Source organism: Zalophus californianus, chromosome 11 (assembly GCF_009762305.2).
Source record: "Zalophus californianus isolate mZalCal1 chromosome 11, mZalCal1.pri.v2, whole genome shotgun sequence".
Lineage (NCBI taxonomy): Eukaryota > Metazoa > Chordata > Mammalia > Carnivora > Otariidae > Zalophus > Zalophus californianus.
In genome coordinates, this window is record NC_045605.1 from 67,046,767 (window position 1) to 67,315,911 (window position 269,145).

At 41.7% G+C, this 269,145-nt stretch overlaps 2 protein-coding genes and 1 long non-coding RNA gene across 6 annotated transcripts; 2 read left to right on the forward strand and 1 right to left on the reverse strand.

The window, feature by feature from the left end:
* Positions 1 to 61,785: 61,785 nt before the first annotated feature.
* Positions 61,786 to 169,838, forward strand: USP47 (ubiquitin specific peptidase 47). 2 transcript variants are annotated; one of them, XM_027578347.2, is made up of 29 exons: positions 61,791 to 62,015; positions 98,820 to 98,879; positions 104,497 to 104,700; positions 108,712 to 108,825; positions 110,479 to 110,617; positions 115,712 to 115,808; positions 117,372 to 117,517; positions 118,482 to 118,561; positions 120,832 to 120,981; positions 137,922 to 138,017; positions 138,093 to 138,245; positions 140,652 to 140,819; positions 142,637 to 142,768; positions 143,419 to 143,495; positions 144,039 to 144,094; positions 146,188 to 146,300; positions 147,463 to 147,567; positions 150,041 to 150,248; positions 152,149 to 152,264; positions 154,275 to 154,394; positions 156,171 to 156,948; positions 161,438 to 161,613; positions 161,980 to 162,060; positions 163,808 to 163,923; positions 164,286 to 164,404; positions 166,444 to 166,574; positions 168,179 to 168,226; positions 168,320 to 168,450; positions 169,267 to 169,838. In XM_027578347.2, the coding sequence occupies exons 1-29, from the start codon at positions 61,977 to 61,979 to the stop codon at positions 169,439 to 169,441; spliced, it is 4,128 nt and encodes a 1,375-aa protein (XP_027434148.1). In that variant the 5' UTR covers positions 61,791 to 61,976; the 3' UTR covers positions 169,442 to 169,838. The 2 variants fall into 2 exon arrangements, with proteins under 2 accessions (XP_027434149.1, XP_027434148.1); XM_027578348.2 differs by lacking the exon at positions 98,820 to 98,879 and having other exon boundaries at positions 61,786 to 62,015.
* A 5,040-nt stretch (positions 169,839 to 174,878) lies between these two features.
* Positions 174,879 to 219,202, reverse strand: DKK3 (dickkopf WNT signaling pathway inhibitor 3). Of its 2 annotated transcripts, none has more exons than XM_027581071.2 (8): positions 218,985 to 219,202; positions 217,875 to 218,119; positions 209,928 to 210,062; positions 207,045 to 207,128; positions 179,920 to 180,012; positions 178,566 to 178,710; positions 177,429 to 177,585; positions 174,879 to 176,473 (listed from the first exon to the last, which is right to left on the reverse strand). In XM_027581071.2, the coding sequence occupies exons 1-8, from the start codon at positions 219,037 to 219,039 to the stop codon at positions 176,254 to 176,256; spliced, it is 1,134 nt and encodes a 377-aa protein (XP_027436872.1). In that variant the 5' UTR covers positions 219,040 to 219,202; the 3' UTR covers positions 174,879 to 176,253. The 2 variants fall into 2 exon arrangements, with proteins under 2 accessions (XP_027436872.1, XP_027436873.1); XM_027581072.2 differs by lacking the exon at positions 218,985 to 219,202 and adding an exon at positions 218,633 to 218,762.
* A 38,409-nt stretch (positions 219,203 to 257,611) lies between these two features.
* On the forward strand, positions 257,612 to 266,894 carry LOC113915395. Of its 2 annotated transcripts, none has more exons than XR_003517646.2 (3): positions 257,612 to 257,640; positions 258,138 to 258,343; positions 266,625 to 266,894. It is a non-coding gene; the product is annotated as an uncharacterized LOC113915395 (long non-coding RNA). The 2 variants fall into 2 exon arrangements; XR_003517647.2 differs by lacking the exon at positions 257,612 to 257,640 and adding an exon at positions 257,646 to 257,744.
* The last annotated feature ends 2,251 nt before the right edge of the window (positions 266,895 to 269,145 follow it).

A 269,145-nucleotide genomic window follows, 5' to 3' on the forward strand; every position in this document is an offset into this window, starting at 1 on the left:
GCTTACAGACTTTAAGTATGAAACTGGTATCCAGAGTGAAGATGAAATCGGAGAGTTTCTACCAATAAACCTCCTTAGCAATGCCCATGGGGGCCTGTGGAACTGAAAGTCACTGTTTGCAAAGATATGTTGATAAAATACTGTTAGTTTAAAATAAGTATGAGTCCACTGGACCCAGTATTTTCTGCCATTTTTTTTAAGCTTATGATAAGATCAGTCCAAATTAGCATGCCTTCCTTTAGAGATTTCCAGGATACTTTGTGCATATGTCCATCAGTGGCACTCCCACACATCATCAGGCTGATCGGTCCCCGTGGGGAAACTGAGGGAGCTCAGCACCAGAGAACAAAGGCTGGACATATGCACTCCTTGTTTTGTTTCCATGTGGCAGCATCTCCTGATACATACCCCTACACTTCTACCCATTTCCAGAGCTGGTGGAGTAAATAGTTATAAACAGTAGAATCCATTGTATGAATGCAGGTTTTAGTGAATACAGAGATGTGTTTTCCCCCAATTTATCCTCTGCCTTTGGCAATAAAATTTGACTGCATCTGAAGGAGATTTTCATAGTTCTATAAAGAAAGGCAGCTTATAGCATGAAAAGCTTATAGCTTTTCAGAGAAAAGAGAAAAATTGAAGCCAGAGGTGGTTAAAAAATATCTCTCATATCCTTTACAAGAAACAAACTATCCTATCCATGCCCAGGGTATTCAAGATTTGTAGCAGGGAATCCTTCTAGTAGCTGATGTTTTCATTTCCACAGTGACTGACACATCTCAGTAGCACAGTGAAGGCCTTTCTTCTGAATTCCTTTCCAGCATTATCATTATTATTACCATCACTGTTAGGTGTGGCACTAGTTTTGCCTAAAGCAACAAACCATCAAAAAGTCAGCTTTCAAGGCTCTCCCTAAGTTATCCGTACACCTGTAATGGATCTTATATTATCATTGTTGCATTTTTATTTCCATGAGACTAGGACTCTCCAGAGATCTGAAAACTCCCTTTGCCTCTGTGAACAGGAAGGCATTCTAAGGCTCCATAGATTTCTCCCAGGCAAATGAAAATATTATTACCTGGAGAATTCAGACCCCAGTGTTGATTTTGCCTGAACTAACAAAAAGATTTCATTCTTCATTGCCTTTGATCTTCCCTCCAACTATGAGAAATTCTACCCTACTGGAATGGAAACTTGGATGCAATGCATGGTAGACTCTCAGTAATGTGGGCCAGACAGCTGGCAGAGAAGTACTGCTGGTAATGCTGTGAGCCCCTGGATGTAGGAAATGTGACTTACTAGCACCTAGCAAAGGATCCTTGAGTGCTCACTGAATCTCAGTTCAAATGAAGAGGCCGGTTCTAACAAGAGCTACCAGATGGTCCAAGACTCAGAGGCTAACAGGTTCTGCACTGAGTTAGGCAAGGCCATTGGTGGAATATGATAGTGGAGGAGAGAGGACAGGGGGTGATGGAGTACTGATATGGAAGAAGTTGGCATTGAGGGACATGCATATATAGGTGATGGCAATTCTAGTGATCCATACATTCTTGGCAGGACTTAAGCAAGTCACTTGGGAAGGGGTGATTCAAGAAGGAGATATCAGTACCTCTCCATCACCATCCCCAACAGGGAGGGGAGAAACTGAACTGGGTGTAAATCCCAACCATAGAGATAGACTTTAAGTCAGGCCCCAGTGATGGAGAGAGATGATAATACAAGGCAGGAGAGCCAGATGACTACAGGGCAGAGGTTGAGGCAAATGCCCAATTCTGGCAAAGTCTAATACTAAGTCAGAAAGTACCAGGACTGGATAGCCCCTCATACAGGCAGAGCTCATCCTTGCCACTCAAACATCAAGTCTGGGAGTGTGACTTAACTCCAGGCCCCCCAGTGATGGGTGTCAGGCTACTAATGTAAGCTACGTCTAGTCAGAAATGGCTAAGGGCTTTACGAGGTTCTGGATTGCAGATAAGAGAACCTGAGTGATGCTAATCCACCAACAGTGAAAAACCTATAGTTCTCCCTGACCAATTTCTATGAAGGCTTCAGAAACTACCAAGGGTAGTTAAGACTCGAATTAAACCAAAGCAGTACATTTTGGCAGAATACATATTAAAAGATGATCTTGGCCTGATTTTGTTGTTGTTGTTATTGGAAGGTAAAGAACAGGTTGTCCAATATCTTTTTCTAGGCAGCAAATCTAAGTTCTTGACTCCTTAAGAGTCTGGCACAAGATCTGGGGAGTTTGGTGAGTAGGCTGAATGTGTCCTGCTTTGGGGAATCTTGCCTGGCATGAGCTATGCTCCCTCAGGGTAACCAGGCAACTGGAAGATTTTATCAAGACTGCAAAGGCAAGAGAGCTGGCCAAGTTCCATAAATCAGTGCTCTGGGGAAAGGTATGTTGATGGCTTCTGGGAGTTGGCAAGGAGAGAAAGGAGGAAAGGAACCACTCACAAAAACCATAACACAGAAAACAGAAGAAAGAGAGGACAGAGGTCATAATGGGAAAAGGGAAGGAGACTTTTTCATTCAAGATCCAAGGTGTCCAGGGGTAAATGATGGATGTGTGCCTTTTGTGGCCAACTGGAATCTAAAAAAGGACCCAGAGTCTCTACCCTTTTCTCCTTCCACCATCATCCACCTCTGGGTTTTTAAAGATTATATTCTATACCCATTGTATCAGTTAGAGTTCAACCAGGAAAAGAGACTCCTCCAGGTTTTCCAAATAGGGAAGGTTTTAATAGTGATCCATACATTGGATATTGGAGAGTCTATTCCCTAATATAGACTCTCATATAACCAACAGAAGGATCTGAGCAGAGATCACGGTAGCAGCTGCCAGAGTTCATGAAATCAAGAAGTGACCAGGAAAATGGCTGCCACCAATCTCCACTGTCCACAGCTCAAATCAAGTGAAATGAGAGATTGCCCAGAGGTGCTACGAAGCTCAAGAATTGGACAGAAACTACAATCTTAGCTCTCTGTAGTAGGTGGTTCACAAGAACTCACTTGGAAGGTTCTGCAAACCTTACCTTTGCCTCCTTCCCATCTGCCTACAATTGTGCCAGAGAATAATGACTTCTACCCAACCACCCTTCAGTTTTCATGCAGGTTTACAGAATCTAACCCAGAGCCATCCTGGTGAGGAATTCAGGGAAATATATTTGCAGACTTCTCTGTAGAAATGATGCAATGATGAAGATCATGCAGAAGGGAAGGGGGCAGGGAGGATTGGTTAGCCTGGTGATGGGTATTGAGGAGGGCATGTACTGCATGGAGCACTGGGTGTTATACGAAAACAATGGATCGTGGATCACCACATCAAAAACTAATGATGTATTGTATGGTGACTAACATAACATAATAAAATTAAAAAAAAAAAAGATCATGTAGAAGCAGACAGAAAAGATGCGAAGTTAACAGCAGACAATCTGGCATACCCATTGAGAATGGGAGTTTTGCCAGTTCCACCTCTTTATCTTTGACATATGACTTGTAGATCTGAAGTTTGTTATTGATTCTGTTTTAAGCCTATCTCCTTCCACAGGCTCGAACAATGGCATTTGAGTACTTGAAATATGGTGAAGATTGCTAGTTTGTTTATTCACTCATTCCCTGAATATGTGCTGAGCTCTTACTAGGTGCCAGATGCTGATCCAGTTGCTGGGGACGGAGTGGTGAATAAGACAGACAAGGGCCCTGCCCTCAGAGGCTTACACCCTGATCAAAGAATGCCAGACAGTTATAAGGTGAACTAGTTGAACAGGGTATTTTCTTTTTCCCAACAGCTTTATTGAGGTATATTTTACATATCACAAAAATCACCCACTTTAAGTGTGCAATGCAATAAGTTTTAGTAGATTTACTGAGTGATACAACAATCACCATAAATCAGTTTTAGAACATTTTAATCCACACAATAAAATCCTCCATGCCCATTTACAGTCAATCCCAGGTCCCACCCCAGCCTCAGTCCAACACGAATCTATTTTCTATCTGTATAAATTCACCTTTTCTGGACATTTCATATAAATGGAATCATACAGATAATTTCAATTTGGAATAAATATATGATTTAATGAATCATATAATGAATTGAATGAATGAATCACCTAAATATGTTAGAGTAACCAGGCAGTAGAGGGGTTCACCTTTATTTTGGATGGTAGAAGAAGGCCTTCTTGAGAAAGACTAACATTTGAACTGAGATACACCTTTTCAGTAAGTCAGGCATATATTGTCAAGAATATGAGATAGAGACCGTGTTAATTGGCATAAAATACACTAAATACATTAAAATACACCAACAGACTAAGATCATGGTTTGGCAATGATGTGAAGGTCACCTTACCTTCACAGTAATCATCTATGGCAGCAGTCATACCCAAGGAGGGGGTGTCGTAAAGATCGGTGGGCTTCTAGAAGGGCACATTGTGATGGACAGAACTCAGGAAGAGGTTGGAAGACTCCGAAGAAAGGGATAAAGAGCTCTGTTCTCTAGCTAAAGAACAAAGTCCTTAGATTTCATTGACAACCATGCCCCAGCACCTACCAGAATATTCAGACATGAGAAGAGATGGAACCAAACAGAACATCTGCCTCCACCCCAGGACCTAAGTCAGAATACAGCAAACTCAGCCCTCAAAGCAGTATGGGAATGCAAGAGCTAAAACTTTGGAATTAGGCAGTCTTTCCAGTACTAGTTCCTATACCTCTTTGCCATGTGATTTCAATTACTATTTCCTCATCTGCAAAATGGTAATTAAAACTCTTATCTTGGTGGACCACTTTGAGGGTTAAACGTGATCACATAGGTTAAGTGATCAATCCAGTGCCTAACCCATCATAAAGCCTCAATAAATATAATGTGTTATTTTGAAGGCAGGAGCAGCAGGCTCAAGATTCAGGTAGACACAAGACAACATGAGGTTAGACACTATTTGGTACATCAATTTTGACTGATTTAACTACTTAGCCACCACATTTACATAGAAAGACAGATACCAGTGCAGCTACCAGGCATAATTAAATAAAATGACTAGTGTCTCAGAAGCAGCCGATTCTGCAAACACAGGATCTTAGAGCACAGGGGGCCATGAAACCGAGAGCCCATACCCCACCCAGGGAATGCCCGAAAATCTTGGGGAGTCTACTGGATATCTACTGAGATGGAATGGGGCTAGAGCCAATCTTATCTTAAGGGTAAGAAACCCAACACACATCAGGGTTAGAGCAGCTGTTGTGTTGCTATTATTATTACTATTTGCTGCCATCTCCCCCACCCCCGGCCCCAGCCCAATTTGGCAGATGAGAGAACTATTCGATAAGACCTAGGCAGACAGGGGGATTGAAAGTTCAAGAAGCTGTGGGCCAGGAAAAGCTAAAAAATGAAGGTGGGGTGAGGTTGGAGGGGCAAAAACTTAGAGGTCCCATGACTGGGGATAGTCATCACCACATTCACTACATCTCTTCAAATTCCCTCCCAGGAATTTTTCTGAAAACAGAAATAAAAACCCTAAAAGGGGGCACCTGGATGGCTCAGTCGGTTAAGCATCTGCCTTTGGCTCAGGTCATGGATCCCAGGCTCCTGGAATCAAGTCCCACATTGGGCGCTCTGCTCAGTGGGGAGTCTGCTTCTCCCTCCCCCTTTGCCTCTGTATTCTCCCCTTCCCCTCAAATAAATATTTTTTTTAAAAACCCTATTATATCAAAAAGTAATGATATACTATGCCTTGGCTAATTAAATTTAAATTTAAAAATTTAAAAATAATCAGGACTTACAAATGACACTACAGATAAAGGGCTGGTATCCAAGATCTATAAAGAACTTCTCAAACAAGGGCTGCCTGGGTGGCCCAGTCATTAAGTGTCTGCCTTCAGCTCAGGTCATGATCCCAGAGTCCTGGGATCGAGCACCACATTGGGCTCCCTGCTCAGCGGGAAGCCTGCTTCTCCATCTCCCACTCCCCCGCTTGTGTTCCCTCTCTCACTCTGTCTCTCTCTGTCAAATAAATAAATAAAATCTTAAAAAAAAAGAACTTCTCAAACTCAACACCCAAAAACAAATAATCAAGTCAAAAAATGGGCAGAAGACATGAACAGACACTTCTCCAAAGAAGACATACAAATGGCTAACAGACACATGAAAAAATGTTCATCATCATTAGCCATCAGGGAAATTCAAATCAAAACCACACTTAGATACCACCTTACACCAGTTAGAATGGCAAAAATTGACAAGGCAAGAAACAACAAATGTTGAGAGGTTGTGGAGAAAGGGGAACCCTCTCACACTGTTGGTGGGAATGCAAGTTGGTACAGCCACTTTGGAAAACAGTGTGGAGGTGCCTCAAAAAATTAAAAATAGAGCTACCCTATGACCCAGCAATTGCACTCCTGGGTATTTACCCCAAAGACACAGATGTAGTGAAAAGAAGAGCCATGTGCACCCCAATGTTCATAGCAGCAATGTCCACAATAGCCAAACTGTGGAAGGAGCCGAGATGCCCTTCAACAGATGAATGGATAAAGAAGATGTGGTTCATATATACAGTGGAATAAATAACTCAGCCATCAGAAAGGATGAATACCCAACTTTTGCATCAACATGGATGGGACTGGAGGAGATTATGCTAAGTGAGATAAGTCAGAGAAAGACAATTATCATATGGTTTCACTTATTTGTGGAACATATGGAATAGCATGGAGGACATGAGGAGAAGGAAGGGAAAAATGAAGGGGGGTGAAATCGGAGGGAGAGATGAACCATGAGAGACGATGGACTCTGAGAAACAAACTGAGGGTTCTAGAGGGGAGGGGGTGGGGGGATGGGTTAGCCCGGTGATGGGTATTAAAGAGGGCACGTACTGCATGGAGCACTGGGTGTTATGCACAAACAATGAATCATGGAACACTGCATCAAAAACTAATGATGTAATGTATGGTGACTAACATAACATAATAAAATAAAATTTAAAAAAAGAAACAAAACAGAAAACTAAAAAAATAAAAATTAAAAATTAAATAAGTAAAAATAATCGGGAAAAAAAACCACAAAAGGATTATCCTGAGCTAGTAGAACCCACGAACAGGATGAAAACAGAACCTGCAATTTTGCATGGGTCATTGCTTGCATAAAGTCTCATCTCAGAATTCTGCTCAGTGAACAATTCAAATGAAATACAAGGAAATATCTACCACTTAGCCCCAGGCTTACAAAAGGTGATATTAATTAGCTCTGACTAAAGAAAAACCAACCACCAACCATCTTTCCTTTTTTTCCCCTTTTTGCTTTTTTTTATTTAAATTCAATTAGCCAACATAAAGTGCATCATTAGTTTCAGATGTAGACTTCAATAATTCATCAGTTGCATAAAACACACAGTGCTCATTGCATCACGTGCCCTGCTTAATGCTCATCACCCACCTCCCCTCCAGCAACCCTCAGTTTGTTTGTTTTTTGTTTTTTGTTTTTTTTAAGATTTCATTTATTTATTTGAGACAGAGAGAATGAGAGAGAGAGAGAGTACATGAGACGGGGGAGGGTCAGAGGGAGAAGCAGACTCCCCGCCGAGCAGGGAGCCCGATGCAGGACTCGATCCAGGGACTCCAGGATCATGACCTGAGCCGAAGGCAGTTGCTTAACCAACTGAGGCACCCAGGTGCCCTCAGTTTGTTTTTTATAGTTAAGAGTCTCTCAGGGTTTGTCTCCCTCTCTGATGACTTCCCATTCAGTTTTCCCTCCCTTCCCCTATGATTCTGTGCGCTGTTTCTTATCTTTCTCTTCCATCTTCCAAGTGGACTGTTGTCACTTCTTTCCCAATCTGGAGAAAAGACTTTCGAGGAGTCCTGCTATATAAGATTGTACGCAACTGAGCCCAGCCCTAAAGGAAGATAGCAGTGGCCTTCTCTGAGAGGGGAGATCACTGGAAGATGCTCCATGATTAGAAGACACAAAAGGGTGTTACCCATTTTCAAGAGCAAAGCCTTGGCAGTCATCTGAACCAGGCTTAAACCCTGGCTCTGCCACTTAAGCAAGTGACTTAAATCTCTCTGCGCCTGAGTTTCTTTCTCTGTAAAGTGGGACTATTAACAGTTCTGGCATCATAGAGTTGTGACAAAAATTAAAAGAGACAATTTATGCAAAGCATTTTGTAGAGTCCCTGTCACAGGGTAAGTGCAATAAAGACTAGTTATTACCATTCATATATTCCAACATAACTGGTTGGCGTACACTGTGCTGTGAGCCGGAGTATTGGTGCACCTGGTGGGTGGAACAAAAGTTGGTTTGGGAGAATGAGCACCTGGGTTTCAATTCTGGCCCTGTCCTTCATTAGTTGTTCCAACTAAGTTAAATCTTTTAAGCTTCTTAAGATTCCTCTTCCTCACTTAGCAAATGGGATTACTATTATATATTCCCAGTACTGTTATGAGGACTAAGTAGAATACTATCTTTGAAAAGCATGTTGAAGGAGATACAGTTAGCCATCTGTGGATTCCTTGGGCATTTTGCTTCTCTTCCTTCCCTCAGTCAGCCCACTCCTTTTGTGCCTATTTTCTTTTCCACTTTGTTGTTTTTTTCTTTCCTATTTGGGTACCAACTAGAAGCAAGGGAAGTGAAGGAGGGGAAACTGACACAAACCTCGGTCCACTTTATCAGCTATTGTTAATCCTATGATATTTCTGATAAGAGAAAAAGTTGAAGATGTGATGAATTCATACATAGATCCTGGAGCATATTTCCACTTTCCAGGGTAAATATGGGTTTGTGTAAAGAGTCAGGTGTTAGAATCAGATCTGTAATCTAAGTCTTAAAAAATCCTTATTCTATTCCCTTTATACCTGTGTGATCATGGGTGAATTACTGAACCTCTCTGAGCCTCAATTTTTTCAACTAATAGGGGTAAATATACCTAACAAGTAGAGTTGTTAGGCTTAAATATAAAATAGGTAAAAATAGTCTGGACAGACAAGGTGTTCAATTAAGTGGCAGTTATTCTAAATTGAAATGTTTATTTCAAGTCTTTCAAGTCCTGACTATGATAATGATTTTTTTAGCATTACCAGTATCTTTTTATGAAATACAATAAAGTCCTAACCAGCAGACAGACTCAAATGCAACTTCTTCATTTTCCTCTCCTTCCCTTCAGACCTGTGCTTCTTGCCTCCTTAGACATCACAATGGAATTCCTCAAATCACCTCTCCCAAGCTTTTTGCTTTCAAACCGGTGGTTTGGTCTTTCACAGCAGCATGCATCTACAGGATTAATCACCCTCCAGAACCAATGTTCTGTCAGGAGAGGTGTACAGAGGGCTACCATGTGCAAGCAAGCACTCTGCAAGGCCCACAGGATAGCTAACTGTGGAATGCACAGTCCCTGACCCTCAAGGGAGACAGACCTGTCCACCGTGACAGTACTCTGATGGCACAGTGCTCAAAGCTCGGTGAGGACCAACACTGGACAGCCAGAGAGGGTGACAAATGGGCTGGGCCTTGGAGGATGGGGAGGAGTTTGAGAGGTGGTCAAGGGAGAGAGAGGAATGATCATGGACAAAGGCATGGAGACAGGAACAGTGTCTCCAGTGTGGGCTGCCTAAAATGTGGTAGCTTGAAAAGGGGCAGAAAAGATTGGAGAAGCTGTATGGGAAAAGATGATAAAGATCCAAACTACAGCAGTGGTGCTGAAGGTAGAGAGGAAGAAGAGTATGAGAGCCATTTCTGAGGGCACATCATCGATTCTCAACCACCAGAAGACATTGGTGAAAGGCTAAGGAGGGGCACCTAAGCAAGCTCTCAAGTTCAGCCTGGAGGACTCAGTAGGTGATGGCTCCACTGACTGAGAAGGAGTCCCAGTAGGAAGAACAGGCAAGGGAGTAAGTTTTCAGCTCAGTGTAGCATGTGTTGAATTTGAGATGCATGTAGGGACATTCCAGGCCAAGGCAGCTTCCCAAAGATGCATCCAAAGTGTAACTCTGTTGGAGCTCTGGGGACCATACTGGCTGGTGTATGTTTTTCTAACAAGTGGCCCTGTCCAGTAGGAATCAGACCAGCAGATGTGTCTGAATGGGGCAGAGGATCTGAGCAGTCATCTTCATAAATGCAGTCACTGAAGTCATTTTGTGGAAAAGGTACTCCTTGTACCCTATAGCTCCCAGCAGAGGAAAGAGCTCGTGGCTAGAGCTTGATGAATCACAGCTATCAGGTTGACTCTCTTGACACAGCTGTCCTCCCTACCCACCTCATCTTTTCTATCGTGTTCACATCTTTCTTCATCTCCTCCTGCTTCTCCTTTGCAGCTCCCAGTGAATGCCTGATGAATCCTGGCTTAGCGAATAGGCTAAACTCACCACTTAGGAAACAAGCCCTAGCTTTTATCTTCCTCTGTGGGTTTGAGTCTGCTAGAATCAAAGTAATATTAGCACGATTTGTTTGGATTAGCATGAAGACTTCTAATCTGCTCCTTTGCAATATTCCATATTTTAATAATTTTAATAATTACTGCTTCCCTTTTCTAATTAAGAGCTTAGAGACAGAGACCTTGGAGAGGGACCAAAACAGTGGCGTTTGGTATTGTGGAGAATGGGAAGAAATATTTGCATAGCAGAATCAATATTCAGAGCCAACTAAGAAGCACTTGGGTTTCAATTCTTCGAGTATTTATTATGCTCCACTGTGGACAAGGTCCCCAGTGCTAGAGATACAGATGTGGCAGATACAGATGTAGCCTTCATCCTGTTTGAGGTCTGACAACAATAGCATAAATTCCATAACAATATCCTTCTGGTAATGTGCCTAGCAGTACTTAGAGCTTAGAAGTCTAGACCACCTTGGCTCTGGCTCATTGTTCTAACTTTAGGGAGGGGCAGCAGTGACTGAGCACAACTTCCCGTTGGGGTGTTGCTTTCAAACCACAAAAGTGCTTTCGAGTCCTCAGCTCCAGTAGCAGCTGTGCATTTTCAGGTGTGTCCTCTCCACCCAAAGCTAACCTAAAGGGCCAAGCCCAACCCACAGGACCCTCATGCTAATCTTTTCCAATTTCCAGACACTACATGTATGTGGAAGCCATGACGAAGGAAAGTTCTAGCTCTGGGCATGGGGTGAGCCCAGAGGCTTGGCAGAGGTGGACCTCCAGAGTGGCAAAGTGCTGTCCATGCTGCCCAAGTGCCCTCTCCTGAAGAGGCTGAGGTTGAAGGTCTTCTGCTTCAACCCAGCCCAGAACAGTTCCTTTACAGTACATCTTTCAGTTGGAAGCCCAGTTTGGGAATGAGATCTGTTCTGGGGTCCCCCACCTCTTGGACCCAGAATCACCATCCTCTTCCCTCCTGGGGCTTGTCTTCAAGAGCTGAGCAACTTTCATTTTGAACTCTCATCCATGGGATTTTGTTATGCCCCTTTCCTTCAACCACGCGACACCTCCTCTTTTAACAAAATCTATCTTTAGTGATGTCAAGGACCACCCCTCTGGTAGGGATTCCACACCCCAGAGATAAATCTGATGCCACCTCTGCCTCAAAATATTGTGGTCATTTGAAGGAATCAGGCATGGGCCATTACATTCCTATAAGGTAGGATAGAGTGAGTGCTAAACACAGGTTCAAAAAAGCCCTCATTCATTCTGAGTTGGTGAATTGAGGCCAGTTTTGCAGAGGAGGTATTTGATCTGGTTCTTTGAGGATAAGAAGGATTTAATAGATAATAAGGGAAATAGTATTCCAGGATGGGGGTGAAAATGAGCCAGTCAGGGAAGCTTGAAAATGCTTTACTTAGGGAAAAATGAGGGGTCTGGTACTAATAAAGAGTAGGATTCAGACCAGGCTGTAGAGAACATGAAGCTGAAATGTATAATGGCATCCAATCACAATGCCTTGAGTGCTGCTGTAAGGAATTGGGTCTTTATTCTGGAAGGGTTAGAAAAACACCATGGCAGCAGTGAGCAAATTCTTCCTCAGATGAGTAAGGTTTAGAAGGATCACTGCTCACCCACATGAAGGATGAAGAAACTAACAACATGCTACCACTTATAAGCTATCGTTCCTGCCCTAGGGCTGAGAGACAAAACCAGGGCAAGGGTAGTACAAAGCAAAAGGAGAGAAGGCACAGAAAGAATCAGTAGGTTTCTGCAACTGACTAGCTGAAATATCACTGGCTGATATATGTTTGATCCCCCTCACCAGAGTGCAAATCCCTTGAGGGCAGGAACCATGTCTTATTCATCTTTGTGGCCTTAGTGTTAAAGACAAATGGCTCTCATTTTAGTAGAAGTCTTAACCTGGTGGCCCTAGGTGGGTTACAACGGAGTCTGCAAGTCTCCCCAAAATTATATAAAGAATGTTTTGTCTGTGCACACAGGCACCTTTCTGTTACAGAGGGCCTACAGCTTTTATCACATCCTTAAGGGGACCTGTGACCCAAAAAACGGTTAAGAACTGCTCTAGAAATTTGTCACCTTCATAAATGTTTCTGACTCTTGGTTTCTGTTTTTATTCCTTCTCTAAGTACTAACTTCCTATAAAAAAAAAAAAAAGACAGGGTCAAAGTCATTAAATGGGTCCTGGAACATTATTATATTTTATTTGTAGTAAAAACCCAACATATAAATTCAGCTGAGTCTAATATGCTGAAACTCTGAAAGACATTTTCCTTGCCCGTATCTGACCTCATTCTCTGGTAACACACTCCATTCCAGAACCTACTCTCTAATAGCTGATGCATCTATGAGAATGTGAATCAATTTTAATTTGGAGTTTAGCTTCTGCAGCAAGTGCCTTTGAGGAAGCACCTTCCTGAGAATGCCAACTTGCACCTTTCAATTACGGCCAGATAATTAGGATGGAGGCTCGCCTGCTGCCAGTTCCATTTCTGTGTGGGTGTTAGGGGACAGATGTGGCATTTCTGGTCAACAGACGCTTTCACCAAATGTTGAAAGGGATCATATTGTCCAAACCGAGGCTGAAGAAGGAGTTTGTACCACTTTTGCCTGCCAGGACCATCTCGGAGACGTGGCTAGGATGCCAAACTACTGGATGCTCTGTGATACCCCAGTGGTTTATAAGGACTACTTAACAGAATATTTACAAGTGGGACTGGCCTAGAGAATTTGGAACATATGTTCCCTAGAAGAAGAAAACAGCCTCTCACCTCATGAAAAGATGAAGTCCAGCTGGGGCAGGGGGTGGGGGATAAAATACACACACTGAAAAAAAAAGAAAAGAACCTACTTGACAAAGGGACACAGAAGTGTATGCTTCTGTGGCAAGGCAAATTTTTTAGGTAAGGGGAAGGGAGGTTGTAGGAATTCAGAGAAAAAAGCTGCCACTGTGTAATGAGGCTCATACAAGAAGGGCATGAAAGAGGGGGCAAAGGCAAGGAATTAGCATGCTCTGCACCACATATTCTCACATTTAACTTAATTTCTTTTCTTCTGACAATTAGGGAGAGCCTACTCCGTGCCAGCTACAACACCAAGTGATTTTGTATACATGATCTGTTAATCCTCACAACTACATTTGAGGTAGGGATTATTATCCTCATTTCATGAATGAGGACTGAAGCTCAGAAAGAGTAAATAAGTTTCCTAGGACATGGCTATTAAGTGCCTGGACCAGAACTATAACCCAGATCTGTCCGACTGCAAAGACTAAATTCTTTTCACACCACACAGTGTCCCTAAAAAGCTATTAGTACCAAGTGGATGAACCTAAAAAAAAAAAACATTAAGCTAAGTGAAAGAAGCCAGGCACAAAAGGTCACATATTGTATGACTCCATTTATGTGTAACATCCAGAATAAGTAAAACTATTGACAAAAAACCTAATGTTTTCCAGGGCCTGGGGAGAGAAGGGAATTTCAAGAGGGTTCCCTCAGTATATTTGGGGGACAGTGAGGTGCCTGAGTTAAGTCTAGCAGCATGATGAGCCAACATTCTCTTCTCAACTCAAGGGAAGACTTTCAATAAAGGTGTATCACTGTTTAGCTGAGAGTGAGAGTTCCCAGGCACATACATCTGTTTCTGAATCACAACAGAAGGAGCTTCCCCAAGATTGTCCAAAATGCCCCTGAGAGCATTTATGAGGAGTGAAGCCCACCCCTGCTGTGGATCCTCCTAAGTTAAGAAGACACAAAATTCTTTTGGTCATTCTCAAATAACTCTACATGTGGTCATTTCTTGGTTGCTTAGTAGCAACTTCGAATCTCTGTGAATCTGAAATGTATGGAATAATCTCTTAGCTAATGGAGGTGCCTAGCCAGCTACCCAGCATCCCATCTCAACTGGGCTTTATTCTTGGCATTGAGGGTACAGAAACTCTCATGAAAGATCCGAGGGGTCACAGGAGGTATTTACTTTGGTTTGGGGCACCTGGATGGCTCAGTCAGTTAAGCGTCTGCTTTCAGCTCAGGTCATGATCCCACAGTCCTGGGATCGAGCCCCACATCAGGCTCCCTGCTCACTGGGAAGCCTGCTTCTCCCTCTCCCACTCCCCCTATCTCACTGTCTCTCTATTAAATAAATAAATAAAATCTTAAAAAAATATATTTGGTTTTACTGCCTTTTATGTGGGAAATTATAGGTGCCATGAAAATGGGGGCTTATGAAGGCAGACAAAGGGCTGCCATCCAAGCAGTAGTGAACTTGGACACGGAACTTCTCTCAGAGCTTCATTCTCCTTCCAGGCTCTTTCGGAAATGTTTGCCTTCAACTTGCACTACTCTCAGAAGTATCTGTATTAGTGATGGGGGCTTGTTTGTTTATTTGGAGTTTCACACAGCAAACTGACCCTTTCAAACCCTTGGAGCCTTTCTTGTAGTGAGAAGGAGTTGGCAAGTGGGCTCAACTGTTCCCTTGCCCTTCCCCAGTCTCTGGTCTACCTTCCTTATGGCCACGGTCAGTTCAGGGAGCCCTGGCAGAGGGGACATGGTTGCCCTGGTGAGTCTATAACTCTGTTTCCTCCTAGCACAGCCTCTGTTCTTAGCAAAAATCAAACTCTTCATCTCCTCGTTCATACCCATTGTTGGGGTACCCAGAAAGATGTGTTTCCTGGGGATCAGCTCAGAGCTTTGCATGATGCCCACTATGATGCTGAAAGTTACATTCTGTGTGGAGTCCAGTAAGAGTTCTATGGAGTGTTCAATGGAGTGGCACACACAGAATTCCATCCAGTGCCCAGTGACTGCCCTGAGCCCAGTGGGGTATAACGTGCTACAACCAGGGCAAAGCCAGTGAAATGACCTCAGCCATCCCAAAGGTAGTATCTGTCAAGTTCTAGGCCATGCTCTGCAAAATTCCCCTTGAAGTGCTGAGCTGTGCCCAGCGACACTGTCCAACATGGTGCTAAATATAATGCCTAGTGCCCAACAAGTGCTCATTTGATGGCCTGCATGGTACCCAGTGAATGGCCTTCAGAGAGGAAGTTTCTCTCCTGCCCATAACCTCCCTTGGCAGTGTCCTATGCCTACCCTCTCTGGCCTCCGGGTGACCGCAACCCCACTGCCAGCCTCTCCACAGGCCCCTATGGTCTTTAAAAAGCCACATAATATCATTTTTTTAAAAAAACAACAACTGGGTGATATATGCAACTAATGAATCATTGAACACTACAACAAAAACTTATGATGTACTATATGCTGGCTAACTGAACATAATTAAAAAAAAAAAAAAGATGGGGGTGCCTGGGTGGCTCAGATGGTTAAGCATCTGCCTTCGGCTCAGGTCATGATTCCAGGGCCCTGGAATCGAGCCCCATGTCAGGCTCCCTGCTCAGTGCAGAGCCTGTTTCTCCCTCTCCCTCTGTCATTCCCTCCACTTACGCTCTCTGGCTCTGTCCATCTCTCTGTCAAAAAAAATAAAATCTTTGAAAATAAAAAAGAAAGTTTGAGGTCAAATGGAAAAAACAACAACAAGCAATCTGTTCCAAATCTGAAGACAGACAAGAAAATATAAAACCCCAAATACCAAGGTAACAAACTTTAGTTTTATTTTGAGATTCTTTTTTACATTGTTTTAAAAACAGCATGTAATAAATACTTGTAAAACAGAACAATATAAGCAAATAGTACAGAAATCTATTAAGTTTAAAGTGAAATACTCTCTTCCCTTTCCTTTTCCTCCCATCTCCCTTCAAGCCCTTTTTCTGGAATTAGCCACTATTCATTTGGTTTGTGTCCTTTCAGGTATGTTCCACGCATTTCTCAAACACACGTATTATATACATATAATTCTTTTTTTTACACACACATAGGATATTACTGATTCATTCTTCTGAAGCACACTTTTTCCATATGATATAATGTGGTAACTTTTCCATGTCTGTACATGTTTACTTCATCATCTTTGATTGAAATATATTATTCCATAGTACAGAAGCACTATTACTTATTCAACCAGCCCTCTGTTGATGGCATTTAGATCATTTCCACTTTTTCACTGTTACAAACAACACTGCAATTAACATCCTTTAAATTCTGATAATGTTGCAAAATCACTCTCCAAAAAGATTATAACAATTTACCTTCTTAATGACAAATGCAATAAAATCTTTCTGTTGCTTCTGGAAAGCCCTCAATTGATTCCACTTTAAAAGTTCAGGTAATATTGCAAGTTTCAGGTTCAGAATGGGAGCGCTCATTCTCACTGGGCTTCAGCATTGTCCCGGTGCCTTGCAACATGGAAGCTGGAATCCAGTCCTTGACACTCTCTCAGCCCGGGTTTCTAGCACCTCCCGGCTGCCAGAAGTAAAGACTTGTCCTCAGTGTTCAGGAATCAGGCTTAGCTCATGTGGCCATCAGGGTCTGCAGTACTTCTGCTGCCCCCAGGCCTTTCTCCAGAGATCCAGTGAGTCAGCAAGAGACAGAGACCATCTCTAATTCCCACAGAACAGTCCTTCTGCCTGTCTGACAGGCTTCTGTTCTCCCTGGCTTTCCCCAGCCTGGAATGGAACTCCTCTCTGCCCCTGCTCCCAGGCCTGCTGCCTCTTGCTTGGCCCAGCCTTAGCCCCAACATCTCCACCACTGATGGCCATGGTAAGGGCCTTGAGATGCCCACTGCCCTCTCACTTCTCCACCCGTTGTCTTGGATCAGAATTCACCTCATCCTCTAGAATTGGACAATTTACTGCTTTTTTATCATAGTTGCCCAGGCAACCCTCTGCCAGCCTGCATTCCCCTCCTTCCCACAGCACCAGGGCCTCACCTCACATTTCATTTATTCATTCAACAAATATTTATTATGTGCTATAAACATTTTCTACTAAATTGCACAATTCTGAAATAACTTGCATATACATCAAGCTCTGTATTTCTATTGCAATATGGATGACAGGTTATTGAAATTTTACGAATTTATTACTATAGACTGGATATAGTTCAGTCTTTTTCCTGGAAGAGATGCTTTCCTAGGTAGTTACCGCTAGAGTACTATAGTCCATCCCACTGACCTGTTATAATAGCCAACATGTATTAAGTACTCACCAAGTGTTGATCTAAGAAGTGAGCATGTGTTATTATGTTAAAAAAAAAAAAGATAGTAGGAAGGGAAAAATGAAGGGGGCAGAAATTGGAGGGGCGGACAAACCATGAGAGACTATGGACTCTGAGAAACAAACAGGGTGTTGGAGGGGAGGAGGGTGGGAGGATGGGTTAGCCTGGTGATGGGTATTAAGGAGGGCACGTATTGAATGGAGCACTGGGTGTTATATGCCAACAATGAATCATGGAACACTACATCAAAAACTAATGATGTAATGTATGGTAACTAACATAACACAATAAAACTAAATTTAAAAAAAAAGTGAGCATGTGTTAATTAGTATTCCTCACCAAAACAACACTATGAAATAAGTACTACTGTTATCCGCACTTCATAGATGAATATCTGAGGCTAACTAAGTCACATATAGAGCCAGTATCCAAACCCAGGCATCTGACATAGAGCCTGCACCCTTAACCACTATGACATTCTGCCTCTCCATAGTGCTTTTCTGCATCAGATCCTTGGACAGAAGCCCAAAAATTCATCAATGGCAGCTCTGGGAAAGCCTGAAAGATGAAGGGACCAGGACCTAAAATGAGAGCAACAGCTCTGGACTCCAGCCAATGGAACTCCTTAACAAGCTGAGTGATCTGCAGGCAGTGGGCACCATTGTCTAGCATGTTCCAGTGATGTGATGAGAGAGATACATGGAAGCCAGTACTGAGGACACAGAGCTGTCAGTTCTGTCCTGCTAATAAGAAATGGCCATTCATTTCTCTTCTTTCAACTCCAGTCATCTCCAAGCTCCTCTGCATGGTGGTTAAGATGTCACTGTGAGAATTAAGGGCAAGGATTCTGGGGTTAGAGTGTCTGGGTCCATCCAAATCTACGAGTTCATAGGTATGTGACCTTGAGATATGTTGCAAAACATATCTGTGCCTCAATTTCCTGGTATATAAAATGGTACCAATGAATGTGAACTATTTTAATACCATCCCAAAGGCCGGCTGACCACTTGGAAACAGCTGAGGCATTGAACATAAAGCCACAACAAGACCTGTTCTTGTATAGGTGCTACACAAGGTGCATTCAGAGTGGGGCAAGGTGACAGTAGAATAGCAATCTGAGCAAAAACAGCTATATTAGTTTGCTAGGACTGTAAGATTAAAGCACCACAGACTAGGTAGGTTAAGCAACAGAAACATATTATCTCTCAGTTCTGGAGGCTGGAAGTCCAAGATCAAGGTGTCAGCAGGGTTGGTTCCTTGGGAGAGCTGTGAGGGAAGGATTTGTTCCAGGCCTCTCTCATTGGCCTAGATGGCTATCTTCTCCCTTTATTTATCCACATCATCTTCCCTCTGTGTATGTTTCTGTGTTCAAATCCCCCTTTTTGTAAGGACACCATATTTGATTGGGCCCACCTTAATGACCTCATTTTTTTATATTATATGTTTATGTTTATAACTATAAGTAAAATAAGAAAAATATAAAAAAACAGTAAACAACCATTATCTGAAAACTGCTAGTGCGGTCTTGGGAGTTGACAATTTTCTTTTTAGATTTTATTTACATTCAAGTTAGTTAACATATTAGTTTCAGGGATAGAATTTAGTGATTCATCAGTTGCATATAACACCCAGTGCTCATTACATCAAGTGCCCTCCCCTCCAGCAAACCTCAGTTTGTTCCCTATAGTTAAGATTCTCTTATGGTTTGCCTCCCTGTCTGTTTTTATTTTACCTTATTTTTCCTTCTCTTCATCTATGCTCATCTGTTTTGTTTCTTAAATTCCACATATGAGTGAAAATCATATGGTATTTGTCTTTCTCTGACTTATCTCGCCTAGCATAATTTCTTCAGTTCCATCCACGTCATTGCAAATGGCAAGATGTCATTCTTTTTGATGGCTGAGTAATATTCCTCTGTGTGTGTGTGTGTGTGTGTGTGTGTGTGTGTGTGTGTGTGTGTGCGCACCACATCTTCTTTATCCATTCATCAGTCAATGGACATCTGGTTCTTTCCATATGTTGGCTATTGTAGACATTGCTGCTAAAAACATTGCAGTGCATATGTCCCTTCAAATCAGTATTTCTATGAGGCCAGATTTACCTTGATTCCAAAACCAAAGACCCCATTAAAAAGGAGAATTACAGACCAATATCCCTGATGAACATGGATGCAAAAATTCTCAACAATATACTAGCTAATCAGATCCAACAGTACATTAGAAGGATTATTCACCATGACAAGTGGGATTTATTCCCGGGCTGCAGGGGTGGTTCAACATCTGCAAATCAATCAATGTGATACACATTAATAAAAGAAAGGATAAAAACCATATGATCCTCTCAATAGATGCGAAAAAAGCATTTGACAAAATACAACATCCTTTGATAAAAACCCTCAAAAAAGTAGGGCTAGAAGAAACATATCTCAACATCATAAAGGCCATATATAAAAGACCCACAGCTATTATCATCCTCAATGGGGAAAAACTGAGAGCTTTTCCCCGAAGGTCAGGAACACAACAGGGAGGTCTACTCTCACCACTGTTGTTCAACATAGTACTAGAAGTCCTAGCCCCAGCAATCAGACAACTAAAAGAAATAAAAAGCATCCAATCGGCAAGGAAGAAGTCAAACTTTCAGGATTTACAGATGACATGATATTCTATGTAGAAAACCCAAAAGACTTCACCAAAAAATTGCTAGAACTAATACAAGAATTTGGCAAAGTCACAGGATATATCCTATATCCAAATCAATGCCCAGAAGTCTGCTGCATTTCTATACACCAATAATGAAGCAGCAGAAAGAGAAATCAAGGATGGCTGTGTAATATTCCATTGTATATATATATTTATACTGCATCTTCTTTATCCATTCATCTGTAAATGGATATCTGGGCTCTTTCTTTGTTTGGCTATTGTGGACACTGCTGCTATAAACACTGGGGTGCAGGTGCCATTAAAAAAATGCAATCTTGACATTTGCAATGATGTGGATGGAACTAGAGGGTATTATGCTAAGCGAAATAAGTCAATCAGAGAAAGACAATTATCATATGATCTCACTGATATGCGGAATTCAAGAAACAAGGCAGAGGATCATCGGGGAAGAGAGAAAAAAATGAAACAACATGAAACCAGAGAGGGTGACAAACCATAAGAGACTCTTAATCTTGGGAAACAAACTGAGGGTTGCTGGAGGAGAGGGAGGTGGGGGATAAGGTGGCTGGGTGATGGACATTGGGGAGGGTATGTGTTCTGATGAGCACTAGGTGTTATGTAAGACTGAGGAATCACAGACCTGTACCCCTGAAACAAATTGTTTTAAAAGGAGCTATAAAAGAGCAAAATAAACCTTAAAAAAAAAAAGAGAGCGAAATCAAGGAATCAATCCCATTTACAATTGCACCAAAAACCGTAAGATACCTAGGAATAAACCTAACCAAAAAGGTAAATGATTTGTACTCTGAAAACTACAGATCATTTATGAAAGAAATTGAGGAAGACACAAAGAAGTGGAAAAACATTCCACGTTCATGGATCGGAAGAACAGAGATTGTTAAAATGTCTATACTACCCAAAGCAATCTACACATTCAATGCAATCCCTATCAAAATAACACCAGCATTTTTCACAGAGCTAGATCAAAGAATTCTAAAATTTGTATGGAACCAGAAAAGACCCCCAAATAGCCAAAGTAATGTTGAAAAAGAAAACCAAAGCTGGAGGCATCACAATTCCTGGACTTCAAGCTGTATTACAAAGCTGTCATCATCAAGACAGTATGGTATTGGCACGAAAACAGACACACAGATCAATGGAGCAGAACAGAGAACCCAGAAGTGGAGCTTCAATTATATGGTCAACTAATCTTTGACAAAGCAGGAAAGAATATCCAATGGAAAAAAGACAATCTCTTAATGACCTCATTTTAATTGATTACCCCTGAAATAAGATTACCTCTTCCAAATAAGATCACGTTCTGAGGTACTAAGAGTTAGGACTTCAACATATGAATTTTCAAGTGACATAATTCAACCCGTACAATCACTAGTGAAAAGAGTTACCATTTACTGGGCAACTATCATGTGTCAAACACAAGATAAACTCTGACTCTTAAAAACCCAGAGCAAATCTTAAGGTATCCACCAAGAAAACTGAGATTCAGGGAGTCATAGTGACTTGCCCAAGATTATACAGTTAATCATCAGTGCAGCCAAGATTTGGATCAGGACTGACTCCAAACCCATGCTCTTTTGGTGCCATATAATTATATCCTTTTTAGTTGGTTCCTAACTTGCCAGTGACTTGGGATCATTTCTGTGAAGATACAAGGGCTTATCTAATCTCTGTGGCCCCCTCCGGAACTCCTCTGCACGGAAGAGGGTTGGTTCTGTTCACATACAGATCCACAGGACTCTAGAAAATCAGAGGCTAGCAGAGCAGGAAGAAACTTCTGGTGTCATCCAGTCCATCCCCTCTTTTACAGATAAAGAATGAGCTACTTACACAAGATCACACAGGCAGAGAATAGTCTTGAATCTGCTCTCTACCCAACACTGGCCTTACTGGAAGAAACTGTGAAATTTGCTGGCTAATCTCATTTATTTAGCAAACTGTCTTAACAGATTTGAGCCATTTATATAAAATCATGAGATTAGTCATTCTTAATCAAATAGAGTCTGACACAGTATGAAATAGCCAAGGATAGGTCTGTCATGCAAACATCCTGCAACTTTAATTACCAAATGGTCAGCCCCTCACATTTATCACAAGAAGCATTAAACTTCTTATATAACTTATTTTCTATGCCAATACTTTGAATAGTAAGAAATCAGGAAAAAGGTAATCTGTTCTTGTCACAGGAATTATTATACAAAAAAGGAAAAATGCATCAAATTTCCACATCCATTCTCCAGACTGAAAGCATGGTTTTCCTCTGCAATAGCATCCATCTTCCCTCAATCACCAGCTCTAGGGCACCACCACCTGACCAGTATCTGGGGCGAATGTCCTCTGCCATGCGGGCTTCTTCTGTCCCTAAGTACAGCCCGAGTTTCTCAACAACATTAATCAGGCAGAACGTCAGGAGAACTGAGACAGAAACTCGATTGTAGGCTGCTATGACAGGTATGATTCCAGGAAAACAGTTAAAGATCTAGCAGCTCCAGACCCAACTCTGCCTATCAGAAACAGGACAGCCTCAGGCAGATTCCTTTAGCCTTCGAAAACTCAATTTCCTCATCTTTAAAATAAGAGAAATAGTTGTCTGCATCACAGGTTGTGAAGATTAAACAACACGACTGTTAAAATAAACAGCACAACACTTGTGGTGAATATATCATAATGTGTCAACTCGACAAATCACTGTGTTGTACACCTAAAGCTAACATAACCTCGTGTGGCAAGTATACTCAAAAAAATAAATTTAATAAAAATGAATTTAGAAACAAAATGCACAGCACAGTGGGTGGCACATAGTAGGGGCTTAAATACTTTTTTTAATTGAAAGGGTATGGCAAATAATTTTCTTCCATCTAAAACTGATCTGGAGTAATCTGTTCCTTCCCTAATTCATATATAAATGAGGAAGACATTGGGAGTACCACAGGCCCTAACATGACCAATCTCTGTTCTAATGCTGCCACCTGCTGCTGGAGAGCCAGCATCCCATGCTGCTATTTCCAAGGGATGCACTGAAACATGAGGGACCATATGGGGTGCATCTATACCATCCCTCCCCAGCACACTTATCTCCGTTGCCATGGTTCAGATCTGAAACATGGGCATACCTGACTTATCGGGTCCTGGGGTTACAGCCATATTTCCATGACAGGAGGGACTTTTCAGACAGAGGATGACATTTTCCTAGTAGGTCACACATTTCCAGCATTAGAAACATTAGGACAGCCAAGAGCTGACCTGCACCAGAAGTCAAAAAATAGTATGTAGCCTGCAGACACGTTTCACTGAACCTACATAATGTTGGCCGACACTGTGGTTCATAAAATTCAAATTAACCACCAATGCTTAAATATCAGGTTTCACCTTAAAATGTGGATTTTCAGATTACTTTCTCCCTAAATCCCAATCACAAAGACTTGCACAGAATAAGACGGCTACATAGAGTAAGATTGATTTATACCTTCATGTAATAATAATTAGTAACTACCAAGCAAATCATACTTGTTAAAAATAAGGCCAAAAAGAAAATTCACAATAACATAAGTTATAGTCAGTCCAGCTAGATAGGAAGAAAATGCTAATTATCAAGTCTTTGTCAAAAAATGTTGATGGAAAAAAAATGTTGATGGAAAAAATCCACCTTAATAAAAATTTTTCAGTAAAATAAAAATTTTAATTGGAAAAAATAAGTAAATGTGTTGTATAGGAAATTGCTGAAAAATTATATTGGCTTAACTATCTGCCCTCTCTCCAATACCATAGAAAACCCATGCTGATAGCCTAGTATTCTTCTATATATTTCTATGTATTTCTCCATATTATAATCTCACATACTCATATTCACATTGGCAAAGCCTTTTCATTCTTTGTCTTATAAAAACCGAATCATATTATATACATTTCCTGGCATCTTGTTTTTCTCATTTAGCAATATATTTAAGGGTGCCTGGGTGGCTCAGTTGGTTAAGTGACTGCCTTCGGCTCAGGTCATGATCCTGGAGTCCCAGTATCAAGTCCCGCATCAGGCTCCCTGCTCAGCAGGGAGGCTGCTTCTCCCTCTGCCCCTCCCCCTGCTTGTGCTCTTTCTCTCATTCTCTCTCAAATAAATAAAAATCTTTAATAAAAAATATATATATATTTAAAAGATCCTTTCAACAATGAATCGTGGATCACTACATCAAAAACTGATGTATGGTGACTAACATAATAAAATTTTAAAAAACAATAATAAATAAATAAAAGATCCTTTCAAATCAGAATGGGTTCATTTGTATAAAAAAAAAATCAATGAGGGGTGCCTGGGTGGCTCAGTTGGTGAGCTTCTGACTCTTGATTTTGGCTCAGGTCATGATCTCAGGGTCCTGGGATCCAGCCCCAATTCAGGCTCCCCACTCATCGGGGAGTCTGCTTGTCTCCCTCTCCTTCTGCCCAACCCCCTGCTCAAGCTTTCTCTCTCTCTTAAATAAATAAATCTTTAGGGGAAAAAAGTCAATGAGAGGAATTACCAGGTTGAAGGAAAGATATATTTTTATTTTTAAAAGGAGTTGCCAGATTACTTTGCAGAAGGACTGAAATAATTCACCTTTCCTTTAGCAAAGTATGCTAGTACCTCTTTCTCTATAATCCACCAGCAGTCATCATTACTCCTTCTTTCCACCAGTCTGGTAGAGGTAAGGATTAATCTCATTATTACTTTAATTTGCATTTCTCTAACTTCTAATGAATTTGGGCACCTCTTCATATGTTTGCTGGCAAAAAGCTTTGCTCTTCCACAAAATGCCTGTTTATATGACTTGGCCATTTTTTACTGGGTAGTTTGTCTTTTGCTTCCATTTGTAAGAGTTCTTGGTATATTTTCACTACAAATTATATACCTATCATCTGCATGACAATCATTTTTTTTCCAAATCAGTCATTTGTCTATTGACTCTGCTGATGAACTCTGCCATACAGAAGTGTGGGTTTTTATATAAATAAATATGATTAAACTTCTGGTTAAAGGGGTATTTCCCCAGCATTCCCAATTCTTAGGAAATCTGGGAATGTAGCCTCCCAGATTATCTTGCAAGACATTATTGTATAATTTTTTATATTTAGTCCTTATACTTAATTTTTTTGAATAAACGTAAGACAAGGGTCCAAGTTTTTCTTCCAAATAGATAGCCAGTTTTGCCAAGACCATTCATTATAGAATATATCCTTTCCCACTGAGCTAAACTACCAACTTTCTAATGTAGAAGATGCTTATATAGTCCAGGATCTATCTCCAGAATCTTTATTCTGTTTTACTGATCTAGTTACCTATTCTTATGTCAATGTAATATTTAATTTATAGTATGCTCTGACATCTTATAAACCCTCTCTCACTAGTCTTCTTATATTTTTCTGAGGCATCTTTGGGCATTGATGCTTCTGTATTCTCCCCACCCCAAACCCACTGGGATCCTAATAAGAATCACATTAACTTTACATATTAATTTTAGAAGAACTGACCATTTTAACTTGTCTTCCCATCCAAAAACATGGTGTTTTTATTTGCTTATATCTTGTTTTATAACCTTCTATAAGACATATAACTCCTAATGATTTATTTGTTCCATATTAAATTTATTCCTATTTTATAATTTTGTTATTAAGCAGTTGCTAACATTTCCATTTGTAGCTCTTTATTTTTGTAGATAAAAACTGCTGATATTAATATATTTATCTCGCATCTAGAAATCTACCCAAGTTACCTTATTAACTCTAAGAAGTTTTTACTATGGCTTCCTGAATTTTTTTTTAAAGATTTTATTTTTTTGAGAGAGAGAGCAGAGTGAAAGAGAGCGGTGAGGGGCAGGGGAGGCAGAGGAAGGGGAAGAAGCAGACTCTCCACTGAGCAGGGAGCCCAATGTGGGGCTCGATCCCAGATCAGGACCTGAGCTGAAGGCACACGCTTAACTGCCTGAGCCACCCAGGTGCCCTGGCCTCCTGGATTTTCCATGCATATAGTCACATGGTCAGAAAAAGAGCTTATTTTTCTCCTCTTTCTCAGTATTTTTTTACCAATTATTTTACTTATTCATTATATTTGCACAAATCTCCAAGACAATGTTAAATAATAATGTTGAGGATAGGCATTTTGTCTAGTTCTTGCTTTGAATTAAACCCAATGGTTTTACTATTTTACCATTTAGGATAATATTTGCTGTTCATTTTGGTAGATAATCTTTATTTGGGGGGAAGTTTTTCTTAGGAATAGTCCCTAATTTAGTCAGATGTCTTTCAAACTGATATGTTGATATATTTTTCCCCCTTAATTTATTGATGAATGGATCATGTTGATAGGTTTCCAGTAGTTGTATTCTTGAAATAAACTATACTTGTTTTACTACTCCTAAATACATTATTAGAATCTATTTGTTAATGTTTTATTTAGAAATGTTGCACCTATATTCATATGTGATCACTGTCTATGACCTAATTATAAACATTTGAACTGTCCTTTTAAAAATGAGAAAAACAATTGTGACTCTGTCTGGGCCTGTTGTCTTCTTCAATCATAGCCTTTTAATCACCTTTCCAACATGTTGTACAGTAACTAGTACATTCATATTTTCCACATCAGCTTATTCCCTTGGGGGATTATATTTTGGGGGGAAATCAACCCTTTTTTTTTTCTGTTTTCAAACATACTGCCATAGAGGTACATGTAGTATTCCTTACAATTAGTTTAATCTCTGTCATTTCAATCTTAAATACTTTCTGTTCTCCCAGTTTTTTCTTTAATCATAGAACCAGGGTTTGAACTCTAGTCTTTCTATTTCCAGCCCCAGGGCTCATGACCTTGTTCCATACTATATACCCTTAAGGTTAATTTAGGCTGAATCTATAAATGTAAATCATTTTGACTGATTCGATCAAAGAGATTAGTCAACTGCAGAAATCAGATTTTTATGAAGTTTACATTATCCTAATTTTTCCTTAAAATAGCTATCTTGGCACAAATAGAATCAGCAATAATATATTCATGCTTTGCAAAATCTTGGGAGAATTTGAATTGTCTTCAATTAGCAAGCAGACCTCTTGTTTTCCTTCATTCTAAAATTGGTTTTTAACCAGCACCAATAATTTCCATGGAAGAAAGCAAAATCCTCTTTATCTAAGACTATAAATGTTACTTAATTCTTGAAAATGGTACTCAAACTAACATGAGATTTCTTTCAGTTTAATAAAATACTACCTAATTAGGAAGAAGCTTTACTATTATCTCTAGGGATATATTAATATCATTAAAAAGAACATATGGTTGAGAAAGTTGTATGTACATTTACAATTTTGTTCCCTTCTGAATATGAAACACTATTTAATTAAGATTATTACTATCTTTAAAGCTTTTTCTCAAAGGAAATGTTCTTCATTCTAAGCTACATATCTTCTTTTCAAAAAAAAATTTTTTTTAAGAAATCCTGAAATTCTACAGATAGATACACTCTGGTTGTATCCAAAGGAGGACTCCCTTCCTCCCTCCCTCATTATATTTCTATAGTACAATATCAATTAGGGCCACTTGCATGTGTTCCTTTCTTTCTCTCTTGATGACAATTTCCTAACAACTGTTTTTTTCATGAGAAAACTGGAGAGATAAACCAATTCTCCATATAATTCAGGCAAAAACAAAAGAAAAGAGCATAGGGCCTGGCAGAAGGGTACAGAAAAGACCATCCTCTGGACTTAGATATAGACTCAGACTATTATTCATCCATCCATCTTGCTTTCTCCTCATTTTAAACATCTTCTCTGCCCTCATGGTCAGTATACTTCAATTTGTCCCATGTTCCTCTGTTTTACTTCCATCTTAGAATTCCACTTTCTTATTTTCTTGCTGTCTGTATAATCTGATCTGTGCCTAAACGATTCTTCCATCTACCTTCCCTGTTCTGAGTTTAATTGCATCCCAACAAAATTCATATGTTGAGGTCCTAACCCCAGTACCTCAGTATGTGACATTATTTGGAAATTTGGAAATAGAGCCACTGCAGATAAAATTAGTTAAGATGAAGTCATACTGGAGTAGGGAGTGCCCCCAATCCAATATGACTGGTGTCCTTATTACGAAGAGGAAATTTGGCACAGACATACATACAAGGAGAGTGCCATGTGATTTACAAAGGCAGGGATCGGAACATGCCAAGGAATGCCAAGATGGCCAGCAAACCACCATAAGCTAGGGGAGAGGCATGGAACATATTCATCCTCATACTCTCTGAAGGAACCAACTCTGCTGACACCTTGATCTCGGACTCCTAGCCTCCAGAAGTGTGAGACAATACCTGCCTGTTGTTTAAATCACCCAATCTGTGGTACTTTGTTATGGAAGCCCTAACAAACTAACATATTCCCCAAATGTAATGGTATTTGATCTACACTCATCCACATTAACTTATCACTTTAACTGATAACGGTGGTCACCACAACCTTGTAAAATTCTCTAACACTGCAAAACCATAGTCGTTGATCCTCTTCGGTTGATTTTTCTCATCTTCTCTGATTTCTCTTCCTCCAACCCTCCAAAATGTCAGTACCCCCAAGTTTCTGTCCACAGTCATTTCTATTATTACTGGTAATATATTTTTTGAAATAATTCGCTTTTATATTGAGCATATGCCAGGCGTCATCCTAAATATTTTACATATACCATCTTACTGAATCCTCACATCTACTCTGAGAAAAATGCTATTTTCTCTCTCATTTTGTAGATGAGGAAACTGAGGCTTAGAGAGGCTCGGTAACTTGCCCACAGCCACAAACAGTATGTGGCAGAGCTGAAATTCAAACTCAGGCCTGTCTGACTCCTGAACACAGGCTCACTCCCATATTGTTTCTCACTCTTTCTCCACAGAGAACAGATCTCTCCCTACCTGTCCTCTGAACCCTTACAGAATTCTGCTGCTTGGTTTTCTTTCCAATGCAAATGAGCCTGTATTCTGTATCTCCAGAGCCATTTCCCCTCCCATACTCCAAGTCTGAATTTCCACCTTGAACTCCTCTTGTCCAAAACTGAACCCCTCCCATATCCCTCCAAATATGCTTCGCCTTCTGCACCCCCCGTTGATTCCACAATCTCCTCTGCTACCCATGCTTAGAAACATGATAGCATTTTTTATTCTCTCTGCCCCTGGCCCCTTTTTATAATCAGTTTATAGTCCAGTTGTGTTCATTCTACTCCAGAACTAAGTTGCCCACTTGTAGTAATGCTACACTCTTCGAAGCCCCTTTCCTGCCTGAACCAGCCCCCAAATCGCCTCTGAACTCGCTTTATTGTCTATTTCTAGTCATCTTGAATCATTACCACCTCCCACCCTCTGTTCCAGTGATTGGTCTACATGTCTTATATCCCCCACCAAACTATGAGCTCCTACAGGGTAGGAACTGTGATTCGTCTCAGAATTTGCCACAGCACTTACACACTACATAGCATATGTTAGGTGATTAGCAGGTAGTGACTGGCTTACTTTGTAAAGTCTCTAAGTAAATTAATGTATTAGCCAAAGTGACTATTAAACCATTTGAAATCCACAGAGCTCAGGGCAGCAAAACCTTGAAAGTAGATTCAAATCACCAAAATCGCCAGGAGACCTGATTCACCTGAGTCCCATTCTCATCCTGTCAAAGGTTGTCATTATGCACAGCAATCCTGCTTTTTTGTTCCTGTGGAACACTCCAGGCTACACCATCCACTGGCACCAAAGCCCTTTTCTCATCACTCCCACCACACCCTGAAAGGTCAGAATATGTCATTATCCTTCATGTTTCAGTCTACGAGATGCTGGGTAGGTTTCTAAACCCCTCTGCAGTGATAGTAACTCTTGCCAAAGTACTTTGAACTTGGCAGGTCCCATTCACCCTGTTGTTATGAGCATTCCCATGCCCAGAGGCCACCACTAGGAGGCTCCAGCATGTCCCTGAAGCCAGGCCGTTCAGCAAGTCTCTGGGAATGATTGGAGGAAAAGCTTCAAAGTCCTCATTCCAATCTCCAGATAGGGGAATGCAATCAGGGCATCATTGCAGCAGTGCTCCAGATCGGGCAATCCCAATGACCACTCACCTGAGTATATAGCCAGAGGGTGTCCCAGGGCCTGATGAGGAACAGGTGTTTATCTTGTCCTTGCATATTGAAGATTCCTTGTGGCAGTTATGTGGATGGCCCCTGCCTGCAAAACAAAAGAGAAGGATAAGACCTAATCATCTCACAAAGGGAAGAGGGGCTTTGAAGAGTGTAGCATTACTTTTTTTTGGGGGGGTGGCGCTGGTCAACTAACTATGCATAGAGTGTCTTGATGCTACTGTTCACAGTGTTTATGGCACAAACACACATAACCAAGTACCCCCTTCTAAAATGCTCTACACTGATTGCAGCCATTGAATTTTTACATATATCAAAGGGATCAAAGATTCTGTGTATAAGTAGAAATCCAGACATACGAAGTATTTCGATCTTGGAATGACTGTAAAGAAAAAGGCAGGATCTACAAGTTTATTTCTTTCACCAGCTTGATTTCAAATGAGGTATGACAACTAAAGTCATTTGCCAATTTTTGTAAATTAATAGTTAGCATAACCAGAGAGTTGCTTCTAAATTGTATGAAGAACCAAAAACATCAGGCAAGTAATATATTCTACAAATTGAAAACACTTAAGTCAGTTTTCAGTAAGCTCAGACAAGGAACATTTGCACACGCCTCTAAATTGTCTCAGCATTTATACATGCAAACTGAGAAAAATATTGTATATTGTGGGAAACATAAAAACAGTATTTTAAAAGTACAAATAACCTTTCAACGGTTGCACCATATACTATGATGTCATATCTATTCTCACACTGGTCAAAAGTATCTACAAAATATTATATAGCGTGACTTTATTACAACACAGGAACAACGTACAAATAATATTTAAGATCCCGAGTTCCCAAATAATAAGCTTTGAACCTTAAAAATAGTATTTGGAGTAATATAAATTTTACTGCTTAAACAATAGCAAAAAAGACTAGGTGATGTAATTGGGAATTTAAGCAGTCACCTATTTGCACAAAAGTACTCATATTTCTATACTGAGTGTTTTTGAATAAGCACAGTTTTAATTTAATAGCTAAGGATCAAACTCTAGGTTTTGTTTAAATAAGTATTTCTCATATGGTAAGGAAACCTAAACAAAGTCTGTTTACAAGACATCAAAACTTCTGGGGGAAAAAATTAAAATATGGTCACTTTTACATTTGCCAAAAATCCCTCTTTATAAACCGTCAGTGACCAAATTTTTTACTATTCAGCTGTTTCCTATAAATATAGTTCCACTGAGGATAACTACATTTTTTTTAAACTTTTTTTTCTGGAAAGGTGCACAACTAACACTACTATTTCGTATTCTTACTCAAAATGGAGGTCAAATAACTTGCTTTATGTATTTGTTGGTAACTCGATGTTAACATCCCAAGAAATTACTGTTGCCCCACTTCTCCAGCCCATTTTCTTCAATTTACAGCAATAAAAAAATGCTAAAATTCAAATTCACGTATGTATGTATGTGTGCACGTGTGTGTATCATGCTAAAATTTTCTTTTTTTTATTCTTTTTTGAGAGAGAGAGAGAGATAGCAGGCAGGAAGGGGCAGAGGGAGAGGGAGAGAGAATCTTAAGCAGGCATCAGGCTCCACACCCAGCACAGAGCTGACTCACAGCTTGATCTAATGACCCTGAGATCATGACCTGAGCCGAAATCAAGAATCAGAGACTTAACGGACTGAGCCACCCAGCCACCCCTAGATTTTTAATTTTCTTAATAAAAAAAAGAACACCGAAACATAAAAACAAAAAAACTCTGCTTTAAATTTGGATTTGCTCATATTCCTGCACAATTTCTAGGCTTAAACTTTTGTCTTAGTTATTTTCACTAACAGCTTTCTAGGAATGTTTGTATCATGGTCACTTTTAAGAAAAATGATTAATTCCATCTTGCCATTAAGTCATTATACCTGAGTCTTCATGATTATTTTCTATAAGGCCCACGGTCTCCAAAACATTTTTAGGAGTCCTGCATACTCCATCACAAGCATCCAACATGTTACAAAATACACTCAGCCCCTTTTAACCAAGTCCTGCTTCCTCCAGTCCAACTCGAATCCAGAGGCTTTCCTCCAAATCTACTTTCTTTCTGAAGAGCAAGGAAGTAGCTATGGCTGAAGAACACAAGAAATCTGACTGGACCCCTCTTGGGTGCCCACGTGACTTCTGATTCTCTTAGAGGATCTTAAGTTGCTCTGAGTGAGGTGGCTGCACTCTTGAACTTTTCTCCACTTAAAGATCTCTGCTAAACTTCTGCAGAATCACAAAATGGTGACTCCCTTCCCTACTTCTGCCTTCCCTACTTCCGTCCCTAAAACGTTTGGGACTTGCTAAAGACAAATAACTGCAGTGACTACTATGATAACTGGGGAAAAGTCTCAATTAAAAAAAAAAAAAAGACTTCTGGGGATCCTGGGTGGCTCAGTCAATTAAGCGTCTGCCCTTGGCTCAGGTCATAATCCCAGGGTCCTGGGATCGAGCCCTGTGTCGGGCTCCCTGCTCCGTGGGGAGCCTGCTTCCCCCTCTCACTCTCCCCCTGCTTGTGTTCCCTCTCTGGCTGTCTCTGTCAAATAAATAAATAAAATCTTTAAAAAAAAAAAAAGTCTTCTGAGTCAGAAATATCTCTTGACTATGATCAAAACTATTGCCTATTTTTCTAGTGCTTGCTGTGGCCGTTTGAGAAACCCGCTTATCTTTCAGACTCTCCACCCAAAATTCATCTTCTGAGTTACATGTTTTCATTCCAGCACAGATGGACTGGATGACAAAGGAAGCTCTATGCTATGAGGACAGCTGTTTATTTCAGGGATGGCAACTCCTAATACAAGGCCAACAATGATTGCCTTTGTGTGCCCTTTTCTGTTTTTCGGAATCTGCTAGGATCCTATCATCAAAATAGTAGGAAGCTGTTTTAAGATCTTCATTGCAATTCTCTCTAGAAGTACTAGCTATCTGGTGTTTGCTGTGTTCATCTTGACAAGCACACATATATACTTACACAACTCTCCTGGTCTCATCTTGATTTACTTTCCTGGGGAGAGAGAAGGTTTCTGTAAAATCTTTTATAAGTTATGTCTGACAATGGGTCTTGCCAAAGACTTTTTAGATGTGTTTTTGTCTTCTTTCCTTTTATCAATAATTGACAAGAATGAAGATGAAAGAGAAAAGGCTTGATCCCGATAAGTGTCGTCTTTGGTTGACTTGATATTGCCTACACCCTTTTGTCATGTTTAGAATGTTTGTTTTTAGGAATTTTATTCTTTCTATAAGACAAGGTATGAAAATACATGAGATGTTTTTCAAAATACTCCAAAATGATGTGTTCTGAATTTTCCTTTATAACCATCAGAGTTTTCAAACTGGTGCTCATCTGGTTACAACTGATGATACTTAAGACATACAAGAGTAAGCTCAATTCCTCCACATAATAAACATTTAAGTCATCACTATCTGCACACAAACCAACACTAGGTGTTATCTATGGTCATACCTCAAGAAGGTTCATTGGAGAAGGGAAGATATAGGTCCCTGAAAAGAAAAAAATTAAGCCACTATATGAGCAAGTCCATAATAGGTGGTAAGACCGAAGATGGTTATATCTAAGAGTAACTATGCAATAAATATTCTTTTAGTAATATTACAGGTAGTACATATTACAATGCTTTGATTTCAATACAAGTAGTATTGGATATGTTTAGCAACACTGTAAGATAATTCAGTGACTTGATGTACTTTAGGTAGAAATGATTACTTTCCTGAGCATGTGCTCCCTAAACAAAGTACAGGTTGTGAATTGATTTTTAAGCAGAAAAAAAAAGTTTGTTTCCAACTTGCCAATTTAGTGAAGTTTAAAGAGGAGAATATTTCTGTTTGATAAACTGTATCAAAGAGGTATGTGATGTTTTGAGTAAGAAAGCAGAGGATCAAAGATGAAACTTCAACTGGGGATCACGCATCTAGAAGAAACATTTTAAAACCAGACACATCAAATCACCAAAAATTAAAGATGCCAATTTACAATAGCAGCTGTATTCATCTAATAACATGTCATAAAACCAACAGAGCCATGTTCTGCTGGAAGGTACTAGCAAATATCTACATAAAGTCCCCCCTAAGACTAGCATATTATCTAGAATAGTAATTTACACTTGTACGCTGTTTCTGCTTTCAAAATGTTTTCACATCCCCTATCAACAATTTAATGAAAAAGGATGTTATGTGATGTGCCGTATACAGCTGTAATGTAAACTAAGAGGGAAAACATCTGGACCACTAGGCAGTGGTTGCAGGCACGATAGCTTTGTCTTTTGTACATTGTATTATGTGAAGATAAACTCCAGACTATGAAGCTGGGCTCCAATCAAAACAAAAACAAGTAAGGCTGACAAAACCACCTAAAAGCCAAGGCAAGAGAAGCACACTGGGTATGTGAATCAAACACCTACCTACAGACCTACACAACAACAGGGAAGGAACAAAAATAGAACGCAGGTCTAGATTCCACTGGTTAATTTAAACTGCTCGTCATTTCATCTTTAAATCTGCCACTTTGACTGATTAGGGTTGGCAACAAGGAAATAGAGTATGGTTTACAGAAAGGACCTAGTAGGAAAGAGAGAAAAAGCTATGCACCAGTATACTCACTAACCACATGGCACTTCTCCAAAGCTAAACATAATGACCCCAGAAAAAAAAACTGTGAAGTGGCTAGGGCAGTCTTCCTTTAGGAGTGCCCCCTTTCTTGGGCTATTTCTCACCTTGTCTACTACCTCCCTATTACAATTTATCAGTCCTCCCACCTGACAGTCATACTCCCCAACCCTCCACTCTCCAGCCTTGGAAACAAGAAAAAAGCTTCAGTGTGAGTGGGATGAGGTCAGATATTCTTAACCAAAATTTAACATATAATATCAGATGTCTGGAAGTGACCTTAGAAGTCTCTTTTCCTTAATTTTTCACTCTCTGCATCAATTCTCCTATAATAATCTCCACACATGGAATCCAGTCCGAGTAAACACCTCCCCTGATTGTAAATCAAGGCTTCCTGGGGAGAGCCCATTCCATTTCTGGACTGTTCTAACCATTAAGAGGTTTTCAGTCATACTAAACAAAATTAGCTCCCTACAGTTTCTCCTCACTTGAGAAATATAAAACAAGTCCTTCTCTTCCTGGCAGCCCTTCACTTTATTTGAAGACATCTGTCACCTCCCCCACTGAGTACCATGTCCCTGCAGTTCAAATATACCCAACTGCTCTTCATATGACATGATTTATAGACTCCTAACCATGTTACCCAACCTCTCTTGGACATGCTGCCATTCAACAAAGTCCCTCTTCAAAAGTATGGAAGACAATATTGCGGGGAGTCCCTCTTGCCCAGAATGAAAGAAAATATTGTAGGAATGGCCTAAATATGGAATGAAAGCCTTTATCTGCCATTAAAATAACTGCAGGCACCAAGGATAGAATGAACAAGAAAAGGGTTTCTATTATTATCAGACTGGGGGGTGGGTGGCAGGAAGGTGGGAAAGAGAGTTCGCCATGCTTTTCATTCTGTGATTTGGGAATTAGATGTTACCACACCAACGAGAAGCAGCTGTGTGCAGTGCTCTCTGCTAGGGATTTTTGGAAAAACAAATGAAGAAGATACAGCCCTGAAAGAATCCCACAAACCCAGCTTCTGCCCCTTATCCCCTCCTCTTCATGCAAATCACAATCACACAGGTCTTTTTGATGAGGCAGGCTTGAATTACTCATCCATGTCAGAGCACCTGGTTGGGGCTAAAGACCCTTGCAGAAAGATGAGCTTGACTTGACCCCACTGAAAAGGTGTTAACGTCTGTTCCCTTGGACCACAGAAGTATTTAATATGCTTGCATCACTGGTCCCATTGACACTCCCATCACACCAGCCTAGCTCTTGTACACTGTACCCGCTCTTCCCGGTCTGAGAGCTCTCGCCTCTTCTCAAAACACAGCCTTCTCCTCCTTCGTCGGCCCAGATCCCCTGATACTACACATGTATTATTCATTCTCCCTGACCCTGAGGTGGACTCCCCCAGTTCCCGCAGACTGGCAGGTCCTGAGCACAGGGCTTGTCTACCTATCAGAGTCCCCAACACCTTGCATTCTCTTTGCCCTCGTCACTGTTCGCAGCCACCAGTAAGGACCCACATACTGAGGCTGTTCAGCTATACTAGACTTTTATAGAATCCAGATCTGAAAGCCCTGGAGCTCATTCGTTCTACAGCTGACCAAATGAGGGAAGCCCAGAAAGTTAACTGACCCCTTTGAGGTAACAGAGGGACCCTCGTGATAGCGTGTATACTATCTTGATTTTCCGGCTCAGGGCTCCTTCCGAGGGAGGTCGTTTTTAAAATCTAAACACTTCCTGTTAATTTGAAGAATCAGCCTAGAAGTGGATGTGACTCTAGCTCATCCTCTTAATATTTTAAGAAAGAAGTCTGAAAACTCAACGCCCACCACACTGTACAAAAGATAATGTCGCCTCGGGGCTAACTGCCTATCAAAGAGCTGGTCAGAGCGCTGGTCTCCCACAGTTCCTCCGGCAGAGGGCGAGGATTTGAAGCGCAGAACTTGGCTGTCCTGGATTTTCGCTCCTGAAGGCCTTCCAAGCACGGCCCGGGCTCACAAGCCCCAGCACCAGGCCGAAGAGAGGGGTGGGGCAAAGCTGCAGCGCAGCTGCAGCGGCCAGGCCCCGCCCCCGCTTACCCGGCCGGGCCTTCCCCGGAAGAGGGGGGAGCTCTCGCTCCCGGGTGACCTGCGGGGTTCGGACTCCACCCGCGGCACGCGCGGGGACCCGCAGGCGGCCTGGGCTCCGTGCCTTCTGCCCCGCGGAGGAGGCGGACCTGGGCAGCAGCCCACGCCGGCGGAGGCTGAGCCGGAGCCGGGAGACCGAGAGGCCCGCGCCGCGTCCCGCAGCACGCCCCGGGCCACGCCCCCAGGCCCCCGCCTGCGCGCGCGCCCGCCCTGTTCCCTCCTCACTCGGCCATCGGGTTCTTCCACCCTTCCGCCCTTACCCCCTTCCTCCCAGGCCGTGTGCTTCTCCCTCCCCGCACCGCCCCGCACTCCTCCGGGACTGCGCACTTTCGCCCTCCGCTCCCGCTTCCAGGCCCCGCCCAGAGGGGCGCGGAGACCCCACCGTTAGGGCAGTACCCACTGGCAAGTCAGATTCCGTCCTAGATGCTCTCGGTTTGAGCCCCCATGCGGTAAGCATTCGTACCACCCAAGAGTGGACAATTAAATGTAATAATATGAGCTAACAGAGAACGTAGTAAGTGCCAGGATCTGTTCCAAGTAAGTTACCAGTATTGTGCCCATTTTACAAATTGGAAGACTGAGGTACAGGTTGATTAAAAAGTTTAAGACTGATGGATAAATGGGAAAGTGGCATATCCATACAATGGAATATTACTGAGCAGTAAAAAGGAGCCAACTGCTGATATGTTCCAGAACATGGATGAATCCCAAAAACATCGTGCTAAGAGAAAGAACCCAGACACAAAAGAAAACACAATAATTCCATGCACATGAAATTCTAGACAAGGCAAATCAATAGCGACAATAAGCAGACCAGTGGTTGCCTGGGCCAGAGATGGGGCAGGAAGGAACTTTTGGGGATGATGGATATGTTACAAAACTTTATCGTGATGGTGGTTGTACAGCTATGTACACTTACCCAAATGTATCAAGCTGTACGCTTCAAATGGGTGGTCTTTGTGGTATGTAAAATGTACCTCAAAACACTGCAAAAAAAAAAAAAGAGAAAAAGAAGAAAGAGGGACAAAAAAAGAACTCTGGATAACACCAAGGATAGAGAGGAAACAGGAAAGGTGGAGAAAAGTAGGAGAGATGTGAGAAGAAAGAGAGATGGCCCCGAAGCCAAGTGGAGAGACTAGTGCCTGGTGCATTGTGGATGCCAAATAAATTCTTGTTGAATGACTAAGTGAGCAGCATCTAGAGGGAGGAAGTGGTCAACATGCCACAGAGAGGTTGTTGACAGTGAGATCTCTAAAGAGGCCCCTGAGGGTTGAGCTAGAACCAGAGAGAGCAGCCTTGGTTTTTTCCTGCATCAGTGTTCTGAAAAGACTCCAGGGAGAGAGATGGAGGAGTATGGAATGCTATCAGCAGACCACCTGTTCTAAATACAGTTCAGTTAATCATAATGCAGTTGTAAACAAAACTAATGAAATATTGGGCTCATTTGTGATTCTCCTCTTTATAAAATCCATTGTTTTAAAATTATTAAAAGTACTTATTTTTAATTGGGTTCAATTACATGAAAACATTTTACAGTATTTTTAATGCTGCTTGGCCAGTGGCTTGAAAAGGTAGTTAATGATGATCTGTCCCATGTTCTGAACGTTGAACTTTTGAAATACAGACTCCAGGCTTTAGAAGAGTGAGAATCATAGAAGATGTGTCCCCTGCAGTGTGAATTTTCTGACAATGGTTTACACATGTATGATTAGCAGTGTGTTGTGGTATTCAGCGAAGCCAGCCCACAAGCAGAGGCTTTCCAAACCTCATGCTCCGACTTGCAGGACCCGTGTCACAGTGACTGATGGAAGAGGGTGTTGCCTGTTAAGTTAAAGGCTTGTGGGCTGATTAATGTCCTCAGCATGAAGCTTTGGGCCTCTAACCCTGACAGATCATTAGCTCCCAGAAAATGTCCAGCCTCCAGAGGTCACGGTTATTATTACAAACTAATAAATACATGAAAACATAAAACAGAGCAAATGGCCTTTTTATGTACTGGAGATATTTAAAAACCAAGCTGCAAATTTCCATGAATATAGAGTCCTGTTTGTAACATAAATCCTCCCTTAGCTTTTAGAAAGCAGGAGCAGAGACCATTAAAAGGGCCATACTTCACCGTTAATGTTGCATTAAATTTTAACCACTGAAGTCATGGTTAAGGAGATATTTTCATTATACTCAGGACCTTGCAACTTAACTTAGTTCAACATTCGCTTTTGGCAAATTGATTATATTCATAATGGCTTCCTACTCAAAGGATATGAATGTCTTAAGTTGGATAAAACTTAATCAGTCCTTAAGGTTATTTAAATGTTAGAAGAGAGGAAATCCTCAGACACAGAGTAATACATATTATATGGGGAAAATATTAAGCCCCTGAAGGAAGAAACATTGTTCAGCCACTGTTTCTTTGTTATTAAGTACAATATGTTCCAGTGAAAAATACATACACTACCAGTATAAGCTGATAGTATATTTAAAAAAAAAAGGAAACCAAAAGCTCATGACTGCTGGAATCATTGTCTGTTTCTTTAATTTCTACTTTATATCTTCCTGAAAAAAATATGAATTGGCTAACAAAAAGACAAATGCAGTAATGGGAAAATAATCACAGAAAAAAAGGCAGACTACAACTATTCTAATAATAGGTGCCATTGTAGTCACTGGGATAAGGTCAGAGATCTGGTATTGAAGCTCAAAGGGAAACTTGGTAACCTGACATGAGTGTAAAAAGAAAAGAGAAAATGTGGGTGGGGTCCCCCAGGAAAGCTAACCATTAAATTTTAGAAACCTGTTAACCTTGAACCATGTCCCATTCTCTTTGACCATTAGACTGTGGCTCTTTAGTGACACTTTGCTATGAGCTGAATTGTGTTCCCTCCCCTCAAAAAATATTTTGAAACCCTAACCCCCAATATGACTGTATCTGTGTAGGGTCTTTAGGAAGTAATTAAAGTTAAATGAGGTAATAAAGGTAGGGCCTAATCCCAAAGGACTGTGCCCTTATAAGAAGAGGAAGAGAGATCTCTCTCTCTCTACCATGTGAGGACACAGCAAGAAGGCAAGCGAAGAAGAGAGCTCTCACCAGAGTCTGACCGTGCTGGCACCCTGATCTCAACCTTCCAGCTTCCAGAACTGTGAAAAAATTAATTTCTATTATTTAAGCTACCTAGTCGATGGTATTTTGTTATGGCAGTCCACACTGACTAATACACACTTTGACATAACAAATGCTGTCACCCAGAAGACATGAGAACACAGTATGCAAATTGCAAGTTAGTATCAGGAAAACTGGGTCTGATCCTAGCTCTATATCTCCTTTCATGACTTGTCAGTATAGAAGACAATAAGTTTTGGGGTGCCTGGGTGGCTCAGCTGTTAAGCGTCTGCCTTCGGCTCAGGTCATAATCCCAGGGTCTTGGGATCGATCCAGGGCTCCCTGCTCGGCAAGAGGCCTGCTTCTCCCTCTCCCACTCCCCCTGCTTGTGTTCCCTCTCTCGCTATGTCTCTCTGTAAATAAATAAATAAAATATTTTTAAAAAAGAAGACAATAAGTTCTAATTAAATATTTTTACCTGTCCTATATACTGCAAACAAATAAATAAAGTTGACTCTGCTTCAATGTCATTCACTAAAGTCATCTGTTTTCTTTAACAAACTATATGGTAAGCCTGCTCATGTCAGTCTGTTTTTAATAAGTTAAAAAGGAAAAGCAAGGTAGCTACATAGATATCCCAAAATATGAGACTGATTAATTAAATTATGGTGCTTTGACTACATAACTATGAACTCCTATTTTAAGAAATTTTGAAAAATACTTGACATAATATTAAGTAAAAAATTAAAATTAAAAAGACATATTCTGATTATAATGACCTAAAAGAAACCAATAAAGATAACGTAAAAATGAAAGTAGCAGTAATAGGTGGTTGAAATATGAGTTACTTTTGCCTAAATTTTATTCTCTGATATGTTGCTAGATAGCCTTTTTTATTATTTACAATTTTGAAAACAAATTCAAAAGCACCTATGGAGAACTGTCTCTTATTACCAAATTGTGCCTTTTGTTAGTTATTGAAGATTCCAATTCTGATTAAAGTTTCATTTGATTGATAGTGCTGTCATTTTAAATACACAGTCAAAAATGACTAAATTGAAACAACCAAATGTTGCCATTTTAATGAGATCTGAAAGCTAATTCAGCTCAATACCTTCAAAAGACAAGGTCAAGATGAATGTTGGGGGGACTGGATACATTCATCTCACTATAAATATCAAGACTGTCCAGTGTGTTACTGTGTCCTCCATGAGAGAAGGGCAAGGGAGCTCCCCGGGTCTCTTTTATAAAGGTGCCAATCCATTCATGAGAGGGATCTGCCCTCATGATCTAATCACTGCCCAAAGTCCCTTACCTCCAAATATCATCACACTGGGGATTAGGTTTCAACTAATTGAATTTGGGGGAGAAGCTATAAATTTCCATCTATAGCATGTGTAACAGATGACAACCAAAATCTCAGTGACTTAAAACACCTTGATTTATTTCTCACTCAAGCTACATTTCCACTCTGTGGGAGAGAGCTGTGCCCCCCATAATCACTCACATATCCAGGGTGATGGAGACTCTCGCATCGTTTAGCAGTAAATGCCCACGCCAGCTTTTTGAGCACTGGAGGGTCTCATACCAGCAATTAAATGCTTCAGCAGAGAAGTGATCCATAGCACAGAAGTGACACATATCAATTCTACTCATAGCTTATTGACCCTTACTAGCCACAAGACAACCTAACTGCAAGAAGGTAAGAAACTTACCCTCCTGCATGCTTAGAAAGAGAGGGCACCGAGGAGAAGGATGAGCACTAAAAGCCTCTATGACAACTTAGGCAAATTGCTTAACCTCTTTGTGGCTCTATTTCTTTATGTGTAGAAGAAAGATAATAATACTGTATAGCTTATAAAGTTATTGTGAGGATTAAGTTAATATACATAAAGCCCTTTGAACTGTGCTTAACACCTAATACTCAATGAATGCTATTTTTATTATGTATCAGTCATTGTGCTAAGTAGTTGGGACACAATAATGAATTAGACAGTTCTCCCTACGCTAGGAATTCACACATTAGCAGAGAATAGATACATATGAATAATGATTCCACGGGAAATCGGGTTAATGTCACGTGGGAAAAGTATCTTAGTTCTGATTATTCAGTAATACAGAAAAAGAGTAGCATGGGAAAGTGGAACACAAGCTATGGAATCAGTCAATTCTTGATTTGATCCTTGGCTTTGCCACTTTTACTGACTGTGACTTAGACAAGTGACTTAACCTCTCTGAGCCTCAGTAACCTTCTCTATAAAACAGGAACTCAAAAACATTCATCTGAGGTTAGTTATGAGGATTAAATGTGAAGCAGGTAGCATAATGTGCAACATGTAGTTCAGTTAATAGGAGCTATTGTTTTGAATATATGCTTAAACATTCTAGACAGCAACTTTCTGTGATTCATTGATTTCAAGTCAGTGAACATGCAGAGAGCACCTACGTGCCTAACCATACTCATCGGGGAATATAAGTTTAGCTAGCTTGTCTTTTTCAGGTCACATCAGTAAAGCAAAAAATGAAAAATAAAACAGAACAAAAACCTACAAAATTACATAATCCAGAGCAATATATTACTTGATTTAGCCCTCCCCCCTGCTCCCACCCATACTCTCTAAAATTGAGCCCCGCTTAGATCCTTCCTAATCATTTTGCAAGTTGTCAAAAGGCATCTTGTGGTTTCTCCAAGATCTAGTCTTCTTTCCTTCCTCTTTGTTCATCTTCCTGCATTGAACCCCTAGAGAGGGCTCTCCAGCTCCCACCAGCTCCACTGCACCCCTCCCCCCCACACTGAAATGCATAAGGTGGTGCATAGAGGGGAGGATGGGATGCTTTGTGGTAAATCAGCTATTGTGGATATCCTTTAATTAATTTTTAACTTACAAACAATAAATTCTCACGTTCCTATGAATACCTACTTGTCTTTGGTCAAGAATCTTCTCTGTAACCAATCTTTTATTTTGTGTAGTTGTGCAGATGTTAGCACAATCAGGATGAGTATGCACTGTTAACCCGAAGTTGAGTTACAAATCTACCCAAACAGATGAACCGTCTTCTATCACAAGTTTAAAAAAATGACATCAGGGGTGCCTGGGTGGCTCAGTCGTTAAGCAGCTGCCTTCGGCTCAGGTCATGATCCCGGGGTCCTGGGATCGAGCCCCACATCGGGCTCCTTGCTCGGTGAGAAACCTTCTCCCTCTCCTACTCCCCCTGCTTGTGTTCCCTCTCTCACTGTGTCTCTCTCTGTCAAATAAATAAATAAAAATCTTTAAAAAAAAATGACATCAAATACCATAGAAAAGATAGTTGGTATTTTTTAGATGTGAATTCCTAATAAATAATTACCCATATACTTTTCTATCATATAATTTCCAATATCCTATAGATAATAAATATACATAATAGCTTATAATATAGCTATAAATTTTTGAAATATTTTCAGTGGGATTAGATTAGGTCCTCCCAAGCCACCATCCTGAGTGTAATGGCTATAAGCTCTAGAAAACCAAGAGCATCAGAGGAGCTTGGGGCTAAAGGTTCTACCTCACTAATCCATTGAGCTTCTTGATGAACTACTAGGAGTTGAGGGAAGGGTGTTTCCTGCACTTTGCTTGCTCTGCCCCCGGGCACTGACAACCACCAAAGACACCACAAGTTGCGTTTGCCTGAAGTCCACGGCCACCTCCTCCACAGCACAGTGCTACTCTGAGGCCGAATCCTGGGCCTCTGATTGAGGCTCAGCTGCTGAAATCACTCCTTCCCCACCCATGTACCTAATCTAGAGAGAACCTCAGGCTTCCTTTTACCTGTCTTTAGCCCGAGGACCCTGTGGGCCCCAGGAAGCTTTATCTGCCTCTTTGCCTCTCTGGCATCAGCCAAGTTCACTGAGAAGCAGCATGAAAGACCCTCCAGAGGAGGTGAGCCCCAGTGCGCCTGGCTAGGAAAAGCCTGTGACTCCCTCAGTTGGTGACCAAGCCCTCAACTACCAGTCACCTGATCTGAGACCTCTTGCTTCCTTCCTGCTCTAGCAAGATTTGTCTCATTAGAGCTGCAGATATTTTCCTTTTATCCTTTTTTTGAGAGGTACCGAATATGAGTGTGAGGATGTGTGTCTGTGTGTGGATTTTCATTTAGGTCAGTGTCTCATACTGTTTCTCAATATATATTTACGTTTGCTTAAAAAAGGTGAACTCACTCTCCTGATTGACTTTTCCCTTTTGTAACAAGCCCCTTTGGTTTAAGGAATTATTCTTGTTTTCTTTATTCATTCAAGAGAGATTTATTCCTGCCAATGCTGTCACAGTGATGAATAAGCCAGCTCTAATAGAACTTATATTCTATTGGGTTAGAAAAAACGTCGAAGAACTAATACTTTAAATTCTTTAAATTACAATTATGTTAAGTGCTAAAAAAGAGGTAAGTGAATTGCTGAGAGAGGGTATGACAAGGCACCTGCCTTATCCAAAGAGGGAGAAAGGCTTCCCAGAGGGGGTGCTGATTGAGTTGAACTCTGAGGGGTAGGTAGAAAATAACTGGGCAAAGGATATGTGTGGAGTGGAGGAAAGCACCATACTAGAGAACACTGCAGGAAGTTGAAACAACAGGTACAAAGGCCCTGGGGAAGGGAAACAATGATGACTCTCAGGAACTGAATGAATGTGACTGAAATGCAAAGATTCAGGAGGAGCTTGCCCAAGAGGAAGCTGGTGAACTGGCAGAAGCCAGATCCCGAGGGGCCTTGAACACACCATAAGTCTTTACCTTATGAGCTATGGGAAGAATTGGAAGACTGTAAGCAAAAAAGCAATATGATTCTTTTCTTAAGAGATGATTCTAACTGCTGTGTGGGAAAAGTATTGGAGGGAGGAAATAGAATTAAGCAGTTATTTCATTAGTCTTAACTAGGAGGTGATACTGGGTTGGCCTAACTTGTGGCAGTAGAGATGGAGAAAATTGGGCAGTTCTGAGATGTGTTTAGGAGGTAGAATTCACAAACAACTAGGGCCTGAAACTTCAAACTAGTAGACATGAATTTAAGTTTAAAAAGGGAAAAAGCTTAGTAAGGTTGAGGAATGTTCTTATTTAGAAAGGGTGGCAAAGTTTATTTTGAGATAATAACATTTATGCAAAGACGAGGGCGTGTTATGGCAGTCAGATTTTATGCCTAAAACCTAAAATTCAGGGTTGTTGGATCTATCTATCCTTTATGTCACATAAAGTGTATTAATTTACATATTATACATTTATTTCGTAAATATTCATATATTATATGTATACATATTCATATTGTATTTATGAATATCTGTGTATTCAAAATGTACCCTTATGAACAATGAGGAACTCTGAGATGTTCCGGTCACATTTCTTTTGAACATTGGGCTACAGTGATTGGGATACTCAGCCTGATTAGTGTAGTTGAGAAATAATGGAAATAGAGAATGTGTTTATATTACATATTTTAAATTGTATTTGCATATTTATTGCTACTTCGTTTCTTCCTCATTCCTTGAAGAAGAAGGACCTGTAACAACTAAAATAATGGGTTCCCAGGGAAGCCAGACACAGATACAGCAGTTGGAGAGAAAAATCTCTAGCATCTCCATTTCTTTCAACCTTCTGGAATCAGATTCATTCCTGGCACTTGAGAAGGTCTGACGAGTGAGAGATGAGTTGTGGCCATCTGGTACTTCTGGCAAGATGCCATTGGATAGTGAAGAAAACGCTGGGTGAATGAGGAGTTAGGAAATAGGAGCTCTACCTCCCATTCTAGGCCTGGCTTCCTGGATTGCCTTGAGCGGATTACTTGACTCTTTGAGCCTTGGGTTTTCAGAAGGAGAATTTGAACTAGATTGCATCTGGAATCCCCATAGTACTCGTTCTATGATTGAAAGGGAGACTACAAAGTCTCCTACCTAATAGTTCACAGATATGGTTTCTCTCATCATTTTTTAAAGATTTTATTTATTTATTACTTGAGAGAGAGAGAGAAAGAAAGAATGCAAGAGAGCACAAGTGTTGGGGAGGGAGAAGCAGGCTCCTGGCTGAGCAGGGAGCCCGATGTGGGGCTCAATCCCAGGACCCTGGAATCATGACCCGAGCTGAAGGCAGCCACTTAACCAACTGAGCCACCCAGGTGCCCCTGGTTTCTCTAATCATTAATTCACCTGACAAATGAGAACCACGGTGTGCCAAGTATTACTGTAGGCATCAGGCACACAGTAATGAACACAAGCAGACAAACATCCTCATGGGATTTACATACTAGTGTTGGCAGTGGCTCTATTCAAACTCTGGTATCTTTAGTAAGCAGTTAAAGGAAGATGTTTTTTGTTTCTTTTTTTAACACTAGTCAGAGAAAGTTTGTTCTTTCAACACTTATCATCACAGGCAGCATCTCCTTCCTTCAGGAGCCCATTCCTCTGAAGACTCAAGTAGCGCAAAGTAGTTCCTTCTTCTGTAAGTTATAGCATTCTGTGCTATGAGATTTATTCATAAATCATATGTATGCTTACAAATTAATAGACAAATAAATAGACATATCAATGAAATTTGATATTGGTGTTAGTCATCTCAGTCAGACTATAAAGTCCTTGCAGAAGTGACCACTTCCTCTCAGACCCATAGCACAGTGCTGGGCGGCGCTCGGTGCCCTGTACACACTGGCTGAACAGCTCTACACTGTGGGAATGCACTGGAGCTGTAACCCCACAACCTCACTGACTTGCCCAGGAAGAGCCCTCAGAGCAGGATTCACCTACAGCTAAAATCCGACTCATGGGCTCTAGCCAGGTTTACTTTGCTCTTCCTGCCCTTTCTCGCCCCCGGGGGTTTCTTTTCCATCGCACAGCTCAGGCTTGCTCAGGTCCTGCTTCCACAGCTGTCAGTCAGTTCTCCACGGCAGACCGTGGCTCGATTCCCAACAGTGCATTCCAGCACTTGGGCCTCCCAGGTGGGGTGGGCACATCACAGCAAGTACCCTAGAAATCCACTGAGGTATGAGAAGACAATATTAGAATACATACACACACACACTTTTTATTCAAAAAAAAAAGGAAAAGTTAAGCTTTACTTACATTGTATATGTGGCTTGACACCAGCACCCACACCAGGCATGCAGGTCTGATGGCCTCTCAGTGCATACTGTACCCAGGCCACGTTAAGGGAAAGGGGTAAGAGGTGTTTCCGCAGGAAAGACAGGGTCACTGAGGGTTTGGTGAAGTAGATTTACAGATTCCGTTATCTGGTTTTAACTAACTTGCCCTCACAAAATAAAAAGGTGGCTTTAAAAGATTCTTATCCAAAAAACGACAGTTGGAACATAATGCCAATGATACATGGAATACTTACATGGCGTTTACTACACACCAGTCATTGTGCTAAGTGCATGTCTCATTGTCTCTATTAATTCATTTAACCTTCACAAAAACCCAGTGAGGAAGGGATTATTTTTACTACCCCGCCCCTTTTTTTAAGTAGGCTCCACGCAGTGGAGAACCCAGTGCAGGGCTTGAACTCACAACCCTGAGATCAAAACCTGAGCTGAGATCAAGAGTCCAAGGCTTAACCGATGGAGGCACCCAGGTGCCCCCTTCTATTCCCATTTTAAACATGAGGAACCTGGGCCATAGAGAGTTTAAGTTTCTAGTTCTTAATCCAGCCCAGGCAGCCTGTCTCTGCTCAGGGCTTTTAAGTACAAATGACACTCCTTATAAGGAAAGGAAACAAGAAAATGGCAGAGCAAACACTTCTCTTCCTCTTGGTACAACACCTCAGTCATACATCTCAGGAAGTTAAAGTTTTGACCAGTGTGACAGTCAAACAAATTTTAATGAAACTATCAAGAAGGTATTTGAAATATAGATTTGTATTCATTATCCTTAATGATGAACTTTTCTTTGTTTATTACATCTGGGGATACCAGCCAATAATAGTAGGGCATGTGTTGAATTAATAAATAAATAAATTGATATGTGTCAGTGCTTTCTTAAATAAGCACCAGGTCAGAACAATTTGGAGGCCACTCCCCCAGAGATTAACGGATAGCTAAACAACTTTCTATCAGGGTTCAGAACCTTGCACTCCAAATTGTTGTGGTTACTTTGGGGAACTGAGATTATATCAAGAAATGTGTTAAAATTTCCACTTATTACCTTTAGATTCAAATAGTGTTGGAATTTGTCAGACTACCATGAAACATTTTATAAGGAAAATTTGAAGAACAAAATTTACTTCTAATGTCTCTGCTATCAACCCTAAATTGCCTGACTGCTTAGCATGGCATTTAGGATCTTCCATGATGTTTGTGACCCTCTTCTCCAGCTCTTAGAATTCCCAGGTTACTTTTGCTTTCCACCAATCTCTTCTCCAGGGTGTCTCTATTGGGCTGTCAGTATTTGGTTGAGTCTTGGCCATTGCATTAGGCATGTGCCCCAAAAGGGACCCCTTTTCCTCACTATTACACATCTTTCCAGTTATCCGAAGCTCAAATGTCAGATCTTGCCAGAACCCACTTCTCTACATACTCAGGACTTTAGTTATAGATCTTTCATATATTTATGAAAGATCTATAACTTTTTTTTAAAGATTTTATTTATTTATTTGAGAGAGAGAATGAGAGATAGAGAGCACGAGAGGGAAGAGGGTCAGAGGGAGAAGCAGACTCCCTGCCGAGCAGGGAGCCCGATGTGGGACTCGATCCCGGGACTCCAGGATCATGACCTGAGCCGAAGGCAGTCGCTTAACCAACTGAGCCACCCATGCACCCTGAAACATTTGTTTCAATTATGGCTGGGGCTTCCACATGTGAGTGTGCATGTTGTGAAATGCACACAGGTGCCCACTGGAGGGTGGATGGAGGCTGGAGACTAGCCCAAGCACTGTTCACCAGGCTGTAAACCTAGAGGCACCTTCTCCTAACTCACATATTGGATAATGCTGATCTAACTAGATTGTAAATTCCCTAAGAGTAGAGAACATTCCTGTTCATCTATCTGGCACAGTTCCTGGCAATATGCCTTATCAAAAGACTCTCAATAAATACCTGTTGAATTGAATTTCAGGGTACATTTTCAGATATAAAGCTCCTACATGCTCCATCATTTTTAATCTTCTTTATTCAATTATGCAGGAAATCAGCCACCACACTGACTTTATGCTCTTTTAAGCATCTATCACAGTGTCAAGCACCTTAGGGATATTTAGTGAAGATTAATTTATTATGATATACGACCCTTGCTCATTTTCTTCTCTTTTCATCACATTTTCTTATCTATTTTATAATCTACTTTCTAAGTTTTATTTCTTATGTTTTATCTTCCAAAGAGACTTGCATGATTATAATGCTCACACACATAATAAATTTTGAAGTTTTTGTAGTTAAATCAAATGAGACATTGAATCTGGCTAAGAATTTATGATTCCTCATAAACGACAGTGACGTGATACACAGCAGGAATCCAATACATTTGATTATTGACAAAATGAGATCATAGTTGAAGATCCTGAAAAAACTTTAAATTAAAAAATGGCCTAATTACCTATGCATGTAGAAAAGTCTATCAACAACTAACAAAAAGTGTTCATTTCATTGGTTTTCTACTAGAGGTCTCATGTAAACCAATGAGAAACTATTCCTTTACTCACGTGTATTGGTCTATCAAAAGGTCTTGATAGACAAATTTAGATGATGTTATGCAAAACAAAAAAACAAACAACAACATCAACAAAAACAAAAAAACCCTACCTACTCTATAAAAAGAGGGAGGAAGAAGAAGAGGAGGAGAAAAGGAATAACAACTGCTATTTATCTTTTTAAAGAAAAAGTTTGGGGGGCACCTGGGTGGCTCAGATTGTTGAGCGTCTGCCTTCAGCTCAGGTCATGATCCCAGGGTCCTGGGATCGAGCCCCGCACTGGGCTCCCTTTTAGGGGGGGCAGCCTGCCTCTCCCTCTGCCTCTTCCTCTCGCTCTCTCTCTCTCTGACTCTCATGAATAAATAAATAAAACATTTAAAAAAATAAAGAAAAAGTTTGGGATGCCTAGGTGGCTCAGTTGGTTGAGCATCCAACTCTTGGTTTTGGCTCACGTCATGATCCCAGGGTTGAGCCCCAAGTCCGGCTCAGCACGGAGTCAGCTTGAGATTCTCTCCCTCTCCCTCTGCACCAGCTGCCACCCACCCGCCTCAAACATGAGCTCTCTCTCTAAAATAAATAAATAAATAAATCTTTAATGCACACTTTCTCTAAAATAAATAAATCTTAAAAAAAAAGAAAAGATTCACTTTCAGGGTATGTAGAGTTTCATAATCTTCCAGAAAAGAGCAAGTATGAGGATTAAATAACTGAAGCGTTTGTTTGTTTGTTTGTTTAAAGATTTTATTTATGCATTTGCAAGAGAGACAGAGAGAGAACAAGCAGGGGGAGAGGCAGAGGGAGAGGGAGAAGCAGACTCCCCGCTGAGCAAGGAGCCTGATGTGGGACTCGATCCCAGGACCCTGGGATCATGACCTGAGTCGAAGGCAGACGCTTAACTATCTGAGCCACCCAGGCGCCCCTTGTTTGTTTTTTTTTAATAAGCTCTACACCCAACGTGGGGCTTGAACTCACAACTCCAAGATCAAGATTTGCATATTTCACCAATTGAGGCAGCCAGGTGCCCAAAGGATTAAATAACGAAATCTTTTTAAAATTATAAAAATGGGATAATTTAGTGAAAACCATCAAACAATTGAAGACAGTTTGAACATTTAAGATGCAAAGGATCAAACCGCAAAGCTTATGTGCTGAAGTTTAAAAGAAAGGTCCAGAGATTTTGAATCACCCAACTTAGTTAAAAATTAAAAGTTATTAATCGTTGCTTTCCTCCACTGAATGTGAATTACATTCATCACTTGATCATTAAGGAAGTTAAAATATATCCTATGAAAATATATTCTATATGTTAAAATATTTTCTATAATATCTATAGTAGCAAACAAGGCTTTCCCTCATGATCGAAGACTATGGAGTCAGACTGCTTGGGTTCCAATCCTGACTATACCATTTATTAGCCTCATAACCTTGGCAAGTTACTTAACTTCTCCATTCTGTAAAATGGGGATAATAAATGTACTCAACTCAGAATGTTGTTGCGGGGGGGCAATGAAATAATATGTGTAAAATATTTAACACAGGACCTGGACCATAGTAAATACTCAACAAAAATTTATGATTGTCATTAGAGATATAATAAAGAACTTATGAACCAAAGCTGATAATAAAAAACCAAAAGTTTTCAAATACTGAACATCTACAATGTATCAGTCCCCATGTTAGTCAATTTCCATACCTTATTTTTTTCATAGTTGTTTTTAAATTACATAAGACACACATGCCCCCATGGCAAAAGAATTAAAAGAACACAGCATGATTTAATGTGAAAGTGAAAATTAAAAGACCCCAGCCTACACCGATATTGAAGTTGACAATCTCTATTCCAAGAACTCAGAGATAACTACTGTAAACTTTCTTTTGGGTGGAATAAGATCATGTGCTCCTAGAGATTTCTATGCCTATACTAGTATATACATACATAACCCTCATCTTTTAGTACACAAATTCTTATCCATACCATCCTGCAACTTGCTTTTTCCCATTTATTATATCTTGATTTTCTTTCTATATCACTTTTTAAAAATAAACTTTTCATGCTGGAATAATTTTGGACTTACAGCAAGTTGTAATATGAACTTACAAATAATATGAGACATGAAATATGAACACATTACATAACGAAGGTACATTTGTCATCCATAAGAATTAATACTGGTACATTAGTATTAACTAAACTCTGGACTTTGTTCAGATTTCACTAGCTTCTCTGCTAGTGTCCTTTTCCTGTTCCAGGATGCAAGCCAGCACACTATGCTGCATTTAGTTCACATCAAGTTTTATTTTTCTATCTCACTCTATTTTAATAACTGCATAGTATTATATAGCATAGGTGTACCGTAATTTACATAATCCTATTGACAAATTTTCATATTGTTTCTAGTTTTGGTTATTGCAAACAATACTGTAATGAACATCAATTCGTGTACAAGCATGCCTCATTTTATTGCCCTTTGCTTTATTGCACTTCACAGACCTAAAGTTTTTACCAATTGAAGGGTTGTGACAACCCTGCATCCAGGAAGTCTATTGGCACCATTTTTCCAGCAGCATTTGCTCACTTCGTGTCTTTGCATCAAATTTTGGTAATTCTTGCAATATTTCAAACTCTTTCATTATTATATTAATTATGACAATGATTGATCTGTGATCTTTGATGTTGCTATTGTAGTTGTTTTGGGGCACCATGAACCGCGCCCATATAAGACAGTGAATTTAATTGATAAATGTTGTGTGTTCTGCATGCTCCACCGACCAGCTACTCCCTGGCCTCCCTATTCCCTGAGACACAACAATATTGATATTAAGCCAATTAATAACTATACAATGGGTTCTAAGTGTTCAAGTGAAAGGAAGTGTCACATGCCTCTCACTTTAAATCAAAAGCTAGAAATAATTAATCTTAGTGAGGAAGGCATGTCAAAAGTCAAGATAAGCCAAAAATTAGGCCTCTTGTAACAGTTACCCAAGTTGTGAATACAAAGGAAAAGTCCTTGAAGGAAATTCAAAGTGCTACTCCAGAGAACACATGAATGATAAAAAAGCAAAACAGCTTTATTGCTGATATGGAGAAAGTTTTCGTGGTCTGGAGAGGAGATCAAACCAACCACACCATTCCTTTAAGCCTAAGCCTGATCCAGAGCGGGACCCTAACTCTATTTCTAGGAAGGCCAAGAAAGGTGAGGAAGCTGCAGAAGAAAAGTTTGAAGGTAGCAGAGGTTGGTTTATGAGGTTTAAGGAAAAAGGCTATCTCTATAATATCAACATGAAAGGTGAAGCAGCAAGGGCTGATATAGAAGCTGCAGCAAGTTATCTGGCAGATCTAGCTCCGATTAGTCATGAAGGTGGCTACACTAAACAACAGACTTTCAGTGTATATGAAACAGCCTTCTGTTGGAAGAAGATGTCCTCTAGGACTTTCATAGCTAGAGAGGAGAAGTCAATGCCTGCCTCAAAGCTTCAAAGGGCAGACAGACTCTCTTTTTAGAGGCTAATGCAGCTGATGACTTTGAATTGAAGCCAATGCTCATTGACCATTCCGAAAATCCTGGGGCCCTCAGGAATTGGGCTTAATCTATTCTGCCTGTGCTCTGTAAATGGAACAAGGAAGCCTGGGTGATAGCACGTCTGTTTACCACATGGTCTATTGAATATTTTAAGCCCACTGTTGAGAGCTACCGTTCAGAAAAAAAAAGATTACTTTCAAATCATTACTGCTCATTGACAATGCACCTGGTTACCCCAGAGCTCTGATGGAGATGTACAATGAGACAAATGTTGTTTTCATGCCTGCTAACATCCTTTCTGCAGCCCTTGGATCAGGGAGTAATTTCATCTTTCAAGCCCTGTTGTTTAATAAATGCATTTCATAAGGCTATAGCTGCGACAGATAGTGATTCCTCTGATGGATCTGGGCAAAGGAAATTGAAACCTTTTGGAAAGGATTCACCATTCTAGATGCCATTAAACATTTGTGTGTCATGGGAAGAAGTCAAAATATCAACATTAACAGGAATTTGGGAGAAGATGATTCTACCCTCATGGATGACTTTGAGGGGTTCAAGATTTCAGGGGAGGAGATAACTGCAGAGGTGGTAGAAAAGCAGGAGAACAAGAATGAGAAATGGAACCTGAAGATGGGACTGAACTCCTACAGTCTCATGATAAAACTTTTTTTTTAAAGATTTTATTTATTTATTTGACAGACAGAGACACAGCGAGAGAGGGAACACAAGCAGGGGGAGTGGGAGAGGGAGAAGCAGGCTTCCCGCGGAGCAGGGAGTCTGATGTGGGGCTCGATCCCAGGACCCTGGGATCATGACCTGAGCGGATGGCAGATGCTTAACGACTGAGCCACCCAGGCGCCCCTCATGATAAAACTTTAATGGATGAAAACTTGCTTCCTGAGAAGAAAAAAAATAGGGGGTTTTCTTGAGATGGAATCTATTCCTGGCACAGAGCCTGTGAAGATTGTTGAAATGGCAACAGAAGATCTAGACTGTTACAGAAACTTAGTTGATAAAGCAGAGATGGGGGCTTGAGAGGATTAACTCCAATTTTGAAAAGTTCACTGTGGGTAAAATGCTATCAAACAACATTATATACTACAGAGAAATCATTCATGAAAGGAAGAGTCAATCAGTGCGGCAAACTTCATTGTTACCTTATTTTAACAAATTGCCACAGCCACCCCAAACTTCAGCAACCACCACCCTGATCAGTCAGTAGCCGTCAACATGGGGGCAAGACCCTGCAGCAGCAAAAAGATTATGGCTCTCTGAAAGCTCAGATGATGGTTAGCATTTTATAGCAATGAATTGTTTTTAATTAAGGCATACACATTGGTTTTTTGGACATAATGCTGCTACACACTTAATAGACTACAGTACAGTGGAAACATAACTTTTATATGCACTGGGAAACCAAAAAATTCATTTCACTTACTTTATTGAGATGTTCACTTTCTTGTGGTGGTCTGAGGTCTGTAGTATCTCTCAGGTATGCCTGTATATCTTTGTTCACTTGTACAGTAAGATAATCTTAGAAATAGAACTGCTGGGTTGAAAGAGGTGTACATTTTGTGTATAATTTTGATGTACATTTACCATATTGCCTTCAAAGAAGTTTATGCTAATTCATATTCTACAAAATTTAAATGAGTTCTTATTTTCCCATAACTCATGCTGATCTGAGAGTGAAAATGACATTTTTTTTTCATTTGCAGTTCTTTAATAATGAGTAAAGCAGAGCATCTTTTCAGATGTTTATTGGCAATTTGTATTTCATTTTTGTATGAAGTGCCAACTTTTCTCCTTTATGCAGAAGTTGTTCATCTTTTCTTTATTGATTTGTGAGAGCTCTTTTATATTAAGAAAATCAGTCATTTGTTATATTTTTTGCAAATATTCTTCCAGCTGATATTTTGTCTTTTGAATTTATTTATATCAATATTTTGCTATACACAAGTTGAAAAGATTTAATTACCATCTTTCATTTTACACTCTGGGTTTTATTTTTGTTCCATGACAATACTATTATCACCTCTGTATACATTATTTCTAATCCTTATAATTTTATAAAGTAATTATTACAAAGAACACTTGACATGCTCAAGGAATACTGAGATGTCTTTAGATATCAACTTTATAAGTACTACTCTATTACAAAGATCTTTTGAAATCATTTCTAAAGATTAACACGTTGACTCCAACTTTGTTTTATTGGATTCCTCCTTATTTTGGATCTTGACATTGAAGTGTTTGCAGAAACCCAGAGAAAGCTAGGATGAATCATGGTCAGTTTGTCTTTGGTTGCATTAAACTCTGATATTTGCGTCTCTTCCTTTGATATATTTGCAAGGCATTTTTTTGTTGGTGTGAGACTCTTTTTACACTGTTGAACATACTGACCCATAAACCTTTTCTTTCATGAACTTCTTCAGCTCAGAAAGAGGTGACATGCGATTCCATGGCAATGATTTGTTGTTGTTGTTGTTGTTGTTGTTGTTGTTGTTTATGTCAATAGAAAATGCTATGTCACGTCCTTGAACCAATCTTTCTTGAGGCCAAAGTGGGTTGGGAGCTCCACTAATGTCTTCATTATATGCTTCATAGAAATACATGTATATGTTCCTAAGTTTCTCCTAGGTTACATTTTCTTGAGCATCATGCTTCCTATTCTTTACACCAAGAGTTAGTCATCTTTTTAGTGTTTAATAGGTTTTTCTACTCAGCTGATGCCCATTTTTTTTTTATCCCAGTGGTGGAAGCACTCACTGAATATAGTTTCCCAAATTGTTTTTTCTTGCTTCTTTGCTGATGATGTCATTTCCATCACATAAGCCTTCAACTAATTTTACATTCCACTCTCTGACTCAATAAAACAGACTATCTCATGGCAAAGATCCATCACTTTATTCATTTCTTCAATCTCGTTGCTAATATTGCATTTCGTTTCAGAGCCCTTTACAAAAAAAGAACATTTTAGGCATTTTCATGGAGATACTACATAAGTGGAGAAGAGTAACTAATAAAGAAACTGTGTCAAAGTACAGTTGTTGGGTGATTAACAAGATTTATTCAGTAGCTAAATGACTGGTTTATTTATTCATTTATTCCACAAATATTTAAAAGCACCTAATCTATGCCAGGGATTGTGAGGGCTGCATAATCCCTCATGGAGCTCAGTCAAGTGCTGGGATAAGTATAGCCAGTATATATTGATTGTTTAGTATGTGCTGGGCAGTGTATTGCATGCTTCAAAGACTCTATATCAAGTTCCTCACTTGCAAGGTGGGAATATTAGTCATAGTTATACATAAAAAGTTAAAAGAATTGAATGAAATAGTATGTGTAAAGCTCCTAGAACAAGGTTGAATATATACATATATACACATATCTTGTTATAGTTTTATGATTATTATTATTTTCTTTGCTATTTAACATACCTTGTAAAGTTGGACTATTATTATTCTCATTTACAGATAAGAAAATTGAAGCTTAGTGAATTTAAGAAATCTATTCAAGGAAGACTACACAGTTAATAATAACAGAGGTAGGTTCAAATTCAGGTAACCAATTCTCAGCTTATTCTTTCAACCGCTCAGCTTTCCAGTCTCCTATACTCTGGCTAATGTGTAAAATTTAAACTTCTTCTCTAGCACACTTATGGACGGTTACACATAACATGCACTTTTCTGGTCAAAACTGCAAATATTAAGTTGATAAATGCTAAGGGTCTACTTTATTACCCCCATTTTCTAGTTGAGAAAAAAAAGAGGTTTAGGGAGGTCTTATATGGAAAAATTGTCTGAGCTTAGATCTCAAAACAGGGGTCCAAATCCATATCACACTGACCGAAGATCTTTTTTAACTTTATTAAAACATAGTCATGGTGAAAAATTCTATTCACATTTATGGAATACACTTAACAGTATTACTGATAGTTACAGTTATAGGGGTGAACATCATCACTAGCTCTTAAATTTTATCATATGACTGACTATATGGCTTTAAAAATAGTTGAAAATATAGAAATGTTTTATGAAGTTTCTTGAAATGTAAAAAAAGAAAAAAAGAAATGCCTTATCACAATGGACATTTCTAAAGATATTTATTTATTTATTTATTTATTTGAGAGAGCAAGAGAGAGAGCACAAGAGAAACAGGGGGATGGAGAGAGACAAGCAAACTCTGTCCTGAGCTTGGACCCTGATGAGGGGCTTGATCTCAGGACCCTGAGATCATGACCTGAGCTGAAATCAAGAGTTCGATGCTCAACTGACTGAGGCACCCAGGTGCGCCTTGGACAAATACACTTTTTATTTTGGAAAAATTTTAGGTTTGCAGAAAAGTTGCTAAGATAAAACAGAGAGTCTACATGTATCCCTCCCTGTTCCTCCTTACATTGTCAGTGTACATTATCATCGTACATTTATCAAAACTGAGAAACTGACATTGGAATATTATTGGTAACAAGATGACTGATTTTATTTGTATTTCACCAGTGTTTTCATTAGTGTTCTCTTTCTGTTCCAAGATCCAATCCAGGCTACCACACTGCATTTAGTTGTCATGTCTCTCCAGTCTCTTCTGGTCTGTGAGTTTCTCAATCTTTCATTGTTTTTCTTGAGATTAATTATGTTGAAGAATACTAGCCAGATATCCTATAGAATGTCCCCCCGTCTGGGTTTGCCTGAGGTTTTTTTCATGTTTTGACTGGGGTTATATCATGAACATTTTAAAGTGAAGGGATAAAGAAAAAGAATCCAAAAAAATGTATAAGGGGGGCACCTGGGTGGCTCAGTCGTTAAGTGTCTGCCTTCAGCTCAGGTCATGATCCCGGGGTCCTGGGATTGAGCCCTGCATCGGGCTCCCTGCTCAGCGGGAAACCTGCTTCTCCATCTCCCACTCCCCCTGCTTGTGTTCCCTTTCTTGCTGTGTCTCTCTCTGTCAAATAAATAAATACAATCTTAAAAAAAATGTATAAGGAAAAGCAACAAGCTTCTGACCTACACCAGTCCTGGTAATTTTTTAAAATGTGAATCTCACCTTACAAAGGTCATTAATTCAACAAAAATTTACTAAGCACCTACTATGTACTAGACACTATTCCAGGCACAGAGGATACATTAAGGACAACCAGTCTAGATTGAATGGTCATGAAAGGCCTCTTTGAGGAGGAAACATTTGAAAGTCCCAAATGACAAAATGGAGCTAGATAAAAGCGAAGATTTGGGAGAAGAACATTTAGGGAAAGGGGTAACTAGTGCAAAGACTTTGTAACAGAGGGTAAACTTAATGTATTTAAAAAGCTTCAGTAAGGGCAGAGTGAGTGGGTCATTGGTATAAGAGGAAGAGTGGTAGATGAGACGAGCAAAGTGGCCAGGGGCTAGCTTGCACTGGACTTTGTAGGCCATGGCAAGGAATATGGATGTTAGGCTGAGTGGGACAGAAAATCTTTGAAAGGTTTTAACTAAGAGAAGATTTTAACTAAGAATTATATATGATCTCATATACTTTAAAATGATCACTCTGGATGCTTTGTAGAGTATGAAATTTGGGTGATAAGAGTAGAAGCTAGGAGCCCTGTTAGGAGACAATTGCAGTAGTCCAGGCAAGAAAAGATGATGTTTGGAGTAGGATGGGAAGTAGTGGATATAAAGAGAACTGTTCGGATTGGTATATGTTTCAGAGGATGAAGCAACAGCACTTAGTAATGAATTAAATGTGAGATAAAGATTCTCAAGTTTCAGCCGGATAAACTGAATTGATGATGGTGCAATTTATTGAGATGGAGAGAACTGGCAGAGCATATGTTGCAGAAGGAAGATGGGGGAGGCTCAGAAATCAAAAATGATCTGTTCGGATCAAGTTAAGTCTGAGATTTTTCAAGTCATCAAAAAGGTAGATGTAAGTTTGGCATCCATGGGAGAAGTCAGGGCTGAAGACATAAAATCCATATACAAAATAAATCCATATGCATGTAATATTAGTAACTTAATTTACTAAGAATAACCTTCTATTAATATTTGCTCATTTATAAATCAATTCATTGATTCATATACTTATTCCACAAATTATTTATTGCAGAACAACAAACCTATCTGGCTTTAATATAGCCATGCCAATGGCCTCCAAAGAGAAGAATACAATCAGAGAAGGTGGATCATGGGAAGAAAACATCAGAACCTTAAAAAAATATTTATTTTTATCTAAAAACAGAAAAAGACTAAGTCTTGCAAATATTTAACATATAGATTGACACTGGCGTCTCACTATTAATGAGTGAAAAGTGTGAGTCATGCAATGTGGGGAACAATTCAGGGATGTCTTCATTTTCTTTCACCTTAATATACTGTGATTTATTCCAATTTATATGTGCTGGGTTAGGTAGATTTACCGGTTACATTATTATTTCATTAAACTGACCGCTTACTAAAATGAAGGTAGCTAAAAAAGATTTCTGGAAAGAAATTATCTCCAAAATTTTGGAGATAATAATGCAAGCATAAGTAGAAGCGGTGATAGGAGAGATGACATGTCTACTTCTAGCATGAGCCGTGCAGAAACCATCTTATTAAGTAGTGGGGATAACACTTAAATCAGAGATTTGGAAATATTTCTATTACAGGATTTTGATGCAAAAATGATGTTTGTGTGCTACCTAAGGCTGAGACAATGGTAAGGTAAGTGAGGCTTTCACCTTGGGAGCAAAATTTAAAGGGGCAGCCAAAACTCAGTAATCAAGATAAAGAATATCTTAATACCATATTTTAAAGATTCAAAATTAATTCAAAAATCTATGAACAAAATATCAAAATCTTAAAGACAAGATCAGTGCCCTAAAAAAACTTAAACATGTACACTAAAACTTGAAGGCAGAATTTTTCCAAGCTATTGAAAACTCTTCCAAGCAATGCATTCCAAAGAGTTCTGAACCCATTTGTTAAAAATATAAAAATGCAACATTTTCTGGCTGACATCAGGGAAGATAGAAAGTTAGTAGTTGAATGTCAATAAACTTTTCATGATTGGTGGATGGAGGAGATAAAAATGGATACTTGCATTAGTAAGAGCAGCCAAAGATGTACTTCTTCCATTAGGATCTACGTATCTTTGTGAGTTATCTTTTTCAGCTTATGACAGCTATTATAATGAGGTACAGAAATAACCTGAATGTTGAATCAGACAATTTAATAACTGCTTCGCAAAGTGTTAGAGATTTTAAAAACCACTGAAACCTACTCAATCATATTTTTTTCACTAAATATTTTTGGTGAGAGTAACAATTCTTTATACCATTAATATAAAAAATAACTCTTGCAGACTTTTAAATGTTTATTTTTTATCTTATCCTTTTTACATTTTAAAAATGTTTTATGTCACATATAGCAAGACGTGTATATAACTTAAGTATATAGACTTACAGAGCTTTTTTTTTTCTTTTGCTAATAGGGGCTTGCAATAAAAAAAAGTTTGATAGGTAGTTGATACTGTGGGTGTTAGGAATATGGAAGGATTATTTTATCTCAGCATGGTGTGAAATCACTGTACCCAAGGAAGTCTTCAGGAGGGACACCCCATCGAGTCTTCCTAAGGGACGGCTTAATGAGTGAGATTTGGAAAAATACTGCGTAATTTGTTTCGTATAAAACAGCACAATGCTTACAGTCATTGGAAATTTAAGTACTCTGTAAACATTCTTAAGGAGGATGGTAAAGTTCAAACTGCAGCCGTACTCTCGGAAGCGATCTCAGTCCCAGACTGGAACCTGTTGGAGAAGGGAGTTCCCATAAAGGGGGCAAGAGATTGCCGCTCTAATGGAGGGTGTGTGCGTGCGGCGGCGGGGGGGGGGGGGGGGGTTGGAGATTTTACACCGCTTCTCCGAGGCGAAGGCTGCCGCGTCCCCTCGCAGGAGATGGCCTTGCGGTCCCTGGAGCCGGGACCGTCAGGAGTGGAGGGAGAGGGGAAAAAGAAAACGCAGTTCCCTCTGGCTGGGGCCGTGTCCGAGGGCGGAGGTCGGGAGACCGCCCGTGACGCTTTCTCTTCCAGGAGAGGCCAGGGCTTTGTGAAGAGGGGATGGAGTTAAGACGCTTTTCTAACGGGAAGGGAGGGCAGTGTTGAGTGGGGGTAGGGTCAGAGAAGGAGCTTTCGGCTCCAGTCTTGCCCCGGTGGGCAGAGTCCGAAGAGCCCAAGAAGGCATGGAGGGTTCTGAGGCCTGGTTCTTTCCCTGCCCGGCAGAGGGAGTCCCGAAACGGACGGTCCAGAATCCCTCCCAAGAAAGGCGTTCGCATGGCCGCTCAGCCCGTTTTGTACATCCCGGGGCTGAGTAAGAGCTGAGGCAATTAGACGCGAGCGACAGCTGCCTCGGCACCTTGGGCGCTTGGCGCCGAGCTGGGAGCCCGACGGTCCGAATTCTCGCGAGAGCGGCCGCCGCCATTTTTCCATTGATTGCAGCGAGCTGGGGGAGGGGCCGACGACGAAGGCGACGGCGGCGGCGGCGGCGGAGCAGCAGTCGTGGGTCGGTGTCTGCGCGCTGGTGTCTGAGGCCCAGGTTGAGGCCTCCGAGGCTGCCGGAGCGCAGGCGGTAGAGAGGATGACTGCCGCTGCCGTTCTCTCCTGAGATAGAGAGCCGCCACCACCCTGCCCCCTCCCCCGGCAGGGCGGAGAGAAGCGGCGGAGTCTGAGCCATGGTGCCCGGCGAGGAGAACCAACTGGTCCCGAAAGAGGTGAGGGGCCAGCGGAGGAGGCTAGGCCCGAGGCCTGCGTCCGCTCGAGGCAGTGCAGGCCCGGGCGAGGGGTCGGCTGCGGGCCCAGCTCGTGTGCGGGCGCGGCTGTGGGGGAAGGAGGAGGTGTGTGGTAGGGGCTGTACGGTGGGTGCGGCGAGCAATTGGGAGACCCGACTGGATCTAGGGGCCTGAGGGAGCCGAGACCTCCCCTCTCGGGTTTGTCGGGCTGGAGGAATAAAGGAGCGGACTGGAAGGAATCAGGTCCAGCTTTGGGGGAGAAGGTGGCCTTTTAAGTACTTATTCAACATGTTGAGCCAAGATAATTTCAAAGAAAAAATTCTGTAACAGTTACTGACGGGCACGACAGGGTGACGGTGCTGCTTCTGGTTTGACAGTGGCAGTGTGTAGCTTTCAGGGCTTGTGAAACCTACACCCAACTTGAGATCTGTGGGAGGGCAGAGTTAACTGTTAAGACTTTTTTGAACTCCTGTTACTTGGTAATACTGTTGGCCAGCCTAGATGGGGCCTATGGAAGATCGCTGAAAAAGTAAATGTGACTTTCACGTAAAGGTAAGAGATAGCTAAACATTACCATATGGAGAGCTGAACTACTTTTTGTAGTTGGGTTGTGTATGCTAGTTTGGGTGACTTCTTGAATTCTTAAAAGCGAGTGATATGAGAAGCCTTGACTTCTTGGCTTCTCTTGAATAGTAGTAGAAGGTTAATGGTAGAATACAGCGCTGGCCAGTGAATTTCAATATATTAATAGTATCCCTGTTGGCTTTATAAATATCTTCAGCGTATCCAAATGTGTATTTTTAACTGGTTGATCATCAGGCTAATGCTTTGGATTTTTATTTCTCATATACCTTAAATGAGGCAGTGTCCTGTTGAACTGTGTAGAATCTTGATGTTTATAAGTGATATTCATTAAAAATTCTTAATTATTTTTGCTTTTTTAGTTGCTTTGTAGCAATTTGTTGTTACTTAAGCAAGCTCTTACACTGCAGAAGTGATACTGGAGTTATGTAGCTATGATAAAATATTTTTCCTACATTATCAGATGGTAGTTGTTTTGCAAGGACAGGTTTTTTTTTTTTTTTAGCTTAGTTATCATGTGTCAGTATTTATTCATGGAGCATCACCAACTCTGTGCAAAGCAGATAAACAGATGAAATTAATCAGAGTTCTTGCCTTGGGAGCTTTCAGAGCTACTAAGAAGGAGAGTGCTGGTAATATTCGTTGAGCTTCCTTTAAGGGAGAGGTATTTTACTACATAAGTAACTCTTATACAAGGACAGAAGTGATAGGTGCTGTAAGAAAGATAAACATGCATTTTCTTTTAGAGCTACATACTGCTGGTTTTCATTCTTACAAAAAGCAAAGTTAGTCCTTTCTTAATTTTTTGAGCGTTAGAAAAATACAGTATAAGTGGAACTTTCTGCTTTAAGAAAATGCAACATCAGATTTATTTCCCTAATAATTTGATGTCTTAAAAAAACCCCTGATATGGATAGGCAGCTTTGCAGGGAAATATCATTGTGTAAAAACCAATACTGTAATGCTGCTTTTACCTTTTGGATTTTAAAGATTAATTGCCTCTCTTTTAAGACTAACTCCCTTACCTGAGGCTTCAAGCACATCCCAACTTTTTTTTCTTTTACGTTTTTGGGAACATATGCCTTTTTTTTCTATTCTCTAGATTGATCTTCAGGCTGTTCTTTTTCCCTGGCTCTTCTCATGGTTGCTGGAAGCATGCACAGTAGCCTCCAGTCTTGAAGACTTCACTTAAGTTTTTGCCTTTTTAGCTTGTTAACTAGTTCTTTTCTTTTTTGATGGCCATACTCCTCTTCCTGAATTATTCTTACTTCTCTTCCTTGGGTTTTCTGTTGCATTTAATACTTAAAAAAAAAAATCCTTGAGTTTAGTAATATTGTACTTTTTTGGTCTTTTTTCTACCTGTTTGTCTTATCTGCCTGCTCATTTAGTCAGTGTCTTTTCTGTGTCCTTAATTATCGCTTTGGTCTTTGTCATTCCCTGTCTTTTTAAAGTAAGTGCTAAAGGGAGAGTATAGTGATCATCTAGTAACTTAACCCTTTCCACTTTACAGATGAGGAAGATAGGGCCAGAGGATTGAAAGTGACTTGTTTAGGGTCACATAATGAGTAAATGACAATGTAAGGACTGGAACTCACATCCCTTCACTATTCCTTGATTATACTGTATTTTTTAGTTATCTCCATATAACCTGGAGGGTTTGTAACTAAGTACATTTACTATGTGAAAATAAATTGCAAAACTGAAACAAAAATTTGCTTCTGTTCTAATAGCTTATTATCAACAATCTAGAGGGTTTTGTTGTTGTTTTTTGTTTGTTTAGGAGCTTTGTATAGGGAACCCCTGACCCTTACTAGATTTAGATCTTAGTTAGGTGTGTGCATTCATGCATGTGTGTAGTTGTTGAATGAATAATATATTATTTTCGTCCCTGAAGCTCAAGGACAGATATATCTTAGAGGACTCCAAAGAAGGCCGCTTAGTGGGTGCTATAGGTATTGGCAAACCCTGTGGGCCAAATCCAGCCTACTTGTAGCCTGTTTTTGTATGGCCCATGAGTTAAGAATGACTTTTACATTTCCGAATTGTAAAAGATAAGTAGAATAATATTCCGTGATAAATGAAAATTTTTGAAATTCAAATTTCAGTATTCATAAAAAAGGTTTTTATTGGAACACAGCCATGCCCATTTATTTACTATTGTCTGTGGCTATAGTAGAGTTGAGTAGTTGCTACAGATGCTGTATACAGGATAAATTTGAAACTACTTAGCTTTGTATTCAAGGCCTAGTACAGTTGATTCTGGCCACAACCTTTTCAGCTTATCTCTTCTCCCATGAAACACGTTTTTAATGCAGCCAAATGGGTTTCTTTCTAACTTGCTTTTTACTTCTTTTTGTACTATCCCCTCTTTTTGCTTCTCTGTTCAGAACCTTCATATACATTTTCCCACAAGTACCCCATACGATGTTTATGCTAAAAATCTTCTTATGATCATTTTAACCTTAGGGATTTCTCCTTTTTTTTTTTTTTAAGATTTTATTTATTTATTTGGCAGAGAGAGACACAGCGAGAGAGGGAACACAAACAGGGGGAGTGGGAGAGGGAGAAGCAGGCTTCCCACAGAGCAGGGAGCCGGATGCGGGGCTCAATCCCAGGACCCTGGGATCATGACCTGAGCCGAAGGCAGACGCTTAACGACTGAGCTACCCAGGCGCCCCAGGGATTTCTCCTTCTTAGAAGACCTTTAATATGACTAGAATTCATTTGTTAATTAATAAGTAGTGCTTGGTGACATCTATTATGGTCTCAAACTGTAATACACATTTTATATATTATGAATTCCTTGGCAGCAGAGATCTTTGTTTCTCTTAGTTTTCTGTTTTTGTATACATAGGTCTAGGACAGTATCCTTTTTGGAGCAGATATTCAGTCATATTTATTACTGGGTGTGAAGAAACTTAGAGTTCTAACCAATTATCCCCTACTTGATGTTTTCTGTAGCACAGTTCGTTGGCAAGCTGTTTTCTAACCCTTGCTTGAACACCTTCATGACTAATCTCTGATAACATCTTTGCCTTAGAAGAGATCTGTTAATTTAAGTTTTTGAGTTGAGAGAAGTCTAGACCTCTGTACCCACCATCTTTTGATAATTGCCTAGGACAACAGAGAAATCTTAAATCATTCCCCATAGGACAGCTTTTTTTTTCTTTTTAAAGATTTTATTTATTTATTTGACAGAGAGAGAGAGACAGCGAGAGAGGGAACACAAGCAGGGGGAGAGGGAGAGGGAGAAGCAGGCTTCTAGCTGAGCAGGGAGCCCAATACAGTGCTTGATCCCAGGACCCTGGGATCATGAACTGAGCCGAAGGCAGCCGCTTAACGACGGAGCCACCCAGGCGCCTAGGACAGCTTTTTCTTATTGTTGAAAATGGGAGAAGGGAGTAGGAGGGCCAACCCCCTCTGTTCTACAATCTGAGGATCCTTAGTTCTTTACTTGTTTTTCAGTTGCTCTCTTTTAGACACAATCCAGTGTTTTTAGTATTCCTCCTAAATTGTTATACCCAGAGAAGAGCAAAGGGAGTGTGGTCTGTTCATTGTGGTTAACAGCAAGGCTTTTCACCTCACTTTTTCATCCTACTCTGTCTTTGAATTGTATTGATATTGGCTTTCAGATCTCTTGTTTTTACTGTCATCCCAATTTTTATTTATTGCTTTGTTGTTTTTATTCTCTTTATAAAGATTTGTGACACTAATATTTATTGAGTCTTCACTGTACATATTACTGTCCTCCGCCATGTAAGGAACATTTTGAGGAAATAGCAAAAGTTCTTTCTTCCCTCAAGTATCTTAGAGTATAATTAAGGATAAGGTATATATCTTACGGTTTTAAAATAGTACTTAAAGTGATGTCCAAAGGATATATAAATGTAGAGAAGATGGAAAAATGGAAGAAAAGACAAAAGAGTTTCATATCTCATGTTTCTTTCTGCCTCTTTTCCATGCATTAAACAGTTTCCACATGAAACTAATGGTGATGAGAGTAATAACCAATATTTATTAAGCATTTATTATATGTCAGATACTGTTATATGTGCTTCATGTATATTAACTCATTTGAGCTTCACAGTGACCTCACAAGTATATAAAGACGATTGATGTTGAGAACTCCCAAAACATTAAAGTAACTTGTTTTTTTATCTCTATTGTCTGTTTTTTAATAAAATCCATTAGTATTTATTATGGTCCATATCAAATGAATATTCTTTTAATTTTATGTCTCCTAATTAAATTACTTGAGGAAATGTGCTGCAATGGTCTGTCTTGTTTTTGGTCATTCTTTAAAAATTAGCCTTTAAAAAAAAATTGCGGTGTTGATTCTCTTTTACCGGTAAGAGGCAAGTATGGCAGTTATGTCAGTAATACTCATCAGTGGTTTACATAAATTGGAGTGTTTAATAAAAAATCATTAGTATTTAAAATACCATTGGAAATGCTGACTTAATAAAGCAAAAAAGCTGAGTGCAGTTGTATATGATTCCAAATTTGTCAGGGAAAAAATGGACAATTTAGGGTTATATGCATTGAAAGATTAGAAGGAATACTCTAAAATATTAACAATCATTGTTTCTGGATATCTGGATCATTGGGCTATGTTTAAATTTTCTTTACTTATTTCAACAATGGGCATGTACATTACTAAAAAAAGGAAACTTAGATGATCTAATTGTAGTTTTTGAGGTAATTATTGGTATCATGTTATAGTGTTTTTTGATGCACATGATTTTTATCTTTCCCCTCTCTTCTTGCTTTGAGTTTGCCACAGAGTAATCTGATCCACTTGCATGGCTTCAGCCTTTGATTGTAATATACCCATTTCTGTCTCCAGCCCTGACCTCTCTTCTTCTAGATTCAGATTTCTACCTGCATACCTGATGTCTCTATTTGGTTGTATGCTAGGACCCACAGCTTACATGTAGGTAATATCAAGCTCATATCTCTTCTCTTTCCTCATATTCTCTTCTCAACATAATTCTTTCCGTGTTCTGTTCAGTTAGTGTTGTTAGCGTGTTTATTTGCTTAAGTTAGGAGGTTTTTTTTGACTCCTTCGTTTTCCTTTTTCTCATACTCAAATTAGTTCATCACTTGGAAAATATCTCTTGTACCTTTATCTTTCCCTTTGCAGCTCTGCCTCTTTTCTCATTCAAATGTAGCCCTGCTAAAAGGTCTCTGACTTCTAGGCTCTTTACGAAGCCATCCTCTCAACTGTCAGAGTTAACTTTCTAAAACAGGTGAGATTATGGTTTACTTACTTTAAAGCTTATAGTTATTACCCTCTGATTCCAAATTGAGTAATAGGTACTATTTATAAGCACTGCGTGCCAGACACTGTGGTAAACCTTTTACATACATTATCTTATTTAATTCCTGTCATGCCCCTTTAAGGCAGCTATTATTTTTCATTATCTTATAGATGAATAAGGTAAGGCTTAAAGAGGTTGAGGACCTTGCTCAAAGTTGTAAAGCTGTGTGGTTCTAAGTCAGTATGGCCTTAACCAGTGAAAGTACTTCATAAATCTAGCTTCAGTTGATTTTTTTTAAGTTTAATGTTTATCAAAGTTATACATGCACACATTTGAAAGAGTTGAATAGTTCTGCAGGACTTTTGACAAAACAGTAGTCCTCTGCAGATTCCCTCTTCTTTTTATTTCGGGCTCTTCAGAGACAACCACTTTCAACTGACTTCTTTGATATTTATCTCCGTATCTCAAAATGGCATGTTTGTAATGTTCTTTCTTGAGTTTTCAGTTTAAGGCATTATCTACTGACTTACTACAGTAGAAGATAAGGTTTACCGCTATCCCAGCCATACCCAGACACACTTCTCAGTCCTGCTCAGTCTTCCCAGTATTGTCATATTGCAAGTAGTTTGGTTATACCAATACTCAGAGTGTGTATCAATGTGACTATAAGCTATTCATAGTTGAGTCTTGTAGTTTATTGTAATTGTTTTCCTTTCCTATACATTTTGTTTTCCCTGCGTTAATGTTTTTTTAAAAGATCTGCTTTTGTTTAGTTTTCTGTGTACTTAACCATTTTTGCCAGGAGGTTCTCACCAGGGGGCAAACCAGTAGACATTCGGCAACGTTGGGAGGACAGGGAGTATGCTACTAATGCCTAGTGCTGCCAAACGTCATCCTACGCTGCACAGGACAGACTCCCACAACAAAGAATTATGTGGTCCAAGGTGTCAATAGTGGCACTGTGAGAAGCCGTGATTTAGTCCAACTCTCTCTCAAGTATATAAATCTTCTCTTACTAGGTTCAAACCTACTAATCTTTCCTTTTAAGTTTTCTTGAATTGCAGCTGTTGTCTTAGATTTGCCTTTACTATCATCTTAGTAGCCCCCCTCAGATCTCTATTGTATTGGGGCTCTTGGTTCTATATCTGATGTCTTCTTTCTTTGCTTGTTTTCTCGTTTTGGAGGACCACTTTCAATAGCTTTCTGGATGGGATATAATTTTTTCCAGACCTCACATGTCTGAAAATGTTTTTATCCTCTTGTTTTATAGATTATTTGGCTGGGCAGAGAATTCTTGGTCAGAAATAATTTTCTCTCAGAATTTTGCTAACATTGCTCCATTGTTTTCTTTTTTTCAGTGTTGTTGTTGAGATGTCAGATGCCTAGAAGATTCTTTTCCGCTATTTTGCAACTTTTTTTTTCCTTTCTGGAAGCTTAGAGAATCTTTTCCCCCAAAGTTCTGAAATTTCTATATTATGTGCCTTGGTATAGGTCTTTTTTTAAACCCATTTCTGTTGAGTTCAGGGTAGTCTTACTTAGAAATTCATCAGTTCTGGGAAGTTTCCTTAAATATATATATATTTTTTAATTTCTTCCTTTCGTTTCCTCTCTTCTCTCTCTTTGGTTCCTGTGGTTTAGGTGTTGGGCCTACTGACTGGTTTCTCTAATTTTCTTATCTGTTTTCATCTATTTTCTATTCCTTTCCCCCTTTCTGGGAAATTTTTCTCAACTTTTATCTTCCAATTCTTCTTCTAGGGTTTTATTTCTGCCATCATATGTATAATTTCCAAGCACTCTTTGTCCTGTTTCTGTCTTGTGGATGCAATCAATATCTTGTCTTATCTGTCTTAGGAAATTAGTAGTAGTTTTCTTCTCTACATACTCCCTCTTTCCTCCAGATTTCCTTTTTGTGTTTATTTGCTTGGGCTTTGTCTTTCATATGAGATGCTTTCCTTGGATGTCTGGTGATCCTTCGAAGAAGTCAAGTCTTACTTTAAAGAGGTGCCTTAAAAAGCTCAGAAGCCGCTCCTACAAGTGGGTGATTATGGTTTTCGCTGTAGAATGATATGGCTGAATAATTTCCTTGCAGACTCCCAGTGACACATCTTTTCTCCTGTGCTGGATTGATTTCCCAGAAAAGATTTCTATCTTATGCCGGGAGAGAACAAGCTTGGGAGCTGAGTAGGAAAAAGGGATTTGGGTTTCATCATTAAGTATGCAAATACATTTTCATTTGTTCTCCAGTGTTCAGTATGGCATTCCTCACATGCATTTGAGCCTGGCATCCTCTAGTGCAGAGATACCCTGTTTCACGCTCTCAGAGGTCATTTAGCCTTTTGCCAGAAAGGGTCAAGGAGTAGAAGAGAGGTCTGGGAGTTAGAACTGCTTCTTAAACGTCGATCTGTTCTCCTAGTTTGGACTCCACCCTTAATCCCAGAGTGTCTGAAGCTGACAGTTTCTGAGCCTTTTAGGCTCCCCCCCCCATTATCCTTTAAAATTTTTTTGTGGAAGAGTTGCAAAAAGAATAGAGAATTGTATACCCTTCACCGAGCTTCTCCTCATGTTAACATCTTATCTAACTGTAAAACACTTATCAAAAGTAAGAAATTAACTATATTTTACCAGTTTCTCCACAAATGGCCCTTTTTGTTCCAAGATCCAAATTCAGGATCCTACAATACATTAGTTGTCTTGTCTCCTTAGTTTCTTTTTATTTGTGACAGTCCTCACCCTTTCCTTCTCTTTCATGACCTTGACACTTTTGAACAGTTATTTTGTATAATGGCCCTCAATTTGGGTTTGACTGACATTTTCTCATGATTTATGACCTCCCGTGAGGTTGGGAATTAAAGAGAGTGGTATTACAGATGTGATGTGTCCTTCTCAGTACATCATCTGGAAGGTGTGGGGGAATGTGATGTACTGCTAGTGATGCTAACCTTGATCACTTGGGTATGGTGCTGTCTGATAGGTTTCTCCACTATAAAGGTACTGTTTTCCTTGTTAATAATTACTAAATACTTTGAGACTATGCAGATACCTTGTTTAGGCTTAAACTTCTGCCCACTAGTTTTAGCATCCGTCTAGGGATCTTGTCTTATTACTGGTGCATTCTAATAGTGATTTTCTATTTTCCTCATTATTTCTGCATTTATTAATTGGAATTCTTCTGTGAGGAAGAGTTATCCCTTCTTGCCCATTTATTTACATAATTATTTATATCAGTATAGACTTTTGGATATTTATGTTATTCTTTGGATTATAACCCAAAACTATTATTATTTATTTTGTTTTTCAGGTTGTTCCAATCTTGGCCAGGGGAGCTCTTTCTGGTTGGCATCTGTGTGTTCATCCTTGCTTTTTGAGAACTTACTTTCTGGCACCACATTGTGCTTCAGCCCATGGCTTATTTTATCTGCCCCAACCCTGGAAGCAACCACTTCTCCAGGGAGTATAGGGAGTCTTTTGGTGTAATTGTAAATGTTGTATAAACCAGGTGTCTTTGGTTTTCTTCTAAGCTAATACAGAATTCAGCCTCTTCAGATGTAATTGTCATTAACATTTGATCTGCTCTCCAGCTTTTGAAATAATGTTTCTGGTTTCTTATGGGTTTATGCTCTTTAAAAAATGTCTTCACTCTTGTTTCAAAGATAATCTTGGGAAGCTTTAGAGCTAAATGCTTGTATTCAGTCTATCCTCTTCAACCAGAAATTCCTAACTTAATGTATATGTCTCCTACCCCAGGCCAGTTTTGTTTCAGTCACATTTGGCTACATTAGTTGCTGTTCCCAGATGTGCTCTATGCTTTCATGTGTCATTTTATGCCCTTGCCCTGAGTGAATAATATGAACTACTTTTTTATCATCTGGTTTCTAGGGAGCTTTAAATAGGTGAACTTTGATTTTGCATGGAAATTATTATTTAAGTACTTTCTTAGGATTGCCTCTTTTTTATTTTCCAGTTTTTGATTAGTCACATAAAATTTTTGCATCTTAGTATTGAGGTACTCTTAATTTTTTGCTGAAATTGAAGGGACTGGGTTAGTACATTGCCAGGGTACTAAAGTACCATGGAGCCCAACTTGGAAAGAAAAGATTGTATTGAAAATAGGGGGCAGGGAAAAAATATCATTAAATATATATATTTATATATTTATTGTCAATTAAGGTTCCAGAAAATATCTACTTTTAAAATTGATTCATTTGTTTTTAAGGATCTTCTTCAGTTCAGGCAACATGTTTAGGTGTCCTGATATGCAGAGGCATATTTTTTATGAGGTTTATTACACAGATTTTAAAGTGTTCTGTCCAGGTACCGTTGGCTGAAAATCTACTTTTGTACAAACATTCTCCATTGTACAAAGTCTTTGGGGCAAAATGATTATGATTGGCAGTGATGGCAAATGATTGGCAAAACTGGTGTAATTAAGATTCTTAAAGAGCACGCATTTCTCCTGAGCATGATTTGCTATTGGTATAGTGGAAGAAGGGGTGGATGTAAGTATAGTTTAAGTAAACAGAGGTCTCCTCTCTGCCTTATATACTTCCGTTTACTTTGTCTCTAGGCATGGGAGTAATAATAATTTATTCTTTTGTTTAATAGAACTAAACTGACCATGCATGTATAAAGTAGCCATGGATATGAACATTTTTATTTATATAAAACTGTTGCTACAACCTACTGTTGAGAGATTACAGTTCTTGTGAAAATTACTGAGATACAGGTCTTGAATTTTGATGTTTTTTAAAAACATGCTCTTAAAATATTATCCAACCAGCAAAATCTAGCTCCTCTTACTTCCCACAAGAAACCATTTCTGATTCTCCTGTTTCAACCTGATTACATTTCCCTAACCCTGAAACCCATTGCACTGTATCTTTCAACACTTGAAAAATTATACCCCCTTATTATAAGTTACGTTAATACCTTTATGAGATTAGAAAATCTTCAAAGTCAGGACATGACAGCCAGAGTGCTTGGGTTCAAATAGTAGCTTTGTGACCTTGGGCAAGTTACTTAACTTTTTGGTACCTTAGTTAAATGAGGATACTAGTAACTATGTCCTAGGGTTGTTGGGAACATGAAATGAGTTAATACATATAAGATGTCTTGTACATAATAAGCACTCTATAAATGTTAGCATACCCCTCTGTTATTACTTTCATCCTATATTCTTTCTAGGGACCAGCGCAATGTGCTATGCATTGCTGTCTAATAAATATTTATTGATTAAATGAAAGTGAAGGCATATTTAGTTATTAAATATGCTAGTCATTACAGTTGCAGTTCTGGTTATGACCTGTCAGCTAAATATCTATGTGTTTGCATAAATCCTAAATGATTGTTGGATTTGACAGATTTTTTTATATCCTCAAATATTGCTCATATAAACATACTGTTATTCTTACTGCTTTAATTGAGAACTAGAACATGTAAGAGTACAAATGTTAAAAATACATTTTTGAGTCTAATGAGGTTCTGAGAAAAATTGGTTTGTTACGTATAGATATTTGTCAAGATACCTTATGAGATTAACAAATCACTGCTTTGTAAGACTCAGTGTGAAATGCTATTTTAAAGCAGGATCCATGTTAAGAATAATTTGTTTCTGAAAGAACTTTATGTATGTGATAATTCTGATTTTCTATAACTCTGGAGTAGAACCAATTGACATGGATGGAAGAGACTCTGTCCCTGTCAGTTGTACATTGTGCTCTAGATTTGATGCTGTGTAGTTAGTTGACTAACATAAGACTTGCAGAGTCCTTTAAATATTAGCCTAACAAGCACAACATGCTTATATTCAATAAATATAGTGGCTTTCCAGTAGAGAAAAATTAAGGGCTGTTAAGTAACATAATTAAGAAAAAGTCTGGAATTTAAACTTTTCTGTATATAATGAATCTAATACCTTTGCTAAGAGTATAGGTTTAGTTTTAGGAAGACCAAGGACCTCATTTATGACTTAAGTGAAAGTTTCTGGTATAACCAAAGCATTGTAGTTTGTCTATACAAATGATATTTTCCTGTTTCAAATCATACTTAGCTATTTTTATTTAATCATAAACATCTTTTAATTTTTTTTAGTGTAGGTTTCTATAGTTCTGATGCAGTAGAATTCATTCATTCAGTTAAACATTGAGTTAGTAGCTGCTAGGAATCCGAGATTCAAAGATAAAGAAGGAATCTGACCTAGTTCTAGTTCTAGTTCTAGATGCTAGTCCAATTAATTTAGTCAGAAGGAATAGCATTTAAAACACAAAAGTTTGTAATGCATTTTAGGAAATAGCAGAAGTTTAGTATAGATACCTGGGTTGTCTGGGGTTGAGTAGGAGAAGATGGTTCTGGAAGGTTGTGTCTTAAAAGTGCTGAAGGCTTTGTATACCTATAAGGAGTGTAGATTTTTTATTGTGTAGGCATTAGGGGGCTTGAAAAAGTTCTTCCCAGAAAAAGTTAAGTTTGTGTTTAATATTTGTAAAGTTTAATTCCTGAAACTTTTTCACTGAAACATTTTTTATTTGCCATGAATGTTTTATGTCCCTGCATTAATATTAAAAATCTATATACAAATGAAAATGGGAAGGAGGAACTTACTAATACCTTATTCTCTCACCTGTTTTTTTTTTTTCATTTGCAATCATTAGGTACTTTTTTGTTTTTTAAGAATGGAATGTTTCCCGTCATAATGCATCTTAAGTGCATTTCCCACATACAAGTTGTGCTGAAGGAATCTCTTTTGGCATAATTGTTACATTTTTAAATGAATAACACACAAGTAGGTGTCTTCAAATATGGTAAGTAGATAGGCCTCATTTGTGTCCAGGAAAGTGCCAGGAGCTGCACTCCTGGGAGTGTAGATCTGTTTTGAAGTCCTGAGCAATTTCTTAGACTTGATGTTAGAAGGGAAATTTGCAAGTGGGAAGTTTAGTACTTCTGATTTTCACTGACAGTACAAGGCTTATAATGGTGTGGTTTCTTCACATAAGGACATTCTTGTGAGTGACTTTTGTAGTTGGTTGCTTCCTAAGTGCTTTACCGCTGATTTGTTTATAGGCAGTAGGTTTGTAAGGGCCCTAGTATAGAGAACTACAGTGTTTACCCCCCCCCTTTCCTGTTGGCTGAAGCTCAGCAGGCTAGAGGTGGCACTGGTACTGGAGAATGATGACTCTCATGGTGTCTCTCTGGTGGTAGCCGCACAACTGAGAACACCACAAGGAATGTTTTTAATTGGCGGATTAATGAAATCTTCCCGAGGAAGTCTCTAATGTTCCAAATAAAACTAAGGGGACTTAGTATTTAGCCACGAGGAGCTCGATTATAGCCCCAGTTCTAGATTGCATTAAAAAGTAGAATTTTTGTGGGACTCGTCTCCTAAAAGATAGGTATTGTTTTACTGCATATAAATAAACTATGAGTTTATATACATTTATTCCATTTTATTGATATAAAATGTCTACCATTTTAGACATTTAGACATAAGCATAAGACTGTGCTTAGGTGTTTTAATTTTATTGCCTTTAATTTTAAGTTTATATCAAGTTGTATAATTTATTACATTATGTTTATTTATAGTACTTTGTGGTAGTGGAAGGCAATTGGTGAAAAATTAAATGCCTAACAATGAAGTCTCTTATTAAAAGGCATTTGAGAAATATTGCTTTAATTTTGATGTTTTATACTCACATGCCTTGTGATATTTATTTACCATTACATTATTTACCATTAACATAGCACACATACAGACACAGTATTGACACGGAAAGAAACAGGCACAAAATGTTTCTACAATTCAGCAATAGAATTTAATACCGGAAGGGATGTAGTAGTTAGGTATTATAGTCCCTTTGTTTTTCCCCCCTTTAGTTTTAGATCAGAAAAACATAAAGGCCATAAAAGCTCAATAACTTACTCAAGGTCTCAGTTCGTGGAAGAGCTTGAATGAAACCTTTTTTTTAAAAGTCAGGTTTACTGAGGTATAATTTATATAGTAAAATTTGCCCTTTTATGGTATACAACTTTGTGAATTTTGACAAACTTAATACAGTTGTATAACCACCAAGATGCGGAATATCTCCATTATGGTAAGAGTGTTCTCAGGCCCCTTGTAGACAACTCCCCACCGCTCCCCCCTCCCGCTATCCCCCAACACACTCAGGGCTCTGCAACCACTGATCTGTTTTCTGTCCTCATATTTTGCCTTTCTAGAATGTCATGAAATAGAATTCATATAGTATGTAGCATTTTGAGTCTGACTCCTTTCCTCTAGTATAAAACTATGGGATTCATCCATATTGTTTCATGTATCAGTAGTCTTCCTTAGTGCTGAGTGCAACAATTGTTTCTCCATTCACCAGCTAATAGACATTTGTTTCCAGTTTTTGATGATTCTGAATAAAGCTGCTACAAGTATTTGCATACTTGTTTTTGGGGCTGTAAGTGCATGTTTAACTTTGTAAGAAACTGCTAAACTTTTCTGAAGTGGTTGTACTGTTTTGCATTCTGATCAGCAATGTATGAGCATCTTAGTTGCTCTGCATCCTCCTTGTTGGTACTTGGCAATGTCAGTTTTTTTGTAGTCTTTGCTTTTTTTTTTTTTTTTAGCCATTCTAGTAAGTGTATAGTGATTTTTGTGATTTTAATATGCATTTCTTTAACGACTGTTGATGTAGAGCATCTTCTCATGTACTTGAGGATTTTTATTAAGCCAGAACCAGAAAACATACTTTATGCAATATTACATTTGCCAGGTACTGATAGGAGAGAGAGAAGGCAAAAGAGTACCTATTCCCAAGGAGTTTATGATTTACATAGGGAAAACTGGTAATTGTGTTAAATGGTGGTGGTATTTAAGAACCCAGTTCACATATCCCTGGTCTGGTGAAAAGAAATGGTTTGGGAATCAGAAAACTCAGTGGTTTGACTTTGCCGTAGTCGCTTAACCCTTCTGAGTCTTTTTTATCTTCCTTCAAGTGAGGGACTTGGACCAGATAAGGAATAAGATTTGTCTGTAAATTATAGGCCTATAGGAACTTTTAAAGTAGTGGGTGTTTTTACTACTTTCACAGTAGTAGGTTTTTAACCTTTGTGAGAAGGCCATGCAATCAGAAAACAAAAGTAGGTTTTTCCTGTCTGATGAAATTCATATTACCCCCCAAAAATAACATTTTGCAATTTTTTTAAGAATTTATTTTATTTTACTATTTCATTTTTTAAAAGATTTTATTTATTTGACAGAGAGAGAGAACACAAGCAGGGGGAGTGGGAGAGGGAGAAGCAGGCCTCCCACTGAGCAGGGAGCCCGACGTGGGGCTTGATCCCAGGACCTTGGGATCAAGACCTGAGCCAAAGGCAGATGCCCAACGACTGAGCTACCCAGGCGCCCCCCTTTTGCAATTTTAAATATCATAAATTATAATATAAATTTTATTACAGTAAGGGATTATATTTTTTAAATATATTATAAGGATAGTAACTGGTAGTTCTATAATAATACCTTCTGTGTGATATTATTATAACTTGTAGGGTATTTTCAAGATACTTTCTTTTGGTCTTTGGAAAAACTCTTTGTGTATGTTGAAAACTAAATGACTTGCATAGGATTATGCAGCTAAAAGAAAAGTAGCCACCTTGACTGGAGGTTCTAGCCTTGATCTTTTGCCCTGTGCAGTACATTGCTCTTTGCACTACAGGCCACTCCAATAGGAAATAAACGGTCTTCTAATAGTTTTAAAGTAACCTATACATTTTTTTCAGTTGTACAATTTCATGAGAGTATTATAAGAACATAATATTCTTACATTAAAATTATTATCCATGCTTCTAAATAAGTGCATGGTAACAGATAGATAATATAATAAACAAGCTTCCTTAGTTTAGTAATAATGCAGTAGAACATTCAAGACCTGTAAATAAGTCTGTTGGATCACAAGCTGAGTCACTGCTTGTCAACAACAGCCTACTCACAGAAGAAAACTTAGCTGTAATCAAAAATAAAGATAACAGGAATAGTAAAGGGCTTATTATTTCCTCTCCTGAGAGTAGTTTGTTTAGTTTCTAAGTTTAGACACCCACAGCATATTATTAGTGGGTTACCCATTACCAGTAGTAGAACAACTATTAAAAGGAGTAAGGCAGAAGTGGGAAGAGTATTAGGATAGAAGTAAGGGGAAAAATAATGTCATTATAACTTTTTTGCCACAAATATATTTTATAACATAACATTTTATAACATGAAGTCATCAAAAAGCCTATATTTCTTAGGAAATCTATATTCATATGTGACCTCAAGGCAAGTCACTTCAGGTCCCAGTATTTCTTTTTATTCATCTGTAAAATAAGGAGCTTGATCGGATGTCTAAAGGTCCATCCAGCTTTAAAGATTAGAGTTCTATGTCGTGTGTGATAAGTTACCTGACTGATGGTTTCTTAACTGTCAAGTAAAATATATTGCTCATAGTTAGATTTTAACTTTTTTTAAAGTTCTGAAACTTTGTTATTAATTTTCTACTAATTGAGTACTTAATGTAATTGTTACAAGTAAAAATTATAGAATTCAGAGTTTTATGTATTTGGTTTTCTGATTATAATATATGGGGTTCTGGGAGCTTGTTTTATGAGTATTTTAAAAGAAAATAGAATACAGTTATTGGAGGGGCACACTGTAATATTAGAGCACATACTGTAGGTCATACTTTAATACTTGAGTGTGCTATATGATTTGGAAAGAAATGTCATAAATTGACAATTGATGTTATATCTTACTCAATATTAGTTTAAATTCAGAAAATGCATATCCTGATACATTGAATAAGCACCTTTTAATGCAGATTAGTTTATCACAGAATTTGTATTTAACTAAAATAGTAATGTAGAATGTAGTTACAATTTTTTATGCTTTGAACTGAGCTTTTATAATAGGTACAAAATTGTCTTTTAGAAAAATTCCTATATGAAGTTTTGAATTTAAAAAGCAGGTTAAAGTAGAGAGTGATTATCATCAAACTTCCTTTAGTAAATAGTAAAAGCCCTTGCACTAAAAAATTTTCAAAATTTAAAATCAGTTTGGAAAAGTTTAAAACTTTCAAAATCAATTTTTAGAAATTTATTTTAAAGTTTTAAGGCCATACTTTATGCTTCCAACAGCAGAAGCTATGTATTATGAAATTATTTTCCTGAATTTAATTTCCTGAATATATTTTGTTTAGCAAATTCCCTAAAGACTTAGACTTCCTCTTTTGTGGTTCATTTTCAGTAGTAAAGATTATAAATTGACCATTTCCATTTTTAGCTAAGCAGAATCTTGCCTATGAATCTGCTTGTGTTTGTTCCTATATCCTTGTTGGTCTTTATTCATGTTCATATTGAATCTTTATGATTTTCTGAAGTATTTGTATATTCCTGACCAATCTCCTCTAATCTGTGGACATACTTGTTTTCTTTGAGTATATTAACAAGAGGAGCAAAATTCTTTTTTTAAAAAACTGAAACAAATCCTAGATATGAAAGAGATTTCTTTTGAGAAATTTGAGCCTAGAGTATAATTTCACACTGGTGAAAAGGTGGGGTTAAGAAGATGGAACCATTTGGGGGCAGTTGTAGAGGGATACTGGTGGGGATGGAGTTGAGGATAATTTGATCTATGAAAGTCTTGTATTTTTGTTAGTAAATGGAGTTTGTATCATTTTCTGATTATAATGACTCATAGAGATGTTTTGTTAGAACAGCTTAACTGTTTAGGAATGCTAAATAGCAAGAGGAATGGGAAATGTGATAGATTTGAATGATTAAGTTCAGTTTTCACCCACATTAAAATGGAAACAGGAAATGATTTAATTCTTGAGAAGTTAAAAATTGAAAAAATGGCTAAAAAATTATAACTTGATTCATATCAAATTTGGTAATGTCTTTACCCTTAATTCTCTTCTATTCATTCCTAAATTAAATACTGAAAATACATTGAATAAAAAGCTTATGATTAGGTTTTTTTAAATTATGATTAAAATTTTTATATTTGGGAACTGAGCTTCTTGGTTCAGTTGTTAACTTCTGTAGTTAACATTTTAGTTTTTAAGTGAACAAAGTGAGATTTAGATTTTAAAAATAAATTTTGTTCTAAGGGCTTCTTAAGGAGTACTGGTTAGTTATAGCCATTCTCAAATGGCTTACTGCCCATCATCAGTATTTTAATATTATTCAGGAAATAGGAAATGTTCACTATTAAATTTTCAGCCTACCTATGTATATATTTTTAGTCATTTGATTACTTCCTATTTGATACAGCAATCTTTTAATGTTAACTTTTAAGTTGAATAAATAATCTGTTTATTTTGACGTTCAAATTACTTCAGGCTTGGCCAGTGAGAACCCTTTTAGCTGGCTCCTGTGTCCTTTTGACACATCTCACCATTCTTGGAGTACTACCTTACTTTCTGGCAGTGCAGGATATTCCAAGCCATTGTACCTTTCCAGCGCTAACACTAAGATCAATCATTTGTACAAAGACCTCTGAGTCCTTTTGGTAGAGAATGGTATTCAGAAATCATGATCTGGGGACTAGATGTGTTTATTGTTACAGGGATATCGTTGCTTCTATGTCTTCTCAGTGAAAGGAGCTAGAAAATATGCACACTCACAAATATAAATGTGAAATTAGCATTTATTTCTATATCATTTCTCTCTATGTGTGCATATACACACTGAAATCATATGAAAGCCCTTACTAGGTAGATTTTATATTTTTTGAATTACAGGAGAACACAGAAATGTATTCCATGCTTATACATATATTTACATATATCCATAATATGTTCTTAGGTATTATGTGTTTGTAATGTAGCAGCATTGGAAGCCCAGTTTGCAGACAGTTTTGCTACTTCCACAGATTTAGGGTCATAAATTCTGTATTTAATTTAAAAATTTTTTAAATTTTGGTAAAATACACACAAAATTTACTTAACCAGTTTTAAGTGTACAGTTTGTTAGCATTAAGTACATTTACATTGTTGTGCTACTCATCATCATCCACCCACAAAAATCTTTCCATCTTGCAAAACTGTACCCATTAGCAATAACTCCCTATTCTCCTACCCTCCCACCCCTGGCAACCTCTGGCAACTACCATTCTCTCTGAATTTGACTACTCTAGGTACCTCAAATAAGTGGAATCCTACAGTATTTGTTTTTTTGTGACAGGCTTATTTCATTTAGTATCATTTCCTCAAAGTTCATCCATGTTGTAGTTTGTGTCAGTACTGCCATCCTTTTTAAGGCTGAATAATACGCCATTATATATATGTATATATATAGACACACACACAAACTATACACCCCCACAAACATACATAACACCTTTGTATTTCCTTATATTTAATCATTTAATATATCTATATCTGTGTAAATATTTGCTTCCATCTTTTGGCTGTTGTGAATAATGCTCCTGTGAGCATGGGTGTGCAGCTATCTATGAATCCCTGCTTTCAGTTCTTTTGGTTATATACCTAGAAGAGAAATTGCCAGATCAGTGGACAGTTTCAGCACTCACAACAGGTCATATATTTGGAAAACTTGTAGGCTGAAATGATGTAAGTTAAATTTTAGTTTGCAGCATAGTTGTAGACTTGACTAAAAGTTCATGATGTCTAGCTTTTTGTGGAAATAACCCAAACATCACGTTGAGTCAACTCTAAATTATTTTATAGTATAGAGTTTTGCAGTGTGTTAATTGAGCAATGCTATAATTACTTATATAAAATAGCATTTATACATTATTATAGAATATAATATATCATTTTTAATACAAAATGATTTCTTTCCATTATTATCATTTCTGTTTAGAGAACTTTAGCCATTCTTCTAGGGTAGGTTCACCGACAACAAATCTTTTAGTTTTCCTTCATCTGAAGATGTCTATTTCCCCTTCATTCCTGAAGTATATTTGCACTGACTGTAGAATTCTAGGCTGACAATTCTTTTCTTTCAGCTCTTGGAAAATATTGTGGAAAACACCTACTTTTGTGATGTTTGATGAGAAATCTGCTACATTTGAATTGTTTTTTGCCCTTATAGATAAGATGTTCTATTTTCAAAAGCTTTCTCTTTGTCTTTAGTTTTCAAGGATTTGTCTTGATGATATGTCTTGGCATGAATTGCTTTGTATTTAATTTGTTTGGGATTCATTCAGCTTCCTGAATATGTAGGCATATGCCTCTTGCCAAATTTGGGGAGTTTTCAGCCATTATTTCTTCAATTAGTTTTTCACATCCACCCCCCTTTCCCCTTTCCCTCCAGGATTTGGTTGACAGGAATGTTAGTTAGGTCTTTTTTTATGGTCCTATGGATGTTGAGAATGATTTTTTTTTTGGTCTTTTTTTTTCTTTATTGTTCAGATAAAGATTTCTATTGTTCTTATCTTCAGGGTCACTGATCCTTTGCCTCATCATCTTCATTCTGCTATTGAGCCCACTTAGTGAGTTTTAATTTTAGTTGTCTGCTATTTCTTTGCTGAGACTTTCTGTTTTTTCATTTGTTTATGTGTGTTTATAATTGTTGAACATTTTTATGACAGCTGCTTTAAAATCCTTGTCAGACAATTCCAACATTTGTGTCATCTTCGTGTTGGCATCTACTGATTCTCTTTTCTCATTCAAGTTGAAATTTTCCTGGTTCTTGGTATAACAAGTGACTTCAGTTTATCCTGGACGTTTGGGATAGTGTATTATGAAACTCTGAATCTTACTTACACGTCTGTTTTAACAGATCTTGTCTGACACCATGCCAACAGGAGAAAGGGGGTACTCCTTCATTCCTGGGGGGGGGTGGGGTGGAAGTTCCTCCTCCCACCTTTCTTTACAGCCTGGGGTGGGAGTCATACCTTGTTACTCCTGGGTGGGGATGAAGTTCAGGTTCCCCTTAAACTTCTGTAGATACCTGCTTGGCTGGGACGGGGAGAGGCACTTTGTTATTCCTGCCATGAGGCCTTCACTGATAGAGAAGTGAGGAGGTACTTCTTACCATTGGGCTGTGATGAAAGTCCCACTGCCCACTGGTCTTCTGTAATGTCGCTCTGGTGGAAGAGTATGGGAGGGAAGGGAGTGCCTTGTTTTAGCTAGATGAGAGTGGAAATCTCTTGAACTTTGATGATGGGCGTGGAGGCAGAGCAAGTTATTTTTTTTTTTTCTCCCCCTGTAATGTTTGGCTGTAGTGTGATTGGTGTCTAAAAATTTCCTGTTTTGTGAGACTATCCCTTTTCTGATCGTTTAGCTAGAGAAAGGCAGTCTTGTCCTGGGGCATTTTCAGTCTGTGGCTACTCAGACCAGGATGTATTAGGCAAAAAGAAATCCAGGGAATTAACCACCATGTCCTTCATTCTTTGGGTCCTGAGGTCCCTAAGCCAGTCGGCTTCCTCTTCACCTTTCAGTGTTTTCTTATCTCTAAGACATGATGCTTTTAGTAGTATTTAGTAGTATTTAGTAGTATTTAGTATTTAGTAGTATTTAGTAGTATTTAGTAGTATTTAGCAGGTGGAATAAGAAGTGTATCCACTCCCTCTTGTCCCAGAAACGGAAGTATTAGATATTTTAATGTGTAGAATGTTATGTGTGGCTTTAAGACTATAAGTGACATTCATTTTTTTAAACCACTGTCTAAATGAATACTATTTTCTTTTTAATTTCCTTTTAAGAGGCTTCCACCCTTCCTTCTGGCCTCTATTTTTCCAGATATATTACTTGAAGTAGAAGAATCTTAGTAGTAAAGTAGTTTATTATCATAAGTCTTCTGTATTTTAGATACCTTTAGTTCCTTTAACTGTTTTCCTGTGGAGTACCCTCACATCGCGGACAGTCTGCATATTGTCTGTTAATGGTACCTGATCTTGATTGTGCTAGTTTTTATTATTTGTTTGTTTTCTGTACACACATCCTTCTGTTTGTTGTACACACTGAGTGTAGTTCTTGAAATCTCCCTAGATACCTTTTCCATGTGAATTTTGCCTAGGCAAATTGCTTTTGTTTTCTTATTGTGCATTTTTGATTGAGGGGGGTGTTTTGTGTCTTTTGTTTGAGAGGGTAGGAGTAGGCTAACACTTTAAAAATTTTACTTAATATATAAGTTGACTAAATTTGCCAAGCTTATTTCTTATGATTTACATATAAATTGTAAAAACAAGTACATGTGCAGTGCTAACAATTTGGAAACCCCAAAAAACATAAAGGGAAAAAACACCTCTAGCTCTACCCCTCAGAGACAATACTGTTAATAGTTTGATACGATTCTTTTATTCTGAAATTTTTCCTTCATTCCCCTTCCCAATATAGACCCTTAAAAAATGCTATTATATTTCATGTTTTAAGGCTAGCATTGTTTCTTAGCAATATCTATTGGTTATTTTCCCTTTTCTGCATATCTCATATAATGTTATTTTTAAAGACTGCATGGTATCCCATTGCATATATTTATTATAATTTTCTTATATTTTCTTTTTTGGCTAGACAGCTTTTGGTAGGTTCTTCTTATATTTACAGTAATGTTTTGCTGAGTATCCTTTTATATTCACATCTGTACATTCATTGACTCTACCCTTGGATAAATTCTTTTTTTTTAATTTTTTTATTGTTATGTTAATCACCATATATTACATCATTAGTTTTTGGTTACCCTTGGATAAATTCTTAAAGGTAGAATTGGTGGATTATCACCTGTGTCTAGTTTATTTTTTGAATGAAAATAATGGGTTTTATTTCTATTTAAAATTTTTGTTTTGGCCAAATCTATTGAGATAGGTTTGAAATTGATACTTTTTATTGTATTAACTGTTCCTTAGAGTTTTTTTTTAAATTTGATCATTTTTTTTCCATGGCTTTGTCTAGGTAATTCTTTAAAATATTGAATACAACAGGACCAAAGATAATCCTTTGGCATAATTTTTTAGTTGTGGTTTCAATTAAGAGTTATAATTGTTAAGGCATATTTTGTCATTTTATGCATATTGGTGTTATGGGTGACTTTGTCAGATGTGCTTTTCTAAGGTCAAGATATTTTGTGCCTTTCATATTTGTTGATTTATCCAAAATAAGTAAGATGTGGGGCGCCTGGGTGGATCAGTTGGTTAAGTGTCTGACTCTTGTTTTTGGCTCAGGTCATGATCTTAGGGTCATGAGATCGAGCATGGAGCCTGCTTAAGATGCTCTCTCTCTCTCTCTTCTCCTATCTCCCTCTGCCCCCCCCCCACTTGTAGGTGTGTGCTCTCTCAAAATAAATAAAATATTTTTTTATTTAGATTCAGTTAGCCAACATACAGAACATCATTAGTTACAGATGTAGAGTTTGGTAATTCATCAATTGCATATAACACCCAGTGCTCATCACATCATGTGCCCTCTCTAATGCCCATCACCCAGTTACCCCATCCCCCCTCTAAATGTTAAAAAAATAAAATAAGATGTTCATTGTTCATAGTAAATTAATTTAAACTTAGTCATCTGTGTTTTGTTCCCATTTTGATTTCATTTTATTATGAAGAGTAGGATACAAAAAAAATGAATATATTAAGTACAGTGTAAAGAATAATAATAAAATACCCGGGCATCTTTTTCAGGATATAAAACATTACTGGTACCATGGAAATCCTGTATAACTCCCTCCTCGGTTGGGTCCCTACCTCTACCGCCATTCTAAATTTTTGATAACCATGTTTTTCTTTTTGTTTCACCACATGCTATGTCAGTAAGCAATAAAATGGCTACTTTGTATATTTTTGAGCTTAATGTGAATTAGAATGATTTTATGGCTGTTAGTCTGTGGCATATATTTTCCTGTGACTTGGTTCTTTCACTTTGTTTTTTTTTTTTAAAGATTTTATTTATTTATTTGAGAGAAAGAATGAGAGAGAGAGCTCATGAGAGAGGGTAGGGTCAGAGGGAGAAGCAGACTCCCCGCCGAGCAGGGAGCCCGATGCGGGACTCGATCCCGGGACTCCAGGATCACGACCCGAGCCGAATAGATCTATGTTGATATACATAATAGCAGTTCATTCATTTTCACTGTTACATAGTCTTCTGTTCTATGAATATACTACAGTTTATCATTGAAGGACATTTAGGATGTTTACAGTTTTGTGCTGTTGTGAGAAATGGTACTATAAACATTTTGCACATATCTCCTGTTACTTGGGGCAAGAGTTTCTTTAGGAGATAGATGATGGCTGACTGGCTGGTGGTGGGCCAGATAGATACGTAGATAGATAGATGCTCCTAGTGATGAGATTGATGGATTGTAGGATAAACATATTTTCAGATTTATAAGTAATGTCAAAACTGTTTTCCCAAAGGGTTATATCAGTTTACATCCCCACTGACAGTGAGTGAGAGTTCTTAGTTTATAGTCTTTTTCACTTACTAATAATATAGTGCATTGAAAAAATTTCTTTGTGAGCCAATTCTTTTCTGAGAATCTCCTGTTTGTGTCTTTGGCCATTTTTCTATTGGATTGTCTTTCCGTATTGATTTGTGGAATTTATTATTATCCTGGGATACCAGTTAACAAGATATCAGTATCTTGTTAAATGTCCTTTCCCAAGTGTTGTTTATTTTTTCGCCCTTTTAATTTTTTAAAATTGATAAGTCCATAATTGATCTTAATCAGTCCTATTCTTTTTGTGCTTTTTATGTACTTAAAAATTTTCTTTCCTGAGTTTTTAAAAATAATATTACCTTTTAAAGGATGTATCGTGGGGTGCCTGGTTGGCTTAGTTGGTTAAGCATCCGACTCTTGATTTCAGCTCAGGTCATGATCGCAGGATCGTGAGATTGAGCACCCTGTCAGGCTCCACATTGGGCATGGAGCCTGCTTGGGATTCTTTCTCCCTCATCCTCCTCTCCCCCTACCACCCCCCAAATAAGTAAATAAAGGATTTATAGTTTTGGCTTTCTTATTTGGGCTTTTAATTCACCTGGAATTATTTTTTTAAATGTATGATATGAGGTATGCATCAAATTTCTGTGGGTTCCTTTTTCTGTGTATACCTGCGTATCCCAAGATCATTGACTGAAAAGTTTATTCTTTCTTTAGTCAAGTTTACACACACACACACACACACACACACACACACGGCTCTGTTTCAGAGATAACATGCTGCACCAGTACCACTATCCTGATTCCTATAGTAATTTTAATTTTTAGTATCTGGTTGGACAAGTACCCCAACCTTGTTGTACAGGAGTGTCTTGGCTATTCTTGTAACTTTGCACATTCATATGGATTTCAGACTTAGTCACCCCTATACATCTCCAGTAAACACACACACAACCGAGTTGGAATTTTGATTGGAATTATATTGAACCTATAGATCAGTTTAGGGAAAGTTGAATTCTTTACAATATTGAGTCTTCCAGTTGATAAACATGATAACATGTTTCATTAATCTTACCATTTATTCAGATCTTACTAATTTCTTACAAAGAGATTTTATAATTTTTCCATAAAAATCTTTAAAAGTTTTGGTTACCTCTATTTCTGAGGACTTTGTATTTTAAGATGCTATTGTAAATGATATTTTTATTGGATTTTATTTATTTATTTGACACAGAGAGAAAGAGCACAAGTAGGCAGAGCAGCAGGCAGAGGGAAAGGGAGAAGCAAGCTCTCCGCTGAGCAGGGAGCCTGATATGGGGCTCGATCCCAGGACCCTGGGATCATGACCTGAGCCGAAGGCAGCTGCTTAACCGACTGAGCCACCCAGGCGCTCCTTTTTATTGGATTTTAAATTTATTGCTGACATATTGTTTTTTTAATGGCAGAAACCTTCATAAGCTATTATTAATAGTAATAATTTATATGTAAATTCTTTGGATTTTCTGGGTGTATAATGACCATATTCTTTCTTTCTAATCCATTTAGGTGGTTTTTCATTTTCTTCCTTAATTGTACTGTCCCTCCAGTACAGTGTTGATCAGAAGTAGTGACCAGTGTGCAACCTTGTTTTCCTCCTAAAGTGAAAGCTTTCAGCATTTCATTATTAAATATGTTTGCTGTAAAATTTTGTAGATGCATTTTATCAAGAAGTTTCTCCTTCTATCTTGTTATGCATTATCATGAAAAGATGTCCATGAAAGAGGGTTAATTTTTTTCAAATGGCTTTTCTGTATTGTATGTACTTACACAATTTTCTCTCAATCTGTTACTGTGTGGCATTATGTAATTTGATATTTCCAATGTTAAATGACCGTAGTTATAAAATATTAAGCTTTAATATGTTGCTGGATTTAATTTCCTAAAACTTTGTTTCAGACTTTTTGCAGTTTTCATAAGTGATATGGTTTATAATTTTTCTTTCTTATATTAGTCTTTTTAAAGTTTACTATCATACTAGCCTCATATGATTTAGGGAGCATTCCTCATCTTCTGTAACTATGAACATTTTCTGTAAAAGTTGAATTATCTTTCAGTATTTGGGAAATATCCAGGTCTGGAATTTTTTTGTTGCTATTAGAAGAGTCTTAACTACTGATTCAATGTGTTTAATGGCCTAGGACTGTTGAGGTTTTCTTCATTTCAGGGAATTTATCCATTTTATTATGTTTTCAGATATGTTGATTTGCAGATATTTTCTCCTATTCTATGCATTGACTTTTCGCTCTGTTCTTTGATACACAAAAGTTAAATTTTGATGAAGTCCAGTTTATCTATTTTTGTTGTCTCTGCTTTTGGTATCATATCCAACAAGTCATTGCCAACTCCAAAGTTATGAAGCTTTTCTGTTGTTTTCTTGTAAGAGTTTTATAGTTTTAGCTCTTACATTCAGTTCTTTGATCCATTTTGAGTTAATTTTGGTAGGTATTCATTTCTTTTTATATTTCACTCCTTTGTTAAAGAGAAAATAACTCTGGGACCAAAGTGTAAACATTGAGTAAAAATTGTACTGCCCAGGAGGGAACCAGATCAGTATAGGAGGTGGAGTGAAGATTAGACTCAGGCTTAGGAGAGCGAAAATGGCAGATTTTTTAAAGCTAAAATCCATGAATAGTCTGTATCCCATATTAGATAAGCAAAGTCTCTCCATGCCTCTGATTTGCTGGCAATATATGAGCTAACTGTTTAGCATTGTATATTTATTGAGTTTGTGGTGGTTTTTCCAGAAAATTGTTTTCATGGTGAACATGATTATGGTGCCACATGATTATGGCACCACAGTAGTTGTTTACATTTTTTTTTGAGAGGTTACTGTGAAATGTAATTCTCCGTATTATAAATAGAAAGAGAGGAAACATCCTGTCTTTCTTCATGTCTTTCAATAAAGTTCTAAAAGTATATGATGCCTCAAGCTTTTATAGCCTTTTGTGATGATGAGCATCCAGGCGTCTCAGGGGTCTTTGAATTGACCTGCCTCAAGTGAGTGATTCTCACTGGGAGTCTCTATAATGTGGTTGCAGTCAGATGTTCACTGGGATTTTAGCCCTTAGAAAAGATTCTTGGGTGAGAAAAAAACATTGATTACCTTGGCAAAGCAACTGGTGAAGAAGGAAGAGAATACCTTTTTTAAAGTTTCTTTAACAAGGATCTACTGGTCACAAAAATCTGTGCTTTTGCCTTCCTGACAGAAACTTTTGCTATGTATAGCATTCTGGGCTAACAGTTGTTTTGTCTTTGTTTTTCTCCTCCAGAACAGTAAAGGTATGCTTAAGTTCTGGTTTCCATTTCTTCTGTTGAGAAATCAGCTGTCAGTCTAATTATTGTTTATTTTAAGGTAATCTGTCATTTTTCTGGCTGCATTTAAACTATTTTTATTATTTTGCTTGACATTTGTTGGGTTTCTTCAGTTTAATTCGGTGATCAGTTCTTGTAAGTTCTTAGCCATTATCTAATTAAATATTTCCTCTACTTCTATTCTCTTTTCTCCTGAATGTATATTAGAACTTCTTCTTATATCCTTCATGTCTCTTAATGCCCTAGTGTTTTACATCTCTATGTCAATAAAAGTTTAGGAAATTTTAGTTCTATTGTAGTGTTCATTAATTCTTTTTTCAAATATTTTATATACACAGACTTTTGTGTTTTTAATTTCTCTTCTTTTCTAGGAATCTTGTTCAGTATTTTTAAAAGCCTGCTAATTGCTAACATTTACTTACAATTTCAAAGCTCTTTTATTTCTTGAAGCATATGAAACATAATCTTATATAATGTGACTAATAGTTTCATATGAAACTTATGTGTGTCATCTGCTATAGTTTATTCTTGGCTGACTCTCACTCATGGGTGCATTTTTCCTCATGTAATTAGTGATTTTAAAAAAATTTTGAGCTGTTCTTTTTTAGAATTATGAAAATAATTTTTATGGAAATTATTTGAGCTTTGGGAACCAGGTTGATTCTCCAGAAAAAAGAAATGTGATTGTTTCTGTCATGTATTTGGGAATACTACTATTCTAGAACCATTTTCAATGTAATTCTTGGCTAGGGGTTTTTCGTACCACCCAGGCAGTGTGAATTGGAACCGCAAATCAGCATGAAGGCCAACTTGTGGCTACACATTCTCTGGAATACCCACTCCACATTCCACCTCTGTTTAGCTTCAAGGTTTAAAATAGGAAATTCTCTCTTAGTCTCTAGAAGAGAGAGGTGAGAAGAGTAGTATAATACTACTAATAAGTAAGACTTAGTATTTTTTAAATTAAACTTAATTTTGAGATAATTGTAGACTCAATTATAGGTAATTGAGATAACTGTTCTCTTTACCCCATTTCCCCCACTAGTAGCATCTTATAAAACTGCTAATTGAGAAAAGAATCACAACCAAGACATTGACATTGATACAGCCAAGATACAGAACCTTTTCATCTTCATAAGGATCTCTCATGTTGCCCCTTTATAACCTCACCCACTTCTTTCCCACTGCCAACCTTTCTTTAATCTTGTGCAGTCTGTAATTTGTTCTCCATTTTGTACTTGGTCATTTAAAAAATGTTGTATAAATGAAATCTTACTGTATACAAACCTTTGGACTTGGCTTTTTAGACTTAATATTTTCCAGGAGTTTCATCCAGATTGTTGCATGTATCGATAGTTTATTCCTTTTAATTGCTTAGTAATATCCATGGTATGGATATACCACAGTTTGTTTAGCCGTGTAGCTGTTAAAGGACTTCTGGATTGTTTGCAGTTTTTGGCTATTATATGAATAAAGCTGCTGTAAAAACTGATGTATAGGTTTTTGTGTGAATGTAATTCTTCATTTCTCTGTGATAATTGTTGAGGAGGGCAATTGCTGGGTTGTATAGTAGTTCCATCATTAGTTTTTAAGAAATGACCAAACTTTTCTTTTTCCTTTTTTTTTTAATATTTTATTTATTTGAGAGAGAGAGAATGAGAGAGAGAGAGCACATGAGAGGGGGGAGGGTCAGAGGGAGAAGCAGACTCCCTGCCGAGCAGGGAGCCCGATGTGGGACTCGATCCCGGGACTCCAGGATCATGACCTGAGCCGAAGGCAGTCGCGTAACCAACTGAGCCACCCAGGTGCCCAAGAAATTACCAAACTTTTCTAGAGTAGCTATACAATTTTATATTCCCACCAGGAAAAGTATGCAAGATCCAGTTTTTCTGCATCCTAGTGACTATTTTTAATTTTAACCATTCTGGTAAGTGTGTGGTAATATCTCATTATTTTAATTTGCATTTCCCTAATGGCTAGTGATATTGACCATCTTTTCACGTGTTTATGTGTCATCTGCTTATGTCCTTTGTTGAAATGTCTCATGATTTTTGCTTAGGTTCTAATTAGATTTTTTTTGTTGTTGTTAGGTGCTCAGCGTCCTTTATAGTTTAGATACGAGTTCTTTGTCAATTATGTTGTTTGAAATATTTCTTCCAGTCTATAACTTGTCTTTTCATCCTTACAGGGTCTTTGTAAAATAGACTTTTTCAATTTTGATGAAATTTAATTTACCAAATATTCCTTTTATAGATCATGCTTTTGATGTCATCTGAGAACTCTGCCTAGCCTTAGCTCTGGAAGATTTCCTCGTTTGTTTTTTTTTCCCCCTAAAAGTTTTATATTTTTATATTTTTCATTTAAGCTTATGATCCATACTCAGTTAATTTTTGATAAGGTAAGAGACAGGTTGAGGATTGTTATTATTTTTTGCATATGGATGTCCAGTTGTTCTAGTACCATTTTTTAAAAAGACTATCTTTCCTCCATTGAGTTGTTTTTGTTTCTAGTCAGAAATCATTTGGGCATATTTGTATCGATCTCTGTTGTGTTCTGTTGATCTGTAGTACTATAGTTATATAATGAGTCTTGAAATTGGGTAGACTGATTTCTCCTACTTTATTCTTTTGGCTATTTTAGTTTCTTTGCCTTTCCACATAAATTTTAGAATAATCTTGTCTGTATCTTCAAAAACTCTTACTGGCATTTTGATAGGACTTGTTTTGAAACTGTGTATCTATTTGGGGAGAATTGAAATTTTTAGTATGTTGAATCTTCTAATTTAAGAAGACATTATATTTGGGCGCCTGGGTGGCTCAGATGGTTAAGCGTCTGCCTTCAGCTCAGGTCATGATCCCAGGGTCCTGGGATCGAGTCCCGCATCGGGCTCCCTGCTCCTTGGGAGTCTGCTTCTCCCTCTGCCTCTCTCTCTCTCTCTCTCTCTCTGTGTCTCTCATGAATAAATAAATAAAATCTTTAAAAAAAAAAAAAGAAGACATTATATTTATTTATATTCAGATTTTCTGTTAATCCCATTGTGAGCAGATAACACACTCTATAGGATTTCAGTTCTTTTACATTTAAGTTTGTTTTATGGTCCAGAATGTGGTCAGTCTTGGTATGTATCCCATGTACATCTGAAGACAAAGTATATTCTGTCCTTGTTAGTTGGAGTATTTTATAAAATGTTGATTAGATCTTGTTTATGGTATTATTTTTTTCTATGTCTTTGCTGATTTTCTGTGTAGTTCTAGCAATTGTTAAGAGAGAAGTGTTGAAGTCTCCTAACTATAATTGTAGATTTACTTATTTCTTCTTTCAGTTTTACCGGTTTTGGTTTCACACATTTTGCCGCTCTGTTGTTTAGTTCATACACATTCAGGATTGCTATGTCTTCTTGGTGCACAGACCCTTTTATCATAATTATGTAATGTTTTTTTCTGTCTCTGATAATTTTCTTTGTTCTGAAGTCTACTTTATCTGATATTAACTTTTAAAATTAACTCCTGCTTTCGATTAATGATTGCATGGTATGTGGTTTCTATTCTTTCACTTTCATCTAAAGTATTTTATATGAAATTTATATCATATATAAGTCTTTAAAAATATTTTATAGATCATATATTTGACATAATATGTATTACATATGTGTGTGTAGGGATAGTGAGTTTTTAGAGATAGTATATTGTTGGGTCATGTTTTTTAATCCACTCTGCCAATATCTATCTTTTAGTTGATGTATTTAGATAATATTTATTTATTTATTTTTAGAGATTTTATTTATTTATTTGACAGAGAGAGATAGCGAGAGCAGGAACACAAGCAGGGGGAGTGGGAGGGGTAGAAGCAGGCTTCCTGCGGAGCAGGGAGCCTGATGCAGGGCTTAATCCCAGGACTCTGGGACCACGACCTGAGCCATAGGCAGACGCCCAACAACTGAGCCACCCAGGCACCCCTAGATAATTTATATTTAATGTAATGATTAATATGTTAGAGCTTAAATCACCCGTTTTATTTTGTGTTTTCTGTTTGTTGTCTGGGTTTCATTTTTCTGTTTTTTTTCTGTTGTCTTTTACTTACATTCCTATGCATTGTTTGAACATTTTTTAAAATTCCATTTTGATTTATCTATAGTGATTTTGATTGTATGATTCATGAGCTTTTTTAGTGATTCCTCTGGTTATTACTCTATATTTTCCAACTTATCACAGTCTACTCGTATCATTATTTTATCAGTTCAGTTGAAATGCAGAATCCTTACTCCCTTATGTCCCTTTACCTTTCCTTGTTTATAATATAATGGTGTCAGATACTTCTTCTACACATCTGTGAGCATATCAAGCAGTTTTTTCATTTTTATGTCAACTTTCAAACATTTAATAAAAACTCAAGAGGAGAAGGAAAGTGTATTGTAGTTAGCCTTATTTTCCATACTCTCTCCTTTCTTCCTGCCTGATGTTCTAAGGTTCTTTCTTTGATCATTTCCTTTTTGTTTAGAGAAATTCCTTTATCCATTCCTTTAGAGTAGTTTTACTGGAGATTAATTCTTTTAGTTTTCCTTTATCTAAGAGTGTCTTGAATTCTGATTGATTACTGAAGCAATTTCTGGGTCATTCCTGAAGGACATTTTTTTCTTTTCATTTTAAGATTCTGCGTTAACCATTATTTTCTGTAAACACCTGAAAAATACTGTGCAACTTCATTCTGGCCTTTATGGTTTCTGTTCCACACGTGTGTGTGTGTGTGTGTGTGTGTGTGTGTGTGTGTGATTTTTTTCCCCTTTGTGTTTCTCTCTTTTTTGAAATTTAAGTATAGTTGACACACAGTGTTACTTTAGTTCCAGGTGTACAACACAGTGATTTTGACAAGTTTATGCATTATGCTGTATCACCAGAAATGTAGCTACCATCTGTCCCCATGCATTGCTGTTACAATATCATTGACTGTACTCCTTATGCTGTGCTTTGTATTCCTGTGATTTACTCATTCCATAACTGGAAGCCTGTATCTTCCACTCCCCTTTACCCATTTTGCCCACTCCCCCACCCTCCCTCCCCTCTGTCAACCATCAGTTTGTTCTCTGTATTTTGGGGCACCTGGGTGGCTCAGTCGTTACGTGTCTGCCTTCGGCTCAGGTCATGATTCCAGGGTCCTGGGATCGAGCCCCACATCGGGCTCCCTGCTCTGCGGGAAGCCTGCTTCTCCCTCTCCCACTCCCCCTGCTTGTGTTCTCTCTCTTGCTGTCTCTCTCTCTCTGTCAAATAAATAAATAAAAATCTTAAAAAAAAATCTGTTCTCTGTATATTTAGGTCTGATTCTGCTTTTTGCTTGTTTGACTTATTTCACTTAGCATAATGCTCTCTAGGTTTATGCATGTTGTCTCAAATGATGCAATATCATCTTTATTTACCCAAAGAAAACAAGACACTAATTCGAAAAGATATGTGCATCCCTATGTTTACTGCAGCATTATTTACATTAGCCAAAGGTATGGAAGCAACCTAAGTGCCCATCAATAGATGAATGGATAAGGAAGATGTGGGGTATGTGTGTGTGCATGTGCATGCGTGTGTGTGTGTGTGTGTGTGTGTACAGGAATATTATGAAACCATAAAAAAGGTGAAATCTGTGTCTCATTTTTTATAGTTTCTATTGTTGTCTTCAAGTTTATTAATCTTTTATTCAGTGTACCTAATCTGTTAATCCTATCCATTATATACTTCATCTCAGATTTTGTACTTTTCAGGAATTTGAGTTGGCTTTTTAATAGCTTCCATCTTTTTTCTTAACATACTCATCTACCTTTTTTTTTTTTAATTTATTTTAAATAATCTGTACACCCATTGTGGGGCTTGAACTCATGACCCTGAGATCAAGAGTCACTTGCTCTACTGACTGAGCCAGCCAGGCATCCCCCTTATCTGCCATCTTGAAATACAGAATATAGTTATAAACTTTTTATATCCTTGTCTACCAAGTCTATCATCTGTATCATTTCTGGGTTGGTTTTCATTGATTGCTTTTTCTTCTTATTATGAGTCATAGTTTCCTGCTTTTTTACATGCCTGTTTATGTTTGATTGGATATCAGACATTGTGAATTAGAACCTTGATGGGTGCTGGGTATTTTTTATTCCCGTAAGTGTTCTTGAGCTTTGTTCTTGAATGCAGTTAATTTACTTGTGAACAGTTTGATCTTTTTGAGGCTTGCCTTTCAGCTTTGTAAGACTGGGTCAGAGTAGCCTTTAGACTAAGTCAAATTTGGCCCGACTACTGAGACAATACTCCTTGAGTACTCTTATCTGATGCCTTGTGTATTATAGTTTTTTTCATTCTGGCTGGTTGGCACTGAAACAAGCTGTGAAGGTTCTTTCCTATGGCTCTTTCCCCAGCCTCAGGTAGTTGTTCACATGCACTTGCTGATGAGTGCTCAGCCAGACACTCAAGGAAGGCCCTGCTACAGACTTATGGAGCTTGCTGTTTGCACAGTTTTCCTTCCTTCAGTATTCTGCTCTGTAAATTTTAGCTGAATGGGCCCCCTCATACTCCCACCTCATCTCTTCAACTCAGGAAATTGCTGGACTCTGCCTGGATTCTCCCTCCCTGCACTGTAGTCTGGAAGGTAGCTCATCATGTTTATTTCACCTTCACAGTAATCACTGTCCTGCGTTGCTTGTTGTTTAATACTGTCGAAAGTTATTTTTTTCATATATTTTGTGTAGTTTTTTAGTTGTTTAAGATGAGGAGGGTAAATCCAGTCTGTTATTTCATCTTGGCTCATAGTAGAAGTTTCTTGGAGGTAGATAATAAACAAGTAAAATATAAACAAATATCAAGTGGCCAAAAGTACTGTGGGAAAACCTGAAGCAAGGAAGGGAGATGTAAACTATCAAGAGGATTGTAATTTTAAAAGGATGATGAGAAAAAGACCAGATTGAGAAACTGACTGTTCTGATTATCTTTTGCTATATAATAGCCTGCCCCCAAACTTAGTGACTTTTGTTCATGATATGCAATTTAGGAAAGGCTGGGCTGGGACAGCTCATTTCTGCTCAGCTAGGCGTGACCTGGGCAGCTGAAAGGCTGGGGACTGGAATCATCTGAATATTTCCTGACATGTATGATGGTTCATGCTGGTTGCCAGCTGGGATCTCATTAGAGCTGTGGCTAGAACATCTACACATGACCTTTCTGTGTGGCTGCTTGGCTCTCACACAGCATAGTGGCTGTGTTCCAAGGGCAAACATCTGAGAGAGAGCCAGGAAGAAGCTGTATTGCCCTTTCTACCCTGGTCTTGAAAGTCATGTTGTATATCACAGGAAGTCACTAAGGCTGACCCATAATTAAGGGGACTGGAATTAGACTCCTGTTCTTGCTGGAAGGCATGTCAAAGAATCTGTGAACATACTTTGAAGCCACCACAATGATATTTGAGCAAAGGAAGTAAGGACATCCAGGGGAAGAACATTCCAGGTAGAATGGACAGAAATGTAAAGACTCTTGAGGTTGGTGGATACCTGATGGCTTAGATTTGTTTATGGTTGAGTTCCCGCTGTAAAATGGCAGCTCCTTGAGGGCAAGGGCTTTGTTTACTGCTGTTTTCTGAGCACCTAGTAGTTGACAGATAGTTGTAGTTCAGTTCTTATTTGTGGAAGAGATAGCCTTTTGGCACCATGTATTAAAAATCCTAAAAACAAGTATATAACCTTTGATCTAGTAATTCTTTATTTGGAAAATTATCTTTAGGAAAAAAATTGTACAGATAAGCAAAGCTTAGTGAAAATGTGAAGGTGTCTAAATGCCCATTAATAGCCGATTAGTTAAATAAATTATGGTTTCCTTTGTAATGGAAGACTGTAGAAACTAAAAACTAAACATTTCATTTCCTAAAAACACTTTTGGAGCAGAATTCAAATGATGGTGTACAGAATGGTCTTATTTGGTTAATAATTAACAATCTCCATAATAAATATATGCATAGAATGGAGAGGGATCTGATAGGATTTATGTCAAATTGTTAATAGTTGCTATAGGGGTTATTTTTGAGTTGCTTGTTAAAAATTATGTACTGCTATTATAATGTATTTCTATTATAAAAGCAAATACATTTTTTTATTGATAAAGAATAGCATACAAGTTACTGTGAATAATAAAAACCACCCTTTGAAATAATACATTGGTCTGTCTTTTTATTAATTAAGGTGAGGGAAAACAAGATTTGTACAGAAAAAGTGTGAAATGATGTAAAACCGAGATTTTTCAGGAGATTATCTCTTGATTATAGGTTATCTTTTTTTTTCCTTTTGCATATTTCTATATTTCCTTAATTGGAAAAATAAGTTTGTCTCATAATAAGGAAAAGCTTTACATTGAAAGAAAATAGCTGTAGGTAGTAGTGTAAGCAGCCTTACTTGAAGATTATTTATCATGTGAAAAAATGCAAATTTATAAACCACCTAAATCAGGGATTTCTCGGTTTCCCCACAAAATTCCCTTAATGGACTCTAAATATTATGTGACTTAGGAAGAGAAAGACAAATACTGTCTGATCTCACTTACATGTGGAATCTAAAAAAAGAGCTTATGGAAACAAATTGGTGGTTGTCATAGGAAAAGGGTAGAGGAAATAGGTGAAGGTGGTCAAAATGCACAGACTCCCAATTGTAAGATAAGTAAGTCCTGGGGATGTTTTGTGTAGCGTGGTGACTATAATAGCATTACTGCCTGTGTATTTGAAAAGTTGCTAAAAGAGTAGATCTTAAAAGTTGTCATCACTAGGAGAAAAACACTTGTCACTGTGTGAAATGATGGATGTGTTAACTAAACTAATTGGGTAATCATTTTGCAGTGTATGCATATATCAGATCCTTATGTTGTACACTTTAAATTATTACAATGTTAGATGTTAATTATATCTCAGTAAAACTGGAGAAAATATTATGTGGCTTAGAACATTTGATTTACACCTAATTCTAAAGCTACTACTCTTTGTTAAAATGTGGTTGGTATTTTTCCATGCTAATATTAATCTTTATCACTGTGGCACAGGTTTTCAGTAACCTTACAAGAGTAATTGAGGACTAAGGTAAAAATTACAAATGCAATTTATGAATAAAATCCTGCTGGTGTACTACTTTAATACATATTTTGTTGCAAAAATGTCTTTAGCTTAATGGTTCTCATTTCATTGTCTTCTTTATTTTAAAGAAACAATTTGTAATTCATTTTGTTCTTATATACCATAGGATGTGTTTTGGAGATGCAGACAAAATATCTTTGATGAAATGAAGAAGAAATTTTTACAGGTAGACTGCTGATGTAATTTCTTTAGTATGATAATCAGCAGAACAAGTAACAGCATGTTAGTATTTTTATTTAATAACAAGGCATGTCTTTAAGTTTTATGCTTATTTGGCTTATTTTATTTCTACCTGATTTTCATAAGAAGAAAGCCATCTTAACTGAATATGTGTCTAGATAATCCCTTGTTTTAACATGTGAGTGAGGGGGAAAACATATAAAAACTATAGAACCCTTTGTTTTGACTTTCTGCTATGGTTGTCTGTTTTTTATACAGATATATTTCATTTTCTGAAGTATTAATAATGCTGGGATGAAATCATTTAATAATTTACAGAGTCAAATCCCAGAAATCTTATTTGAATAATTAAAACTATTACTTTTCCAGCAGCCTGGAATGCACTATAAACTTAAACTTTCTTGTGATGTAGCATCCCATTTTAAGTTTTACTTAATACCTCATTTTCCTCTGGTCCTTTGAACTCTATAGTTCTTTCTTCAAGGTGCTTCCTTTAATCTCTTGCCTTCTCTAAGTGATCTGTGGCAAGAGACCACTTAGGAAAACATCATATAACATTGTGGAGTTTGCTGAGCGGGGGCAGGTAGTAGAATGGAGTGGAGGGAGGATCTTAAAAATAATTTTTTTTTAAAATACAAGTTAGGGTCTTCATCACTGCCCCAGTTATTGTCACTTGTTAAAGTAAAAATGCAAATCTGAATGACGTTGATAAATTTAACAAATTTCAATCAGCAAAAATATTCACACTCTTTAGTTCTCTTTTTTAACCTATGCCAGTATTAACTGTGGATGCCCAGAAGGGTAATGTGCTAAGTAAGGCCTGTCTTTTTAGCTCATAGCAGCTTCTGTACCAAGAAGCAGACAGACCTTTGTGCGTGCGTGTAAGTTTGCAACCGTAATGTTAATCTTTGTAATAACGTTGAAAAGGAGGTCTTAAAAGAAAATGGGTTGACTATTAAATTTAGAGGTAAAGAGGTCCCTTTGTAATGTTTTAAAAGTCTTTATATTAATTTTTTTTCTTAAAAAATTCTGAATCTTGGTAACTTTGAATTTGGGTTGATATTAAGTTGTTTTCTACATGCTAATACCATTCTGAATATATGCCATCAATTATACACCTTGCCTTTTAAATAAGAAACACCTAGGAAGTGTCTTTTATGAAACAAAAATTATGGTGTTAATTTCAGAGAACGCAGGTTGAATTTAGAACTATTAGGAATGCCAAGAAAAGGAGATGACATGACGTAAGAGGTGAACATGCCTTCAAGCAGGCTCTGCGACCCCTCAGAATTTCTATCTCATGTTGACCTCTACAGGATGTCCCTAGCTGCGAACCTATCTTTGGAGGAAAATATGTTTAGAATGTTTTTATCCCACTGTGTTTTAATCTTTTATAAATAAGACTGTGGTGTAATTTTTTTTTACTCTTTTTCAAGGGTTCTTCAGACTTTGTTCGGAAATCTAGCTTTGTTTCTGCAGTGAGCAGAGATAGGCACAGACAGAACACTCTCAGCATGTTACTGTAACTGCTGTTGACCTTCCCCTTATTCTCACAAGTGTAATGCTGCTATGAGTTGTCCATAAAATAAATAGTTTTAATTTTATATTTTATGCCTTTTTTTTAACTGGCTAGATTTTCTGTGTAGGGAACTTTGTGCCCCTGTAATAGCTCACCTAAGATATATTAAATATTTTCCCAAGTGGAACATGCTTCAGGCTTTTCTAAAACTTTGCATTTATTTCCTCTCATTTTCCCTTACTCATCATAAAGCTCTTTGAACTCAAAAATTGTGCTCTCTTCCCTAAATTATGACATATCCTCAGATGCCTTACCTTAATGTCGGGTGTAGTATTTAAATGGACACCCTCCCTCCTACTACCAACACCACCATTACATCGTTTCCAGCTAGTGCTCAGGTGTGCTTCAATGTGCCTAAGTGTATTTTTCTTATCTTTTGCTATGGAACAGCCTACCTGAAAACTTAGTGGCTTAAGACAACTAGTTTATTTGTTCATAATTCAGAGGGATGGGATTTGGGCAAGGGCTCAGCTGATTAGTTTCTGTGCTTCATGTGGCATCATTGAGGATCATTACTTGGCTGCATTTAGCTGGTGGCTGGCTTTGGATAGAATGTCCAAGAAGGCTTCTCCATTATTAGGCACTCCAGTGCTCCACTAAGTGGCCATTTTCTCTCCCTGTGGATTGTTAGGGCTTCCCTGTAGCATGATGGTCCCAGGGTAAGTGGATTTTTTTTTTTTTAACTCATAAGAGGGAATCTTCGTACAAAACCAGAAGCTGCAGATTTTTTAAGGTCCTGCCTTAAATCACACAGTGTCACTTGTAGTACATTCTGTTGGTCCTAGCTGGTCACTAGGCCCGTCCAGATTCATGGGAAAAGGAAAAAGAAATTGAGTGGCAAGGAATTTGTAGCCATTTATCATTTACCTCAAGGTGATAATGCTTTTTCTTTTGGGCATAAGTGGGATCAGCCAGGGGCAGAGCTCCAAAGAAAAGAAGAAAGGTAGCTACCCTATTTTCCTAATTCTAAGAAACACCTTTTACATTTAAATGTATTGTAAATCTGCATGTTTAATATAATCTTGTAGAGTTGTGTTTTTTTTCTTTTCTTGGAAAACTGTTGTAAAGTTATTGTTATACTTATTGATGATATCTGAGAATTGAAAGAAAATTTTTTTTCTTATTAGTTCCCAGATTGGGAGAACATGGCGGGGAGGAGAGAGGCTACATATGAGTGTGTGATTAGTGTTGGCAGTAGTGCTATGAAAAATTTAAATGTAGCCTATGGATGATAGCCATATATTAGATTAAATTTGAAATAATGGGCCAGAATGTAGAATATAAAGTAATTAAGATTTATAAGTGGCTAGCTTAGAGCCTTAAAGAAGAACAGAGCTTTTTGTTTGTTTCAGTTATTTTAGAATTGAATTCAAGAATAAAATGTGATAGGCCCAGAAATTCTGCTTATAGGAATTTTAAGGAAACGGAAAAGTGCACAAAGTTTTATGTAGGTGTTCATCACAGTATTATTACCAAAGTGTAATAAAGTTTGCCTGAGCCAATAAAATGGAACTGATAGAACAAATTATTATTAATCTATGTAATAAAATACTATTCAGCTGTTAAAAATGCAAAGTTAGAAAAGCTTTGACAGGAAAAGATTACATGATATGTTTATAAGTAAAGAAAGAAATGACAAAACAGCATGTATATTCTAACCCAGTGTGTGTGTTCAAGAGTGTGCATGTATATGTGCGCATGTATGTGCATGTGGGCAAAATATTTGGAAGGATGTGCTCCAAAATGTTAATTGTATCTGTGTGTTAGGGCATTACAGATGATTTCCACTTTTTCCTTTTATACTTCCTATTAAAAAAATTATTTATATGCAGTATACAGAAAAGAAAGCCATTGTCATTCAAAAGAATAAAAGGCACACATGAGATTAAATTTTGTGTTTACTGTAGTACATTTAGTTTTCAGATGAGATTTCTTTGGGGATAATTTCCCCACATTTTTGAGTGGAAAGAGAGGAGGTATAAGAGTGCCTATACTTTGTGCTGATGTATTTGGGGAAAGAACTAGGAACAGCTGATATCTGGCCGTATGATGTTGCTACATCACCATTCTGATGTATTCTGATGTAAATCAACACTTCAGATTTCTGAATTCTTTGGTAAGGTAATCTTCCTTGCACCATCAATTCCAGCCATCCAAGGTTTTAAAATCTGGCCCTATGGTATTTTCTATCTGGAAAACTTGAATCTACTTCTGAAGTATACTGTTGAAACTATGAAAGTGGATCTTTTGTATTTGAAATTTATTTTGAATTGTTCATTCTTTTACTATAAACCACAGTTTAAAAAGGTCGCTTTATGTTTCTCAGTTTGGGATTAAAAGATGTAAAACAATTAATTACACGTGTTGATATAACACCTTAAGTTTTTAGGTGAAGGCTTTTTTTCTCCTTTCTGAGAAGCATATTAGTAATGCTCTTTTTTGTTATCCTATTTATTTTATAGAAATGTGTTTTCCTTCTTTTCATTTTTAAATGGATTATTATTTGTAATTAAATATTTTGATTTATCTGAAATATTATGGTAGCCAATCTGTTTTAAACATTATACTTCTTTTATAGAAATTTATTTCTGTTCTAAACTACTTGGATTAATCTTAATTTAAATAATCTCTTACAAACCCAAAATTATATATAGCAGAAACAAATTATAATTGTATTACTCCACCAAACAAACAAAAAAACCTTGTGGCTATCCTGTCTTCAGCACTAGTCAATGATAATTATTATTTAAAAATGGGTTGTATAGAAGAAATAAAAGGCTGGAGTTGATGTTATTGTAAAAGAGAAGGAAAAATAAATTATTGTATACAGCACCAGTTTGTACAGTTCATATTTCTGTAAAGCCTATTATGGGGATGGTGAGACATACCCCAGTTAAACGACTGCTGCACTTGATTTTTGAGGGAAAGCAAGAGATTTATGTAATCAGATTTGCGTGTTATTCTGGATTGAAGGAAGATAAGATTAGAAAAAGTTAAACTTCTCATGAAGCTATTGCCATAATCCTGTGTAAGATTGTGATTGCTGCGGGCAGGAATAAAGAGGAAGGGGATGGCTCAAGAAATATTCAAAAAAGGTGGAATTGATAGAATTTTGGTGATTGTGTGAGGTGAAGAAGAGGAAGATGCTCAGAACTCTAGTTTCAGCAAAAGTCAGTGGATAATGGTGCCATTCATAGAGTTTGACATTAAGGAGAAAGAGGGAAGGAATTTTTTGCATTCAAGTATCTGATGCAGCCTGCTACCACTGTGGAAAGTTGAAAAGAAAAGCAGTGTCCTTCAACAGCTTGAAAGGGAGGGCAGAGCCTCTCTGAGAAAGTCCCTTTGAAAACTTTTTGTCTTGATAATTACTGAGTTATTGCTAGATGAAAAAGAAGGAAGGAGAATTTGTGACCCTAACTTCCTTCTACATTGGTAATTGAAAAGTTTTTTTTCCCTTGCTTTTCCTTACCTGCCTCTGCTGACTGATCTGTTTAAATAAGCTTGTCAGCGCCCAACACATTGATAAATGGGGCCTTTAGACATGTCTATAGGTACAGTAGCATAAAGATCAGGAGGCCTGGTTGCCTGTGTCCCTTAGGGATTTGCAAGTTGAGATGATCCTCACAGTTCCCTTTCTGTTTCTTCAGGAAATCCAGAGGTGCTTGATTTGACTGTGCTAGTGTGGTAATGATACATTTTTGGGGATCAGATTTTATTATTTTCAGCTGAAAATGACTCACGTGTACTGTCTTCATGGCTTGTTGACCATTGATGTACAGCGAAAGCAAATGCCCACAAGAATGTTGATTCTTAAATATGCCACAGTTTCTCCAAAACAAACACATATGGTACTTTTGTGTTTGACATATCCATTACAGTGTATTTCAGACATAACAAAACAGTAATACTAACTAGGAGAAAATAATATTTTGAGGGATATTTTTATATTTAATCATAGAAAATATGGCTAATTGTAATTGTTTTGTTTTTCTTTAAAGATAAATAATGTTTGTTTTAATTTCAGATAGAAAATGCTGCTGAAGAACCTAGAGTTTTATGTATAATACAGGATACTACTAATTCAAAGACAGTGAATGAACGGATCACTTTAAATTTACCAGCTTCTACTCCACTCAGGAAGCTCTTTGAAGATGTGGCCAACAAAGTAGGCTACATAAATGGAACCTTTGATTTAGTGTGGGGAAATGGAATCAATACTGCTGATATGGTAAAACCTTAGACTTAAAGCATGTTCTCTTAAGCTGCTAATAATATGTTAGTCATTATTGTTGTTATTAACGAATATATTAAATCCTGGTACCTTTTTTAATATCATAAGCAAAACTATAATAAATAATTTAAGAGCCTATGTGCAACTCAATAATTGGATCCTTCTTCATCCCTTTGCCTTCATTCCAGATTCAGTATTTGCTTATCCTAAAGTTTGTATAAGGACATTTTATCAGTTTTTTTGCTCATAGCATATTGTGTCAACTATGGAAAATTTTCCAACGTTTACTGCATGGGATGTTATTTATCATATATATGATATATGTAAATGTATTATATATATATTTTAAGATTTATTTATTTGGGAGAGAGAGTGGGAGAGCACGTGCATGAGTGGGGGGAAAGGCAGACAGAGAGGGAGAGAATCTCAAGCAGACTCAGTGCGGAGCCCTTCATGGGGCTTGATCTCTTGACCCTGAGATCATAACCTGAGCCGAAATCAAGAGTTACACGCTTAACCGATTGAGCTACTTAGGTGCCCTTGTTCATCTTATATTTTTAAGCAGAAAAAGCAGGATATGGAATCATGTGTATTTTATAATTAATTTTTAGAAAAGAAGAGAAAAATTTATATAGAAAGAAAAAGGAAAGGAAGGATATGCAGTCATGTTAATAGAGATTATGTACCAGATACAGTGGTAGGCACCTGATCAAGAAGGTTGGTGGTATCATGACTTTTGTGTCAGAGATCTCACAGTCCTGTTGTAGAAATGATTGTACTGACAAATAATTACATTAATATGTTTGAAATACTATATCGTAAGTTTGAGTGCAAAGAGAAGGCATTGATCACTTTTGCATGGGAGAGTGGCAAAGGACACCGTTGAGTTGGATCTCATCTGCACTATTAGAATAGTACTGGAAAGAGTATTTTTTTATTTCCTGTCTCTTTGTCCAAATTACCCTGCATATTACTGTTAGAATTGTTTCCAGTCATCTTAAATTGTAGCTCTTAGGTCACCTTTCAGTTCAAAAGCCTTCAATGAGTACTCACTACCCAGAAAATAGAAATCAGATTCCTTAGGTTAGCAAGCTTGTAGACAAACTACAGTGGGTCCTTTAAGACTTTTGTAATCTCAACTTGCAGGTACTGGACTAATTTATTTTCTTAACACAAATTTCCATGCTTTTCTATCTCTGTGTTTTTGCTTATATTACCTTTTTCTGTCCTGTGTCATTGCTACTCAAGTTTTCCAGGAAGATACCTCTGATGGGAAATGAAATTGAATGTGTATTACCTCTGTGATATTTGGAGGGCAGAGTTTTAATTGGGTCTATAGAAGAATCACAGATGTTTGATGTTGCATGATTTGCCCTTAAAATCCATGATATTTTGCTTTCTGTTCCATAATATATGTACATTTTTAAAATGTGGAACTAATGCTTTACATTAACCAACTTTTTCCCCTCTGAAATTGATTAGTAAAATTGGTAGTCCAACAAAATATGCAAAGGGAAGTAATATTTAATCTCAAACTTCGAATACTCCCTGTTACATCACCATGTAACTTCTAATGTTGCCTCTTTTTTTTTTTTTTTTAAAGATTTTATTTATTTATTTGGCAGAGAGAGACACAGCGAGAGAGGGAACACAAGCTGGGAGAATGGGAGAGGGAGAAGCAGGCTTCCCGGCAAGCAAGGAGCCCGATGCGGGGCTCTATCCCAGGACCCCGGGATCATGACCTGAGCTGAAGGCAGACGCTTAACGACTGAGCCACCCAGGCGCCCCTGCCTCTTTTTTTAAAGGATAGTTCTGTACTGTCATGTATGTCTCCCCAAGTCTTACTTATTTTTTACTTTTAAGAAACCTTATATGGTGTGTCTTCATGCCACTTTAAAAGTAATCTCTTTGTCCCCCAGTGGCACTGTTTCTTCTGCTATGCCACTTATCATAGCATTCTTTTATTATAGTTGTTATTCATTTGTGTCTTTTCTATGTGGTGGAATGCATGTATTTTGGTGGCTGGGACCTCATAGTATTAATTTTGCGTCGTCCATAGATAGTCTTCCTAGGCACTTCAAAGATGTGTGTTAAATTAACATTTATGGTGGCTTTAAATAGATCTGTGTCGTGGTGCGCCTGGGTAGCTCAGTCGGTTATCTGCCCTCGGCTCAGGTCATGATTCCAGAGTCCTGGGATCGAGCCCTGCATCGGGCTCCCTGCTCAGCGGGGAGTCTGCTTCTCCCTCTCCCTCTGCCTCTCTCCCCGCTCATGCTCAAATAAATAAATAAAATCTTTAAAAAGAATAGCCCTATATCAGGATTACCTATTTCTCTTTCTTTAGCTATGACTGCTCTCAAGTACTTGACTTCTGTATGTTTATTTGCTTATTGTACATTTCTGTAAGTATACTCTTTGCCCTGCTTACTGCACAGTGCTGCATGAATGCTTTGTGAAAACCTAACCCATTTAGCTACCCACCACCTCATACACGTACATACATACATTTGTTGAGGTAAAACACCTGTGTATTCCTGCTATATTATCTGATTTCTTACCAGAATGTAAAGGACCCAAACATACCTTTCCTCCCATGTGACTTCTCTTCACTTCTGATTTTCTTTTTTCTTTTTTAATTTAAATTCAATTAATTAAAATATAGTATATTATTAGATTTCAGTGATTTATCAGTCCTATATAATACCCAGTGCTCATTATATTACGTGCCCTCCTTAATGTCCATCATCCAGTTGCCCCCTCCCCCACCTCCCAGCTTCTGATTTTCTATGTCCCATTTTTCTCACGGATTTCTAGATGTGAGCCACTTAAGAGAGATCATATGTTTGTTATTTTATTTACTTAACACTTATTTTAAACTTACTATGTGCTTAGTATTGTTGTGGTATGAGGTTCTGTACAAGTATAACCTCATTTAGTCATTAATAACCACTGTATGAGGTAGGTTCTGGTATAGGCTCATGTCATAGGTGAAGAAACTGAGTCATGGGGAAATGGAGTTAACTTGCCCAAAGTCACACAAATAGCAAGTGGCAACATTTTTTACAGTTAGGGTTTTTGTTTTTGTTTTTTTCGTTAGTACTTACACTTTTTTTCTTAATATATAATGTTAAGTTCCTAAGAAAGGCATTTCCATAAAGTAAGTCCCCTAAGGAGGCATTCCTCATTTCTTGGAAGCATTAAAATCATTCTTTAGTATAACAAAATAGTTTTAAAGCAAAAGAATGGGGTGTTCATTTCATCTGTCATTTTTCTCAACAGTGGACTAGCGTGTGGGTGAGTCCCTACAGTAGACTTGGAGCACACAGAGCTCCATCTCTCATCCACCAACCAGAGTGGATCAGAATGAAATTGCCTTACCAAATCAAAGAGTTAGGTAAAGACTACATATCTGAGATGTTTAATTTTCAAAAGAGTGATGACTTCTGTCTTCCTGGGATCCTCTGGATCCTGGCAGTGGACTTTAAATAGGTTATCATTTACCTAGGACAGGCTGTTCCTTAAGGAGTCTTTCTGAAAGTGACCATTTTGGTATATTACCTAATTAGTTTGGTTGGACTGCTTAGTGTGTTGCTTATCAGAGAATTCTCATTCATATATCAAAACATGTTTTTATAGTTACTTATATGAAATGATTGTTAGCAAATACATTTTAGAGAACATAGAAACAGATGTTTATAATTATTTTTTTTGCGTAATACTTAACATTACTTCTTTACCTTTTTTCTCTCCAGTTTTTTTTTTTTTTAGATGTTGGGAAATGTGCACATCTGGGATAACTGTCAGTATATGCACTGTCACTGGGCTTAGCCATCCTAATACATGAGTAAATGAGTTAATTCCAAGTCTAGATTAACAGAATTTACCAGAATCTTTATTTAAAAAAGTAGTGTTTGAGCCTGAGAATTGTAGATTCATTTATGTATTACTTGTTTTATTATTATAATTAATGTTTCTCATAATCTGAGATATTTTATTTTATGCCCATAGGCTCCACTGGACCATACCAGTGACAAGTCACTTCTTGATGCTAATTTTGAGCCAGGAAAGAAGAACTTTCTGCATTTGACAGATAAAGATGGTGAACAGCCTCAAATACTGCTGGTAAACTATTTAGAAGCCTCGTATTCATAATTTTTGTGTACTGTCACTGTTGGGAAGCAGTATTCCAAAGGAAGGAGGAGAGATATAATTTGTGATTTATGTATAATAAATTATTTTTCTATTTTATGTTGGCTTTTTATAAGTGTATATGTTAACATGGTAACAGTGGGCATCCATAGCACTGTTGCTTGTGTATATAGTCTGTTGCTGCACTGGAAATGGGGGTTGCCATCTTCAAAACTACCACCATGACAGGGATGGGGTAGATCTGGGATAAGTTAAAACACTACAGAGATCTCCTACTGCGTTTCAGTGGCCTTCCTTTGGTTAAGCATTTGCTTGGTGGTTGTTAAGTCCTTGACAGTTATGCCTAGATTTTTCTGTATTTTAGGGTAGGGACAGACCCCCAGAATTCTCTATTCTGACATTTTTGCTCCCACCCCCCTCTTTCTGGAATAACTAGTTTTTCAAGTTACGTGCTTTATTTCTATTCTTTCAGTATTTGCCTAAGTTCATATTTCAGTAGGCTTTCCTGTCTGGTCCAGTGGCCCTAGAGATCTTCTAATCCAGTAACTCCCAATTTGAGGGTCCTTCCTAAAAAAGATCGAGAAAACCTGGTCTGCTTTACCTTGTTGTTTTACAGGCTGAGGAAACTAAGGCTCACAGAGTTGTTTTTTTTTTTTTTTTTTAAGATTTTATTTATTTATTTGACAGAGAGAGAGAGTAGGGGGAGTGGGAGAGGGAGAAGCAGGCTTCTGCCAAGCATGGAGCCCGATGCGGGGCTCGATCCCTGAGCCGAAGGCAGCCGCTTAACCGACTGAGCCACACAGGTGCCCCAAGGCTCACAGAGTTTATGGACTTTTTCAGAATCCTTCTTTCAATGAAACTTCACTTACAGAAATCCTGCTATTTGATGCTTTTCATGTAGAAGTCTATTGTGAATTAGAATAGCTGTCTGGACAGTAGACAATAATTAAACACAGAACATCCATACTGAAGCAGTACTAGAAGATGCTCCATCTCATCGTTTTTTTTATGACATCATGAGAAGATCTTGATTAATCTGAATGACATTGAAATATAAATTAGTTATTTAGGGAACTCTAGATCTCTGGTTTGGGAATTCATGTTTTAAAATGCGTAGTAATTACTCTTCAGCTCGGTCTTAATTGCTTAAGCTAATTTTATATCCCTGAATCCTTTTTGACATCTTTGTCATTAGTAGGAAGTTTCTTATTAGAGACGGTAGGAAACAATCCATTTTATCCAATACTTCAGTGTGCCCTACCTGCCAGGTGTACTTGGCAAGGATGGTGTAAAAATGAATGACAGACCCTGTCATCAAAAGTTCACAATGGAACTTTCTCCTTCTGTTATATAAACAAAATTTGAAAGAGAATTAAGGGAAATTGCAAAAGTAAGAACTTTGAAAGGAGACATGAGCACCTCTCCCAAGTGTTTTACACTGGGCATCTTTTGAGCCTTCCTATAGGAAATGGTGAGGGTGTACATTCCTTTAAATGTCTTGGTGGTAATAGTAATACCTTGTTTTTTTCATTGCCTCAGCAATTAGTATGTGTTTTGGTTTTTTTTTTTTTTCATTGTTTCAGCAACATATGCCATTCAGTAAATATTGGTTATGCTGCATTTTAGGAGGATTCCAGTGCCGGGGATGATAGTGTCCATGACCGATTTATAGGTCCACTTCCAAGAGAAGGTTCTGTGGGCTCTACCAGTGATTATGTCAGCCAGAACTACTCCTATTCATCTATTTTGAATAAATCAGAAACAGGTAAGTTTTATTATCATTACTGTGGTCGTTGTATTTTCATAAAATCACAGGGCATTAGACCCTGAGTAATCTGAGAGATCTCAAGCCTAATCATCTCATTTTATGGATTAGAAAACTGAGACCCAGAGCAAGATCACTAGTTAACAGAAATAGAACAGTAATGTGGTTTTTCTTTCCCTCAAGTCATTGTTTTCACTATATTGTTACTGCCACTATTTAGTAATAATGTAAAAAATACTGAATATTGTATTTTGAAGGAAGACTTTTCTCTTTGGTAATTTTCTATTTTGAATTTATTCTTAAATTTCTGAAGTTGACTTTGTTTGGAAAGAAATGTTTCCATTATATCTTTTTGGATTAGGATAGACTGTGGGGGATACTTCCATTTTGAAACAGACACCTGCTGTGTCATCTTTTAGTTTAATCTGATCATATGTTTGAAACTAATCATATAATTTTAATATTCCCGTTAACTTTTTTCTGAACGTTATTAAACCTAGATGTTTGAATTTTTTCAATTTATTGAGCAGTGAAATTGCTTTATTTATGTAAAGGTTTATTCCTTTACACGTTAAGGTTGGTTAATTGCCTAAATATAATCTGGATACTTGTATATAACATTTGATCTCACAGCAAACCTTTGCAGTCGATAGTGTATTATTCATGTTAAAAGAAGTGGAACCTGGGTTCTGAGAAGCCTTCAGTTGGCACAGCTGGTACTGCTAGGTGCGACTACAGAACCTCTACTTTTAGAACTTCAAAATAGAGATGGTTTTAAATATTATATGCAGGTATTTAGTATAAAAAGAAAACTATAGCATCATATTGCAAGTTTTCTCCTAATGTGATCTGTAATATTCTATCTACTATATTTTGTAATTAAAATGTAGATAATTTCCTCATAGTTGAACATTTGTACAGGCTTACCGGTGTGTTTGTTTTGGAAATACCAGTAAAAGCTGGTCATGTTTGGTATTTAGGATCATTTATATTAATAGAACTTTTGTCAGTCAAGTACCAGGAATAAAAGAGAATGCAAGATTATCTTCTTTTTCAGATAATAGGAGATAATAAAGTTGTTCATCGTTACACTGTCTACAGTAGTGATTCTCAAATTTTTATTTCTTTAAAAGTCATTTGGCGGGGGCACCTGGGTGGCTCAGTCGTTAAGCATCTGCCTTCAGCTCAGGTCATGATCCCAGGGTCCTGGGATCGAGCCCTGCATCAGGCTCCCTGCTCAGTGGGAACTCTGCTTTTCCCTCTCACTCTCCCCCTGCTTGTGTTCCCTTTCTCGCTGTGTCTCTGCCAAATAAATAAATAAAATCTTAAAAAAAAAAAAAGTCATTTGGGGTACTTGTTAAAAATACGGGTTCTGAGGCATTACTTCCCAAAATATTGGTTGGATAAATTGCATTTTGTTTTAAATAAGCATCCTAGATTATTCTGAGATATTTGGAATACTTTGAGAAAGTTCCAGATTTAACAAATCAGGATTCTTGAACTATTTGCTTTGTATTCTGACAACCAATTCAGTCTTTTATGTAGGAGTATTTATAAAACTCCTATTTTGTACTATGTACTCTGTGGCACTATGATGCCTATAAATTCCTAGAGACTGACTCATACTTTTAAAAAAGTATATAGTACATGCTCATTGTCATACTTTAAAATGAAGAAAGTGAAAATCACTGACAGTACTACTAGCAGAAACTACTTAATGGTGATTTTGCTTATTTCTGTTTTATCTTTCCTCCATATGTGTGTTTTTAAGAAAATGCGGGTATCACATGTTTTAAGTATTTTTTACTATGTGTTTTTTCCTTAATACTGTATGATAAGCATTTTTCAATGCTATTAAATAGTATTTTAATATACGGTTTTGAATGAGTGAAAAACTGTTTCATTGTATAGTTTAGATATTTAAGCAAATAATTACTGATATTATGAACATTCTTGTATATAAGGTTTTATTTTTATCTTTATTTCCTTAGGATAAGTTCTCAAATTGAATTACTAAGTTGAAATTTATTTAAAACAATTTTTATAGGCCTTTCTTCTAAATTGCCATGTAATCTCAGCCTTCATTCCCAATTATTGTTTCTCATACACCTCTACTCCACTCCTTTTTCCTACCTGTACATTTTCCTCCAGTTTTCTAGGGGTACTGCCTTTCTGAATTTAAAATAGTCTATAAGCATCCAAAGGAGTTGTAGTTTAAGCATAAATTTTGTTAGTGACTGTTGAATTTGCATTTTCCTTAAATTATTGTAAATTTTGGCACCATATACAGAATGTTTTTATTGGAAGATGCTATAATGATTTAGACTCAGGGCTCTAGGAACACATTTCTCCATAATGCAGGAGGTTTGGGGATTTCTTTCCTGTCTCCCTTGCGTACCAACCCCCCCCTCACCCCCCTGTCCCGGGGTAGCCAGCCACTGTTCATAGGAGGTGGTGGGGGCAGGTAGGGGTGGGGTATTGTGTATGTGAACATTAAGGGATAAGGAGCAGATTGAAGGCTAATGTGGACTTGTAGGTGGATAGAAACTATATAACTAGGGTGTTTCCATTATCTGAATCCATGATAACTGTACTTGGCCAGTTTCTTTAACAATTCTTTTATTTGGGGCACCTGAGTGCCTCAGTCATTAAACATCTGCCTTTGGCTCAGGTCATGACTGGGATTGAGCCCCACATCGGTCTCTCTGCTTGGTGGAAGCCTGCTTCTACCTCTCCCTCTCCCACTCCCCTGTTCCCTCTCTCTCTGTCAAATAAATAAAATCTTAAAAAAAAAAAAAGGTTTTATTTATTTATTTATCATGAGCCGAAGTGAGCCGAAGGCAGACACTTAAACGACTGAGCCACTCAGGTGCCCCTAGTAAATAAAGTCTTTAAAAAAAAAAAATCTTTTATTTTACCAGCCCCAGGAGTTGGCCTGTTGCATTCTGCAGTCTTCATTTGGCCTATTTGATGCTTACTTCATTACCTGGTGGTTCCGTTCAGGATTTCTTTCCACATGTGCCCCTCACAGAATGACATGTTTTCACCTTCTTCTCCCTTAGGGGCTCACACAGTATTGGTTCACAGCTATTTCAGATATAGGACCCATTTGATAACAGTTGTCATTTGAAGTTTTTTTGATTTAGACAATGCTTAATGACAAAATATTTCTATTTTTCAGTAGCACTTTTATTAGTGTCACTGAAATCTTCATAGTTTTGGCAAATAGTATCTTTATGTAAGACACTGTTCATTCTGTGCAGAATGGTGCCAAATCAAGTACACATGACCATAGTATTTTCTATGTGATAGAGAGCTAAGTCAGATTTGACCCCTCCCCTCACAGCTGATGGGGAAGACATATAATAGGTCATTACAGAACAGTGAGCTGAAGGCTCCAATATGGATTAAAGACAGGGTGCTATGAGAATAGCTCAGGTGGGGGATGGTTAGGAATTGACATAGTTTATAATTCTATAACAATGTACAGCAGAATATATACAGTATTTTTTTTTTTTTTTTGAGAGGGAGAGAGAATTTTTTTTTTTTTAAGATTTTATTTATTTGACAGAGAGAGACACAGTGAGAGAGGGAACACAAGCAGGGGGAGTGGGAGAGGGAGAAGCAGGCTCCCTGCTGAGCAGGGAGCCCCGATGCGGGGCTCAATCCCAGGACCCTGAGATCATGACCTGAGCCGAAGGCAGACACTTAATGACTGAGCCACCCAGGCGCCCCAGGAAGAGAGAATCTTAAGCAGGCTCCACGCCCAGCACGGAACCCAATGCAGGGCTCCATCTCACAACCCTGAGATCATGACCTGCGCCAAAAGCAAAAGTTGGACACTTAAACTGACTGAGCCACCCAGGCTCCCCTATAAACAGAGTATTCTTAAATATGAAAGGCATTAGAAATTAAAACTTGAACCTTAGTCCAGAGTGAAAAGTGGGTAGCTACTTGATCTCTTCTTAGAACCATATAGATAACGTGGAATCTAGTCCTCTTTTCCACAACTGACCAAGGCTTATCATGCATATTTGTTTGTCCTTTCATCACTTTTGGCAATATTATTGTCTGCAGAGCCTACCATTTCTCAAGACATTTTGATAATTGAGGAATTGAAAAAGTATTTTGAAAAGCTTCAGTGAACACCTTCAGTGTCTGCTGAGAAAAGATTTAAGTGGTTTTTTTTTTTTTTTTTGGAAACACCCAAGTCATTCAGTATTAAGTGGTAGTAAATAAGTTTAATTATTAAGCAAAGTGTTTACCACATTTTGCTCATGTAATGAGGTATAACTAATATGATGAGACTGATTTTTTTTGGTGGATGTGTATCTCATAAACGGGGCCTGAAGCCTACTTCAAAAGAGAAATTCCAAAAATGTTCTCAACAATGGTAGCCATATTCCAATCAGATATATAAAGCTAAGTAATTTTAATCATTCACTTGAATTTTAAGTTCCTATAAGCTTTTCCTTTTTTCCTTCCTCCCTTCCCCACTCCCTCTCTCTATTCTTTCCTATTTCTGACTTCTCTTCTTACTTTATAGTCTTTGCATGGTGTGCTAATGTATATAGAATCTCATACTTAATGGGCTTGTTAAAATAGAGGAAGTCATTCTGAGTTTTATATAATGAATTTATCTCATATATTATTCTTGGCACAAATTGGTTTATAGAGCCTGATAGCATGGATAGCTGGTTCAGTTCAGTCTTCCTATTTTGGGTCTGTGATAAGTAAATATGTTTATACTTTTCCATTTTAATCAACAGCTTACCAATTTGGGGAACAAAGATTATTTTTATATCAAGTAAACATACTATATTGAAATATTCTTCTTTAAATTTTATTAAATGCTACATAACATCCATGCATATCTCTGGACACTTAACAAGATATCCTCTTTCTGAGAAACAAGGTTTACGTAGTGCACATTTTAGAAAAAGGGGTCTTTCTTATTGCTGTTGAAAAAACTAAAATAATTTCCAGGTAACCTTAACCTCTCAATTTTTACTGTGCATTAAATTCTTACTAAGTTTTCTTTTTGTTATTTTTAATGTAGATGCTGATTTATGTATATTTGTTTTCTTTTTAAAGGATATGTGGGATTAGTAAACCAAGCAATGACTTGCTATTTGAATAGCCTTTTGCAGACACTTTTTATGACTCCTGAATTTAGGAATGCATTATATAAGTGAGTATTCAAAAAAAAATTTATAAATAAAACTGATTTAAGAATGAAATTATAGATTTTAACTAATAAAGTCTAATTTACCTTCTTGTATTTATTTACAAAGTTTGGGGGTATTTCTCACTTCATAAGACGTCTTGAATAATATATAAGAAAAAGATCTTATGAGAGATTGACGTATGAAAAATTTGTGGGGAGAGAGAATCAGAAGTGTGTAGACCAGCAAAGGATAAAATTAAAAAGATTTACATTTGGGTTAAATTACTGTATTAAAGCTTTCCCTCACTTACAGCTTTAACATCTTTATAAAGAAATATGTTATCTGCTTTTTGAGATAATCTGAATATGTAAACCTTATTCTTTCCTTTTACTTCTCAATTTAAGAAACAAAGTCATCTTTTAAACTTTCAAACTTTGTTTCTAATTAAAATATACTGCAGCTGTCCTTTGGGCGTGTGTGTGCGTGTGTGTGTATGTAAGTGTCTAAGTGTGTAAAAGATGGTATATATACCAGGTACTTTAAAATGCTCTGGAGGAAATCCATATTTAAATAAACCCTAAAAGTCCCAGAAAGTTATTTTTATGAGTATCTTATTGTAATACATTAATATACTCTTGTTTTGTATATTTTCTTTAAGGTATGCATAACTTATTTTTTTAAGACATTTTAAAGTACAGATTAACTGATTTTTCCTTTTTTGTGTTACTCTTGAATAACATTTTGAAATTACCATAAATATGTATTTAAAGTATTTTTGGAGCTTTTAATATTGGTTGTGTTGCTCAAACAACATTATCATTCCATTCATACGGAAGCTCATCATCTGAATTTACTTGTGAACGTAGACATTGTAATGAATCCCTTTGTACCCGTCACCCAGCTTTGAATATTATCAACTCATGATCAGTCTTTTTTATCTAATACCCTCTATTCTGATTATTTGGAAGCACACTCCCATTGTGTCATCTGTAAATATATCACAGGTCAGTGCTAATAAGGTTTCCCTGATTGCTCATAATTTTTTTAAACAATCTGTTCAAATCAGGATCCAAACAAGAGCCATACAGTGCAATTGACTGATAAGATTCTTAATCTTTTTAATCTATTTTTAATTCCCTTCCATCTTTTTTTCCCCTTGCAGTTTATTCCTTGACACTATATATATTGAAAACTGACGTCCTTTCTCCTATAGTTTTCCACAGTTTGGATTTTGATAGTTGAATGCCATAGTGTCATTTAATATTGTTCTGTTCCCTCTATTTTTATGAATTAATACTTAGGACAAGAGTCTTGATCAGATTCAAAATCTGTGATTACTTTTAGATGAGCTTTGCCTTTCATTAGTGTTGCCTTCTTATGTCTTTTCTTGTTAAAGTCTAAATTTCTTCTGAATTTATGAATTAGGGAAAGGCTCCTATTTCATTAGATAATAATAGCTTCAGTTAATATCCAAATTCTGTATACCCCAAGAGTTACAGCCTTATATTATTACGATGTTAATATTAATGATGCTTTAAAGAATAAAAATGTTTTGTAAATAATTTTCAAATATTTTATTTCAATAGGTGGGAATTTGAAGAATCTGAAGAAGATCCAGTGACAAGTATCCCATACCAACTTCAAAGGCTTTTTGTTTTGTTACAAACCAGCAAAAAGAGAGCAATTGAAACCACAGATGTTACAAGGAGCTTTGGATGGGATAGTAGTGAGGGTACTATTTCTCTTGTAATGATAAGTGTTTCTAATATTCAAAGGAATTCTGGGAGACAATATTATAAACAAAATATATTAATAGCTTAATTGATTTTATGATAAACCTTCTCGTTGCCTTTTGCTGGGATTTAAAAATAACTTATTTTGGGGGCGCCTGGGTGGCTCAGTCATTAAGCGTCTGCCTTCGGCTCAGGTCATGATCCCAGGGACCTGGGATCAAGCCCCACATCAGGCTCCCTGCCTGGCAGGAAGCCTGCTTCTCCCTCTCCCACTCCCCCTGCTTGTGTTCCCTCTCTCACTGTGTCTCTCTCTGTCAAATAAATAAATAAAATCTTTAAACCCAAAACAAAACTTATTTTTAAAATTTAAGCACTAGGGGTAAATTTTTGATCAATTAAAATTTTTTTGTAAAGTAAGTTTGGTTAAAGTCTGTTTTTATGCACTTAAACTAAAATTTTTAGTTCTAGATTTTTCTAAACATTTCTTAACTCTACAGTGAAACAACAAAAATAGCAAATATCATAGCACTGTAAAGCATATGTTACTTAAAAACCCTTGATTGTTTTCCTTGTGATTACCTTTTCATGACTGTAATGTGTAGTTTGTGTTCTTTTTTAAATTTAGAATTATTTTGTGTAGACTTTTCCATACTTTTTTTTTATTTTTAAATTTTTTTTTGAAGATTTTATTTATTCATCTGAGACACAGAGATAGAGAGAGAGAGCGTGAGCAGGGAGAGAGGCAGAGGGAGAGGGAGAAGCAGGCTCCTCGCTGAGCCAGGAGCCCAATGTGGGGCTCGATCCCAGGACCCTGGGATCATGACCTGAGCTGAAGGCAGACGCTTGAGCCACCCAGGCGCCCCGACTTTTCCATACTTTTAACAGTTTGCTTTTAAACAACAAATTAATGTTTCATTATACTAAATTTAATGCTGTTTTTAATTAAATTTTATTTTAAAATAGCTTGGCAGCAGCATGATGTACAAGAACTGTGCAGAGTCATGTTTGATGCGTTGGAACAGAAATGGAAACAAACAGAGCAGGTAATTCATCTCAGGTTGAAGGGAATGTTTTATAATAAATCATTCATAAGTGACTTTTATTCTATTGAAATGTTTTAAAACTCTGGCATTAGTTCAGTTGTTAAAGTGTTGAATGGGGAATTGAAAGTACTAGGTTCTCATTTGGCCATTAACTGAGTCATACAGATCCTCATTAAACCATGCTAGACCTCAGTTTCCTCATCTTTAAACTAAGGAAGTTGGTTTCTATGATCTAGATGGTCTCTTTTTAACTGAAAACTATATAATTCATATATAAATATATACCTACATGTGTATGTGTGGTTTTTTGGGGATGATTTTTGAACAGTATTTTCAGATATTTACTAAGTAAATTACATGTATTATAATCTATAGCAGGTTGGGCGCCTGTGTGGCTCAGTTGGTTAGGCGACTGCCTTCGGCTCAGGTCATGATCCTGGAGTCCTGGGATCGAGTCCTGCATCAGGCTCCCTGCTGAGCAGGGAGTCTGCTTCTCCCTCTGACCCTCCCCCCTCTCATGCTCTCTCTCTATCTTTCATTCTCTCTCTCAAATAAATAAATAAAATCTTAAAAAAAAATTATAATCTATAGCAGATTAAGTATAGCTGAGTATTACCTTCATTTTGACCAAGGAGGTATGCTTTTGACACTTAGGATTCCTCTTAATCTGACTCTGTTCTTCTTCCAGTAGAAAAAGAACAGGTAAGAGGTGGGAAGAGCATTCGATATATTATTGTGGGATGGTAAGGCTGAACTGGGTGGGGCTCAGAACTCAGGAAAGAGAACTCTAATGATGGGGGTGGGGAGGGGGGTGGTTGGGGAGGGATCACAGGGATGAAAAAGGAGGAAGATTCTGGAAGATAGCCTGGAGAGTCTGCTGTCTGATTGGAATTATGATGACTTGGGCCAGAGTTTTCAGACTGTAGGTTGTGATCCATTCATGTGTTATAAAATGAGTTTAGTAAATCTACATCCACACTTAAAAAAATGGACTAGTATGGAAAAGTGTAAGAGTAGCACAAAAGTAAGGGTATTATTTTGTGCAAATTTTGTTAGAGTTAGATGTACTGGGTTGAGATATACATTATTTTCTTACTGTGGGTTATTATCAAAACTGTTTGAAAAACACTGGTTTGAACCACTTAGAAATGCCCTCTCAGATGCAGAAAATATAATCAGTTATGTCTGAGGCAGATGAATGAAGAAGGCTTCATTAAATAAATGGCGTTAATATAGACAATGATGACGGGTCCTAGTTTGAAGGCTTATAAGCCCTAGACATTTGAAGAGATACAAATTTATGAAAGAGGTAAATTGTAATACACTTTCCTTCTTTTCCATTCTTCCTTAAGAGATACTGAAAAAAAAATTAAGTTTACTTAGTGACCTGGTTTCTCTACCTAGTCCTATTGTATTTTAGTAACTTCATTTATATGGTATTAGGGGCTGTTAAGTTACTCTTCCCCTTTTTATATCCCTCTTTGGGTCAGCACTTCCACTAAAAGATCAACTGAGGCATTCCTGCTGCATACCCAAATTTTGGTACGAGAATTTTGAAGCAAGACATTCACTTGGAGGGTTCTTACTAAAGGAATTACCTGCCTTTTTTGGGACAGAAGCCCCAGTTGGCTAAGATTGGGGACTTAGTGAGAGATCCATTCTTTTAAATGAGGGTATTTTGATGGAGATGGAATTTTTAAAAAATTTCTGTACATTTTTAAAGGAAATTTGCTGTATGTTTTCCCTTAAAATTGCTTTATGTATATTACTGAAATTTAAAAAGTTTTATTTGCACCTTGAGCTAGAAGATAGGATTTTAGGAATCAGAATATAATATTGTGAGAGGTGGTATACATGTGTAAAGCTATAAAACTAGCTGGCTATTTAGTTAGGTAATTATCAACATGCCTAAAGTGATAGATTAGGTGTATTCTCAACCTAATGAAAAGATAATATGAAGCTTAATATAATAAATTGGTAACTGATTTCAACAAAACATCTTAGTAGTAGAGTTTTTAGTGATAAGACAATTGAACTAGTTAAGTTTTGCACATTGGTTCTTAAATTAGTGTTAATCTAATTTTATTGATTTTTAGTTAATTTTTGTCAAGCCTTCATTTTTTTATTAGAATTTTAGATAAATCTTAAAGCTTTCTAAAACTTCAGCAGTAAAGAATGAATATCCTTTGAAACTTATTTTTAAAAGTAGGAGTTTTTGTGTATTTTAAAAATAAATTTTAAGGAATACTTTTTAATGTTCTTATTTTCAGGCTGATCTTATAAACGAACTATATCAAGGCAAGCTGAAGGACTACGTGAGGTGTCTGGAATGTGGTTATGAGGGCTGGAGAATCGACACGTATCTTGATATTCCACTGGTCATCCGGCCTTATGGGTCCAGTCAAGCATTTGCTAGTGTGGTGTGTACCTTTCAGCTGACTGCTTGTGTACCATACACAGAATACATAATAGCACAGTGGTATAATCTGTTGTAAGTATCATCCTAGATACACCTTCTTGGGTTGTTAGTAATTCCTGCTCTTAAACTAGCAAGATCTAGATTTTTGACCCTTCAGTGAGTCCTAATAGTGCATGTATAAAAGGGAAAGTGAATTCAATGTACTGCCTCATGGTTCAGTATTTTATTCTTTCTGATAGATGACTAGATTATTTCACTTTATCCTTTTTTTTTTTACCTCTAAACAGTCTGTTTTATAAATGCTTTTTTTGTGACCATTTTTTGTATCAGAAAGTACTTTTTGTTTTGTGTACATTGTTCCATATATATAATATATATATATAATCTTTTTAAGATTTTATTTATTAGAGGGCACATGAGTAGGGGGGTGGAGGGGGAGGAAGGGAGAGGGAGAAGCAGACTCCCCGCTGAGCAAGGAACCCAATGAGGGGCTTGATCCCAGAGCCCTGAGATCATGCTCTGAGCCAAAAGCAGACGCTTAACCGAGTAAGCCACCCAGATGCCCCTGTTCATATATTTTTTAAAATTGGAAACATAACCTCTGGTTTTTATGATAAACAGAGGCCACATTTTTTAAAGGAACATCCTTATTCTAAAATTTAATTTAAAAACCATGCATCGTAGAAGCACAGTAATTTGAAGAATCTGATATAAATGAGTTAATTGATTAATTAAAAGTTAGTTTAATTATTTATATACTGAGAATCCAACTGGGAGATTATCTAAGGTTTTCTCATTTTTCATCTATTTCTAAGGTCTTATCCATTTTTCAATTGCTTTTTGATAATTTTATTATTGCCTTTTATTGTGTTTACTGATACAAAAGGAGAGCCATGGAAAGAGTTAAGTTGATTTTTAAAAATTAGAGTGTTCAGAAATATTTATTCTGAATTTGTTAAGAGCCAGGGGAAACTTTAAGAGCTATATTGTTTTGGGCCTTATTGCTACCAAGGCAGTGGTGGCTTGTAGCTAAAATCAGTGTTTTTATTTATTTATTTATTTTTAAGATTTTATGTATTTATTTGACAGAAAGAGACACAGGGAGAGAGGGAACACAAGCAGGGGGAGTGGGAGAGAGAGAAGCAGGCCTCCCGCAGAGCAGGGAGCCCAATGCGGGGCTTGATCCCAGGACCCTGGGATCATGACCTGAGCCAAAGGCAGATGCTTAACGACTGAGCCACCCAGGTGCCCCTAAAATCAGTGTTTTTAAAGCTACTCCATACTTTATCCTCTAAAATAGTGCTTCAAATATGGTTTGGTCCTCTGGCCTCTAGGACAGTTGTTTCCCTTTGCTTTTTTCCTCCTACTCTCATATCGCTATCAAGAAATAATCGATAAGAAGTTATGGAATCAGTCGGTGGGAATCCAAGTAGAAGACCTTTTCTGGATAGTATAAGATCGAGTCTTCTTTCCTGTACTATGTTTCAGTCAGTTTTCTGAATAGATTTGAAAAATTTTGTTAATAGTACCCTTTGTAAACTGCCATCCTAAGTATATGAGATTGGCCTTCATGTGAGTGGCTCGTTTTGTTTTCCATTTTTGTTTGAACAGTTTTTACTTTCTCTCTCTCTCTTTTTTTTTTCCTTGTAGTTTAAGGTAGGAGTGGCGTACTAAAAAATTATGAACATTTGTCTGTTCAATGACTTATTTCCTAACTCATTTTTAAATATTGGCACTTCTTTAGCAAAATACACTAGGGAAATATTTGGTAGTCCCAGGTGATAAAGATGTTTTCTGCTTTGGTTATGAAAGTATTTTTTATGAAAGCTTTTTCACATATATGTTCAGTTTAGTGTTTTTACATATTAATTGAGTGTTGAGGAAGCTAGTGTTATTTGTTATGTTGGAATATTGTATTTGAGTAGTCAGCAAGTCTACTTTTAAATATTGGCACTTCTTTAGCAAAATACACTAGGGAAATATTTGGTAGTCCCAGGTGATAAAGATGTTTTCTGCTTTGGTTATGAAAGTATTTTTTATGAAAGCTTTTTCACATATATGTTCAGTTTAGTGTTTTTACATATTAATTGAGTGTTGAGGAAGCTAGTGTTATTTGTTATGTTGGAATATTGTATTTGAGTAGTCAGCAAGTCCAATTGCTTAGCTAAATCTTTGTGTCCTCACTTTCTTGCCTGCTGATTACCACCACTCCTCAAGTACGTTATAGATTCAGCAGTAGGGCGCTTTGGAGGATACTTTTGGAGAAGTGAAAAAAAAGGACACATTTCCAAATGGAATTCTCCAAAGGTAGTGTCCTCCATTGATACATGGATTGTGGTGGTAGTAGTGGTGGTGGTGATTCAGTGGGAATTGGAGGCTACAGCTATGAAGCAGTATGTGAGCAAGTTTATATAACACACATGCGCTAATAGGGCTTGCAGAAGGGTACTTAAAACTTGCTAGACTTTGCTGGAATCTCTTTAGGGAAATTACAGCAGGTGAACTACCCAAGATAGGGGTTCTAAGGAGGATACTACCTTCAGAGAACTTTGGTTAGAGGTAAGTAAATTCCCACTATTTTCTGAATTCAAAACCTATAACCTACATTTCTTAATCTCTAGAAATCATCACACAGCATCTAAAATTAGTTTTATATCACTGCTTGCCATTATGTATTTTGTTAATTCTATGTGTTTTAAAAAGAATTAGGTATAAATGTGAATTGTAAAAATCTAGTTGAATCTCATTCAGACTTATATAATATTTGGCTTAATTTGAATTGAACTCTTTTTAAATTTATTTTCCTACTTTTATTCACGGACTCTATTTGTCTTACTGGATATACGCACACACATAAACACATGTACGTACATACACAACATTGATAATTCTTTGCTCTGTTTACTGTACTTTCAGTGAGCTACAATATAATAGATACGTGTATACAGTGAGGTTAACATGTGATGCTTAATTTCAGGCAGTTAAGTGCAAGGTTCTATTAAAAATTGAAGTTTTTATTAACCTTCATCTGAAACATCCAATTCCTAGAGTTGTTTTATCTCTGTGTTCAAATAAATTAACTTGAGAGTAATATTTAAGATAAAAATATGAATGGAAATAGCATTTAGCTAATTTGTCATTATGACATAATAAATGTTTAAGGTCACCTTTCAGCATGATTGATAGCAGACTACTTTTTTAATGAGTGCGAGAATTGCCTACAGTTTTTAAAAAAGCTTTTCATAATTTCACTGAATTATTTTTTAGTCATTATTAGCTATGCTATTTAGTAAATTTCTGGCCTTCATTTTACCTGGCCACATTTAAGGGCTCTTTTGCCGCTCTCTTACCTCTCAGACTGAGTTCTGTTTAACACTCATCTCCAACAGGATTTAATAGAAGGTTAAGAGAAGCCTTCTTTGATTAAATTTGGGAAATGGTGCAACTCTAATCCTCTTTGGGAAGTTCGCTGTGCATATTTTATTTTAAATGCCCCGAGGATTCCTGTAGTAGAGAAATTTGCTTAACTGTGCTTAACCTAACATTTTCTTTCTCTGTGGGATATTTGTGAATATTTTAAGAGATACTAGGATTCTGAGAAATGTATTTTGGGAAGCTCTGCACTAGAATAAGGTGATTTAAGGATTATCTCTACTTTGTTACATCACTGTTTATGTCCTTGGGATGTTGAGGGGGAGTGAGAATACTGAAATACGTGTTATAATTTACTTTTGTTTTACATATCTCCTTAATCCTGAAAAAATAATATCAGCTGAAAAATTCCTTTTACTAACCTTCTAAAAAAATTTGTTCCTTGTGATTTGTGAGGTAACTGGAACCTTTTATTTTCATTGATTAGAGCTGTCTAAACCAGTCTCTCTGAATTTCATGATCAAAGAAACCTTGAATCTGCTTATTGCCAAGCACATTTGAGTGTTTTTTTATATAGTGTTTATATTTTTATATTTTATATAATGTTTATATTTTTTAATGAGATAGTCCTAAATACATGCTAGTGATACATAAAAATTGGAAGTATAATTTTTATCAGTTAACTATGAAAGTATTTTCACAAATTAAACAAAAATGATAGGATCTCATGTTTAACATTAACTAGGGAGGAGCATTTCTATTTAACAGTAAATTTTAGACACTATCTTTTTATTGGTATCTTTTGTCATATAACATATTTATTGAGTTGCCTACTCTGTGCAGTGGGCACTGTAATAGGCCATTTTTTCTTTGTATATTTTTAATTCTATTAGGTAAGTACGCTTAAATATCTTTATTATCACAGAATGTGTTCAAAAGTCTGAAATTGAGTTTAGCTGTATCGTTCCATTTAGTGTCTTTGGAAAAACCAGAGTATGTGAAAGATTTCTGTTCCCTAAGTAAACATGGCTTAATGATTATTTTAAAGTTTTGAATGAAAAATTGTTAAATTCATAAGTATTTATAAAATCATAAGCATTTCAAGTGTTTGGTATGCACAGGTTTGTATCATAGGTTCTTCCCTGAATTAACAGATGATTTGGACATTCTTAAATGTCTGGCTTAGCCACATAACTCATTTGGATGGTGGAGTGGTCCCTATTTGTCCAAATATGTAAGCATCACATAAAGAAAAATCTCTTCCACAGACTCTACCCTCATTTTTCCAGGAATTTGTGTGGTTGGACATAGTGGGAACCAGTTTAAAAAGTGGGGACTTCTGCTTTCAGGAAGATGGAGTAGATGTACATTGCCCTATTCCTCCTGCTAAAACAACTGAAAGTCTTGAACATTATATATAAAATAAAACATAAGAAGACTCTGAAAGGTGGAGAAAAGGCATAAAGACTAGGGACCTCAGGACTCAAGGAATGACATGGGGTGAGTTCCCTGGGTTTTCTTTTTGCCTAATATAGCCCAAACTTGGAGCTGAAGAAGCTGACATCCTGGAAACAGGAACAGGCATAGACTGAAAAGCCTGCTGTCTCTAGCCAAAAGACCAGGAAAGGGACAGCCTAGCAAGGCAGAAAACTTTTAGATGGTACCCATTCTGTTCTAGCCAAAGACCACAGAAAGACTGTGGCCCCTATCTCAACCCTTGCCAGCCAAGGCTGAGTGGGGAGCCTAGACTTCCATTCTCATGAACTTATAACTAGGCTTTCTAGCCCCCTGCCTGGGTGGTTTCAGAGAAGGCTGAGTAGATAGCCAGGAGTTTCACCCCTGCTGGGCAGTAACAAACCTTCCCACTACTACTCTCCTGTTCTCCTGGTTCACTGTCATTAGAGACACATGGGACGCCTAACCTTCACTCCCACCTCAATAGGAATGAAATGCTTCTTTCTGTCCCCATTGATGTCAGAAGAGACCTAGAGAAGAGTCAGGATTTTTGCCATCTTTGAACAGTAAGGAGACTAGCCCCCATCTACCTATGGTGTCAATGGAGGCTATCAGGGGAGCTCTTAGGAGACATTTCTGCCCCTCACAGCCAAGATATCAGCAGAGGCTTACTGAGCAGCCAGAGTGTCAGCCCTTACCCAACAGTAATGAAGAGCTCCTCATCCCAGGTGTCAACAAAGGCTGAGTGGGAGACTTGGACTTTTCCTCCCACTGGCAGTAATGAAGCAGGAACCTTTTCTCTCCCTGGAGCAGTGTCAAAGAAAGCCAGTAAACCAGAAGATTCAAATAGGGTCCAGAATCTCATAATACCCGAAATGTCCAGGTTTCAATAGAAAAAAAGAAAAAAAACCACTCTATATATTAAGAACCAGGAAAGTCTTATTTTGAATGAAAGAAGAGACAATCAACAGATACAAACACCAAAGTGACCGATGTTAGAATTTGTGACAAATATTTTAAAGCAGTCATCATAGAAATACTTCAGTGGGAGATCCCAAGCCCATTTGAAACAAATGAGAAAATAGAAATTCTCAGGGAAGAAATAACAGATAAAAGGAAAATGAAATGGGAATTTAGAACTGAAAAATGCAATACCAAAGTGAAAAACCTGATGGATAGACTCAGTAACGGAACCGAGGAGACAGCAGAAAGAATCCGTGAACTTGAAGATAGAATAATAGAAATTGCCCATTGTAAGCAGCAGAGAGAAAATAGACTGGAGAAAGTTTTTAAAAAGTTCTCAGGACCTTTGGAACTATAATAAAAGATCTAAGATTTATGTCATTGGAGTCCTGGAAGGAGAGGAAAAGGAAGGCAGAGCTTGAAAAATACTTGCAGAAATAATGCTGGAAATTTCCCAAATCTGGCAGAAGGTATAAAGCTCTAGATCCAAGAAGCTCAGTACACCTCAAACAGGATAAGCCAGAATCACTCTACATCAAGTCCAGTTATAGTCAAACTTCTGAAAACTGAAGACAAAGAAATATCTTAAAAGCTGCAAGTGAGAAAGATACATTTTCTTTTTTTTTTTTAAAGATTTTATTTATTTATTTGAGAGAGAGAATGAGAGATAGAGAGCATGAGAGGGAAGAGGGTCAGAGGGAGAAGCAGACTCCCTGCTGAGCAGGGAGCCTGATGTGGGACTTGATCCCGGGACTCCAGGATCATGACCTGAGCCGAAGGCAGTCGCTTAACCAACTGAGCCACCTAGGCACCCGAAAGATACATTTTCTTACAGGGTAAAATTACTCTGATTTCTCATAAGCAAATTTGTCATCAAAAACTATGGAGACCAGAAGAAAGTGGCACATTTTTCAAGTGTTGAAAGAAAAAAGCACTGTCAACTAGAGTCTTATACCCAGTGAAAATATTCTTCAGGAATGAAGGGGAAATCAAGACCCACCCTGGGTGAGGGAACACTAAGGGAATTTGCCACCAGTAGACCCACCTTAAAAAATGGCTAAAGAAAATTCTCTGAACAGAAAGGAAATAATAAAAGGAAGGCATCTAGGAATGTTAGGAATGAAGAAAGAACATGGTAAGCTAAAAATCTGGGTAAATACAGTAGGCTTTCCTTCTCCTCCTAAGTTTCCAAAATTATATTTGATGGTTGAGCCAAAACCGTAACATTGTTTAATGTGGTTCTAAATGTATGCAGAAGAAATATTTAAGACAATTACTTTATAAACAGGAGATGGTAAAAGGACATAAAGGGAGGTAAAGTCTGTACTTTACTTGAACTGGTAAAAGGATGACACTAGTAGAATGATGAGTTATGTGTATATAATATACCTAGAGCAACCACTGAAACACTCCAAAAAACTAGATAAATCAAAATGGAATTAAAAAAAATATGTTCAGGTAATCCACAGGAAAGCAGGAGAAAAAAAACTATAATAGCAGGCTTAGGTACATGTAAATGGTCTAATTGTACCAAATAAAAGGTAGAGTTCGCATATCAGATTTAAAAACATGACCCAATTGTGTATGCTTGCTACAAAAAAACTCCCTTTAAATATATTGGCATAAACAGGCTGAAATGTAAAGGATGAAAAAAATGTTATGTAAACATTAATCGAGGCAAATGACTATATTAATATCAGATAAGGTAGACATTAGAGCAAAGAAAATTACTAGAAATAGGGTCATTATAATAAAAGGGTTATTAGTTCAGGGGCACCTGGGTGGCTCAGTCATTAAGTGTCTGCCTTGCGCTCGGGTCATGATCCCAGGGTCCGGGGATCGAGTCCCGCATCAGGCTCCCTGCTCAGTGGGGAGCCTGCTTCTTCCTCTCCCACTCCCCCTGCTTGTGTCCCCTCTCTCGCTGTGTCTCCTCTGTCAAATAAATAAATAAAATCTTTAAAAAATAAAAGTGTTAGTTCATCAAGAAGACAGCAGTGCTAAATGTGTATTTACCAAATAACAGAGCTGAAAATATATGAGGAAAAATTGTCCAAAATGAAGAGAAATTGGCAAATCTATAATTATAGTTGGAGACTTTAATGCCTCTCAGTAATTAATAGGTAGAACCTCTAGAGAGAAAATTAGCAGATAACAACGCCATCAACAACAGGATCTAATAAACATTTATAAAACGTTCCACTCAACAACAGCAGAGTACACACTCTTTTTAATGGACTGTATATCAAGAAAGATCATACCTCAGACCATGAAACAAATCTCAACAAATTTAAATTAAAATCATTGTGTGTTTTTCAACAATGATAGAATCAAGTTGGAAATCAGTAACAGTAACATAACTGGAAAACCACCAAACACTTGCAAAATACACAGCACACTTAAATAATCCAAGAGTCTAAGAGGAGACTTCAAGGAAAATTAATAAAAACAATAACAAAACACTTTGAAAGGAATGAAAATGAAAATATATCAAAAATTTTGAGACACAGCTAAAACAGTACCGAGAGGGAAATTTAACAGCATTAAATGCTCACCTTTAGTAAAATGCTTGTGTTGGTAAAAGAAGTTTTGAATCAGTAACCTGAGCTTCCAGCTAACCTGGAAAAACAAGAAAAAAGTAACGTAAAGCAAGCAGAAGGAAGGACATAATAAAGAAAAGAGCAGAATCCGTGAAACTGAAAACAGAAAAACGAGAAAATCATGAAACACAGAGCTAATGTTTTGGAAAGATCAATACAGTGGACATACCTGTAGTAAGACTGACAGGAAAAAAAAGACAAATTTACAATATTAGGAATGAAATGAGTACCACTAGAGATCATGGACGTGTCAAGAGGATCATAAGGGACCACAACAAACAGTTATGCACACATAAATCTAATAACTTAGATGAATCAATAGTTCAAAAAGCACAAGCTATAATTAATCCAGTATGAGTTAGATAATTTAAATAGCCCTGTTAAGGTATTAAACACATAATTAAAAATTTCTCAAAAATGTCTCCCAAGTTGGGGTGGTTTCACTGGAGCCTTGTATCAAACATTTTAGAACAGTGAACACCCAGTCTACCCAATCTCTTTCAATAAATAGAAGTGGAGGGAACCCTTCCCAATTTATTTTATGAAGTTAGTCTTACCCTGATACTAAACCAGACAAAGTTAAAACAAAGCAAAACTTCAAGCCAGTATGCTTAATTCATATAGGTAAGAAAATTCTTACCAAAATATTAGTAGGTAGTATTAAGCAATATGTAAAAAGAATTAGATAACCATGACCAAGTAGGGTTCATTTCAGGGATTCAAAACTGGTCAATATTTAAAATTCAATTAGAGTAATCTACCATATTAATAGGCAAAAGAAGAAAATTCACACCATCACATCATTTGACTCGGGAAAAACACTTGACAAAATTCAGTATCTACTCACAATAAAAAAACTCAGAAAACTGGGAATAGAGGGTAATTTTCTCAACTTAGTAAAGAACATGGTAAAAAAAAAACAAAAAACGAACCTTACGGCTAACATAATATTTCATGAAAAACTGAATGCTTTCCCCCTAGAATGTCAAGGTTATTTCTAAGCGAGGATGTCTGTCTGCTCTCACCACTCTTATTCAGTGTAGTACTGGAAGTCCTAGTCAGACAATAAGGCAAGAAGTGGGAATAAAAAGCATTCCAATTAAAGGAAGAAGTAAATTTGCCCCCCCCCTTTTAGGTAACATGATTTTTTTAATGTAAAACATCCTAAGGCACCTACCAAAAACCTGTAGAACTAATAAGTGAGTTTTGCAAGATAGCAGGGTATGAGATAAACATACAAAAATCAGTTGTACATCAGGATACTAGCAAATAACATGTAGAAAGTGGAATTCAAGTACAATACCATTTACAAACATGGGGGGGGGAGCGCCTTAGGTGTAAATCCAACAAAGTATGTACAAGACCTATGTACAAGAAACTACTAATTCTGAAAAGAATATTTCAATAAATAGACAATGTGCTCATTAATTAGAAGACTCAACATAGTAAAAATGTCACTTTTCTCCAAGGTTATTATTTAATAAGCCTTTCTTCTCAAAATCTGCAAGATTTTTTGATGATATAGACAAGCTCATTTTAAAATTTATGTAGGAGGTAAAGGAATAAAAGTAGCTAGACTTAAGAGAGTTTAGGGAAAAGAAGAATAAAGTGGGAGAAATCAGTCTACCTGATAAGACTTACTATAGAGTTACAGTAACCAAGACTGGGGTGGTGTTGGTGGAGGGATAGACATATAGATAAATGGGACAGAACAGAAAACCCAGAAATAGATTTGCACTAGTATGCCCCAACTGATTTTTTTCCCCAACTGATTTTTGAGAAAGGCACAAAAGTGTTTCAGTGGAGGAAGGATGGCCTTTTCAACAAATGGTGATGGAATAATTGGGCATCCATATGCATAAAAATGAATCTCTACTTAAACCTTACACCTTGTACAAAAATTTGCTCAAAATGGATCATAGATTTAAATGTAAAATGTAAAGTTACAAACTTTTATTTAAAAAAATAGGAAAAAATCTTCCAGATCTAGGGGTAAGCAGTGAGTTCTTAGATTTGATACCAAAAATAATCCGCAGAGGGAGTAATTGATAAGTTGCATCTCATCAAAATTAAAACATTTACTCTCTGAAAGCCCAGGCAAAGAGGAAAAAAAGGAAGCTACAGACTGGGAGAACATACCTGCAAACCACATATCTGACAAGGGACTGCTATCTAGAATATATAAAGAAGCCCCAAAATACAATAGTGTTAAAAAAACAAAACAAAAAACAAACCACAATCCATTTAGACAACTGGCAAAAGACAGACAACATTTCATCAAAGAGGAGGATATACAGATGTCAAAAAAATACAGAAAAGGTGTTCAGTATCACTAGTCACAAATTCAAGCCACAATGAAGGTAGTACTCTACCTACAGAATGGCTAAAATAAAAAATATGACAGCACAGAAAACTGGTAACAATGTGAAGAAAGTGGATCACTCATAAATTCTTGATGAAAATGTGAAATGTTGGGCGCCTGGGTGGCTCAGTCGTTAAGCGTCTGCCTTCGGCTCAGGTCATGATCCCAGGATCCTGGGATCGAGGCCCGCATCAGGCTCCTTGCTCAGCGGGAGGCCTGCTTCTCCCTCTCCCACTCCCCCTGCTTGTGTTCCCTCTCTCACTTTCTATCTATCTGTCAAATAAATAAATAAAATCTTTAAAAAAAAATGAAATGTTACAGGGAATTTTTTGTAAAACTATACAATTACTGTAAACCCCAGCAATTGTACTCTTGGTTACTTATGTCAGAGTCATGAAAACTTATGTAAATTTATGTTCACATAAAAACATGTAAACGAATGCCCTTAGCATCTTTATTTTTAATATCCATAAACTGGAATCAGCCTAGATGCCCTTTAGCGAGCAAGTACTTCCACAAACTGTGATACATACAAACCATAGAATACTACTCAGCAACAAAAACGAACAAAATTGATACACACTAAAACTGGAATGAATCTCTAGGGAATTATGCTGAGTGAAAAAAAGCCAGTCCCAAAAGGTTTTATGTGATATGATTCCATTTATATAACATTTTTGAGCGAAAAAATTTTAGAATTAGGGGCAGATTAATCAAAGCTTATAGGTTTGGTGGGGCCAGGGGAAGGATGGGAAGGTGGTTACTATAAAAGGGCAACAATGAGGGCTCCTTGTATAGGATCTGTGTTCAGTCTCTTGACAATGGTGGTGGATAATGAACCTATACGGGTGATAAAATTGTATAGAACTTAATACACACACGTAGACACTAAAACTGGGGAAACCTGAATAAGATATGTAGATTGTATCAGTGTCAATATCCTCATTGTAATATCATACTATAGTTTTGCAAAATGTTACCGTTGAAGGAAACTGGTGTACAAGGGACTCTGTATTACTTCTTATCATTGTGAATCTACGGTTATCTCAAAAATTGCAAATAGAAAAAGTGGGTGGCTTAGGAGAAAGTTCTTTTCCTAGTCAAAACAAAACAAAAAGTATATATCCTGGGAAGGGTAGTTGAATATATCTGTAAGGAAGACATGTTACTATATATTGATAGCACAGGATTGCTAAGTACATTAAAATCTGTTAGGAAATAGTTACCAAGTGGTAGTTCAGATTTATCTTTTTTTGCTCGATCTGAAAAACAAAGTATCCTATTTTGGCACCCATTTCTTCATTCAAAATAAAATAGACATTGAATGATGAGAAAAGAATTTTATATATAGGGTAAGAGTAAAAACAATGAGAGAATTCATAGGCAGTGTCATTCCTTGGATATACCTTATAATTGCCTTGTGCCTAGATTTTCTGCATTAACTATAAAATTGTAATAACTCATGATGTAAGAATTCTCTTGTTCTGTTCTGAACTCTGAAAATTACAATCTAAAAAATGTGCAAATTATATTTTGTATAATAGTGAGGATTAAGCTCTAGAAAATAAATCTATTATATTCACTCTGGAGTGATGAAAAACAACCATAGTCAACCCAAAGCTAGTTTAGAAGCATGATACATGAGTAATTTAACATACTTAAGAGGACAGCTGTTGGTAACCAGAGCAAAATTTTTTGTGTATATTAATAATGGTATAGTATTTGTAGTATTTTGTTCCATTTTTATGATCCATAGCTTATTTTTTAATATGTAAAATACAGTTTGGCATGATTTTTCATAATCTACATCACATTAAGGTGAAGATAATTGTATATAGCCACATTAGCCCATCATTTACATAATTTATTTTTTCAATGGACAGATGAAGCTAATCTTTATAACTGTCTAATCTTATTTATGATTAACCTGGAGACAACTTGTTAAAAAGTGAATACAAAAGCTATAGAAAATTACTATAATATAGTTTTAACTGGTTTCTGAGTTTGGAGGATAATGGTGGCCGCCAGAATCTGTTTATCTCTACACATTCTCCCCAAAAACCATAGACTAAAAGGAACACAGATAAAACCCAGGTAACCCATAAATTCTGCATTACTAGGAGACAGAACACCCTAAACCTCAAATTACTTGTAAGTAGCAAAATAATCACCAAATTCCAACAGAGCTTCTACTTGCTGCTACAAGTCTGTATGTGTGGAGAGGATGCAGTGGAAAGCCTTCGAGACTATGAAACAGAGAAGAGATTGAAAGATGTAACAAAATAAAGACAAAAGCCACCCTCAAAAGGAGAAAGTACAGCAGTACGTGACAAAAGAGAGAGTGCCAAATAGGACTTGGGTCGTTTATAGCACCAGCTACAGGGAAGGAGTTCTAGAGTGAGAAGTGGCATCCTTAGAAGAATTTTGCCTCTGGGAGAGAAATAGAGAAGCATGATGCATCTGAGTCATAGTAGTGAAGAGAAGAGAAAACAAGGAGAAAGCGAAAAATTAAGTATCCTGCAGAATGAAAGACGACCTCAAGCTCTGCACTCCCATCACCTGTTTAAGAAACTGCACTTCACTAAGTTGACAAAAGTTTAAGGTACTCTCAAACTAAAGAATGCTGTCCACAGAATGATGGGTTGGGTGGGTGGGGGGTGGGAATCAAATTTACACAGCATCACTGTTAGAAGAAAACAGAAAATACGTATTAAAGCATTTCAACTGATGAAAATCCATCTTGCCAAAAAAAAGCCCTCAGGAAAATAACCACACAGTAGAATGCTGTAACAGTACCCCAGACTAAATTAAATATTCTCAAACAAAACAAAACCTGGTATCCAAGAATTAAAGGAGAGAAATGAATTTAAAAACAAAACAAAACAGGAAATGTAATATGAATTGATAAAACTCAGGAAAGAAATTAGAGAAAAAGACCAAACTATGTTCAAAGTGAAGAATAAACTATAAAATGTGCAAGAGAATAGAATGGAATGGAAATCTAAAGAGGGACGTAGAATGAAAATGAAAGAAAGTAAAAAGGATCTCAGAGAAAATGAAAGACTGGCAAAGGATGTCCAACATAACTGGGAGTCTGTGAAGAATAAAAACAACACAGTAGAACAAAACTTAGGAACTACAAGCCAAGAAAACTTTCTGGGAGTCAGGGAAATTTAAGTCTGCTTTTGAAGGACCTGCCATGTACTTGGAAAAACTGACCTAGAATAATCAATTCAGACATATTTTGGTAAACTGTTAAACTTTAAATTGGGCTGGCATCATACTTATGAAGAGCAGCATGCAAATCATGGCAACAGAATAGCAATTTCCAGAATCTCAGGGAAAGAAAGTACAGGCCAAAGATTTGACATCTAGCCAAGTTTTTCTTCTGTTATGATGGCACTAAGTAATTCCATTCTTGAACATTGAAGAAATTACTGACTATTATATCCATGAGCCCTTCTTGAGTTTTTTAGGGGATAAGCTCTATCCAATGAAGAGATCCCCAGCCCAGGGAAGCTTCAGCAAAAGTACTATGAGCACTTAATATATTAAATTATAGAAATAAGGACTAAATGAAACAAGGTGGGGACATAGGTAGAAGAATAGCATATTATATGTTAGATGGAGTAAAAGGAATACCACTCAAAAAAGAGGAAGGGGGAAAATAAGGGAAAGTAGAATGAGATCATAGATCGCTGAATGGGTAGGAGACAAAGGATAACATAAAACTAGCAAACCAGACACTAAAGGCTTAAGTAAGAAAAAGGGAAATTAAGGGCATTAACAAAAGTATAAATGCACTAGAACAAAATTACCTTCCTAAATACCAAAGGAAAATGTAAAAGGTAGCAAAACACGCCACTTAGAAGAACACAGTAAATATTACTCAGTATACATAGTAATTATAATAAGCTCATTTAGATGAAACAAAACATCGTCATATCAAATATGAATGGACTTAAGTTGCCTACTAAAAAAAAAGATTTTTAAGTTGGCTCATAAACATTTTATAATTTGGTTTAAGCAAGAATCCAGTAGTGGATGCTAAATCCAAGGTGGAAAGTTTAATAAGATACAGGCTTTTTGCATGGTCTCCAAGTATCTCCTTACAGATTACATATTAGCTGCAAGGGGATAAAACAGTATGTAGTGGAGAAGCTGGATAACACTTTGACCAGGTGATTAAAGTTCATTTCACCAGTAGGGAGGTTGGCGATATCATGGCCTGTGACCGTGATATCCTTAGGACACTTCATAACTTAAGTGGTAGTCTAGTAAAGAATACATAGAACTTGAACCTAACGATAAGAAACATCAGACAAACCCAAATTGCAGACATTTTATAAAATAACCGGCCTTCAAAAAACCATTTATGTCCTGAAAGGAAGAAAAGGCTTTGGAACTGTTCCAGACAAAATGAATCTGAAGAGACAGCCAAATGTAATCTGTGATCTGGATTCAGTTCTGTACTGGATGGGGAGAAAGGCATTTTTAGGATTGGGACAATTGACAAAATTGGAATATGGCAAAAGTACTTTATCAGTCTTAAATTTTCCTGAGTTTGAGAACTCTGTTGTTTATGTAAGAATATCCTTACTCTTAAAAAAAGTCACATAGAACTCTTAAGAGGGAAAGCATGATATGTAAACTTACTCCCAAATGCTTCAGAAAATACATAATGTGTGTGAGGTGGGAGAATGAAGCAGCGGGTAGCAAAATACTAAAAGTTGGTGAGTCTGAATAAATAATGGGAGTTTTCTGTGCTTTAAACTTTTCTCTGAGTTTTAACTTAAAAAAATAGAAAAAGATAGCGTTAGCTATGAACTCTAGCCAGAGACTGATACACATGGTTTAGTAAAGTAAAATTTGAGTTACATAATTTTCTCTACATACCTTCCCTTTTTTTGTTAAAGTATTGAGTGTTTTACAGTTCAGTTTCTATTTGGAAAGTTTGACTAATTTGATATCAGCCTATGCTAAGCTATATATATGGCTTTTTCTATGTTATGCTTTTACAGGATTTGCCTTTTTCGTGCTTAAAGTATACTTTAAAGAAAAAAAATCATTCTGAATGTTCCCCTTTCCGTGACCTCCAGTAAAATGCTTGGTCATGTGGAAAAAAACCCACTATTTGGTTCTCCACTCCACCCCCCACCCTCAGCTCCCTTGCTTTCTTGGGTTTCTGAGAACAAAATAGGAGATGGGTGAGGTTAGAAGCATTTTAAATCTTTTTATTTTTTATTCTTATCCCAAAATGAGCTATACGAAACAATATGTGCATAGTAGTTTGTTGTCAGCTATTTTACATTTTGCCAGATCAAGCTCCTTTATTTATCTTTTGAGCAACATGTTCTGAATCAAAAGAAAATATGATCAGTAGTTCTGATTAGACCATGTGTGAAGAGATCACAACAAAAGAAACTTGAGATTATGCCGTCCAGTCTTATATGTTGTATTAACTACAATTTTTTATTGTGAAAAATCAGTGATTAAAAATTTTATGTCCCCTGATTCTTAAACAATATTCATACTAAGTTTCTTGCTTCTGTCTTAAGGCTGTATGGAGAAAAGAGAACCACATGGTTCCACTAGGGTGAACACTCCAAGAGCTCTCATACATTTTCAGATGGAGCAGTATCTGACATGCAGGGAGAAAGTAGCCCAGTGCTTTCCAATCTTTAGTGCAGTGGCGAATTAAGGATTGACGCTAAATATAGTGGTAAATGATGGTTACTAGATTCTTTAATATATGCATAGTGTGAATTCTTCAGAGTTCTATTATTTACTGTACAGTTTATGAATGTCTACAAGAAGATTGAAGTGATGCATGTACTTTTCTAAGTATGGAATTTTTAATCTAAAGACAGGATTTTTTTTAGATTATTTAGCCGAATTCCACAATGTAAAGTCAGTGTAAAAATTAGGTAGAAGTGATTAACTGTGATGTGCAATACTAGGAAAGACAGATTTCATGCAGAATTAAAGCAATTATTTTGTCCCTCAGTTTTTATAATGACATTATATTGCTGTTGATATTTTTTTTTTCTTTTTGCATTTTGAGTTCCTCATTTTCTAGCCATTCTACTTCTCAGTATTTTGGTAATTGCAAAGTTTTTATATTCAGGGCTTTGTCATTAACATTATAATACTTTTAAGTAATTATAAAACAATTATTTTTTTTCTTACTAGGAAGAAGCATTGCATGCATTTATTCAGCCAGAGATCCTGGATGGCCCAAATCAATATTTTTGTGAACGTTGTAAGAAGAAATGTGATGCACGAAAGGTAGATGCCATGTAGAAATTAATACTAAATTACCTGAGATTATATTCCATATTCAATAGGTCCCTTTCTTTTTAGGGTCTTCGGTTTTTGCATTTCCCTTATCTGCTGACCTTACAGTTGAAAAGGTTTGATTTTGATTATACAACAATGCACAGGATTAAATTGAATGACCGGATGACATTTCCTGAAGAGCTAGATATGAGTACATTTATTGATGTTGAAGATGAGGTAAAATATTTATTCATATATTTTTTTTAAAAGATACTAGTCAATTCATTTTAGTTGGTCATGTGTTTAAGCGAGCTATTTGGGGTAACAACACTGGTGGTGTTTAGACTGTCTTTGTGATACAAGGTATTGCTTTCTTCCCATATTTTGTAATGTCAAGTTCTATTAAAAGATCTAGATTTGTATAAGCTTTTTTTGTCCACTGTAAATTATATCTCAGATATTCTTTTTTGATCAGAATAACTTATGATATTCTTTGAAAAAACAAAAAGAATCTCAAACTCTGGAATTATTTCTTTGAGCAATAATCTTTATGTTTCATAACTTTCTTAGCAAAACAAACCAATCTAGAGGTGGGACTGCATTGTGTTTCTGGTACATAGTAAACACAGAACAAATATGTTAAGTGAGAAAATGAGCAAATCGGGTAGTATGGCCTTAATTTTTTGTATTTGTCTTAGTCTCTTTTTCAAGGATTAAGGTTTCTGGATTATTCTCCGTTAAAATTTAACACCTCTAAAATAGACTAGGCTAGAAGCTAGAAATAAAGGCATTTTATCTGTTTCCCCTTTTTAAATTAGTTTTTTAGTTAAAACTTTATTTAAATAGTTTGAGAATGGGACTTTGAAGGACACCAGTAATGCTTATCATTTTTTTCCACTCATTGACCCCCCTCCAAATTCTCTGGTTCTCCTAACCTTGATTCAGTAGGAAATTCTTAATGTCCCACTCTTTTCTTTTGGAAACTTCTGATTTCATTATAGGGGTTATTTATAATCACTGGACATAGTTATTAGAGAGTGATCTTTATTTTTTTCAAAACTACCATGAATCACTTTTTTCTGATTGGAACTCATCACTGTAGTTATAAAAATGCCTTTTCTCAAAAGCTCAAAAATGATTTTAAACATTAGGTTTTAGTTAGTGCTCTTAAGTATTAAGAGAGAATGTGGTATAGAAGAGCAGCTTTTCTGAGCCTTACTTTCTCTGTTCAGTAAGGACAATAATTGCTTTTTATGGCTTTTATAAAAAGCGTTTTGATAAAGTAGATGTTCATGGAATGGTACCTATGACCAGGTTACATTTTAAAAGGTTTAATTTAAAATAGTATTTCCGGGGGTGCCTGGGTGGCTTAGTCAGTTAAGCATCTGTCTTCGGCTCAGGTCGTGATCCCAGGGTCCTGGGATTGAACGCCACATTGGGTCGCTGCTCAGTGAGGAGTCTGTCTCTCCCGCTCCATCTGCCTCTCCCCCAGCTCATGCTCTCTCTCGCTCTCAAATAAATAAATAAAATCTTTAAAAAAAAACAAAACAAAGTAGACATAGTCTTTATAAGGGTCCTACACAAACAGAGATCAGTCAGTATTGGATTGGTTTTCTGTATATACCTAATATATTTCTTGTAAAAGGACATCTTTTACAAATAAATAAAACCTAGATATAATTTGACAGGAACTTTTAGGAAGTTCTAGGTCCATTTGTTGGGAGAAGAGATGTTCCAGCCTAAAGGAATGTCAGGAATGACCTCTTTGGACTTAGTGTAGAGTTCTAGAGTTGGTTTTCACTTTGAACTGAACTTTCTTGAGAGATGAAGACTGTATGTTTAGATGCAATCCCTACAACAAAGTTCTTGTCAAATGTTGGTGCTTATTATTATATATTGCTTATTAGTTAATTTAGGAACTTCTGTACAACTTAAAAGAGCCTACATCTTAGAGAAGAATTCTCAAACTATTTAAATAAAAACATTTTTAGGTATGTATATTAAATATTAAAGGAAAAGGGGGCAAGAAGTTGGGGATTTCTAAGAAGTAGATTCCTTCAAATAAAATTTGCATGAGAGGGATTTAAAAATCTTAAAAGCATGAAAGAGTATGATTTTTTTGTTGTTATAATTCCACCTCTTGTGCACTAGAATATAAAGTTCTTGAGGATAGGTACAATGTTGTTTTTCTTTCTAATTGTCTATAATACCTAGCACAATGATAAATTGAACTTTTTTATTCAAGAAAAGAAATGATACTCTTTTGGGATTTGAGAACAAAAGCTCATTTTGGCACTTAGGTTCTCTGCTTTTATAGATTTTGGTGAAAGAAATGGTAATTTATATTGTTACTTTGCAACTACAAACATAATTGGGGTTTAATTAGAATTCTGAATCACTAATTCATTGTATTTGAATTTTAAGGAAATTAATAGAGATACTTTTAAATACACTGGTTTAATTTTATTTAAGGACTCACTAAAAGAAGATAAATTTATTTAAAATAAATACTTTTATTAGTAATATCTGAACTTGTGAAAGAGTTAACACTTTTATCGGAACACCACTAGATAAAAAATTTTACTGAGTATATGTTTTCCCTTTATTTAGCTTGTAATTGTAAGATAATTATGTTTTATTAAGAAATCCCCTCAGACTGAAAGTTGCACTGACAGCGGGGCAGAAAATGAAGGCAGTTGTCACAGTGATCAGATGAGCAATGATTTCTCGAATGATGATGGTGTTGATGAAGGGATCTGCCTTGAAAGTAATAGTGGAACTGAAAAGATTTCAAAACCTGGACTTGAGAAGGTACCTTTTATAGTTTGTGGGGTTTAGTTGAAAGAATAAAATAATCTCTGAGCTGCTGTATAATTCTAAAGCTATTGTGACCAGTACATTCTCTTTAGGGGAAGTAATTTTTGAAAAGTAAAAACTTTTTTAAAGCTGTTTTTATGCATATATGTGATCATAATTAAACTTTAGGAAAAGGTACTTTTAGGCAGGAACGTGAATTTCTGGGAGGCTGAACTGCTGTAGCTATGTAACCAAGCTGGGTGGTGGTGTGGAAAGGGTACCTAGTGGTCAGGAAACCACTTCTGCCTTTAAAGTTACACCAGGCCTCTAAATCTTATGTCGTAGTTTTCTCATATAGCAAAATGAAAGTTTTCAGCTAGATCTGTTGATTTAAAAAATTTTGGCTGTGAACTCCTTTATGAAGTAGTTATAGAATCAATCTTTTAGAAATAGGGGAAAGCCAGAGCCCTCAGCCTCCCCCTCCCCTTCCCATGAAGCCCTTAAGGCACTTAAAAAAATGATATAGTTCCAAGGATTATAATTTGACAACTACTGGATTTGATAATTTCTGTCATAAAAACTTTTATGTCACTGTGTCAGTAGTTTTTAAGATTTTTATCAAACTGTTTCTTCCACATTCATATAATCTGCTTTATTGAGGGGACAGTTGTAGATCAAATGGCTTCAGCATGTGTGAATTATGAGTCACTAGCCTGAAGACTAATCAGTAATTCAAGTCTTGCAGAGAGTCATATTAAATACAGAGTTTTTTTAGACAGTATTTAAGAATGGAGTTTCTCTTGCATAAATCAATTTTTAGACCAAGACCATTATTCTAATCACTATCATCATTATCCTTTACCTTTTAAAATTACCTGTTTCAGGGCAGATAGATGATTATGAATTGCTATGTAATGAATAATGTAGTGGATACATTATAACTTAGTCTAAAGAACACTGGATTCAAGCATGGGTTGGCAAACGGTTCCCTGCCTGTTTTCCTACATAAACTATTTTTTTTTTTTGTCTTACTACACTAAGTAGGACTTCTTACACAAGGTTGAGTAAGAGTGGTAAGAAAGGACATTCTTGCCTTGCTCCCAGTCTCAGGAGGAAAGTATTCTATTTCTCACCATTAAGTATGATGTTGGTTCTAGGGTTTTTTTGTAGGTGTTCTTTATCAAGTTGAAGAAGTCTCCCTCTTCCTAGTTTGTTGAGAGTTTTTATCATGAATGAGTATTGGATTTCATGACATGCTTTTTCTGAATCAGTTGATAGGATCATGTAATTTTTCTTCTTTAGCCTGTATGACATAGATTGATTTTCTAATGTTGAACCATCTTTGCATACTTGAGAGATGTCAAATCAGGAGATCACTGTATCATAGATAGTACATAAATACATTAGAAGATGCTCCAAATCATTATATCCCTCAGCTCTTTTGTAAAGGAAATAGAATAATTGTACTTGAATAAAAACAACTATGTTTTTTGGGACTTCTTGCCTCTGCATATCAGAACAGTCTTCTGTTTAGCACCTGCTTCTAAAATTTCAGACTGTTATTTTCTTACATAAATAACATTGTATTTCAGATATGCATAGTTCCAGAGGTTATAACATAATTAAAATGTGAAGGAATGTACTGAACAAAACTGTGATATATAAAACTATGTAGTGACTTGCCATTTTAATTATCTTGGAGGAAAGTGTACCTACAATAACTATCTAGGACAACTAACATTTTATTCTGTATTAATAGAGAATAGGAAATATACAAAAAGGGACTTTTTTATTTTTCCTCTTCTCTGAGTTACTTTTATTTTTCCCCTTAGAATTCCTTGATCTATGAGCTCTTCTCCGTTATGGTTCATTCAGGGAGTGCTGCTGGTGGCCATTACTATGCTTGTATAAAGTCATTCAGTGATGAACAGTGGTACAGCTTCAATGATCAACATGTCAGCAGGGTAAGGAGGGGTTGTTTAAGATTATTCTCAAAGACAGGAGTAGAGATGTTTCTAATCAACAGCAGAGTTTATTTAAAATGGGAGACTTAGTTTGTCCAGTGAAGCATTTTAAGACACATGCTAAGTCTTTTGTTTTTGCTTTCAGTAAACTTCCTAGTTTGTTTTCCTTGTTACTTGTTTTGTTTTGTTTAAGGCTTGCTGAGTGTTTCCAGAGATAGATTCCCAATTTTTTTGTTTTTTTCTTTCCCTGAGCCATCATGCAGGCTGCCTGTTGAGCACTAGAAGTGATTGGCCAGTAGCAGCCACTGACTCTGATTAAATTTTGTGAATTGGTAATTGTATGGCCCATTTAACTATGAGGTTAAAAACAGGCTGGCTTGGGACACGTGGGTGGCTCAGTCGGTTAAGCGTCTGCCTTCGGCTCAGGTCATAATCCCAGGGTCCTGGGATCGAGTCCTGCATTGGGCTCCCTGCTCAGCGGGGAGCCTGCTTCTCCCTCTGCCTCTGCCTCTCTCTCTCTCTCTCTGTCTCTCATGAATAAATAAAATAAAATCTTAAAAAAAAAAAAAAAAAAACAGGCTGGCTTGTTGACATAGAGGTAATGGTATTATAGATTTTACAAAAAGGTAAATAATGTAACAACTTTTTAGATAACCCAAGAGGACATTAAGAAAACACATGGTGGATCTTCAGGAAGCAGAGGATATTACTCAAGTGCTTTTGCAAGGTAAATAACTTCCTAATTTGTATTGTTTATAAATTAGAATCAATTATAGCTTCTCAACATATTTTACCATTAAAGAGATTTAACCCAGGGGTCAGCAAACTATAACCCATGGATCAAACCCTGCCCGCCTCCAGTTTTTGGAAATAAAGCTTTATCAGAACACCACTGTACTCATTTGTTTAAGTATTGTGTGTTGATCTTTTCCCTTAACAACAGGTAAGTAACCACAACAGACATATGGCCCAGAAAAAATGTGCTGACTCCTGACTTTAGTAATTGTTCTAGGACACAGGTTTTTTGAAGACTTAACTGTGTTACCAAGAGGAAATGTGGAATCTTCTCAGAAATCCATTGGGAAGAGCAAAGTAGATTCTCCTTTTATTTTCTAGAATACTTTAAGTTTGAAGCTAAGAACAGTTGTGTGGTCTTCTAGTTGTTTGAAACAACAAAAAACTACGATTTAAAAAAAATATTTGGTGCTAGGAAATGGAACCTTTACAATTTCCTTTTTGTTGACATTAATCTTTTTTATATTTCTACTAGCTCCACAAATGCATATATGCTGATATATAGACTGAAGGATCCAGGACGAAATGCAAGTATGTTAGCATGTAGCTATTTGATTTTAATCTGTACTAATATCTTTTGCAAGTTTTGCAAACCCAGATAACTACTTTTAAATGATAGTATGCTTAAGTTTTTTTATTCCTAGAAAAATTAATTATAAAGACTGTTATGAGATAATACCAAGTGGTAAAAACACTTGGAAAAAAGAAATGTTTTTTAATACACTAAGAGACAAAATTTACTCTACATAAAAAAATTGGATATTTATTTGCAGTGAGATTGTATTCAGTGATAACCCCCAGACCTGTGTAACGGTCCTAACTCGCCATCTAGATGGCCTAGAGCAAGTGATTTAACTTTTCTAAATCTTACTTTCCACATCTGTAAAATGGGGATGATTACGGTATTTTATAGGATTGTAATGAAAAGTTAAATAAGATAACATATTTTTAGCATTTACCGTCATGTCTAGCACATAGTAAAAATTCAAATTTAGCTATTATTACTTTTTTTATTATAAGTTTTTGGAGTTTTTTTAGTATCTAAATGCTATGACTAGGGGCCCTAAATGAAGTAAACTTCTGACTTACCACTCCAGAAATTTTTCTAAGAACTAGAATTATCTTTGCTTATTTGCTTAAAAAGCAAATAACGTTTTATGATTCTAGTTTTGTATCCTTTATTATATCCTCATTATATTGAGAACCCCCGAAATAATCCTGTATACAAAGCATGCGAGTTTGTCTTTTTTTCTCTTTTTTATTATTAATTTAAAAAATTGCAGTTCCCCTTTTTTCTTAATGCTGACTCTGACTGAAGCAGTATTGCAAATAACTAGGGGTGTGTGAGTGTACCTATAGATATATACACAACTGATATGTTGCTCACATTCTTTTCGTAATTGTTATAATCATTGTCCTTGATTTCAACATACTTCCTTTGTTTAGCAACTACCATACTGTAAAATCTGTTTTGGATAGTGTAATATGTTTTTGTTTACATTTTTGGAAACCCTCATTATATTGTGAATTCAGTTGGTACAAGGCTTAAAACTTTACCTTTGATAATCCAGAGTCCAGAGTCTGTCATATAGTGGCTGTTCAATAATTTACTATAGAATTAATGGGAGTGAAAGGAAGTTGTAACAAGAAGTCATTTCAGAACAGAGATTTCAGAGTAGTCATTCTGACTTTACAGATAAAGAAACGATACCCCAAAGATTAACTTGTCCAAGGTCATAGCTTCCTGGAGGCAGAGCCAGGTTTGTAGTTCATGTATCTTCTGTGGCACCCAGCATTCCAGATGTTTCCATTAGGGCAATAACTCAGTTTTCCTTTATTTAGTCCCTAAACTGTAGTTTTGTGATGAAGCACCAGAGGGCGCTCTGTGTATGATACGGAATATTTTTGCAATTAGAGCTCATTTCTAGAAATAGTGGATTTTGACCTTCCACAGGGATGTGATTTTTATGTATATATAAGTTGTTCTCCCTATTTAATGCCTGCTAATCATTGGTTTACTAAATAGTGTCATAATTTCATACTGTCACTTTTAATACTTTGAGTTACATATAAAATTCTGTAAATAGAAGGTAGCTAAAAGATTGCTTTGAGAACAAAGATGAGTGTATTAGTGAGTAATAATAAGTAGTAGCACCAACAGCATTTATTACATTTTATTATATCCTGGGTAATTACTCTGTAGGGGAGCGCTGCTAATAAGCTGAAGAAATTGAGGCCTGGACAAGTAAACTTGCCCTGGGTCACATGGTTTGATGGTGATAACACAGTTTGAAATCAGAAATGATTTTATTTCCAAGTTTCAGAGAGGTTTTTTAATTCTAGAAGTCCTAATCTACATACTAGAGTTTTCCTGGAGCCAAGAGATATTATGGATTAAATATATGGCTTTTTAAAATATGGCCTAACCATGTGCCATTATCAACTGCCTCTTCACCCTTGTCTGGAAGAAGTTGATGTTCCAAGTTGAGAGAGTGATGTAATTGAGATATGTTTTGACGAGAGCTGTTGTAGAAGTATATACTATGGGCACATAATGGAACAAAATTAAGTAAAGGAAGATCAATTTCCAATGACTCTGTCTTACCCTGTTTTTATTACAATAGAATTTCTAGAAGTAGATGAATATCCAGAACATATTAAAAACTTGGTACAGAGAGAAAGAGAATTGGAAGAACAAGAAAAAAGGCAACGAGAAATTGAGCGCAACACATGCAAGGTTAGATTTCATAATTGTACTTTTTATTAAAAAGTGCTATTGAAGTTTGCTTGACTGCAGTTCTCATAACATACTCATTGGGTTGATTCTGTCGACAGTTATGCTATCATGATCATTAAGCAATGTAGCCAACTGTATTACTGAGGGAAGATAGAGTTTTTATTTTATGCATTAAAAAACACTAACATATAGTGATAATACTCAGTGCTGGTAAGGTTACAGTGATAAGAACATTGTCACATTCTGCTACAAGAATAATAAACTGGTAAGACCTTATTGCATAGAAATTGAGTAGAATTTATCAAGAGCCTTAAGCAAATTTATGTATTTTTATATAATTCTCTTAAGGAAATACCTAATGAGATAACCACACATGCTGTTAAAATTTTGATCACAAGGACATTCATGGTATTTTCCAAACTAGAAAAAAATTTGAAACAACCTGAATGTATATCAGAAGGAGAATGATTATTTAAATTGTGATACGTGCTTATCAAGAAATGTACAGTTGTTAAAATTAATATTTTTGATTTCTTTTTTATGAGACATAGTCACTATCAATTACTGAGAAAAATAGACACGGGAGAGAATGATCTCAGTTATGTTTTTTTAAAAAATTACAATATTTGGGGCACCTGGGTGGCTCAATCAGTTAAGCGTCTGCCTTTGGCTTAGGTCATGATCCCAGAGTTCCACGATCGAGCCCCATATCAGGCTCCCTGCTCAGTGGGGTGTCTGCTTCTCCCTCTCCCTCTGCCCCTCCTCCTGCTCCTTCTCTCTCTCTGCTTCTCTCTCGCTCCCTCTCAAATAAATAAATAAAATCTTTAAAAAAAATTTACAATATTTTGTGGTGCCTGGGTGGCTCAGTCTGTTGAGCTGACTCTTGATTTCGGCTCAGGTTCTGATTCAGGGTCGTGGGATCGAGCTCCATGTCGGGCTCTGAACTGGGAGTCTGCTGGAGATGCTCTCTGTCCCTCTGCCCCTCCCCTGCTCGCTCTCTCTTTCTCCTGCTTATGTTCTCACTCTCTCGCTCTCTGACTCTCTCTAAACTAAATCTTTTAAAAATTGCAATATTTTGACTATTAGGAAAAAAATGCTGTCTACAAAAGAATTATGTTTTGATTCATGACCTGAGGTGATGATGACATTTTACATTTTCTAGATAAAATTATTCTGTTTGCATCCTGTGAAACAAGTAATGATGGAAAATAAATTGGAGGTTCATAAGGATAAGACATTAAAGGAAGCAGTAGAAATGGCTTATAAGGTACGTTTAATTGCACTGTTGGACAGTATCAATATCTCAGGTAACAGTATTAACATCTCTTTCAAAATTATGATTAGAGTCAGTAGTAATACAAGCACCTGCAGTCATATTGATAGCCCATTTACAGCATCTGTCTCTCTCAAGGGTGTAGTTTACACCTCTCCTATGGAACATACTCAGTTGAGTTTGAGAAATTGCTCTTTCTGAAAGCCAGTTCAGTTTTGTAGAACAAGAATTAGAATTAGAAACAAAAGGGACGCCTGGGTGGCTCAGTCGTTAAGCGTCTGCCTTCGGCTCAGGTCATGATCCCAGGATCCTGGGATCGAGCCCTGCATCGGGCTCCCTGCTCCGAGGGAAGCCTGCTTTTAAACCCTTTCCCACTCCCCCTGCTTGTGTTCCCTCTCTCGCTGTCTCTGTCAAAATGAATAAATAAAATCTTTAAAAAAAAAAAAGAATTAGAAACAAAAATATTTATTTGTTCTTTTCGTTCATTTAGCAGATAATGTATTGAGAGCCTTCCACAATTTGCAAATATGTTATTGTTTAGATGCTATAAAGTAAATCAGTAATATGTTGAGATTATTTCTCCTGAGATGTTAACCATGAGAAGGAGACAGCTATGCAGAAAGTTGGGGGAGAATATTTTAGTAGAGATGACAACATATATAAAAACTGAGATGAAGACATGGCTGGCATGATCAGAAAACTGAAAAAAGGGACATTGTGTTCAGATTGTCTTGAATGAGAATAGAGTAGTATAGGGGCACCCGGGTGGCTCAGTCATTAAGTGTCTGCCTTCGGCTCAGGTCATGATCCCAGGGTCCTGGGATCGAGCCCCACATCAGGCTCCCTGCTCCGAGGGAAGCCTGCTTTTAAACCCTCTCCCACTCCCCCTGCTTGTGTTCCCTCTCTCGCTGTCTCTCTGTCAAATAAATAAAATCTTAAAAAAGAGACTAGAGTAGCATAAAATAAGAGACTTTGTATGAGTAGAAGTTTGCAATTCTGAGAATAATGGAAAGTTATTAGTGGGCTTTGAAAGGCAAATTGATAGGGAAGCATTCTTGAATCAGATTGTTCTAAATGTCATCTGTAACACTTGACAAAAATATTTTTTGCCCTTTCCATGTAAATATTAATATCATTGAACTGAAATTAAAGTCATTAGAGAAAAAATTGCATACTACGTCATTTCATTTATAATTTTTATATAGACCCACTGAGAGAACTAAAAATGGCTGACATTGTTTCTCAAAGTGTGATCCATATTTGATTGTGTGACTATTCTAATTAATGCCACTGGTCCTCACTACACCGTAAGTACTTAAAAAGGCAAAGAGTGTTCTGGTGTGGCTCATAATCACATTTCCTGTACTTTTACCTGGTATGCAGGAGAATCAAATTTGGATGGGTATGTGGATGAGTAAATGAATGACCAAACAGTAAAATGGATGGACGGTTCTGGATTTACCTCACTAAAAGTAAAAATCCTTTAAACACAGTGGTGGACTCCAAGCATCATCTTTGCAAACAATAGTGAAACCAAATGAGACTAAAATGGAGAAAACATCTTACCTAAATAGTTTTACAATTAGTGATAGCAGTAATGGTAGTTTATATTCCATCAGTTTTTAATGCAGGAAGGAAAAAAAAGTCTTAAAAATAGAAAGTAAAAGTTCATAAATATAAAGAATCAGACAAGGAGAAGAGAGAAATAAATCAGTCTTATGTACCAGAAAGAGAGCTCTGTCTTTGGCGAGAGCTGGGGGGTGAGTAGAGGTCAGGTTTACTGTTTTTCTTGAAAGTCATAATCACAAACTTTAAAAAAGTATGAAATACTTTGAAGTAATCCTGTGTGTCTTCAGGCAGTTCATTTTTCACTTAAGAGATGTTGCATCCAGAGTATGCCATCTACCAGTGACATGAGCTAGAGGGAAATTTATGACAGAAATTCCTGTGCCCTGAGCTATAGGTACTCTGGAGGCTCATCTGGGAAGGGAGCTAGCTGCAGGGTGGCGCATGGGGGACACAGAAGCTGTGGTCTCTGTGGTGACTGCGAGGCATGCTGTCCTCTGCGCTTGTGAGTCACCAGTTCTTCTCCAGACTGAATTCATAAACAGAAGCCACATCTTCTCATTGGTCGTTCTCCCTGGTGTTCCAACTTAGTGATTATAGAGCACAGCTTATAATACATTGACTTTGAGTCCATCTAAAGTTTAGAGTGTTAACTTTTTTTAAAAGCAGAATTGTCTTTAAAATTTGTTGGTGCATAAGTTGTATGATTTGGGGATAATGAAATAATGGTTATTTAAAAGTAGCATTGAAGTTGTGCCTTTAACTTTGATGTCTTTGAGCTCTGATGTAAATCATAAATATATGGATTTTATTGTTAGGACATATTGGTAGTGCAATTACACATCAGACTAAAATACCACATATATTTTTTTCTTTTTTCTTGGGCGTCATTTTTGTTTAGATGATGGATTTAGAAGAAGTCATACCCATGGATTGCTGTCGCCTTGTTAAATACGACGAGTTTCATGATTATCTTGAACGATCGTATGAAGGAGAAGAAGATACACCAATGGGACTTCTACTAGGAGGAGTCAAGTCAACATATATGTTTGATCTGCTGTTGGAGACGAGAAAGCCTGATCAAGTTTTCCAGTCTTATAAACCTGGAGGTAAAGAATTTTATGGTATTTTGAGTTGTACTGAACTTAAAATTTCCATGAGAAGGTTTTTTGTTAATAGAAATTAATTTAATTTTAAATTTTTATTCTCAAGATGCAGCATAGTTTTGATAGGTTAAGAAGTAGTCAGCAACAAGCTTGTGATTAAATTCTAGATTCCTTTCAAAGAGCTATACACAAAATTTAAAAAAAAATAGGTTTTTTTAGCTTGTAGTTTTCAGTGGGATTTTTCTCTTTCAGTACTGAATCATCCTCCTTTCTCTCCTCCTGTTCCCTACTCCCTCTACTTAGAGAGGAGACCCTGGTCCAAAAAAAATATATTCCCATAAAGTCTCAGAAGTAGAGTGTATTTTTTAGAGTCTCCTTGAAGAGGTGGTTTCATAAGCTGTCACTGCCAACACTTTATTTTTCTTCATCCTCTCCATTTTTACAGATCCCAGGGACTTTAGCTTTTTCTGTTTTCAATAAATCCATCACATTTCTCATTATCTTGGGAGTTTCTTTCTTTCTTTGAGACTGATCTGGAAAGCAAAATACCATGCCCCACCTGTACCCAGGGTGGTCCCTAAAGACAGTTAATGTCCAAAGTCTTCTAGTAATCACTATATGTAAACTGTAACAAATAGGGGACAGTCAAAATGTTTAAATAATCTTGGAGAATTCTTACTGTTGTTGTGACCCTAAATCCCTTGCATCGATTGTTAATCGGAATTCAGACTTATGTTTTCTACTTTTATTCCTAGAAATTTAACTTATAAAATCTTCTTCTACTCTTCCAAATTCTTTTCCTCTGTGGATCCTATATACCTCTCTTTTTATTTATTTATTTTTAATCAAGGCTCCTCTTTTCAAAGTAGATTAAGTATGGCATTCTTTAAAGGGCTCCATCAGTCAGACTCTGCTCTGTTTGTAAAGAGTTCCTTTGGAGCATTTCCTTGCAGATTATTTTTGGGCTAGATAGCAAAAATTATGATTAAAGTGTAACATGAGTCAAGAATAAAACCACTTTTTAACAAGAGAACTCTAAATGTGAGTGTGGATTGTAAAACTTACAGATAAAGTACTCTTTGTTCATTAATAATGAAGATTTTAGCAGAATATTTTGTCAGATTTAGATTAGCAACTTAGGGCAAAAACTGAGGATTTATGTATGCTTCATAAAAGAAATTAAAACAGGGCAGAGAATAACTAACAGTAGTGTTCTAAGATCATTTGCTTTTCTAGTGACTAAAAGTTTAGTTAGATATAATCTGAAAACAGAAGAGGAAGACATAGGGTTAAATTGTAATATGAAGAATTTAAGTGGAAAAAAAAAAAACCATGTAAACCAAAGCAGTAGAATTTTCTGTAGGATGTAGAGAATATTTTGAAGAGAGGAAGCGTTTGGTTATGAACAAGGTCTTGAGTGATAAAGTGAAGTAGGGCTGCTATGTCCCCTTTAGAATTTGCTTTGCATTCTCTAGTTATTTATATTTATTTAGTGTTGTGGTTTGGGTCTGTATTTTGGAACTTTGGATATTTTTAACATGCTTGATAAATTTGACAGTGTGTTATGTTTTCTAAGGAAACAAAGCATGTATTTTTAAAAAATCATAGTTTGACTTGTCAGTGTTTTAAAGAGATGTACAAGAACTTTTTCCATTTCCATTTCCATTCTTCCACTCCAAAGAATTTCCATTTCTTTGTAGCTGTTTGTAATGTGATAAATTGTGAGAGAGAAGTTATAACTTGTATCATATACATGTATAACATTGTATGTTTACCATCTTAATAGTTAGAAAAATGTTATCTTTGCCATCTATTGGAAACACATGAGAAGTGCAGTGCTCCTGTGAAATATATTCTTAAAAATAACCTCCAGTTATGTATTTATGTTTTTCAAATGGGACAGAAGTGATGGTGAAAGTTCACGTTGTTGATCTTAAGGCAGAATCTGTAGCTGCTCCTGTCACAGTTCGTGCTTACTTAAATCAAACAGTCACAGAGTTCAAACAACTTATTTCAAAGGTAAGTTTTAAAATTGGTCAGTGAGTATTTTTGAGTGTCTGCTCTGTATAAAGCATTATGTGATAGTTACGAGTAAGGTATAGGAGTGAATATTTCCTGGTGGGAGGCAAGTATATTCAGAAGAGGAGGACACTTTGAGTGGAAGACACCAATTGACCAAAGTGTGGAGGTCAGGAAGGGTGAGGCGAGTGCACACAGCAACGGCACATGTGTCTGGCTGGATCTCTGTCAAGTACCTGCCTAGTTTATTTCACGGAGGGTCTTTAAGTAGTAAACACAAAAGGATGGGCTCTACTTGATGTAGGCAATAGGAAGTAGGATATTTGTTTGTTTTCCTAAGAACAGCCATGGTATGTTGAGAGCTGTGCTGTAGAACGGTTAAGTCTGGTGACACTAGACTAGTGTTCCACACGGATGGAGGGGGAGACAGGAACGTAGATGAGGAGGCTGTTGAAATAACACATGTGAAGGCAATGGACCAGAAATGAGAGGTGTAGATTGTTAGAATGATTCTATAAATAGAATCTGCTAGACTTGTGATTGGTTGGAGTAAGGCAGGAAGGAGCACAGATGACCTGAGGAGTTGCAAACTTGGGTAACCACAAAGGTGTAGTGATCTAGTGATAGAAATAGAAGAGTAGGGTGGGGGAGCAGATTTGACAAGGAAGGTGATGAATTAAATGTTGACCACATTCGGTGAGTTAGTGATAAAGAACAAACTCATTCAGAATTTTTGAGCTGGAAAAGTATGATGAAAACATTCAAATTTCCTTGGATGAAAAGCTAGTCCACTCCAAATAAAACTGTTATACTGTACTCTGTAGAACATTGAGCACACAAACATAGGTAAAATTGTTCAGGGTTCTTAAGCCCTAGGTTCAGATGCCTTGGTGTAGTGGAAATTGTTCAGTAATAGCAAAGCAAGAAGTTGATCTACTTTTCAATCATTCATCTTATGGCAGTATTGCCTTTTATCTCATCTGGGGTCTTTTAATGCCTACTTTAACAGGGTTGTTGTGAATGTTAATGGAACAAATAAATGCTTTGTTTGTGGGGGAAAAAAAATTGTTATTACATAAAAGTTGGGTTTTAATTCTTCCTACATTAACAAAGCAACAACTTCTAACACTTCTGCCTGAGTAATAATTGGAGGAGACAAATCACGTTTTGGAGTTACATTTTACAATTAAATTGCTCATAAAAGGACTACATTAGTGTACTTGCTCTGTATTACAGTTTAATCTAGAGTATGAGCCCTGAGGTAGAATACAAAAGAAACACGTGATGTTCCTTTCCCTGAAAAAGCTAGTAATTTTGTTGGGGAAAAATACGTGTGTAGAGAATAAAGGCAGTTACAAAATATTTTGCTATGAAATGCGGTGGTTGAAGTATAACTAGACTGCCTAAGAATTAATTATCATTAGTTGTATTGAAAACAAATCATGTTTTTTAAAATGCAGATTTCTTTGTTCATTTCTTGTGAAATTCCTATAATGACACCTCAAATTAAGGATGTGTAATTTTAGAATAACTTTAAATTTTACTTATAATTAGTATCATTTTACACAGAAGAATGATTTAGAAAAGTATTAACAACTATTCACAGAATACAAAACAACCCATCAAAAGTTCAGAAGTTAAACAGGTATTGGTTTGACACCCACTCTCAAAGAGTCAGTTATTCTGTTTCATTGGAACCAGATCACCTCATTTACTTTGCAAGTATGAGAGGAATAGAAGTTTTAGTAAAAAATCGTTACCTTAAAAGTAGTTTCAGAGCATACATTTGTTAAGTGATACTTTGTTCACCTAATTTAGAACATAATTAATGGATAAGACTAAAATTTTTCCACAGATCCTAAAAATTTTGTAAACCTCTACAAAAATTATTTTCTCTGAATTTTCTTTCTGCTCTTTTTAAGAACTCAGCAGTGTCTCATTGTCCACATTTCCAAGTCAAGAAGAATTATCCTTGCGAGTCCTTTTTTTATCAAATCATTTCCGTTACAGGCCATCCACTTACCTGCTGAAACAATGCGGATAGTGCTGGAACGCTGCTACAATGACCTCCGCCTTCTCACTGTGCCCAGTAAGACCCTGAAAGCTGAAGGGTTTTTTAGAAGTAACAAGGTACGTCTTTTAGTTGTTCATTACTATTTTCTATGCTGGTTATAGTAAATTAAGTTTTATATTTTAAGGCTGGCCTCTAGAGCTCTCCACCATTTGTCTTTAATTTCCCTTGTGAATTCTCCCATCCTCTCAGTAATTACCATCCTTTGTAATGTCGTATCAGGCTTCTTTCAGCAGGACCAGTCCTGCTGGTCCTCCTCTATGTCTTGTTCACCTGCAGTGTTCTTCCCCCTCTCCCTATATTTATTTTTCAAGCCCCAGATTAGTCCTCTTTGGTGAAGCCTTATGACTGTTTCTATCCACAACAGTCATGTTCTCTGAATTCTTGAATTATAATTCTGTGAATTATGTTACATTCATTATTGAGCTTCTCCCATAAAGCAGGACTTCATGGTGAAAGTCAGAGACATGCCTACTCTAGAGAAGGTTGTCATTTTGGGTTCACCCAACATTATTCCCTTTCTCTACTTATTTATCTCTGATAGAAAAGAGAAAGTTCACATTGATCTGTTTGTGTCACCTCTTGATACCATTATGTGTTCTATCATTTATCATTTTTCCTGTGTGTTTATTCCTAATGCCATCAGTTTACTCTAGATAAATTGTATCCAAAATTTTTGTTTGCCATGTTTTATTTATTGCCTTTTCCAATCTCATTCATCTTAATGCGGTCTCGAGTCTTTTATCTCATTTAACCTTTTTTGGTGTTGTCATATTAATCCCAATGTGTAATTTTTATTCACCTCTTTTTTTTTCTATATGCAACTTTTTTTCTTTTCTTTTTTCAAGTTTTTATTGTTATGTTAATCACCATACATTACATCATTATCACCTTTGTTTTCTTTGGATACTTTTGCACAGTGCTTCTGTGTGTGTCATTAAAATCTCTAATGCATCCTAATGCCATTGTAGGGTGAAAAGTGGGAGGGATCACACTTTATTTTTTTCTTTAAATGGTCAGCTAATAGTCCTGATTGTAACATTTATTGAACAGTTATCAACTCTCGTTTGATTTATATTTAACCACCTACTTCCCCCAGATTATTTGAAAAACATCCCTAGATGAAATATTATTTCATCTATAAATAATCTGAATATATATCTCTAAAAGGTGAGAACTTTAAAAAAAACCATAATTATATTATTACATCTAGAAAATTAACAGAAATGCTTTAATATCAACTGATATCTAGTCAATATTCAAATTTCCGTGATTATCTTGTAAAATTTTTTTCTGATAAGATTTGTTTGTTCAAATAGGATCCAAATAAAGTCCATGATATAACTCTCAAGTTTATTTTAATCTAAAGCTTCCCCATGTGTGTTTATTCCCTTGCCATTTATTTGCTCTAGAATCAAGTCATTTGTCCATTGGATTTTTTTTTTCTATAATCTAGATTTTGGTATTGCATTCCCAACATGTCTTTATACATGTTCCTCTATCTGTATTCGTGCTAAACTCGTTTTCCTAATGGGCAAGATAATGGAGTACAAAAACATTCTGAAATGGGCAACCCAATAAGATAACCTGTGGCGTGTGTGCATGTGTGTGTGTGTCCCATCTGTCTTAGCAGTTTTCTGGCTAATTACAAAGACATATGAACATAATATTAATTTTATTTAGTCTCCAGAAAGAGTACACATTCCCTTTAGAAATGTTATTATCCCAAATTTTACAACTTACTATGCACTGTCTTATATCGAGGTGATATGATGAACGAGAATGAATGTCACTAAAATTAATGATGTAATGTAACTCTTTGGCTTACTATGTAGGTGTTTGTTGAAAGTTCTGAGACTTTGGATTACCAGATGGCCTTTACAGACTCTCATTTGTGGAAACTCCTGGATCGTCATGCAAATACGATCAGATTATTTGTTTTGTTACCTGAACAGTCCCCAGGATCTTATTCCAAAAGGACAGCAGGCCAGAAAGCTGGGGGTGATTCTGGTAATGTGGATGATGACTGTGAAAGAGTTAAAGGACCTGTGGGGAGCCTGAAGTCTGTGGAAGCTATTCTAGAAGAAAGCACTGAAAAACTCAAAAGCTTGTCACTACAGCAGCAGCAAGATGGAGATAATGGGGACAGCAGCAAAAGTACTGAGACAAGTGACTTTGAAAACATAGAATCGCCTCTCAATGAGAGGGACTCTTCAGCATCAGTGGACAATAGAGAACTTGAACAGCACATTCAGACTTCTGATCCTGAAAATTTTCAGTCTGAAGAACGGTCAGACTCAGATGTGAATAATGACAGGAGTACAAGTTCAGTGGACAGTGACATTCTTAGCTCCAGTCATAGCAGTGACACTTTGTGCAATGCAGATAATGCTCAGATTCCTTTGGCTAATGGACTTGACTCTCATAGCATCACGAGTAGTAGAAGAACTAAAGCAAATGAAGGGAAAAAAGAGACATGGGATACAGCAGAAGAAGACTCTGGAACTGATAGTGAATACGATGAGAGTGGCAAGAGCAGGGGAGAAATACAGTACATGTATTTCAAAGCAGAACCCTATGCTGCAGACGAAGGTTCTGGGGAAGGACATAAATGTATGTACTTAGAAAGAAAAAGGCTCCTTGAAACAGCACCAATTGTTTTCTCAGTTTATTTCAATTCTTAGTTAAGAAAAGAATCAGCTAAGAGTTAGGTACTTTGTTCTAAGACCACCCGTAACTTCCTGGATTATAAGAATGTCCTCTGTTGCCTTTGCTTTCATTTTCGGTGCAGTTGTAGTAGCAAGTGTTCTTGGACCTCTGCAACACATCAGACCTGTGACAGCAGTGATGTCACAGCTTTGGGGAAGATAAGTGAAAAAGAGAAAAGAATTAAGAATTTTGTAAAGGAAAGAATTATGATAAAAGTACTAAGTAAAAAAATTAAGGAATAGCTTAAAAAGTAAATAATATACCAAAAAGAAAGGGCCAGACACTAGAAAATTTGATATTCACTGCCCAGGACAATTGTTTATTTGTGCATCCCCTCTCTTTTCTTTATCCCACAATGCAGATAACTCCCTCCCCACACCCGTTAAATAGTCCATAATTAACTGGGAAAGTCAGAAAAGGGAAACGGGCTTTTTTTTTTAAGTTGATATTTGAAAAAAAAATTGATACTATGAAGTAAGCTCCAGGCAAAGTATAAACTAGAAATTCTTAATTGCATAATCACAAAAAGATTGAAGAGATCTGTCAGTTCGGGCCTTTGGGATAAGCAACAACAACAAAAACACACCAACATTAGAATAAAACAACTTTTTATAAAACATCACACTAAAAACAGCCAGAGAATTAGGACAACCAGGTTCAATATACAGAATTTTTCTTCAGGTTTATAAGGGATAGCTCAAAAACCTAAATACTTTGCATTAGTCTTTAACAATGCAAATATTAATATTACCCCTTATATTTTTATATTTTAGTTTTCAAAACACTTGTTCTCACTTGAAGCTTGTCTGAGATTAATAAAGCAAATACTGATATTCTCATTTGATAAGAAAACTGAAGCTCATAGAGGATGAATGACTTGCCCAAAAGTACATGTATAGCTAGTAAGTAGTGGAACCATTACTAGAATTAAGTCTGAATTGAGTGCCTTCGCTCCGTTACCTTTGTACTAGTGGGGAGGGGGTCCCGCTCTTTATCCATCCGTCGATCCACCCACCCAGTCAATATTCCTGGGTCCATTCAAGATGTCTGGCCCTGCGTAGATTTTAGAAGTACTTATGTTTCATCTGGTGGGAGAAGACACAAACAACCAGTATAAAAGTGAAGTGCTATGATGCTTATAGTCTCAAATTTAGTCTTTTAAAAGTGGTAGAAATTATGGAATCAGTTGTAAAAATACATAAATTTGTGTTTTTAACTAGTTCCAAATAACACTGAAACCATGTGACATCCATATACATATCTTGCAGAAACCTCAAGTGGGAAAATACGGATTGGTGAGCCACAATGGAGACAGAAACTCTATACTATTGCTTTAACTTCCTATGGAGTTTTTACTTCATAAGGCTCAGTAACTTTATTTCATTTAGTTCTCAACAACTGTGTGAAATTGATGTTGTTAGACACTTTTCACTGATGAAGAAACTGGTTCAAAATGGCTAAAATAATTTGCCAGAGGTCACACAGCTAGTGGGTCCCATTGCTGGGATCAAACTCATATATTCTGATTGTAAGCCTGGTATGTATTTCTCTATTTCATAACTGCTACCACTGTCCCTTACTTTCCTCACATCACAGTAAAGGAAAAATAGCTAGTAGCTACAGTTACTTGCTTTCTTACCATTCTCAACCCTTCTAGGGCACTGGAAAAATTAGAAGTAGCTCCTCTTAGGAAGAGGTTAGAAATTCCTTTTAAGTGGTTTGTTTTATAATGATGTGCTGGATATTTGACTGCATGAGAGTCTCAACCTTAAGAATTTAATGGGAATACTTAGAATTATAGTCTGAGGAGTCTCATTCCACCTTTTTGGAAATTCATAGTGGACTAATTTACTAGCGTTTATTGAAATAGTAAACATGATCAAGAGGACCCATTTAAATACTACAGTTTATTTCAGCTTTCAGAAGCCACACAGAAAGCTTGTCTGTGTTTGAAAAGAAAAAGTAAAAACCATGGAAACTGGCTTAGAGGGAGAGGAGTGGGGATGATAGCCAGCAGTCAGGTGTTTCAGGAGTCTGTACTAAGTAAGGCTGGTTCATCACAGTTCCTCAGAGATCTGAACGTAGGTGCCTGGGCAACATAGATAATACAATACAGATTCTGCAGAGGGATGAAATGGCAAGGTATAATAGACAAAGAACTTGATACCTGAAGAATGACATTCTGTGTACAGTATAGGCAATTAACTTAGGTAATAACTGAAATACACTTAAAGAGATGGTCTTTAAGCTATTTGTTAAAATCCAGGAATTGTTTCAGGGAGTAATTATAGACCTTTCTCTGAAAATACTGTTCCACTGTGACCGAGTTGCAGTCTGCAGGCATTCAGGTATAGACAGGGAGGTCAAGGTAATAAAAATGGCAGTGTGTTTGCACTGAAAATTTCTTTGTACAATTTTGGTTACCACCTCATTCAAGAAATACATAAGAGAAAGGAAAGAAAAAGAAAAACCTTAAAGATATTTTGAGGTTGTACTGTGAAGAGATTGAACTCTTCCGTTTGAAGAGGTAAATAGGAAAAATGGTGTGATGGTAATCTCTAAGTTATAATTATAGCCAGTCAATTAAGGCATCCATTTTGGCCTGGGCTATATTAAGCATTTTACATATACTGACCTCAAAACACATGAGATTGTAAATACTCGTCTCCATTTTATAATAGAGGTAATTGAAGTACAGAGAAGTTAAGTCAGAGTCACAAATCTAATGTATAAGGAGGGGCCAGGAATTCATTTAGGCCAGGCTGTTTCACTGCAGAACCACTTGGGCCTAATCACCATATTGGACTACATCAGTAACCAACGAACACTTGTGTCTTCCTGTGATACATTACTACAGGTTATCGCAGAAACCAAAATGGCAGTAATAGCTTATTATTTGAGTAATGATTTAGAATTTGCTACATTTGTCATAACAGCAATCAGTGAGACTGGTGTAATGATCCCATGAGAAAACTGAGGCTCAGAGACATTGGATGACTTACCAATAGTCATTTATTAGGCAACAGTAACAAAGCTGAAATCTAGTTATTGGCGTCTGATTTCTAATCAAGTAATTTTTTCATTATATCCTTCTCAAGAAATGTTGTACCTCCTGGATAGTATAAATAGAGGCTTATTTGCCAAAAGCTGCATTATTAACATTTAGGGACACTCCTTAAAGTTTAGAAATGGCCATTTTAAAGAAATTAAATGCCGCCTGAAAAGGTATATGTAACAAAAAAGTTCATTACCATGTTTCTATTCTAATTCATACTTGTCACCTTTTCTGTAATCTATCTGAATCTTAAAACCAGGAAAACAGTAAATGAACATTAATTTATTTGAAGAAGTCCACTCAAAAATTCATCAACCCAAAAGTTGGGATGACCTGAGAACATAAACCAGGCGTGTTTTAGGGTCTCATCCTTGACTAGTGATGTAAATTTCACAGAAAACCAAAGCCTACCCTAGAGAGAGGCTTAGGGCTTACGGCTCCAGAGGCCTCATGCGCCTACAGCAGCATGCAGCTCATGTATTCTGTACTATTGTAAGAGAAAGAGAAAAATGAGTGAAGTTGTTGCCCTTTTAATATGAAGACTAGAGTAAATAGAAATATTCCAGAAGTATGCTCATGAGTGGCTTATTAAGGACAAAAGAGTAATAAGTATTTAAAAAAAATAAAGCTTGCCAAAAATAATCCTATTACAATGCCAAGAGAGCTTTTATGGAAGTTTGGAGGAGGGTGGGAGTTTCTGATCCATTTAGATACTCTTCCTATTCCAGTCCAACCACATGATGAACAGACATCTTCATAGGCTAGTCTTGACATTTTTATTCTAGTAGAAATCCCAGAACTAGATTTACTAACACTTTCTGAAGTAATTACTAGATACTTGGCACTGTGCTAAGAGCATGATAAACCTATTACCCCATTGAATTCCCCCTGCAATACCATGAGGTAGGTGCTATTCTCTCCATTGATTAAATGAAGAAGTGGATATACAGAGGCTGGGGGCTTGCTCCATGTCACATGGCTAGTCGGGAAGCAGAAGAGACAGGGGTGGAGCCCAGCCAGAGCCACATTATTACTGTGTAGAACTAGAAATGTATGTAATGGAAAAGAATTCCTGGAAGCTTGGTGTGGAATTCAGCAGCATGAAGCATTTAAATATCTCTGAACACTCGAAGCTGTTGGAGTCTATCTATCATATGCTCAGTGTCCATGTTTTTTGTCCATTCAATGTTGTGTATGAGCTAAAAGTCAAATAACTGAAAGGGGGTACTTTTTCCTGCTTACAGTATAAGAAAAAGCATATGATCTGTTTTATTTATATTCTAAGAGGTTTCTTTTACATTTTTGTTTCTGTTTTGTTTTGGTTTTTTTTGTACTTAGGGTTGATGGTGCATGTTGATAAAAGAATTACTCTGGCCGCTTTCAAACAACATTTAGAGCCCTTTGTTGGAGTTTTGTCCTCTCACTTCAAGGTCTTTCGAGTGTATGCCAGCAATCAAGAGTTTGAGAGCGTCCGACTGAATGAGACACTTTCATCATTTTCAGATGACAATAAGGTTGATTAAAATAATTTTGAATAATTAGAGTCTGTTTTAAATGATAGATTTGAGAACATCTTGCTCTGTTTCCAAGTAAGGTGAAATAGCTAACCCTAAAAGGGTAATTTTATTTTTATGTTTAGTGGTTGTTTTTGTTGTTGTTGTTGTTGTTGTTTTTCTTCATTCATCTAACAGACCTTTGTTAAATGTTCACTATGTGTCAGTTACTATTCTAGGTGCTGGGAATCAGAGGTAAAAGATATACCTGTTCTCAAAGAGTCCATAATCTAGAGAATTTTTGAAGACCAAACTTAACAATGTGGGGAGAATGGGTTGTTTATTCTGCTGAGATAATACATCTAAAAAAAATGTTTTAATTTATAGATTACAATTAGACTGGGGAGAGCACTTAAAAAAGGAGAATACAGAGTTAAAGTGTACCAGCTTCTGGTCAATGAACAAGAGGTAAGTAATACCCTTCAGAGCAATGTAAGGTCACTTTTGGCAGTTAATGAAAACATAGAGTGCAGAGATTTTATGACTAGTCATTTCTTTTTATCTCTTTAAAGCAGAGGCCAGCACACTGTTTCCAGAAAATATTTTAGTTGTGGAGACCATACTGCCTCTATTGCAGCTGGTCATTTTTGCCACTGTAGCACAAAAGCAGACATAGATGATACATAAACCAGTGGGATTAGCTATGTCCCAGTAAAATTTTATTTACAAAAACAGGCAGCAAATGAAGTGGCTCTCAAGCCTTTTTTTTTTTTTTTTTTTTTTTGCCATCCCTCTGCTTTAAAGTGTTGATACAAATGCTGGAGTGAGGCAGAAATTTCCTGCTTTTAAAAGGGGCATTGTTTGTGCTTGTTTTCTAGAAATGATCATATAGTGCAGGATCATGAAGTACAGGACAGCAGTTGATCTGTAGAGTCCTTATATCGGACTTTTTGTGTTCAGAGAGTCATTTTAGTTTTTAGCAAGCATTGACCTAGTAGCATTTACCATATGCTCGCAGATATTAACTCCTTTAATCCTCATCAATTAGCTATGATATGAGTACTATTTATTATTCCCATTTTATAAACTGAGGCAAAAAGAAATTATGCAGTTTGCCCAAGGTCATACAACAGATGCCAAGCAATGGAAAATACCCAGAAGAAAAAGGCAGAAGTCCCTGTTTTCAGGGTGTTTATAACATCTTATTGAAGACCTAGACAAGTGTGAAAACCAAACAGCAAATGTAACAGTGCTCCCCCCCCTTATCCACAGGGAATATGTTCCCAGATCCCACCCCCCCCCCCGCCATGGATGCCTGAAACTGCGGATAGTACCACACCTACATAAACTGTGCTTTTATCTTGCATACCTTGATAAAGCTTAATTTACCAAATTAGGCAGAGTAAAAGATTAACAATTAACAAATAGTACAGTTTGAGCAGTATACTATAATAAAAGGTATGTGAATGTGTCTCATAATACCTTATTGTGCTATATTTCCTATCACCTTCTTGTGAAATGTTGAAATGCTTGTGTGATGAGGCGTAGTGAAGGTACATGGCGTAGGCACTGATAATTACAGTGTACCATTGGGCTATTATGGGCCTTCTGGCGAGTTGTCAGAAGGAGGGTTATTTGCTTCCAGACCACAAGTGGTTATAAGTAACTAAAGATGCAGAAAGGGAAACCATGGATAAAGAGGGACTACTGGAAGGGGATAAATTTTTCCTAAAATGCCTTCATTTGTTCAACAGATATTTTATTGAGCACCTGTCATATCTCTTGTATGTGAATGTTTCTTCCAAGGTTGGGGTTGGCAGAGACAGTGTCCCTTCTGAGCCAATGAATAAATGTATTTGGAAAATTAGTATGCATATCCCTCATCTTAGTCCATAAAAGGGATTCTTTTTACTTTCAAAATTGAGATCATTTTGTTTTAAGAAGAGAAATATAAATGTTATTTAATCTCCACAGTGACTCTGTGAGGAAGACACTGTCCCCAGTTTTCAGATGAAAAAAAGGAGGCACAGAAGTGTTAAGTAAACTTGCTCAAGATAGCAGAGTTAATAAGCAGTGGAGCCAAGACTTGAACCTAGGAAGATAGATTCCTAAACTCAGGCCTGTAATTGTCACACTATATAAGTGCAAATACAATGTCTCGTATATCCCTATTTGAATGTGTAATTGAATTCTCTGATGATGTTTATATTCCTAGCCATGCAAGTTTCTGCTAGATGCTGTGTTTGCTAAAGGAATGACTGTACGGCAATCAAAAGAGGAATTAATTCCTCAACTCAGGGAGCAGTGTGGTTTAGAGCTCAGTATTGACAGGTAAAGTAAAATTACAGTGTCATCAGCAATGGGAAGGAAGAAAGACTGTGTGGTCAGTTGATATGGATTGGTATAATTTTCTCAAACTAGAATTAAAAATTCCTGTACTATTCAGAATTTTAGTACTACAGATTAATTTTTAGTAGAATTAAGCAAAACTATTAGAATTTGTTTGAACTTCCTCTGTAGGATCCTAAATTTGAAGTTTGAGGAGCATCTCATTATATTTTTCCAAAATTTTAATGAATAACCACTTGACATTTGTATTTAAACATAGTTCATTTTTCCTTGATGTCAGATTCATGTCATTTTTTTAAGAATCTCAAAATACAGTAGTTTAAAATGTCTTATCACATTTGTAGATTTCGTCTAAGGAAAAAAACATGGAAGAATCCTGGCACTGTCTTTTTGGATTATCATATTTATGAAGAAGATATTAATATCTCCAGCAACTGGGAGGTTTTCCTTGAAGTTCTTGATGGTATTATCCATATTTTTGTGGGGAAATATCAGTTAGAAATGCTCTGGAACTAATAGAAGCCTATAGTTGTTTTTGTTTTTGTTTTTGTTTTTTTTATCACATACCAAGTTTTCTTCTGTCTTTAGTCTGGGTTCCAGTTACCTTTTAAATATTTCTCTTCTCTAATTTTGAGAATATTAATTTCTCCTTACAGGGAAGTTGCAGTTTCAAAGTTGCATTTTTAAAGTACTTTTTACAGAAAATTCTGCTAACGTTTTCTTACCTGGGTTTGTTATTTAGTGTCTTTCTTCATTGGCTTATTTTTGTTAGAGGGTGTAGTATTGATAATTGATCAGAGATTTTGAGAACAATAACTGTATTAGTTTCCTAGGCTGCCATAACAAAGTACCACAAACTGGATGGTTTAAACAACAGAAATTGATTGTTTCACAGTTTTGGAGTCTGGAAGTCTGAGATCAAGGTGTCAGCAGGGTTGGTTTCTTCCGAGAGCTGTGAGGGAAAATTTGTTGCATGTCCCTCTCCTGGCTTTTCGTGGTTGGTTGGCAGTCTTTGGTATTTGTTGGCTTGGAAATGCATCTCCTGATCTCTGCTTTCATCTGCACATGATGTCCTCCCTGTGGGCTTGTGTGTCTGTTTCCAAATTTCCCCATATTTCCCCATGACCCCACTGGTCATGCTGGATTAGGGCCCACCCTAATGACCTCATTTTAACCTGATTACCACTATAACAACCCTATTTCCAAAGTAGGTCATAATCTGAGGTACTAGGGTATAGGACTTTTTAAGTGTCTCTTAGAGGAGACGCGGGTTCGACCTGTAACAGTAACCTAGAAGAGGACTTGTGTTTGTCACACCTCCTAGTTTTTTGGAGGAGGTAATGGGAGAAAAGTTGACTTTGGGGGAGATCATATCAAGGAAACAACTAGTTCTGTGTTCTTTGGTGACTGCTGTCGCCTAGAAAGATTTCGATTTTCCTTTTTTTCCCCCCCATAGAAATTAAAATATCCTAAGATTGTGATTGTTTTCAGAGGGTTCAATAATACGAACACCTCACCTATTTCAGGATATTTTGGGTCCAGTTTGTTTTAAATTTCAGTTGTTAAAGCTCTGATTAATTGACAGGTAAACGGGAGAGACAAGGAACAACTAGGGCACTGTCTACCATTCTGTGTAGGCAGGCACTCCAGATTGTGATTCCTTCTCTGAGTGTCTGGGGCCTTAGAGAATAATCACTTTGTCTGGGTAGGCCAAGGGGAGGTGATGAAGGACATAGACGTTCCCCTTGTTAGGAAAGATGGAGATGGATTAGCTGCGAGATGTTACTGGATGGTGGGTGCCTGCACCAGTATCATTGCAGTATAAATTTTAGCATCAAAATAGTTGAGTAAGAAATAAATCATGTGATTACATCTCAGAAACATTTATTAACCTGTAAATTGCCAGACACTGCTAATCTCTGTTGCTACAGAAATGAGTAAGAACCAGTGATTGCCCTTATAGATACATAGTCTGTAAGAGAACCAGAACTGCAAACCTGTAATTCCCAAATCCTAGGTACTAAGGACCAAATCAGTCGTTTCCTCTTGTAATACGTCAGAGAAAAAGACAATTGAGCTGGGTTTTGAAGAATCAGTAAGCTTTAAGTAAATGAAAAGAGGGATTAATGATAGCCTGAGTGAAGAAAGAAGATGAAGTGAAGATGATTTGTGGGGGTAGCAACCAACACAGAGGCAAAGATTGGCAATCCGGAGAAGAGAGTAGTTGGTAGAGCAGTGTCCAGCAGGACTCGGGAGGGAGAATTCGGAGTCCTGGTGAAAGGAGAGCTTGCAAAAGAGTAAGGAATTCTCTTCAGAGACTGGAGGGAAGAAAGGAAGTATTGTATTCTCAAAAACTCCTTGGGATAACTGGGTTATTTTATGTCCACTATCTAAGCATAACGCTTGAAGTAAATCTTTTTGGGTAGTCAGGCAATACAGAAAAAGTCAAAGTATGAACCTCTAGAGAAAAGAGAAAGGTGATGTAATCTTGTATCTTCATAGGGGTGGAGAAGATGAAATCCATGTCCCAGCTTGCAGTTCTGTCAAGAAGGTGGAGACCTTCAGAGATGAAGCTGGATGCCTTCCAGGAGGTTGTGTTGGAAAGCAGTAGTGTTGATGAGCTGCGAGAGAAGGTAAGTTCATTTTAAAGCAAATTGAACTAACGTGTTTTTCTCTGTGTTACTTAAGAGAGGGCCTCGGAAATGCAACCGTTCTTTCTTTGTCTCTTTCGTACCTTGTGACGCCTTGTCACACACTCCTTGTTTCTTTAGGTTCCTGGTGCTTTGAAAAATTACACTGGCTTTTGGCCATCCGGAAGTGGACCCTCACTTTTAGTTACTTGGATCAAGTTTGTCCTAAGTAGGATTAGTTAGAAGTTACTAGAGTAAGTTGCTGTATATATTTTAAAAAGCCAAATAATGTGGAATTGAATGAAGAATCCAGATGAAGTTCTCTTTTGCATTATTCATTTTAAAGGTGGGAATTCTTTATGGGCTCTATGGGGACTGGGTGAATTATTCCTAAGCAATACTAGGACAATCAGCATCTTGAGAAAAAAAATTTATTTCCATAATTCACACCAAACACAAAAATAAATTCTAAATATATTAAATTTACATAAAAATAAAATAAAATGACAAATGTACTGGATGAAAATATTGAAAATATTTTTTATATCCTGGAAAGGGAAAGATATTTCTAAGCAGAATACCAGAAACTAAAAAAGAAGAGATCGTTTAAAAGCATAAACCTTTCACACACAGCCTCCTCCCCAATTTTTTTTAAACAACCCATAAACGAAGATTAAAAAAGGGGAAAAATATTTAAAACAGATATGAAACACGATGGTCCATGTTTATAAGGAGCTACCACATTAATAAAAAAAAGATAATCTAATTTTAAAATAGGCAAAGAACTTGATTAGGCAGTTTGTTGAAGAAGAAATACAAATTAAAAGAGTAATAGCATTCTTTACCTCTTAAAGTGGTGAAAATTTAGAACATCAAAAATACCTAGAATCATCAAGGTTTGGGGAAAACAGGCAATATCATACAATGTTGATAAGTAGTTAAATTGATACAGTTTTTTCAGGCTTTGGTTTGGCATTAGCAACATTTCAGATGTGCAGTTCCACATCTAAGAATTCAACCCAGAAGAAATGCTTGCAGAAATATGAAAGGATATTCATGAAGGTACATAGTATAGTGTTGTAACTGGGAAAAATTAAAAACAGATTTGATGTCCATCAGGAGGGAATAAAATCGTATATTAAGCTATTGAAGAGAATGAGGTTACTCTGTATCCTGTTCTTATAAATAGGCTGTATAAAATTATTCTATAGAGATGTTTCATAAATGTAATTTTATGTATTTTAGAAATATGTGATGTAGTTTCTATACGCATAGGAAAGGGTCTGGAAGGAATATACTAAATTGGTATTTCTGGGACATGGCATTTGCAGGGGAGAAGGGAGACAATTCATCTTTCTGCTTTTTTTCCCCTAATATTTTATAGCAAACATTACACCTTTGAAAAAAAATCAAGCTATTTCTGTGTGGGTTAAAAGGTTGATGGTTGAGCACTGGGTATTATATGCAAACAATGAATCATGGAACACTACATCAAAAACTAATGATGTCATGTATGGTGATTAACATAACAATAAAATAAAAAAAGGTTGATGACTTAATAAATTTAGTTTTTTAAATGAACTCATATAAAATGTTTCCTTTTACAGCTTTCTGAAATCAGTGGAATTCCTTTGGAAGATATTGAATTTGCCAAGGTAAAGCCCTGAGAATGTTTGCATTTGCATACTAGTGCTTAATAAACATGGCTAACAGCATGATTTATTCATTCATTCATTTTTTTCCCCTAGGGTAGAGGAACTTTTCCCTGTGATATTTCTGTCCTTGATATTCATCAGGATTTGGACTGGAATCCTAAAGTGTCTACGCTGAATGTCTGGCCTCTCTATATCTGTGATGATGGTGCAGTCATATTTTATAGGTACATTTACAATGTAGTTGTTATTCCCAGTGATGTCACATTTTTTGTGTGTGCATAGTATCTTGTTTTCTGTAAATACCTTTACTATGTTTATGATATAGAGCAGCCCTGATCAGTAGTAGTTAATACAAGAGCCACACATTACATTTTGAATTTTTCTAGTAGCCACACTTTAAAAAGTAAAAAGAAACTGGTGAAATTAATTTTAATAAAATATTTTAACCCACTATGTCCAAAATGTTATCATTACATGTAATCAATATAAAAAGTCATTCATGAGTTGTTTTACATCTTTTTTCTTACAGTAAGTCCTAGAAATAGTGTGTGTTAACACTTCCAGTAGGTTTCAAGTGTTCGGTAGGCACATGTAGGAGGTGCTTACTATATGAGCCAACACAGATCCAGAGGAAAAGAATAGTATTGGAGCCTGTGACAAATATGAGTTCAAATTAGGCTTTATTTACCTAGCTCCTCATCTGTAAAATGGTGACAACGATGTCAACCTTGCAGGATTTTATGAGAACTAGAGCTATTTAAAAAAACTGGCATAGTACCTGTTACATATAAATGTTCAATAAGTGATAGCTATTATTATACCATTAATAGCATGGAAGTTATTCTGTGCCATTTTTAGAAGTGAGTGCTGTGTTAATAAACATATTAGAAATCCAGGGCATCTTAAGGTGTGAGATTAGTTAACTTCACCAGTGACAATCAGATTTCATTTTCTCATCAAGGAGCATTATGACATTCAAGCATAAGTCAATAAAGGCAGATGGCTGTACTGATCTAATATGTAATTAATATTTTAAACAGGGATAAGACAGAAGAATTAATGGAGTTAACAGATGAGCAAAGAAATGAACTGATGAAAAAAGAAAGCAGTCGACTCCAGAAAACGGGACATCGTGTAACGTACTCACCTCGGAAAGAGAAAGCACTAAAAATATATCTGGATGGAGCACCAAATAAAGATCTGACTCAAGACTGACTCTGCTAGTGTAGCATTTTCCCTGGGGGATTTTTGGTTTTAATTAGATGGTTCACTGCTACTGTGTAGTGCCATTATGGCCGGACATGGTTAGGGGTAACCCAGTGACACCAGCACTGATTGGACAGCCCTTCACCAATCAGAAGCTCAGGGCCCGATGGGCCACTGTTTTGACTTGGAATCATGTTGTGCACTATAGTCAAATGTACTGTAAAGTGAAAAGGGATGTGCAAAAAAATAAAAACAAAACAAAAAAAGCAAAACCTGCTACTAGGAAAGGGGGAAGGGGAATGAGTACTTCTTTTATCGCGGACAAATGTGCACATAGCCGCTAGTAAAACTAGCCTTGGACAGGATGCTCATAGCTTCATAATAAAAGCTGTGCAAAGGCCATGAATGAATGAATTTTCTGTTTATTTCACTGATACACACATTACCTCATTGACAATTCGGAAGTAAATGCAACGTATGTTGACCTTTGGAAAGCAGCAAAAATAGGAGCTGAAGAAAGAAATTCTTAGAACCAGCCATAACCCAGTAAAGAATTGTGAAGTTGTGTTTTTATTTTGTTTCATTTTTTGCAAAGTATTAGGAACATTATTCTGGAACATCAAACATTTCCCTTAGATCTCTCCCAGCAGGTAGCAGCTCAAATTGCTGCAATATTGTAATTATAACTGATTGTACTTAAGTTATGGATGTAGAGAATACGTTTCACTCGTTCATTCAGCATGTAAATAAAATTGATCCTATTGAGTTACCATAATTGCAGTTCAACTATTTCCCATCGTTATTCTTTTCACATATCATTCATGATGTACATTTGTGTACATTGAGGAGTATAGCAGTCTGTAAATGTAATCCTCAGTGAGGTTCCTCAGTGCTGGGTCCCATATGATTGTATTTGCTCTTGTTAATGAGGTTTTTCTGTTCAGCAGCTTCGGTTTTTTTCTTTGTACATTTATTTTTGAAGATTTACTTCAAATTTGAATCTTCTAGAACCATTGTAAGTCCCACTTTAATTTTTGGACTTGATTTGTAGTTACATGTAGTTTAACTTTGCGGAAGCGTCTTAACATCGTGTTGAAAAAACTTGCTAGTAAGTCAGGTCACGGCACAGGCTGATGCAGTCAACATGATTTCATTGCAAAGTCTATTAGAACTGGCAAGTTTTTGCTTTGCTAAATAGGACTTCGATGAATACAATCCTACATAAATTTTGAAAATGCCATCTAATTTATAAAAATCAATAAAAAAGTTTTGGTAAAATTTTTTCATGCCAGATGCTGTTTACAACAATGAACATGCCAATAAAACATTTGTTCATTCTGTTGTGTTATTTTAGTCATTAAACTTTTGTGGATGAAGAATCTGGATTAAGAATAGATTTGTTTTAACATTTTGTAACGTGTACTGAATAATTATTTCTGTAAGGTACGTTTACAGTACAGTTCTCATAAGAGATGAAAAGATGTTAATACTTTGGAGGATCCTATCAATATTTCAAAATCAGGTTTTTACCTTCTTTTAAGAAAGAATTAGAAAAAAGTATTAGCAGATGTTGGCTCTGTACTTTGAACATAATAATTGAGAATTCCATAATATCTTTAAAGTTTCTTGAAATCCACAGGGGGGAAAATATTTTCTGAGGTATTTTTCTGGCTGATTTTTATTCCATGTAAACTGTAGCATTCTGCTAAATTTCACTGAAGTATGTTCCAAGTTTGCATTAGTGGAGTTGGTGTTCTCAAGAGGAAAAACTTGGAAGCATTTTTAGTGAATTGTCTTTCGGATCACTTGGATTTTCTGATGTAACACAACAGCTCTTTGGTCCTAATACAGGCCTACTTAATTGGAATGGAGGGGTTAATTGAGTTTCTGCTCTATGAGGACCCACTCTCTGTGGAGCAGAAGAGGCTGATTGTAACCAAAATGGGCTTTGGGTTTGGTTTGGTTTGGTTTGGTGTTCCTTTAAGAGTAAATGGTAAAAAAAAAAAAAAAAAAAAAAGTGGTAAAATTCTTCTCACACCTGCTCCTCATTTTGTGCCTTCTGCCGTGCTTTTTGTTTTTGTGTTCGCTTGCAGGCATACTACAAATATCAAGAGTAAAGAAAATATAGAAAAGAAAAATTTAAAGCTTCCTGCTTTTCAGTGCCTGATAGAGTGAGAACACAATGTTGCCCTTTAACAATTTCAGCAAAGGGGTGGCGAACTTTTCAAACTCAATTTGTGGTGATGGGAGTGGTAATTTACGTGAGGGAAGTTAACGTGTGTCCGCCCCCCTCAGATTAAGAGAATCCTGTGAGGACCCATCAGCCAAGAGTTAGAGCATGGACTGTGTGGAGCAGGTGACACAAGGCACATGCAATAAATTGTGACCCTGTTCCTCACAGGTCACGCCAAGGTTTTGAAGAGCTTCTACCGTGGGAAAGATGGGTTTGCGTCAGCCAGCCATGCCAGGTGAGAACCAAGTACCTACATATCTGAGGCAGGTTCTGAAGGTGAGGGGTATGTTCTGGTCAAAGAAAAGCTTGAGGTTTCATGACCATGCTGTGTCTAGCTGGTCTGTGCAGAGGCTTGCTAGCTGGAAGTCCAGTTGCCAAACCAAGGAAGTGTAAGTAGGGGCTAATAATCATGATGAGATAAAAATAGTGAAGGAGCCCTACACTAGAGTATTAGACAGTCTCTTTCATAATGGATGGAAAGTACTTAGAGAAGATGAGGGCAGGGGGAGGGAGGCTGTGAACCTATGCCACAGCTAGAAAATCGTTGCCAGGCTGCATTGTTAGGGTGTTATTTAACGTCCACTCTAAGCCAGGAGAGAGTGAGAACTTACAACATGGTCTAAGCTAAATGAGTGCACGGAATCAGCATTGCTAATCAGTGTCGTTGCTAAATCTGGAAGTGACCTGTGAATGTATGGAATACAATAAAATCATTTATTCTGGTTCATTCGCTAGTATTTGCTTTCCGATTGGAAAAGATCTCCCTCTGAATTTTGTCCTGTTGTTCAGCATCAAGACCCTAACCAGCTCTCTTTTGCACTTGTGACTACAAATTATAGTCTAAAGTATATGGAATAGAGGATAATCTGAAGTAGCAAGGTTTTTTTATTTGCTAAATAAAACTATTCCATCTAAATTGCTTAATTTTTGAAAAATCAATATTTTGGTCACTAGTAGTCAGAAGCCTTGTAAGGCAATTCAAGTCTTTTAAAAAAGCAAGAATGTGTGTAACATATAGTTTTCTGGGGGGCTAGTAAAATATTTTTATCAGGTTTGCAAAGGAGTTCAGGGCCCAAATAAAGGTTGTGGCCAATCAAGACTAGGTGTACACGAAACCAGAAGACGCTCCTTCAGTGTTGTTCCTGTGGGGAGGAAGGGTGCTGTATGACCACTTGGTTAGATATAGTGTTTTCAAAACTTGACTTTTAGAAACAATCATGGATACATGACTAAATCAAGAGTGTGTGAAAGCATGTGTGACCATTTAGAAAAGAATGCAGCGATCATAGTGGCGAAGCTAGAAGGGCAAAAAAGCATCGGGGAGGAATGCTCTGCCCCTTCCCCGTGACAGCACCGACTCTTCCTCCGCTTACCAGCTACTCTACTGGAGAAGCAGGTCTTCTGACTGGTCAGAGCCTGAGAATTCACCAGCCCAGGAATTATTAGTAGACCCTATAGCCTTGCCTGACAAGTGGGGACCATGCTCCGTCTCTGCGTTCTTTGCTCCCAGTCTGCCTCTTTCCCCAGTACAGAGGGCACACTTAGTGTTCAGCATCTTTTATGATGCTTGAGTAACCCATTTAATTCAGGAGTACCAACTTGTTGAGATACAAATACGCAGGGGTTCTGTTTTTCCAGTAACTGTGCCAACTGTGTTCTGTCGATTGCAGTTTCCCCCTGGAAGTGGGCTCTGATGACAAAGTGGCGGAGGATAGAATTCCATGAGGGAGGGACCTAGTTTTATCTCATGTTCCACCTTCTCCTGGCACTTTTAATATAGGTAGGGCCAGACATACAGTAGGAACTCAGTAACATTTTCATTGACTGAAACCATTTCAAGCCTCTTCAAACACTCGTTCAGATTTACCTTGCCTGCCAGCCACTGTGAATTATTTTGTTTCCTCTATATCCCATCCCTTTTTCTGCCCCTGGCTCACAGTGCCCCTGCCTACTCCGGACCACCTGATAAACTCCTCTGATCTTTTGAGATCCAGTCCCCGTGCCAGTTCTCCCAAACCAAGTGCTCCTTTGGGGCTCCCATAACACTGTTTTTACACCGGGTTGACTGCTTTTGCTTTGTGGGTGCTGGGTTTAATGTGTATGCCTTGGGAGGCTGTGATGCGTTCAGGGTAGGGGCCCTCTCTGGATCCAGTTGGCACCCCCAGAGCCTATCGCAGCACCTGGTTCTGAGCAGCTCTCAGTAAATGTTGAGTGATAAGGATGTAGAGTGGTCGTGATGACTTTGACATTGAATAGAGAGCAGCTCTATATTTGATCTTAAAATTAATCAGTATATCCTGAGCAGACTATACTAGACACTGTTTTTGTTTGACTTTTAGCTCTATCACCCAATATTTTCGAGCCTCCATTTTTTTCATCTGTTAAATGAAAATACTCCTAGATTCAATGAAGATTAAATGAGGTAATATAGGTAGCCTGCCTAATCTGGCGCCTGCCACCCAGCTGACCTTAATATATAGTAGTTTTATGATTATAGTCCCTAAAGATCTGTGTTATGATCAGAACTGCATTTGAAGAGAAAAGAGCCAGGGGCGCCTGGGTGGCTCAGTTAAGCATCTGCCTTGGTCAGATCATGATCTGACCAAGCTCAGGTCATGATCCCAGGGGCTTGGAATTGAGCCCGGCATCGGGCTCCCTGCTCAGTGGGGGAGTCTTCTTCTCTTTCTCCCTCTGGCCCTTCCCCTACTCCTGCTCTCTCTCTCTAATCTTTTTTTTTTTTTTAGAGTCATATACATTCCATTTACTTTTTTTAAAGATTTTATTTATTTGACAGAGACACAGCGAGAGAGGGAATACAAGCAGTGGGAGTGGGAGAGGGTTCAGAAGCAGGCTTCCTTCCGAGCAGGGAGCCTGATGCGCAGCTCGATCCCAAGACCTGGAATCATGACCTGAGCCGAAGGCAGACGCTTAACAACTGAGCCACCCAGGCGCCCCTACATTCCATTTACTCTTTCAGAAGACAGTGAAGTATTCCCACTCTTAAGACTAATCCCTGACAAAAATAGTTAGCATTTCTAAAATATTTTGGTGCTAAAACAGGTGTGCTTCCACTTGTCTGGAAAATTCACTTATGTGAAATCTTTTTTTTTTTTAATAGTGCAGTTCATTTCCATTTTATTTTTTCTGGCTCAAAGTGTTTCTTTTATTTATTCAAAGTCAAAAGGAAAAAAGACATCCAAGAACTACAAAGGAGTAGTTTTAAGTGATTTATGCTTGATTTTTAAATGCAACATAGGTGTTTATACATAATTTAAAACTCAAAGCATGCTTATACAATCATGTGCAATTTTAAAATTTAATAACTCTGGATGAATACATGATGGAAACAGTCCATGGCACCTGCAAATATCGCTTACGGAATAGCATGCAGCCCAGTGCTCTCAGTTTGGATAGTACAGCCGTATTTCATAAAGCCTTGCTTTGTCTGATTTTCTCCATGTGGTTGATAATGGTCTGCAGTTGCTGGTAAGTGATTTTGTAAATTTCATTTATAATCCTGGCCCTACAATTACTTAAGTACTGTTTCAGGCAAGTGGAAGTATACTGCACCAACCAAGCACCTTCCAAGTCGCTAACATAACCAACTGCCATAGGGGTAGAGTGTCGATACCATTTGCTTCTGCACTGGGATGATGGCCCACCCCCACACCAGGGAGAATGCTACGTCTAACAGTAGAAGTTTAATCTTAAAGTGAACTAGACTGACCTCAATTCCAGATATGCCTCAAAAGAAAAATTCCCATCCAGCCTCCTTTTAGAGGGTACTTTAGGTGGCACTGGGCTAGCGGGGAGGGGTAGGGAAAGCATGGCTTGGAATCACACCTGGGAGCAATCCTGTTCTGGTCTTCACTCGCTGTGTGACCCGGGCAAGCAACTTGGTGTCTCTGAGACTCCAAGATGCTGACAGATGGGGAGACCACCACTGTCCTCGCCAGACTGTGGTGCGGGCTATGAAACTGCTGCCCCCGGACAGACATAGGAGCCAAGGAACACTGCTGACAGGACAGGGATGCATGTGACACAGAGCGAGCGGAACATGTCACCCACAGCAGCGGAAGGCACAGCTTGCCTGTGCCCGTGGGAAGAAGTACATGGAAAATCCATTTGTTACATTTTGCCAGCCTCATGTTTGCAAAGCAGGGCACTCCTCTATATGTATGAGTCCACATTTCCCCAAAACCTGTCATGGGGACATCTGCATCCTTTTCTGGCTCCTCCCCTCCCCCAATTCTCAAGGTGATGTAGAAAAAAGGAAACGTGCCAGGTGCCAGCCACCAGAGACCAAGTGGCCAGGAATCGACCAGCGCAGCAGCCCTGCACCCTCCCACACACTCCCCGCCACCCCCCCCCGCCCCCGCCTGACCCAGGCACCCGGACTGTGATGGATGGTGTACAGTCAGCGGGAGCTGGACAAATGCACAGCACCTCGTTTTGTTTTAAGCCAGAGGGAAAATGTACTGGGAAGAGGCCATGGAAAAAAGTCCGGTAAGCCCACACCTAGAGGACACAGCTGGGGAAATAAATTAGCTATTTCTATCGCATGTCTACCCGCAGAACAGGCCTCCATCTAAATCTCTTCTCCTTCCAGCAGCTCAGAGGCAGCACCGGGCTCCCCGAGTGCCATTTCCACAGACAGGCTCCTCTCCAGGTTCTCCAGCTCCTGGCGCACCTCTTCAATGAAGCTGCCATCCTCGTACTCGTCGGGGGCCTCCCTGGGCCCCAGGCTCTCTCCATCTTCAGCTCGGCCCCCAGGGAAGGCCGGCTTGCACACATACACCAGGCTGTGGCTGGGGAGAGACCGGGGCTGGGCTCAGCCGAGGGCCTGGCTCCACACCGTGGGGGAGGGGTGACGCGGGGCCCTCAACACCGGGGAGGCCTGCGCCCGAAATAAGGCCCCTCGCTTTGAGCTCACCCTCACACCTCCTCTAATACCTCAACGGAGTCTTCAGTTCCCGTCCACACTGTACCTTAAAAAAGATGGCTGAGGGAGGGTCACTTTTCCAGGGGCGGCCCCCCCACCTCCAGGAGAGGCCTGTCTTCCGGTGAGACTCTCTGGGGCAGGCCTTGAGCACTGCGGGGCCTGAGAGTTTACGGCAGTGTGTGGTCCCTCTCAGCTGCCTGCCCATCTGGGCCTCCACGTGGCAGCAGCCCCTGACTGTCACATCTACTGCACCTGTGGGCAGCCCCTGGCCTCGTGAGACAGGGCCGGGGAGTCCTCTGTGTCTGCCCAGCCACCCTGGATTCTGCTGGGCGGTGGGGGGAAGGTGAGTAGTGACTACAGGGAGGCCACACCTCAGATGCTTCATGGTCTCTCAGCAGCTTAGGACACTATTAGCAGTGCCCAATTTGGGGGCCCTCTCTCCCAGTTTCCCTTCTACCTCTGTGCCTTCTCAGTCACCTCTTCCAGCTCTTCCTCAGTCTGTCCTTCACTGTGAAGGGCCTGGGTTCCCACCTCAGCTCCCAGCTCTTCTGCCTCCACACCCTCTCCCTGGGTCACCTCCTCATGAGGCTTCAACCACCACGCAGATGAGCTCCAAATCCGTACCCCCAGCCACACCTTCTCCTGAGCCCCAGACCGACAGTCACTGACTGATGTGAGACTCGGCCTCTGGATGACCCAAGGACACCTCCACTTAAACCTACCCTAAACTAAATCCACACCACCCCTCTGCTCCTGAGATCCCACTGGGTGGCACCTCATCTGCTCTCGACCTCTGATAGGGAGGGCAGGCGGGGCCTCACCTGTGGGGCTGGCAGAGAAGGCCACTGGCACACGGGCATCGGTCCAAAGCTCCGTCAGGCTCTAACTCCCAGGTGATGAGGTCCAGAAGCCGGCTGGCGGGGTCATGGCACAGCTCACCCTCCACAGGCAGGGGTGTGCACACAGGAAACAGCAGACCTGGGGCCAAGCGGACAGTCATCCCTGCGTGCCCAGCATCGAGCGGGGGGGGCACCACGGAAGGGAGCAGAGAAATGGGGGACAGCCCGACATTCCCCCCTCAACCGCAAAGTGGAGATTAGAACTGTAGAGGTGGGATGAGAAGAAACAAGGGCAGGAAGGGCCCAGGAGGGCTGGAGCACTTAGGGAGGACTGCGCGGAGACGAGGGCCTATACTGGGTTTTGAAGCCAAAAGTCGGGAGGAATCAAGAGCCTAAGAAAGGCACTCAAGGCTGGGACAGAGCGCCAATGAAGGCCTGGGGTTGGGCGTGGTGGGAAAGGCTGGGAGCCCTGGAGACAGAAGGCGGACAGAGAAGCTGCAGCTGGCCGAGGCCTTGAAAGGCAGACTGAGGAGCCAGAACAGAGCAACAGCGTTGCGAGAGCTGACCTGGGGAAAATGGCTTGGGACAGCAGGGAGCAGGTGGACTGAGGGCTGCAGAGGCTGAGCTGGGGAGGCAGCAGCTAAGGGAGAGATTTTCAGAAACCCGGCAGGAGGGGGAAGTGCCTGAGCAACCTCACCCGGGAGGGGCAGTGAGAATGGAATGGGAATAGAAGGGGGCCGTCCTCAGGACAGAGCACGGAGCCAGGTGCTACCTTCGGGGCCTGGGGAATGAGCTGGAGGGTAGAGAGGGGTTGTTCAAATCCCACCCATCTGGGGGTGTTCCTCCTGCCCTGAGCTCATGCACCCTGAAGGAATTTAACTTTTCTAGGTGTCAACAGGGGACCGAGAGCGAGAGAGAGATGGTGGTCCACTCCAGGTGGGGGCCTGCCTCAGGCAGAGGTTGTGGGGCTGGGACACACCCTGAGCGAGCATCTGAGGGCCCGCCCAGGCGGTGGGACCCTGAAAAGGGTGTGTCTGGCATGGATGGGGCCCCCAGGAAGCTTCATGTGGTGGAGCGTGGGACAGGGCTTGCCCCATATTCAGCGCAGGGCCCACCCACCTCTCTGGAAGGCGCAGCACAGCCCAGGCTGACAGTCCCTCTGCTTGTCACAGATGGTCCCGTTGCCGCCTTTGGAGGCTGTTTTGGTGCAGTGACCCCAGACGCACAGCTGGTCTCCACAGCACTCACTGTCCCGGGTACAGAGCTGCAGAGAGGTGGGCAAACGCGAGCATGCCGGCTCACGCACTTGAGAGGACCCAGCCTACCCCGCTCCTAGCCCTGAAAGCCTGAAGATGCCACAGGTGTGTTAAGCACGCGCTCTCATCACCCTGGGCGAGGGGGGCGACGGGGGGCATGGGGGGCAACTGCCGAGGTCTTGGTTTGTGGGGCTTTCAGGGGAAGGCAGGGGGCAGAGATGGGAGATGTGAGGGGTTGGAACACTGGGAAAGTGGCACCTGAGGGGAGTCCTGTATCTGGGTCTTCCTAGGCAACTTGAGATTTTGCAAAGGACGCAGTGTGTCCTGTAGTTTCCCCCACAGGCTTGGGCCTTGGCTCCTTTCTATTAGCTCCCTAGGTCAGGACGGAAGGTGGCTTCTGGCCCACAGAGGCAGGAAGCAGCTGGATTCTGAGAGCTAATCCAAGGTCCAACCCGGAAGCCTTATGGATGGCGAGGGCCCGTGGGTGCTGCCGCCGGGAGTGGGCACAACAGCCTGGGACCCTGCAGTCGGGCTCAGACACGGCAGGCGCGAGGGACACCTGCAGTTGCATGACCACAGACGGCACTGACAGGGGATTGAGAAGCCCTCCATTTCCCACACTTGTCATTGTGCTGTGTTACTGTCTTAATCATGAAAAAGGACAAGAGAAGCCAATGAGCCCATATGGCTTTGTCCAAAACAGCTGTTGGGTGGAGGGAGTTTCCGCTTCCCGGGCTTCGTGCTTCTCTATGAAATGTCTACCAGGGCCACACTCTGGCTCCCTCCTGGTCTCCTTCTGCCTTCTCTGGGCGGATCGGGAGAAAGATCTGGAGGGTGGGGGTGGGGCTGCAGCAGTGTCACTGGCTGTATGCCCGGGGACGGGTCTGCCCCAGAGGAAGGGGCAGGTGTGGGGCTGTCTTCCCTCTCTCCCTGTCACCCACGAGGCAGGCAGTGGAGCCAGGGACCATGCGGCGGGTCTGCACACGGCTTCCTAGTCCCTCCAGGAGTCAGCCCAACCGCCCCGCCCCCCGCCACCGCCGGGCATCATGGAGAGGCTCTTCCCAGCATGGCCATGGTTAAGCCCACTGAAGGCTTCCAGAAGCCCAACTGAGAACCATGGGGCTGCCAGCCTTCTCCCCCAGGTCCTCCTCTCTGGGACACAGCCCAGCCCCCACGGCCCCCGCGCTGCAGCCGCAGAGGCCTCTGGGCACACTCACGGTCTGCTGGTCCCGGCAAGGCTGGCAGGTGTACTCGAAGCTGGCAAACTGGCAATACCTGGTGGGCCCGCAGTCCTCGTCGATGATGCACTCCTGCGGAGAGGGAGGGAGCGGCTTCATCAGTGGAAGGCCAGGCAGCGAGCCCGCAGTGCCCTGCAAGGGCAAAGCCCCCCTGCATCCCAGGCCCCGCAGGCTCTGGGGGCTGCAGAAGGGGCTCCAGACCCCCCTCCCTCCAGAGCCCAGTTAGCTCCTGCGGCTCAGTGTCTGCACCCTCCAGGCTGGGCAGGGCTGTCGCCCCCACAGTGCGCCTGGGCGTCTGCCCTCCAGGATGCCGCCCCAGTTCACACAATGGCATCTGTGTGCAGCCCCCCGCCACATATCCAGGGCGGGGAGCGCGGAGACGCAGGGCCGGCTCCAAGCAGAGCAGATGGATTTAATAAAAGAGTAATGAGTTCCAGCCCCAGGGCGGTGGCACAGGAGGAGGCGGAGCCCAGGCTGTTGACCAGGAGGGAAAGGGCCGCAGAGGGCTCCGTGGGGCCCCCTCCTCAGAGTCCTGGGTTCGGGTCCGAGTCCGGCAGGCCAAGGCAGCTGCTAGCTTCCCAAGGGCGGAGGGGTGCGGCTGCCACGGGCGCTGCGGCCCAGGTGCCTTCTCGGGGCTGCCAGCCCATCGGGCTGGAGAAATGGGGGAGAGAGGGAGGCCACGGAGAGGGCTGGTGTTGGGAAGAGTCCCCGTACCCCAAACTAGCCATACCATGTTGGGGGGGCCCTTAGCCTCTCTGGGCCTCCATTTCTAGGTCAGCAACAGGGGAAAGTAATCTCTCCCTGCTGCCTGTCGGGTGGAGTCACGAGGCAGATCGGAGGTGTCGAGCCCTCCCCCCCGGGGGCTGCACCACGCCGGGTCGTCGGTGGTGCATCTTGCCAGGGCCTCAGCATGGCAAGGCGGGGCAGCTCAGCGAGAGGGGCCCTTCCTCGCAAAAGGAGGGGTCAATGCTTGTCCTGTTCCCATACCGGCAACCCGAAAATGCCAGCATGCCTGCCGGAAGGGCTGGGCCAGGGGCAGAGGGCTGCGCCCTCAGGCCGTTTGACCCCAGAGCCCATCATGGCTTGAGAAGTCCACGGTGCAGTAAGGAAGCCGCCAGACCATCACGCCCGCTAGACACACTCAACTCGGCCAGTTCGGCTGGAAGCGTCCAGGTCCAGACACGTCTTCCAAAGCAGAAGAGCAAGAGGATGCATGGGAGCGACGGAGGGAGGGCCCACGGGCTCCGCGGAGCTTCTCTGAATTGGGCCATATCTGCAGGCACTGAGATGTAAACATGAGTACGAAAAAGTCCTTGCCCTCAAGAATTTATAACTCAACTGAAACCAACAACAACAAAAAGGCAATTCAATAGAAGAGACAAAAGACAGGAACAGACCCCTTACGGTAATAGAAACCATTCCGCCTCCTCACACAGAAAAAGATGTTTAACCTCACAAATAATTGACAAAACGCAACTGAGAAGGGCAGGATACCGTGTTTTCACTTAGAATGGACACCACTATAATATCTGCAGTAGGCAGAGAAATGTCCCGCTCCCAAAAAGTCCACATTCGACTCCCTGGAACCTGTGGACGCGTCAGGCTACAAGGTAAGGGGAAATTCAGGTCACAGGTGGAATTCAGGATACTAGTCAGCTGACCTGGTAAGAAGAGAATCCTGAGTATCCAGGTGAGCCCAATGTAATTGTAAGGGGCTCTGAAAATGGGAGGGGGGCAGAAGAGTGTCAGAGTAACACCAGGTGAGAGAGACTCCAGACTGCACTGAGTTTTTGTTTTTGTTTAAGATTAGAGACAGCGAGAGAGCATGAGCATGAGTGGGGGGAGGGGGAGAGAGAGAGAGAATCTCAAGCAGACTCCCAGCAGCGCAGAGCCTGACATGGGGCTCGATCTCACGACCCTGAAATCATGACCGGAGCCGAAACCAAGAGTCAGAGGCTCAACTGACTGAGGCACCCAGGTGCCCCCAGACTTGGCCGGTTTTAAAGATGGGAGGGGGCCACGGGCTAGGAACAATCTCTCCTAGGGCCTCTAGAATGATCGCGGTCCTGCTGACACTGTGATTTCAGATTTCAGCCTGGTGAGACTCGTGTCGGACTTCTGACCTCCAGAACTGTAAGATGACAAATTTGTGTTGTTTTAAAACCACTAAATTTATGGTAGGTTGTTACAGCAGCAATACGAAACGAATACGATATCCAGTATTGGTAGGGATTTGAGGAAATAGGCATTGCCAGATGCTTTGGGGGTAATTAAAATTGAATGAGATGTGTTTTGCAGGCAATTCATCAGTATTTACAAAAAAAAACTTAAATGTGTATCTTCTCTGACCCTGTAATTTCCCTTCCAGGTGACTATCCTCTGAAACACTTGTCCAGACGGGCAAATATCGTTTAAGGCTATACTGTTGCTACATTGTAATCCAGAAATAGTGCAAAGGCCCAACATGAGGGAATGGATGAAATATATGTATGTGGTCACTTCCCAGGGAAATGCCACTGGGCAGACATGAAAAAGAATGAGGTGGTTCTTTACACTGTACTGTTCACAATACCTCAGTAAGTAAACTGAGCAAGTGAAAGACCCACTGAATCCCACTTGTGTAAAGCAGAGTAACTATGTGTGATCTGCGTCTGTGCCCAGCACGGTGCCTGACGTCTAGGGGGCGCACGAGAGTTAAGTGTGGGATGGATGAAACCACTTGTATGCCACTGTAGCAATCAGGCCAACAAAAGGCTGATCATTAGCAAGGATTTGGGAACCAAAGCAAAAATCCACACCTTCCATTAATTTGGCTTCTCATTTCCCAAGAATCCTACAGATTTGGCATTTTCACTGTATGCTTCCTTTTCCAGATCTTAAATTTTAAAAAATAGGCCCTAAGACCCCACAAGCACCAATTCCTGCGAGGCACTGCTATTTACCATTCTCCATAACGAGGAGTGAACATGCATCCTTCGGAATATCTTCCTTCCCCTCATGACAAAGCATTCCCTGCAAAGCTCCAGCGAAGCAATTCAGTTTCTTCTAGGTACGAGAACATTTTTGGCATGGAACCTTGCCAAACACCTTTGAAAAGTTTCGATACGCTAAAAGCCTAGGTTTCCTCCACTGACATGTTTTTGCTAACTACTAGACCTCTGGAACGTAGCTCAGCATGACTTCCCCTGGAGAAAGCCCAGGGCTCTTGTCCTAATCATTGGCCAGACTGTTGTAGATATGACCGCTCGGGAGCCCCTAGGAATGTTCTTTAAGAACTGTCATCACTGGAAAACCTGGAACTCCAAGGTGTGAAGAAACCACAGAGGCCGAAAGAGCATAAACTTTGAATCCTGGTTTTGTCACGTAATAGCTGTGTGACCTTCGGATAAACTGATTCAACCTCTTTTGAAAATGAGGGTGGAGGGTGCCTGGGTGGCTCCGTCGGTTAAGCATCCAACTCTGATTTTGGCTCAGGTCATGATCTCAGGGACGGGAGATGGAGCCCTGGGTCGAGCCTAGCATGGAACCTGCTTAAGATTCTCTCCTTCGCTCTCTGCCCATCCCCCTCCCATCCCGGCTCACTCTTTCTCTCTTAAAAAAAAAAAAGAAATGAGGTTGATAATGGGACCAACTGCACAGGGCTGTTGAGTTAGTGCCCTGTGAACGGTGGCCACAGCACCAGAAAGCCTCACCACACGAAGCACCCCTGCCAGGGGACCAGCTTGTCAGCAGAAGGGCGTCTAAACAGCGGCTGGTGTCTCCACCAGCGGCTCTCTGTCTCTATCCCGGGCAACACTTGGGGATTTCATATCTAGTCCTGACTTATCTCAATCCAGAGGGTGTCAGATCAGTGGGCCGTGGCCTGTACACACAATAGGAGTAAAGTTCCTGGAGCAGAGTGGCCTCTCCTTGTCTGACGACCAGGCTTTCCATATGATAAGCTTGTTAGTTTGGGGTCTCCTCTGAACACTCTCTAATTGCAGGAGACAAGGTCCCACCCTTCCTGGTGTTAGAGACCTGGGGGGCAGGGCAGGTCCTCCCACCGTAAACAGATCAGAGGAGGTGGGGGCTGGGGGGGACATGGGTTGGTGCCTCCCGCGCAGAGCCAGGCCTGGCACTGAGAAATCCAGGATTTTATTCTATTCGGTAGTTCCAGCTTTTCTTACCTGCTCCCATTTAGGCTGATGTTTGAAAGGGGCCTCAGCACCCCGCTGGGCACAGGATGGCTGCTTCCCTATCTAAAGGGCCATGGAGGCTCTGTGCTTGGGGTACCTCTGAGGCCATGAGGACTGGAGGAGGACCCCATGCTACACCAAGGCAAAATTAAAGACACAGCCCAGTGCAGACTGTAGGGGTCGCCTGGGATGAGATGCCAGGCTGAGCGCCCGTCCTGCAGAGCCACACACCCCATGGCGTCTTGACGCAGCCTTGGCATGGCCGCCACTGGGCACACGTTCTCACTGATCCCCCTCAACAGGGTCTTTCGCCCCCACCTCCCAGACGAGGAACTGAGGTGTACCGTGAAGGATCTGCCCTCACCTGGCTTAGAGGGGGAGTCGGGAGTTCAGCCCTAAAGGCAGGCTCTATCTCCTGAGAAGACCATCTTTTCTCTCTTCCTTCAGCACTGCCTAGTCTCCTGTCCCCCGGTCACAGCTTAGCAGAGCCTGCCTGGGACAGGGCCCCAGACCCCACACATCCCCAGGGACAGAAGGCAGGAACACAGGGCCAAGGCCATGGCCCCTGGGCATCAGGGCCTCAGTGTCCCTTACGACCCGGCTTCGGGCCTCCTCGCCAGTCCTGGCCACCCCCTGTCCGTGCTGCTCCTCCCTCCATCCTGCTGGGGAGGTCTGCCCAACAGCCTAGAGCCTAGCCATCAGGACGGAAGCCTTGCAGAGGATCTGGTCTTTGCTGTCTGGAGGAGGAAGGAGCTATATTTAGAAAGCTCTGGCCAGAGGCCCCACAGGGCTCCATGCAGAGGCTGTGTGAGGTGGGGCTGGCAATTTGGCAGGATGCTGGGCCTGGAGACAGCCCTGGTGCTTCAACGCTATCATGAAATAGTGGAAAATGGCAATGGTGCTGTTCTGCATCTTTGATTTTCCAGTTCAGAGTTTATCAGAGGAGGCAGGAGCCCAGGGTAGTGGGGAGAAAACAGCACATGAGCCCTGTCAGGCTTTCCTTAGCATCCATGTGGGGCGAACAGCTCACGGCTTCTCCGTGGCCCTTGTAATGCCACCCTGGGCTTTCTTGAGCCAGCCAGGGGCACTGCCCACGCTCCCTGGGGACGCCGGGCTGTCTCGTTCTCATGAGGCCCCAAGGAGGAGGCCATTTGGGTGGACCCCTCCTGGGCCAGGGCCATCCACGGTGTCCACTCAAGCCCAAGGCTCTGGACAGAACACATGGAATGGAGGCCCAGGGGGCCTCCACCAACCGAAACCCACTCAGAGGGCCCTCAGAGCTTTGCCCACTGCAGCTGGAGGGGAGAGGGCAGCAGTGGATGCCCAGAGAGCACCTACTGTGTGTCTGCACTTGCTTGAGCTCTCGTGGGTTCCCTGGTCCTCACAGTGCCCTGTGAGGTTAGCGCCCACTACGTTATCCCCCAGCGTGTGCTTGGTGCACAGCTGCCATTCACTAGAAGGATAAAGGAAGAATGACAGATGAACCGCTTCTCAATCTCCACTCTGCAGAGAAGGAAACAGAGGCTCAGAGCCCAAGGCCATTGAGGGAGTTTGAGAAGCTAAGATGTAAACCCAAGTCCCTCAGACCACTGTCCCCCCAAGCCAACACTCACTCTCCCCACCACACCTGCTGCCTCCAAATGCCCAGTGTGGGGTGAATTGTACGCCTCAAAACTCATAGGTTGAAGTCCTAACCTCCAGTACCTCAGTGACCCTACTGGATACAGGATTCTTGCAGATGAATTATTTAAGATGAGGATATTAGGGTGGACATGGTGTCCTTATAAAAGGGAAATTTGGACACAGGCACAGGTGGAGGAAGGACGATGTGAACACAGAGCGAAGACAGCCATCTATAAGCCGAGGAGAGAGGCCTGGACGTGTCCTTCCCTCACAGCTCTCAGAAGCAACCAACCCTGCCAACACCTTGATTTTGGACTCCCAGCCTCCAGAGCCCTTAAGAGAATACACATGAGTCATCCAGCCTGAGGGGCTCTGTTACCTCAGGAATCGAGGACAGGCCCTGCCCCCGGCAAGTGACGGCCCACATCTTCTCTGTTTTGGATCTTCCACCACATTCAGCCCCTGTGCCCGAGCATCAGCCTCTCCCTGAGGTGACAGACTGGAGGCCAGTGGGGATGCACTGGCACACTGGGAAGGATGTTGAACCTCAGGGACCAGAACATAGTTTCCTGGCTGAGCCTGCCATCAACCAGAAACTTCTAGGCTCCGGTACCCCAGGTGCATTCTCTTGTTATTGAGGTTTGGGTGGACGGTCATTTCTTGGCCCTGAGGATGGGGTGGATCTGCCCCCGAACGCTCCCAGGATGACAGACGGTACAGTCTGTGAGATAAAAAATGTCCCTCCTGCATGTGCGGCTACTTTCTGACCCCCTGCTCCTCCTGAGCAGAGAGAGATGTTCCCACAGAGAAGAGCGCACCCTGGGGAACAGTTGTCCTGATTTGCGCAGGGCTGAGGTCTGCCAACCCCAGAAGGCCCTGGGCACCCAGGAGAGCCGTCCCCAGTGAGGTGTCTGCCCCCACACCACCCTCTGCAGCCGTGCCCCCGCGCTCCCCACACCGCTGGCTTACTCGTTTCCTCCAGCCCCTCACGGGCCCCCGGCACCAAGCGAACCTGGAGAAGCATGAGGGGCAGATGCAGGTTTGGGGCACATGCCTGGGCTTGAATATGGGTTCACTTACAAGCTGGGTGATCTTGGGCAAATGACTGAGCCTCTCTCTGCCTCAGTTTCCTTACCTGTAAAATGAGAACCTCCTGTGGTTGTTGCACAGATTAGACAGGACAATAGGTACCTGTGCTTAGAACAGTGCCTGGCCCCCAGGACTTAACCCCCAGGGCGCACCTCAATCCGGTGCTCACCTCACGGCAGGAGCTTAAAGGTGCCCATGGAAAGGCTTGAACAACCTTCTGAGCTTAAGCTTGTGCCAGTGGATTTCGTCCTATGTTTCTTCAAAGATTTTATTTATTTGTTTGTCAGAGAGAGAGCACGCGTGCGCGCACAAACAAGGGGAGGGGCAGGCAGAGGGAGAAGCAGGCTCCCCGCAGAGTAGGGAGCCACGATGTGGGGCTCGATCCCAGGACCCCGGGATCATGACCTGAGCCGAAGGCAGACGCTGAACGACTGATTTTGTCCTATTAATGGAATACCTTTTCTACTGAAAAGGCCCAGAGTATCAGGTCAAGCCAGGGGGTTCTTCACCCACCCCCCCCAAGACCGCCTCCTGATTCACCCTGGCGCCCTCTGCTCTGGGGGAAGGAGAGGGCAGGACAATCATGCAGGACTACAGGGAAGCCCGGGCCTTGCCGTCTGACCAAGGGGGATGGCAGGAGCGTAAGGAAAAACAACAGAATCGCCCGCGGGCGCTGGGCACCTTGGCATTCATGATCCATCCTCACTGTCTTCCGAACTGAACGAGAGGAGCCCCGTTTTCTAGACAAGGAAACCAAGGCAATGAGATAAAATGACTCATCAAGGTCATGGGGAGGAAGTGGCAAGGCCGGGGCTCAGCCCAACCTAGTGCTCTCCAGAGACAGGTCAGACCCTGGGGCGCAGGCCTGCTGGGGGCCCAGGTGCCGCTTCTGCAGAAGGGCAGGTCCCTGAGGCTGGAGAGAGGTGCCGAGAGAAAGCAGCGGGAAGCCTCCCTTTCATTCCAAGGGATTTCCAAGTCAGCTTTTCCCCTTCCTCAGCCTTTGTTTGGCCTTAAAGCCAGGCCAGTCGCAGGAATGTGTAAAATGCACATTTGTCTCGAACACAGCAGGGCACTGCCCCCCACCTCTCCTGGATCCTGCACTGGAAATGTGCAGCCAGCTCAGGACAGGTGGGGGCCCCAAACCTCACCGGGAGTTCTGGCCTGACCCACGAAGCAGAGCTTGCCCTGTGGGAAAACCCAAGCAGGAGCCAGGAGCTGATGCCAGCTATTCTTACCCTCAAGTTCTGCTGCCTGCAGCGGCTTGGGTCCCCTGGGCCCCTTCCCGCCAATTCTTCCTTCCCCAGGTCAGCCAGGCCAGGGAAGAGGAGCGCGCCTCCCCAGCTGGGCTGACACACCAGGTATGGAGAACACCCACTCCTGACCCTTCGGTGCCATGGAGCCTTTGGGAAGTAGTCCTGGAGTTCTCGCTCTCCTCCTCCACCCCCCCCCCCCCGTCCCATCCCACCCCCGCCCCCGCCCGGGCCCCTCTGGCAGCCCCCTCCCTGCACCAGCCTTCACACCCCGAATGTCTTCAGGGCTGGAGATGGGGCGTTCCAGACAAAAGCCTGTTTCCTCCTCCAGGGATCCTGTCCCGCTGCCAGCCTATAGAGCCAGCCAGCCCCATGCTCAGAACTTTCCAACACATTCTTTAGGCCTGAGTGAGGTTTCCCCTGTCAAAGTCATGCCTGTATTTAATTCCAAAGGAAATTTCCCCATGTGCCTGAGTCCTCCCTAACCGAATGAGCACTGTTGCCGCACCTCTGTTAGAAACAGTGCAGGGAGCCCTTTCCAGCCCCCACCGTTTCTGGGGTCTTGGGGTCTACACAGCCTGCGCCCCCCATTTCCCCCCGCAGACAATGGAGTGGAACCACTGGGCCTCTCGCCTGGGTCTGACCTTTGCCAAACACACCTAGGACACAGCACTCCACCTGCACAAGACATCTGCTGCTCAGGTCATCAGGAGCCTGCCAGGAACGTGGGTCCCAAAGCACCAACAATGTCACAACACCCAGTATCAGAGCACCTCCAGGCTCCCAGTATGAAGAAAGGACCCAGTCCTGACCCCTGCCCTCCACACTGACTCCTTGTTCGGACTTGCCTGAGACCCCTTAGTTTTGGGGCCTCACAGTAGGACTGCTGGAGTTAGCAAATAAAAATACGGGATGCCCAGTGAAATTTGAATTTCAGATAAATGAGTGATATTTTAGCAGAGTATGGCCCAAATAGTGCATGGGACAGACTTATATTAAAAATCAGTTTAGTGTGATACAAGGCATCTTGTGTTTTATCTGCCAAACCTATCAGCAAGATTCAACAGGAGTGTTTCTTGGAAGAGAGTGAGAGCGGCCTTGAGCAGGAGGAGGCTGAAGAGGAAGGACCAGTGACCACAGAGAGACCCGTGAAGACAAGCCAACAAGGACCTCAGGGAGTCCACTCTGGACTCTGGGTCCTCGGCTGGAAGCAGAAGAACACCCGGAGGGGCCCCATGTGCAGGCACAGCTTCTGTACTGGGAGGAAAGGCCTCTGGATTCCCCAGGATGGCAGTGATTATAATAACCAAACAGTCCGAACAGTCAAAGCTCTGTCCCGTTCCCTGCCTGCCAGAGCTGTCCTACAATGTAAGCACTAATTTCTGTAAGCTTCACAACAGTCCATCGAGAGAGGCACTATTATTATTCCTTTCTATTTTATAGATGAGGAAACAGAAGAACAGAAAACTCAAGTAACTTGCCCCAAGTCACACAGCTCATGAGCAACAGAGCTAGGCTATGAACCCAGACCTGCTGGCTCCTTGCAAGGTCAGACGGCCAGTGGGAGCCACGATCCAGAAACCTGCCCCGGGCCTTCCTGTGGGGCCTTGGCCTTCCCAGCCGGCCCTGCCCTCCGCCCACGAGCATTTCCCAGAGGGGTAAGAAGAGCAGCAACGGAAGAGGGACAGAATCCCCAGTACCAGGAAAGGCACAAATCATGCACATGAACCTCAGCTTCCCTGGCTGCTCAGTCTTCTCCCATCCACGGGGGAGTACGGCCCACCTCTCCTTGTGCGTTTCACCCCGAGGGGGCCCCATGGTCCCCAGGTCCGGGAAGTGGAGGCCGGGCTGAGCGGGGCCTCTCGGGAGCCACCTCTCTTAGGACTGCTATTTCTGTTCAGGCCCGTGGTGGCTGCAGCCCCGGCACGCGGCCCCCTCGGGCCAGGCCGAGGTCCCACAGGGGTTTCTAGTGCTGCCAGTAACAGGCAGAGAGCCAGGGGCTTGCCAGGTTCCCAGGAACTGAATCCGGACTGGATCCCAGGAGGAGAGGCTGAATGCCAGGGAGAAACAAAGCCAGCTTCGCTCCTTCCGGCTCCTGCCCCAAGAGGTCTCTATGCTTGCCCTGCTCCTGCGAGCGCCTGGACACTGGGAGAGAGGGGCTCCCTCTCAGACTCCCAGCACCTTAGCACCAGCAGAGCTAGCATTTCTAGGTCACCCCCCAATCCTAGTCTTGACCCCCCGGTGCTGGAAGAGAGGTCCACGGTGAGGGTCTTTATGCTTTCTGTCATTTAAAACAAATGTTCTGGGCAATGAATGGCGGGTGTCAGAAGGAACGTCTGGGCGGTGATGGTGGGTCCTCACAGAGAACCAGCCGCACCCCCGCCCCACTGAGGTCACACCTCTCTCTTGGCACCACTGGGGTAGCAAAGAGCCTGGTCGCCAGCCTCTCTGCTGGGCTTCTGTGGCAGCCTACATTGTCTTCCTAAGACACAGACCTGATGACGCACATCCCTAATCATAGTTGTTCTGAAAGCTGCTCCGGCCGCGGGGCCCTCGAGAAAGCTGAGGTCAGACTAATCCAATCAACACCTAAGGGAGAAGACAGGAGGCCCTCCAGGCCCGGGAACGGTCAGACGGCATCCGTGACACAAGCATAATAAAATAATGTGACAAGTGGGGAGTGAGTCAGAAAACAGGTGTGTCCCCCAGTGACCTGGACTTCAGGCAGTGGGGAGCTCCCTACTCCGGCTGCAGCAGGCAAAGCCTAGAATGGCCCTACACAATATCCACCTCCTGTGGTTTGAATTCTTCCCCAGCAACCTTCAGACCACCAACCTGGCTCCCGAGGACCTTAGCACCAGATAGGGGGTGTCCTGGATAGGGTCTCAGCATTTCTGCCACTGGAAAGAGGTGCTCCTCACTCTTGCAAACTAATAACCTCGATTTTTGGTTTATGCATCAGTGAGGTCTGGATATAGTTGGCAAGAGGGCCAAGAGTGCCCAGTCTCTGGATCTACAGGGCTCAGGTGAACTGGATTCTAGTGAATTCATGAATGATTTGAGTCCCCCTCAGTCACCCTGAGGACACTCTACCTTGCAACTCACTCTCTTTCCACCTTCCCTGCCAGCCAGGATCTAGGTCCAAACTCTACATGGCATACAGAGCCTGTAAGTTCAGGTCAGCCTATGAGGTCAGTTCCCAACCTGCTTTCCTGTTGGGGTTCCTCACCACCCCCCTAAGATCCAATCTTAGTCCCTACTTCTAGAATGCCCTCACTGATTCATCTTAAGGAGCGGCACGAATGTCTCCTCCTCAGTGGCTCCTGACTCTCCCCCTGGCAGCTAGCACTTGCGTCCTTGGTGCCCCAGCCCTCCGTATCCACCCCAGGAAAAGTCAGGTCAAGAGAGGAAGGCATTTGGCCTCAAAGGACCAATGGAGATTTATAAGACTTGTCAAGACCCACCGTGCAAAAGCCAAGATTCAGGTTGTGGGGGGGAGCTTTTCTCTCTGATGGGTAGGCCAAGGTGACCTCTGGCCGCTTGGTTGTGGGTGTCACCAGGCAACTCAAGCTGGGAAATGCCTCAGTCCCCAAAGCCCCCTGAGACCTGCATTTCAGGCCCTGGCATTTTCTCACCCAGAGCACTTATAACATCTTTGGACCCAGGGACTCTTTCTAGAAATAAGTAGGAGAAACTGGAAGGGCAGCATCCCCAGCACCTCGTCATCCCCCCCCCCCCAACCCCGGAGTGCACGCGGGCTCTAGTGATTTGCTTGAATCAACTGAGGGTGGAGAGAGTGACACTGTGTGACTTTCAAGGCCGGGTCCTAGGAGGCAGTGCAGCTTCTGCCGGGCTCTTTCCATCTTGAGAGGTCCTCTGAACCAAGCCTCCATGTCGGGAGGAAGTCCGGGCTGCATGGAGAGGCCAGCAGCCTCAGCTAGGGTCCCAGGCAATAGCTGGACGCTGAGTGCAAAGAGACCCTAGATGGTTCTGGCCTTAGCCCCACTGAGTCAGCCCTGGCTTCAAGTCTGAGCTCACAGATTGCGGAGCAGAGATGAAGCAACCCCACTCTACCTTTTCCAAATTCCTGACCCTTCATCCATGGGCATAACAAATGGATGCTCTGCACCATTGAGTGTGGGGGAAGACTTAACTGGAGCAGTGTTTCCCAGAGTTGCTGGTGCCTCTGCCGGGCCCGTTCCCCTGCGGGTAGACCACAAAGAAGCACGGCTGGTTCTGGGCCCTCAGCGATCTCAAGCCGCCATTCAGAGCGAGGCGGCCAAATCCACATCCCTCTACTTCCTCGCCGTACAGCGTGGTGGCTGATGGTATGGCTCTTTCATCTCCACTTTGGCCCTCTCTGGCCTCGGCCACTCTACAACCTCTGTGGCCCTTGGCTGCCCTCCAGGCCAAGCGCGTTTGATGCCATTTTCCTTGGCCGGATGACTCCACTCACTGTTTAAAAGTCCAGCAGAGCTAGCATTTCTAGGAATTCAAGTGATTTTTCATAAAATACCAATCCGTGTTGATGTTGAGTCTTTGGGGTTGGCTGCTAGGGGTGCCCCTGTGGTCCTGATCAGTCTCTGACGAAGAGGCCACCCCCCAATCCTAGTCTTGACCCCCTGGTGCTGGAAGAGAGGTCCATGGTGAGGGTCTTCATGCTTTTTGTCTTTTAAAACAAATGTTCTGGACGATGAATGGTAGGTGTCAGAGGGAACGTCTGGGCGGTGATGGTGGGTCCTCCAGAGCCGTGCTGTGTCTGAGGAGCCAAGAGCGCTCCTTGAACTATGGTGTCTCAGGGCCCTGGAAGGAGATACCGAATTGTGCCAGCCCTCCTGTGGGGAGATGGATCGGGGATATCCCAGGTAGGTCTCCTGGGAGACGGCTCCAGGAAGCCATGACAGGAATGCCTATGGGAAGGCAGGTCATGGTTCCTGTTTCTCACAAGCTTTTTGCCACTAGTCTGGAGGGCTGCAGCTGGTTTACCCCTCCTGGCCTCTCTTGAACACACTCAGCTCCCTCAGGCAAATCTCCAGCACCTTCCTCTTCCTCCTTTTCTAGTTCTGAACTGATGCAGCTGTCTGTTCTGTTCAGGCCCGTGGTGGCTGCAGCCCCGGCATGCGGCCCCCTCGGGCCAGGCCGAGGTCCCACAGGGGATTCTACTGCTGCCAGTAACGGGCAGAGAGCCAGGGGCTTGCCAGGTTCCCAGGAACTGAATCCGGACTGGATCCCGGGCGGCCTCCCTGTGCCTCCAGTGCTCCCTGTGCTTCCAGGCCTCGGCCACTTTCTGTGACACACGCAACCAGAATCGGATCTCCCCTTGGTGCTGGCATCTGCCTCCGACAAATAGCGTTCAGCCTGGGAGGACAGCAGAGCTGTTGCCTGGGCAGCGGTGTCCTGGGCCTTTACACTTGTGCGACGAGAGGGGACCACAGCCAGTGCCTCGGGTTGCAGAGCAGGATGATGCTCCACATGCCCAGGGCGGGATCCAGTCGGGGCCTTGTGGGGGTAGCCGTCACTGTGTGTCCTCACCCTCAGAAATCTTACACAGCCCCTAATGAAATCACCTTGCTTCCCACAAAGCAATTAATAGGTTTAAACTTAGCCACATTCCCATCATGTACCTGCGCTCTCTAACCCTGGTATTGTTCATGTGATCGGTTGTGTGACCCGTTCACTCGTTCGAGGGGAAGAACGACGCAGGAAATGAAGAGGAGGACTAGGGCAGATTTCAGGGCAGGGTGCAGGGGTCTGCTGTGCTTTTCAGTCATTACAGCTGCCTCGGTTCTGAGAGTGTTCCTACTGCTCAGGGACATCTCGGTTACGTGCACAACTCTTCCTCCAACATCAGGGATGGATAGAGTTTCACAGTATTTACTCAGTTGGTATCTTGTTTACTCTTTTCATATGAGTCAGTGAGCTGACTCAGCCCAACCCAATCTCTTCATAATGATTTTCCTTTGCCTTGGGAAGAAAATAATAAATGTATCATGTCCCTTTTTACTCTTAGCCCTTGGAGATGGTGCCTATACAAGATCTAGTTTCTCAGAGTCTGGTGTTCTGAGACCCATCCCAAAGGTGTGGGGCTGGAGTCTTCAGTGGAGCAGGTAAGGTCTTCTCTGAGAAACTACAGTACGGTGATCTTGCTGACATACTGAAGTTCCCCAACTGGACCTCTTCTCTATATCCTCAAGCTGAGCCATCAATGAAACAGGCCTCAGAGGGAGACGGAGGTCAGGAGATACTTCAGGAGGCAGTTCACCTGCCGAGCGGCACCCGAGCCCTCCAGCCTTCCCAGAGGGAGGCTGACCTCTGCTGGAGTCCTGAGCAGCAGGAGTCTGAGGCTTCCTTCCCATCTGGGCCACACAGGTGACAATAGCGATCTGGGAGCACCTGTACACCCCTCCATCTGAGATGAACCCCTATCCCAGCATTTTCAAGAGCCCCCACAATGCTGGCGACCAGGATTTGTTCAAACTTCAGGGTCCTGCGAATTGTCTTCATGGTCTTCAGGATTCAAGCCACTTGAATGGAGGCTGGCATTACTCTGCGGGGGGGGGGGGGGGGAGGGGGGGAGTGTCAAGTCCCAGCTACAATGGTGGGGATTCCACTCAGGAAGTGCAACAGATGGATCCCCTTCAACAACCCCTCTTCCTGTGAGGCCATATCTAAATCCAAATGACTCAGAGGCCCCAGTGTGGGCACCGGCCTTTTTCAAAACAGGGGTGGGGGGGCACCTGGGTGGCTCAGTCAGTTGGGCGTCTGCCTTCAGCTCAGGTCATGATCTTGGGGTCCTGGGATTGAGCCCCGCATCGGGCTGCCTGCTCAGCAGGGAGTCTGCTTCTCCCTCTCCCCTGCCAGTCCCCCTGCTCACGCTCTTTGTCTAAAAAAAACCCCAAACAAAAAACAGGGGGTCTTCACCTTTTTTGTGCCATGGACTCCTACGGCAGCTAAATGAAGCCTATGAAACCCAGCTCAGAATAATGCATTTAGATGAATAGAGGAAAACACACAAGGTTACAAAGAAAAAAGACTGAAATACAATCACCAAAGTATTTTTGAGACGCAGTGGTATGAGCTTCTTTACTAACACACTCCTTAGCGAGACCTACCAGCAGGCCTGACGACGACCTTAATTTCTAAGCAGTGATGAGTGCAGATGCTATTTCAAGACACCTGCAGTGGTAGGAGAATGGGAGGTTGGTATTGGGAACAAAGGCGCCGCTTAGAACACTGTGCTTTGGTGCCTACACTCAAGATTGGAGAAAGCGCCACTTGAATTTCAAAGTTAGTGAAGACAAATACGGATTTCTTTTCCACGAGTTCTAAACAGGTTAAGGAGGTGATTCTCCAAGGTTAAAAACCACTGCTTTGGTGCCTCCAATCTTGTGCCCTCTTTTAAAAATACATCTCAAAGAATTCCTTCAACTTAAAAAAAAGGGGGGGGAAAGAAAATTTAAAGCAACATGAAACAAACACAAAGTTGTTTTCCCCATGCAGAAAAAAAGTCACTTCCCCAGCCCTCTGCCAGGCCGCTGGACGGGGGAGCCAGCCTGGCGTTCACCCTGGGCCTTGAACACGCTTCCAAACCCCGCAGTCCTGGCCTCTTTCCTGCCTCTCTCCTCCCGACACGACCCACAAAGCTCTACCACCACGAGGGCTGCAAAAGGGGCTTGTGGGGTTGTTCAACCTTCCAAGTTGAACCATTTATGTTAATGAGCCTGGAAAAGGCCTTAATATGTTTCAGGTGTGGAAAAACATGCTTTGGTCTCCTCTTGCCAACAAGTTGCCACGTCTTCTGGTGCCTCCCTTGGGTGGGATGGTGGGGGGAGAGGGAAAGCCGTAGCTGTGTGCCGTGGCCTGTGCACGGTGGTCCCGGCACACCCACGTTTCCTGTCCCAGACAACCCGCAGCCACCCATCCTCAATGAGGCACCAGCCCCGAGGAGTCCAGCCAAGCTGAGAGCCAGGCCCCCGGTTCTGGAAGGACCCACTGCCCCCAGGCTAAGCTCCCCAGGTCTGCTTCCTTCCTCACTTCTTTTTTTTTTTTTTTTAAAGATTTTATTTATTTGACAGAGAGAGAGAGAGACAGCGGGAGAGGGAACACAAGCAGCAGGAGTGGGAGAGGGAGAAGCAGGCTTCCCGCCGAGCGGGGAGCCCGATGCGGGGCTCGATCCCAGGACCCCGGGATCATGACCTGAGCCGAAGGCAGACGCTTAACGACTGAGCCACCCAGGCGCCCCTCCTTCCTCACTTCTTGCTGGGCAAGCCACTGACCATCACCAGGCCACACACAGGAAGATGAAGGGTGCTAAGTGTGGCCACCTATCATGGCATGTGCCTGGCACCTGATCACTATGAATGGCTGCCCATCTAACCCTTCTGTAGCGTAATGTTGTACAGGAGGCTAGGCTTTGGAGAAAAACAGACTTATTTCCAAATCTCAGCTCTGCCACTTACATGCAGGTCACTCTGTGCTTCTTTATTTTTATTTAATTTATTTATAAGATTTTATTTATTTGAGAGAGTGCACACATGCACGAGCCGGGGGAGGGGGGCACAGGGAAAAGCAGGCTTCCCGCTGAGCAGGGAGCCCGATGCGGGGCTTGATCTTAGGACCTTGGGATCGTGACCTGAGCCAAAGGCAGACACTTAACTGACTGAGCCACCTGGGTGCCCCTGTGCTTCCTTGTCTTTAAAACAGGGCCAGTAACCCCTGTTTTAGGCAGGTTTGGTAAGCATTAAGGAAAAGAGCTTATATGAAATGGTCACACAATACCGGGCACATAGTAGGTGCTCAGTGAATATTCTTTTTCTCTTCACCTTCCAAATCTTAGCAAAGCTCTTGGGGGGGGAGGGGAGCAGCTCTGCCAGGCAGGAACTGAGTAGGACTACTGACCTTTCTGCTGTAGGGTGTGTGTTCTTTCCGGGGAAGGAGGTCCCCAAAGACGTTGTCGGGGGGAAATGGGGCCTGGGAGCAGTGGAAAAAGCAAAAGGGTGCTGGGTAGGGAAATTTGTGCATGTGGGGTTGAACCTCCATCCCGTGGCTTCCAGGGCTTGAGAAGGATGGAGGCTGCTGGCCTCCATGCACCTCAAGCCTCCCGGGGCCCCAGGGGCCTGGCATGCAGGCCCTCCTCTGTCCTCCAGCCCCGACATTTTCCACCGCGACCACTATTCACGAGGCGGAGGCAGTGGGCTCTCCCTGCCCTCTGTGCCTGCTCCCTCTTCAAGGAGGCCCTGAGTCACGAGACCATGGAAAATTCGGGCTGTCTCCCTGTGGCTGTATTTTCCACATCACATCGTTTGAGATGTGCCAGTGGCCAACTTCTTCAGATACAGGCGCATGCCACCCACTTAAAATGCTTTTCTCCGGTGCTTCAGAATGTTCCTCTTCAGGGGCTGCGGGTCTCACACCCGAGGGGTGGCAAGAACTAAAGAAAGTGGGTGAGAGATTCCACGGCTTCATGAACACCCCTCCTCTGCCCTCCTCTTCCCGTGACCCCAGGGGGCTCTGCCCTCCCCGGAAGGGAGATTCCAGCGTTCACTGCCACGGAGTTGTCCTTTGGTGATTTTGGCTTTTCATTCTGGGGGGGGGACAGGGGGTGTTTAATGACTCGATATAGAGGACAGGAAGGTAACGAGAGGTGGACGGGTTGTGATAACCTCTTCCAAAGCACCTGGTATCACGGCTGCAAACGTTCATGACTTTATCAGAAATACATCTTTTGATTCAAAAGACCAACATTTATGGAGGTGAAAGATGAAACTGACAGCAGCGCTAGACGGAGCCAGCGTGTGCAAACATTTCCGCGACCCCATCCCCAGTCATCTTCCCTATAGCCGGCCGGCCGGGGCACGGCGAGCAGGCGCTCCTGCCCGACAGGGAGACCGAAGGAGCTCGTCAGACGTGGGGCGTGACGGTGAGTCCCTATCCTCACCCAGGTCCCTTCCACTGGCCCGAACTGTGAGCCAGAGGAGGACAGGGCATGACCAAGGCCTCCTTCCAGGAAGCCCTCCCTACACCAGTGGGAATTAAAACAATGCTACCACCTCCACCAAACCTTCTCCCTGGAAGTCAGAGCCCCCACCTGAGGCCCCGACAGGAAAGTGGGAGGCCTCTGAATGCCTCCATGATTCTTTTAGGAGACCATGGTGGGGGGGGAGGGTCTTATAAAGGACAGTGTGGAGAGGTCACAGATTGTAAATGGTCAAGAAAATCACATCTTTGGATCCTAGAGCTGAATCTCCAAGATGTAGCCTGAGCCTGCATACAACCCGCCTGGGGTGAGAGGCTGGGGCAAGGGTGAGGACCTCTGGGGAGTGGTGGCAGATACACCTCAAAGACACCCCTTGAAGCTGTGGCTGCCATATGGCAGAGGCAGCCGCTGGGGCCGCTGCTGGGAAGGCAGTGTCTTGACCAAGGGCAGCAGAGCCCGGGGATTTCTGTCTAGCCTTTCAGCTTACATCGTGCCTCCAGTCACGGAAACCAAGAGGCAAAAAAAGTGTCCCCCCTCATGCTCCACCGGTGGGAATGTACCTAGGGCAGCTGCTATGGGAAACAGTATGAAAGTTCCTCAAAAAATTAAAAACAGAATTACAATATGATCCAGCAATTCCATTTCCGGGTTTATACCCCAAAGAACTGAAATCGGGGACTCTAAGATATACGTGCACATCCACGTTCATAGCAGCATTATTTACAATAGCTAAGAGGTAGACACAACCCAAGTGTCCACTAAGGAATGGCAACAGAACGTGGCACATACATATGATGCAATATTATTCAACATGAAAGAGCAAAGAAATTCAGACACATGCTACAACATGGATGAGCCCTGAGGACATTACACTAAGTGAAATAAGCCAGTCACAGAAAAAAAAAATACTGTATGATTCCACTCATACGAGGTCCCTGGAGTAGACAAATTCATGAGACAGAAAGTGGAAGGGTGGCTCAGGGGCTGGGGGAAGGGAGGCCGTAGGGAGTTAGAGTTCAATGGGTATAGTGTTTCAATTCTGCCAGATGAGAAGATTTCTGGAAATTGGTCTCACAACAGTGTGAATGCACTTACTACTGAACCGTATACACAAAAATGGTTGGGATGATAAATTTTAAGTTGTATATATTTTACCATAATTAAAAAAAATATTCCATTAAGAACATGGGTTTTAGGAGTTTAGGAATCAACAAGACCTAAGTGATTTGTTTTGTTTTGTTTTAGTACTGGCTCTGCCACGTAGCTCTGTTGTACAACTGCTCTGAGCCTCAGTTACATCATCTGTAAAATGGGGTCAACAGGGTATTTGCCTTGTATGGTTGTCACGTGGATCATGGGAGGGGAAGTTGGTCAGATCCCAAGCACAGTGCCTGCCGCACAGCCAGGACTCCACAAAAGGCAGCTTTTAACCTTCATCATCATCTCTTACTATTAATGTCATTGTGGTCATTAATTACTATCGAGCATTCAATACATCACAGCGCTGATGGGCTGGTCTGAACTGTTACCAGGATTTACCCTAAAAATGAGAAAGAGGTGGATCTGGAGACTGGGTAGTTAATCTGGTCACTTTCTGAGCCGTACGGACTACATGAGGGAATATGGTGGGATGTTGTGGCCTTTGATACTATTTTTTTCCCCCTTGATGGTATTTTTAAAACAAAACAAAATGGACTCAGGAGCTTTGTGGGTTTTGCAGAATCATGCCTAGGGGCCAGGAAGGGCAGAGCCACGCATCTTACAGCCAGGATGCCAAGGCTCAGTGGTGAATATGGTCCAGGCTGCTCTCGGGGGGTCCGTAGGTCCCAGCAAGCAGTGGACAGCCACACACCCGCATGGGGAGCTCTTCGGCTCCCGACATGCTCCAGTACTCAGAAGCCACAGAAATCGGCTTGTTCTGCAGCAGACGCCATCAGCCTAATGAGATTTCAAATCAAATCACTGTCACTTAGCTAGTGGCCCCAAGCAAAAGCAGACTGTTCCACTTCTAAGTAAAGTAAAAATTTCCAGATTCTAATCTCTGAGGCCAGGCATTTTGTAGGGCACGAGGGACTCAGACCTTGAACTTCAGCAGGATTAAGCAAAACTTTGTCCCCACCAACGTGTCCACCATCTAAAGCCTGTCTTCGTGGTTCTTTCCTGTGGCGACTGTGTGGAACCTCAACACACTGTACATACAGTGCAGGGCATGTGATAATGTTTCAGACACAGGATGTTACTAACTCAACACATAATTTCTAATTCCCTGGCTGGGCTCCAGAAGCCCTTGCTGATCTAATTTCTGCCCCGCCCCAGCCTCCTCTGCTGTGTCCCCAAGCGTACATCCAGCTCTGGCGCTCTAAACTATGTAGTGTTCCTCAAACATGGTCCTCTTTCCATACGCCTCCTTGACTTTGAACAGAGAACACTTCTGCAAGGAATGCCCTTCTTTCCCACAACTGAGAATTCCTAGACATCACTCAAAATACAGGTCAACTGTCACCTCTTCCGGGAAGCCTGCCGAGAAATGTGAAGGGTCTAAGACCTTAGTCTACTTGCAAGATGACAAGTGAGCCCTCACAGTGTCATGGGTGGCAGCAGAAGACATGAGACTCCTGGGTCAGAGACAAAGGACCTGATTGCTGACAGCGTAGAAACAGCACAATTGCAATAGTTCCAAGCCCCTTGGGGCAACACGGGGGGGGGGCCCGGGGGTGCTGTGCATTCAGTGGGTATGCATCGGGGCTAAGGAATGTCAAGCTTAGAGAACCCAAATCTTCTATAATGGACTGCAGTCAAACCTGCTCTCCTCTGCCCAAGACAAGGAGCTATCTGTCTTCCAAGGCTGCTTGCTGTACAAACATTCTTGACAAGACAGTCTGACAAAAGGGCAATGAGTGTCATAAAATGAGCAGAAATGCCAGAGACTATGAAACACTGTCTCCCAACAAAATCCTCCCTGCTCCCTGATCTGGCACCTGCACAGAGCTCCCACCATGCCCCGGATGACCTCTGCGTTAGGAAATATGAATTCACCTCGTAATGACCTGTGTATTTTTTTGGCCCGCTACCAGCCTGGGTGCTCTCTGATGTTAGGAACTGTCTTTCGCATTTATCGGTCGGACACGCAGAAAGTGCTCAATGAATGTGCAAATAAATGAATGAGTCGAATAAGTAATATTGGGAATTTTGATAGCTATGGTTTTGGGGCAATTAAATAATAACAACAGATGGCTGGCATTTACTGCTGGTTTACTCTTGCATTCCAGGCAATGTATGGCGTGTTTTTTACCTGGGTTGTTTTATCCGCAGGACAACGCTATATGGAAGGTACTTTATGAACCCGCCTGTACCTATGGGGAAACTAAGGGTTAGTGCAGTTAAGGAATTTCATCAAAATCACACGGCTCCTAAGCAATAGAGCTGCCCTTTGAACTGGATCTGCCTGTACCCATGTACTTAGCTATGACGTGCTCTCATACAGCGGTGTCTAAGCATCTGTTGGTGTTTGTGGAGGGGTGAGGGGAGAAGGAAGGAGGGAGTGCCTTTTTGCGTTTACAGAGATGGAGGCAATAGCCTGCATGTCACCGTCACCCACTCCCCCGAGTGACTCATGGCCCATCAGCCTCTTCACATGGATACTGAATGCTCGGAGAGTTCTCCCCGGAACTTCACACCTTCCTAATCTGCCCCACAGTGGGGCAGATGGTGTCTGGTCTTGGGAACAGCCTGGAATGCAAAACTGACCTTTCTCCCTGCGCAAGGGAGTAAGGATGAGCTCTGTCTGTGAGGCCTCTATATCTGCTATGACTTACAACTCAAAAACAGCCGTTCCTCTTAACCTAAATAACCAAAGAAATATAAACAAAAAGAAGATCTACATGATGGCCCACTGTAACAGCCACCGGTGGCTGAGGGTAAAATTAGCACAACCTTTCTGGAGGAAAACTTGGCAGTATCTCTCAAAATGTTAGATATGCACCCCCTTTTACTTACCCATTTAATTTCTAGGACTTACAGAGTGAAACTACTTGCAAAATCATTTAGAAGTATAGATAGACATTTATGGCAAAATTATAAATAATTCAGAAGCTCCTTTTTAAAACATTAAAAATATGTAAAAATTGATAAAGGAAAAAAATCTCTGCACATTTCAATTCCTCCAGGGATATCTACTATTGATGATGTAGCATATATTTTTGCTCAGCTTTTTATGCATACTTTTTCTTTCAGAAAATGAGATTCTTTTATATGCAGAGGATGTAGAGTATACTTTTTATACTTTATATAGTACATATACTGCTCTGCGATTGCTTTTTTTTCACTTAACATTTTACTGACGGCATCCCTTCATATCAGCCTACATGAAACCTATATGAAACTCATTTGTTAACTTCATACTATTTTGATTTGGGAAGTAGAATCATGTATATTTAATGAATTCCCTTTTGAAGGATATTTAGATTGAGGAGAGTATAATGTAATATAGTCTGCTTCTAGCTCAAAAAGAAATGCCTACTGCTTCCTAAAGTCTGCCCACCCACATCAACTTTTACTTGGGGATCGTTTATCCATTTCTCAGAACCATCCAGAGCTCCTCAATTTTTCCTATAATTTTTTCCTACTGGATTAAGGCACAAGGGCCTTATACTTGGCCAGAAATCACAAAGTCAACTCAAACTATAAATTTAGACATGCAAACGTACCCAGATGTCTGGTTATAGGACTAGAGACCTGCAGGCTCGCACAAGACTATTTTATCACTCTTACAACCCTAAGTCTGTTTTCTGTAGAAACCCGTATACATTCTGCCAACTTCCTGCAACTTGTCAGCACCTGACCATCCCCTATTCATGTCACTCACTGTGGCCCCTCCTTCCCTCAGTGTATATCCCCAACGCCCAAACCAGACACAAATGACTCGAAAGGACAAGAAAAGCAGAGTGAGTCAACCTGAGGAAAGAGCTCTGGTGAAACCCGTGACTCAGAGGGTGAGGCGGGCCCCTGGAGAGCTTAGCCCCAGGCTACAAACATCAAAGGGGAGAAGCCCCGTGGAGGCCTTACACAGACCCTCAGCTGCCGGCCAGATTCCATTCTTTTTGTAGTAGGTTGCTGGGAACCAGGGGAGAAGCCGGTGAGAACCCAGTTTTAATTACTTTTCAATAATAACGAGCCTTACACAAAGAGCTTTTATAAGTCTTGCCTTCCTAGATTCTCACCCAATTTTGCCAACCACGGATTATTAGCCCCATTTGGTAAATGAAGAAACTGAATCACAGAGTTCAGAGTTCATAAGGGTCAGGGCAGGGTCTGAACCCAGGTGGGCCTCACACCTTTTTCTGCCTGGGACTCCACACTAGCCTCCCTGCCCAACGGGACTCTCCAGAAGGCAGGGCCACTGGGAGTGGACTGAGTTTCTCTAACAGACTCATGCTTTCCCCTATGCATTTCCGTTAAAATATACCTCCTATGACTTGTTATCATGGTGCCCTCAGCAATTCCACTGAACTGATAAGGGTGACTCCAGCATCAAATGTCAGGCTACTAGGAGCAAACAAAGCTGGTACCCAACCTGTGCACTGATCATTCTCTGGGCCAAGGTAGTCTTGGTGACTTGAATTGCTACGATTTGGCTGTCTGGAGCAGTGAAATGTACCTGCGGCCTCAGACATCTTGAGCAATCTCTTGGAATTGGTTCGACGTGATTGAACCTGTAGGTTCCAACTGGGTATGTTCAGCTGGAAAAACAAACAAACCCACTCTTCTAGATCGCGTTCTAACGTGAAAACTGAAAAGACAGCAAAAGCATGATGTGCTAAGCTTTGTCATTGTGAGCCGTAGCTTAATGAGAGGACATGTCCCTTCAAAATGGGGCCTTGGCTAATTGGGCAAGATTCTTCATGTTTGGGGACACAGTTCTATAAATAAAAGCGTCTCGCTTCTGCATCATGGTTTGTCCCCTCTCTGGCTTCCGGCACGCCACTTTCTTTCTGACCCCTCTGCTCACAAGTAGCCCAACATCAATCAGTCCACCCACTGGCCCGTGAAGGGAGCGAGGCTGAGGGCTCAGAACAAAAGCCTCATAGAAAGACGTCAGACCCCATCACCATCGCAGGGGCCCTCAGGTGGAATAATGAGGCATGCCGGCCTGTTCCCCGTTCACAGCTGAATGTAAAAACAGACCAATGCCTTGCGCACACTGTGCTAAATTTCCTCGACAGGCATACAGGATTACTGCCTGTCACTTTCCAGGGGCCTCCTCGGGTTACCATACATATTAATACACACACCCGCATTTGAAGAAAGAAAAATAGGGCGTGCTTGGCGGTGATTTGTAATTGAATTCATATGGGAATTTTAAATCCTGAAAATTTAGCCCAGGTTTACAGTATTTTAAAGTTTGGACAGCATAGGATTTTGTCCTTTTGAATGGCAAATCTCTTCTCTTTTCCATTTCAGAGAAAGTTTCTTCAGCTCAGCAGGCATTTCCAAACCAACTGCAAAAATCATTATATTCAGAAATTAGGGAAAGGGACAGTGATGACAACGTCTGTCCCTTTACATCCCTTGGAAGGCAATCTAGTCTTTACGGTTTCATACTCACTTAAAAGGAGCTCCTGGTCTCTGTCAAGATGATGCTCAAGCCCTAGCCCAATTGTGTTGGGACAATGGTGACCCAGGAAGCAAAGAGGAGTTGAATGGGAGACTTCTGTGCACACGCGAAACCAGATCTCGCTTCTCTGACTCTTGGCAAAGCCACACTGACGAGAGGGGCTCTGCTGGGAGGGTACACACACCACCATTTCTGCCACACGATATCCCTTCCAGAGGTGGCTTGAAATGTCTCCAGCCTGTTCTCTAAAGACCCACGGGATTTGCCAGACACTGGCCAGTCATCAGGTGCCCCACAACTCCTTTCTAGCCAAGCAAATTGGGATTTATTCCCACAGAGAAACTCAATGAGTTCCTATCCCAAGGGCCCTCAGCAGAAATCAAGAAAAACTGGGTTTCTAGGCTCTATCTCTTCCCGTCAACCTCCTGCATTCTCAAGGCCATCATGTATGGGAGTTTGGATTGCACACTGCACAAAGGCACTGCATGTCCTCCATCACAGGGTGGACTCTTCAAGAGACTGTTCGCAGGTGTGGAGATGCTGGGCCTCCCAGCTGGGCCCGAAGCACAGCCGCCTAGGGCACACAAGAGCACGTACACCTGGGCAAGCTGGTGAGCAAGTTCACTGGCGGCAGCACGCACATGTGGTAGCTGCTCCCTGACTCGAGCACATTATTGGCATCTTCAAGATCTTATCTCTCCCCTGCCCACCACTCTCAGAGCCTCAGTTCCCTTACCACAGGGCTCAAAACCTGACCTGCTCCCCTCCCTTGGGGCCGGCAGAGGGGGCACGGGGTGTGGGTGTGGCAGGCCACCTGTGCACCTGGGCCCCGGGCAGGTGCTGGCTAGTCATTGTCAGGCCTGCTGCCCTCTGGGCTCTGAGAAGCTCCTCAGAGCAAACATGGACCATTGTGCAATAAGATGCTTTTTTTTTTTTCACTTGACAACAAAGACTATTTTTCTTTTCTAATTCACAGCCCCGAGGGTTCTGTTTCCCTGCTCTTTCTATTCCACGGCTTCTGCCGAGGCTTTCTCATGGGGCCCCAACCAGACCTAAATCTGTAATACTCTGAAGCTCTTCCCTCTTGGTACCATGACCGTATCTATGGCTGTTTGTTTCGTTTTGTTTTTCCTTCCCTCTCTCTCTTCCTACCTTTGAAAGCTAGCTTCTCTTCCCTCCTGACCTTAGTCAATCCTGTCTCCACTTCAAAGGCTTCTGTGACCAGGATGACCCAGCCCGTAAGTGGCAAACTCATGCTTCTAGCCTCGGCTGCTAGAGCTCTTTCCATTTCAGCACAGATCTTGCCCCCCAGGTCCCTCAAATGGTGGGTCACCATCATCACACACAACCCTCCGGACCCCCCGGCCTGAAGTAAATGTCTGAGCTCTGTGCCAGAAACAAGCAAAAGAACCCACCAACTACCAACGACATCAACACCACCTCCCTAGCTCTGATGGGTACACTTCTCTTCCTGTGATGACGCCAAAAGAGCTGAGGAAAAAAATCCCTGACCCCTCGGAGGGCCAGGGAAGTGCTCTGCACCTTGGAGGGTAAGAACTTGTAGCTGAGGTTTGTGTCAGGCACCTGGGCACAGAAAGACTAGTTCCTGGGGTCCCCACAGAGGACACACATGTTTACGGCTGGCCACGTCACATGGCAGTCATCTTGTCCACTCCTCACCAGCCATCCGCATCCAAAGCCAGCCACCTCTTTGAGAAGGTAAAGTGCACCTGAGTCACCTGGGGCCTGGGAGTCTGGAGACCAGTGACTCCAACTGGGTCATCTCCCGACCCGTGCCCAGGCTCTCCTTCTGTGAAATGTTGCCCCTTCCACCACTAGGACTCTGTCATTTTTTAAGAACCATCCCACCACTGGACAAGGCAGCACACCACTGTGGAGTAGGAACCATCACAAGGGGGCCAGAGCCTGAAGCCTGGAGCAGGGCGACACCCCTTTTCCCTTAGGCCGTGGGGTTCCACTAATTAAGGTGTTGTCGCTCTCAACCTGCCTGGTCAGGGCCGAGACTATAAAAGGCCTGGCCACACCAGAGGCTTTGGGGATTCCAGGCTGGACGGGCCAGGTTTCGCTGCCAGGGCCCTCAGTCCGTGTACCTGGTACTTCCTTGTTCCCTTTCAGGACTGAGAGGGAGCCACGCAAGTGACAACGGAATTTCATTTCTCTGTTGTTTCTGATGCAAAGAGCGTTGCGCTAGAGCCTGTTACCAGACCGCATCGCTCTGGTCAGAAATGTGGGACCTGGGGAATCTTGCTAGAAAGGAGGCAGGAGAGGTGAATGAGAGCTCCCTTCTGCCCACGGCCTGAAGTCTGGGGCACCCTTCGCAAGCTAAGGGGGTGAGCCCAGGAGAGAAGACAACTCACGTGGCTCCTTTTGCCTTCTTCATCTCCCACAGACGTGATGACCGTCTCGGAGAAGACCGTTTGTCCGGTCTGGTTGTTGGTGACCTACGGCAGAGCAAGGACAGTGAACATGAAACAGAAGGAATTCTGGGCAAATCTCATGAGCTGGTTTCTTTTTTTTTTTTTTTCCATCCTCTGAAGCAGGAGCGTCTGCCAAAGTCGACAGAATGCCCACTCCCCCCGTCTTCTTTCTGATTCCAGCAGCAGGCATCGGGCGGACGGGCCCCTGTCAGTGCAGCCATCAGAAACACAACGGAGTCTACCTCACGGGGCTGCTCTGCAGCGCAATGAGGGGGCTCGGGGCAGAGTGCTCAGCGCAGAGCCTGGCACGCGGCAAATACTCAGCAGGAGCTGTTCTTGGGGCTCACCACCTGACACTCAACGTGAACGTCCTTTTCAACAACGACAGGTCTGGGTGTCTCATCAAACGTCTCATGAGAAGCAAGCAGGTTTTAGCTACAGGTGCCCCCCTCCAGATTCTGGTGAAATATTTCATCTCAGAAGTGCTTAAGTACAAAGGGAGGCTCCCCTATCTGACTGTGTTCGCTAGCAGCAAACATCTCCAAGCTGAGCCTCCGCGTCCTGCCTGTGCCCCGACTCCTGCCCCATCCGCGGTCCTAAGGAACACTTCAGCTGGGGATGAAGAACAGAAGGGATGCCGGCCCAAGGAGGTAGGAGATCTGGGTTCTTTGCGTCTCGGCTCAGCTACCAACAACCATCTAGTGTGTCACCTGGAATAAGTCACTTCTCTGATTCACGATGTCCTCATTTCTAGGTCATCTGTAAAGTTCCTGCCAGCTCTAATATCACAAAGAGGCTGCATCCAGAACAGAGTAGAAACACAGCCTACTTTGTCATAGTGGACCAAGTTCGAGTTCTGAGGAGATAAGTATCATGTCTTCACCAACATACTTTAATACTTTTAGCTAAATAAATCCTCAGATTTTTGCCGAATTAACTGATGGCATAGTTTTTAAAAATTCTACGGTCTTTTACTGCAGGTACAGGTTGCAGAACTTCTAAGAGCCTTTATTATACTAATGTGCATTTCCTTATCTCTAGGAGAAATGATTAAGATGTTTTCCGAATATGTTTCACCACCAGCCAGCCCCTCATGAGGCACTGCACAGGATAGATGCTTCATAGAACCCACTGGAAAGCCGCTCCATGGTGCTGATGACCTAACTTTACTGAAAGAAACAGGAATAGAAGAACAACTTGCTGTTGCAAGCACTTTGTAGTTTACAATGAGCTCTCACGTACCTTAAGTCATCTGACCGCCAGGCTACTGTCATGTATATATTGACCTCCCTATTTCATAACTATGGTTAGTGAGGGAAGTAAAATTCAAATGATTTTTCAAAATCATACTAAGACAAACCATGAGAGACTATGGACTCTGAGAAACAAACTGAGGGTTCCAGAGGGGAGGGGGTGGGGGGATGGGTTAGCCTGTGATGCGTACTAAAGAGGGCACGTTCTGCGTGGAGCACTGGGTGTTATGCACAAACAATGAATCATGGAGCACTACATCAAAAACTAATGATGTAATGTATGGTGATTAACATAACATAATAAAATTAAATTAAAAAAAAATCATACTAGTTACTGGTAGGACTCACACTTGGATTTTCCAACATCTACAAGAAGCAACCTTAAGCAGAGCCAAACCTGTTAGCTAATTATTGTCAAAGAGAATGACTTAATATTGGTTTTGACAAAAGTAAAACAATGACTTTTGGAAACATTCTCCAGTCCTCCGATGAGCAATGCTAAAGGATTCTGGTCAGCAGGTGACTCGTTCATTTATCCAGGAGTGGGGTGGGGGGTACACGCTGAAGCTGGGCACAGCAGGAGGAGAGCCACACAAAGGCTACTTTATAATCGAGGCAATGGCCCGTAAAAATTGACCCCTTTATGCTCCATGACACAGAAACACTCTTGTTTCAACCAAGTCATTACCTGAGCCCTTGAACAAAAGTGAGAGTCTCTCATGAGAGCCATTGGGCCTTGCATATATGAGCTGAGATGAGTTTTGAGGTCAAGTTCCTTGATGCTCACAACAGAACATCAACTCAACAGCCTCTACCAATGACCCTGAATATCTAGGCGCCAGACTCTCTTCAAGAGAAACCAGGCTCACAAGGTCTGCCCTCCCCATCCTGCCTAAGTCACACTGGACACATCTCATGCCAGGGCAGGTTAATGCTACGTGCCTCTGGATTTGCAACGTTTTCTTTCTCAAGTCAGGCGGGGAATGAACCTGCTTGCTCCTCATGCCAGATATTAAACCAGAAGACACTTAGCCATGTGGTGGGCTAGAAACAACTCTGCTATAGAAATTTGAGTGGATAACCAGCAAACGAATATTCAGTCATGTGGCAATAGAGGCTTCCCTTTCCGAAGACGGAGAATATCACATTTGAGGTCCTCCTAAGGAATCAGTGAAAATCTATTCACCAAACATGGCCTCTATTTCAACTCTCTACTAAAACACACATTAAAACCTCTGAGATAAATTCCTCAAATTCAATACTAGAGAAGTATCTCTCTAGACACTTGTTTGCACCCTTTTATCAGATGATAAAAACCCCCGACCATTCCTTTGCAATCAGACTGGCAGGCAGCTTAGAGTTAAATTTATTACTTAAATGCAAAAGCAATTTAGGGTTCTGATACACAGCTCTCCCTCTTAAATAACTCCCTTTCTCTGGTTTTTAATCTGTATTTTACCAACTTCATTTGCATTTTTGGCTTGTGGATCAAATTTGTAAACAAGACCTTAGTTCTCTGATGGGATGGGGAGCTACGGAAAGGAGGTGTGCTGGCCACGGCCACCCTTACCTTGTGAATTTCTCGGTGCACATGGATGGTATTATTTCCCACCTTGGTTTCCGTGTTGGTCTCATTGTGGTAGCTGGAAGGTAAGCTTGCCACATTCACTTCTGATGTTTTAGCAGCAGCTTCTTCTGCTTCCATCTATTAAATCAATGAACTTAATGAGCAAAACTGTTTTCTCTTGATATAAATCAGTCCAAGAGAAAATAAAGAACCACTTCTCTTTTCCTCTTCTGCCATTACAAATAATGGTAGCAGTAATAGGTACCATTAATGACCCACCAGGATTAGACATTGTACAAAATGTTTTACAAATCTCACAGCCTCCCTAGGAGGTAGGTGTGAATATACCCATTTTACAAATGGGGAGAGTAAAGCTCAGGGAGACTGGATAACTTCTCAAGATTATCAGTGTAGGACATCACTCATGATCAGGGAAACACAAATCAAAACCACAATCAGATATCACTGCACAGCTGTCAGAATGACTAAAATCAAAAACACAAGAAACAACAAGTGTTGGTGAGGATGTGGAGAAAAAGGAACCCCCGTGCACTCTTGGTGGGAACGCAAACTGGTGCAGCCACTGTGGGAAACAGTACGGAGGGTCCTCAAAAAGTTACAACTAGAATTACCCTATGATCCAGTAATTCCACTACTGGGTATTTACCCGAAGAATACAAAAACACTAACTTGAAGATACATGCACCCCTATGTTTACTGCAGGATTATTTACAATAGCGAAACTATGGAAGCAGTCCAATTCATAAATGAACGGATAAGGAGGATGTGGTATATATGTATATATGTATATACAATGGTATTATTCAGCCATAAAAGGAATGAAATCTTGCCATTTACAAACACATGGGTGGATCTAGAGGGTATAATGCTAAGTGAAATAAGTAAGTCAGAGAAAAAACAAATACCAGAGAATTTCACTCATATGTAGAATCTAAGAAACAAATGAATGGAAAAAAAAGAGACAAACAAGAAAACAGATTCTTTTTTTTTTTTTAAGATTTTATTTATTTATTTGACAGAGAAATGAGAGAGGGAACACAAGCAGGGGGAGTGGCAGAGGGAGAAGCAGGCTTCCCGCGGAGCAGGGAGCCCGATGCGAGGCTCGACCCCAGGACCCTGGGATCATGACCTGAGCCGAAGGCAGACGCCCAACGACTGAGCCACCCAGGCGCCCCAAGAAAACAGATTCTTAACTATAGAAAACAAACGGATGGTCCCCAGAGGGGAGAGGGGTGGGGGGGCTGGGTGAAACAGGTGATGGGGATTAAGAGTACCCTTATCCCGGTGAGCACTGAGTAATGCACGGAATTGTTGAATCACTGTGTTGTACGCCTGAAACTAATATAATATAATTTATTGGAATTACAACTTAAAAAAATTCACTGTCGTCTATCCACAAGACACATAAAAAAGAAAAAAAAGGACTGTCAGGAAAGGGCCGAGCTGGGATCTGAGCGTGCTTCCGCTGAACAATGCTGGCCCCTGACAGGGCTGCTGGGGCCCCGTCCATCTCCTCGTGACCTAACGCGGAGGTCACGTGCATTCAACTGCCTTACATGCCAACAACCAGTCCTGTCTCTCTCTCAGAGCACTCTCTGGCCGCTCAGTGTGCTCAATCTGCACAGATGCTAGGGAGTTAACACCCCAGGAACCGTCCTCAATCAGTGAGGGGCAGGCTATGGGGGAAAGTACCCCAGCTCCCTCTCCCTTCAAAGCGGCAGTCTCTCTCTGAGGAACCCCAGTGGACGGAACCCCAGCGGCGCCTAGCAGGAACCTGCTCATTAGCACAGCCTTTATTCCCTCTCTTGTCGTCCATCTTACTTTCCCATTTCCTCCTAGAGTTTCTGGGACCATTTCCCAAATAAATTATTTGCTCCCAGACCTTTGCTGTAGGGCCTGGTGGTGGGCAGACCCAAGCAGCCCCCAGGACAGCCCCTTCCCTGAGTTAGGGCCACAGCTATGTCTCCTTCCCCACCCCACCTCTTGGGTACAAGAGGGACCCTTGTAGAAGGTCAGCTGACTAGTTCCCAGGGTCTACCCTCCTTCTTGCTCTTCTTCCACATGTGTTCCTCTCTGGTGTCAGGTTTCTGAGGCTGTTCTCAGATCCTCCACGTTCATGAGCCTCCATGACATCTACACCAGATATATCAGTCAACCTGAATCTGTACCCAATTTCCCCTTATGGATTTACCGCTGCGCCCCACCCCGAGTGGGCAGTTGATAATGGGAGCAGCTCACAGCTGGTTGGACTCAAAAAGAGGCCACATCATGGACTGGCTGAGCCAGATAACTCTCTCTCTAGGAATTTAACACAAGAGACACAAAGAGAAGTTCTAGTTGGTGGCTGGCAGTTTTCCAACACTATCTTTGATTCTGAGCTATTTTTACTTCTTAAAACTAATCCTCAAAAAGATCCTCCTATTTTTTTAAAAAATCACTGTCTTCTATTCCCTTATGTACCAAATGAGGCACCTCTTTTCCTGTCTCTCCCAACCAGGTTTGCTGAGCTGGGGTGGACGTGGGGAAAGAATTGCCATGTCTCAGTGCAGCACAAAAACACTGAACTCCAAGCAGGGAGTCTGGAAGACACAAAAGCTCAAACGATCAAATAAGGACTTTGTCAGAAACTGCTGTGTTTGATCCTGAGAGGATTGCCAAGATGTCTGAAACTCAGTCACTGGCTTCACCATCACCATCATCATCATCACTATCACCATCATCACCACCATCATCATCATCATTATCACCATCACCATCATCACCATCATCATCACCATCATCATCATCATCACCACCACAATGATGGCCTCCATGTTTGGGCATCAGCTATGCCTGAGCGATTGCACCATACCTTCCATGGCTCCCTGGATACTCACAGCACCTCCACGAGGAAGGTGTTGCTGCCCTCATTCTGCAGATGAAAAGAATGAGGTGAAGAGAAGTGAAGGGATCCGCCTATCGTCATCACGTTGTTAGTAGGTGGCAAAACTCAGACAGAACTCAGGTCAGTCTGACTCCAAATTTTGGGCCTTGTGCAGTATGTGCGTCTGCCCTGCCTGAGTAGCTTATGCATTTACTGGGGAGATAGCAGAGCCCCACAGCTAAACCAGTTTGAGGATGATGACTTGCTTCTAGAAGCAAGCCAGGAGTTCAAAAAAAGAGAAAAGAAAGGCCTCCAGGAGGAGGAGGAGGAGGCACAATTGAGCTGGTCTCCAAGGATGGGTAGGATCTGAACAGAAAGCACAGAGGAGGCAAAACTGTGGCTGCCTGGACAAGAACGGTGTGTGTTGTAGGCTGGGGGACAGGGTCCATGCTGGGCACGGAATAAAATGGTGGATGATGGGGCACCTGGGTGGCTCAGTTGGTTAAGCGACTGCCTTCGGCTCAGGTCATGATCCTGGAGTCCCTGGATCGAGTCCCACATCGGGCTTCCTGCTCAGCAGGGAGTCTGCTTCTCCCTCTGACCCTCTTCCCTCTCGTGCTTTCTATCTCTCATTCTCTCTCTCTCTCAAATAAATAAATAAAATCTTTAAAAAAAATTTTTTAAAAATGGTGGATGATGAAGGAGAAAGGGACTGACAGGCAGATCCAGGGGCAGTTCTAAAGCGGAGGGTGTTGGCCTGGTTCTCAACTGGGAGAGTGCATCAGAGTCATACCTGAAACTTTAAAAAGGTATCTATCATAAATATATAACCAGGAGAGTTAGGCCTGTATATTTACACACACACACCCAGATCCCTTCCCAGACCTGCTGAATTAGAACTTCTGCAGGTGCAATCCCAGGTATCAAAGAGCTTCTCAAATGATTCAGAGGTATTTCCTCCCCTCCACTTGCCCCCAGGAAAAAAAACCTCTGCTCCAGGCGATGGGGAGTGGTAACAAGTTCTAAAGACTAGTTGGTAAATAATAAAGAATCCGGAGAAGATGAAGAGGGGAGTGAGGGAACTGGCCAAAACGAGGTGTGGGAGCAGGAAGTTACACCTGGAGGAGGACCCTCTGCTAGGTAGCAGAGGTTACAAATAAGTCCGGGTGGGCCGAGCCCCGGGGAGCTAGCCACGAGGTCCGGCAAAATGTTGCCCGCAGCATGTCAGAAGGAAGAGCCAGGGTTTTGGAATTAGGGAAGGTGGGGCCAAGTCTCAGCTCAGCCCAGAAGCAGCTGTGTGACCTTGGCAAGACACCAAGTGTCTCTCAACCTCAGCTTTCTCATTTGTATAGTGGAGATGGTCCTACTTTGCTGAGTGGATGTAATAAGTAAGGATCATAAAATCCAAGTGCCTGCCTCAGTACCTGGCACCCGGCACAGACGTAATACATAGCTACTTTCATAATATTGTCCTGTAAGAAAGCAGTTTTAGAAGAGGTTAGTTTGCTAGGGTATGTTCGGGTGGAAGTGGAAAGAACAGACAGTAGATACCACGTGTTTGAAGAATTCGCTAACAGAATGAAGTGGAACGGAGCTAAAACAGGAGACAGTATGAACATGAAAAGGACTTAAAAAAAATTTTTTTTTAAGTGAGAGATCTTGGGGCGCCTGGGTGGCTCAGTCATTAAGCGTCTGCCTTCGGCTCAGGTCATGATCCTGGGGTCCTGGGATTGAGCCCCACTTTGGGCTCCCTGCTGGGCGGGAAGCCTGCTTCTCCCTCTCCCACTCCCCCTGCTTGTGTTCCCTCTCTCGCTGTGTCTGTCTCTGTCAAATAAATAAATAAAATCTTAAAAAAATAAATAAATAATAAAAAATTAAAAAAAAATAAAGTGAGAGATCTTGGCGTGTTTTGTGATAGAAAAGATACAGCTGGAAAAGAGTAAGAGACTAAGATGCTAGAGAGGCTAAATCCAGAAGCAGAAGGGAATGTCTTCATGTTTTAAAATTCCCATTGGAATCAGAATCCTCCAGTCTGGCTTTCAAATGATTGACAAGTTACCAAATCTGGAGTTTGCTTTGGGCTGAGCAGATAGACTTTTTATAAAACCGTCTTCCCTCTCAACCAGTGGTTATTTCAACTGAATGAGCTAATAGTTCTCTAATGGCACCACGAACCCAAAAGTACAGTTTACAATGGAAATTTCAACCACAACTATTACTGCCACTAGCAAGAGAAACTTAAGCCCAAAGCAAGAGAAGTTGTTTCACAGAGGAGGAATGTGCATCTTATAAAATATGGCATTCATAGTTGGTTGACTGTGTGTGTCTGTTAAAGGGGTAGAGTAGGAAAAATTGGAGATAAATCGTATTGGGGTTCTTCCTAGGACTGGGTGAGGTGACTAAGAATATTCCAGAATATGTCAGTTACAGATATCACAATGAGCAGGGGGGAAGGAGGGGAAGACAGTGGTTCTACCATTGTCATTACCACTGTTACATTTATCAGTAACATATAGAATATTAAGACGGGAAAGTAGGAACAGCCTAGATTGAACCATTTGAACATTTGCTTCCCCAAATAATGATCCTACAAGTAGAGTTAACTTCATCTTTTCCTGAAGAGCAATCAACAGCTTGAGTCAGCTGGAATATTTAAAATGTCAGGAAGTTACTTGAAAGAAGATTCATGGCGCAACCATGTAAACAATGAATGCATCTGGCCTGGTCCTTTCACTGGACGACAAGTAAATAGCAACTCTCCCGTGTTGATGAGATGTAAGGGGCTTTCTGGCAGTCTCTTTTTTAAAAAATTCATACTAATAGCCACAATCTCTTGAGACTCTTTATATATCAGATACCGCTGGTTCTTTGTTGGCATCATGCAGGTACTATTGATAGGATGATAATGGCAGCCATTATTTATCGAGAACCAACAATCTCCCATACCCCTGACAACAGCCTGGGGGGGGGAGGGACTTACATCACACAACCTTACTTAACCCCATTTTAGATGGTCAGAGAACTTGCTTTACTTGCATCATCTCATTTAAATCCCCCCTTATCCTAAAGAGGGCAGGGGGCGGGGGGAGACATTTCCTGGATCCCACCACCAGTAAGTGGCAGAGCCAGGATCTGATGAAGGAAGATTTGATCCCCAGAGCCTGTTCCGCCACGCAAGGTTTCAGCCTCTCTCAACCCGTCCCCACCACCATCGAGAACACTCTGTGGGGCAGGGGTCCCACTGAGCGGGACAGAGGTAGCAGCCAGCAACCCTCCTGGTGGCAAACTTCAACCAGCCGGTCTTCACAACCCAAGCAGAGTAGCATCTGGAAGGAGGAAGCTGGGCCCTGGCAGAGCCAATGGGGATAACTTCCACGGAGGAGCTATGCCACTCAGGTTCCGCTGGTCTCAAACTGCTCCGATCAATGAAGAGTCCAGGGAAGCCCCTGCTGCTCCCCCCTGCCCCCAGCAACAGCTCCCAGAAGAAGACCGTGCTGCACAAAGAAGTTCGCACAGAACAGAAACACGGAGTTGACCTCATCGGTCTCACTGGGAATCCATGAGCAGGAGGGAAAATCCTGGAACCCAGATGAGGAAAGCAGATGACCCGCCCTGGCACCAGAAGGATCACGAGCTCCAGTTAACAGGAAGGGGCAGAGTTAAGAGATATGGGGGCCCACCTGACTCCCCTCTCCTTTTAATTATTCCACGTCATGATTCTTTTGCTTTCGCAGGAAACAGAATGTCTGTCCATGGGTTTTGGAATCTGGCCTGTCCAGTGGATGTTCAGGACAGCTTCCCACACACCTGCCTCCCAATCCAGTCCCCTCCACTGCATGCTCCACCAGGCTGACTGCTCTGGGAGGCAGGGTTGTGGGGAGAATGTAGACCAGAGCTAGCATTTAAGGGTCTGTCCCAGTGGAATGTGGAGAAGCAGGGGTGGGAAGACGCCTCACCCACCAGCATGGACATCTGGTCTCTTGCTGACTCCTTCACTGGGATGGCTGGCTTCTCTCCAAAAACAGGCTACAGCCAGAGCCAGGCCCAACAGTGACCATGCCCACTGACCCCAGGCACCAGGGACAGCTCCTGACACCTGGGCTGGGCGAGCTGGGCCAGCTGTACCTCCTGCCCAGACAGCCCTGCCAACACCCAGGTGCTCACTCTAGGGGATGCCATCCATAGTGTCTGGCCTGGGAGGTGACCGAAGGAAGAAGCCAGGCCAAGCTTTGCTAAGGTATCTGGTGTCTGACAGTAACAGCTGTTATATATTGCCCACCTATTCTATCACAGGTGCCCACACATACCATGGCATTTAATTCTAACAGGAAACTGAGGAGAGGATGTTAAGGGACTTGCCCAATGTTGCCCTGCTAGCGAATGGCAGAGGAGGACCTTGAGCCTAGGACTGACTCCAAAGCACTACTGGGCTGGAGGTGGGTGGCCTTTCAGTGTCCCTCCCCCATCCCCATCTGAACATTTACACTGCTGGGGTTTAGGATTCTGATTTTCCTTCTCTGCCTCGTGGCCTTTGGGGAAGCCCAAACAGACAAGCGGCAAAGCTATCAGGGCTTTTTGTCCTCACACGGCATCCTAACTATGTCTTGGGAAGATGGCACAAGCTCAAAGCCCAACGTACAAGCTAGAACTTGAGATCCCTGGAGCTTCCTCAGCCTCTCTGCGAAACCACAGCGCTGGAATACCAGGGGCCATGCAAGCGCCCGCTTACACAGGGGGGCGGGGGACAATTGCACACTTGAAGACAATTGCGGGGTAGCGGCCAGCAGCCCGTAAACAGGTGGTGACCCCGGCTGCCCCTGGGTGCGTCCAGCCGGAGACTCCCGGTGAACAGGCTCAGATCCAGAGCTTTTTGGCAGGAAGTCAGAATGAGGTGGGAGTTGAGCTCCCCCGGCGGCCGCCCGATCACTCCGAATCTGCCGCCGGCTCTTCCCGGCCCCTTCGCGGAACGGAACATCCCGGCCAGCGCTCGCAGCGCTGCTTCCCCCGGCCCCCACCGCCCCCAGCCAGGCGCTCCCCCCGAACCCCAGCCCGCCAGACGCACCCACCTCCTCCACCGCGCTGCGCAGTTTGTGCTGCGTGTCCTCCATCAGCTCCTCAACCTCGCGGAACATCTCGTTGAGGGTGGCCTCCTCCTGCGGGTAGCTGAGAGCCGGGCCGGGCTTGACGGGAGCCGCGGTCGCTGTGGGGGCCGGCGCGGGGGCCGTGGGGACCGCCGCCGCCAGCAGCAGGCACAGCAGGGTGCCCCCGAGCCGCCGCATCTCCGCTCTGCGCCCGCCGCAGCCGCCGCCGCCTGCGTCCCAGAACCCGGTCAGAGGCGCGCCGACCACCCCTCGGCGGCCCCGCCCCCGCGCCCCGGCCCGCCCCCGGCGCCCCTCTTCCCCGCACCCACCCTGGAGGGGACAAACCCGAGGGCCCTCCGGACGCGCGCCCCCTCCCCTCTGTTCCCCCACCCCCTCCTCGGGCCCGGGCTGAGCTCTTCCCCCGCCCCACGCTCCCAGGGATTTCCTCCCCCGGAGCAGCAACGGAGCCGAGTCCCCAACGCCCGCGGCGCCCCCGCTCACCCCCGCGCCATCCCGGGTTCGAGCCCGGCCCCTCCACGACCAGGTCCGAGCGCAGCTCCGGAGCCGCGACCCCACATCCGCCCCAGCCCCGTGCGGCCCACTCCGGGGCGATCCGAGCGCCCGTCGGCACTCTCCCCGCGGGGTCGCAATCCAGTCGAGTGCCTGGCCCCTCACCCGCGCAGGAGAGACCGAGCAGAGCAGCCTCCCCCCCGCCCAATTCCCCGCCGCCGTCCCTCACCCACCCGACTGGACCGAGCTGTGCGCGGGCTGGACCTGCCAGACCTCGCCGGGACGCCGCCGCGGGCTGCGGGAACCGGAGCCGGAGCGGCGCGGGGGCGGGGAGCGCGCGGGGATGCGCCAGCGCTGGTACCCGGCGAGCCCGCAGCGCGCCCCGCCCGCCCGGCCCCCGCCCGGCCCCCGCCCCGCGGGAGGGGCTGACGCCCGGCCCCACGCCATTGGCCGGCTGCCGCCCGCGACCTGGCGCCGCAAGGCTGCCTCCTCCGCCTCGGCGAGCCGCCCCTTCCCTGCATCCCTCGGCCGCCGCCGCGTCCCGGTCCATTGTCATCTCTGGCCTGGATTCTCGCTACAGCTTACCGGAGGCGCCGGGAGGGTCCCCCTTGCCCTTCCCAAGCCATCCTCTAGCCGGCATGCAGGGTCAAGGCCCAGCCCCTCAGCCTGGCTGCCAAGGCCCGTCACTGGCTGGCCTTCATCCGCCTACCATGCTTGACGCCTTACTCCAGCCAAGCTAACCCGCTTGTAGCTCCCGGAGTAGGTCGTGAGAATGTCAGCAAGCTCCTCCAGGGCGACAGAGCAGAGTGGCTGAGAGCAGGCAGCGGCGGCCAGACTGCCTGGTGTGAATCCCAGCTCTGCTCCTTACGACTTTACCAATCTGCCAAGTCCCCAGATGGGTCTGAGCTCCGGTTAGCCCGAAGGGAAAATGGAGGTTAGGGTAGTGAGTGTACCTAGTAGTTAAGGAGCATAATACATGCAGGCGAGTGCGGGGGGTGAGTGGGCTCTGTTAGCTAATCACCGTGGGAACGCAACTTTGTCTTATTCACAGCAGTCTCCCCAGCACCTAGAACGAGGGGCACTCACTGTTTTCGAACAATTTTTTAAATATGTGAGTATCCAGAACAGGAAGCACTCACATATTTTTTTAATAAACGAGTTTTTTTTCCCCTCAAAGATTGTATTTATTTATTTGAGAGAGTGAGTGAGAGAGAGAAGGAGCAGGGGGAAGAGGGAGGGAGAAGCAGACTCCCCGCTGAGCAGGGAGCCTGCCATGGGGCTCAATCCCAGAACTCCAGGATCAGGCAGACGCTTAACCTTAACCGACTGAGCCATTCAGTTGTCCCTAAATGAGTGTTTTCTTAAACCTCCTCCGATTTCTCCCTATTACTCTTTCTGTCTGGCCACCCCTCCCTTCTCCCATTGGTCTAGCTAACTCCTCCACATCTTTCAAGAACTAGGAGTCTCTCCCGAGCTTTCCCTACTCCTCCCCATTTCTCCTCTGGCCCCCCCAGCACCGCGTGCTGCCCCATTGCTCCAGACTTGCCAGGGTCTTTCTGGTCCCGGCCCGTTTCCCCCCAGTGACCAGGAGGAGCCCCTGGGTGGCAGAAAATGACTTGTTCACGTTTGTGTCACCACGGCCACAGCCGTAATACACACTCAGCTTCTGAGAAATGGATGGACTAATCAGTATAACAATAGCTATTTTTTTAAAAAAGATCTTATTTATTTGAGAGAGAGTGACAGACAGCATGAGAGAGAGAGAGTGAACATGAGCGGGAGGGTGGAAAGGCGGAGGGAGAGGGAGAAGCAGGCTCCCTGCTGAGTGGGGAGCCTGGCATGGGGCTTGATCCCAGGACCCTGGGATAATGACCTGAGCGGAAAGCAGATGCTTAACTTACTGAGCCACTCTGGCACCCCAGTGATACTTATTGATATTTTGAAATAGCAATACCATTCCTGAGTGCCATGTGCCAGGAACAGGTGTTAACTCATTTAATTTTCAGACAAACTCTGAGGTTGGTACTACTACTTTTATTCCCATTTTACAAATAAGGAAACTTTCCTAAGGCCACGTAGCCATTAAGTGATTGAACTGGGATTTGAACCCAGGAATCTGGTTCCAGAGTCTTCATCCTTCACTGCCAAACTCCTCTGCTCTAAACTGGCTGGGAGGTGTTGGAGCTGACTTGAGAGTATTAAATGAACAATTTCTTTTCTTCAGGTGACCACTTGGAAAACATGCGTTTGAAGATGAAGGAATTCAGGACATGCCACTGCAAATACTGATTATTCTGAGCTGAAGGCACTTGAGAAATAGCAGATGCAGGAAAGGTTCTCAGACCTCCCCTTTCTACCTAAAAACAGGCCATGAATTGCCCTGTGAGGAAGGTGCCTTCCCTGTACCAGCAAGAGAAGAATGTCCTTATCATTAAGTAGGTTCTGGGAACTGATGTCAAAATCGATCTGTACAAGCAAATTCACTAAAATGACGCTATCTTCAACTAGTCCCTCCCCCCCCAATCCAGTCACTTCTCCACAACTTACCATCCAGAGCCTAGAGCCCTTTGCCTTGTCATTTCTTCACAAATTTATTGTTTCTTTCTTATTTTTTTAAGATTTTTATTTATTTATTTGACAGAGAGAGAGAGAGAGACAGCGAGAGAGGAAACACAAGCAGGGGGAGTGGTAGAGGGAGAGCAGGCTTCCCGCTGAGCAGGGAGCCCGATGCGGGGCTCCATCCCAGGACCCTGGGATCATGACCTGAGCCGAAGGCAGACGCTTAACGACTGAGCCACCCAGGCGCCCACAAATTTATTGTTTCTTTGTCAAAAAGTCCGTAAGCTTTCTGCTCTGGTCCCTTCCTTGGGTCCTCATTTTCTTGTGAAGTCTCCCATGTACGTGTGAAATTTTAGTAAAATGTGTATACTTTCTGTGACTTATGTCAGTTCAATTCTTGGGCCCAGCTGGAGACCCTACAAGGGTAGAGGAGAAATTTTTCCTCCCCCACAGGACGCATGGCCTCTTTGTCCTGTTCATACACTTGAGTCCACAGCAGAGTGTCGAGTGGGGAGAAAGCATATTTGAGGCCTTCTTGGCGCTGGACACTGTGCACACCCCAACTCCATAGTGAGGGCGTGGAGACTCAGAGAAGTTAGGCCATCCTCTCAAAGCCAGACAGCAAGCGAGGTGTCGTCTGGAAGGAGACTCAGGTGTGGCTGACACTGAAGCTAGTGTTTCTTTGTGGAACTCTCCCGTCACTGTTTATCACAGAAAAATGAGGCTTCTAGCTATGTCCTCTTCAGCCTCTGAACCTCTGGGCTGGGCTTTCCTGAAAATTCACAGAAAAGCCCCTTCCCCCAGCATCCTCTGCTCTGTCCTCTGGATATTTGGCAACTCACCTATCCATTAGCTTTCTGGAGGTGATTGAGCCCATGCAAAGGACCTGGAGCCAACTCTCCAGGCACACACCTTGCCCCTTGAGGCGCACACTCTAGGAAGAAACTGAAGCAGGTCTGCAGGCTGTGGCCAGGGAGCACCCTGGGGCTAAGCCACTAGCTGCCAGGGTGCGGATTTATAGAGCAAACCGCCTCTTTCAGCCCTCCATGACGCTGGCTGTGACAACTGGGAATTGTCCCGAATAAGACTTGTCTTCTGCCTTACTTGTTTTGCCATGAGATCTGGAGCTCTTGACTTTCAGACTGAACCTTAAAAAACAACAACAACAACAACAAAAAACATGTTGAGCTACGCCAAGTGTCAGGTGAAGGGCTATGTACTTTTTCATATGGGGTCTATATTTTGTATTCCAAAATGTGGGGATGTATTGATAGTTCCCATTATTAAGTGAAACTACAAAAAAAAAGAAAAGTAAGAACATCTACGGGCCTCAATATGAGAAAATATAAGTGTCCTCCCTGCCCAGCTTCTTGCCAATCTGATCACCAGCCTGAGGCATTCACAGGCAAAGAGGAAAGACACTAGGGTCAGTGAAGAGATGATCCCAACTCGATCCACACAGTCCGGGCTCCAAGAAGCTTGGAGGCAGGGGTAGGGGAAGCCCTGTGGGTTTGGGACCTGAGTTGAGAAAGGGTCACAATCTAAATGACCATTGTAAGGTGAGGGGTCCAGGGGTACTGGATCATCTTTAGGGCAAGGAACATTCTAAAATTCCACAATTTCTATTATATCACTGGTCTAAGTTCTGTAACAATTAGGGACATTCGGTTTTTTCTTTTAAGGTATTGGAAGCACTCTAAAATTATTATTTTAAAATACTAAGTTTTCACATTTCTCTATGAAGGACCTACAGTGTCTTAAACCAGGGTCCCATTTCATTACTGAGGAAGTGACAGCAGAGTGGGTGTCACTTGCTAAAAATTACCTAGAAAACTAGCACCCACACAGCAATTTCATGGCTGGCTGTCTGCCCTCCAGAAACTCGTGACCAGGTGCTTACAAAGACATGTATAAAGATATTTACTGAAGCCACAATTTACAATAGCAAAAAATGTGAAAACCACTCAGTGGTTTTTTTCAGAAGGAGAATGGTTAAACGGGGATTTCTACAAACAATAGAATACAGCCATTAACATAATGAATAATATTTCTAGGCAACAACATGGGTAAATCTCAAAAGAAATAATGTGGAGCAGGAAAGGCAATTTGCAAAATGATATGTACACAAAACTGTGCATATTTTAAAAACACAAAATGGCCCTTTATATTGTTTATGGATGCTACAAATATAGTAAAAAAAAAAAAAAAATACAGAAATGTGTAGGCTGCTCCTGAGGTGGAAGGCAGAGGAAGAGATGGGGGCCGTCCTCGGTGGGATTTATAACACTTTATTTCTTTAAGAAAGAGAGTGTACCAGCAGGGAGACGTTCTGAATTAGAAGTGTCCAAATACTGATATCTATTTAATCATCACGGTTGGTTAACTACATGTGGGTGTATGGGAGTGTCCATTGTATTATTTTCAGTATGTTTGAAATAGTTTGTGAATAAATTGAAACCAAAAGAAAAAAAAAAAGCAATAGGCAAGTCCCCCCACCCCCATCCCACCCCCCAGAATAAAACAAAATGGAAAACCTCTTAGTGCCAAATAGACTTTTCTTAGATCTGCACTTAACAGAAATGCTCACCTCCCCGAGGCCCAGCGGTGGCCTCCATTACTGTGAGGTGAGAAGCTGGAGTGGGAGGGTCCCCACAGGGAGGGGCATGTCTTTTCATAAAAGGCCCTTCTGTCTGCTTGAAGGGTTACAACTTTCCTCCTGGGGTGGGTGAAAGGGCCAGAGAGCTGGAGCCAGATAATGGCCCCAGGCAGTGGATGGGGCTTATCTGTCCCCCCATGCAAACAAGGAAACCTCAGATATCCAGGACTCATAGGCACTCAGTCTGCATAGATGACTATTATGCATTGATTTTTAAAACTTTAACAATTCAGGGGCTCAGTGGGTTGGGCGTCTGCCTTTGGCTCAGGTCATGATCTCAGGGTCTTGGGATGGAGCCTCTCATTGGGCTTCCAGCTCGGCGGGGAGCCTGCTTCTCCTCCTTCCCCCAACTTGTGCTCTCTCTCTCTCTCTCTCTCTCTCTCAAAGAAATAAAATCTTTTTTTAAAATTTTTTTTTAAAAAGCAAAAGAAACTTTTAACAATTCCGAATAATGAATTACATCTGGGGAGGGTATATTACACATCTCTCTCTTTTTTTTTTCCTTTCCCTTCCATCTTAAATAGACTATTCTGAACATAAATTTGGAAAACAAAGGTGAAGAGCTGCTCAGAGATAAGGTATCTGCGTGCCTACTTAGCATCTGTTTTCCTGCTAGAATGCAAGTCACGTGGGGTTGCCCAGCATGCCTGCCTCTCCACCATATCCCGTAGGGCCAGGGAGCCTGCTAGGGGCTGGGGTCCGGCCCTCAAGGACTCTGCAGTGTCTGCAGAGACAGAGAAATCAGCAGAGCATGCCAGGACAGGACAGTAAGGTGGCCCAGCGAACTCTGGGGGGACCCAGGAACCCTCAGGGATGACCCTCTTCTCCGACCCCTTTGTCTGGGCCCGAGACAAACTCTGGTCTAAAGCTTGACCCCTCATGTTCTGTCTTGGATTTGAGACTGGAGACACCATTCAGCTACTTGAGGACACAAGCCAGCTTGGAGAGAGAAATTCAGAGACAGAGTGATGGAGAGAGATATTCCGAAAAAGAGATTTGGGAGCCTGAGAGAGGGGATGACGGGAAGGAAGGGAGTTGCAGCTTCTTAACTATGTCATTCTGGTTCCTGGTTCTAATCTTTCAGGAGTCTTTCTGAGACCCAGCTGCCCTGGGTCTTGAGATGTTTTTGGATTCTTCTCAAATGCTTCCTTCTTTTGGGTTGGAGCTAGGTTAGGAGCTAGGTTAGGTTTGGAGCTAACCTTTGGTTAGGGACTTTCTGTTATTGACTACCAAACTGCCTTAAATATCTGGAGTGGGGCTGCCTATATCTTAACAAAGCAATCCTTTTCAAAGAAGGTTTGAATTAGAGGAGGTGACTACCCCTCTCTGAGACCCATGAGTTAGAAACCACTGGCCACCAGGTGCTGCAGGACAGGGAAATGTTAGCCAGGGACATCTTCCCCTTTGCTAGTAGACCCCTGATCTGCCATGCCAACCACCAGTTTCATCAAGCCCTCCCAGATCCTGCCTGTAACTTGTGATTGTTCTGAAGAAATTGGTGCCAAGATTTCTCTGAATGGAAACTCTATCTGGTTTTGGAAAGAGTGTTCACGTGGATTCAGGATTTCCATGAGTAACAGCTACTGAATATCCAAAACATACATGTAATTTGCCAAGTTTCCGTGGGTGGGTGAACCAAAGAGACCCTGGGGACCATAGCCCGGCCATCACCCGTGGAACACAGACCAGGAGGATGAGCCTCGAGCCTAGCTGTCTTGCTTTTTTAATTTAGCAGGTGGATTCATGTGCTCCGTCTATGCTTTGCATGTGTGTCTGAAGCGGAGGGTGACTAAGGACTTTTGGTGGGGCCAGTACCAAAAGAGGAAAAGCAAATAATTGATGTCATTAGGCAACTAATGGAGGAAGAATATCTAGAAAGGTGATCCTCCACTGCTTGGGGACAGAATGATGTGTTTATTTCTTCCCTGGAGCACTTTTCAATGCAGGTGGCATAACAGTGTCCTGTGAAGCTTGCTAAACAATACAGGGGCCCGGGTGCCCTTTGGGGATGCAGAGCCAGTAGGCATGAGACAGGACCCTTCAGGCTACATTCTGGAATGGTCCTCACTAAGGATTCTGTTATCATCAGGCCTCACCAAAAAGCTCTCTTCCCATGCCATCAGTTTCTCCTCCCACCTGAAGAACAGCATGGTCAGGCCCCGGGGATGTGGTTGGAAGCTGCTGGACTTAGAGCTAGATAGTCCTGGGTTTGGGTTCTGGCTCTGACCCTAACTGCTGTGACCTGAGTATCCAGGGATTCTCTGGCTTATGGACACGTTAATGCCCAAACCACAGCGCTCTTAGCCCAAATCTGCTGTCACTAAGAAGATAATCTGAGAAGTCTCCCAAGGGGTGTGTTTGTGTAGCTGAGAGTCCAGTTGCCTTCACTACCATTATCTCCAAGACAGCCATGCCATCTTGAAGATAATGAGCAAAGACTTGGTAGGTGGTGTTCTTAACGACCTGGGACATGTCTCCAGTTGCTGCTATTGGTTTCTGCTACATTAAGATCCTTGCTGGTCAGCAGTAAAAAAAGGAATAAACTGTACACATGACAACACGGATGCATCTCGAATGCATTATGCTAAGTAAAAGAAGCTAGACTCAAAAGGCTATATACTGATTCCATTTATATGATTTTCTAGAAAGGGCAAAACGATAGAGACTGCAGACAGATCATTGGTTGCCAGAGGGACTGACTACAAAGGGCACAAGGACATTTGGGGGATTTTATACCTCGATTGTGGTGATAGGCAAGGAGCGTTGATATACATTTGTTGAAACTCATAGTTCTGTAGGCTGAAAAGACTAAATTTAATGTACATAAATTATACCAAAACTAGAAGACAAGAGGAAAAAAGAGGCAAAGTAGCTTGCCCAAGTTCAAGCGAGGAGTTGAAGCAGGTCATGCTGAACTCTTGGGTCCAGACATGGAACTCCCTTGCAATATGGCCATTCACCAACCTTAGGCAGCTCTGCAGGTGGGTGGAGAGGCTTCTCAGGAGAGAGGGCTCTGACTGTGGTCAGGAATGTCAGGCAGAGAAGACAGCAGTGGACATCGTGGTGTGGGGGAAAGAACTCTGTTCTAGCCATGGTTTTGCTACCTTCTAGATTTATCCTCCTGGATAAGCTAATGTATCTCCCTAAAGTCCAATTTTTCTTACTTTTAAATAATTTCTCTTTTGTTAAAAGAGAGCAATAAAAGCCAACCTTAAGGAACAAGCCCTTGTTGGGAGACACTACAGGGTCAATGCCAAGGGCAACCCCGGGCCCGTGTTACTCTCCAGCCAGGTGATGGGAGGAGTCTCCCCACTTCTCAGAACCCTGTTTCCCCCATCTATGTCAGAAGGACAGGAACTGCATCTACTTCGTGGGACTGTTGTGGGTCTTACAAGAAGTCGTTTTTTAAGTCACTCAGCAAAGTGCCCGGCATGTAGTAAGCATCAAGGAGTGCTAGCTATTGCTTTATTGTCATCCTCAACATCATTACCAAGCCCAGCCAACAAAGCTCTTGCAAGCAAGCAGGGAACAGAGTTCCATTTGTGTAGGCTCAGCTGGGGCTTCAGGCGAGGCAGGGTGAAGGGAGTGTCCACAGCAATTTTGCTTAGACAACAAAGGGTTATGGAGGGTCTCGGGGCAGACAGCTCTTTTCTGTTTACACAGGCAAACCTTTGATCTGCCTCAGCACACAGTGCCGCTGGGATGGCAGGGTCAGAAGAAGTTCACACAATAAACACGTTCCCATCCTCGTTTGGCTCCTATTGCGGAAGCTCTCACATTTTAGACGCCTTTTCTTTCCTCGCTCAGGGTCTGCACATCCCTTCCTGCAATATGATTTCCATCCAGTCCTCTGCTGAAACGTGAGCAGGATTCAAATGAAGGACTAGGTCCAAGTCCCCCAGTTACCAGGGAAAAGACTTCCTGCCATTGGAGCAATGTGGATAGCGACCGCTGAAATCGGGTCTCTCACTGTTATTCCTCTCTCACCGTCTTGCTCTGTCTGTTCCGTCTCGATCTGAAGAGGACACTTGGACTGGGTCTATTTGCCTAATATCTCTGCAAGACGATGGCCCCTTGCTAGCGACTCTGAATTGGGAAATTCACACCACTGGCCCTGCGCTGCCCAACTCCGCCAGGGAGCACAGCCCGGTACCCATCACCTTTTGACCCGGTGGCTCTCACACACTAGCAAGTATCAGAATCGCCTGGGGGCAGGGGGACCGGATGTTAAGTCCAAGTTCCTGGATGGGGCCCTGGACTGCGCATCTTCAGCAAATTCCTAGGTGATCCTAATCCTATCCAGAGACCCAACTTTTAGAACTTCTGTCTTGATTGCTGGGGAGATAGCAAGCGTCACCTGTGATCCAAAGATGGTGGGAGAGTTGCTGATGGCCGCGCCTCAGCCCAACTGAAAGAGAGGTGGAAATCGTTTTCCACCTGCTTTCTGCCAACGGCTACCACCAAACATGCTTAACTGGGTTCAAATCACAGGACCAAGAGAGGAGGAACTGGTAAAAGATCTGCTCAAAAAAATGGACGCAGAATATGGTCCAGAAACCGGGTGGACAAAGAAAGATATTTACAGAACACAGTGGATATTCAAGGGGCAGAGCTGGTAAAACCATGCTGAGTGTCACATCCAACATAAGGCGAGGTCAGAAAGAGGGAGAAAACAAAGTGAGCAGCTTAGAAACAGGTTTGGGTGTGGCACCTGACACGGGGAAGGGCAGGCAGTGCAGACCCCTCGTCTGTGAAGGGTGAATGGTGCTGGAGGGCAGCCTGCTTTTCTGACCTGATGGCTAGATAAAGCCTAGAGGGGCAGCCGCTGGTTTCAGGGACCAGACAGGCCTGAGCAATTCTCTTAAAGCTTAAGGGTTAGGTAACACTGTAGTCTAAGAATCACGTTTTATCAAACTACAAGTAGTTGATAAAACTATTTTCACCTATCAAAAGAATGAGGTAGCTCTGTCTATTCCCATTCATTCATTCGTCTATCATTTGTTCTACTAATACTCATTGGGTGCTAAGGCTCTGTTCCAGGAGCTGGGAATAGAGATGAACAAAAGAGCAAAGCCTCTGTTTTTATAGAGTTTGCATTCCACAGGATAGAGACTTCCCAACCTACACCACACACACACACACACACACACACACACACACACACACACACACACACAGAAATTACATTTTATATTTATATTTTAGGTGGCGGTCAATGCTGTGGAGAAGATAAACCAGGAAGGGGACTGAGAAGAATGAGGGAGAGTTGCTAGAGTATATGCCCTTTGGGGAGACTTCTCCAATAATGTGGCATTTGAGCAGACACGAAGAAAGTGAGGAGTGATCTCTGATAAAGCCTAGTATCCAGAATAGGGGAAGAATGCTTATAATTCAACAACAAGAAGACAAACAACCCGAGTTTTAAAATGGGCAGAGAACTTGAACATTTTTCCAAAGAAGATATACACATGGCCAACCAGCACAAGAAAAATGCTCAACAGCTTACACCTTACCTCCGATATCATCAGTTAGAGAAACACATATCAAAACCACTTCACACCCATTAGGACAGCTGTAAAAAATAAAAGGGAAAATAAGTAATGGTGACGATGTGGAGAGATGGGGACCCTTGTGCATTGCCAGTGGGAATGCAAAATGGCTTAGTCAATGCAAAAAGCAGTTTGGCAGTCTCTCAAAAAGTTAAATATACAATTGCAATATGACCCAGGAATTCCAATCCTAAAATTGAAAACAGGTACTCAAACAAGTACTCACTTATACGTCCGTGCATATTCCTAGCAGGACTCTTCACTGCAGCCAGAAGGTAGAAGCGGCCCAATGTCCTCCAATGGATGAACGGATAAACAAAGTGGTACGCCATACAATGGAATATTATTCAGCCTTAAAAAAGGAATAAAGTACTGATAGATGCTACAACATGGATAAACCTCCAAAACATTATGCTGAGTGAAAGAAGCCAGATGCCAAAGGTGACAGATTGTATGAATCCATGTATATGAAATATCCAGGATGGATAAATCCATGGAGACAGGATGCAGATGGTGGTGACCAGGGGCTGGAGGCTTTACTTTGAAGTGATGGCAATGCTTTGGAACTAGATGGAGGTTGTGGTGGTACAACACTGTGAATACACTAAGTGCCACAGAATTGTTCACTTTCAAATGGTTGGCTTATGTGATGGGAATTTCAGCTCAATTAATTATCAGAAGAAAAAAAAAAACCCAGAAAGTGAAGCATAGGATGATCCGCAAGATAAACAGCTAAGGAAAAACAGGAAAGGGGAAAACAGTGGTGCATGTTGCTGTGTATCTATCAACACAGAATATCCCCTATTTGCCTTTCTGTGCCTGATGACATTTGTATAATGTGCATGTATTACTTATGCAAGAAATTCAAAGTAAATCAATGACTTATTTTTAAACACAGCGCTGACTTCAGAGTCAGAGCTGGGTTGGAATCCCAAGGCTGATAGGCATCGAGTGATGATCATGGCCCTCTCTGCTTCCCTTCCACGTCTGTAATGTGGTGCACAATTGTGCACAATTGTCAAGTACACGAATGAGACTGTGCGGGCAAAGGGCACGGGGCTTGGGATACTGTGAGTGCTGAATAAATGGTGTGAGTCATTTGTACCCACAAACTTCCGGCAACAAATATGTGGGTTTCTTCCACACCAATGACCTTTCTGCCACACGGGCACCCATTAGGTGTGCTACAGTTCAGCTCATTTCTGACATGATTTACCCAGGGGTAATGCAGACCCCACAGATGAAGGGCTCAGTCCCACATTTAAATAAGAAGAAACAGGTACAGTATATTTGAATAATATATTTTATGTAACCCAATGCATCCAAAATACTATCACTGCAATAGAACTTATCAATGAGATATTTTGCATTTTTTTTCACACGAAGTCTTTAAAATCTGATATGTGTTTTATACTTCAAGCATCTCTTAGTAGGGACTGACTACATTGCAAGTGCTCGAAAGCCACACGTGGCTGGCAGCTGTCCTCTTGGACAACAGAGGGGTAATCGGACACAAAAATGATCTTTCAACGATGCAAAACAGACCTTCCCATTCTCTCTCTCTCTTTTTTAAAGAGTTTATTTATTTGACAGAGAGATACACAGCGAGAGAGGGAACACAAGCAGGGGGAGTGAGAGAGGGAGAAGCAGGCTTCCCTCCGGCAGGGAGCCCGATGCGGGGCTCGATCCCAGGACCCTGGGATCATGACCTGAGCTGAAGGTGGACGCTTAACGACTGAGCCACCCAGGGGTCCCTCCATTTTCTCTTTTGAAAGTCCCATCTATGGGGCATTTAGAAAATATTTGTATACACTTTGAAACACTAATTCTAATTTCCAAGAATCCATTTTTCAGAAACGCTCACATCGGTGTGAAAAGGCACATGAACAGCTTTGTTCATTGTAGCTTTGTTCCTACTGGTGGAAGAGTCTGGGTTCTGGATTCAAAAAGCCTGGGTTTGAATCTGGTTCTGCCACTTAGTAGTTACATGATCTTGAGTAAATCATTAAACCCTTATCTTCCATTTCCTCATGTATAATGGAAACTATAGCAGTGGGCTGTTTACAAAGATTAAATGAAATAATCTACATAAGATGCTTCTGATAGTTCCTGGCCCATAGTAGGTGCTCAGTAGCTTCTTAGCTATCATTATCATTCCAGACAAAGAAAAAGTGTGACAATGGAAATGTCCAGCAACAAGGAAATGATTTAGTGAATTATGGTACATCCACATGGTTTAAGCTACCTGTTTACTCCCTATTATGCAACACCAAGCATGGTACCTGGTGCCTGGTAGACACTCGGGAAGTATTTGAAAGATGAATGGCATGCAAAGTCTGTAGAATGAACGAAGCTGCTCACAGTGTGTTAATATGGAAAGTGCAGAAAGACATGTACCATACGATTCCATTTTTTTAGGGAAAAAATGGGAGAAATGTATATATAAAAAGAATGTGTTAATTATATAACCACAAGTAAAAGAAGGGAAATGTAGCAAACCATTAATGGTCTAAATTTTTTTTTCTTAAGGATTTTATTTATTTATTTTTGCGAGAGAGTGAGAGAGAGAGGGAGAGCCAGCACAAGCGGGGTGGGTGGGCAGAGGGAGAAGCGGGCTCCCCACTGAGCAGGGAGCCCGATGTGGGACTTGGTCCCAGGACTCTTGGAACACGACCTGAGCTGAAGGCAGACGCTTAACCGACTGAGCCACCCAGGAGCCCCCAAAACACTAATGGTTTTGAATGGGAGGCTTACGATATTTATTCTTTTGGGAGGCCACCTCATATTGTAGTTATTTAGGTGGTTGTCTTGTCGCGTCTTATCTGGTGAGCTCCACTGGCTTGTCTTACTCGCCCCTGTTCCCTCACTTACTTAGCACTTATGTTCTGACATACTGGAGTTCAGTGAATTGTTGCTGGATTGAATTACTAATTATTGCTTTCCCTGTCCCCACCTACATTATGAGTCAGCACTTGTTCAAGATCGCACAGTTCCTTTTAAATGTTCTCATCTTAAATCTAAGTTCTGAAATATTATATTAAATACTCTAGCTGATTTGTCTAGTCTCTACCCCTCAGGACCTAATGCTTAGTAGGTGGGGAGAAAATTTGAGCTAAGTGAATGGTTTGCATGGGACAAATGTTGCAGGAGGCCGCCTTTTCCCAGAAGTGTGCTCTTCAGAGTGACGGGAAAGAAAGACCAACAGAACCCAGTGTGCTGTAAGCCTTCCTCCTTTCAAGGCCTCTCTCCAGGGGTTCTGCCTAGTGCATTATGGAGATGGTATTAGCATGTGCAGAATCTTAATTTCTGGTCTCGGGACCCAAATGTATCTATTTACGTGTCTGTGACACATTGATTATTCATCCAATGAACATCTAGAGGCCACAATGTGCTGGCTGCTTTATGTCTGGCCCTGAAGATAGGAAAATGAAGAAGGCAGGCTCCCATTCCTAAGGAGCAGAGTCTCTTGTTCTCACTTTCCTTTTTCATTGAGCACCACCTCCTTTTTTAAAAAATGTTGCCCACCAGACCTAGAATAAATGTAACTCTAGACCAGTATGTAGAATTGTTGCTGGAGTCCTGTGGGCTAGTCTTTTCCTTTTTGTTGTACTGACACGCGCTCACTGTGTGCTCAAGGGCAAGTCAAGTTGCCTCCGGGCCTTGGTTTCCCCTCTTGGATATCTGTGGGGTATCTACTTGCCCTTCCTAAGCCTCTGGGACTTGGGGAGGGTCGTGCAGGACAATGGATGCTGAGAGTAGTGGGGAGGGTCCCCATTCAATCCTGGGTTGTCACCACAATTTGAAGAGAATCTGGACATGAGTCAGAGAAAATAGACACTGTTGTTTCCCCCCATCAATGGAAATACCTGCTTTTTGGGGAGTAGGTTTAAAAAGTAGCTGTGTGATATTGAACAAGTCATTTCTCTTTCCTGAGTGCCAGTTTACGTTCCTACGAGATAAGGCAATGGGACTGGATTGATGGCTTTTAAATTATGTTCCAGAAAACAATTCACTGGGAAGAGATTCTTCTATTCCCATGTCTGCAACTAGAGCAGCCAGAATTTTTTAAAAATCTCCCATTTTACATATTTGACCTCAGTGTAAGCTTTTCTTTTCTTTCCTCCCTCCCTGCTTTCTTCCTTCTTCCCTCTCCCTTCCTTCCTTCCTTCCTTCCTTCCTTCCTTCCTTCCTTCCTTCCTTCCTTCCTTCCTTCCCTTTCCCTTCCAAAATCCCAGAGCTGAGGGCGCCTGGGTGGCTCAGATGGTTAAACGTCTGCCTTCGGCTCAGGTCATGATCCCAGGGTCCTGGGATCGAGTCCCGCATCGGGCTCACTGCTCCTTGGGAGCCTGCTTCTCCCTCTGCCTCTCTCTCTCTCTCTGTCTCTCATGAATAAATAAATAAAATCTTAAAAAAAAAAATCCCAGAGCTAAATTAAAACAGAAAAAAAAAAACCCTCACTGCTAAATAATCTGGAACATCCTTCTTGCTGTCATGTTCACACACATGTGGACCCATGTGCTATCTACTTAATGTGTGAGCATTCTTGCATGTGTTAGGTGTGCATGAGGCCCCCTGGGTATAGAATGCTTTTGTAGAGAATCAGCAATGAATCTGTGGCCTGCTTGATTTGTATTTTTTAGTGTGCACTCCGAGATGACCATTTTTAAGGGCAGCATTCCTGAGTCTGAATAGCCTTTGGCAGCTGAAGGCTGAGTAAGAAATTCAACAACCGGTCCAGGGAAAACCTCTTCTTGGAAATGCTGGAATGCTTCAGCAGCACGCGGGACCCGACGGCCCTGGGAAGTGGAGGGTTGTGGGAACAGCGCCACCTTGTGGCTCCCGCGGTCACTTTCCCGAACAGAGCCTGGCTGGGTCCAGAGCTAAGTGCTTGGCCCCTACGGGGTGGAACTCCTGAAAATGGGGGTTCTTCATTTATCCGGAACGGGCCCGAGGCTCTCTGAGCCCAGAGTCTGTGTTCCAGCCCAGGTTCCTGCCTGGCAGCAGCGCCAGCTGCCTGACTTGGGAGCCCTTCTCTGAAAGCTGCCACACTGCGCAGGCCAGTGAGGGCTACCAGGCAGGGTGTGTGATGGTTGGGAGACGTGTGCCGGTGGGACAGTGTCCTCTTCTGGGAGAGGAGGACGGAGCCTGAGAGGAGAGGGGACAAATTTCACAACTGACACGGCTGAGGCCAAGGTGGGAAGACGGTACACCAGGAATTACACAGAGGGAGGGCAAGAAGAGGCATCCCCTGTCCAGAAACTCAGGACGTGTGTGAGGAAGGAACGGCTCTACCCCTCACCTCTCCCTCCCGACCCCCCATCCGGGAGCCCTGACTGAGCCCTCCTGCACTTCACCTCCCTCACTGCCCTCCCATCCCTGGCCCGGGGTTGCTGGGAAGACCAAAGGAAAGGTAAGGGACTTGGCCCAGTGCCTGGCCTGTGGAGAGTCCTCAGAGGTTCCCACGTCTGTCCCCACCGTCTTCCACTCAGCGGACCCGACGTGGGGTGAGGACAACGAACCGCTCAGCCAGGGTCGGCACTCACCGCCGGTGACGCGCTGTTCCGCACAAATGGAACACCAACCGCATATGCGAACCCCTTATTTGATCTAACCTTTTCTAGGGGTCCCACGGAAAGAAGTCAAAAGAAACAGGTGAAATTACTTTTCATAATATATCTTATTTAACTCAATATATCAATATCTTGTCATTTCAACATGCAATTAAAAAAATCAGTAAGATAGTCTATGTTCTTTTCCCCCCTTACACTGAGTCTTTGAAATTCGGTGTGTATTTCACACTTGCAGCTCACGTGATCTGGAGCTACTTCTCCTTCGCTGAGTCGCCAATGTTCCCTGTGCCTCGGGGCACATCACTCCCTCACGTGGGTCTTGTTGTCCTGTTCTTTAAGATATGGGGCTGGGTGGCTGACCTCTGCTGTTTCTTCCTGGAGGGAAGTTTTACGATCATAAAATGGGGCCTAACCGGTTAGTGCCCTGCCAGGCTCCCCCCCGCCACGCCCCCCACCCCCCCCCACCCCCGCCCCCCCCGGTTGCTGCAAAGCCCTGTGAGAGCTCGGGGATATGCAAGCAGTGCTTTGCAGGGAGAGGGAAGTCAGTTATCTGTATCATGTTTCTGCCATCCCTGCTGAGGATTGCCGGAAGCTGTCCTGACTTCGTTAGCCAGACTCCAGACTACGGAGGCCTCTAACCGCAGCCCCCCTGAAGGATTCCCTGGCCTCATTCATGGGCCTCTCCCCTCTTTCCTGGGCTTCGTATTCTCTTGCGGTGGGCTCCTCTAACTTTTGGAGCAAGACAGAGCTCTGGTTTCCACCTGGGCTCCCTGAAAGCGGGTCTCCTTTAGTGTGGTGGGGAAATCGTGTGAGGCTCAAGTCTGAACCCCATAAGCCCCAACCATCCATGAGGGCCCCAGCTCTCCCACCGATGGAGCTCAAGACTCAGTTAGCTTCAGAAGCCCCACTCGGCATCTGCATGTAACAGTTCCTCACCCACACACCTCCTGGGCAGAGGGATAGTCCTCAAAGCGCAAATATATCTGTACCTGACCCCTTCCCTGTACTTGGGACTTAGACCGGTTACATTGGAGTTGATGGAGACCACCAGTCAATCCCTGCAGTTAATCAATGGGGAAACTGAGGCCCAGAGAGGAGGCATGTTGCCAGGTCATGGGACCAATTGGTGGCAGAGTCTTCCTGACTCGCATCCTGGGCTCTCCCCTCCCCTCCCGGCACCCCCCTCTCTACCACAAAACGTGCAGTTGGGTCCATCTGCTCTCTTCGCTGGCGGCTCTGCACCTGTCACGGACAGCCTTGGATAAAATCACTCCAACTCAGAAGCCCCTGGGGATTTGACTCTGGGTCTGCTGGGTGGGGTGGGGGCTGCAGAAAACAAGGCCCTGGGTGAGCTGGACCTCTATAGCCTCACCCCCAGCTGCTTCAGCTCCAGCCCCCTGCCCCAAACACGTTCTCCCCTTTCTGGCCACCGGGAGCCACCCCCCAGGGAAGCACTCTCCCTCTCACCTCCAGGTCTTGGTCCTCAGGCTGCTCCCTCTGCCTCTCCATGTGCAGCCAACTCTTACCCTCAGAGACCAGCTCAGACATCCCGTCCTTCACCCTGTTTCCCAAAGTCACCCTATTTCCCAAAGTCACCCTGTTATGGCCGCCACCAGACTCCCTGTCTGGCTTCTCCCTGCATATCCAGGGCCTGGCACAGTTTAACGATGGAGGTGTGAATGAGGTCCTGGATTCTGGAATGTTCCCATTCCGGACTGGACCAGTACAGGAGCAGCCTCCTCTGCTTCCTCCTGCCCAGGGTTGCCCATCTCTCCTTTCCACCTTTCCTTCCCTAGTTGCCCTTTTCCTGCAGGAAAGTGCCCCAGCGGGCCCAGGCAAGGGGCCAGGCATTGCCCTTCTGCCCAGCCTGGTGGGACCTGGGAGGTCTCTGACCGCCCCGACAGTCCTGGTTCCCCTTGGCAAGCTTGTGTGCACCGGCGCGCTGCAGGTGCCCGCGAGGTGGCGCCAAAGTGCTGCCAAGAATGGCATCCTGGGCTCCCTCTGGGCTCCCCCCAAAAGGGCCCGAGCCCACCTTAGGTCCTGTTGCTGTGACAGGGTCTTGAAGGTTCTGTTCGTCACTGGGGCCCCATGCTCCATCAGGCTGGGCTCTGAGTCACTCTTTGTATGCTAGCCCCTGCCCAGGCTGTGTGGGGCATGGGGGACAGAAAGCCATGCAAGGACTGGCAAGGTCCTATATACTTCCTGTGCGTCGATTTCCCACCATCACAATGATTTCAGTGTCCTAGGCTGGGAGCTAGCAGAGAACTTAACCATTATTAGATGCTGGTGTGCCTGAAATGGGTTACAAGTTTATGCAGACATTGACTCTCAGGGTCCTGACCCTTGGGGTGGCTGGTGGAGTCAGGAGGGTGGGACCCCTTGAGCCAGCTGCCTGTGGCAAGAAGCAGCTTCATTCATTGTAAAATTATTTTTTTTATAGATTTCATTTATTTATTAGAGAGAAAGAGAGAGAGAATGAGCAGGGAAAGGGGCAGAGGGAAGAGGGAGAAGCAGGCTTCCCGCTGAGCAGGGAGCCCGATGCGTGGCTCCATCCCAGGACCCTGGGATCATGACCTGAGCCGAAGGCAGATGTTCTACCAACTGAGCCACCCAGGCACCCCTCATTGTAAAATTAATATTTTCTATACAGGTATACCCCGCTTCTAAAAAGTTCATGTTATGCCACTCAGCTTTCTTGTGAGACGCGTTAGTACCTGTTTTTGCCCACTGAAAGAAATCCAAGGAGGATTTTGGCTTTTATGGAGAAAGGCAAGAAGCAGACATCATGTTCAGCCTTTGTTTTGCAGAGAGCCCTGGTGGAGGCAGTGCGCAGCCCAGGAACGACACTCAACGTCCCAGCATCAAGCTGCCATGGCTTTGAACCTTGTCTGTGAGCATCTGTGTTTTTTCTCGATGTATTTTGTGTATCCACCAGCAAGATGTGTCCTAAGGCATAAGAGAGGTTGTTTGGGGGCCTGAGAAGTTATTTTTTGGGGCCTGAGTATATAAATTAATGGTAATGCCTTCCTTGCTTTACACCATTTTGGTTTGTGGAAGGTTTCATAGGAACGCTGTGCTATCAGAGAGCAAACCTGTATTTACTCAGAATGAACGTGATCGGGAAGCACTTACCTCAGGCTATACTGTCCAGTAGGGACACTAACCACTAGCCACAGGTGACTACTGAAATTAAAATTAGTTACAATCAAATAAAATTCACAATCCACACTAGCCACATTCCAGGTACTCAGTGGCCACACTGACTAGCAGCTCCCATATCAGACAGCACCCGGATGAAGATTTCCATCCTTGCAGAAAGTTCTGTTGGCTAGCAAGGATCTAGAGCTTACTCTCGCCTTTCCTGGATAGGGCGTACTCTAGAATTTCAGAAAGTGCTTGACTCCAGCATGCTCCCTTCCGTCGCTGTGGCTGTTGCAAGGGCACAGAGAAATGAAATCAGACAGACCTAGGATTAATCCCTGACTTTGCCATTTACTAGTTTTGTGGCCTCGGATATGTCACCAAGCCTCTCTCAGCCTCTGTTTTCTCATCTGTGAAATGGGGGCGGTATTCCCCTGCTCCCCTGGCTCCTGGGAGGATTACATGAGGCAGGGCAGTGAGTCACCAGATGCAGAGCCTGGCACGCAGTTTTATGGCTAGCCACCCCAACTCTGGCTGCATCTTTTTGCAGCCGCTCACCCACAAAAGCCCATATCTCTGGTCTCTACTGTGTTCAGACCTGTGTCGGGTTCCAAGTCTATTCAAAGGGAGCACAAGGCTTAAATCTAGAAGGAGATTGCAATCTAGGTGGGAGGGCAAGATAAGTGCATGAAGCAACCTGAAAACAATTCTGAGGCAATACATGGGACAGCGTATCATCCAGTGCTGTGGGGCCCCATGGGGAAGGTGTTGTGTAGGGCCAGGAGGTTCATGGGAGAGGCCTCGGGGCGGGAGGGGAAGGATGTGGTCTGCAAGGCAGCATAGGCAGGGACGGGCAGAGCCGATGGCCGAGGAGTGGCGCCGGAGGACGGTGCTGGGCCAGAGGAACAGCATGAGCGAGGGCGGACGAGGGGGTGGGCCAGGGAGTGGCCCCAGCTAACGTGCGCATGTGCATGCGAGGGGCAGTGTTGCTGAGGGTTTTGTGGAGGGAGAGCCAGGAGGCTTTGCCAAGAAAATCCCTCCGCTCTCGGGAGCCTGGCTAAGTCACTTGAGTTTGATGAAGCAGGTGGTTGCCAGGCAGATGAGGCTCGGCGCTGTGAAACAGGCCCGGGGAAGGTCCTGTTGGTGGCACCAGTAGGAGGGTCTGTGCGGGAGATCCTGAAGTCAAGGTGACTGTCAGAGACCTTTACTGAGCGCTGTACGCATACTCTGAGCTCAAATTGCTGGATCCCAACATGTTACCCAGAAAGGGCACTCCGTTGGCTTGTGCAAGTAGTCCAGGTGGCGATGGGCAGTGGGTGGGTAGCAGGAGGAAGCAGGATGGAGGAAATGCATTCACAGCATATGCAAATCGGAGCCCCAGCTCTGCTGAGAAAAAGAACAGGATGAGGGCTGAGACTGGAGGTAGCTGTGAGGAGAGGGGGGAGGGGACTCCAGCTGGGCTCTGAGAAGCAGGGCTGGGTACACATTCACCAGGCAGAAGCCTCTCTCCACAGGTGCACACGCCTGTATACCTACACACACAAGTACATGGGTGTAGCCCCCCCCAATTTACACGTGCATGCTAATCATACCCAGAGATCCTTAAGAAAACATACACACACACATGTACGCAAATGCACGTGGATGCACACATGCAGGCACACACCAACACACATGTGCATATACACGTGTTCTCCCCGCCACCCCCACACCCCCCCGCCCCGCAGTCTGGCCTCTCCTAGGGCTGGAGCTGGGGCTGGCATTGGGTTTATGGCAACCAAGCCAGCAAGAATCTGTCCTGCCTGGGCACCGAGTCCATTTCGGATGGAGCCTTCTCCAGCCTTTCCTTGTAAACACTATTTATTTTGGAAAGCAACTTCTCTGTTTTCAAATAAAAAGTTGGGACATGTGGTATTGGATTTCCCTGATCTGACATTGACCTAGAAAAATGTGCCGGCAGGAACAGAAAATGCGCTGCCCCACTGTGCTGGCAGGCACAAGTGAGTTTCGCTCTTCTTGGCTTTGACTGCAAAGGTTAAGGTGCAAACAAGGGGGTAGTGCTGCCTCCTTGTGTGAGCAGCGTTCTCCCTGCAGGGCTGGGGGAAGCTGAGGCCCGAGTCTGGGGGCTTCCTGCAGGCCTGGGTGCTCATGGCGTTGAAGAGCAGGCTGGCAGGGTCAATCAGAAGCAGCTCTGGAGGGGCAGCTGATCACGGGGGCCAGTGACAGGGGCCAGCAGGCAGAGCTGCTCCAGCCCATGCAAAGCAGGTATGGGGCCCAGCTAGGGGGATCCCCAGAGTCATCCTCGGGGGAATGGGCAATGCAACTTCAGCTCTGGATGAGGTTTGAAACGGGCTCCTCTCCCTTGAAGGAGAACAGGCTTCCAGGAGACAGAGAGGCCACGACGGTGTGGTGAAGGTCAGGGTCTGCTCCAGGCCTGCCGGGGGCCTGGGTACTAGTTATATAGAATCCAAGCAGGAGCTCTGCACCATGGTGGGAACATGAGCACCCACAGTCCTTTTAGGGGCACGGGGTCCTGATCTGATGGGCATCAAAGGAGGCTGAAGAAGCAATATGCAATCCACTGCCCCACAGAACCCCTCGGAATCCCCCAGCTGAGTGGGTGACTTAATTCTCTGCCTGTTTAGACCAGGCTTCACATTCTGCCCGTTTTCCTCATGGCCTCTTATGAGGATGAAATGAGATCAGAAATGTAATGTGCCCAGCCAGGGCCGGTGACACAGTAAGCACTCAGCAAATCTGAGATCATATCCTGGCTTCACCACTGACTCGCTGTGTAGACTAGGGAAGCCTACCCACCTGTGCCTTAACTTCCTCATGTGTAGAAGGCAGGTAATAATAAAATGTACTTCATGGAACTGCTGGGGATCCAATGAGTTAATACGCATAAGGCATGTGAATAGTGCCCGGCACTTAATAAGCACGATTAAATGTTTACTTATAAATTAAATATTATTCTTAGTGATTTTTTCATGCATGCATCCACTTATTCATTCAGCAAGTATTTATGGAGGGCCTGCTGCGTGTCGATACTGTTCAGGCACTGGGAATACAATGGTGAACAAGAGACAAACTCCGTGGTAGGTAGAATGATGTCTGCCCCACCCCCTGGACGTCCATGTTCTAATCCTGGACTGGGTACATAGGCTGTGCTACATGCAGGGGAGGGGGGGCAGGTTTAAGATTGCAGATCAGCTGGTCAGAAGATAGATTATCTTGGGGAATGGGGTGGGGGGGGCAGGAGGCTCAACATAATCACCAGGGTCCTTCTAAGTACAGGAGGAAGACAAGAGAAGCAGAGTCAGACATGTGAGGGCCAAGCAGAGGTCAGAGTGATGGGATTTCGGGCTTTGATGATGGAAGAGGGCCACGAGCCAAGGAGTGTGGGTGGCCTGTAGAAGCTGGAAAAGGGAAGGAGCTGAATTCTCCCCTGAAGCCTCCAGAAAAGAATGCAGCTCTGCCCCTGATTTTAGCCCAGTGAGCTCTCTGCCTTCCAGAACTGTAGGATAATAAATCTGTGTATTTTAAGCCACTAAGTTTGTGGGAATTTGTTTTTTTTCTAAGATTTTATTTATTTGACAGAGAGAGACACAGCGAGAGAGGGAACACAAGCAGGGGGAGTGGGAGAGGGAGAAGCAGGCTTCCCGCGGAGCAAGGAGCCTGATGTGGGGCTCGATCCCAGGACCCTGGGATCATAACCTGAGCCGAAGGCAGACTCTTAACAACTGAGCCACGCAGGCGCCCCTGTGGGAATTTGTTATAGCAGCAATAGGATACGAACCTAAATCTTTCCTCGTGGAGCTTACATTTGTCCAGCAGGAGTAGATAGTAAGGAAGTAAATAAGGAAATAAACATGGTGTGTGGGATGGGCATTTCCTCTTCTTTCTCTGCGGTGGTGAGCCTGGCTGCTGGGCACAGATGTAACTGCAGGGAGCAGGGGGCAGGACAGGCTGGAGGGAGCTTGTCAGGCTGCGGTCCCCCCAGTATGGGCACCTTCACCCATCATGCCCCTCTGTGTAGGGCAAGGGCTGCTCGGGGCCAGTGCTGCCAGGCTCTGGTGGGACACACAGCTGGGGATCCGGGGCTCCAGCGCTGGGGAGGGGCAGGTATGCAGGGTCTGGTGCAGGAGTGGGTGGGGCTGCTGCAAGAATTAGCTGGCTCCTCAGGGGGGCCTGCTGGTGAGGCGATGAGAATGACGAAAATGTGGGATTTGTCAGAGCCAATCAGGAGGGTCGCCTCTGTGAGAACCTCTCCAGGTTTTTGTACTACAAGCTCTTGCTTGAGCATAATGAGCAGCATCCAGAATCGGTTCTGGGTGGTTTTGCTGTAAACATCTTTGCCGCAGGCGTTTTCACTGCATAACTAATTGACCGTAAGGCAGTTTTGCAGTAAAAGATAAAATAATGGGCTGGCTGGTTACATTCCTCCATTGATAAATCCACTGCCTTCTGCAGAGCTAATGTATGGAAGCTTCTTCTTTCCTCTTCGAGGCCTTTAATTGGCAGGGCTGAGCCCAGAGAACTACCTCAGGAGATGGCTGAAGGTTGCTAGTTGGGTTTTATTGCTCCACTGACAAAGTTCTCACTTTTATGTTACACTAGACTCTCCTCATCCTCATTTCGCTCTGGGGGCTTCTCTTACCCGCCGCCAACGATGATCTGGAAGCTGATGGTCCTCCTTCTGGGATGTGGCCAGGTCAATGGCAGCCCAGGGCGCCACAGTGTCTAGGTCATTCCCCTCACTTCGTGTCCTCACGGAGGCATTTTATCCTCTCCCATTATCGCAGGAAGAAGGGTGAGTACAGGACAGTAAGATGTGTTGAGAGGGACACATTCACATAACCGTTCTATTTTATGCTTGGTAATTGTTAATCTCTTACTGTGCCTCACTTAGAAATTAAACTTTATCCTAGGTGCGTATGAGGAAAAACAGTCTATCTAGGCAGCATCGGTGGCTTCAGGCATCCACTGGGGGTCTTGGAGCTGCCCCCCACCCCTCCACCCCGAGAAGGGGCGGGACTGTCTGTAAATCTCCGCTGGCCTTGAGAGTGGTCTGTTCCTTGACCAGTGCAGGGGGTGGTCTTAAAACGGTGGTTGGTAACAGCCACATAGACCACCTTGCTAGAATATTCCGCGACAAGCTTCCGGGAGGTGTGAAACAGAGAGTGGAAGGCCAGACTGCAAGCCACAGTCTAGCGGAAGAGAGGACCCCCCGGGCCCCGCGAGGGCAACGCTCAGTCACAAATGGGTTAGAGCCTCAGCCTTTTGTCCACACGCCCAGGACCAGGCGCCCTGTGGGAGGGTTTCACACCTTACGGGGCTCGGTTACAAGTACGCATCCTAGGATTTGGGAAACGGATACCTCTCCTGATGAAGGAAGAAATGAATAATTTTATTAATTTTTTCATGTTTCATTGTGTCCTTTTAAATACCCCTCTTTTCGGTCTCGTTATTTTATCTTTTACGGCAGAATTGCCTTACGGCAAATCAGTTTTGCGGCATAGACGCTTACGGCGAAGCTGCTCCTGGCGAAATAGCAGACGTGCCAAGAAATCCTGCCTTAAGGAGGCTGCAACACACCGCTTGGCTTGGCTTTGCTTTCATCTTGCCCAGCTGCTTACCAAAGCCTTCTTCTTTCCTCTTCGAGGCCTTTAATTGGCAGGGCTGAGCCCAGAGAACTACCTCAGGAGATGGCTGAAGCCTGGCTTGAATCCGGCCTCCCCAGCTCCTCCCTACCCGGCACTGAAGTCGGCTCCATCCTGAGCTGGAGGACCCGCAACCTACCACCAGGTGGGGGCTGCTACTCAGGTGTAGACTTTGAGTGAATGGTGCCTTGTGGCCTATGTTCAGGAATTCACCGAAGGGGCATCATCCCCATGGTAGATTGACTCTACTTGATGTGAGTGCACACTGGATGGCACAGAGACCCTGGGTAGGTAGATAGGTAGTGGGGCAGAACTGTCTTTGACCTAAATTCACAATGGCACTTGGGCCCGTGCATAAACTCTGCATACATGTGTGCATCCACCACTGCCTGCCCTCCAGCTGCCCTTTGCGGTCTTGCTGATGGCCTTTGATGCCTGATTCCCAGGCCCTTGAGACTTTGAACTTGACATGATTGCCTCACCTCACCAGGGGTGGGTGGGGAGGGCAGCGTGTGTGCTGTTGGCCACAGGTGTGCCCCTGTGGTATGTGTGCACTTGGAGCCAGAGCCTCTGCACACCAGGCGGAGCTGTGTTAGGTTATGTGGGAATATACCAACTTGACCTTTCTTTTTTAACCTGAAGAAGGGGCATCCTTTCCTAATTTGCATGAAGGTGTCCTATGGGCCATCCAGGCCCTGCCCTGGCTCACAGAGATGCAGCCTTTACAGCCATGATCTGTGTGATGAGGCCTCACCCTTTACGTCCCTGTATAAAATTTCAGTTGTTTAGTAGCTATGGTCCTGCTCCCTGGGTCAGCCTTGACTTGGACTCTAACTCTTATTACTCATCTGAGTCTCTTTTTTTTTTCCCCTTTAAATTTTATTTATTGTTATGTTAATCACCATACATTACATCTTTAGTTTTTGATGTAGTGTTCCATGATTCATTGTTTGTGCATAACACCCAGTGCTCCATGCAGAACGTACCCTCTTTAATACACATCACCAGGCTAACCCATCCCCCCACCCTCCTCCCCTCTAGAACCCTCAGTTTGTTTTTCAGAGTCCATCGTCTCTCATGGTTCATCTCCCCCTCCAGTTTCATCTGAGTCTCTTAACCCTGAGGCTGGACCCAGAACTTTGCCCCTGCCTGGCGTCTGCTGTATCTGAGCTCACGGCCTGCAGCTTTCCTGCCTTTCAGAGTCCTCAGCCAGGAGCAAAGGCAGTGTTTGCATGGCCATGAATGAGCAGAAAACTGAGTTGAGAAAATACTCTAAAGCCAGACCTAGGGAAGGGGTAGACTCTAAACTGGGACAGCCTTTCTGGGGAGCAACTTGGCAAGATGGATGGATTCACATCCTTGGACGCAGTGATCCCGCTCTTGGGAATTTGTGCTTAAGAGAATGAAGAGAATGAAAGATGTGTGCACAGATTTTGCCGAAGATGTTAGTTGAAGCATTGTTTGTGCTAGCAGTAGTTGAAAATAACCCAAAAGTCCATCAAGAGAAGGAGTGACTGAATCACAGATGGTCCTCGACTTTCACACATAAGAGTGTTCCCAGAAATCCATCCAAATGTCACATGTTTGAAACTTGGACAATAGCTTATTTTGAATAGCACTGGCTCTTAAAGTTAGGAGAGACGTTAATATCCTCCCCTGATTTAAAAACATTATTGATTCACGGAATATGCCTGTTAAGAAACAATCTTGAATAATATGTGTGTTAGTTTGGGTTTCCCCCAAAGTAACACCTGCGATAACAATTTGAATGCAGGTAGATGGGAAGCCAGGCTGGAGTACACGGAAATGGGAAATGCAGAGGGGATATGGTGGGGCGCTCGTCGGGTCTGTTATGGTATGTCTCTAGATTTTGTATGTTTTCCCTGATTCTTGTCCTTTAACAATGGAACCTACAGGTGGCTAGCCAATCCAGAGGGTGCTCATTTGAGAATGAAGACTTCCCACATGATTTCTGATATTGTCACAGTTTGATGATTACTACATCAACATTTCTACTTTCCTCGGGTTTTTATAAAATTGTAAGTACCAAATGCCATCTCCAAGTAATCTATTAACTCAGGTGGGCTAGAAACATACATTTCATTATTTCCATTGCCTGAAATGAGTTTTATTTTAGACTCATATCACTGAATGAGGGAAATTAATCCCCATAAGTACGGGGGCTGCCTCGACCCTTTTCCTAGGGCCTGGGAAGGTATATAGTGCCAGATGTTGGTTGCAGGGTGGGGTGGTGGGGGTTGCAGCGAGGTGGTGGGAGGTTGTCTACACTGAGAGGGTCTCCTCACTACTGGGTCACTCGTCCACACCAGCTCATGCATCCCGAGCCCCTCTGAGTCTGCTGGCTCTGTGGCAGTGATCCCATGCCCTCTCAGAGGCAAGGGCATCACTCGAATGCCCTTGGCTGCACTGAAAGCAAAGGCTGTTTCCCTCTGCTTTCTGAGATCAGTCCCTACAACTTCTTTGTGTGACACTGTCCTTTCCCTCACCCACCCCTACACGAAGGGACTCTGCCCGGGAGAGGGAGGGCTGGGGAGGGGACAAAGTGTGCCAGAGCCCCTGTTCCTGGCCTAGCCCCGCTATTTCTCTTTTTCTCCCATCAAAGAAGTTTTTTGTTTTTGTTTTGCTTTCAAGGGTGAGAAAAACAGCTCTGTCTAGCAACTGTATAGCTCCACATCTGGTGTAGTGTCCATCCCAGGTTCCTTTCTGTTCCTGCTGTTCTGGTCGTCTATTGTTGAATAAGAAACTACCCTGTCGGTGAGTGGTGTAAGACATGTACATTTTATTTGGGTCTAGGGTCGCCAGATAACCTGTGATGAATATTTCACCTGTATGTATTTTATCTTTAAATGTTAAAAACTTAAAATTTATTTTCAAATACTATACTTATAGAAAATCCCAGTTAAATCTGAATGTTAGATAAATGTTTTTTTAAATATGAGTCTATCCCATGCAATATTGGGGACATACTTATACTAAAAAATTATTTGTTGATCTGAAATTCAAATTTAACTGGGTATTCTCTATTTTTATTTGCTAAATCTAGCACCCATATTTTGGTCACAGTCTTGTGGGTCAGGAATTTGAGTAGGGATTGGCAGGGGTAAAACATGCCCTTCCACGGGGCCTCTTCATGCATGTGTCTGGTGCAGGGGCACTCCGCGGCCTCATATGCCCTCTTCATGTGAAGTCTTGTCCTCCAGGGCTTTTCCATGCACTTAGAGATTCCCACACAAGGAGGCTCTGGGACCTGGCTCCAGAAACAGGAAATAGAAGCTGTTAGCCTCTTAACGTCTTGGACCTTGCAACTGGGATAACACCACTTCTGCGTTATTCTACTGGTAGAATCACAAAACCCACCTGGCTTCACGAGGAGGGGACATAGACCTGACTTCTTAATGGGAGCCGTCATCTTTAATATGCCACCTCAAAGTTCGGATGTCATCTGTATTTCTTACATTGTTCTTTTCCTAAGGACAAGGTACCAGCTCCATTCAGCTGCTGCTTGATTGGGTGAAGGGCCCTAGAAAAAAGGGATGTTCAGAAGAGTATGGGAATCTCGGTTAATATTTCAATTGGTCATCCCACCATACAACCAAAAAAAAATTGATAGGGTCGAATATTATATACAGATGGTCCCTGACTTAACAGTGGCTTGACTGATGATTTTTTAAATTTTACAGTGGTGAAAAAGTGATGCACATTTAGTAAGAACCATACTTCGAGTTTTGATCTTTTCCTGGGCTGGTGAGATGTGGTATAATCCTCTCTTGTGGTGCTGGGCAGTGGCATCATGAGGGTAGACAACTGAAACACTCACGACCATTCTGTTGTTCTACAACCATTCTGTTTTTCACTTTGGGTACAGTGTTTACTACAGGATGCCCGGTATTCGACCCTTCATTATAAAATAGACTTTGTGTTAGATGGTTTTGTCCAACCGTAGGCTAATGTTCTGAGCACGTTGAAGGTAGCCCAGGCTAAGCTATGGTATGTGTACAGGCATATTCTTTTTACTGTGCTTTGCTTTATTGCACTTTGCAGATAGTGTGGTTTTTTACAGATTGAAGGTCTGTGGCAACCCTGCATGGGGCATGTCTTTCAGCGCCATTTTTTCCAATAGCATCTGCTCACTTCTTGTCTGTGCATCTCATTTTAGTAATTCTCATAATTTTTCGTTATTTTTAAAAAAAATTTTATTTGAGAGAGAGAACAAGAGGGGGAGAGGGGCAGAGGGAGAGGGAGAAGCAGACTCCCCACTGAGCAGGGAGCCCGACATGGGGCTTGATCCCAGGACGCTGGGATCATGACCTGAGCTGAAGGCAGACACTTAACTAACTGAGCCACCCAGGTGCCCCACTTTTTCATTATTTATTATGGTGATCTGTGATCAGTGATCTTTGATGTTACTGTTATAATTGTTTTGGGGTGCTGTGAGTTGCGTTCCTATAAGGTGATGAACTTAAATGTTGTATATGTTCTAACTGCTCCACCGACTGGCCATTCCCTCCCATTTCTCTCTCTCTCTCTCTCTCTCCCCCTCCTCAGGCCTCCCTAATCCCTGCCTGAGACACAACAATATTGAAATTAGGCCAATTAATAACCATGTGTTCAAGTCTCTCACTTTAAGTCCGAAGCTAGAAATGATTAAACTTAGTGAAGAAAGCATGTCAGAAGTGGAGATAGACCAAAAGCGAGGCTTCTTGCCCCAAACAGTTAAGCTAAGTTGTGAATGCAAAAGAAAAGTTCTTGAAGGAAATTCAAGGTGCTACTCCAGGGAATGCACAAATGATAAGAAAGTGAAACAGCCTTATTGCTGATATGGAGAAAGTTTTAGTGTTCTGGATAGAGGATCAAACCAGCCACACCATTCCCTTATGCCAAAGCCTAATCCAGAGCACAGTCCTAACCCCCTTCAATTCTGTGAAGGCTGGATGTGGTGAGGAAGCTATAGAAAAAAAATTTGAAGCTAGCAGAGGTTGGTGCATGAGGTGTAAGGAAAGAAGCTGTCTCTGTAACATTAAAAAGCAAGGTAAAGCAGCTAGTGGTGATAAAGAAGCTGCAGTGAGTTATCTGGAAGCTATAGCTCAGATTAGTCGTGAAGGTGGCTACACTAAACAGACTTGCAGTGTAGATGAAACAGTCTTCTATTGGAAGAAGATGTCATCTAGGACTTTCATAGCTAGAGAGGAGAAGTCAGTGCCTTGCCTCAAAGTTTCAAAGGACAGACTGACTTTGTTAGGGTCAAATGCAGCTGGTGACTTTGAGTTAAAGTCATTGCTCTTGGAACATTCTGAAAATCCTGGGGCTCTTAGGAATTAGGCCCAGTCTACTCTGCCTGTGCTCAAACAAGGGAACAACAAAGCCCGGGTGATAGCATATCTGTTTGCAACCTGATTTATGAATATTTTAAGAATATTTGAGCCCTACTGTTCAGAAAAGATTTCTTTCAAAATATTACTGCTCTTGACAATGCACCTGGTCACCCAAGAGCTCAGATGGAGATGTACAAATGCTGTTTTCATGACTGCTGACACAGCATCCATTCTGCAGCCCATGGATCAAGGAGTAATTTCAACGCTCAAGTCTCATTTAAGAAACATATTGTAAGGCTATAGCTGTCATTGATAGTGATTCCTCTGATGGATTTGGGCAACATCAACTGAAAACCTCTGGAAAGAACTCCCCATTCTAGATGCCACTAATAATAGAAGTCAATAAAAATAATAAACAATAAAGAAGTCAAAATATCCACATTAACAAGAGTTTGGAAGAAGCAGATTTTGACCCTCGTGGATGACATTTGAGGAGAGACTTCAGTGGAAGAGGTAACTGCAGATTGGTGGAAAAGCTAGAGAACAAGAATGGGAAGTGGAGCCTGAAGATGGGACTGAATTGCTACAGTCTCATGATAAAACTGTAACAGATGAGGAGTTGCTTCCTGAGAAGAAAAAAAAGGGCTTTCTTGAGATGGAATCTGTTCCTGGTACAGGGACTATGGGGATGGCTGCAACGACAACAGAGGATTTAGAGTATCACATAAACTTGGTTGGTAAAGCAGAAGCAGGGTTTGAGAGGATTGACTCCAATTTTGAGAAGTTCATGGTGGGTGAAATGCTATCACACAGCATCGCATGCTACAGAGAAATCGTTTGTGGGAAGAGGAGTCCATGGATGCAGCAAACGTCACTGTTGTCTCATTTTAAAGAAATCGCCACAGCCACCCCAGCCTTCAGCAACCACCACCTGACCAGTCAGCAGCCATCAACATTGAGGCAAAACCCTCCAGCAGCAAAAAGATGATGACTCGCTGGAAGCTCAAATGACAGTATTTTTTAGCAAGAAAGTATTTTTAAATTAAGATATCTGCAGAGTTTTTTTTTCCACATAGTGCTATTGCAGACTCAATAAACTACAGTACAGTGGAAACATAACCTTTATATGCACAGAGCAACCAAAACATTCAACTCACTTTATTGCGGTGGTCTGGAACCGAACCTGCAAAATCTCTGATGTATGCCTGCATTTTGACTTACAGTGTTTCAACTTAGGGTGAGTATAGTAGGATGTAACCCATGGTAGGTCAAGGAAATTTTGTATTGATTCAGAAAGATATTCACAAAATGTTAAGTGTAACAATCAAGTTACAACAGTGTTTACAGTATGATGTTTTAAAAAAATGTTACTATATAAATATTGGATAGCTATATGCAATAATATCAGTTGGTGGTTCATCTGCAAAAGGTGTGAATGTGGCACATTTTAAGCTTTCTGTTTATCTGTGTTTTTGGTATTTTATAAAATGAATGTATGTCAAGTTTATTTTAGGAATAAAAAGGTTATCATAAAACAAAACATAATCCACTGTCCTCTGAATTATTAACCTGTTTGTTATTTGTATAAATTTTGTTGAGCATGTACCAGTTACTATTCTAGTCTTTGGGGATTCTGCCATGAACAAGCCAGATGAGGTCTTCCCTAGAGCCTTTAGAGAGGACATGGTCCCACCAACACCTTGATTTTGGACTTCCTAGCCTCCAGAAGTCCAGAGAATAAATTTGTGTTGTTTTAAGTCACCCAGGTTGTGATAATTTGTTATGGTAGCCCTGGGGCATGAATGTAACCCTTTTATTCTTTGAATCTTATTAACCAATGATGTAGATTTCCATTTTGGAAATAGGCAGTCTAATTGTCTCCCACTTTGCAGGTGGGGAAACAGATTCTTGGAAGATACGTAGCTTATCCCAGACTCCACAGAACATGGCTTCCGTAGCAGAACCAGGACTCAAACCCTGGTCTCTCACCCCTTGATGTTTAGGCTCTCCCCATGATTCCCAGCTTAGAGACCTGGGTTTCTAGCAGTTTTTTTTTTAAGTTTTTTTTTTTAAGTTTATTTAAATTCCAGTTAGTTAACACACAGTGTAATATTAGTGTCAGGTGTACAATAGTGATTCATCACTTCCATACAACACCTGGTGCTTATCACAAGTACCCTCCTTAATCCCCATCACCTATGTAGCCCATCCTTGCCCCCACTCCCTACACGTAACCATCAGTTTGTTCTCTATAGTTATGAGGCTGTTTCTTGGTTTGCCTCTCTATATTTTTCCCTATGTTCATTTTGTTTCTTAAGTTCCACATATGAGTGAAATCATACGGTATTTGTCCAGCAGTTTCTATGAAGTCTTATGCATCTGTTTCTAAGGTCATCGCTACCTTCCCTGCCTGTCACCCTGCAGTGACAAAAAAAAAAGCAGTCCCCAGGGGACCTCTCCTTGGCAGGAGCCCCTCCTCCTCTTGGCTAATGAGATGTCCTTGCATTAGGGCTGGCCCTGTTGTAAGACCAATGAGTCCCAGCTGGGATGAATGGACTTAGCTGTTTCCAGGGGTGCGCACTGCCACTTCTATCTGCAGCAGCTGATAGGCCCTCTGCATCACTTGCTGAGGTCAGGGTGTTTCCCTCACTCAAGAAACCACAGCCCCTCCTCTGACCAGGCGAGGAAAGGCCTACCATTGCTTTCCTTTCTTTAGATGAGGTTTCCCCCCCACCACCACAGATTTTAAAATGAATACATGCTTTTTGAAAAAAAAAAAAAAAAGATAAAGGACAAAAAAACAAAACTTACATAATCACCAACTGTTTACTATTTCCAAATGTCCAGAAGGAAAAAAACACTATATCTGGTTATGTAAAATATACAGACACATACATTCCCAGAACAAATTCAACTGTGTTTAAAAAATAACATATACGGGGCGCCTGGGTGGCTCAGTTGGTTAAGCGACTGCCTTCAGCTCAGGTCATGATCCTGGAGTCCCGGGATCGAGTCCCGCATCGGGCTCCCTGCTCAGCAGGGAGTCTGCTTCTCCCTCTGACCCTCCCCCCTCTCATGTGCTCTCTCTCTCTCTCTCTCTCTCTGTCATTCTCTCTCTTTCAGATAAATAAATCTTTAAAAAAATACAAAAAAAAATAACATATATGGACTCTGCTCATGGAGAAATCAAGCCATCAGAACCACTTTTGTACTCAAGCCTAAGCATCTCCCCAGGTTGTCAAAATTTCTTTGTAAATACCATTCTCAACAGCTGCATCCTACTAGTCTGCTATGTGGATCACCCCTTATTAATCATTTATTATCTGTTACTAAGCATTCAGATTGCTTACAGTTTTTCATTAACTTGAAAAAAAACAGTTATGAGCATACTTGATATGTCTTTGTATACGTTTCTGATTATGCCCTTGACACGAACTTCCTGGGTCCAACGTTACAGACATAACTTTTTTACAGCTTTATTGAGGTATGATTTACACAACATAAAATCCACCCACTGTGAGTGTATAATTCAGTGATTTTTAGTAATGTATACAATCATGCAGCCATCCCTATGGGTCAGTTTTAGAACATACTTATCACCCCAGAACATTTCCTCCCATTCCTTTGCTGTCAAACTCCCATCCCAGTCCCAGACAATACTGATCTATCTTTATAGATTTCCCTTTTCTGACATTTCATATAAACAGAATCACACAATATATATTTTTCGTATGGTTTCTTTCGCTTAGCATCCTGTTTTTGTGGCCTGTTGATGTGACATGAATCAGGACCTAGTTCCTTTTTGTTGTTGAATAGTGTTGTGTGGATGTACCACATTGTGTTTATCCATTCATCTGTCAGTGGAAATTTGGACTGTTTCCAGTTTTCACTATGAATATTTGCTTACAAGTCTTTAGGCATGTTTGCATTTCTTTTGGGTAGATACCTAGCAGTGGGTCATATGGCAAGTTTATATTTAATTTTTTAAAAAACTGCCATACTGTTTCCAAAGTTGCTACCACATGTCACATTCCCAGCAGCAGTGTTATGAAGGTCACACTTGTTTTCCACCCTTGTCAAAACTTGCCATTTCAGTTCTGTAGCCCTTCTAATAGGTGTGTATTGGTATCTCTCTGTGGTTTGAATTCTCACTTTCCTAATGACTTATGATGTTGAGCATCTTTTCTTGTGCTTATCAGCTATTTGTGTCTCTTCTTTGGAGAAATGTCTACTCAAATCTTTTGCTCATTTTTTTAATTGCATTATGTGTCTTCTTATTGTTGCTCTTCATATACTGTGGTAACATGTCCTTTATCAGATACATGATTTGGAAATCTTTTCTCCCAGTCTGGGGTTTGTCTTTCCTATTTCTTTAATGATGTTTGTTGAAGAACAAGAGTTTTTCATTTTGATGAAGTCCAATTTATCTTTTTTTGTTGGGGGGAGGTTACCCTTTTTGGTGACTCATTTCAGAAAGCTCTGCCTAATATCAGGTCACAAAGATTTTCTCCTATGTTTTCCTCTAGAAGTTTTTTTTTTTTTTTAATATAATTTGAAATTGATTTTTTTTCATTTTGAATATAGCCTGTGGTAATATAAAAAGTCAGAAAATAGAGATTAGCAAATGGAAGAAAATACAGAGCACTCATAATCCCACTGCTCAGAGATAAACCACCATTAATGTTTTGTTACATACGTCTGTATTGGTTACCTATTGCTGCATAACAAATTATCCCCCAAAAGTAATAGCTTAACACAGCCCACATTTATTCTCTCAAAGTTTCTGTGGATCCGGAATCTGGGAGTACTTTTCTGGGTGCCTTTGTCTCAGGATCACGGACAATGCTGTGGTCAAGGTGTCAGTGGGGCGGCTGTCCTCTCAAGACCTGACTGGGAGAGAATGTGTTTCCAAGCTCGCTCATGTGGCTGTTGTCAGGCCTCAAGTCCTCACTGGCTCCTGGTTGGGGACATCAGTTCCTTGCCATATGGGGCTCTCCAGAGGGTGACTGGCAACATGGCAGCTGGCTCCCCTAAGGGCAAAGGAAAGAGAGCAGGTGCTTAAATACAAGTCAGTCTTTATGTAACCTGATCTTGGAAGTGACATTCCATCATTTTGGCCTTGTTCTATTCATAGAGGTGAGTTACCAGGTCCAGCTCCCTCTAGAGGGGAGGAAATTATCAGGAGGTGGGGAATCACTGGGGATGGTCTTGGAAGACTGCCAAAATGTCCTTGTTCGTTTTCTGTTTTTCTAATGAAGTAGGTGGCAAATCTTTACCTGTGGAACATACAGATATAGGAGCTCCTTTCTAGATTGTAGACTCTACTGGGTTGGAATCTCCATGGGTGGGAACTGCCACCGCCCCCCCCCCCCCCCCCCCCCCGGCCCTGGAAGGCTGTCTTGTAAAAACTCCAGAGGTCATTCTAATGGGAGCCAGGGTTGAAGATCACTGGCAAATTTAAATGTAAGTGGATGTGCCTCTGTATGGATTACAACTGTGCATATTGCTTAGAACTACGTTTTTTTTTCCCTCAAATAGCCTGGAATACAAATGTGGCCTCAGTTCCCAGTGTGGGGCCACCATTTCTGTTCCTCTACTCCTCAGGGAGCCATGTTTGAGGGTCGCTTTGCAGGCAGAGCCCCAGCAACCTGGCCTGATAATCATGACCTTCAGTTTGGGGGGCTTCAGAGTAGCCAAGCAGGTGGCAGAGGCTGCCTGCCCCCATGTTTGGCTCCAGAGCAGCTCCAACATCAATCCAACAGCCCAGAGGACACTTTTAGATGCAAGTCTGCTGGTGTGGGGACTTTATGAGAACAGGAATCCCTGGCTGTGAAATCGCTGGCATTTCATAATGTGAGATATTTACAAGCTCATGCTGTGCTGGCTCTGAATCGTGGCCCAGCAATTATGCAGTCAAGCCTGTGAAGCAGGCAGAATGTGAGGGGGTAGCAGGTGGGAGACAGGGAAAGCTACCACCCCACTGTGCCTGGGGCCCCTGGCTCCAGCCATGCACCCAGGGGGGCTTGGTTCAGGGTTCCTTTGGGGGAGGAGTCATGCAGTAGTCATTAGTGAATGAACGGGCATGTAGTATTATGTGAGGTCATGGGCTCAGAATGGAAGGAGTTTAAAGAGTCCCCCCTAGTGCTCCTTTAACACCTTCCTTGCTAAGAGGCCATTCTGCTTCTGCTCAGTATTCACCCCTACCACCCACTGCAAAGGAGACCACCTGCCACACACTCTCCCATAACCCTATTTTTTTTTGCATAATCCTATCTCTACTGAATATATATTTTTGGCTTTTTATTTTTATTTTTTTATTTTTTTGTTATTTGTCTTCCCCAATAAATATAAACTCCCTGACAGCAGGAACCTTGTTTGTCCGACACTCAAATTATTGCTGGACCTTAATACCTGTGTGTTGACAGAGTAAATGAATGAATGGATGAGGGTGGGGAACTCAGTACCTTACTTGACTGTTGACTCTTCCTCAGCTTGTGGCCACCTACCTCTATGTGGCCTTCCTTCACTGTCCTCCCTTGTAGGGCTCCTCCGCATAAGCCCACTCCTCTCCCCTATTGGAGCTGGAGTCCAAGGTTTGAAAACAGTGACCACCCACATGTTTCTGAGATAAACGTTCCCATTTCTTTTGGCTGTCCCTCACATGTCAGTGCTATCTTTGTTACCCTCCTCTGAAGGGCTCTGGTGGGTCACTCTCCCTCAGTAAGTTAGGTTAACTTGGCAGTTTGCAGAATTTGAGACCCTCCTCCCCCAACAAACATTTAGATCATGTCTTCATGCTCCAAGGTTTTACGTAGGAAAACAGTCAGTGGGTTTAACTGAGTATTAATGCTTTAACCAGTCCTCATTCTGCTTCTTTGCCCAAAGTTTTCAGGGAACAGCAGCCAAAGGTAGGGGCCCTTGGATTTGGGGGGGGCAAATGGCTCTACTGATTTTGTCACCCCATAACTCTTAGGACCAGGGTGAAGGGTATGGCGCTGGAGGCAGGGTGTACTGTGTGGTCCCACCCACCAGAGGAGAAGGAGGCCAGCCCTCTGTCGTTCACGAGCCGTGCTCGTCTCGGGGAAGGAAGGGGCTCAGACCCCTAGGGGATGCTACCAGAATCTGAGGTGAAGGGCTAGAGCGTTTGAAAATGGACATACAATTTTCTTATTCTCATAATTTAATTGACACGTCAGAGTTCACCATTTTCTTGCCTGGTGGGGAGACAAAGCAAAGTGTGCATGTGTGTCAGGAAGCTGGCTGGGACTCTGCCCCCGCTCACTCAACTCGCTCAAGCTTGGGGCAGACTCACCTCATTGACATCCAGCTTGATAGGCCCGTCCTGACCGCCCTCCTCCCGTTGGTAGCCGTGGCCTTTCTGGTCCCAGGTGCAGGTTCCCACTCTGACTCTCGGTGGGGTGCTCTGAGGAGCCCTGCAGGGAACCACTTGGAGGGGCTTGAGAAACCAGCAGGTGCCCTGGAGGGGAGGGGCCGGGGGCTGCCTCGTGGTATTTGACTCCCATCAGCCACTGCTCTCGCCTGGGCCTCGGCTCGTCCCCGGTCCCTCGAGACGGGCCTGAGGCCTGATCAGGGGGGCATTTGGGTGAAGCACACAAGATTTCTGGGTACTATTCTGCAGGTGACAAGGAGCAGAGGGAGGCATGGATCACAGATCATCTCATTCATCCCCATGTCCACTGGCTTGTTCACACGTGTTCTGGGTTGGCTGCAGCCGGACCCAGTGCTGACTGCGGCTCTCACCCTTCCTCTTCCAGGAGCCCCATCTCCTTCTCGAGGGATAGGTTATTTCTAAATAAAATATTTAACAATAAAAAGGAAGGGCCTAGAAAAAGCCAACTGTGTATAAATGCTACTTATTTTTAAACATTTTTAAATGATAAAGTACCATAATTAGAGTTTTGTAGAAAATTCCATATTCTTAACAATCTTCAGTCTCATAAAATGCCCCCGAGTCATTTATTTCTTAGTGCAAGTGTATGCACTTCAGTGTCATTCCGAAAATCATCATGGCTTGACATATTTTATAGGGAGGAAAGGGGTTTGGGCAACCACTTTATTAAAGAAAAGAACAGAAGGGGGTTCACCATCCCCAGAATCCTGGTTGGGCTGCTGGGACTCAGGGAATGGTCAATGTCATTTAGAAAGAAAAGGCAGCTTCCAATCACACACTGTCCCAAAGCAAACACACAACGAACAAAAACTTAACGGGCTGTTTGTTTGGGGCTTATGAAGAGCTGCATCTGCTGTCCCATGGAAGAGAGAAGCCCCAGTCTGTGTAAGTGTGGGGTCCGTTCCAGCAGGTGAGCCACAAGATGGGAGGAGTGGGTGAGAGCCCTTTCTACCACCAGTCTACCCCCCGACATCCGGACTCCCTCTGCTCACCTGCTCCAAGGTAAGGCAGGGCCCCCACAGAGGTGCATTCAGATGTTATCTGAGAGATGCTGACCACTACTATTGCTGTTAATTGGTGCCCACAATCAACGCATCAGATATCTGATGAACGTGCTGGGGGACCATGGCCCTCCAGTTTACCAGCTCTCACTAGTTTCTGAATCCTGATTTAGGAGCAAACCTGTTGGTGCCTCAGTCTCCCCACCTCTAACATGGGCAGTCACATGGTGATGAACCTCCGGGAAGCTCACAGCAGCCACTGTTGAGTAAACAATGAGCGGTTCAGAGTCTTCTGAGGGCCCTCATGCTGTTCTAGCAGGTCTGTGTCACCGAGCCTATGAAATCTTCGGCCCATGAGGTAAGGAAGAGGGGAGCACATTGTGCCCACTGCCCTGGGGCTGGGGGCGAGTGTCCCTGTGTGCAAACTGTGTACCCTGGCTTTGCAGGTCCCAGCCAGCCAAGGTCAGTGTTTTTGCCCCTGTAACATTTATAGCTTTAACTGGCCCTGAGGGCCACTGTGCCTCCCTTTTCTGGTCTGTTTCAGCCAAAGCCTCCAGGTCAAGAGGAAAGGGATCCTACAGTTGTGGTGTGCAGCTGGAGCCCTCCAGCTGGTGTCTGATCACATGGACCGGGCTCCACTTGGATGCCATCTGCCATGAATGGCCGGCCGTGTGCTCTTGGGGCTGACTTTCTAATCTTGCTGAGACTCCATCCCCCCCCCCATCTCTTAAGTGGGGATCAAAAGGGCCTACCACATTAAAAGTTGTTTTTCAACTGAACTCTATGTAAAGAGCAGGGCATAGAGCTTGGCACAGAATTTGTGCTTGGTCAATGAGAGTGTCCTTCTTCTTCCAGCGGGTCCTTCCTGGTGTGGGCAGCCCAGGCCAGTCTGGGACAGGCTGCCTTCTCCTACAGTCCTGGGCACCACAGTGGGGCCACTTGTTGGCTGGGCTTCCAGAACCTTCCATGTCTTTTTGTGCCAGAGGAACGGGCTCCTCGGGACTCACCTTCCACCCAATCCTGATGAGGCCACAGAACCAATCTCCCATAATGTATCACAGGTAAGATACTGACCATAGTCTAGAAGGAACTGCTCTGGGGTTGCGGGTTTTCCCCAACTTCTTTCAGTGTTTATGGACACCAGGGCTGGGAGCCCCCAGGCTTTGTTCACTGATAATTGTAGAAACCCTCTGCTTTTATTCTGGCCAGCCACATGGTCCTCTAGATGTGGGACCCTGCAGGCATTTGCCCAAAAGGACTATTTTGGAAAATAGGTCAACAGGATCTTATTGACCACCCATTCCCCTGGCTCCCCATCATGTGCATGTCCATGCCTGGCCACGTGCGCGTGCGCGCGCGCACGCACACGCACACACACACATTCCCCTGCTTCTCAGCCCATGAAATTCCTAGCTCTAGTTGTTTGATCACTGGGCTCTTGTAGTTCTTGTTTGCTGGTTTTAGTTTTATTGGTCCTGCAGGGTTTTGGGTAAATTGTCTTTTCTCCTTTTGAAAGTGAACATCATATCAATGAATCAGTGTTGAAGTTCCCACCAAATTAACTTGTGTTGCCAAGTTAACTAGCTTCTGTGCTGGTCTCAGAACCAAGCTTTTCTGGTGATCTCTGTTTATTGAAGAGTTTCTGGAGATTACACTGGGTTAAAATATACTTGTTAACCATTTGCGGTTATGTGTTTTTATCAGGATTCCTCAATATTGTGCAGTCCATACAAAACAGAAATAAGTCCAGTTTCTTTCTTCTTGCCTGCAACTGAGAGGCATAATCCCTGATTTTGTTTTTGTTTATCAAGTAACCTTGTTCATATAGAGTCTATGTCATAGATCAACTTATTATAATAAGTTAATGTTATATTTACTTATAAAACTGAGTACCTTACAAAATTTATGAAATACATTTATACAGATTATTTTAAAGTACATTTCTGTGCTTGTATATTGTCAGTGTAGGCAAATGCTGTAACAAACAATCCTCAATGTCAATGTCTTAATTTATGGGAGAGTACAATGTGGGTCAGTGGGGACTCTGTTCCACAGTCATTCAGGAACCTTGGCTTCTTCCCCCATGTGGCTCCATCTTCTGGGTCTTTGGAATCCTCTTCACTTAGCTCATGGATGGGAAAAGTAGGAGACTGTTGGGAGTTCTGTGGCCAGTAGTGGGTTTGTATAGGGCAGGCCTGCTGTTGTGCCCATCACTTTATCACTTATGTTTACACCCCATTGTCCAGAACTCAACTGCATGGTCATCATACATGAATACAAGGAAAGGATGTGTGTGTGTCTAGTAGGCAGAAAAGCTGAATAATTGGTGAGGAGTGGCAGTTTCTGCTATAAATATATAACCTCACCCAAATGTGAGCTCCATCAGAGAGCTCTTGGTGGGCAGAATGATGGCCTCCTAAAGATGTCCATATCCTAGTGCCCAGAAACTGGGAATATGTTACCTTACATGCAAAAGGGACTTTGCAGATGTGATTAAGAATCTTGAGGTGGGGAGATTTGCTTGGACAATCTAATGGGCCCAGTGTGATCACAAGGGTCCTTATAAGTGGAAGAGAGAGTCAGGAGAGTCAGAGAGATTTGGAGAGGCTGCACTGCTGGCTTTGAAGATGGAGGAAGGGGCTACAAGGCCTGGAATAGGGCAGCCTCTAGAAGCTGGAGAAGGAAGGGAACAGACTCTCGTCTAGGCCCTCCAGAAGGAAAGCAGCCCTAGGGACACCTTGATTTTAGCCCAGTGAAACCTATTGTAGGTTTCTGATGTCCAGGGTTGTGAGATAATACATTCGTTTTGTTTTAAGCCACTAAATCTGTGGCAATGTGTTAAAGAGCAATAGGGAATGAACGCAGAGCTCATTCTACTTTGTCTCCCTACCATGTACCTGACCCATAGTAGGTGCATTTTCACATGGCCTTCAGTGGGGAGCAAAGCAAACCTCTGAAGCAGGAACTGAGGTCATCAAGGACAGCAGGCTGTGTCCTCAGGGTGGGGAGAGTGTTGTCGTGGAGCCAAGGTAAGAAAGGGCCTGGGCTCCCAAGTGGGCAGTGGTTGCCTGGAAGCAGCAGAAAGAGAAGTAAGCCTGTTCCTGTCCTCCTTGCTTTTGGGCGGGGGCCGCGGGGGTGTCAGGGGAGCTGAGCTTCTGTTTTGGGAGGCAGCTGAGGAGCATGGGAGTGAAAGCCTCGAGGAGGTAGAAGGGGTGGTCGTTAAGAGCTCAGGCTCTGGAGTCAGACTGCCAGGGTTCAAGGTCTAACCTCATTCCCCTTCCTGTTATCCAGCTGTGTGACCTTAAGTGCCTCATTATTACTGTGGAACAAACTACCCAAAACTCCGTGGTATAAAACTATCATTGTATTATGCGCTTGCTTTCTGTGCGTTGGATAGGGCACAGTGAGGACAGCTTGTCTCTGATTTATAACTTCTGGGCCTCAGGGGAGCAGGTTCAAAGGCTGGGATGGCTCAACATTTGGGGGCTAGAATCATCTGGAGTTTGATACGGGCTGGCTGTCAGCTGGGTCCTTGTGGGAGCTGTCAGCTAGAACACCCACATGGGGCCTCGCCGTGTGTCCTAGGATTCCTCAGGGCAGGGCAGCCTTGTAGAGAAGCTCAGGACTTCAAAGGCAAGTGCCCCAGCTCATAAAGTAGAACCTGAAGCTTCTTTTATGATCTTGCCTTAGAAGTCATGCAGCATCACTCCTGCTGCTATTAGTTTATAATCAGATCACAGGCCTCCCTGGATTCAAGAAGAGAATAAGGTTCTGCCTCTTGATGGGAGGGTGCCAAGGTCCTAGTAGAGCATATCCGAGGGCAGACACTGTTGCAGCCATCTTTGGAAAATACAATGTGAGGCAGCTGGCAATTTCTTTCCTTTCTCTGAGATTTGGTCTCCTCAGCAGGAATAGAGTAGTAATAGCTAACACTGTCATCTGGGTTGACACATCTAATGCCTTTGGCACAGTACCTGGCATGTGCTAATATCACAAGAGAGCAGAGACCAGGTCTGTTCTTTCTCTTGATTGTATCCATAGTGCCTTACCCCCTGCCTGGCCTATGAATGAGCCCAAGAGGGTTGTGCCAGATTGGGGATTGTCTGCCAGTGCATCAGTTAGCTATTGCTATGTAACAAATCACCCCAAAACTTAGTAGCTTAAAACAATAGCCATTGTATTTGCTTGTGGTTCTATGGGTCAGCAATTCCAGCTGGGCTCAGCTCAGTGGAGCTTCTGTTCGTCTCACCTGGGATCATTCATTTGACTGCAGTTATGGGCAGTTGACTAAGTTTGGATGATCTGAGAAAGCTTTACTCACAGAGCTGGAAGTTAGTTCTGACTGTCGGCTGGAGAGCCTCAGTTCTCCTCCACGTGGCCTTTCCAGAAGGCTAGCTCAAGCCCATTTGCATCGTGGCCTCAGGCTTCCAACTGTGGCCCAAAGAGCAAGCCCTACTTCACAAGTGCTTCAGAAACCTCCACTTGTGTCTCATGTGCTGATTTCCCACTGGGCAGGGCAGAGCAGGTCACATGGCCAAACCTAGTTTTAAGCAATGGGAAGATAAACACCACATTGTACTGGTGGGGCAGCAAAGCCCGATTGAGAAGTGCACGGCTAAGAGGAATTCTTACAGTCATCTTTGCAAATGATCTACCGCAGTCAGTTCTGAGATGCAGAATAGCAGATGGAAGGAGGCTGGAGCCTCCATCAGCATGAGGAAGTGGCAGGGAGAAGTGTCGAGCACATGTGACAGTCGAGCCCCACATGGAGGACATTTGTGTCAGCAAGGAGACTCTGTTTCACCTTTTTTTTTTTTTAAGATTTATTCATTTATTTGAGAGAGAGAGAGCACAAGTCCGAGGGGCAGAGGGAGAGGGAGAGAGAGAATCCTCAAGCAGACTCTGCACTGAGTGCAGAGCCCGACGCGTGGCTCCATCCCATGACACTGAGATCATTACCTGAGCCAAAATCAAGAGTCAGATGCTCAACCAATGGAGGCACCCAGGCGCCCCTCTGCTTCACCTTCTGCCTTAAACCTTAGGGAACTGCACCGTCTCACATAACAGAATGTGCAGAGACCAGGCACACTCTGGCTTGGCTGAAATGGCAACTCAACAGGTCATCAGTCCCAAGTCCTTTGCATGAACTCTCCACCTTCCTCCATGAAGGCTTTGCCCTTTAGGCTCGCAGTATGGTGTCTACAGCAATTCCTGGAGTCACATCCAGGCATGTACAGAGGGAAAAGCAGAACCTTTCTCAGAGACAGCCTAGCAGTCTTCCCCTTATTGCTCCTTGGCCGGGATTGGGTTAAGAGTGTGGGATTACCATGGTTGGCCATATTAGTTCCATAGGGCCGCCTAAACAAAGTGCCTCAGAAATGTATTGTCTCACAGGCTGGAAGTCTGAAGTCAAGGTGTCAGCAGGGCTGTAGAGACTGTAGAGGAATCCTTCCTTGCCTTTTCCTAGCTTCTGGTGGTTTGCCTGATATCCTTGGCATTCCTTGACCTGTAGATGCATCATTCCAGTCCTCTGTCTTCATGTGGTCTCCCTGTGTCTCTTCACATCATCTTTCCTCTGTGCATGTCTGTTTGCATTTCCCCTTTTTATAAGGACACCAGTCACATTGTATTAAGATGTACTTTGATGATCTCATTTTAGCTTGATGATCTTTGTAAAGACCCTACTTCCAAATAGGTCACATTCTGAGGTAGTAGAGGTTAGGACATCCACATATCTTTTTCAGGGACTTACAACTCATCATGTTGGCTTAGAGGACTAATCATCTAAAGTGGAATTGAGGTTAGGAGTGAACCACAATAACAATAATAGCTTTCATGTGAAGGAATGAGGGAATGAATGAACATGGCACATAGGGGCTCACATGGAGTCAAGTGGTAGCTTTGTGGTGAGGCTTGGAGCATAATTTTAGCCCTAGAAATCATTGAGGATATTTGGGCACTTGTGCCTTCTGCTTATGACAGATTGTTGATCACAGTTATGATTTATCTCTGGCTGCGTCTTTAGTCAGGAACGCAACCCCTTACGGAGAACAAATGCTGTTCCTCTGAGAAATTTTGACAAACCACATTATGACATGGTTTCCGGGAAGGCAGCATGGTGAAAACGTCCAGTCTGCTTATGCAGACACTCAGCAAGTACCCAGGAGCACCCCCTTGAACACACAAAACCTTGTCACCAGGGCAACTGCAGGATGACAGCTGGTTGCCTAGAAACATGGCCTCCCTCACTCCCACCTTCCAACCCCTCTGTGCCATGTGCGGTGGTGGGAGGGGAGGTAGGAAGGGAGGCTTTGGGGAGCTCTCTCCCCTTTAGGGCAGCTCTCTGAGGGTAGGACAACTGGGTTTCCCTGGGGGGAGAGAGAGTGCTTTCCTGGAGACCCTGCTCACAAAGCGTCCTGAAGTGGCCTTGTTGTTTTAGGATATGTTTAGGGGCGCCTGGGTGGCTCAGTTGGTTAAGCAACTGCCTTCGGCTCAGGTCATGATCCTGAAGTCCTGGGATCGAGTCCTGTATCGGGCTCCCTGCTCAGCAGGGAGTCTGCTTCTCCCTCTGACCCTTTTCCTTCTCGTGCTATCTCTCATTCTCTCTCTCTCAAATAAATAAATAAAATCTTAAAAAAAAACAAACAAACATGTTTTAGGGTATGTTTAGGTCTACCCTACCCCCAAGCATACCACACACTTCTTAGAAGCCACACTTAAAACCTACACACACCATTGAAGTCCTGAGTAATACATAATGCACATTAGCGGTTGAGTAGGTACTAAGTTGCTTACCTGTGTTCTTCTGAGGAGATGGGGGATCTGTACGTAAGTTGGGGCTTCCGAATGCCCTGGGAGGGTCCAGAGTTAAAACTAAAAATTTCCCCCTTCATAGTCTGGACCCTAGCTATGCTCCTATCTCCACAGAGGGCTATCAATCAGTTGTTTTTCATTGTATTTTTTTCCCCTTTAAGGAGGACTGGGTTTTCTTTGACTAGTAGAAAAGGAAGAACAGTCAAAACAAAGAAATCAGCTTGCAGCCTGGACACTTTGAGGAGGTCAGACCCCTGTGGAAGTGGGTGTTTGGGGGCGGCTAAGTGGTGGACTGAAGGGTTCAGAAATGGGAGGAGAAGGATGCTGGAAGCCATTGTACTTCTGCCCAGAGCAGGGACACAGGAGGCCATCTGTCGTCCTGCCCATGGTTGCCCTTGCAGCCAGGAAAGAGTGTTCTCTTTTTGTCCAGTAGCAGCACCTTCCCTTGGACTTGTGTCCTCTCCTTGGGGTAATGGGGTCACCGTGCACTCAGGTACCCAGCCTACCCCAGTGGCCTCCCTCGTCCTAGTTTTTCCTGTCAATGGGTCATGCTCAAATCTATCTCTTCCTCCCTATCTCCATGTTAGTTCAGACCCTTGCACTCTCTTCCTATCCCTCTACCTCTAATTTGCCCTCCATTCTGCCCACGATGGCCTTGTTGAACTGCTCATCTCATGACGCCACTCCTGGGCAGAACGTCTGTCACCTGCCCTTGCAAATCCACGCTGTCCTGCTCTTGGCCCTTGGGGCTGACCTGTATGGACCACCACAGTGGCCTCCCTTGGCTTCTGGCTTCTGGTTGGTTTTGGCTAATAGGGAGTACCAGCAGGAAGTCAAAAGGGGAAGACAGTGAGGTTGGGGGTTTATATCCTGGCCCCCTTGCTGTGGAGTCACCCTAACCAAAGGCCACAGCTCCTCTCGAGGTGCCATTTGCATGACTCTGTAAGGAACTGTGCTCCCCTCACCCCTTCCTACCTAACAGCCCTGATGCTGCTTGCTGCAGGCATAGCTTCAACCCTTGTGGTTTCACTACCTGCTGCCCAAACCTTAGTAAGTAACCCCTTCACTTAGCACTCTTCAAATTATCCTCATTTGAGTGTGCCATTTCTTTCTGCTGGGTCCCTGGATGATTCCATTCTCCTACTCAATACGCACAAAGGCTTCCATCAGCATTTAAAATAAAGTCTAAATTGATCCTAGGATTCAAGCTCCTTCATCATCCAGCTCCCATTTACCTTTCCAACCTGGTTCTTGACATTGGCCTTCACTTACTCTAGAATCTAATTTCAAGGAGTCCTTGGCGTTTAGCCCCAGACATTTGTACTTCGGAATATGCTGTTCCTTATGCCTGAGCTGCCTCTCTCTCAGCCTTAGGAAAACTTGACTATTTTTTAAAACCAAATACAAAGGTATTAAAGGTATATATGGTAAACTGTCAGTAATTAATACGATATGAATAAATGAGAATTTTTGAGAACCTCCCACCTTCTTCCAGGTCCAGTGTCATGCGAAGGCATATCATATTAATCTCCAGGCACTATATGGTCTTCTTCCCTAGGTTTTGGGGACAAGTGGCAAAGGGGAAGTGAAAGGGCTTCCAGTCGTAAATCAGCACAAGACTGTATAACCCTGATCAAAACTTGGGCAGGCAATGGCATCTTTCCCAGCAGCCTGTCTCTCATGATTCCTGGATGAATCACCATGGAAAAAATAGAAGATGTTCTAGGGCGCCAGACATATAATCAGTAGAAAAATCTTTCCCTTCAGGGCGTTCTCATTCAGTAAATATTCCCCTGCTGTTGAGCTTCCTCAGGAGGGGTGCGCTGGTAGGGGTGAGGCAGGAGTGGGGAGAGGAGGGTCAGTGTAGCCCTGCCCATTAACCTGGAGCCACGGCAGGGGGTCCTGCCAGAGAGGGAGCCAGAGGGCCTGCGATGCTTTGGGTCTCCCCTCAGTTAGGTGAAACCGAGCAATTCTCCAACAGTCCTTTACCCTGGGTCTGATTGCTGAAGAAATAAGTTTCTGGAAGGCACATAAGAAACTCTGACTACTGGGTGTGAGAAGCGAGAGCTAAAGGAGAAGATTTTGCCTTTTCATCTTCTACCTTTCCATATACATAGAATGCAGAGGTGTTACTTTTGAAAAATGCCAAAGAGGTTATCTCATCAGTGGGATTTGGGGCCAGTTGGTTTTTACTCTTTTTTTTCTATATTAAAAAAACCTAATAAATGTTATTAAAAATCAATGCAGTTACTGTACCTTTGAGATTTCCAAGACAGCCCTGAGCTCGGATATTTTCTCCTTTTGATCTCACACATCACAGAAATGTCCCAGAAATTCTGACCACATGTTAGAATCCCAATTCCCTCACCTGCCTGGAAGTAGTGCCAAATCTTAACTCAGACCCTGCCTCCCAATTTCTAGTATAGAAAAGATACCATTTTCATGTCTAGTACAAACATTCACTCTTTCCTTTCCTCTCCGAGAGTACCCTCCCAGATGCTCAGAATACATTCCTTTTTTTTCTTTCAGGAATCTGAGGATGCAAACATGCCTCTATAGGGTCCTGTGAGGATGCCAGTCCCCAAGCTTCAGTGGTTTGCCAAGCACTAGGAACACGCTGGGGGCACCCACTGTATCCAGACACGGGGGATCGCCCCCCGACTTGTCCCCCATCATAGATCCTGCTGAGACCTGGCCTCTGGTGTGTTGCTGGTTTTTATTCCCGTTCTGGAATTTTATCTTTTCTGTGGAGCTTTATCTTACGCTTCTTGATTAGGCTTCTCTTGAAGGCAGGCCTCTCATTATATTTTGTTATAAGCCGATAAATTCTCCTGTTTAAGATTATTCAAATTGGGTTTTTGCTGAAATATAAAGACTCATAAGTGATCTGCTCTGCTGAAGGCAGTCCTGGCTCTGCCCCAGGTCTCTGGGCCTAGTGAGGGTCCTAATATCTCCTCTTCCCTGTTCGTCAGGTCTCAGACGTGACAGTGCTATCCTGCCATCAGCCCTGTTCAAGCCTCCACCATGGGTAATCTCTTCTGGCTTTGTCTGATGGCTGGGGTCCCACTACCCTTGGACTAACCTTCAGATGACAATTGCCTACCATGTCCTTGACCAGATGAGTCTGGCACCCACTGTCAAGTGTGCCTGAGTGGGGAGAGTAGTGGGCTCACTATGGGTGCTCCAGTCTCGGAGGCTGGGGCTGGTAGGCCCCACTAGTGATGCAGGAAAAGAAACAAAGTCACACACAGATTGTTCTCAACAGAAGTTCTTCCTGTGGGACCAGTAATTCTGAACCTGTGATCTCCGCCCCCCCCCCACCACCCGGCATAGCTGCTGCAACTGTGTGTGAGAGAGAGAGGAAGAAGTTGTACAACCACTTGGAAGACCATTGGCTGTTATCTCGTAAAGGGGAAGACATGCACATCCTGTGACCTAGTCATTCCACTCCTAGATACAAACCCTGGAGAAATGCATGCACATTTGTACCAGGATACACATACTAGAATGCTCACAGCAGCATTGCATATAGTAGTCAAAGTAGTCAAAACCTGGGATTTGTCCCAGTAGTCAAAACCTGGAAGCAAGCCAAACAATCATCAGGAGCAGTATCAACAAAAGATGGCATATCCATGCAGTGGAATACTATACGGCTAGGCAAATGAACGCACTATAGCTTTGCATGACAACATGGATGCGCCTTATAAACATAACTGAGCAAAAGAGCCAGCCAGCCACAAAAAACCCAAACCCAACTATAAGTCTATTCATTCAAAGCTCAAAACAAGCAAAACAGAACTATTCTCTTTAGGGATGTAGACTCAGGTGGCATAACTAAAGAGACAAGGAAGTAGATGCCATAAAATCCTAAGGAGGAGGAGAGTCTGATCAGGTAGGGAGATGCAATGGGCTTCAGAGTGCTGGTAATGTTGCCCTTTAAAAAAAAAAATATTAGAGAGGTAGTGAGAGAGAGCACAAACAGGGAGGAGAGGGAGAAGCAGATTCCCTGTGAGCAAGGAGCCCGACATGAAGCTCGATCCCAGGACCCTGAGACCATGACCTAACTGACTGAGCCATCCAGGCGCCCCAATGTTGCACTTTTTGATGGGAGTGGTGAGTACATGGGTGTAGAATGTAAAAGGTCCTATGCACTTTTCTGTATGTTTATTAATTTTTATCACTTAAAAAATAGAAGCAGGAAACAGCTTCATCTTAAGAGGAGCTTGGACAAGGGTCTCACACTTTGACACTCTCTGCTTCAGAGTCTGTTGTCATGGTCCCAGAAGAGGGACAACATCCCACCCTCCTCCTGGATCCCCCACTCCCTGGAAATCAGTCCCAAGGCCTCAGCTCTGGCAGAAGCAATCTCATCCTTGACTAAGTCTGATGCATCTTCTGGGCTCTTGCACTCCCACGGATGCAGCTGAGCATGCTCTGTGGGGAGATAGTCTGTAATAAACTTCCTAGGATGGAATTTGAACGGAAATCAAAATAGTTGTGCCAGATTGCTGGTGTGCATCATAGCTCAGGAGTAGCCCTGATATGCCTGGGCCCAGGCTGGTACCTGGCGTGCATATCTCATGTTTGAATTTCTCCTCCTCCTTGTCCTCTGCTCAGGGCGCTGGCATGCATGCTTGCTCTCTGAGTGAGACAGGAGGGTCACATTTAGTTCAAGTACCTTCTCACCAGGACTATTTCTGAGCGTTTGGAGTGTTTGTCTCCACAGAACTCGGCAGCAGCCTGGCACAAAGTGGTGCTCAGTGACCAGCTGGTGTTAGGGAGCCCTGTACACCCTGAGGCTGGGCCTGAGAAGGTCACTGCCCCTAAGGAGAGCCTAGAGGGAATTGTCTCTGAAGCCCTTGGGAGCTCTGTGCAAGGCACAGGAACCCCCTGGGCATGGGGAATGGAGAAGCTATCGTTGGAAAGATCGTAGTCTGTGGACTGTTGGCCACCTGATGATTTGCTATGTGAGTAGAAGCTCTGACACCTCTCTACCTTTCCCTCTTTTGTCCCCAGCAAGGCAGGGTCAGAAACCTGTACTCACCTCCCT

What these genes read in the sequence shown, in the direction of transcription:
- USP47 (XM_027578347.2), top strand. Translation starts at nt 61,977, where the DNA reads ATGGTGCCCGGCGAGGAGAACCAACTGGTCCCGAAAGAG. An exon ending in GAATCAATACTGCTGATATG is followed by an intron (nt 104,701 to 108,711) that starts GTAAAACCTTAG and finishes TTATGCCCATAG; the next exon opens with GCTCCACTGGACCATACCAG. An exon ending in AATGGAAACAAACAGAGCAG is followed by an intron (nt 118,562 to 120,831) that starts GTAATTCATCTC and finishes TCTTATTTTCAG; the next exon opens with GCTGATCTTATAAACGAACT.
- DKK3 (XM_027581071.2), bottom strand. Translation starts at nt 219,039, where the DNA reads ATGCCGGCTAGAGGATGGCTTGGGAAGGGCAAGGGGGACCCTCCCGGC. An exon ending in AAGAAGGCAAAAGGAGCCAC is followed by an intron (nt 180,013 to 207,044) that starts GTGAGTTGTCTT and finishes CCCTCTCCGCAG; the next exon opens with GAGTGCATCATCGACGAGGA. An exon ending in GTGCTGCGCCTTCCAGAGAG is followed by an intron (nt 177,586 to 178,565) that starts GTGGGTGGGCCC and finishes GCTTGGCCCCAG; the next exon opens with GTCTGCTGTTTCCTGTGTGC.